This window comes from Apostichopus japonicus, chromosome 17, assembly GCF_037975245.1.
Source record: "Apostichopus japonicus isolate 1M-3 chromosome 17, ASM3797524v1, whole genome shotgun sequence".
NCBI lineage: Eukaryota > Metazoa > Echinodermata > Holothuroidea > Aspidochirotida > Stichopodidae > Apostichopus > Apostichopus japonicus.
The window spans coordinates 27,499,595-27,746,897 of NC_092577.1; the positions used below are offsets into that span (position 1 = coordinate 27,499,595).

At 38.7% G+C, this 247,303-nt stretch overlaps 9 protein-coding genes and 2 long non-coding RNA genes across 26 annotated transcripts; 3 read left to right on the top strand and 8 right to left on the bottom strand.

Moving 5' to 3' along the window:
• Positions 1-15,625: 15,625 nt before the first annotated feature.
• Positions 15,626-32,256, bottom strand: LOC139984431 (carbohydrate sulfotransferase 1-like). Of its 2 annotated transcripts, XM_071998343.1 has the most exons (4): positions 31,847-32,256; positions 25,616-25,706; positions 20,370-20,483; positions 15,626-18,828 (listed from the first exon to the last, which is right to left on the bottom strand). In XM_071998343.1, exons 3-4 carry the CDS (start codon positions 20,464-20,466, stop codon positions 17,642-17,644), a joined length of 1,284 nt encoding a protein of 427 aa, XP_071854444.1. In that variant the 5' UTR covers positions 20,467-20,483; positions 25,616-25,706; positions 31,847-32,256; the 3' UTR covers positions 15,626-17,641. The 2 variants fall into 2 exon arrangements, with proteins under 2 accessions (XP_071854444.1, XP_071854443.1); XM_071998342.1 differs by lacking the exon at positions 25,616-25,706.
• Positions 32,257-37,988: 5,732 nt separating this feature from the next.
• LOC139984510 (uncharacterized) lies at positions 37,989-46,567 on the bottom strand. Its single transcript, XM_071998426.1, has 8 exons — positions 46,253-46,567; positions 45,500-45,608; positions 44,680-44,847; positions 43,568-43,661; positions 42,298-42,642; positions 41,443-41,622; positions 40,831-40,916; positions 37,989-39,987 (listed from the first exon to the last, which is right to left on the bottom strand). The coding sequence occupies exons 1-6, from the start codon at positions 46,299-46,301 to the stop codon at positions 41,461-41,463; spliced, it is 927 nt and encodes a 308-aa protein (XP_071854527.1). The 5' UTR covers positions 46,302-46,567; the 3' UTR covers positions 37,989-39,987; positions 40,831-40,916; positions 41,443-41,460.
• A 10,089-nt stretch (positions 46,568-56,656) lies between these two features.
• On the bottom strand, positions 56,657-121,859 carry LOC139984363 (protein DVR-1 homolog). 3 transcript variants are annotated; one of them, XM_071998248.1, is made up of 7 exons: positions 121,739-121,859; positions 93,795-94,334; positions 66,969-67,143; positions 66,425-66,573; positions 65,419-65,640; positions 62,670-62,746; positions 56,657-59,753 (listed from the first exon to the last, which is right to left on the bottom strand). In XM_071998248.1, exons 1-7 carry the CDS (start codon positions 121,758-121,760, stop codon positions 59,493-59,495), a joined length of 1,446 nt encoding a protein of 481 aa, XP_071854349.1. In that variant the 5' UTR covers positions 121,761-121,859; the 3' UTR covers positions 56,657-59,492. The 3 variants fall into 3 exon arrangements, with proteins under 3 accessions (XP_071854349.1, XP_071854352.1, XP_071854351.1); XM_071998251.1 differs by lacking the exon at positions 121,739-121,859 and adding an exon at positions 97,561-98,106; XM_071998250.1 differs by lacking the exon at positions 121,739-121,859 and adding an exon at positions 97,093-98,103.
• On the bottom strand, positions 98,985-113,456 carry LOC139984362 (uncharacterized). Of its 3 annotated transcripts, XM_071998245.1 has the most exons (10): positions 113,118-113,456; positions 111,049-111,170; positions 107,249-107,614; positions 106,677-106,819; positions 105,412-105,496; positions 104,464-104,638; positions 103,525-103,715; positions 103,083-103,245; positions 102,181-102,299; positions 98,985-100,716 (listed from the first exon to the last, which is right to left on the bottom strand). In XM_071998245.1, the coding sequence occupies exons 1-10, from the start codon at positions 113,245-113,247 to the stop codon at positions 100,399-100,401; spliced, it is 1,812 nt and encodes a 603-aa protein (XP_071854346.1). In that variant the 5' UTR covers positions 113,248-113,456; the 3' UTR covers positions 98,985-100,398. The 3 variants fall into 3 exon arrangements, with proteins under 3 accessions (XP_071854346.1, XP_071854348.1, XP_071854347.1); XM_071998247.1 differs by lacking the exon at positions 111,049-111,170 and having other exon boundaries at positions 113,118-113,452; XM_071998246.1 differs by lacking the exons at positions 111,049-111,170; positions 113,118-113,456 and adding an exon at positions 108,473-108,496.
• A 608-nt stretch (positions 121,860-122,467) lies between the features above and the next one.
• Positions 122,468-136,304, top strand: LOC139984056 (thioredoxin domain-containing protein 5-like). Its single transcript, XM_071997724.1, has 9 exons — positions 122,468-122,744; positions 124,000-124,090; positions 126,535-126,696; positions 127,679-127,861; positions 129,497-129,583; positions 130,264-130,383; positions 131,601-131,683; positions 132,331-132,457; positions 134,580-136,304. Exons 1-9 carry the CDS (start codon positions 122,560-122,562, stop codon positions 134,703-134,705), a joined length of 1,164 nt encoding a protein of 387 aa, XP_071853825.1. The 5' UTR covers positions 122,468-122,559; the 3' UTR covers positions 134,706-136,304.
• On the bottom strand, positions 136,301-138,238 carry LOC139984057 (uncharacterized). Its single transcript, XR_011798917.1, has 2 exons — positions 136,685-138,238; positions 136,301-136,547 (listed from the first exon to the last, which is right to left on the bottom strand). It is a non-coding gene; the product is annotated as an uncharacterized lncRNA (long non-coding RNA).
• A 5,406-nt stretch (positions 138,239-143,644) lies between these two features.
• Positions 143,645-174,107, bottom strand: LOC139984054 (L-gulonolactone oxidase-like). Of its 7 annotated transcripts, none has more exons than XM_071997721.1 (11): positions 173,881-174,107; positions 166,204-166,308; positions 165,230-165,355; positions 163,898-163,995; positions 162,885-162,975; positions 153,244-153,429; positions 152,565-152,752; positions 151,138-151,287; positions 148,888-149,052; positions 147,879-147,969; positions 143,645-145,682 (listed from the first exon to the last, which is right to left on the bottom strand). In XM_071997721.1, the coding sequence occupies exons 2-11, from the start codon at positions 166,294-166,296 to the stop codon at positions 145,530-145,532; spliced, it is 1,341 nt and encodes a 446-aa protein (XP_071853822.1). In that variant the 5' UTR covers positions 166,297-166,308; positions 173,881-174,107; the 3' UTR covers positions 143,645-145,529. The 7 variants fall into 7 exon arrangements, with proteins under 7 accessions (XP_071853822.1, XP_071853821.1, XP_071853820.1 ...); XM_071997720.1 differs by having other exon boundaries at positions 173,874-174,107; XM_071997719.1 differs by having other exon boundaries at positions 173,784-174,107.
• On the bottom strand, positions 155,322-160,477 carry LOC139984058 (uncharacterized). Its single transcript, XR_011798918.1, has 3 exons — positions 159,849-160,477; positions 158,227-158,409; positions 155,322-157,995 (listed from the first exon to the last, which is right to left on the bottom strand). It is a non-coding gene; the product is annotated as an uncharacterized lncRNA (long non-coding RNA).
• An 864-nt stretch (positions 174,108-174,971) lies between the features above and the next one.
• Positions 174,972-200,661, top strand: LOC139984053 (MFS-type transporter SLC18B1-like). The gene is made up of 14 exons (XM_071997716.1): positions 174,972-175,101; positions 176,315-176,481; positions 181,155-181,250; positions 182,080-182,153; positions 185,167-185,314; positions 185,729-185,797; positions 186,594-186,681; positions 191,086-191,222; positions 192,317-192,415; positions 192,686-192,777; positions 193,729-193,824; positions 194,439-194,513; positions 195,389-195,532; positions 199,376-200,661. Exons 2-14 carry the CDS (start codon positions 176,332-176,334, stop codon positions 199,488-199,490), a joined length of 1,383 nt encoding a protein of 460 aa, XP_071853817.1. The 5' UTR covers positions 174,972-175,101; positions 176,315-176,331; the 3' UTR covers positions 199,491-200,661.
• Positions 200,662-210,669: 10,008 nt separating this feature from the next.
• On the top strand, positions 210,670-227,618 carry LOC139984835 (MFS-type transporter SLC18B1-like). Its single transcript, XM_071998934.1, has 14 exons — positions 210,670-210,932; positions 212,074-212,242; positions 213,422-213,517; positions 214,268-214,341; positions 214,629-214,776; positions 216,379-216,447; positions 217,586-217,673; positions 218,034-218,170; positions 219,135-219,233; positions 220,374-220,465; positions 221,244-221,339; positions 222,817-222,891; positions 225,770-225,913; positions 227,226-227,618. The coding sequence occupies exons 2-14, from the start codon at positions 212,090-212,092 to the stop codon at positions 227,338-227,340; spliced, it is 1,386 nt and encodes a 461-aa protein (XP_071855035.1). The 5' UTR covers positions 210,670-210,932; positions 212,074-212,089; the 3' UTR covers positions 227,341-227,618.
• A 2,790-nt stretch (positions 227,619-230,408) lies between these two features.
• On the bottom strand, positions 230,409-244,339 carry LOC139984900 (uncharacterized). Of its 5 annotated transcripts, none has more exons than XM_071999024.1 (13): positions 243,303-244,339; positions 237,253-237,291; positions 236,524-236,586; positions 235,774-235,874; positions 234,776-234,858; positions 234,576-234,655; positions 234,039-234,200; positions 233,726-233,853; positions 232,671-232,744; positions 232,059-232,138; positions 231,661-231,779; positions 231,162-231,256; positions 230,415-230,643 (listed from the first exon to the last, which is right to left on the bottom strand). In XM_071999024.1, the coding sequence occupies exons 1-13, from the start codon at positions 243,355-243,357 to the stop codon at positions 230,469-230,471; spliced, it is 1,254 nt and encodes a 417-aa protein (XP_071855125.1). In that variant the 5' UTR covers positions 243,358-244,339; the 3' UTR covers positions 230,415-230,468. The 5 variants fall into 5 exon arrangements, with proteins under 5 accessions (XP_071855124.1, XP_071855125.1, XP_071855123.1 ...); XM_071999025.1 differs by lacking the exon at positions 243,303-244,339 and adding an exon at positions 243,099-243,264 and having other exon boundaries at positions 230,418-230,643; XM_071999027.1 differs by lacking the exon at positions 243,303-244,339 and adding an exon at positions 238,898-238,926 and having other exon boundaries at positions 230,418-230,643.
• Between the last annotated feature and the right edge of the window lie 2,964 nt (positions 244,340-247,303).

Genomic DNA, 247,303 nt, shown 5'->3' on the forward strand with positions numbered 1-247,303 from the left:
CGGTCCATGAAACAATGCATGGGGGGTATGGATGATGATCATGCACAACAAACTAGAGGGGTGGACCGTGGTTGTGCCTGCCCCACCCCCCCCCCTTCTGCTCCTCCCATCCTAAAATGGCGTGCACTCACAGGAAAAAAATAGCTTAGAATAAGCAAAACAAGAGGAACGTGGAGGCCGAGTGGCTAATGCTTTTGTTTGATATATAATCCTGTTAAGTTGTGTCCTTGGGCAAGGCACTTTGATCTCGACAGTCCCTCTCCATCCAGGTGTATAAATGGGTACATGTGAGGTAACTAAGGTGTGTGCGCTGGATTCTCAGCAGCCAGCCTGATGACCTGGGATTCAAAGTGCTATGAGATGGCTGTGCCATATAAAGCGCTATACAAAAACTTACATAACATAACAAATCATCAAGTAAACTTACTCAGAAGAAAACTTGAAAATGGTAAGTCGCAATAAGCCAGAATTGTTCGGAGATTAATAATACAGAATAGTTCACTATAACAAATACTAAATTAATTACCAGCAGTGAGCAATGCCCAACCCAACCCGCGGGCCTCGGTCCATTGTCAAACCCTATCCAGGAGTTTTGGGGGCTTATATATCAAAAGCTCGACTCTTTTTAAAAGTCGGGAGGATGTTTTAAGGGCCAGGGCACACGACGACCCTAGAGGTGCCAGTTAAACCGTCACCCTGACCCAATTGTAAATATGCTCTCGGAGTTGCCCGAGGGACCAGGGTATATGTTGAGGCCCGCGGGGAACTAAACTCGAAAAAAAGACGGGCGTATCCGTCGCTGCATCCGTCTCCTATAGTTAACGGCATGGGTACACATTGTCAATCCGACACGTTTTCAGTCCGAAAATAAAATACACGTTTTTAGTCCGAAAAAACGAGTTTTCAGTCCGACACGTTTTCAGTCCGAAAATAAAATACACGTTTTCAGTCCGAAAATAAAATACACGTTTTCAGTCCGAAAAAACGAGTTTTCAGTCCGACACGTTCGCAGTCCGAAAATAAAACCCACGTTCTCATAAAATCCATGTTCTCAGTCGGAGCTTAAATATATACTGTTCATTATATATATAGGCCTATATATTATTAAATTATCATATATATATATATATATATATATATATATATATATATTTTTTTTTTTTTTTATATTTTTTTTTTATATATATATTTATATATGTTGTTTCGGATAGAATAAGCTGAGGAAAAGGTGAAGAAAGTGTTTTCCCTCAAGGCAGTATGCTGTTTGCTAATTAATTTTTATACTCATATCCAGGTCTCGCATAAACCCCATGGGAGTCCGTGCACGGAGGGGGGGGGGGGCGGGGGTAACCATTCCCTACATGCGCATGTATACGTTACGTTCGATTTATATCTGTAAATCTGTAAATGTTTACCTGCATCTCATAAAATTTGATACGCTGTTCTTTTTATGTAGGTAACATTGAAAACGATATAATTAACATAAATGTTCAGTGACGGGATACAATATTGAAAATAAATCTTTATTTGCACATAATAAATTATGTTCGTTACAAGTATATGAGGACGCGATAACTTTTAATAATATTTTAATACCTATTTCTTTCTTTTTCTTTCTGGAATACACACGTCTACGCGGAAATATTATATTCAAAACTGAAATAATTAGTCATATGATACAAACCATTTAGACACTTTCAAAATTAATCATCAAAAAAGATGATTTGTTTCTAAAAGATCTCTCTACATTTTCCTTCAAAATTTGCTTTGTATACCGTTTATAGGCCATACTGAACCTTGCTCATTTTTATTAATAATATGCATATATGCAAAGCAGTGATAAAGCCATATGACGATAAAAAATATCAATATGGAAACTTTATAAGACAATTCTAAGAATAGATATATTTACATCAAAGTATATTGACAATGCTTGTGGTGATAATAATAATAAAAATTGTAACAATCTAAAGAGACAGCAGAAAACCCCGTTTACACCGCGTATTATGTTGAGTTTATATATTGCCTGTTGAATCACTTGAATGGCCAATATATATGAACATTTCTGTCTCAATAGATACATCTTACTGAGAGTACAAAGGCCGCACACATGAGTTTGAAATCGATTATCTCTAAACACTATAAAAGACAATTAAAAGGAAGAACAAAGGGTTTCTTATCGTCATGTGTTTCTTTAAACTGATCATTGTGTACAAATTATCAATCTTGATAGAAGCAACCACGGCTTCAAAATTCTACATTATTAAAAAAAAAAAGAAGATTATTACTACCTCATAAAAAAATCATAGCCCGAGTTTAATTCATTTTGTGCGATTACTGATTTTTAATTGTTCCTCTTGTAAACATATAAGACGAAATGAACCATAATCCTCGGCTCCTCGGTCGAAGAGTCTTGTCAAGTCAAACTTAACGTTACGTTAATAAATGAATCAATTATTGCTTGCCAGTGTTTAACGACAAGGCTTTCTTATAGCCTTTTCTGAATTGCATACAAGATGACGGTTGTATTATTGCTTATACGTATTGTAGAAGATGTAGAAAGAAAAGTATCGTATATGAACAAGATTATCGAGTTCGAGGGCGAGGGGGATATAAGAGGGTGAGAAGGGGGTGAGGGGTGTAAGAGGGGAGAAGGGGGTGAGGGGTGCACGAGGCCGAGAAGGGGTGAGGGAGTGTCCAAAGTTACATCAGTTAAATGTTTGTTTTATAATCATTGCATTTAGAGGTCTTTATGATCACATTTTCAAACGGTCACGCCCCACCCTCCACCGTATAATAATAATAATAATAATAATATCCCTGCTCCTAGTATCCCTGCTCCCCTAGTAGAATGTGTCCAATTGTAAAAATAACAATTTACCTAGTTTGACGTCAGGTCTACGAGTCTATGTGTGAGTCTGAAGGTTCAGTTTATGGATGGGGGGGGGGGGGTGACTTCCAAGGGCAGTGGTACACTTAACTTTGGTATGAAGGGGAAAACCATAAAATCACCTAAAACTGCCCCAACAAAGTGGACCGTCTGTGCATTTTGTACTACATATTCAAGTATTTGAATGTTGTTTTATTAAATTGCAAAAATTGCAACAAAAAAAAAAAAAACAAAAAAACAAAAAAAAAAAAAAATATATATATATATATATATATATATATACATATATATATATATATATATACACACATATATATATACACACACACACACATATATATATATATATATATATATATATATATATATATATATATATACATATATATATATGACTCATATGAAAAGTACAAAATGTAACACAATGAAAGTATGACGCTAGGCAAGTGTAAATTGCATTGATGGAATTAGTACCAAATAAACCATGACTATACAGGAAGCGGATTAAGGAGCAAAGAACAGATTACATATGTTTGTAACTTATAGTTGTTAAGGGGCCGGGATGTGAGACATAATACGAAAGATTCAATCGATTTCTTTACTATCAGTTCGGGCTGTCACCGTTTATTGGTGGTATTATGGCATTAAAACTGCATGCTTTCATTCTCCAACTGAAAACGTGTATTTCATTTTCGGACTGAAAACGTGTATTTCATTTTCGGACTGAAAACGTGTATTTCATTTTCGGACTGAAAACGTGTATTTTATTTTCGGACTGAAAACTTGTCGGACTGAAAACTTGTCGGACTGAGGGGTGTACCCCCCTTTACTGCGTGTAGGCCTTTATACAATAATACAAAGCTAAATGTTTCTCCTTGATCGAATTTCCCCAACCTCGCCAGCCTTGAATTAGAGGGTGGCCAAGCGACTGCTTCACAGTCATAGCTACTATCGAACAAAATGGACGAAAGCAATTGATCTTAATCTGGAGATGCAGATGTATCAATAGCTGCAGATCCAACGGTTTGTGAATGTCGCACGACCTGTTAACGAAAGTCTGGGAAAAGTGCTTGCCCCTGTCGTATGTATGATCTCTTTTGTTCAGCTACGTTCATTTACTTTCTCTGGAATACGCCTCCATGTTTAGCAACCTTTCGTGCTTCAAATTCCAATCTCGATACTGTGTTACTGCAAACTGGCTGTATTCAAAATACGTACGAAAACACTGTGCTAACTACCTATCAACTTGAATATCCACAACACTGACCAACGTACAGTAAACCATGGAGGTAAAAACACCTCCATGAGTAAACAAACGTACATCACCCGCGGCCATAGCGTTCACAATACCGTTCACAGCCAGGTACAACTACGATCAGGTGACCACTCAGAAAAGTCATGTGAGTAAAGGGTGACACGCAAAACCACTGAAATCAAAGCCCCCTATTTCTAAAAGTATACGAGCGCCCCACCTTTAAAATGATCTAAAATAATCGCCCGGCGTAATTTTCAGTAGCGTCTTATTACATTGAACACATGTACGTATATACATGCACAGGAAGCTTTGTACACGCTGTAGCGGTCGCACAACGATGTGTTGAATAGTATTGAGTCAAGAAGGGCCCCCCATATCCACAGGTTCAAAGGTTATGACAAAACTTTTGCAAACAAAGCTGCTTAGATGGCGCTATCATTGTTTGCATATAACGGTAAACTTTAAGAAATGTGATAGCGCCGCCGGTTTCTTGTACGCGAGCGCGTCTTTAAAGATCGATGATTTGCTGAACAAATCCAGCAAATATCTCCATGTTCAGTTGACGCACGGAATATCCTAATCGTACGGATGCCGAAGTGCATCACATAAGATAATAATGCAGATGCCGATGTAGTCCGTTACATGCCATGTTTCACTATTCTAATGTTGTTTCTCCAAGGGGACATTAAGTACTAGCAGTGGGGACACGTTGTCCACGGATATGATGCAGTTGAGTGACGTCCCCCTTCGTTTAAGCGGGATGTATGTATGTATGTATATTAGATCCTCCTGCAAGCAGGAACTCGCGAAGAAGCCTCATAGGCTTATCAAAGCCGCAAGCTGACCGAAGTCAGTCTCTTACATTCATATTTAACGTCCATAATTATGAATTGTTAATTGTCAACAACTCTGTAACTGGACGACATACATTAATCTGGGAGTGACTCGAACCGGGGACCTTATGATTGAAAGGCACCGGCGTTAACAACTGAGCTAACACTACATGGGATATGGACATATTGTCCGGGGAGACACTAAATTCCAGCAGGCCTATATTGTTAGAGGTCCGGTGCGACCAAAATATACTGAAAATCCAGGATAAACAGTCCCCGGGGGACTAGGATAATTTATACCAGATTACAGTGACTGGGGGACGACATATACTGCAACACCGGAATGATTTTCAAATCAGCGAAGCGTTAATGATGCGTAATAAATTATTTAAACTTTATTAGAACTTTTTTTTTTACCAATATTGAGGTGAAACCAGATAGCTAGTTTACATCAGCTTACATCACCCGCATTCTGTGCTCCCCACACATATCTAATGTTGATGCCCCTGCCACTTCCATGTCTGACGTCACGGGTCATGGGAGGTGGTACGAGCTTCGAGTGCATGGCAGTGAAACGTGTGATTTATCCTTAGCCAAATACATTTGGAATGTTATAGCTTAGGTGTCAAGGGTCTGTGTAGGTAGAAGTTCATCAATTTGTTTTATATTTTTTGTTGTAAAGTATTTATCAGTTACAAGCTTCTTTGGATTGACATATAACCAGAATGCAAAAATGCATTGTGGTCTCGATGATGTAATATGAGCAGTTTTCTTCATGAATCTGATGTAATGTAAAGTGAGGGTATATGTGTTTACAAGGTTTTCACTTTTTGACCCCTGGTGACCCAAATGACCTTTGACCTCCACCAAAAACAATAGGCTTCTTTAACTCAATGTGGTACTTCTACACAATAAATAAGAGGTCGGCCCAATCTTCCAGTATTGAGATATTGTGTTTACAAGCTGGGCGTCACAAACGAACTCACACACACACACATACGCCATCATGAATGCAAAGGTTACGATTATCATCGAAACCGAAAAGGAATGTTCAGCAATTTTGGTAAGTAATAATTGTAATTTTAAGTGCATGGACCGCGGCGCAGATGGTTGGGGGCACAGCAGTATGCAAAAGGGTAGGACGTGGTGCCCTGTATCCCGGCTGGTCTACGAACCTGCGGATAATACTAATTTTTATCCCAGATAATTCACTCGTTTGTACTTGTTTTAGTCTGCGCATGCACGATTTGAAGAACTGAATGAGTGTCTATATATGGGAACATCTATTGTGATGTTTAATGTGGTTGGAATAACTATAATATTAGGGCCTCCTACTTTACTTTGCTAACTCGTGAAGCTTCATGGGGAGGGGAAATAAGAACTTCGAGAGTACTGATGACTCTCCATGTGAGTTCCTATAGAAGCCAGAAAGCCAAAAGGTTTATTCCTTGCGATATTTCAAACGCGAACATTTATTAATCAAGTTGCACACAAGATTTTTCTGGTTTGACTTACCCGCATGCATATAATTAGACTCATGTAGTAGACCTAAAATCAATCATGAAGTTCACCCTAGTTGTATTCACAGAATTGTCTTGACTTTGACCTTTACTGACCTTTGACCTACACAAAAATAACTAAGCCTTCTTGAACTCGATACGGTGGTATAAAGTACAAAAATTTATCTGCGTTTTGATTTTGATCTCTATTTACTTCAAATGGTATTTTGACATTTACATAAAATACCTGATCTACTCACTAAGGTGAAGGTTTACACACAATGAGCGGAGGTTGTTCAAGCTTTACCTTTGGAGTTATTGCATTGTCAAGGTGTTCATGTTGATCTGTCTTACAACTAAATGACCTTCATAGATGACTTCTATCGAAATGTGTTGTTTTTTCTTGTTAAGTTAGATCTACATACAGAATATGAATTTCGTTTAACGCTATAATTTGCAGGTAATGTGCCTAGTTGCACGGCTTCCATACTTTGACCACCTCTGCTGAAATTACGCAACCTTTACGCTACGAAAGACAACAACAGGAATCTTGTTCTTATTAAGGTGGATCTCTATACCAAGCATGAAGTTCCTTCAAGCTTTAATACTAGTACCATTATGTTTACTGTGTTTGTTTCGGCCAAGCGGTGACTTAACGGCGATGCACTGATGTAGTAAACATATAAAATAAGTAAATATAAAAATACAGTTAATATAAATACTTATACATAAATACACATAAACAAATAAACATAAATATATTTTTATGTATGTATGTATGTATGTAAATGTATGTTTATATATATATATATATATATATATATATATATATATATAAATATATATATAAATATATATATATATATATATATATATATATATATATATATATATATATATATATATATATATATATATATATATATGTATATATAAGAAATGAAAGTGTAGCAAGTGGTATGACAGATATATAATAAATTGATAATATTTGTTCAATAATATATATATATATATATATATATATATATATCATATATATAAAGGACCTCCAAGTGTTTCCCAAACGAAAAAGTATTAGACAAAAGCAGAGAAATAAGATACATGCATAATTGACAAATAAGGAGTAATGTTTTAAAACTTGATGGTGTCCGCATATAAAACGGGATGCCCGGGTTCAATTCCCGGTGGAGGCTGGAAATATTTTCCAACTCATTACCGTTTCAATTATAGACAGACAGATAAACTACAAAAATATACGTTGATGGCAATGCATATAAGCAGGGGCGTATCCAGGATTTTCTAACCCGGGGGGGGGGGGGGGCCGCGTATTACTATCTAAGCGGAGCGCCACCATCGGTTGGCGCGCAGCGTACAAGAAAATTTCGGGTTTTGTTACCCCCCAAATCACCGGAGATGGCACTTCTCGGGCTTGAAATGACCAACCAAATGTACACTTTTGCCTGATAACCAAGAATTTCCTAATAGTTTTTTTCATCCATAACCTTTTTGAAGATTGTCACCAGTCACACATCCTGTTCGACCTCACTGCATCTCCTGTGGATCATTGCTTTTTGTAGGTGATTCTACGTCGCGGCCCACAATACCCGTAAGCACAATTTTTCAAGGTTTTGAGCCCATTATTTGTTCAGAATTTGAAAATTCACACTCTCGTGAATGAATTCTCTTCCAAAAATACCCATAATGTTGCACAAATTTCATCTACGGACACCAATATAGAAAAACCTCCTTCAACCCCTAACAGACCGGTCAAAATTGCACGAGTAGAGGGAAGTATGATGAAGAATGGTGGTCAGGGAATTTTTGAAAATTCACACACAGTTTATTTATTGGTGTACAAATATCAAAACCTCTTATAACGGCTATACTATCAAACTTCGTTGAATGGAATGAAAAACTACCATATATTTCCGAAACCGAACACTACATACATATACCACCCCAACCGAATTGTACAGTTGCTTATAATAGCGTTTCGACTTGAATATATTGCGCATTTATATGCATCTGTGTTATAACATGATAACACGTGTTATGCTACAGGCCTTTTTATTGCGGCCTGTGTTAAAAAAAAATATTAAAAAAAAAAAAAAAAAAAAAAAAAATTATATTATATAAAAAGATATAAAAATAAAAAATATAATACCACTACGATTTACTGTATTGTATTGTATCTTTAACATATCTAGCTCTCGCATGCTCCCAAACATAACACGTGTTAGTGTGTTATAACACCCTGGCATATAAATGCATAATATGCTACACGTTAAGAACAAATATAAGCTCACACCTTTTCGGCTTGGGTGCATATACAGTTTGGAGGTTGTTCATCCTGGAACGCCATTTTCATGCTCACTGATATGATGTGATATCTGCTGTATGCTTTACAAATTCGAGTAATTGAAAACAAAAAACTGAAATAAATAACTTTTATCTGTTTATTGTGCGATGCCCCACATTATTTTCATTTCGAAAGATGCACAGTTTCAAGTTCATTACATACTGAAGGCATCGGTTCTCTATCTGCCTTCAGTTTAGGGTAGATCTTGGGATTTTCATACCTAGATATTGCTAGATATCCATACAGTTCAGTGTCCTCAGCATTTTTCGGGGCCTGATCTTGGAAATTGCAAAATCGGGAGTGGTCACACTCCATGTAGGTCAGTGGACGTCGACCTCTAGACGTCACTAATACACAACCCGATCACTTGTTATCGATGAAGTGGTGTGTTGCCGGATTTTGTCAAGGTCTTGGTACAACGGGCAAAAGTCATTCATCTGGAAGCGATCAGAAGGGCTGGACGTAGGGTTCTGGGGTTGTGGGGCGCGCGTTTTTATGCAGATGGGAACAATCTCAAGGAGTGATGGGTGCGTCAGCCCCCCCCCCCCCTCCATTACATGATATTCACAGGAGATGTGCTCAATTCTCCAATCGCATGCGGAATTTATTTTTAGATTCCTTGTACGAGTTACGGTACTAGATTTGGGGGTAACAATTAGCATTCAGGTCGGAGTGTATAGCATTTTATCTTTGGATGACAGTGTTGCATCGAAGGACATAGGTCTAGTGCAGTTCGCATATAGATCCTGGTCTAATACCGAAAATGCTCGAGACCAGCCACAGTTGGTTTCATAACACAATTGTACAATTGTTTAAGGCGTCCATACACACACGCGTAATAGACCATATATGGTATAATTATATGCATTAGTGAGAGAGGAAAAATGGAAACGTCAAAATGGAGTTGTCGGTGTAAGGGGTAGGCTGAGGCGTACGCCCCTTCCGAAATCCTCGATCCGTCACTGGCTACCCTGTGTATATAATAGGGATCAGCGCTGTAATTATGTCACTATTCCTCTTTCTCTTCCCGGTGTCGTAGCGTTGTTTCTGTGTCATGACATATTTAAACCCGTCACATCATGACTTGAGGGGTTGTTGTTATTGTAAGAGTGTTACATACATTGTACTTAATACTCAGCAGTACAATAATCAATGTGATGATTGTGTGTTTAACATGGTGAATGTAACATTTATTACACAAACAGTAACATGAAATTGATATACTGTCATAGCATTCAGTGTCCCAAGAATGCTAATGGTCAGTTTAATACAAATATGTTTCAGGTCACAAAGTTCACTATTTTTCCATTTTCTTTCAAGAAGATTATATCGGCTCATTTCATTCTTCATTCTTTATTTGGTACTGGTTGATTGATGACTCTTAATTGAAATTAAACTATTATCTGCAGCAGATTATGAAAATGCTGCTTATATATGGGTGACTACAGGAAGAGTTGTATTTTTGTAAATGTCTTCAAAAACCGACAGTTGATTATGATTTAACTTTAGATATAAAATGATGTTTACTATAAACTAGTGTTTACACGGTTCCAAAAATCGGGAACCGGGTACCCGAGGGCCGTTACCCGTCGGGTATCCGGGTACCCGGAAAAAAATGTTTACCCTCGTGTACAGTATCACGATTTTCAAGAAATTACATCTTGGATGCTGTTATAAATGCATTATATTCTCTACTGACAATGTTTTCATGTTCAAATAAGTTAGTGTAAGATAAGGTATAAAACCTCCCTCAATAATTTGTATATGCTTCTGTTTCTTTCATTAACTTGTTAATAAATAAATTATTTAATTATAATTAGCATTACTACTAACATCGCACTGCCACCGCTGCATATGCTAGCTCGTGCACGTCTATTGGATCAAACCATATAGATATCCAATTTAGCTCTTAAACAGTTTTTAATACTACTACTATCTATTGTGCAGGCCCAGGGTTCTCATAAGCCGCGAGATTGCGCGATTCGCGCAATTTGATCGCATTTGGAATAAACGATTAGTAAAAAGCCACTTGCGATTACTATTTTTTAGTTATCCAGTCTATAATCCATAAATATCGCGTAAAATTCCTTGTCAGCCTTTCCTTCTTTGAATTAAACGAATGAATAAATAATAATTTCTTCCGCATGGTAGCCTAACACCACACTAAGTCAATGAGAAATCTAGCTAAGCCTAACCATCTGTTTATTTGCTGGAGATGTGACGCAGTTATAAGACATCCATGGAATACTTTCGTAATTGCTGTTACGTTCGACCACATGGTTGCCTAACACCACACTAAGTCAATGGGGGCAGTTTAGCCTAGCCATCTGTTTATTAGCTGAAATTGTGACGCAGTTATAAGATATCTATGGAAAGCTTTCGTTATTGCTGTTATCTTCGAACACGTGGTAGCTTAACAACACACTAAGTCTATGGGAAATCAGCCTAACCATCGGTTTGCAATTTTTTTTTAACAATTACACTTTGCGTAGGCCTATGATTCGGGTAATAAATTAGGAACCGGGTAGTATCGCGTCGAACAGGCCCCTTCGTTATTGCTGTTATCTTCGACCATGCACATTGTAGCTTAACACCGCACTAAGTCAATGGGAAATCTGCCTAACCATCGGTTTGCCATTTTTTTTTTTTTTTTAAATCACACTTTGCTTAGGATTCGGGTAATAAATTAGGAACCGGGTAGTATCACGTCGGGCGGGTACCCGGGTACCCGGATAACCCGTGCAAACACTACTATAAACGTTGAAAAGGTGGGGTATTTATGTGAAAAGAGAAGGAAACTAATTTCTTAACTGGCTAATACCAAATATTCAAGATCCTTTAACTTACTTGAGGATGTATAAGTATTGATCCATTGTGCTTTATAGTATTATATCATTCCCCCAATCAAAGCGCTGATAGTAAGTTTTACTTGTGGGAAAAGTACTAGAATGCTCTTTATATACCAGCATTTTTAAGTTGCAAAGCTCATCATCAAACGATTATCATGTGTCTTGTAATATGATTTTTTGTTATTGAAACTAAAGTAACCATGAACAGATCATTTACGTATCCATGCAAGAGATTTTAGTTAATGCTGCGCGTAGAGTTGAATCTTTGCCAAATTTTGCAATCAGACAGTTATGTTAATTTTTGGGAGCTTTCAACTATTTTTACATGTTGAGGGAGTTGGGTGAAAATTCCTAAGTCGACCAATGCTTTTTTGTATATGCATCTTAGAAACTAAAAAGGAAATTATTTAAATTTTCGTAAGCATGCACCTTTAAGAGATAGTACCTTGATACCTTGCCATCCATAACTGGACACAAAGGTTAAAATATCATGACTGTAGTTCACTATTCATGCACGATTGTAGATGCTCGGGAAACCCTCTTAAGTGTTGAAATAAAAGGTTGAATTCATCAAATATTCTGAATTATTTGTGTTGTCATTCCTCTTTGTTGTCTCTTAAATGTGCTTTTCTGTTGTGATCATAGGCGTAGGAGGCGGGGGGGGGGGGGGGGGCTGGGGGCTGCAGCCCCCCAACCAAAATTTTTGGTGAAATTTCGGGCAATATGCTGAGAATTTTTCGGGCACCTACCGAAAGAAGAAAAGTTTGCAATGTGTTTTTCAATTTTTTTTTTGGTGAAAATTCGGGCAATATGCTGAGAATTTTTCGGGCACCTACTGAAAGAAGAATAATTTGCAATGTGTTTTTCATTTTTTTTTTGGTGAAAATTCGGGCAATATGCTGAGAATTTTTCGGGCACCTACTGAAAGAAGAATAATTTGCAATGTGTTTTTCATTTTTTTTTTGGTGAAAATTCGGGCAATATGCTGAGAATTTTTCGGGCACCTACTGAAAGAAGAATAATTTGCAATGTGTTTTTCATTTTTTTTTTGGTGAAAATTCGGGCAATATGCTGAGAATTTTTCGGGCACCTACGGAAAAAAGAATAATTTGCAATGTGTTTTTCAATGGTTAAACTGATATTATTATTATCGTTATTATTGTAACGACTTCCCCAATAATTATAACCAATATGGAAGGGTAATAACAGGGAACATAAAACCAAAATTTTATTGTGCATGTCATATAAAACCAACATCTTATTGTGCATGTCATATAGGCATTCATCGGTTATCGGCATGTGATGTAATAACCGATGAATGCCTATATGATAGCACTTTAAAGCAGCATTTTGCGTCCTTTTCTATGATTTTTCTTAACCGCACTGACTCCACTATGCCATAACGACATACATAACTAGCTTATCTATTTATATCTTACTGCAAATGGTGGCATAAAAGTCGAAAAATTTGCAACTTTCAACTTTGTTTTCTCCAAGATATTTTCTTGGCTAATATCTTAGTTTGCTGTTTTGTGATTGATATATGTAAAAAAAAACTCGATGGACATGTCAAAAAAGTAGAAAACGGCGACCAAACGCAAAATGCTGCTTTAAGATGTTGAACGCGCGCGTAGCGCGCGAAAAATTTTGGTTATATTTTTCGGCCAAGTCGTTACAGCCCCCCCCCCAAATCAAAGCAGGCTCCTACGCCTATGGTTGTGATCTACTTAAAAAACAAGGAATCAAGCTGCTTTTAATAATTAACGTATGAAACACTTATGAACGGGTGCTATGTTGAAATCGCTGGCAAAATTGTACATAAAAATTTTGTAGTTGCGTTACATGCTGATCATGTAAAACTTTACAAAACAGCATTCAAGTAAATTTTACTTAAATGTTTTAGTGTTCTTATTTGACATGAACATCAAGTAAAATTTTAACCTTCGTACAACATTTTCTGAATGTATGTACTTTCAAAAGCAAGACAAGCATGATTTCTGCCACGTTGGCAGTACATCTAATGAAAAGAGTTTCCTTCAGGCATATTTACAGTTTTTGTTAATAAAAAACATTCAAAAGTAAAATCTGAAATATAAAATGTTCGGACTAGCTTTTTAATATGATATACGAACAATCAGTGACGATGCTGTGCCCTTTGGATTTTTTCGGGGCCTGATCTTGGGAAATTGCAAAGTCGGGAGTGGTCACACTCCATGTAGGTCAGTGCACGACCTCCAGACGTCATTAATACACAACCCAATCACTTGTTATCGATGAAGTGGTGTGTTGCCGGATTTTGTCAAGAGGTCTTGGTACTACGGGCAAAGGTCATTAATTAAGTTTCGTAACTCATCGGGCAGTGATGAGAGGGGTTGAGCGTAGGGTTGTGGGCGCGCGTTTTCATGCACATGGGAACAATCTCAAGAAGTGGTGGGTTCGTCCTTTTCTCCTTTTTTCTCTTTCTTCTTTTTCTTTTCCGTCCTTCCTCTCCTTCCTCCTCTTTTCCCCCTCTTTTTTTCCCTTTTTTATTCTCTTTTTTCCCTCTCCTCTTTTTCTTACCCGGGGGGCGCGCGCCCCCAACGCCCCCCCCCCCTGGATACGCGCCTGATAAGCAACCCGCCACAAACAGCTATTATATATTGTAACAGTGAATAGTACGTACACTCCTACCATAATCTCATAGTACCAGTCTCATCAGTCCCACATCAGGAGATAAAGAATACTCGTCTGAGATTAAGAATACTCGTCACCCTGTCTGTACCAACACAGTGATACCTGTACACGACTACAAACAAAACATTTGGAGAAGTATCTGAATTTGTAGTAATCGTCATATAGCGACCTCACTTCACCTAAGGTCTTGAGATGATCATAATCGTTTATAAATTTGATTTGAATTTTTTTTTTATGATTTTTTTTATTTTTATGTGTATATGATCTTTTAGATTTCTACGGTAACTATATATTCGGTTTATTCAGGCTTCCTATAACTGACGCCCGTGAACAAAGATCTGCCAGTACAAACTTATTCCACGTTTTGCATTGGTTCTGCTAATTTGTATTGTCTACACAAAGGTAACGAACATTTTTGGCAGTATTTAGTATTCATAATACAAATCATCAAGCAGTTTCATGTACATGTGCATGCCATAATTGTTTAACCGTTATAAGTCCTTAAAGTAGAGCAAAACAGGAGGGTTACCATATAGCCTGACTAAACTAGAAGTAGTTCCCTGCATTATATCGCCTAACGTGCGTACTGGTTGAAAGGAACCCACGGTTACTTCATTTCTATCACCTGGAACACTACGAAATATCTCTCTGTACACACGTTATACTTCCAACAACATTTTATTAGAACCAGAAAACCAGCAGGCTTAGTGATAAGTTTATATATGGGATCACCTGATTGATAGAGCAACTGAGGAAAGTGCGTCCGAAATTCAAGTATCAGAACATTAGAAAAGAGTTCCAGACAGCTTGACCATTGCAAAGGTAATACACTTCTGAAGTTGATGACAGATAATAGTCATTAGTGGAAGTGTAAACCATATCAGCCACTTTAAAGAGCAAAGGTAAAATCCTGTGACAGTTAGTGACATAGAAAAGTGATTCATCAAAGAAATGGTGCTCATGGTAAACAAAATGATGGAGAGTCGTTTTGGAGGAGGTGTTAGATCTGTCCTATCGTTGCTTCTAATTTAATTTCGGTTCTTAAAACTTAAGGTTGCCTGACCCAGTTTGTCTGCTATTATGCGTAATCAATGTTCTTTCCCCTGAAATATAGAACTGTGACTTACAGTAGGTTCAGAAATGGTGACCAATATGTCACCTTGTGACCTTTGACCTCAGCAGACACGAATGGGTTCTTCAACTCAATAAGTTGGACACACATACATTGAAGCATTCGACTTTGAAATAACCTTCGACCTCCACAGAATGCAATGCGTTTCTTTATTGCAATATGGTGCAGCCACATAACAAATACGAAGTTCATCCACTTGACGGATTTTTGAGTTACCGTGTTTACAAGGTTTTCAGACTTTGACTTCAATTGACCTTTGAACTTGGCAGTAAAAACATGGCGCTCTTCTACTCTGTAAGGTGCAACCACATACCAAATTTGAAGTTCACCCATCATTTGATGTTTGAGTTGCCGTGATTACAAGCCAGATCGTCACACACACACACACATACACGCCATCACCATCGAATATGTTCCTTTTGCCACCGACAAGGACCAGACAGCCAGTTGGCTTTGTGATAATTTGCCATATAATATAATATAATATATATAAAATTAGACTAATGTAGAGCAAGTGAGTTTAATTTGTCCAAGAGACAACCAGAAATGATCAGAGATGTCCATCTCTTATTTGTAGCACTCCCTTGTAAGGCATCAACCAGTTTATTCGCTGGTAAGTATCTTACATCAGTATAGAGTTTTTATCCCAAATTTTAGTCAATATCCAGAAAGAACAGTCTTCCTATGTAAAATATAGACACGTAGATGATGTATGAGCAAATGTACATTTTTGTACTCAATAAGACGGATCCACATGCCAACTTTTACTCAGTATGAAGTAAATTAAACACGAAACAGTTTGAGATACGGTGTTTACAAGCAAGTGCCACATACAAACACACACACACCATCACCATCGCATTGATTCATTATAATAATAATAAATATAAATACCATATATTAAAGTGCTGTTATCATGAAATAAAACATGCTCAAAGAGCACTGTACAAAAGAACCAATACCTGGAATATAAAATTACCAAACTTAAGAAAACCTAAAAGTAATAACAACAGCAATAAAAGTAAAAACTGATATAAGACAGGGTTATAAACCACAATCAAGAATATAAAAATATAAATATACAAAAAAAATGGGCACAGTAATGTGAATAAAACAACGAATAAGATTAATGTCCATACTCAAGCCTTCAAAGATAAGTTTTCAAATGCTTCTTAAAAAAGTGTCAATAGATGTGATATTTCTCAAGTGATGAGGAAGAGAACGAACAATCTCCATATGTGACTTTGTTAGTACGAGGAATGACTAGAGAAATATGACTTTGGGACCGTAAGGCCCTAGCTGGAGTGTAGCGTTTCACCAAATCAGTCATATAACTCGGAGATTGATCATGAAAAATGCAAAAAACGTGCAGAATGCGCTTGTAATTTATCCGGCGATGAATTGGTAACCAATGCAGGTCTCGGAGTACTGGAGTGATGTGTTTGTAACGACGGGTTCTGGTGATGATTCTGGCAGCCGTATTCTGGACCCTCTGTAGTTTTTTTTATTGAGGAGCATGACGTTCCATTCAGGAGAGCATTACAGTAATCAAGACGAGATGTAACCAGCGAATGGACGAGAGACTTAGTTACCTCCTCTTTAAGGGACGGACGAATGCTCCCGATGATGCGTCATTGGTTGTAACAAGAGCGACTAATTAAATTTATATGGTTTTCCATAGACAAATACGAGTCGAACAACACACCATTCATTCTGCATAGTATGTCCCTGAATTGGAAGATATTCCCTCTAATTGTATTTGAAACTCAACTGTATTTGAAACGCGCGCGTTTTAACGCGCGCGTTATATATTATATGTATTATATATAACGCGTGAACCTCGAAACGGTCAGTTTAGCTTTGAACGCAGAGGTAGACTTATCAAGGCAACGTTATAAACAACATAATATTTGAAAGACTTAAATATCGTTGTTCAATGTATACCCGACTATGTGCTGTAGTAAAACATAGTAAAGTCGAAAAATATTGTAAATAGTAGCAATATAGGTCTAAGCCTTAGGTAAAATCAGAAAAGCGTTAAGTACTAATCACTTTGGTCGCCGATAACTTCGTCAGCGAACTAACATCGGAATCTTTAGAGCAGTCCTGCTTTAGAGACACGTTGACAAATATAGGAAAGGTTATGTTTTATTATTGATGTAACGGTAAAGTACTTGGATTGCGTGTATCACGCAGGCTGCTCAAGTCATCGAAGATGGCATAACCTAGGCTCTTCATTGCTTTATAACAGACCTTTTGTATTTTTTGAACGTAACTCCATTTCATATCATGTCTCCAAGCGTCTAGTACTGCAGAGGCGTTTCTCTTTGTGCTAAATTGACTACGAGCAAATGGTTTGTCTGTCGGTTCTGTGTTGTCTTTAATCCATTTGGCAACACTTTCAACCATAGTTAGGCCAACAAAGTCATACAACTCGTTCGCCATTTTGAGTGGTGAGGATGCAATTTCTTCAAAACGCACCATTTTATATTTACCTTTTAACCAAGTGGGCGTGTTTTTCCAGAATTTCACATTTTGCTGTAAGGTATGACATAAATCAACTTCATCGTTTTGGTCGGTACCTTTCCTTCGAATCAAATTCATATTCGGCTTTGTTCTCGATCGTGATCTTTCTGTAGGTCTTGGGTCACGCACCAGATGGATTATTCGAAAAGTTCTGTCAGTAACCGATGGAAGAGATCGAATTTGTTCTATGTCATGTACCCGAATTACCTTGAGAACCACAAACTTATATTCTTTACATATACGCTCTTGCTGTGTGATAGTTGCCTTGGTGTTATATGTGTGACATGCATTTCTCTGCATGAGCTTAGCATTATGTATGCAAAACGGATTATCCTTGAATAAAATATTTTCCGGGTAATCAGTATGGAAGTCACATTGTAAGCATCCATTCAGAATAACAGTACTGGTATTTAAGAAAGAACTGTTGAGAACCTTTGACTTCATAGCTGCTCTATCAAGAGCGATGAGCGGTTCGTAAAGAAAAAATACATCTGGGTGCTGGTTGAAGATTTCACCAACAAAACTAGAACCGGACCGTTTGGCAGTCAGAATAATCACAGCGGTGGGCTTAGTTGGTGTTAGTGTTTCGCTGACCGCGGGACTGACAAGTTTCACTGGTTTCTTATCGGGAATGAAGGGTAACTTGGTGCTAGGAGAGATAACTGTTGTTGTATTCGATAATAACACGGGGGTAGGGGTAGTCAACGGAGTTCTTGAGAAGTTTATCTTTGGTGTCAAACCTGATGGTGTCATTGAAAATCGCTGAATGCCTCCCGGCATTGGGATTGCTCCGGAGTTCAATGTGATGAAATCTGCAATGACAGCACATATTCAAGGTAAATATTTTTTCTATCCAATAAGTAACGTTACGATTATCCCATAAGCGACCACAGCAGGGGTGTTTTAGTTGCACCACGCCCCTTCCCGCTCTATGGAGGTGGTGTTGTGACCAAAAGTTAAGTATGCCGATGGCTAGTACTGCATGCTCAATGAACATAATGCTTTGCTGATGGCAATATGGGGGGCGATCTTTCTTTTCTTTATTTGTCAATGAAGAATGAAGCAAGTTATAGCTGCCGGTAGCGTATGTCATGAAGTACAAATTTGGCGTGCGAATTGCACTTACTACAACCATGGAGGTAAAAACAGACCTCCATGCTACAACCGGAACTTAAACAGTACATCACACATGCCCGTATAAACTTGCTTCTTTTCAAGTTATGCGCTGGCGTCCTGTGGGAGGGGTCAGTTAATGGGAGGGAGGTCCCATAGGGCCCTACCCTTTGAATATTTGTTTAATGCGATCTGTTGCGACTTCCAAAGAACATTTATTTCCCCGAAATTGTAAAATACCGTCAGTAAACCTACAAGCGTTTATTTAACTTTGTTGAAAATGATCAAATATAGAGATCAAATTTACGCATCGGCATTAATTACAATACAAACATTATTACCTACATCATGCGGGGCGGGAGGGTAGGCTTTCTATTGTCAACAGTACTATACCAGATCATGCTAGACAATTGGTAGGTTGAGGTTGATGTTATGTTGAGGCACGTTAGTACACTGAGCCTACAGGTAAGTACCTTGCTCATTAATTTCCGAACCAGGTATACGCTAAGTTTTGCGAATTTTGAAGCAGCGGACATTATAATTCTTAACTCTCTGACTGACATAGTGCTTAGTGACATAGATTGAAATGAATGTTTTTAATATGGAATTTAATATTGAATTGAATATATTTCAACCTTCTATATTAGATCATGTTTTATATGATTTAAACTGTTCTACCTAATGCGCAAATTGTCATGTGACGTCCATACTATGAGTGGGCTTTCAGACTCTTCCTAGGTTACAACTACAGGAAATGTCTAATTGCGTCTGCATTGTTTGTGATATCATTATAGCATATTAGCATCAACATCTTCATATATCTTGTTTAATCTCTTTAATTTCTCCTTGAAAAGTGATGTAATCGGAATATTTTTCATTCAAATCAAAGTTCCGGAAATGTCCAAAAGTTGTGCTTGAAACACATTTTTAGCATTTCTAGCAATTATTCGTGTCACTGCGCATGTCTCTTGTGATGTGATTTTTGAAACAATCACCTTCTGCCATCACAACGTTCCAATATAACGACACCGCAACCAAGCTCAATAACATATGACCCAATGGCCTATCTTTGAATGAGTAGCTGAACTGTTCGGACAATGCAAATGCTGACATGCATCGTAGAGGAAGTACTCGGAAATGTAATACAGGGTTACAACAGTTTATGTGTATAGTAATATATACATACTAATAGTTAGGTTATCATAGTCAGAACGGAAGTGTTATGTACAGGAGTACTTACTGTCTACGCCGCTGAAGTAGTAAGAACACAATGATACAAAGAGAACGCCGATGAAACAAAGCAGGCGATAACTCCAGGGAGAGGCGTGATTTGCCATGTCTTTTCCACGGTAGACTGCAAGAGGAAATATTATCAATGTTCATGATTGTCTATGAAACGGCACACACACAGAAATACATGAAATTCATGAATGTCAGTATACCTATGAATTACAATAGTAATTAATGAAGCTGACTACAAAACATACATATAAATCATAAAAGAATCACGGACTCTCATTAATAAATGAGAAACCACAGAGGATATTTAATTCTTTGCCATAAAGTTTAGTTTCCACTAAATTACCTGATTAAAAGGCGCATGGGAGTCACGAAATACCGAAATCAATATATATATATTTTTTTAAGTTTCTTATTGGAAGTTAAACACATGTTGCCAATGTCAAGCTTTCAATTGTTGCAAGTGTACATTATTACTTTATTAAATTGATAACATTGTGTTTCGATCATCGTGAGTCATGTGTTGGATTCTACTCTAGGTATGAGAGAACTGTTAATTCAAATCTGACCACTACTTTCCAAGGCGTCCGGTGAACAGTTTGCGTACAAAATGTACCCATCGCTCCGCATGTGCAGTACATGTACCCAGGGGCGTCATTCTTAATGGAAAAATGGGGGGGGGGGGACATAAATGACTGAACATGGAGTAACTCGAAGGAGTGTGCTTGTAGCGCACACCGCAAGCGCCTTGGCGCAAATCCTTTCTCGACTGGGGCAGAGGAGGGGGGGGGGGATTGTCATCTAGAAATCTTCGAGTTTGCTTCTGTTTGGTCCTGAATTTGACATGTCAGTCATAAATATATTTTAACAACCAGAATGCAGAAATGCATAGTGGTTTCGCTGATATAACATTCAGCTATTTTCTGCATGAATCTGACGTAATGTATAGTGAGGGTGTACAACATACTTGACATTAGTAATACAGTGAAAGCAGTGTGATGTGACAAACAATAGATTCACAATGACACAGGCTGTCCTGAAATGACCATTGACCTCAACAACAAGCTTCTTGTACTTAATGTGATAGATACATCAAGATACTAAATATGACATCAGTCCTTTTTGAAATATTGTGTAAACCATGGTTCCACAATCTGACCCCTGGTGAACTCAAACGACCATTGATCTCCGCCCACAACATTAAGGCTTCTTGTACTCAATGTGGTACAATTACATACCAAATATGCGATCTGTCCAAGCTTCCCTTACGATATTAGGTTTAGGAAGATGTGTTAGTGTGGAGAAACAGGTAAGAAGGTAGTGAAGTAAATGTTTGGCATTTGCTGACTTCAAATGACCTTTGACCTCCACCAAAAGCAATAATAGGCTCCTTAAATTTAATATAGTACATCTACAAAGCAAATATGAGATCTGTCCTTTCTTGCAACATCATGTTTACAAGGTTGTCACAATTTGACCCCTGGTGACCCCAAATGACCTTTGACCTCCACAGAAAACGATAGGCTTCCTGTACTCAATGTGGTACTTCTACACATTAAATATGAGGTTTTCAAAATTTGACCTCTGGTGACCCCAAAAGACCTTTGACCTCCACCAAAAACAATAGGCTTGTTGTACTCAATGGGGTACGTCTAAACACTAATATGAGGTCTGCCCATGCTTCCCTTCTTGAGATATCGGGTTTACAATGTTTTCACAATTTGACCCCTGGTGACCCCAAATGACATTGACCTCCACAGAAAATTGTAGGGTCCTTGTACTCAATGTGGTACATCTACACACCAAATATGACGTTGGTCCAACTTTCACTTCTTGAGATATCGTGTTTACAAGCTGGGCGTCACAAACGCACATACACACGCATACACAAGCACGCATACACATACGCCATCATGAATGCATAGGTTACGACATTCATCGAAACCAAAAAATCGCATGTTACAAGTGATTAGACTAAAACCTATCAATTTAACATCCGGATGTGACGTACGGCCTTTATCAGGATAAATAAAATTTAAAACGGAAACATTCTTTCACTTGGCACATAAGATTAAAAATCATCTTGTTTATACAGATTTCTACACCATGCACACACTTGGTATCATAAGTACATTTAAACTACACTATTGCACTGGTTATCTCAGCTGCCGACCGAGATAAATGGAGACGCTCTGTTGAGGCCTTATTTGCCTCTAGGCAAGAAGAAAACAGATGAGATGAGATTGGTTATCTGGGCACATTTCGGAAACATGACCTATAAAATGAAGATACGTCGGAACCGTAGCCCGGGTACATCCTTGGGGGCCGTTGAGGAACACTGAGAAACATTTTTATCGTCCAAATGTTACATAGTGCTGTTGTTGATTTGCTTATATACAAGGGCCATTTTTAAGGTTAAATTTCATACTGCACAGAAACATAGCTTCCATTGGGCAATTACGTTGCACCATGTATCTGCCTAAGTGCCTAACATGCGGTCACAGAAAGTATTGATGCTGTAGATCTGTACTATGTACTGTATTAATGGTTAGTTACTTGGCCACGCCCAGAAACCCAATCAGTTTTACAAGCCAGATTTCAAACCAGATTTGAGGAAAGTGGATCAGCTAGATGGTATCTGCTAGATTTTGACCACATCTTTGTAAATGTTTCTGGTGCAGTATTTGATATCGTTCAGATGACCTGAGATGACCTTTGACCATATTAAAGAAAAAAATCACTTTTGTGGCCCATTAACTGATGATCCCATGGCCGAATAATGTCACAATAACACAAAAACTGGCAGAGGATTATGCTTTGATATGAATTTCACGTTTTGACAACATGTGACCTCACTTGACCTTTGACATCAAAAGTAAGAACATGTGTTATGACCAATCACTAACTGTACACTGTGACCAAGTTTGATCACCCTATAGGAGGAGTATAGGCTTTTTGCATGATTTCACTATTTGACCTATCTTTGACCACAAATGACCTTTGACATACTTTTTGCTAGCATGAGTATCAACCTGTTGATATGCATCATTACCTCACCAAGTTTGACAAGAAACGAGCACACTGCATGCGCACGGTGGCCTTCCAACAATTGTTGACAGACATACAGACGCATTGCGATGATTAAAGCTAAACAAGTTGAGCTAAAAAAGCAAACATTGGGGTTTAACAGAACTGGGAAAGGAAAAACTAATACAATAAAACAAAATATAAATAATTAGGCAGAACTTGATGAAAACTATTTTCGAAGATGTCTTTAATAAGATGAAATTGATTGGCTATTCGTAATGTTTGCACTTATTTAGAGTAACTAGAGGGCGACACCACAACATCTAACCTGAGAATGATATACATATAGGTCCTGGGCATATAGGTGATTGTAACATATGATATGAACGAGTGTATGAATGAAATATATTGTTATAATGAGAACAATTTCTGAAAAGTATCCGGGAGTAACCCGTTAACCGACACGTTTTCTTGAATAGCCCCAGTTGAAATGATCAACTAATTTATTTCTACGCGCCAACACCGACAATATTCGTTAGTCCTTATGTGGATACTCTCATATCGCCACATAAGGACTAAAGCAGTTCGTTGGTCCTTATATGGATACTCTCATATCGCCACATAAGGACTAAAGCAGTTCGTTGGTCCTTATGTGGATACTCTCATATCGCCACATAAGGACTAACGCAGTTCGTTGGTTAGTATGTGGATACTCTCATATCGCCACATAAGGACTAACGCAGTTCGTTGGTCATTAGTGGATACTCTCATATCGCCACATAAGGACTAACGCAGTTCGTTGGTCATTATGTGGATACTCTCATATCGCCACATAAGGACTAAAGCAGTTCGTTGGTCATTATGTGGAGACTCTCATATCGCCACATAAGGACTAACGCAGTTCGTTGGTCCTTATGTGGATACTCTCATATCGCCACATAAGGACTAACGCAGTTCGTTGGTTAGTATGTGGATACTCTCATATCGCCACATAAGGACTAACGCAGTTCGTTGGTCATTAGTGGATACTCTCATATCGCCACATAAGGACTAACGCAGTTCGTTGGTCATTATGTGGATACTCTCATATCGCCACATAAGGACTAACGCAGTTCGTTGGTCATTATGTGGAGACTCTCATATCGCCACATAAGGACTAACGCAGTTCGTTGGTCCTTATGTGGATACTCTCATATCGCCACATAAGGACTAACGCAGTTTGTTGGTCCTTATGTGGATACTCTCATATCGCCAAATAAGGACTAAAGCAGTTCGTTGGTCCTTATGTGGATACGTTCATATCACCACATAAGGACTAACGCAGTTCGTTGGTCCTTATGTGGATACTCGAATCGTCACATAAGGACTAACGATCTGCGTTAGTCCTTATGTGGCGACATGCGAGATCCCCACATATAAGGACTTGTGAATATTGTCGGTATTGGCGGTCGTTATGTGGCAGTGTTAGGATTTTAGTAAAATGTTCTTGGTCATTATGTGGAGGTGGTATTAGTGCCACATAAGGACTTAAATTGTTCTTGGTCATTATGTGGCGATAACTTTGTATTCACATAAATGACTAAGGTTTACATAATCTGTTTGTGCATATTTGTCGGTTTTGGCGTTCCATAAATTTGCGCGTATACACGTGGGTATTCGTTTGACTTCGCTATTGGTTTCGTGGAACTGCTTGACGGAATTCCCAAGATGGCTACCGACCTTTTTCGTAGCACAGTTAAAGAACCAGAAGAGCAGGATAAAATCAAATTAATTTCAACCATTGTAAAAGATATAACAGTACAAACAACTGCGTGACTCCCTACCGTAGTAATGATACAAGGAATTGTCAATAAAGTATACAGATACAGAATGGTAAAGGAAATTCACCGGAAAAGCTACTGAAACTGAATCACGTAGTGGTATATATACATAATGTACACATATATAAACATAATTGGACAACCAAGTATCTTGCATAAACACCTAACAAACCTAAATAATATAACTTTCAATGGCTATAGTACGAACGTAAAACGGATCTTACTGCAAATAGTCACCTATAAAGTGAGTTAAAAATAGTTCTTAAAGTTACAATTGACTGAAGAGGAATAGAATAAGACTTTCAATGACCTCCGGAGTTCGATGGCATATGTCACCGAACTCCGGAGTTCATTAAAAGTATATTTCTATTCATGCCTGGTAACAGGCCGCCCAACATACCTGATATCCTGTTGAGGAGGGGTAAGCCGGATTACTGGTTTTGTATATAGTCAGAGCACTATCTAGCACTGTACCCGTGTATACAGTAGTTCTACCAAAGAAATCGGAGAAGGAAGTTGGCAGGATATTTTGAGTAGCCTGGTACATATACACATCAACTTGATCTCTGTATATCAATTTGTTTCATTGTGAGTGACTAGTCGCATTGTGTGTGCTTCTTTGCAATCATTCTTGCATGCAATTAAAACCCACACAATACCTTCACCTCTCTATCACTGAGCAATAACCCTTTTGACATGTTTATTGTATATAGGATATTTGTATTTATATATCTTTTGGTATTTTTATACTTTTTCATTCTATTCTTACTCTTTAAATTTTCAATTTGATTGGGTAATGCAGACCTTCGGGTTACAGGAATTTAGTTTCCTTTTGCTTGTCCTGATCCTCGTTCTGTTTGTACTTGCTTTTGTTGTTGTATATTTGATGTTATTGGATCAGATATATAATGAAATGAAATGAAATTTTCTCTATCACGATCTGAGCTGTCAATAACCCCGCACGTATGGAAAGCCGTTTTAACATTTAATAAAGAATTTCAGATATATCGAAATAATTTCAGATATCTCAAATTAAATTACAGATATCTGCAATATATTTAAAATATCTACAAAAATTGCAGATATCTTAAAATCAATTTCAGATATATCTTGAAATACCAAAGAATTTCAGATATCTGATATTGAATTCGAGACATCTGAAATTGAATTCGAGATATCTGAAATTGAATTTGAGATATCTGCAATTCTATTTCAGATATCTGAAATAGAATTTCAGATATCTCGAATTCAATTTCAGATATCTGAAATAGAATTGCAGATATCTCGAATTCAATTGCAGATATCTCGAATTCAATTTTAGATATCTGAAATAGAATTTCAGATATCTCGAATTCAATTACAGATATCTCGAATTCAATTTCAGATATCTGAAATTCAATTTCAGATATCTCGAATTCATTCCACAACTAGATATCTGAAATTGAATTTGAGATATCTGCAATTCTATTTCAGATATCTGAAATAGAATTTCAGATATCTCGAATTCAATTTCAGATATCTGAAATAGAATTGCAGATATCTCGAATTCAATTGCAGATATCTCGAATTCAATTTCAGATATCTGAAATAGAATTGCAGATATCTCGAATTCAATTTTATATATCTGAAATAGAATTTCAGATATCTCGAATTCAATTACAGATATCTCGAATTCAATTCAGATATCTGAAATTCAATTTCAGATATCTCGAATTCATTCCACAACTAGTTAATTATATGCATATAATGTATATCAGGCCTAATGCTAGCCAGCAAGCAAGCTAGATTCAATCCCACCCATACGTCGACGCGACGATGGCAGCCCCCTGTACCATTTATACTGTCACTTTTCTGTAGCTTAATTTTCGCGCCTTTCTACGAACTTCTGCATATGCATTTCAGACATCTCGAATTCAATTTCGGATATCTCGAATTCAATTTCAGATATCTCGAATTCAATTTAAGATATCTCGAATTTAAGTTTAGATATCTGAAATAGAATTTTAGATATCTAAAATAAGAAACAATTTAAGATATCTAAAATTCCTGATTAAATGTTAAAATGGCTTTCCATACGCACGCTCATGTACATTTATATACAACGCCTCTCCGCGCAGCTCATTCGTCGTGTAGTAGGAGTGGCTACCTGAATATTTTATACAAGCTTAGCGCGCAATGTATACAACTATACACGCAACGCATGCGGTCAAACGGCCAGGTGTACAATGACTATATAAACGTGCACGCATCGTCACCGTCACCGTCCCTTGAATGGCACTTGCATCATCACATTAAACTAGTCTAACTGTAACTTGCTATATAGCACCTTAAGTCATTCTGGGAATTTGCGCCAGAAAAAAAAGAATATGTAAATAAACATAAAAACACAACCAACTGATAACATTGCAGGGGTCAATGTTATTACCACTTCATACTGTATGTAATATACACATGTATGAAGAATGTGTTTACAAGTAAAGGCACGTATCTCGAACGCAAGCATGTTGACCGCCCGCATACAGGTATGTAGTCCCACGTGACCTTATGGACACTGAGAGAAATTGGCTTGTCTAAGCAACTTTTTGCATTGGATCGGGTCCCCGTGGGGGAGTGCTCGGAAATCAAGAAGAAAGGTGATGATTGGTTAGTTTACACTCTAACGAAGACAATCATGCATGTTTGTACGATCCACTGCTTGTTTGTCTATAGTCACGAGCTGTTCATATCTGCAACCCTATTGTTTTCCATAGCAAAACATGATATCTTAGAAATTCATCAAGGTCCCAATATACTGTATGTACGACTTTGGTTCTCTCACTGAAGTTCATCGAAAAGTTGCCTTCAACCAATCACTAGGGTTCTTGTAATCCACACGCTGGATCTACTAACCACGTATGAAGTTCAACAAAGATGACCTTTTGAGTTATCGCATTTACGAATGTTTTCAGACTTTGATTTATGTTGACCTCAAATGGCTTTTGAACTCCACCAATTTCGATAAGGTTCTTGTACTCACCACGTTGAATCCATATGCCAAGTATGAGTATTCAACAATGGCGTAGCTCTTTAGTTACGCTGTTTACGAGGTTTGCACTTTGACTTATGTCTATACGTATGATGCATAACGCACATGTTATTTGATAGGCTGGTCTGTGGGAGATACGGTAGCTTATAAAACAAGGTTTCCACAATTTGGCGTCTGGTGACTCAAACTGACCTTTGACCTCACTAAAATATTGTACTGAACGTGTCACAACTACATACTAAATGTGAGATTCGTCAAACCTTCCCTTCTTGAGTGATCGTGTTTATAAGGTTTTCACAATTTCACCTCTAGTGACCCCAAATGGACTTGGACCTCCACCAAAAACACAAGGGATATTGCACTCAATGTGGTACTCCTTCACACGAAATACGAGATTGATCCAAGCTATCCTTCTTGAGATATTGTGTCTTTACAAGCTTTACACAATTTGACTCCTGGTGACCCCAAATGACCTTTGACCTCCACAAAAAACTACAGGCTTTTTCTCCTGAACGTGGTCCTCCTACTCCCGAAATATGCGTTTGGTATAAGCTTACCTCCTTGAGATATTGTGTTTTTACAAGGTTTTCACTATTTGGCCCCTGGTGACTCCAAATTACATTTAAAATACCCACAAAACAATAAGGTTTTTCTACTCAATGTGGTACTCAGATACACCAAATATTAGATTGGTCCAAGCTTCCCTTCTTGAGATATCGTGTTTACAAGCGAGGCATCAAACACACACACACACGCACACACACACACAAACATACAATATCTGTTAGATATAAATATATATCACACATAATCACTTTATAGTCATACTAAACCGTATGCTGGTGGACAAATAGGCATAACTGCAGTGTTAGCAGTTTTGTATATCTTTACAGTCTAATTGAATATCACGTGATCACATCTTATAAATTCAGATCACCATGCATGAGTGTGCCGTAGTGCCAACCGCGTGCCACACCGCCCATCTTGATATGAACCACAATTTTTAATGTCGAAATTTGAAGTGGATATATACACTATATCTTCGGTGAATGTTTATATCGAATATAAAGGTTACGGTACGTACGCATACATATTTGCTGGTACACAAAAGCCACATACTCGCGAAATGTATACAATTCTAATACCATATACACTGCGTAATCATGACAGACGATATAAATCTTTACCAGCAAGAAATACACGTCAACTAAAACACGTCAGCCTAACTTCGGCAGACTGTTTACTTTCACGAGAAGCCTAACTTCCGCAGAATGTTTACTTTCACGAGAAGCATGTCTACAAAATGTTATGTGCAATGTTGGTTAGAATTGCGCAATAACTAGTTTGTCTTTATTGAGTTTCCATGCAGAGACACCTGTATTCATCTAAGTATAAACTCTTGCCAATTTCACAACAAGAGGGTGTGTCCAATGTACACTCAGCTCAATCAGCTAGCATGTTGACCAAAGTCCTTTGACTGTAGGCAACAGCTGACCAAACATATAGACAAGCACGTATTTCAAAAGGTTCGCACGTATAACGTCAAAGGGGATTTACATTTTAAAGGTAACGGTAATAACGTTACCACAGTCCCTGCTTCGAAACATTTGCTTGTATAATTTCAAATTACAACTGTGCTGAATAAATAAGAAACCTTCATAAACAGTTGTCTATATAAAGAGAAATAATAGTGGTTGGTGACCGATAATCAAGTTTGTTCTTTCCAAACTTCGAAAAGCACTAACATAACTGTCAAACTAACATCATTTTCGGCGAAATAGTTCTGAAACTATCTTCAACCATAGATTTTACAGATAGACACTAGTGTTCTGTGAGATACTCTTCATTCTCGAGCGACCAGACAAGTTGATGTCATATACTGACTTCCATTTAATGGCCAATACATCTAATGCTTCAAAGCAACCCCATGCACACCTCTGTGAACATGACACAGACTTAGTACCGGATATCCCTTGACTCTATAAAGTCTAAACATTAATTTGCACTACAGCTACTATTGATAGCTACCACGCAATGAACATTCAACGGCTATACGGTGATGTTTGAAATGGTGAACGTATACCAAAATCAGCGAGTTTCAAGTTTAGGTTCGTCTGTTTCCAAATTTGTTGTAAATTTTCAGTGGTAAAACTGCAGCATGGGTGGCCATTATCTTACTTTCTATAGCAGCTTTCACAGCCTTAAATTGCTAAACATTTCAATTGAGTGATTGGTACTATATACTACCCGATAGACGGCTGGTAATGAACCTATTATTGTAATTCCACTTGCTCAATCTAAACATTCGTATTCGTTAGCCATTCTTGTAGAAATAACCCATACAGAAGCAAATAATATATACATAAGCACGAAGAAGCCTCTAAACTGCATATATACAGTATGTGTACGAGTCACTTCTATCTGAAATCATTGTTTACTTGTAGTCTATTACCAGTACCTACATTGGTTCCTACATGTATAGGCTCTAGGCTCAATCGATTCTTCTTCAACACGTTAGTATGAAACTTTTCATCTGACTTTGAAATAATATTGACCATGGGTCCTGGTTAGTGGCTTCAATTGTTCATGGAGGAGAAATGGTTTGTGATATACTACATCAGGGGTGGGCAACCTACGGCCCGCGGGCCACATGCGGCCCGCCAGTGATTTTTTTTGCGGCCCGTGGGATGTCTTAAGAAAAAGAATAAAATCAATCTATTTTACATCATCACAAAAAACGAGCTAGCTGCTTAGAATGTATCGGCACTAATGATGCTGTCAGGTAGGCCTATTATCCCCATTAATTATCAACTGTACTGTATTGACATTATGTTTTTGTGAATACAGATTAAGTACACACAACTATTGCTTGAAAGTCCTCGGAATCAAAAGTTTGAAATCAACAGCAGGCCGTTGGTTAGGTGCGGCCCAGTCAATTTTTCACCCCTTATATCTGGCCCATTCATTCAAAAGGGTTGCCCACCCCTGTACTATACATGAACCAATCGGGCGATTACATACAACGCCTACAAGGGGTCGTCTTCTTTTGTAGTATGCCAAAGCGGTCGGCTGTATACTAAACAGGCAGTCTTTAGATATAATTGTGTACAAAACTAGGAAATCAATATGCCAACTGGCAATGGTGAGGACGGATTCGGTCTCCAGTCTTAGTCTAGGGCAACCGGAGTCCGAGTCAAGTCCGAGATACAGTACCTATGTTTGTAGTACTGCGTTGAGATCACTATGCAAATATTTCTAATAGGCTATAATTGCACTAATTCGTGTAATTCAGCATCATGTTTAAGCTACATTGCGTAAGAATGACAAATGAAGTGGGGGTGATCTAGATCCGGGGATGGGGGGGGGGGAGCTTATGTACATAGCCTACTTGATTTACCTGGGTTATTGTAACACCTGGATGCCTATAAATTAACATAAACTTAGTCATCAACACGGCGACATTATACCAGTGCCTATATAGAAAGAAGAAACCCAATTATCAGCAATGCAATGTTATCGGCGTTCCTTCTCTTTATTATTTCACTCAATGGCTGCTACAGTTAAAGTCGTTCTACTAAGCAACCATTAACAGTTACATGCCCATACCTGTATTAACTGCAGACAATGATCAATTCATTCATTCAGCAGGACGGCAGTGCACCAGATTCCCCGTTTTCAAAACATCACACGCTCACCCTAGTCAGTTCAGAGTGGTCACTGTCCAGTGATATGGTTGTAACCTGCAGTGAGTTTTATATATTACAGACCGCCGCATATGCATACACGTACGACAAATTCAAATTGACGTTCAATTGACGTACCATTGCAATGCATGAATACAACCATTACTTCAATTTTGTGCAATTATCCCTCAGCTCCGTTATTGACTGAGGCAAGCCGCTATTCCTAACTCGTTCACGCTCAGAGCCCGGCAGAAACGATCGCATGTATCTATCGATCACAATACTCGGCCAGTGCTGTTTGTGTGGAGACATTGACGTTTAGTTTGGTTTCCTAGTAATACAATACGTGAAAGGATATATACTTTCATACTTATACAAATGAACCTGAGAAAAGTACGGAAGCTTAAAAGAGCCATCAACATAAAAAACTTTGCCCTAAATAAGTCAACATTTTTCAGTAAATTGTTTAGATTACAAGATAATATCTTATCAAAAATCAGAAAAATGTTGGATTGCTCAGTTGCTTTAACTGAACAATTGAACAATTTTCTGCAAAATGTTCAATTGACAACTAATCGTATCTCGTCTATTCAACATTTTTCTTCAAAATGTTTAATTGTTCACTTCATTCCATCTAAGCAATTGAACAATTTTCTGCAAAATGTTTAATTGACAACTTATCATAAGTCGCCAATTCAACAATTTTCTTCAAAATTGTCAATTGTTTACTTCATTCCAACTGAGCAATTGAACAATTTCCTGCAAAATATTTAATTGACAACTTATCATAGCTCGTCAGTTCAACATTTTTCAGCAAAATGTTCAATTGTTCACCTCATTCCAAGTGAGTAAGTGAAAAAATTTCTGCAAACTGTTTAATTGACAACTTATCACATATGGCCAATTGAATTCAAAAGTTTTCTGCCAAATGTTTAGGAGTCGTGTCTGCGCGGTAGATGATTCATGCGTATAGTATATGGTAAATATATATGGAAAGCAACGTGGTGGAAGAAGGCCAGAATGATACTGTACAAATTCTTCTGACCTGCAGAGGTCCTTCACGTTTAGCCACCGCAACATGACGGGGGGGGGGGGGGAGAAATAAAGACATTAAGCCTTCAGGTATGAAATTTTACTGATAATATAAAATATACAAATATAAAAGCAAAGTGTTCAATTGCTCAGTTGGAATGAAGTGAACAATTGAAAATTTTGTAGAAAAATGTTGAGTTGACGAGATACAAAAATTTGGTTTGATATGTTAAAGAGGAACATAATCTAAGCATTCTGGTGAAATTTGCATTCAATTCCTATGTACCGTTTATTAGGAAGCAGACTACGTTCGGTTATTTGTTTTACTCTGAGAACATACTTTGAATACAATTTCAAGAACCAAGAAACACTCTTTCTCATTTGTTATTTTAATGAAGTACTGAGGTGTTACAGAATTTCGAGCGGCAAATCGCGTCAAAATGCAAAATATATGGATTTCCACCGAACGACTGGCAGTGTTAAGTCAATGATATGTCTTTGCTTAAACGTGTAGCAGCCGACGAAATTTTCTCTAATGATATGTAAATCTCTATCAATTGCACTAAGTTCCATCAACTCTTTAACTTCAAGTGAAAGACAGGATTATTGTCCGCAACAAGTTAACTGCAAAGAAATTGTCTAGTCATATCTTCTGGAGGCTTCCGTTAACTTCATTTCCTCCCAAGGTCAGAGATGAGAAGATCCGTGAATCCGAATCTGTGCAAAATGGAAAGTTGAAAGCAACATTATATGAGTAGTGAATGCCACACTGTAAGTCATACATAAAATAAATTCTCATCCACTACAAAAATAATTAACATTCACCATGTTCGTTGAGTATAGACTGTTAGTGTACAACTGAACTATACTCAGGCATTGAGTTTATTGGATGATCTTTTATTGCGACGGCGCCTACATGTTTATGGGATTACTGGCTCAACTTTTTTTTTTATTGAAACTTGCATGTCATATTTTTGGCGTTGAATATATAACACAGTTTACTACCAAAACTGAAAAGTTCTAACCAAACGAGCCAATACAACATTTGTGACATATTAATTCAATTAAATATCAGACATTTATCAAATTAGAGCAAGTTAGGATATACAAGAAATTTGATGCATTTTGCAGGGTGGTGCTCAATTGATTTACCTGTGCAATGTCTAACTGTGTAATGCCAATCAAACATTAATCAGGATCCATGGGGGTTCAAAACACCCTCTGTTATCACCCAAATGCAAAAACAAAATAACGCTAGCCCACCATTATAGTAAAATGTACTATTATACATCATGTTTGCATCTAGAAACCTATAAAATGCCTTATTTTGACAAAGAAAGGGGGACCCTCCCCCAGGTAACAGGAAATATTCGCCGCCGATACACACACAAACACATTAGCAATTTTCCTCAAGGGATCTAACAGAGAAATTGTACCAAAACTCAGTTGATACATTATCACTCTAATGATGTTAAAGTTCCTGTCAAACAGGATATAGTAATAAGTTCACACTTTCTAAACAGAAAGGTCCCTATGGTTACAACAGGGAGATGATATGGCAACTCCCTGGTTACAATATCAAACTGTCCAACACTGTGTTGAACAACAATATACAATAGGTGATTGTCTAGCTGTCGAAAGTGTCTTAATTATTTAATCATCATTTGTTTGAAAACATAAACTGTGTCTGCTGGCTTCAGTGAAACAGGTCCAGGCAAAATCTCTTTATTGGCGATGTAGACCAAATGAAGACAATTTTCTGGCTTTATGCCACTTAATTGTTAATTGTGTATCAAATGTTGGCAGGGACGAAGCTAAGGCCTAGTGATTGGGGGGGGGGGGGGGGGGTGTAGTGGCTGAAATGCCAACTGGATGGGTTTTGAAGCCAGAAAATTCCGACTGCTGCCTTGTACCCCCCCCCCCCCCCCCCGCGCTACTCGTCAACGATACGGTCAGTGTCAGTCAGACACCCCATCTTTCGCGACTGCACTTTTTTCCGCACTTTTTTCGATACTTTTGTACCACTGGCCTTAACTTCACAAACTTATTAACCACTCTGGTTAAGCAATTAAGCAACTGATTATAAGTTATCTGCTAGAAGGCTACATAGACTACTAACTACAACAGCTATGTTAATGTAACAAAGGGAAAACTTTTTTTTCAACAAACTATATTCGACGACATAGTGAATTACCCAAAAATACAGTGCTTTTTCCCTAGCGCGCTTAATTATTTTCTTTTTTTGGGGGGGGGGTGGGGGTGGCTATATATCACTCACATGAAAAACAAAATGTTCAATTGTTCACTTCATTCCAACTAAGCATTTGGAATGAAGTTAACAATTAAACAATTTGCAGAAAAATGTTGAGTTGACGAGATACGATAAGTTGTAAATTAGACATTTTGCAGAAATTGTTTCAATTGCTCAGATGAAATGAAATTAACAATTGAAAATTTTGCAGCAAAATGTCCAATTGACGAGATATGATAAGTTGTCAATTAAACATTTTGCAGAAAATTGTTCAATTGCCTCTTTAAAGCAACTGAGCAATCCAACATTTTTCTGATTATTGATAAGTTTTATTTTGTTAACTAAACAATTTACTGAAAAATGTCAACTTGTGTTTTTCTTATGTTGATGGCTTTTTTAAGCTTCCGTAGATTTGCATTGAGTATTTTAATTTATACCGTAGAGACAATATAATTCCTGAACTTACTTGAAGCTAGCGACCAGGGTCAACCCACCCAATAGCAAAATGAGTACATAAATAAACCGAATTGAAGCTGGCGAACGTTGTGCAGTAGTTCTATTAGGCATTTTTTTAGAGTATTCATAATCATATGAAGTTTTGTATGGTGGAGTATAAGAATCGCGAGATACAATTTCTCAAAGTGGCAAGAAAAACGTGGTAAATATGACTGATTAAAGGTCAATTTTGACTGAATTCTTCTATTTTTAGATTATTCACAATCACAGGAATATATAAATAGGCCTAAATTAAAATTAGAGTGCGACAGACGGAAAACCCGACTATCGCACTCAAATTTTCCAACTATCGTCAGTTTTACCAAGTTTTTTTTTGGGGGGGGGGGGGATGAGATACCCTAAACCCCCCTCTAGCAACGTCCCTGAATGTGGGTATAGGAACCAGAGGTGGAACCTTTGAAAGTATATATAGGAACAGAAACTACCAGAACTTGCAGATAAACTTGTTACTATGGGGACTTCACCTGCAAAGATTTACAGTACACTTTCTCGGTTCTCACCTACCTTCATGACCTTGGCCTTTCTGTATGCTTTACACCTATGTCCAGACACGGCTCGTGAACTCACTGCTAAACTAAGACTGTTTTACCCAATTAATTCGTATTGAGATTGGTCATAGTAAAAAATGTACACTATAGACGAACTGTAAAGTTTCATAAACGGCGATGGTCATTTCCCCACGAAACTACTTTCAACCTGAAATACGACGGAAAACGTCCAATACCACCGCTGTACGTACAAAGAGTAGTATAGTGAGGGCCCCAGATCGCACCCGTGTAATCCCAATTTGTGGATGTACCTCGATCCCCTATTAGATGTAGCGACTATGATCGCATCCGTGGAATCCCACTTTGTAACATACCCAGACTCCCTATAACATAACTTAGATGTAGCCACCAAAGATCTCACCCGTGATATCACACTTTTTAACGTACCCATATTCGCTATAACTAAGATGTAGCCACCAAAAATGTCACCCGTGCAATCCCTACCGTAATTGCATGTACACTGTAAAAACTAAAAGGGTTTATTTACCCCAAAATAGGGTAAATGTAAATCCCGCATGTGGACACAAAGTATGGGTATTTATAACCACATTTAGATGTGCATTTACCCTTTATTGTGTCGCTATGCAGGATTTACATTTACCCACTATTTGGTTTCTTTTACACAATTTAGGTGTGAATTTACCCATTATTGTGTTGCTATGCAGGATTTACATTTACCCACTATTTGGTTACTTTTACACAATTTATTTGTAAGTTTACCCTTTATTGTGTTGCTATGCAGGATTTACATTTACCCACTATTTGGTTACTTTAACACAATTTAGGTGTGAATTTACCCATATTTGTGTTGCTATGCAGGATTTACATTTACCCACTATTTGGTTACTTTAACACAATTTAGGTGTGAATTTACCCATATTTGTGTTGCTATGCAGGATTTACATTTACCCACTATTTGGTTACTTTAACACAATTTAGGTGTCGATTTACCCATATTTGTGTTGCTATGCAGGATTTACATTTACCCACTATTTGGTTACTTTAACACAACTTAGGTGTGAATTTGCCCATATTTGTGTTGCTATGCAGGATTTACATTTACCCACTATTTGGTTACTTTGACACAATTTAGGTGTGAATTTACCCATATTTGTGTTGCTATGCAGGATTTACATTTACCCACTATTTGGTTACTTTAACACAACTTAGGTGTCAATTTACCATTATTTGAGTTGCTAAGCAAGACTCACATTTACCCACTATTTGGTTACTTTTAAACAATATAGGTGTAAATTTATGACTTAGTTGTGTTGATGTGTGGGATTATTCCATTAGATCTTTTGGTACTATTATGCTTAAGATGTACAACTACCTCTTTGATGCTGCTGCACATAATTTACAATTATATTAAAGGTATTCTGTATTGGCCCAAAATTATAGCATGCTATAATCGCTAGATGTTTTCAAAGAATACTTTCCTGGAGGTCACTACCCTCCAATGGTTCACAGACATTCTACATTGAGCACACAAGATGACTGAATGTCTCAGTGAGAAAAATTTCCTCAAGAGTGGTAATAAAAACAGTTCAGAATTTTAAGCAAAGATGACCATATTTGGCCAACACAGCATACCTTCATTGGGCTACATAACACAATGCAATTTAATTGTGCAGATTCTTGAATTAATATAATGGGTAAGAATGTTAAATTAGGAGAAAACTAGAAACTTCAAACATGAATACTACACTGCATAAACGTGATATGAATAATCAATGCAATAGCATGTTTATATCAATCTAGGAATATTCATGCATAATGTACAATATGGTGAAGCAACACTTAAAGTTGGTAACATATGTGTATACTAGTAAAACCTTGACTAAAAAATGTTACATTTACTAATGTATGATCACATTTTCTCAACAATTGGAAACTGCCACAACCCATTACTAGGCATGTCAGGTATTAAACCATGTAACAATTTTCATTTACATCGATGAATACATTTGTAAAATTAAGGTGTGCCAATCTTTTAACATTAACATAAATCTCTATTGACCACAAATATTACTTTCAGGTTGTCTGTTATGATTATGCTGTATCACTGTCACCTTAAAAATCTGGTATCACTCAAAAAGTGCATTACTTTGGCATAACATTGGTAAAAAAGACCATAACTCCCACTTTTATAAAATGGCTCAGCAAAAAATTGAGAAACTTGGAGAATATTGGGATAAACAATAATAACTTACTAATAAAAACAATTTGTATGTAAACAACTAACTTTGCAAATCAATGCAGGTACATCAACATGCTTTTGTTTATGATCAAACCCATCAGTTCTCACTGACCATGAATGTTGCATCAACACAATAAAGGTTTACATGATAAGACCTGTATGTTACTAAGTTGTAAATTAATAACTCTAAAACATACCTTAACTCTAATGTATGATTAATTATACAGTTCTTAGTGCTTTAACATTTCATGTTGATTTATCTTGAATACAACAGTACACTCAAAAAGTTGCATTAGAGTGGTGCATGTTTATGTGCACCACCCCCACCCCACCAACCAAATTTTGTTGTGACAGAACAAGCCACAATATATGGAACTTTCTTGTCACTGATCTAATTGTTCCAGCAATTGTCTCCATGATTTTATTTATATGTGCATCAAGCATTACAAAGATTATCGATAACAACTTCCTGGTCTTGGTATAAATTGACAAAAACAAAATCAAATCGAGCAAAGATACGGTGATGCTTAAGTTTAGGCCTATGATTGTGAATGATCACCATTAACCATCTGTGTTGAGTGTAACCGAGGCTAACTGAGGAAGACTAGCATACAATTAGTCTACACTAAGCTTGCTTCAACTAGGCTGAACGTTAAACCTTAATCACTATACCCCTCTATGTTTATTGTAGACCCCACAATTTATCACAAAATATTACTGTACACAATTTGCTATTCTTAATGCTCATCAATCTTGGTTTGAATGTATAAAAAATTTACTGGCTTAGATAATTTGCTTAATATCAACTAATTGCTGTTTGGCCTTCTTATTACACCCAGTTCTAATTGTATTAACAGCTTATTATTGACTTTACTATATGACACCTTTTATAAAGTTGCATTAGTGTTCCAACTAAATTTTCGCCCCCAACTTTGCTCTTCGTCATAACAAGGCATGTCACAGCACTTCAAACTTGTAGTTGCCCCTGATCTCACTGTTTCACCAATATTGTAATGTTTAGTATTATATATCATTTAAGTGTACTAAGAATTACCCAAATTATCATTTTACACATTATTTGTCTTGTAAAATTGTGCTAACAAACTAAATCCCTGAAAACAACACTATGCAAATCCAGCAAACAATCTGAAAAACATAACTAACAATAATTCTGGGTCAACAAATAACAGAAAAACAATAGAACTTGAAGAAAAGTCACAAAATGAAATAAATCATGCTTGAAGTTTTGCAATTAATGAAATGATCTTTTGAGGCAATTTCCCCTTGTCTTTGCATTGCAGCAGAACATTTTGCAGAAATGTCAGTGTTCCTTTTACTTTGCCGTTATACTGTATGTTGAAAACATAATATGTTGCCAGCAGGATTAGAACTGCCTCAGGGAAAGATGCTGCAGTACTGCATTTTTCGTTTTCTGCAATGATTGTTATGTTTGATGGGTCCAGCGGATCCCCAGTGTATGTTATGACCGGTGTGCTGATTTCAACATCCGAGCTAACCTATCAAACAATGAAATAAATAGGATGATTAATTCCTGATAACACATTTTCAAAGGTAATCCAGCTTCTTCAGAATCACATACACTAAACTTGCATTTGATAATATTACTTGGGAGCTGATTTGAATAAGCATCATTTCTAGCTATAAATGAATATTGCGAATGTTTCTATAACTCAGGGTATATATAAACCAGAATGTCAAATAACTTAGTGATTCCTTGCCATTATGAAGCAACATTAGATGGCATATTTTCCAACTTCCACCGTGCTGACCTGATATCACCAGAAGTGCCATTGGCCTTAGAGTATCGAATAATAGGTGCCTATATAAGAAGATTGAATTTGAAACCAACTATCATTTCTTCAGCGATCAACTTTATTAAGACTTGGCTCTAATTGAAGACAAGTGAACTGTGACCTCCATACAAAACATTCGGGATTTGCTACTTACCAAATGCTACCTAAATTCAATTCATGATATGTGGTGGTAATTAAAGGGTTCAGGTTTTCATGTTTGTTGATCTCAAATGACCTCTGACCACAATCAAAAACAGGAAGAACCACCTACTCACCAAGGGTTACCTTGTGTTATCTTTTAATTCAAAGAAAAAATAGGGATCATCTGCTCACCAGGGCTATCTACATATTACTCTTGAAGTGCAAACCATCTTTCACTTCTTGAGGTATAGTGTTTACAAACCGAGGCCTCACACACACCCCGATCAGCATTGCATAGATTTCTTTGGCCTTAGAAGGGTTATCGACATATTACTCTTTACATCTTTTGCAAGTTTACAAATAATACACCAACTAATGAAAGGGTTATTAAAATGGGAAGCTTACATCATCATCACTGTTTATAAACAGAAAGTTGCGATCTTCTTTCAGGAAGCCAGGTAGTATCCAGAGAGCTGCGGTCCATGTAGCATCTGTAGCAGAAATAAACACTGAAGTTATTGTCTTCATTCAGTGTAAATGAATGTAAAATGTAACACAACAGTAAAAAATTTCATGCTGATTTCCTGAAAATAACATAATGATTTAGTAAGTTGATGTAGTGTATCAATGCAGTTTTATCTCTGCACTCTTAAAAATAACTACATTGAAGTGTTCCTTAATTAATGTTTTATTGCAGGATTCAGTAAACCATCTAATTCATCCAATGACGACACTGTTGCTACTTTGCCTCATATGGTCACAACTTGTCTCCTTGCTCAGATTATCCTGTATATATGAAACAGGATTGGCCACATTTTTCTTCATTATCTTGAAAGACCTTGGATTTTTTTTTAAGTTTTCAAACATCTGCCATCAGTTTAACTAATTTATATTTTAAGAAGCTGACAAAATGCTTGTCTCAATTGAAACTGTTAAGACATATCTCCTAGTCTACATAATAGTAAACTTTTTTATTATTTTTGGTAATTAACTCAGCACTTTGAGATGTTAACTTACCCCTTTTGTCTTTTTCTGTCAATTGCTGAATAAAGTTGTTGTATTCAACAAGGAATCGAAGAGTGCCCTTTGAGTGATTTGTGTTGTAGGTGATGATCTTTGCTGCAATGTCATCAAGATTTTTGTAGAACATCTCCGACACTGCATCCCAACTGATGAGGCTGAAAAATCTTCTATGATCTATGAATTAAGGTAATAAAAAGGATGATAATGACATTGTATTAATAAATAACTTTCAAACAGGAACTTTCAGCCAAGTATTCGTGTTAGATCATTAAGTCAGTAAAAGAATCTTGTTTTGGCAGTTATTCATGATTTTCTTCAGTCAAACCTCTATTTTAGTAGAAATTCTAAACATTCAAATACTCTTACATATCATCCATGGTATTTAGATTCACCTACTTTTTTGAAAATCCCTGTCAAAGCTAACAATGTGTTTCTTCCATGGTAAATAAAACAGCTATGATAAGCTCACTTGGCAGGTTAATTTGTGGCAAAATGCACTCATGACCCTTTTCCTTGAACTTTGTCTACCTCAAATGATTCTTGAACTAAAAAAGGTAGGAATCATCTACTAACCAAATGCAATCAACATTCTAAGGGATTTTTAAGAAGCCAGTAACTGACAATTTTAACACTTATTGCACTGTGTTTCATGAATATCAGCTATGATTCAAGGAAGCTTCCCTTCCTGAGAAATCCTGAGAGCAAGCTATGCAGCATGAACACAAGTTCATTCACCCTTACATACACAAGCCTTAACATTGGCTTATGATTTCGTCAAACCAACAATTTCCAGTGTAGAACATTATAATCATAAGTCTTAATAATTAGGAATCATATGTTTGAAATTACCTGTTCTGCACAAAATAGAGTAGGAAATTTGCCTCTGATTTCTGCTATTGGTGGTTTCTCCTCAAGTACAAGTCTCCTTCTCTCTCCAAATGTCAGTGCCATTAATGACTTAATTTTGTTCTTGTCTTGTTTTTTCTTTGTTGATTCCTTTTGTAGTTCCTTAATGTGCAGTTTGATAGTCTCCTCTGTTTCACCCTCAGGTAGAGTCCAATCAGCTCCGTCTTTTCGTTCTCCCTCGTCAGTTGTTGCATGTGTAGATGTCTTCCTCTTCTTCACAACTACATCCCTCGTCATGTGTCTCCTCTCATTTCTGAACTTATCTTTGAGTGCATTTTTCAATGCATCCTACAAAACCAAGATACGAATGAATGAATGGAAGCTGCAGTATGATGAGATAATCTGATATCAATGTTACATATTCTGTTAAAATACCTTTCTTCAGTCTGGACTTGTAATTTAAAGAGCTATGAAATTGTGATGAACACTTGAACACAAAGTATATTGTAATTTTGTTACAAGGTCTTAAAAACAGCTGAACAATTCAAATTAAACTTCAACACTATTGTTAGGTATAAAACTCGGCAACCTCACAATGTAATTTATGCACATGTTTCATCATGTCACCTCACCCATTTTAAAGAGTAGACACCTTGATCTTACAAGCATGCACATCTGGACATTCATGTCAGATGCATGCACAATGTGTACTGGTTCATGCATCTTCTCAGGTAGGCCAGTAAATTATATGAATATGTATGTATACATATATGTCACAGGAGGGGGCTAATGTGCAAACATCTGCATGTATACAAGACCCCAGACTACAATATCCCCCCTCCCCCACCCACCCTGTGCTGCAGCAGTTCAACCCTTGCATCCACCCAGTTAAGTTCCCTCAAACTGAAAAGTACTTTTACAAACCAACAGCAAAATTAATCTATAGTGGATGTAAGATTTTGCCCTTGAAATGGCAGGAGAAACAATCTAGTTTTGAATGCCCCATCATTTGATGTCTTTATTAAAAAGATCCAGCTGTACATAGTTCTTCACTAGCACCAGCTACTGGATATAAAAATGGCTTTTGACAATTAAGCAAATACAGTGAAAATAGTCTCCTGTCTACCTGAAAAGCACCAATTTGACTGATACCATTAGTAGTGGTAGTTTTGTACAAAGTAGTCGAAATTACACAATCTAGTCAGGTGCTTTTTATATGTACATATACGCCCACCTTCTAGATAATAAATGAAGAGCTTAATCATATACTTACATAAGGCTCACAGAATGGTAATTTGATTGCCAAGTTTGGAAAGGACTTTATGACTGCTTTAGCTGCTGTATTGTATTGATCTGTAGTAGGATACCTACAAAAAAGAATATCACTTTATAGTTGATTCACATACAGGGTTAGTGCCAGCTGTAAAATTTAGGAGGGGGGGGGCAATTACCCACTTAACCAACTCTTTTGGGGGGGTTTAGTATATTGGGGGAGCCTTTTTAAAATGTGGAGTGAAAGGAAAAGATGGTACTGTCTGGGGCTCCAAAAGCTCCAGTTTTTAACCTTCATATCAGCAGGACAGGGCTTGGTTGGGTGAGACTCATACAGGCCCAATGATCTCCCATAATAGAAATTTCTTATGTTACGGGATACTGCGGACCATCTCTATAGTGGTCTCTTGTATCATTCTTGAAGATATATTGTCTAAATTGTTTTGTTTTTACTATGTAATTCTTAATTCCTTGTTTTAGTCTGATGTTGATCTGGGATTGAAATAAACCTTACACACACAAACACCAAAAATTACATTTTTAAAATAATATCAACAACTTATTTTGCAACTTAATAATAACAGTGAAAAGTTCACCCATTTACCCACTAACCATCAAGTCCTGCTTGTACTAAGTACCTTACCTAGCACCCCCATTCCCCCCAGACAGGCTGAGTCAGCTAAAAGGCTATGATTTTATATTTGAGGTCGCTGTCTGAGCTTGTTTGTTTTGGTAATGTGGATATCCCCATCTGAAGTTAAAATATCAACAGAACTTTAACAAAGTTGTAACCACATCATTCCAAGGTTCCACAATATTAAAATCTGTAGGTTATTGACACATGACGTCTTTATATGCAAAAAATCAAATGCGAAAATACAGGCTTCCAAAGGTGTTATTGTTCCAGGTTAAATAACACCACAATTTCAAAGATGGCATACTTACACATTGACATATTTCAAAGCTAGTAATTCTGAGATGTTGAAAAGTCAAGATTCCAAAGACTTGTGCATTATGCATGCGTATGACATTTGAAGGCAAAAATTTACACTGGTTTAGCATTAGTGATTGAAAAGACAAAATATTAATATTCAAATAGGGAAAGGTACTTACACAGTAAACAAACACATTTTGTCAAATGTAGCTTGGATTACAGCAGATTTAATTCTGTTGCTGACAGGTCCCCCTTTTAATAGTTCTACCAAGATGTCTCTCCTAACATCATCTTGATGCAGCTCAAACTTGTTTGGCCATGGCAAGAACTTTTCTTCTTCATGAAAACTATCAAGCATGCAAAAAGGGTAAACAAAACTTTATTAGCAAAATGTATAGAATTAGCACTTTCAATAAAGTGACCCTAAACAAATTTTACATGAACAATACAGATTATACTTTGACACAGGTTGAACAGCTTGATTTTCACTACTTCAGCTGTAAGTTGTTGAACATGCATGTCAGTACTTAGCAAAATGTGACTTCATATTAAATGGCCTCTTCAAATAAGGGGCTTTGTACTGAACTTCTTTAGGGAATGTGTGGGACTTACTGTTAACCAACCAAGTTCCACCAACCCCCCACCCCCATACCCTAATATATTGTAGTGATAGCTTAAAGAGAAAATGCAGTCACCCTGATTTGAATTAGTATACTGTAGTATAATATTTCTATTATGGCTCTTCCTACTCATGTGACAATGTTTTTGTTACTGAATTGTTGAATTCATGCACCATAACTCTTAGATTTGTCTTTTATATGCAATATTTATGTTCTAAAATGCCATAAAATATAATTGTAAGGTCAGCACCAGAAATTTGCAAGGTTTAGCTGATATTGCAAATTAGTTTGGGGCAACTGCTTATTCCCTTAAATAAGCTCTTTTTTGCTTCTGTCAAGGTAGGATAATAATTCAAACATGAAATGTTACATGTCTTACCTGTCTGAAACATCACTGGTACAAGGTACATCTCTTTCATTTCCAGCCAATATAATGGTGTCATCTGAACTTGAAGAGCTTGTAAATGAACTGGCACTGAGGCATGCAACTGACAAAGGAAAGGAGTGTCCAAAATATGTATTATAAATTATTTTTCTAATTTGCAAAACCCCAGGATGTAAAGATTAAATATGTGTTGCTCATAAGTACAAGAAACAAAATAACTGGATTTGCATTGCAATTTGCTACTTACTATTAAATCTTCAACTGCTAACCAATTTGATATTGATTAGCACTTTCATTAGACAGTAATGCTTTTTGATTGATATTGCAAACTGTAAACTGTTACAATGAAAAATAATTTGAAGTAGTATTCAACTTTGGCATACCAATTTGTCCCTTGCAGAATACCTTCAGACTGTGATAATTTCTTATCTTAAAGCTTCCCTGAAATTTCAAATATGAATACTATAGTGACTTCCTCCTGTCAAATATCCCAAAACTTTCCACTACTGTAGGGGGAAAGCCATGAGGAGAGGTTATGACAATGTACATACATTCATACAAGAATGTTTTATGTGCATATATTATCCTTGGAACTACCCAAGTACCAATAAGTTCCAAATGGGGTTCACACATCATATTATGCCAATAAGGCTCCTTCATGAAATGGTAATAAACATGCTGCTGATAGGCAAATTTTTCTGGACAACAATCTTTTTGCAATCGTGTACAAGAAGCATTTATACTTACCTTCATCTCTTTCACCAATCACATTCAGTTTAACTGCTTTATCTTCCATCTGCTCTTCTTCTATATCACCGTCAATGTCCACCCAGTCGTCAAAGTCTTTATCAAAGACCTGAAGCCGAAATTTCTTTATCCCAAATTGAGATTTGATTTCTGGTTCTACATCACTTGCACTACATAAGAAAACCCTTTTTCTGGATCCATAAGTTACATGGTACCGTTTAAGTGCTTCACTGAAGACACAAATATATAGAAACTAAAAAGTTGTTTCTTCTAACCTTTGAAGTTCAAAGTAACAATGATAAGGAATGAGATGCTCTATTTTAAGTATTAATGTTTCTCTAAACAAAGTACTTAAGTGTTACCATTCTCTGATTTTGATTTGTGTAAATTGATAAGGGTAAATGACAAGCAAAATCTTCATAAGCAAATATGACCCATTTTTGTTGAAAACACAATACATAGCTATGGAAATGTTGACTGTAACCAATAGTGCGCAAAACCATCAAAACAAAATACACTTTACCACCTTTGATAAAGATTGCATCTATTTTGCCAAATTCATGCAACCTATTTTCTCTTGCCTCTAGAACCATGCAACAACCTTTTGCATACAATGAACTGTGTAATTCAACAAAAGCTAATATATGCACTTCTTCAATGCTTGGAAATTGACTTTTCAAAGCTCTCTGAATCCCATCACAAAACTGATGTAACTTTTGAATGTCCCCTCCTGAGTTGGATGTCATTTTGTCATCCAAAAAATTCTGACCAGCTCCATAATAGCACATAAGTAATTGATGACGCCTTGCCAATGTCTTACACAAATTCCGCCTGTTTTTCTGCCTATTGGCAATTTCTTTGAAATATGCATGTTTAGCTTCAAACCTCATTGTCCAGCAGTGAACAAGAGGTCCATATTTCAATATTGAACGAGGGTAATGCAATAAGTAATGACTTTTGGGTTTAATTCTATCTTCAGGAAAGAGCTCTTTCAGAGCAACCAGAAATCCATGCACCAAATATTCCAAGTATGCAACCATTTCACATGGTATAGAGGGAGCAAATGTAATTTCACAAATATCCATAAGTGACAAAAATAGTTCCCAGTATTCATTTCCCTCTGGAATTGAGCTTCCTATGATTAAAGGCAATAATCTCATCAGGCACCATGTTTGAGATGCTGTTTGTTTGATTTTGAAACTTCCCAGGTTAGCAGTGGTATTGCAAGTTGGTTTGCTTTTCTGATCACTTTTTCCAAAGGGAAAAAGTTTCAAAGCACTGTTAAAAGATTCCAAAGTGAAAAAGCCATCCTGAATAAATGTTGTCACAACCTTCGTCATTAATTCTGGAACAAGTCCTTCGAGCAAATCATGAGCTGGATCAGGTGGTAGACAACTGATTACATCAAAGTATTGCAAATCTGACAAAACAGATTTAGAAGCTACTCCATAAACATGCCTAAGACCTTGATTTTCCATAACTAACTGCACCTGATGTTTGTGACCAACACTTGTTCTTTCGATTAAACTGGATGAATCAAAATGATCTTGAATGTCATTACTACTTGCCATGCAAAATCTACATATTCTACCAGCATGAAAATGTTGCTGAAAGCCTCCTAACTGATGTGCTGCCAAGTTATCCATGGAAACCAAACTAATGCAACCCTTGAATGTAAACTCCTCCTGGTTTAAAGTTGTTATTGTCACCCCCTTACTTTCTAAGACTTTAACATCCTCAAGAAGCGGTTTGAGCACTTTCCCAAAGCCATACTGTTTTATTAATCTTGTACAGCAGAGGCAAACAAGCTGAATTGATGACAATTTTGACCGAAACTTTGGGGATAAATTTCCAAGAACAAAATAAAATGCAGCAACTTTGTAGCTGTTAGCTTTATTTCTAAGTGGGTTCACCACACCAAAATCATCATAATAAAAATGAACTTGGAGTGCATGTGGCTCCAAAGAGAATAGGGGATGATTTTGAAATGCTTCACCATCACAGTAATCCTCATATCGCTTGTCCCCATGTCTAGAACGGGACTTCAGAACTTCTGCTAAACTATCATCATGACTTAAAAGACTTTTTAGAGTATCAAGCAATGGTACATAAATGAATGTATCATCTTTCCCACAGGTGGAACCTAGCACATGTTCAACTGGCTCAACTAAACCAAAATGCTCCTTATAAAAAGCTGTCTGTTTATAGTCTGAGGCCAACTTTTCAAAGATGTTATTTTTCTTTTCAAACTTTTCATCGATAAAGTTAAAGATATCAGGATTTTTAGCCACTGTGAAACCAGAAGCTGAAAGTTTTTCTTTGATCTCTGTGCTATCATCCCTTGAACTGTTATAGATGAGTTCAGATAGCTCTAATATTATGCTATTTGTAACAGTAAGTGGTAGTTTATGCTTCTCTTTCATGCCTAAGATGAAAAGAGCAAAGTCTCTTTCCGTGGATCTTTCACCGATTTCTCTGATGTGTGATCCATCACCCAGAGCAGCAGCATCGATAGCACTTATTCCAGTTGATTCTGCAAGACTATTTTTATGCGAATTATGAGTCACATCATCAACTTCTAAACCAATGTTTTCCGTCACTAGACTTGTGCCTACTTCAGTATCCTCATGCCCACCAGAGTTACTGTCATGCCTTATGTTAACATCGAACACTCTTTTATGAAATTTCCGCAGATGGGAATAAAACGTGCTGAACACCCGATATTTTCTTTCACAACCATCTATTCCACATCTTATGGAGAAGTTGGGTTCAATACTATGTGAGAATCTTATGTGATGTAACAACTTTTTGAAAGTAATGGTCCTGAAAGTGTTACATATTGAACAACTTTGCATCTGCAAGGATGCCATAAGGCCTAATCTAACAAAACCTTGGCTAGGCTTTATTAGGATGGCTTGGCATAAGTACTGGACAAACCTCACAGCATTAATGCACACTCAGTTTTAATAGTTCAGTCTTGGCCTGCGCTAGCTAGGCTTATAAACTTTGATACAATGGTAGGCCACAGTGTAGGCCCTGCATTGTACTAGTGGCTGTTACTTGTAAGACATAGCCTAGGCTTAGTTATAAAGTCTTCTAATCTTATATAGGCGAATAAGTAGCAGAACAGTTAGGCTAGTAAAGCCTAGGCATAACAGTTATTTAATCTGTACTTTTATAAACCAAACAACTCTTTCAAGGGCTTAACGTCAACTTACACTTGTGACATGTTGCTTTAGATTCATATAAAAATACAAGCGGCCGTTGAAAGTGAAGTCCAGTCGTGTCAAGTCTCGTCAAATGTGACGGCGAAGCGCTTCTGCGGGAACAAACTAAGAAATACTAGGACTGGTCGCCAAGCAGTGCAGTGATGACAGTATACTGTATACTGTACTGTACGTACGTAGGTCTAAGGCATTGTGTTAGCGCCAAGCGCCAAGCGCGAACGAACCACCCTTTGTGAAAGAAAACTTGTCATTGGCTTAAAGTTTGAATCTTTCATTTGATATTATGTGGGGTTCTTTCTAATTTTTCAGATATGCACCCATTTTCTGGAATACCAACTTTGAATCTTTTACATTTTTACCAATATTTATTACCACATCCACATTCTTGAAAGGCTGTATTCAGTGAATTAATGTAAAGTAGTGTTTTAGGAAATTTGTTTTTAACCAATGAGAAGTAAGAACACTTCTGAGACGTATAGTCTGCCATTATTCTCTCGGCGCGGCCTGGCTGCAAACGTAACTTTTATTTCTAGTACGAATGAGTACATCATTGTAGAAAATTCTATAGAAGTCACAATGAAAAAAATGTTTCAGCTATGGTCGACGTTTAAGGGCCAGGCATTGTTATCATCCGTTGTGGGGATAAATGTATGCTGGCCGTGCGAAAAAGCACAAAACACTTAAACGTACACAATCATGACAAAAATATTGTTCCAGCTAGCTCAAGCTGTACTTCTAAGAATATTTTGTAAACAAGTGTCTCGAGAAATACTCACGTTTAGGCTCTATCAGTTTGAATTGTGAGCAAGGGCGTAGGAACCGGGGGGCTGGGGGGGGGGGGGGGCGCCAGCCCCCCCAGTGAAAAATGTGGAGGGGCGGAAGTATCATTCCGCCCCCCCGGTTCGCAGGTCAGAAAACCCCTTTTTCATTTCCAAATGAGAAAAAAATCTCATTTGGAGCACCAAATTGCATCTAGGGCCAGTTGAAAATACAAAATTAAGTTTACAAAATGGAGTGGGTGTTGAAGTGTGCTATATTGCACCAAATTGCATCTGAGGCCACCTGGAAATGCAAAAAATTCCAAAGGGGAGGGGGACACCCCCTCCCCTTAAACCCCTCCCCCAGGCCGGCCATCAGTCTTCAGCCCCCCCCCCACTCAAAAGTACCTTCCTACGCCACTGATTGTGAGTCAAACCGTCTTCATGGGCCAATCCAGAAGGGGAGGGATTCAGTGTTTCGAGAAAATGATCGCAGTAGCTTATATACTTTCCGTTGTTTTGTTATGTACATAACGTACGGGACTACCTTCGTTGAGGGGGGGGGGGGTTGGTCTGACGCAACACAAGCTAGCATGCTCGAAAAAGAGCGGCTGGTCTGAAGAAAAGGGTACCTTCTGATCGATGGGTTGCAAACCTTCACCCCGTCTCATACGCGCCCATGGTTAGACCTATGTAGATCTTATAGATAATTGTCTGCACCCCTTAATCAGGTGTTGGTATTTATAGGTTGGGCGCCGCTCCTTATCTGTTCATTACCTCAGGATCATTTGCTATTTTGACTGTATTAGTTAGTCTTGCCTTATTAAACTTTCACGAAACTTCATATAGGCCTATCCTACGACTCCATTCATATCCTCTCACCCCCACATAAGAAACAGTTATTATTTTACTAATAACCATGCAGACATTTCCACGGGGAAATTCGGGGATACTCCATATATCTGTGCAGTTTGCCGTATATTTATAACACGATATAGGCTATTAATAAATAAATGTCAAGCTAAACAGCTGGCCTATTGTCGCCCCAATTCCTTTTGACAGTAATTTGCATTGGTTGTTGGGACTTTAGAAATTGGGCCTATAGTCGCCGGGGCAGCTCTGTGTTCCAAAATGTACATGTAGGGTACTATAGGGTGCATACAAATAATGACGGGCTAAGACCCGAAAATACTGGTAGTGATATATATTAACCCATGAACGAGTAAATTTATACTTCAGTACATAAATACTGGGTGATAATTCCCCCAGGGTGGCATTTTAAACTAATCACAAGTGTATAGAACAAATACAACCACATGAAGTGTATAAATAGCTCTTATCTTGTGTGATTCTACCCTCTTACGATACTTCAAAATAAGTGTTGTTGGTGTTATACCCTTTTTGATTTAAAACAACATACTAAGAAGGGTTATTTTACACCTTGTTACTAAGGTATACATTATTCGTGCAAAGTACATGTTATGTGGGTAAAATTACCCTATTGGTTAAAAAGGGTACTTTTTTGAAAAGTGAGTGTAAAATAAGCACTGTAAATGTGTAAATGTACATAAATCATTGTGTCTTATTACACGCACAGTATGTAAATTTACCCACAAAGATCAGAAATACACAAACCGGCTTTACCTCGGGGTATATGTACACGTTAATCGGGTAATGGCCAAGGCAATGGTTATGTTTACACTTTGTGATGGTATAACTACATTGTGGATGTTTATTATACACTTTTCCAGTGTTTAATAACAATCCATGTGTTAAAATACCTGACAACAGTGTAGAACTACCCGTTTATTTTTTAGAGTGTACGATGATATCTATCTATTGATATATCATGATAAAGAATCAGGACTGCAAGGAGAGTGCTCTATGCTATAATAGCAGAGCCTAAATATATAGGTATATGCCTTGGTAAGTATAGCTGTAACTCGGAGTTTCACGCCCTTAGGGTGGCGATCATCAGACAACTGAACAAATACTCGCTGCACGGGAATTATTCTGGGGAACACGAACCCTATTTCTTACGTGCACGGTTCATTGGTTTGAGCCTATTGTGGCGACACTTGGAGATGAATTCAGATCTCTTATTGAGTAAATGCGGGTTTTTGGACAGGAGGATACAGAGCTTCTCATCGATGCAAAGGTTACATTGACCGGATCTACGCATGCGTGTATTAGAATGCTTGAGTACGTTCCACTCAATAACGAAGGGGGCACCCTTACGCTTCAGGTTCCATATATGTTTGGAAAGCTCTGTTTCTTTCTCGAAACGCTCATGGCGGAAGGACTTACTGTGGTTACTGTACCTTTGTTTAAAGGAGCCACTCGTTAGCCCTATGTATGATTGGGTGTCATGACCAGTAGTAACATCGGCCCTATATATTACACTACTCACCAAGCAATTCCGTTTGAGGGGGCAATTGTGTTTTTCTCTACAATTGCATGTGCGTTGAGCCTGCTGAAATCTATGCTCGTTTTGTGTTAACAGCCGGTTATTGTGGCTTTTGATAATTGATCGCATGTTGCCCATACAATTGTAACTCAATTTCACGTTGTTTTGATATATGTATATATGTATTGATCGCCCACCAGTACCAGAGCGTCCATACAGTCAGGGGGCGGATGCCCCCTTGACGGACTCTAATGGACTGCTGGCCCCCTTTTCAGCTTTTTACCACATTTTTCTTATTCGCGATTATTGACTTTTTTATTGCGCTCTCATGCATCTACCTATTGACATTTGTCACATTTTGTTGGTGATGACACCTATTTATTCTTCGTTTATCTGGAAATTAGCAAGGCCCAGAAAGGGTAATTCCCGGCGATCTAGGGAGTATCTTTACTCAAAAAATGTCTATACGCTCCGCGCCATTAACCTGTGGTGGCGCTCCGCTTAGATAGTGTCGAAAGCGCCCCTAAAGACCATTCTCGCCCCCCTGACCAATACCCCTAGCTCCGCCACTGACCAGTACAGTACATATATGAGTACTACTGCATGGACATGCCTTTTGATATGTGAGATCGCTAATACTCATGGGTAAGAAAGGATCGTGTATCATATTATGGGATGTGTTTTAGATGCATTGCTTGGACGTGCGATATAAATTTCTCACCCTGGCAAGCCCACTTTGTAACGAACCCATATTCCCTATAACTTAGATGTAGCTACCTAAGATATCGCCCGGGCGCGAAATTATTTTTCCCACTTCGACGCGGCCACATGGGCGTGGCTTATGAAATACGTCACAGGCCGGCAAGTTTGTGACTTCGACTTCGAGCTCTTACGTATAGCTCTTTAATAATATACTCAGCTAATATACTCAGGCCTAATATACTCAGGCCTAAGACATGACTTCATGAGATCCATGATGATGTGCGACTGCTCCTCCCAGTCAATCGGGTCTTATGGAGCTCTTGAGGTAAATTCCATCACAAAATCAAACTGTGTTTGTTTATTAGATGTGTTATGAACCTCCCGTGTCTGGAAAAGTTTGGAAAAGAACCCCCCGTGACAGCAGGGTCTGGAAAAGTTATAAATGAACCTCCCGTGGTATTGATTATTACACTTCATATTACACCAGGTAGGCCCACTGACCTTCCAATGCTAAAAACCTACAAAGATACATGTATTGTATTGTGCCCCATATTGTTTTATCCATCATTCTAAATTATTTGTTCATTTATAAATGAACCCCCTTTTAAACGGCAGTAAGGAGCCTACGTGCTTTCATCAGTAGTTAACGTACGCTACTGGGTATTGTTACGGACTTGAAATATTCTACCCATTTTATTAAACAGTTGTCACTTGCGTCTGTATTAACTATAACCAGGGAGCTGTTACTCTTAGAGTAGCAGCTCCCTGCTATAACTATGCCTAAATAGCAATGTCCCTCTGTACTATACTATTTATTATACTGGTACGTGTACTAGAATCCCTGACATGTAACTTAATTGAGAACTTTCAGCACCCAAACAAACACCCGAGAGATGTCACTGCATAGTCTGTGACGTGGACCAATAAGCCGTAACAACGACCGATAGTCCACGCCCATTATGCTAATGTGGCCGCGTCGAAGTGGGAAAAATAATTTCGCCGCCCGGGCAATCCCACGCCAAATTACATAGTATACAAAACTGCAGAAGGGAATGTTAGATGTATCCAGAAGATACCATACATTGGAACCAAGGTAATTCAAGATGAAAGACATTGATCTTTTTAGGGCCACTAATAATACAGAAAGAGCAGGCTATCTGTCCGGTAAACATGCAATATGTGTCTTTGTGTCTATTTTTTATTCTTTGATTCACTCATTTTGTGCTCATCATATGAACCACATGACGGGGGCAGGCGCGGCGGAACGAGAAAATTGATGGGGGGGGAGGGGGTTATATGTGGAGACTATCTAAGCGGAGCGCCACCATCAGTTGGCGCGGAGCGTACAAGAAAATTTTGGGTTTTTCAAACCCCCCAGATGGCCGGAAACGGCACTTCCCGAGTGTTTTGTGCTGCGAATACCTAGCCCTAAAACATGGGTCTCAAGCCTGCAATTTCTCAGATTGCACGTAAAAATCTGTAAAAACATTGTAATTTGTATATTCGATGGTGTTTTAAGAGAGTAGATATTACTCGACGTGTACTCGCAAAGACGTTTTTGAGTGTAGTAAATTACTACTTGCAATTAAATGCAATAATTACAAGGGCGTCGGAAGCTATTTTTGATTGGTGCGGCGGTTCAGAGTGTGGCCAACTATCATAATTATCGGGGGACGTTTGGTAGGTCAAACTACGCTACGCGCCACCATGGTTGGCGCGTAGCGTAATGGAGATAATTTTGAAAATATGCCTCCCAGATTGCAGGAAATGGCACTTCCCGAGCTTGAAAACAAGACCCCTGCCATGCCAGAGTAGTCACATTTAGCCTACTTGCCGTCATTATTATTGAAACTTATTGAAACATATACCTCCGAGATTTTTTTTTTCCATTTTTTAGTCCTACTTTTTTTTTTCTTGCGTAGTGAATATTGGTCCGGCGTTCGCCGGACCTGCCCGTATCGGTTCCGACGCCCCTGAATTAAATAAATATCATAAGAAAAAACAGAAAGCATTTCTTAATGTCAACAAATGGGTAATTCCAAAACCATGTGCAGTTGCCAACAAATTTCTATGACGTAGCACTGTCATCATGTCATGAATGCATGTACCCTATACAGTACAGGCGAAATGCTAACATGTCCCACGCCTTGCGTGTACTCGTAGTGTAAACGCAAATGTTGATGAGTGTAGCGTTTAGCTTATTACCCTCTTATTTAAAACACTAATATTCGATGAGGCATGATACAGACAATCAATTATCATATTTAATTATTACAACTATATAGTATACGTGTGCATCGGACAGATCGACAAGTATGCATTAAAAAATGGGCAGATGCACGTTTCGGAGCCTTGGTAAATATTGGGGGGGGGGGCTTATCATGCATTTGCCCCCTCAACTTTTTCATTGGGGGGGGGGGGCTGAGCCCCCAAGCCCCCCCCCCCCGGTTCCGCCGCCACTGTGACGGGGAAGTCGTTACAGCCCACCAAATCAAATTGGGCTCTACGCCTATGAGTGTATCGACTCTTACCAACTTACATTTAAACCTATTCAAACAACCTGTACATTAAAGACTATCAATTCCCCAATCCTGTCTTAGCTACAATTCAGTCTTTCCAGCGAACTGTCACATTTGAAGACAGCCACTGAAACTGCAAAAGTACAGAGACCAAGGGCGTAGGAACCGGAGGGGGGGCTGGGGGCACCAGCCCCCAGTGAAAAATATGGGGCGGAAGTATCATTCCGCCCCCGCTTCGCAAGTCAGAAAACCCCTTTTTCATTTCCAAATGAGAAAAAAATCTCATTTGGAGCACCAAATTGCATCTAAGGCCAGGTGAAAATGCAACTTATTTACAAAATGGAGTGGGTGTTGAAGTGTGCTATATTGCACCAAATTGCATCTGAGGCCACCTGGAAATGCAAAAAAATTTCCGAAGGGGAGGGGGACACCCCCTCTCCTTAGACCCCACCCCCAGGCCGGCCAACAGTCTTCAGCCCCCCCCCCCCACTCAAAAGTACCTTCCTACGCCACTGACAGAGACTATATGAAAACTTTAAGTTTCAACGTCCAGTCATGTAGGTAGCGGAACTTGGCAAGTAATGCCAATATTGTCGCACGCACGCGCACAACAATAACAAACTGAACCCGTCCAGGAGCTGTTCTCCTGGAAGGTTGTCAATTTGTGTGTATATGCAGAGCGCAATGATAATCTAGGCGAGGGAGTTTGTGCGTTATCAAGTTTTCATAGACGATTATTGACAACATGCATACAACAGAATCAAAACAGCAAATATCAAATTACGTCAACATATTTGGAAAACATTTATTGGTTAAAATTCATCAGTGATACAGAAGAACAGTTTTTTAACTCATTGAGAAATGTTACATATGAAAATCAGTTCAATTATGTACACCAATAAAACTTAATTGCAATAGATCTGCATGTAATAGAATAAACAGCTTTATACACGAGATAAAACTTAAGTCTCAACACCCTTTTAAAAATATTTATGTCTGTACATAGGCCTATACGGTGTGCCTAGACGCGATTTTTCGATACCGCGGTAACTTTCGGTATCGCGAACAAGTAATCTTATTTTCCCCTGTCGTATGTACAATAAGGAAACACATACTCTTGTGGGAGGTGCATAAACACATCGGAACATTTATTTGACTCATCGACTATGTTAGAGCAGTAATTTATGAATACAAAGATGTCTGTTACCTCCGCCATTGATATTCTTAACATTTATTTTCCTTAATCATGTTTCCATTTGAATTACATCTGTTCTAAACAGGCTCTATGAATTTGACACCTCGTCCAAGGTACATCAGCATTGACTATGTCTTCTGCAATTCATTGTTTATTTATGCCTGTTGATATCGAACCACAATTAGAGTAGTGCACTTCCACCTGAAAGGTTAACCATTGTCGGAAAATAGCCCTAAAGTGATCTACTGTATTTTTTTTTTTTTTTTGGCATTTTCTTCTGATTCATCATCATTCTTTATGATGCTTGGATGTTGAAGAGGACCAAATAGGCAACTGATGGCTAAAACTCTGGTCATTTAAGGCATTTGAGAAAATCTTGGGTGAAACAATAAGATTCCGAAGATTCTGGCACATGGGTTGGGGAGCACCGATATACTTTGAGCTCTTCTAGCTCAAAATCTAAACGGTGAAGTATGCAAAAGTTTAATGTGCTGTGATAGCCAAGGCCATCAGCTATCATATGGTGGTATCATATGATAGGAAATGTCAGTTGAAGACTTCTATCTATGCTCTAGCGGTCTTGGAAAGTAACCAATTTGTATGTTAATCAATGGAGCAATTAATTGTGGTGCGACATGCACCTGTAGAGCCACATGGACAATTCCCAGCGAGGGCGTCATCAAGTTGTCTTAGAAGGTTAAAGAGAAGCTCAAATGAAATGGGAACTATTTTGCAATTCATTGAATTCAATTCGAAGACATTCTGTGATGTGTATTCACTGAAAGCAAGGTTGGCTGGTATTATCATAAAACGTATAGTCTGTAGGCATAGGCATAGGAGCCCAATTTGATTTGGGGGGGGGGGGACTTGCCCGAAAAATATAACCAAAATTTTTCGCGCGCTCCGCACGCGTTCAACATGTTCTTGTGCATATCAAATAGGCATGCATCGGTTATTACATCGTATGCCAATAACATACAATCATTTGCCGTGTTATTACCCTTCCATATTGGTTATACCTATTGGGGAAATCGTTACAATAATAATGATAATAATAATATCAGTTTAACCATTAAAAACACATTGCAAATTATTTTTCTTTCAGTATAGGTGACCGAAAAATTCTCATCATATTGCCCGAATTTTCACCAAAATAATTTGGTTGGGGGGCTGCAGCCCCCAGCCCCCCCCCCGCCTCCTACGCCTATGTCTGTAGGCTATATGTGGGTATTGTACATTGATATCGGGCCATCGGTGAGCCTGCGCACTGTAACGTAGACTTCCGAAGGTTTAAAGAAGACACAAACCCAACCAACATCATTGGTCTGTAAATAATATAGATAACTTGGCATCAACAACTTCCCCAAACATCTAAGAACATTGTGAGTACATATGAGGAGTTAAGATAGATTGAATGATTCCTCACACAAAATACTGTAGGCTTGATCCAATAATGGCATTATCCAGCCACATTTCTATGTTTTACGTTTATTTTATTAGTGTTTATTTTCTGTAATGGAGATGAGTTTTGTAAATGCTGACTGTAAAAATATTTGAACCTCTTAAACATGACCTGACAATGTTATTGGTTTCGGTGTCAACACTGTTAGCATTTCTACCTTGAAAATACGAACAGAAAAACATAGAGAAAGTATACAAGGTTTCAGATACTAGTGGCACTAAGACATCACAGATCTACAGAATAACAACCCTCAGACACGAAATTAAAAGTAGGATATTTCCCAAACGGAACAAGATTTGTCTTAGAAGTTTGGGGAAGTTGTCCTTTACAAATGTCTCTGTCATATAAGCTAAAGATAATGGTTAGTTTCGGATCTCCCTAAACTTAAAACCAATCGATATACCAAATTTATGACGTGTACAGTGTCTATTCTCTCGTACAATGTTTGTAACATAGTATGACAGTTTCCATCACAGGGAACACAGCACAATTAACTTCGTACTTACATATGTATTGTTGTCAGTACACAATGAACTGGGGGAACCCTCATGCATCAGCGACTCACAGTCTCCCATACAATGCACTCAACTTAGCATCAAGGTCAATTTGTGTATGCGGCGTACCTCTCCTGTACCCCACCCACACCAGTAACCCATATCAGGGCACAGATCAAAAGAAATAAGTTCAAATAACACTTATATAATGACCCAAAATCCCCCAACTTTTACATTGAACATACGCTTAAGTGACTCTGATATCGACATATTTTTTTTGTATCGTCAATAACTGGAATATGGTCAGTGCTGCTTTTATTTTTTCCAATTTTAGGGGTAGGCAGGTGGGGGGGCGGTGGATTCTTGTCTCTTGTTTTATTTCTTATGTAGGGTAATGTAGTTTCGGCTTCTGTAATTGAACAAAGAACGATATTCTGGTGGCCAGTGAGAGACCAGCTAGCTGCAGTCTTGATTGGTCAATGGCAGCCACATGCCTTCACTACCATGTTCTTGTACTTCCTAAGGATGACATTGGTGGAGTCGTCGAAGTAGAGCACTTGAATAGGACCCAACTTGGTAGGTGCGCAACAGGCTTTCGGTACGATGCTTGGATTTAAGATGTGAACCAAGGTCTGTACAATAGCATGATTGGTGGCGTTGAGTTTATCATGGAGAGGAAAAGAACACTCCCCCTGACATGAATATGCATGATAACCAGCCGGGGCAATGATCCAGTTCTATAAGAAAACATGAAGAATGTGAAAGGCTGTTCAAAAACATAAACAAATAAAATGCATAGTGGAGACTGGGGCTTGTCACACAATTCACTTTTAATCATTTATTAATAGTTTAAAAGAGACAACCGTTAATCAGTACAAACTGAAGTGTATTATAACACCGCAACACATATTAGACCTGTCAGCATATGCTACTGTGCAACCAATGTGCATGGCTTGGCTTGTACTATGAATGAGAGACAACCGTTAATTAGTTAGTATAAACTGAACTGTGTTTTAGCACCGTAATGCATGTTGGACCTGTCAGCAGATGCTACTGTGCAGCCAATGTACATGGCTTGACAGTTTATACTGTGAAAAGGAGACAACCGTTAACAGGTGCGTATCCAGGGGGGGGGCGTTGGGGGCGCGCGCCCCCCGGGTAAGAAAAAGAGGAGAGAAAAAAAGAGAAGAAAAAAGGGAAAAGGAGGGGGAAAAAAGAAAAGGAGGAGAGAAAGGAAGGGAAAAGAAGAAGAAAAAAGAGAGAAAAAGGAGAAAGGGAGGGAGTAGAAGATAGCCAAGACTTCGGGAAGAGAAAGAGGAACAGTCATAGTTAAAGCGCTGATCCCTATTATATACACAGGGTAGCCAGTGACTGATCAAGGATTACGGAGGGGGTGTTCGCCTCACCCTACCCCTTACACCAACAACTCCATTTTTGACGTTTTTTCCCTCTCTCACTAATGTATCTATATAAATACTATATATGGTCTATCATAACGCGTGTGTGTATGGACGCCTTAAACAATTGTACAATTGTGCTATATGGAACCAACTGTGGCTGGTCTTGAACTCGACGGGGTCGTCGGGAACATGACGCATTTCGGGAAGGGGGCGACCGCCCCCCCCCCGAGCAAATTTTCTTTATGACATCGCTAGTAATTTCAAAATAGACAATGCTTAGGTGCAACTTACAAGGCCTGGGAAGTGTCATTTCCAGCGATCTGGGAGGCATTTTCGACCAAAATTTTTCTTGTACGGTTCGCGCCAACTCATGGTGGCGCTTCGCTTAGATAGTTTGCATACAGGCTTCGCCCCTCCCTTGGCAATTACTCGCTACACGCCTGTTCGAATTTGTTAAGCAAAGAGCAGATTTAACATCATATCAGTGAGCATTGAATGCCTGTTCAACGATGAACAGTCTCAAAAACTGTCTATGTGTGTAGTCGAAGGCGTAGCTCAATTGGATTTGGGGCTGTAACGACTTGCCCGAAAAAAAAGCCAAACTTTTTCGCGCGCGATGCGCGCGTTCAACATATCGATGCCAATATCATATAGGCAAGCATCGGTCATTACATTGCATGGCAGCGTGTACCTTACGGTCCGTGAAAGTGGCACAGTATACCGCCGGATGCTAATGTAAACAACCAAATGTCTTATGTAGATGGAGAAAAAGCATACAGATCCATTTATGTCAAACTCTCTTTTACAGTAGTAATGTCGGCCAATCTTAGAACTTTATTTTAATTACCAAGGAGATCATTTTTAAGCTATTCATTGCTATTTATTTTTCTCTCAGTAGGTGCCCGAAAAAATGGAAAACAATTGGTTGCGGGGCGGGGGGTGGGGGCTGCAGCCCCGCCTCCTACGAGACCTACGCCTATGTGTGTAGTGTTCGGTTTCGATATACCTGATATCGGAAATATCTGCTATTTTTCATTTCCTTCAACCAAGTTTTATAATAGCCATAATAAGAGGTTTTAATGTTTGTACACCAATAAATTAACTGTGTCTGAATTTTCGAAAATTTCCTGACCAACATTCTTCATCATACTTTCCTCTACTCGTGCAATTTGGGGTTGAAGGAGGTTTTTCCCTATTGGTTGTCCATAGATTGAATTTTGTGCAACATTATGGGTATGTTTTCAAGTGATTTTTATTCAAGAGAAATGTGAATTTTCAAATTCTCAACAAATAATGGGCTTAAAACCTTGAAAAATGGGGCTTTCGGATATTGTGGGCCGTGACGTAGAATCGCTTACAAAAGCAATGATCCATAGGACATTCAATGAGGTCGAACATGATGTGTGACTGGTGACAATCTTCAAAAAGGTTATGGATGGAAAAAAATTGAGAAATACTTGGTTCTCAGGCAAAAGTGTACATTTGGTTGGTCATTTTCAAGCCCGAGAAGTGTCATTTCCGGTGATCTGGGGGGTACGAAAACCAGAAATTTTCTTGTACGCTCCGCGCCAACCGATGGTGGCGCTCCGCTTAGATAGTAATTCGCGCCCCCCGGGTTAGAAAATCCTGGATACGCGCCCGGTTAATTAGTATAAACTGAACTGTGTTATAACACATGTTAGACCAGGCAGCACATGCTACTGTGCAGCCAATGTACATGGCTTGATCAGTTTGTACTGTGAATAAGAGACAACAGTTAATTAGTATGAACTGAACTGTGGAAAAATTACTAACAGACGAATTCATTACTCAAAGGTTGTTTCACCTAATGACTGGTTAGGAGTCTAAACAACTGTCCCTATGTTTTACTAGTAAGTATACCTTGTAAAGATGGTTCATATTGCAGATTTTAAGCGTTTTGCAGTAAGGTGTCATCCACTGTCTGTTAAAATGTGGACGAAATTATTGGCGAAAACTTGAGAGTAATATGGTCAGTATGGCGGTTAGTCCAGTCAATCATTATACATAGAACTAAGTGTTTAGTAAGTATGTAAGTCCTTCTGTGTAGCAACTAGTCATAAATGTAACACATGCTACGAAATTATAATACATGTCTTATTCCCAGATCTCCTCTATCATATCTATACGTTTCAAATACGTTTAAAATGTTGGATCTTGAGCGAATCATTTGCCATTTTCGGCAATTATTTGCCATAAATTTCGAAAACATATATAATAAACATATATACGCACAGTCCAATCCAAGCTTTTGAAATCCACCTCCAGACTTCTTCTCCGGCATTCACGGTTTGGTCTCCTTTGAGGCGACACTACAGCAAAGAGAAAGCGGAAATTGAGATGAGAAAATTATATTCACTGCACAATAGACAATATTTTAAAAGACTTGCTTCATATACGCATACACAACTAGCAGTTATATTTTGGAAGGAACATGATGCGATATCATGTAGCTGCTTCAATCTAGTTACATCGCAAAATAAATCCAAAACGTCATGACTGAAGTCGAATCTATGAGATTGAACTTTCAATCTGATCTATTCAAAAGACATTTCTACCAGGGAAGCCCTCATTTACTCCAGGAAGAGGGCTCGGTGGGTGGAATGTGATTTCGACGGCAATATCCAACCAAAGCGAAATAATCCTACACCTACCTGATATTTAATTCTTCCCAATTAATAATCAAACAAATTTCGCTCTTAAAAACAAAGGTGGTTACGTGATGATATGATGATTTAGTGGCATGAGCCATTTTTTTATGTATGGATCTATAGTGCATGTACCATTAATATATGGATCTATTGTGCATGTACCATTAATGTATGGATCTATAATGCATGTACCATTAATGTATGGATCTATAGTGCATATACCATTAATGTATGGATCTATAGTGCATATACCATTAATGTATGGATCTATAGTGCATGTACCATTAATATATGGATCTATTGTGCATATACCATTAATGTATGGATCTATATTGCATGTACCATTAATGTATGGTCTATAGTGCATGCACTATTAATGTATGGATATATAGTGCATGTACCATTGATGTATGGATCTATAATGTATGTACCACTAAAGTATGGATCTATAATGCATGTAACATTAATGTATGGATCTATAATGCATGTACCATTAATGTATGGATCTATAGTGCATGTACTATTAATGTATGGATCTATAGTGCATGCACTATTAATGCATGGATATATAGTGCATGTACCATTGATGTATGGATCTATAATGTATGTACCACTAAAGTATGGATCTATAATGCATGTACCATTAATGTATGGATCTATATTGCATGTACCATTAATGTATGGTCTATAGTGCATGCACTATTAATGCATGGATATATAGTGCATGTACCATTGATGTATGGATCTATAATGTATGTACCACTAAAGTATGGATCTATAATGCATGTAACATTAATGTATGGATCTATAATGCATGTACCATTAATGTATGGATCTATAGTGCATGTACTATTAATGTATGGATCTATAGTGCATGTACTATTAATGCATGGATATATAGTGCATGTACCATTAATGTATGGATCTATAGTGCATGTACCATTAATGTATGGATCTATAGTGCATGCACTATTAATGCATGGATATATAGTGCATGTACCATTGATGTATGGATCTATAATGTATGTACCACTAAAGTATGGATCTATTGTGCATGTACCATTAATGTATGGATCTATAGTGCATGTACCATTAATGTATAGATCTATAGTGCATGTACTATTAATGTATGGATCTATAGTGCATGTACTATTAATGCATGGATATATAGTGCATGTACCATTAATGTATGGTCTATAGTGCATGTACCATTAATGTATGGATCTATAGTGCATGCACTATTAATGCATGGATATATAGTGCATGTACCATTGATGTATGGATCTATAATGTATGTACCACTAAAGTATGGATCTATAATGCATGTAACATTAATGTATGGATCTATAATGCATGTACCATTAATATATGGATCTATTGTGCATGTACCATTAATGTATGGATCTATAGTGCATGTACTATTAATGTATGGTCTATAGTGCATGCACTATTAATGCATGGATATATAGTGCATGTACCATTGATGTATGGATCTATAATGTATGTACCACTAAAGTATGGATCTATAATGCATGTACCATTAATATATGGATCTATAGTGCATGTACCATTAATATATGGATCTATTGTGCATATACCATTAATGTATGGATCTATATTGCATGTACCATTAATGTATGGTCTATAGTGCATGCACTATTAATGCATGGATATATAGTGCATGTACCATTGATGTATGGATCTATAATGTATGTACCACTAAAGTATGGATCTATAATGCATGTAACATTAATGTATGGATCTATAATGCATGTACCATTAATGTATGGATCTATAGTGCATGTACTATTAATGTATGGATCTATAGTGCATGTACTATTAATGCATGGGTATATAGTGCATGTACCATTAATGTATGGATCTATAGTGCATGTACCATTAATGTATGGATCTATAGTGCATGCACTATTAATGCATGGATATATAGTGCATGTACCATTGATGTACGGATCTATAATGTATGTACCACTAAAGTATGGATCTATAATGCATGTAACATTAATGTATGGATCTATAATGCATGTACCATTAATATATGGATCTATTGTGCATGTACCATTAATGTATGGATCTATAGTGCATGCACCATTAATGTATGAATCTATAGTGCATGTACTATTAATGTATGGATCTATAGTGCATGCACCATTAATGTGTGGATCTAGAGTGCATGTACCATTAATGTACTGATCTAGAGTGCACGCACCATTAATGTATGAATCTATAATGCATGTACCATTAATGTATGGATCTATAGTGCATGCCCGAGACTGTCACGTCAAACCAAATAAAATGATGTTTTCGGTACTAACCATCACTGTACAGCCCCGATTGCATAGGGTCATTCTGCATCACACTTATCCCTCCTTTGCCTCTTCCTCTTTTATTTTTCCTTGGTTTACTTCTTCTGACACGTGATAGTTGTTCCTCTCTCATCTCTTCGTGGGTTTTGAAGAAGGCCACCATGAAAGGTTCCAGAAGGTCTTCCACACCGATTCCTCTCATACCTATCATGTCTGGATTGATCTCTTGTCCTGCAGAAACATAGACAGGACAATCATTATTATATGCTGCTAGCCTGCTACATCAATCCGATGGATCTGCATGAACGTGTATCTTCTAATGTGTGCATTTTTCATTTATCAGGTCGGTTTGGGGGCCAATTTGAATATGCAGTCATCGTTCCTTGTCAAGAATTCCAGGAATGATTCCCCTCCCTCTCCTTCCTGATTATCATCACCATTTCCCATTTGTTAAGTATACCGTTTCGTAAAACAGTAATCTTTGCTCATTAAGTTTTTCACCTGAAGATATTTTCTTGGTTCTAGCAGAGTATAAATATTAGGTCATGGAGATATCAACGGTATACTTTTAAAAAAAGTCACCCTAGATGGAGTCTGGGCACGGAACCAAACGGCTTAACTGATCCACTCCCAACAGCAGTACCCTAACGTCGATACTGCGACAGTGTCATCCTGCCGATGTTACGTCAAATGTGTATCGCGAGTCCTTGGGAAGGGAATCGATACTAAACATGATCTTAACCAAAAAGGCAGAGATATCAATAATGTATTTTGTCCACGTCGATTATGAAGACTACATTTATATATAGGCTATATATTATAATATTCTACACGATACGCTATATCATATCCATATCAACAATTCCCTTGTTCCTAATTCTCTTACTAATCCACTGCATCATAATCTTCCCACCCTCCACTCATCCCCCCCCCCACCACCCCTACCCCCACCACATCCCTTTCCTTTGGTAAACCTATTTACGGGTCTGCTAACGTGAGAGGAAGACGGTCTTACTTTGTTCGTCTTCAGCGATGAGTTGGATGGAGAGTTTAGCACCAGGATAACTTTGCAACAAGTGACTAGCGTATGTGACATCAAAGACAATCCACCCAACGTCACTGCTGTCAACCAAGACGCTGTCCATGAATACACGCCCTCCGTCCCTGTGGAAAAGAAAAAAATATATCACTCAGCCAATATGACTTGCGTACTAAAAGCAAAGATTATTTCTAATTTCGACATTGTTTTATCAATCAAATCGGCGTTTCATGCTGTATCCACTTTACTGCCTTAAGAAACTCCATTCGGCTCCATACCTGTATTATAGTTTTAATTATACCACCGACAAAAATGTAAGTTGCAACGTTTGGGTTTTTTATTCAGGATTTTTTGCCGACCTTACTGCAGCTGATCATTTATAGTATGATAAGTATGTTGCAGTTTGTTATAGTATGTTATAGTATGATAAGTATGTTATAGTATGTTATAGTATGATAAGTATGTTATAGTATGTTATAGTATGTGATAAGTTATAATAAACAATACATCTGTAGCTTACCCACTGATTTGATACACTTTGACCCTGAAGATGCCACCGCTGTACTCTTCAGCTGGTATATCTCGGTACACTCTCAGCTCGGCAGAGGTCAGTATGTCATGTCCAGGAACAGGTGTCGCCCCGAAATGATAGCGATGAGGACCATGCCTCTCAAGAGATTGACTCCGGTAGTGAACTGGAAGAACAAACATATAATATTCTATATATTATTACTACTGACCCGGTTAAAGCTACTTTGGTGAAGTCAGGTTTGGTATGCATGCGTCATACTGGAATGATATTGGCCTGGCACTTGTGTTGTTTGATGTTCGTGTGGACAACTGTCTCCATTGCTTACTTTCTAAATATCTACGTCAACTTGTTCCTGTTTACTTCAAGACAGATCAGGTCATTAGAATTCCAAATATCACCTATGTTAGGTAAGATTCTTGGCAAGCACCTCCCAGTCAATCAGAGTGAAGAAACTCAAACCTGGTTACTAGCCGCCACAAAAGAAATAAATTCTTTTGTAGAACAAAGCTTCAAAAAGATTCAAATTACACATATTTCATACAAGATCTCTTGAAAAACTCTAGTGAAAAACCAGCTCTACACAGCTACTGGACAGTATGTCTCTCAGCACTTCTGTAGCAAAGGTGCTTTGTTTGAAAATAGCAGCCTGTATACAATGACTATTGGGAATTTGAGGTGAGGTCTTCATGTGTTTAAGGTCAAGTGTGCTCAAGTATTCTTTCAAAGTAAATTACCTGTTATCAATTCTAAAGACACTATTAATTTGATACTGGACAAAATGTCAAATTTGAGATCTCCTGTAGTTTACCTGCAGAATCTTGAAACAATATGTGTTTTCAAGGGATTTAGGTTGAAACTTTGCTCACCTTAAATGATCATTAACCTGTTCCAGAATTGTGTATAGAGTTATATTACATTAATCTATGGAGCATGCCGTGTCTGTCGATGTTCAGGTTCTGGAGATCTACTTTCTAAGATTTTAGTGTTTTCATCTCTCTTTGCTGATTCCAAATGACCTTCAACCCTACCAAAACCTGAAGAGGATCTCACAAGCCAAATATGAGATCTGCTGTTTTTCCCTACCCGGGGATACTGTCTTTACAAAGGTTATCAAGATTTGACCTCTTCTGACATTAAATGACTTTTGACATACTCTACAACTGTGTTTAAATGCTATACAATGTTGTATGTGGTTGCTCAGGTTCTAGACATTACAAAGGTTTCACATTATCAAGCTTTCAGCTTTGCTGACCCTTAGTGACCTTTGACCTCGGTCAAAAACGATAGGGACATTGGACTCAATTCACGGAAGCCACATGCTAAATACGAGATCTACTGTTGTTACGTTTCTTGAATATCGTGTTTACAAGGTTTGACATACTCAAGATTTGACTTCTGCTCTCCTAAAATGACCTTTGGCCGTCTCCAGAATAGTGTAAAATTTTTACACAGTATTACACAAACATACCAAGCAAGTATGAGCTTCCTTGATGGAGACCTTCATGTTTTGACCTCTGCTAACCCCATATGACCTTTGACCTCCACCAAGAACAATAGGGTTCTTATACTAAATATGATGAAGCCACATGCCAATATGAGATCTGCTGTTACCTACGTATCTCAAGATATCGTGTTTACAAGCAAAGGCGTCACATGCACACGCGGACACGCATTCAGCCATACGCACGACACACACATACACGCCAACTTTACTGCATAGGTTACTTGCCTGCCTTCGGCAAGTAACCAGAAATGGAAAACTGTAAAAAGGGTTACTGTACTATGAGATAACTTTACATGCGTACGTCCCAGAAGAGCGGCTTCGGTCGACGCTCGCAAATGAAGGAATACCGAGAACGAATGTTACATTTTCCGTTAGTGTAATGTAGCGGCGCTCGACCTGAATGTTAATTGAGCGACCACATTCACACTCCAATAATATCACATGAATCGTGAACCGGTGAGAACCATGATCTAAGTTATTATTTGAACTTGATAACTCGCGTTGTAGCAGGTACATATGTCAGGTAGTGGGAAAACGGACACACACGACAACGACGTCGTAGTCCTTCAGGTCGTGGAGTTAAGAAAATGTATTTTTCCTATCATTTCGATGGCAGATGCATATATCTACTCAAATATAACCTGGTTCTTGTTACAAAAGCTTTTTTTCTATCTTTTTTGAAACAGTACCCTTGTATGACCAACGTATACAGCAGTAGCAAATATTGCCCATTGTTTCTCTTAAGTTACTCTACAGTAGTTTTATACTGCCTATCACTGTGTGTAATAGTTGAGCTTTTTACGGTAGTCCCAACTGAAGGCATTTCGTTTCCAAAAGTCATCATTCTGAGCGTATCAAAAGTACTCGATGTTGCTGTTACAGAAAGGTTGCTCATTCATAAACCATGTAAATATATAAACCCATCGGGAGCGTGCATGACAGCGGTTATCAGTCACAACAGTTTTGTGTTACATCTGCATGCAAAGATATATACCTCGCTAGCTGCAAGCAGTGAGTTGTTATGGATGCTGCAAGTATAAACACAAATCAAGTTTTCTTTCATGCTCTGACAGCAGTCCATTTAAAGTACATACCAGCCAACCATTCCGATGACTGATTCGACCCACACCTATTCCAGTTATAGCAGTTCTAATGAATACCAGGCTGGGTCGGTAAGGCCTGAGGCGACACACACACCTACCTTGGTTTTGAACCTTTTGCTCTACTGGCGGTCCTAATTGCATCGTAAAATATTTATTCTTGGATATATTTGTGTGAGAGTTGTTGTGTTATTCAGGTTTGTGTGTAGCCGTAATTCATTCAGTGGAATGCGGACGAGGAGGATTGCGTACACCTTGACCTCTGAGAGGTCAAGGGCTGTATGGCAGATTGATGGGCCTCCATTGAATCAACATTTTATCTGTGTGTACCCCCAGAACGCGATCTTATCTTGCTTGGCGTTCCGAATAGACAGTCACGGGAGAGTAAATTCAGAAGCGTGTTTCTAAAAGGTGAAAATTAGACAGCATTGTTTTGAACCAAAAGTCAGAATCGCAGTCCGTTGAGTATAATTGTCGATGCCAATGAAAACGGGGTCAAGTTATTCCACTGTTAGGAGCGTGTATTACTCGTTACTGGGGGTGCCAGAGAATAACAGTGAAAGTAAATAACGGATATTGAAGTACCTCTATCTGTTGCTGTTTCCAGAGTGTAACAGTTACGCTTAGGCAATTATCAAGTTTTCTCTACTAATGTCACAAAATTATATTTCCGTTCCCTTAGTACTATAGGCTAAACGATGTGTATGTTTGTTGATGCATTACTAAGTATAACAATATATGTGTATACATACAATCTATGTGTATGAACATACAATGTATGTGTATGAAGATACAATCTATGAGTATGCACATACAATATACATATGAACATACAATCTATGTGTATGAACATACAGTATGCACATACAATATATGTGTATGCACATACAATCTATGTGTATTAACATACAATATGTGTTTATGCACATACAATATATATATATGAACATACAATCTATGTGTATGAACATACAATCTATGTGTATGAACATACAGTATGCACATACAATATATGTGTATGCACATACAATATATGTGTATTAACATACAATCTATGTGTATACACATACAATCTATGTGTTTGAACATACAATCTATTTGTATGTACATACAATCTATGTGTATGAACATACAGTCAATGGGTTTGCACATACAATGTATGTGTATGTATTACAAACTTACAAACGGTCCTCCAAAGAAACCACATCAGTCAAGGGAAGGTCTAAGTGGTTTACATTGGTTTCTATGGTAACAACGAGTCACATTGTATACCGCAATATGTAGCAGCAGTAGACGGGGAGCAACATCACCATACTGTACAATAGTACCAGTGGCAATCAGCAGCTCTTAAACATGTTTTCATTTTACACCTGGGGTTGTACACCCGCCCTATTTTTCAAATACATATCGTACCGACAAAGAATTAAAAGTGGGTATTAGCACAAACTTGTGTGTAGACCTACTTCTAACCTATACCTCATCACAGTCTCTCAGACTATGCACCATTTTATGTTCTGACGGAGCACCCCACAACTCCCCCACCCCCTTAAACGATTCAGGTCAACATCCCAGTGTCTCACCCCTCGCCTATAAACAAGACTGAAACGCCCTGCGGTGTATTTTGCGTTCACTTGGCCAAAATAAACCCCGCGATTCTCATGAAGCTCATAAATTGTCATTAACTGCTAGTCAAACCTACATAAGAAAATATTCTAAGCTAGATTGTTCTTTGAATTGTACACGAACCCAAACACTTCTAAGAATGGGGTACAATTATTATTAACATTTCACACTGCGTAGCATGTGCTATTGTGCCAAAAAAAAAAGCAATGTCACTCAATTCCGTTTTGCCTTTTCTGGTATCACACTAAGCTAGTTTCGTAACATTCGTGTTGCCAATCATCTCATGTATTTAGAAACTGGATCGATGACGTCATTATCCCGTGACACTTGAACTCACACTATTTATGGGAAAGTTAAGAGAAGAGTATCAACTAGCATAACCTATTATACACCTGCTGTGCAATTAGTCCAGCAGTACTTTTGAAAGAGTGCACCTGTAAAATCTGACAGTTTCAGGAACCTCGTACTACGTTAGTCTGACTGTATGGGAGATAAGTTAAGAACGATCAAGAATATGAATAAGAGTGTTAACGTACATCATTGAAGTATTTACGTCCTTGTAAACATGCTGGTATAATTACGAATACGTAAATCAGAGCCGCATACACCATTGTAGTAAGGCTATTATTCATATGTACACCATTGAGGTAAGGCTATTATTCATATGTACACCATTGTAGTAAGGCTAATATTCATATATACACCATTGTATTAAGGCTATTTGGCATATAAAATATGAAGTTCATCTAACTTGGCATACTCAAATAGCTTTTGACCTCCACTAATTTCAATAGGGATGTACAATAGGCCTACCATGTATGAAGTACACAAAAAAAATTGTTCTTTTTAGTTATCGCGTTTGACAGAAGTAGTCACACACACACACAAACGCGGGCGCGCAAACAAACACACAGAAACATCATCATCATGATCATCCCATATAGCCCATTCCTTTTGTAGTATACAAGGAAAAAAACCAAGGGTTTAATCTGATATATCTTACCGCTATGAATTTAAGAGTGATTTTTGGATTTCGATGACAATCGTAACCTAGTTTGTGTGCGTGTGTGCGTGTGTGTGCGTGTGTGATGCCTTGCTTGTAAACACGATATCTCAAGAAGGGAAGATTGGACCAATCTCATATTGAGCAAGTTGTGACAAGTAGTTGTGACGAGTAGTTGTGACAAGTAGTTGTGACAAGTAGAAGAAGCCTCATGTTTTTTGTGGAGGTCAAGGTTAACTTGGAGTCACCAGAGGTCAAATTGTGGAAATGTTGTTTCATAATCTACCGTATCTCCAACCGACCAGCCTATTGGATAAAATGTGCGTTACGCCTCATACGAATAGGAGAGGTTGTTGACAATTGGAAATTAGCTTTATGGGCATCCGTAGATAGTTTCAGCAAACCGGCGATCAAACTGGCATTGAATTAAACGTGTCGCTACTTGATCGGCACTCCGTACATACATGTGAATAAAGTTTCATAAACTGCTTGTACGTGCAACGTTAAGGTAAACTTTATTTTTGAAGAATTGAAGGTCCTAAGATGCGATCTGGTGTAATGTTTGCCAGTTTCATTATTATCATATGATATCATATTATCAGCAGATTTTGTTTCCTGTTTTAATTCTTTTACATGTTCTGTTACATATTATATCAAAAAGACAAACATATAGTGCTATTTTTCAATTTTTCCAGTGGGATGATTCTTGTTTATTGTCCAATGTCTGGACTTTAATACATTTGACGAACTTAACTATGGACAATATAAACGTTCATATTTTGTAAAATAGCCAGATGTGCAGTGGCCTAAAAACAAATATCGTTATCGCAGTGTATTAGCAGTGTAATAATGATTTATAGGGAGCACGTATCACGTACGATTGCTAGCTTAGCTTCATTACATGCTGTTCGTGCAACAACTTAGGACGAATCATAGAAAGGATGAGAACGAACGTTGTCGACGTCGGTGTGCATACGGTTCGTGACACTCTATCGAGTGCCGTTAGGTAGGCAATATGTATTTTATTACGCAGTGGCCAACTGTAGGCTTGTAATATGCTATAGGCTAAATTTAGCTAATTGCATCTGCCAAACTAAGTAAGTAGCTGAATCAGTAGGCATGAATGTTACTACTATTATAATCGAGTTAACGGAGCTGACGAGTATTCAAGATCAAAAGAGCACTGACATGTATTCATGGTAATGCGCTACACTACTTGGGTGAACTTGTTCAAAGTTATACCCCAACTCGCCGTCTGCGCTCCAACACCCCAAATCATTGCTCTCTATGCACCCTGTGTCCACTAAATCTTATGGCGAGCGATCTTTCCAGTACTCCTCAACCCTCCTTTGGAATAAACTCCCACTCAACATAAAGAATGTCGTGTCTGTGGAGATGTTCCAAATGTTTTGAAGACACACCTGTTTTCATTGTTATAATTGTAATGTTTACTCTTATTGTATATTGTGTACATATTTTTTACTTTCTTTTGTACAGCGCGGCGAGACTTTATTGTAAGTTGCGCTATATAAGAACTGATTATTATCATTGTTATTAATACCATGCAAAAACAACAGTTTTTAACATTTTTCGACACTGAAAGGGGGAGCAGTTGCCCCACCCCCCTCCCACCCTGGCTACGTCCCTGTCGTACACTGACATGTGCTTACCAAGTCATAGTTTAATTGTACATCTAAATAGTGGTTCGGGTCATTATATTGTAGCAGCTACTTCTGGTTAACAAGCAGAAGTCTAGTGCAATGAAGCCATCGAAACCTCAATGCATTTTGCATTCTGGTTTAAGAACAGTTTTATGAAACAAAGAATGAACATTAACCAATATCTAGCCACACAATCAAGTAATCGGTTGGGCGTTGGAGGAGAATTGCACACATGAAACGTATTTTCAATATGAATATCTTGACAGACGACAAACATCACTAATATCAGATATCGCTGGACACATCAAATTTTCTCAATAAATTTCTAACTGAAGTCATCATTTTATGATTTGAAGCACACAAACTGATTCAACAGCCATACATGTTTACTCCCGAAAGAGCGTTGCCTGGGTTACGAACTTCTTATCCTAAGGAAGCTGTTAATGAAGTGTTTGTAAATCTTCGCATGGTGTATGGTTTTGTGAGAGACGTACGACTCAGCGGCTACATCAGAGAGAGCTGTAGTAACACACATAACAGTGATAATCCGTTTCCTAAATCCCTCGGTAGTCAATATATTGAACTGTCAAAATGTGATATAAACCAGAATCTTCAAGCCCTACACCTGTCATTTCCCTAAAATCCTGGGGGAATTTATCCCACAAAGAGGTAAACTATGAAATAGCCCAGGTTATTGTTTATTTAGCGTTCTTTAATCTTTGGGTAATCGGCCCACCGTGTCAACAGATTCAATAATAAGCACACACTAGCTTGTTCTCATTGATACCATAACCCATTTCACCTCTTTGCGTGAAATGACATCGTGTTAAAGTGAGAGCTCTCATGGTAAACCATGCAGCGGAACGCCCCGCGCATAACGAAGGTAATTACTCAGATTAGGGTAACAAGTAAAGTACGAGTTTGAACTTAACACCCGGGTAAGTGCTTGCAAATCTGAAAGGATACAAAACAAAATGGCGATAATTTGGGTTAGTGCAATACCAAGGGACTCTCGATTTAGTTATGTTTGTCACACGTGAATGATAAATACGCCTTCTATAAACCCACATCATGAATGACTAAGATACGCAGGTGCTTCAAATCACACATGAGTTCCTGTTAGTCACATTAACGATCTATGAGACTGCTCAATTCCCTTTCCCTAACTTTTGCTTCTTGGTTGACGGTTCAATAAAAGGCGTCAATAAAATGATTATAATGTTTCGAGGGTTGCCCATCGTTGTTTTTATATTTTTTTAAATATATACTTTGTTTCGTTCTCCTTTATCAAGAAGATAAAGCAGATGATGAAGTGTCGTCCATCGTTGACATTTAACGATAGGGGGCTCAGTACTGAATATCCTCGTAAACACAATAAGTCACCCATCACAGGGCACATTTTGACTATAAGTAAACCTTTGCGAGGTCTTTTACTGTTCGCCCCCTTTGGTCTCTCTTTAAACCGTGCCTGTCATGCATCAGTATTTGGATTGGGTTAATGGTGAGTTATTACTCAATATATTCAGCGGAAATCTGAAGGGTGAATTTCCCCCGCTGTTTTGAACTTGAAGAAGTATTGGGTGACAGTCGCCTGGACCAGCTGTCTGTTACACACAGGTAACTGAGGCACGTAATTAATGGTAATAATAATCCTAGCCTATCCAATAATCTACGCATGTTTGAAGTATTGCACTGTTGGATAGGATATGATCGACATACGGTTAACAAACTACATGAACTTATGAGACTACTTTAGAATCACTGTTGAGTCCCATACTCCGACAGACTAGGCATGTCTAATGACATATTTTATCTCTCTTGCTAGGGGATGATGACCAGTACTGAGTCATCTACATTTAGCAAGAAGTCAACTAAATGAGCCAGGGCGTAAAACATACAGTAATATCTCACTGTTACATTAAATGACTAAATATGTTTTATTTACTTCAGGACTGCATGGTAAACGGTTGTATTTCACGCAGGCCACTTTGTTTATGTCTTTGTTTCTCTCCTCTTATATTTTCCTTTCATTCATTCATTGATTCATTGATTGATTCAAACTTCAAACATTTTCAAACATCAGAGACTCATTAACCTATAAGCCGCTAGCAACTTGAAAATCTTTACACAAGAAAGACTTTATGACCTTTAATAACATGTGTATCGTTTACAATGCATAACATATTTTTCAGGACCAGAGTTGTTGACCGTGATCCTCCTGTAGGACTCATAGGCATAGGCGTACGGGACCATTTCAGTTTGGGGGGGCAGAAACTTTTGTGCCCGAAAGTTCCCGTGACACTATCAAAGCGGAGCGCCACCATCGGTTGGCGCGTAGCGTACAACAAAATTTTGTCCAAAAAATGCCTCTCAGATTGCCGGAAATGGCACTTCTGAGGCCTTGCAAGTTGCAAAAATTTGAAAAAGATTCGGGCAAACTACTGCATATTTATACATATATATATATAAAAAAAATTCCTCTTAGGCTACCCGAATTGTTCAGGACTTTTGCCCGAATTTCTTGTCCTCTGCAAATTTGAAGGGGGGGGGGGCAGTCTGCCCCCTGCCCCCGGCCTCGTACACCTATGCTCATAGGGACAGTTTTCTGGTGAACATGTTTTAAAGAGAGGTACACATTTGTAGGCTTATGTTGGCAAACTGTTTATCTGCTGCAAAAACCTGTGTTGTAAAAGTAAGACCGCCTGACGTTTGGATCCTAAGTTCCTAACAGGTCTAGTGCCGATCCTAGCAGATCTGACGATCCCAGCCGATCCTAGCAGGATCTTCAGAAGCTAGCTGAAGCGAAAACAAACATAGAATACATTACGAAACACATCGCTGTCCGTCCAACATATGTCTCTGAATGTGTTCTCAGTTTGTTTTCGTTTCCGAGAGTCTCTCAAAACGATCCTGTTAAGATCGAAACATCAAGCCATTTAATTTTTACGTTGTATCATTTATAAAACAAACGACGACGACTATAGACATCATCGCTTTAACATTAAAGCTTTTTTTTCCACATAAGTATATAATACAAGAATGCGATGCAAACAATAGAATGCAATGACCTCGAGATGATTCACCACAAATTAAAGACAATGACAAGAGGCAGTAACATATCCGGATAGCGACAACACTGTATGTGCGGTAGGCTAGGCATCTAAACCATATACGCGTGCAGACATATATGGAGGCGCTCATACCTGCAGAAGCGCCACAAATGTTATATAAACTTACCACTGGTTTGACACTGACATCATGACATTTGTACTATAATAAAACGCATATACGAGAGGAACACCGATACCATCGGGGGAACCATCGGGAACCATCGGGGGAACACGCTGAGCTCTCTTTGGTTTGCCCTAATTACATTAGGTTGTCACATCAACCTGTGTCACGTGAGAAGTTATCAAGAATTTTCATCCTACACGGGTCAGAAAGTTCGCCAGTGGTGAATGGTCTTTACCAGTCAAAATATTTCAATTACAAGGGTATTGTAGGTATATAGCTGACGTCTGTGTCTTGCTCCGTTAAAGGATAATGGTTCAACGATGTTTTCTTTAGATTTAAAAACTATAAAATGAGGAATCGCTTCTCACTGTGAATGAACGATACAGTACCACATAAATTTAAGCTCTACGTCATAATATACTATCTTAGCCTTAGCCGATACGATGTTGTCAGTATACCTGGTCTAACGATAGACTGACGGTATTAATTGTAGTTATAGGCTGTAGTATCTTGGTATAGTAGCATTATTTATTGCAAAACAAATAAAATTAAGGATATCTGGATATATCGCTACTGACTTCACTCGATCTTTATTGAATTACGAGTAGCTCAACGTACACCAATACAGTATTTATTATAATAATTATTATTATTATTATTATTATTATTATTATTATTATTATTATTATTATTTTGAGAATTGTCCTACCCACGCACAGAGTTCACATTGTGAAAAAGCTGATAGGATTCAACTTAGCTTATTTGGCGAATTGTTGCAGTCATGAACTTACATTGAACGGTGTAATGCATGCCACCTTCTCAACACGGTTAATGTTATGCACTAAATATACCCACGACACACCAAACCAAACCGGTGCAGAAGTGCACCTCTGACAACAAGCTCTGCAAAACCGTTTCGAAGCAATAATCTTTATTTACTGTAATGCAATGATGCCACCCTCCCGTGTTGGATTTATGGAACGCCGAACAGATTACCTTAGATTATGATGTTCTGTGAATATGCCGATTTGATCAGAACGTGTAATGTTTGACATAAGCTGTAGTGGTAGAAAAACATAAATGTTGCAGATATAAATTAACATAATTATTTCGGGTCATGTAAAACCGTCAGTCAATTTCATTGACCGTAAATGCTCGGTGTAAACAGATATGCCATGTAGCGTTTAACATCGACGTGAGAACATTATATGTAGTTGCTGGTCGTCATTAAAGTACAAGCTGAGGTTATTGTGATCCCCTGTGGGAACGTCAAGTTACGTTTCACCTATATACACGACGGAAGTACAGGTGAAAGCAAGAAATAACACTTTTTCCACCGCTAAAGGTTACCGCGAATTTCTAATTTGACTAATATGTTGACTGCACCTAACCGTTCAAGGGCTAGGGTCCTCAGCAGGAGTTCTAATTACTGCATGCTCCCGCAAGTCGCAGGCAATTTTCTTTTTCACCTGCCGTGTGAATGGATGCAGCGTTGTAGCTAGCAGCACCATGTACTCAGCATGTACGGTACACACAGCACGAAGCCTTGTACAACTTTGAGATGATTTCATCAAGTCTGTGGCAGTGCAATCGCGGTTGGACATTATTATTATTTCTTACAATTCACAGTTACTTGCAGATTTTCAGCGATTTAATCCGGAAGCATATACTCTCTTGACAATGAATTTACTTGTAAAACGACCGCTTTGGGAGGCTCAGTTTCAGTTTGTTCATTTGTTTTAAACTTTAACGCAACGGCTAATACAAACATAACACCAATGGGCTTCGTGCTTGCACGCCACTTTTTTTTTATAATGAGCACACCCAACAGGACAAGTTCTAAACAAAACATTTTGATTAACTATTATATTTGACTTCACGTGATCAGCACCTACATATCAAGCATCAAGTTCATTCATGCTTTTCTTTGCTTGTGTTTACAAGGCCTTTAGACTAGGCCTGAGTCGAGTAGCAAAAAATCGGAACCGGGTACCCGCTATCATAACCCAATCGAGTAACGGGTACCCGAAACTTCGTACGAATATTGAAGAAAAAAAAAAGTCGCGGAACTAGCCAAACACAATGTACAGGCAGATCAATATGCCACCTTACATTACACCTCCGAAATATACGTTTTGAATCCAGACTGCTGTTGTTATGAAAACTTTAGTTTAATGTTTTGATGTATAACAAATAATAATGTTAATGCACATGAAATGAAGAAAGACCTTGCAACAAAATAGAGACTGTGCATGTCTTTTACTACGATCCAGGGTTCGCATTAGCCGCGCCGATTCCCGTAATTTGATTTTGAATCCCGCATGTCAAAAGTTGCCAAGACGGGATTTCCCGTAATAAATTTCAGCCCTCAACTTGAATTATACAGACATTATGGCTGTGACCGTGTAGCGATTCATCGCTAAACGATCGCATTTGGAATAAACGTTTATTAAAGCTACTTGTGATTATTTTTGTTTATTTATCCCGTCTATAATCCATCTTAACATCCCGTAAACTACCTTGCCAGTATTTCCTTCTGTGCAATAAATGAATGAACAATTAATAACTTTGATAATTTCAATATTTACGCATGCACGAACGTATACAGTAGCTACAACTACTAAAGGAAAGCACTTGCTTTGGACTACCAGAGCTATCTGCTCGATGACAACAAAGACACGTGTACTCGACAAACATATGTTTACATAAATTCCCAACAAATTTCCGACCACATGGTAGCCTAAACTCACAAAGAGTCAAAATTGAAATGCAGCCTAACCATCTTTTTATTCGCTCAAAATGTGTCGCAGTTAGCTGGCACTAAAATATTGAATGCTTTCATTATTGCTGCTGTCTTCGACCACATGGTAGCATAACACCACACTAAGTCAATGGGGAAATCTTGCCTAACCATTGGTTTGCAACCCCAACCCCCCCCCCCCCCCCAAAAAAAAAAAAAAAAAAAACACACGCACACTTTGCGTAGCCATGTTTACATTATTCAATAAGCTGGAAATCGGCAATTGTTTGGAGAGGTATATGTGCTATGTTTTGAAGAGGGAATTTAATATTTTACGTACACTGTTGCTGTTGAGATGGATTGAAGGTTTCAATTTTTGGAATTTGTTTTCACCGGTATAATATTTTCGTTTGCTGTGGTGAGTGATTTTATCCACACACGGAAAAGAATCATTAAGAAATAGAAAGTAATTAGAACAACCATCTACACTACAAGAAAGTTATTTCATGTAATTATTCTTCCTTATTCGCTTGTCTAGATTAATCAAAACATGCAGATCTACGGAATTATTGAAATCGTGAATGCACAAGCGTAGTAGTAGTTACGCGATTTTTCCCAGAGAACGGGTACCCGTTTTGTGCGTTTTCGATTCGGGTACCCAAATGTTCGGTCGGGTACCCGGTTACCCGACTCAGGCCAGGTTTAGACCCTTGCTTAGACCTTTGACCTCCACATGAAAACATAAGGGTTCTTGTCCTCACTATTGGTGGATCTACACAACAAATAGAAAGTGTAACCCGGCATTACGTTTGCTGTTGTCATGGTAACAAGGTTTTTAGGTTTGACCTCCCTCTGTTGACCTAAAATAAAATGTTAACCTCCACCAGGTACTAAGTTTTGATCCCTCACAACTTATTCAATATATTAAGTTGGAGCTGGTCAACAACCTTCGGCCTTTGACCAGAGGTATATCAGCATGGTTTAGGGCCCCTATACGGCGTCTATAACACGTAGGCCTATGTACCACATTTGAAGCATCAGTTAGTGTACTTCAACTTCTGATTATAATTCCAGAATTTTGAGAGGATCAAATTGTTATACATAAGACTTGCGAATAAATGTACTCTTGGATTTTATTATGCACATGCATAAGTCAGGAAAGGACATTTTGACCTTCTTGAACAACAAATCGAGTTTATCAGTGGAAAGTTCCTGAAAACCAGGGATGGTCTTCTATGGACCAGAAACAGAATTAATGCACTGCCCAGTCCTTGACCTGGTTAGTAAGATTGGAGTTCATGGCAGTGACGTGCACATGCAAGATTTCAAAGCTGTGTTGGGGTGTGGGGGAGGGGAGGGGGGAAAATTCTTAATTCCCTTTGATTTAGTTGGGAGCATTAACCTTTATGGACGGGCTTTATAGGCATGCGAAACGGGCGTGTTGGAGGGGAATGTTTTCCTCAGAAAAAACAAATGAGTTTAATGACCAACTATGGAGACTTTTCGATGAACATAAAATCCCACCATTTTGCACGTATGTAATCCTTAACTCACTCCAATTACATTGCTGTAAATATCTTTACCAATTTCGGACGTTAAATACGTGAAAAATAGGAAGAAAAGTCAGCTTTTTATGAAACATATTTCAGACATTCCTGAAACATTCCGAAGACATCAGGTGACCCTGTGACGTCACTGTTTGTATACCTCACTCACAACAATACTTTTAGTGTGTAAAGTTGTATACTTGAGCTGCCAAAAACATCAACGATATTACTCCTTTTCCCCCGAAATGCCACAATTCTGTGTTGTTGGAGGTTGCAGTTATACCTCATCCAACAAAAGCATCAGCTTTTTTAGATTTCCCAGTAAAAGAACCGACGTAAAACGCCGCAGACTTTGGATCAATTTTGTGAGATCCACGCGGAAAGATTTTTCAGCACCCGGAGTATCTCATGCCCATGAGTCCACTTGCATGACCCTGTCTCTGTGTATGCTGCAAATGTCTCATTCTGCGAAAATTATATACTGTCGATAGCTGTGTCGGACCATGGTCGGACATAGCTAATGTGAAATTGACCGTAAACAAGCTCTGGACGTCCTTACATGTAACATTATATCACGCAATTGACAGTATAATATTTAAGAGATGTAAGAGATGACCGTGAATATACCGTGCTTATAGGGTAGCATTGTTAGTACATGTAGTGAGTTGGCTCACAGCATGTGTAAATTCCAAAACTTACTGGTTTGGATATTTACGAGTGACGAGCTTACCTGTCTCCTCAAAACCTAAGCACCTCATTCTACCGTGCCTATAAAGTCCTGGTAAATAAATAACACTGTGCGCCCTCTATGACCGGACCCCCCTTCCGGTCCCTCCTCCTTTCTCATGAGACCATTCCTAAAGAGTGGCCTCACGGACACGGGAGTGGGGGTGGCAAGGTCTGGCCACCCCCAACGACCCCCGTCGAGTTAACTTCCCAAAGTGAACCCCTAACAAAAAATTCACTGACGCCTTCTTAGCAGGGGGGAGTGTAACCCTCCCCGGCGTAGCGGGAAGGGGGGACACTCTCCTGAACCCTGCAGGCGGAACTACCCCTTACACTAACAAGGAGCCTAAAGATTTACGGTCCGCCACTTGTTACCCTTAAATCAACTTAGGTGAGAACGTAAGTGGAAGACTATGTACGCAAACGCATACGGAAACACATAGGTACACTCACCGATAGACATAGTCGATGGCTCTCTGGTGGATGGTGGTTCTGTCTATCTGGTGTGAAGCTCGGAGTCATGAGTCAAGTCGAGCGACCGCTCCTCCGTCCGGCTGTGTCCCACCACCCTCTCGGGGGAGGGAGGCGGGAATGGAGACAGGTAAGCTCGTCACTCGTAAATATCCAAACCAGTAAGTTTTGGAATATTTACTTCGCTCCTCGCTTACCTGTCTCCTCACAACCTTAGCACCGAGTGGCACTGCCCGATGGTGGGAGGCCCGAGGGGTGGGACCTGTTACCCACCGGACCTCGCATCACCGCGCTACCAAATGCCGCTTCGGCGTGTAAAGTGTCGGTCAAGTAGCAGGCGACGAACGTAGTTGGAGTTTTCCACGCTGCTGCTTTGAGTATGTCCTCTACCGGGATGCCGGCGAATAGGGCTGTAGAGGCCGCGACCCCTCTGACGTCGTGAGCCCTTGGTCGGGAGGTCCTCGATGTGAACGGGCGTATGATCTCTACTAGCCACCTGGATAGAGTGTCTTTGGAGGCCGCTGCGTAGGGTGGTCGTGGTATGATGAAGAGAGAAGTTGATTGTCTTAACTTCTCTGTCTTGTTCAGGTACCACTTCAGTGCCCTGACTGGACACCATCGTTTGTCCTCGGCTACTGATGACATGGTCTTAATTTCCGGGATGAAAATGTCTCCTGGCAAGAAGGTCAAGGTCTGGTTCTTTGCAATAAATGACGGGTCTGGAACCATCCTCACCCCGTGGCCCTCAAATCTGATGTGATTCTGCTTGGTGGATAGGGCGTGGAGGCAACTCCTCCTTCTTGCTGACGCAACTGCGACGAGGAAGAGTGTCTTTTTTGTGAGGGCAGCCAGGGAGGCGTTAGCCATTGGTTCGTATGGTGGTCCTGCCAGGGCATGTAACACTGCTGAGAGTCCCCAGGAGGGGGCCAGCCGTCTGATCTGTGGGCGACGATTCGCCATGCCTTTGATGAGTTGTGCAATGTACGGGTTATTGCTCAGTGTGGAGCCATCTGGGAAGCCCTGGTGGATGGCAGCGATGGCCGACCTGTAATTCCTGATAGTGGAGACTTGTTTCCCTTCTCCAAAGAGTGAGAGGAGGAACTCGGCTATCTGTGTCACAGAGGCAGCAGGCAGCAGTATCTGTCTCGGTCGGCACCATTGGTCGAACTTCCGCAGACGGGAATCGTAAGTCGCTGCGGTCGTTCCCCTTCTAGCGTCGGCTGCCATCGCGGCAGCTGCTTCTGAAAAGCCTCTCTGTCGTAGGGAAGACCGGACAGCCTCCAGGCAACTAATTGTAACCCCTTGATGTCTGGGTGGGAGAGAGTTCCCTGTCTCTGGGACAGTAGGTGGGGCTTGTCCGGTAGACTCACTGGGACGTCCATGAGGAGTTGGGGGATCTCGGCGAACCAGGGTCTGCGAGGCCAGAACGGGGCTATTAGTGTGAACCTGCCCTTGGAGTTCCGAATTTTCCTGAGGACTTGTCCGATCATACATAGCGGCGGGAGGATGTACGCATCCATGTGGTCCCAGGAGAGGGACATTGCGTCCGTGTGGTAGGCCAGGGGGTGGAATCGTCTGGAACAGAAGGTCTGGAGTTTGTTGTTCTTGTGTGTTGCGAACAGGTCTATCGTGGGCCTGGCCTGACGAGGCTGGCCATGAGTCCCAGGGCCCGGAGCCATGTCCCCGTTGGTGACCCCCGGTGTGCCAAGATCTGTTGTGTGGTCGCCTTGACTGCCGCGACTCTTTCTTCTGAGGGTCGGGCTACCCCGGTGGTGAAGTCCAGTATGGCCCCGAGGAACTGGATCGTCTGGGAGGGTGATAGCCGTGATTTCTTCTGGTTCACGATCCAGCCCAGTTCTTGAAGGGTCTGGAGCGTTTTGTGGACGTTGTTGGTTGCTTCCGATAGACTGTTCCGTACTACCAACCAGTCGTCTAGATATACGTAGAGGGTGACCCCTCTTTTTCTGAGGTAGGCGACTACTGCTCCCGCGACTCTCGTGAAGGTTCTGGGAGCCGTGGCTAGGCCGAATGGGAGCGCCCGGAACTGGTAGTCTTGTTCTGCGTACCGGAACGCTAGGAATCGTCGGTGTTCTTTGTGTATCGAGATGTGCAGGTAGGCGTCCCGTAAGTCTACGGTCGCCGCCCACATGCCCTTTCTGAGTAGGGGTAATATTAAGTTTAAGGTCTCCATACGGAAGTGTTTTGGTCTGATGTGTTTTGTGTTCAGGGGTTTTAGGTTTAGAATGGGACGCCAGGTGCCGTCCCGTTTTTTGGTCGGAAAAAAGGAGGACCGGAAGAGTGGTCCCGTCTCTTCCGGAACTCTTGTAATTGCCTGCTTGGCCAGCAGGGCCAGAATTTCCCCTTCTAGGGCTAAGCGTTTGACGGGGTCCGTGGGTGTGAGTGTCTGCCTTCCTCCGCCCCCGAAAGGTGGGCTGGAGGAGAATTCTATTTTGTACCCGTGTTTGACTGTGTCCAACACCCACTTGTCCCCGCCAATAAATTCCCATTGCTGGGAGAAGTTTGTTAGTCTCCCCCCCCCACCGGCGGAATGGCCGCGGTGAGGTGGGCACCCCTAGGGCTGGGCGGCGAACGCTGGTCGATTGGAGGAGCGGTCACTGTCCCGTCTGGTCGACGTGGAGCCTCTGCCTCCTCTGGGGGCCCAGGGGCGGGTCGGACGGAAGGCTGCCCCCCGGCTTCGGCCTCTGAGAGCTCCTCTGCTCATAGATTTGGCGGGTGCTGCTCTCGTTCCCCTAGGTGCTCTGCTCTCCCTCGGGCGGAAGGGTCTGGTTCTCTGGGTAGGTGGGGGTCGGAATTCTGATTTGGCCAGAGTCTCCCTTCGGGCCACCTCTTCCTGCAGTTTCTTTTGGAAGCAGCCCGCAAAAAGGTCCTCCCCGAGGATTGGTAGTTCCAGCATTCTGTCCTTCGCCTCCGTCGAAGGCCAATGGATGGCGGAGACGATGTTTTGTCTACGGGCCTTTACGGACCTGGTAGCAACCCTTGCAAATTGATCGTACGCGAGTCTGACGAGGGGGCCCAGCAGCAGGAGGAGCTGGCCCGCTTCGTCCCTGGATACTTGGCTGCTGTCCTCAGGGAGCTGTTGGTGGTGTCGCATGAGGACTTCGGCTGATAGCATTAGTACCGATGCGAACTTCATGCCCGAACGGGCTGCCATGTCCACCTCTACCAAAAGCTCTTCTAGCTTCCTCTGGTCCGGGGTCTTGAACACGTGTGTGGATGAGGCCCCTTGTTCGGCTTTTAATCTCTCCTTGGCCTCCTGGGGGATGGTTGGGCATCTAAATAGATCCTTCCGGGCCTCGTCAGGTACCCTGACCGCTCTATCTGCCCTGGCCGGGAAGGCCGTCCACTTGGTCTTGTTGGCAATGGCCTCAAATCTGTCATAACAGGTTGCGTCTACTGGTATGGTAGTTTTGGGCTTATATGACGCTTCGCCGGTCGCCGTCAATTTTGATACCCGGCCCGCCTTCTGCGGTTGCGTCTCGGGTTCCTCGAACCCCAGGTGTCGTCTGAATATGTCTGCCGCCCGTGTTATTAGCTCCTGTGGGAGGGCTCCTCCTGTCACGGGTGCTTCCTCCGGTTCGTAATTGTGACCAAAGCTGTCCTCCATAGGATCGTAGTCGAGAGGATCTGGATCTATGGGCTCCCCTTCGTCCTCCAAGCCGGAAAGATTCACCGACGCTCTGCAATCCAGAGCGTCCGGGTCCGGGGCCGGTTGCGGGGCCATGGTCGATACGGGGCTGGTAGGGCCCGGTGCCACGTCGGCTACCGTGGACGTCCTTTGCTCCAGCAGGGGCCGTCGCAGGCCGGTGAGTTTGGAAAGCCAAGCTGGTTCCTCTTCCTGACGCCGTCTCGGGGACCGGCGCCTCCTCTTGGATCTTCTGTATCCATCGTCGGAAGAGTCCGAGGACTCGTCGGAGATTGGAGAGTATCTCTTCCTCTCTCTACGTCTTGGGGATCTTGTATGCGACCCCGATCTCTCCCTTCTGGGTCGGCGGGAGGACTCTCTCTCCCTACTTTCTCGGGCCGGGATCTCCGTCGGAACCCGCCTCTCCGGCTCCCTGTCCGGCTCCCTGGAACGGGACCGGCTCCGTCTCCGCGTCCCCTCGGTTGCTCTCTCATTAGGACCCGAGCCTCCCACGGCCGGGGGGCCGCGCTCTGTGGGTCTGTTTAGCTGCGGCCCGGACTGAGACGGAGTCTCCAGCCCGGCCGAGCTGTGCCTCTGCTTTGGAGGTCTTTTCTTGGCAGGAGCCTTGCCTTTGCTCCTGCCCTTCCCTCTGGCCGTAACTGATCCGGACGTAGCCGGGGCCGTTAGGGGAATTCTTTCTCTTTCTCTTTCCTCTCTCTCTACCTCTTTCTCTCCTTCGGCCCTCTCCTGGCCACTCTCCTCCACCTCTCTCTCTACTACTCCCTCCTCCTTTCTGTCTCCCGTTATTCCTGGAACCTCCGGCGCCCCGATTGCGCTCGGGATCGAGTCCAGCCTTCCCTGGAGCTTGCTACGTAAGCCCTCAAGCCACAGGTCGATGTCCTGCCACTGAGCTGGTGTAAACTTAATACACACCAGGCAGGGGTCTCGTCGAGTGCAGGATCTGCATTTTGGACAAAGGTCGTGTTCGTCCCAGGCTCTGCCTGGGCGAAACATAGAGCAGTTGGTGCACTTCAATGGATTGCGTGACATGCTGAATAACCGGATTAAGGAAGATTACTTCTTAGTGATAAATGAACAACAATAGAAGCTTAACGTAAGAAGGGAGAACTAGGGAGGGAATTAGGCTTAGGTGGAGCATAGCGTAACCTAGCAACGGTAAACAAGGTAACGCTACGGGGTGGCCTAACATGAAAATGCAAGCTGAGACAAAAATGAGAGAGCGAGAAATACATACGAAAAAGAGTGAATATAAGTGAGCAATATGAATCCCCAAAAGGGGGACGAGAGAAACTAATTGGGGGGAAGAAAGCTAGTAAACAAGCTAAGAAAACACAATAACAACAACACGCTTTAGCGTGGGGAGGAATAGGGCGGGAACCTAGGCAGTTTCGCGGAACTGCTAACCCCGCCGCAAACCAACCCGAGGAGGAAACGCACTACGAAAACAGTCCCCAAAACCCTCCCTTTTTGACAAAAAGGATACTTATCGGTCAGGAAAGGACTGTCAAACTTCTAAAGATCCGAAGCTAAAAAACTTCCGGCGATCGTCGAAGAAAACCAAGACAATTTTCCAAGGAAACTATCCACAAGAAAAATATGCGTGTAGGCACTTGGAATGGTAGAATGAAAAAGGAGGAGGGACCGGAAGGGGTGTCCGGTCATAGAGGGCGCACAGTGTTATTTATTTACCAGGACTTTATAGGCACGGTATAATGAGGTGCTAAGGTTGTGAGGAGACAGGTAAGCGAGGAGCGAAGTAAATATAGTCATGTTAGGATTTCATCGCATTTATCTATTTCCTTTGTTGTATTCCAGTATCGTGAGTTCGTGATACATTGTGTTATATTGTCCGTTATGTTTATTCCGGCATCTGCATGGTCCAAGGAGTTGAATAAAAACGGTTCTATGTAGCGATCGGACGTTTTATTTCGTTAGTCACTGTCTTGTGATTGTGGGATGTAACTGGTCAAGGCCTGTTTCAACTAGAACTAACTCAATGGAATTACACGGTGGTATTTCGCCCAGGATTGAACGAGAAACGTGGATTTGGATATTCACTGCTAAATTTTGTTTATTGAAAGGATACTTTTTCTGTGTTTGTACTTTTGGATATTAAAACGAGTAAGTACTATGTTCAGCTGAAGCTTAGTCATGTATATGCTACCCTGGTCGATTCGGGTCAGCGTCTTCTCGTAGTTGTTCGATTATGTTTAGTGTCTTTTTGGTAATTTGTTGACAGTAACGTAAGCCATTTTCCGTCACATATCACGCATGAGGCATCTTTTAGGTCTATTCTTCTCTGCAGTGTACGGTATCTTGCGATCAAATTGTATTACGGAATCGCCAAGCTGCTTGCATGTTCTACAGTATATTGTACCGTTCGGACCTATTGACGCTACGCTATGTAAAAGATGCTTCCATTTGAGTGGAAATTTTGCTAATAAAATAACCAATTTAACTAAATTTTCTTCTTAAAATTGTCTTCAAACTATTTTTTTACCTTCATGAGTTCTTGTTTTAAGCTAACAGCTTTTCAAACGCTCAAAATTGGAAGTCAAATACAGTACAATTGTTCGCTATCTGTGTATAAACAGTGCCTATATCAGCGTTTGATTTTCGCGGTATACAAACAATGACGTCACACGGTGACCAGAGGCTCCTTTGGGTCAATCTCTGTTTTCAGACATTCCAGAGGTTCATGTCACGTGACTACCCAAAATGTCCATTTTCGTGGTCGTTTTTTGATGGGTTATAGTAGGTTTTCGAAGATTATTTTTTACACATGCTGATTATGGGTATGTAAACTCCCAAATTAATGGAAAATCCCCCAAAAAAATTTTGTCTCCATAGTTGGTCTTTAAGGGATATTTATAGACTATAATTTAGGTCTATAATAAGGTCTAAACGCAATGTAGCGGTAATAAATACTCTTTTGAGTTATGAAAAAATCCCCCGACTAATCGTTTCCCCCTGGTTGACGGTGGGGCCCCTTCCCCGTCCACCGTTTGCGCACGCGACAGGTTCAAAGAGAGTGCCATATAGACCTATACCCTAGTGGCGATGCACTTACATATAGAAACTGCCTATCCATTCTCAGTTTCGACAAAAACAGTAATGCGACCGAGGTATGGTAGTATACCAGTCACACATCAATATTTTATATAATAGAACTTAAGACTAAAGCCAATGGCACAGTTAATGATCGATCGTGCATTAAGATACATTGTTAGCAAAATTCTTCAAAGAAAGCAGTTATGATATACCCAAAGATCGACAATTCTGCTATAGGTTTTGACAAACAGTTTGAAGTATGCCAATCATGATGTCAGATATACCTACACGTTAGCCCAAAATATACTATACGCTGTCAGTGCGAGGATTATATATATATAAACATGACAACCCCCATGTATGTACCATGAACAGAGAACAACGCATAGCAGGTTAGTAGTATACAGGTTAGTTGTTGAGTATCAGCTTTATGCTGACATCACCTTGGTCTCATGTCGAATCTGTCGAGCTACATGCCACTCTGTAAAGACTAAACAAACCGTTGGGCGGTAAGGAATGCACTTCAGCAGGACCAGATGTTTACCACGCACCTCCTGCCATGACACAAGGTAAGCTGAACTTACCAACTCCAAGCCTATACCCGACAAAGACTTGCATTATTGTAGGTCGTGTAAGAATATAGTTTCCAATAAAATGAGGTTATGTTTGTACTTTCTAAACGCCTTCGCACCTGCCCATCACCCTTATACCCAACCTCTTCGTTCAAACAATAAACCAAAACACAAATGGGGTTGAGTGTATAGCTAAGTTATTATGTTTAGTTTTGAAGGGCAATTAAACTACTAAGAAAATACCATGCTGCCAGAAACTAGCACGCTATTGAGTTGATTTCCGATAAGCAGGATAAAATACGTGCGTCTTCTTAGATGGTGGATCCTGATTTAAACATGACACTTAAATGCCAATCGGATGGATCAGCGCAATCAAATGCAACTTGATCGACCATACACAATATTTAGGAAAGTTTAGTATAGGTAGGCTTCTTCAACAAGGAACAAGTAACCAACATTTCACAACATGTTTTGTCAAATGATGGGATAGTATCACTAACAACCACATGTTGGTTTGTTACTGGTTGGCGTGTTTAATTACACTACATGGTATAACTATAAGCGACGTTGTAGCGCAATTGACGTTACAAAGTAAAGTACTATGTAATACCAGGCATTTGCAGATGAACAAAGTAACGGTCAAGTACCACTAATGTACCACTAATCATGTCTCGCACGTAACGACCATATTTTAACGAACCAAGCCGCTAATAGTTCTGTACAACTTATCATTTCACGCACTTAACGACCATATTTTAACGAACCAAGCCATGCACTGATAGTGCTGTACCACTTATCATTTCACGCACGCAACGACCATATTTTAACGAACCAAGCCGCTAATAGTGTTGTACAACTTATCATTTCACGCACGTAACGACCATATTTTAATGAACCAAGCCACTGATAGTGCCGTACCGGTATCACTTATCATTTCACGTACGTAACGACTATGTTTTAACAAACCAAGCCACTGATAGTGCCGTACCACTTATCATTTCACGCACGTAACGACCATATTTTAACGAACCAAGCCACTGTTGTACCACGTATTTCACACACGTAAAGACTGCATTTTAACATACTGAATAGTCGCTGTTTACAAAAAGCACCCTACGGTCTAATTGGGAATTGTAGTCCTTTAAGCAACATAGTCAACTCAACTACTGGAAGAGAAACGTTTACAACATGTTTGGTTTGACACTACTTTGAACTGCAATGACCCTTGTTCTTACCTTCCCAACTTGCACACCAGGTGACATAAGCAAAATTGTCGCACTAGCTTGATGGAACGTTACTGACAAATGGAGAAATGCAGAACAGTAAACCAGAAAGCCAGTTGACTTTGTGATTCCTTGCCATATAATTTGCTCAAAATTCCACGTAAACTATTTGATCAATGTGGAGCGAGTGAGACATAAGTCTCTAAATTTGTACGTACTTGTACACTTCACATTAGAAATATTGGCAAAATCAGAAAATACTTAAATGAAAGGGCCACAGAACAGATAATCCACGCCTTGGTCACTTCACATCTTGACAATTGCTTAATAAACCCAACTGTCTCATCTTCAACATGTTAAGAACAATGCAGCTCGCATTCTAATTTTGTCTAATACTAGGTCCTGCCATATTACATCTAAAAATCAAGACGGCTAAGGTCCTTTAAAAAGAAGATTAAAACTCACCTTATGCGACAAGCTTTTGCGCATGCCTTGAGCGCCCTTTTCTGGGTGGATACGTGCGCAATATAAATATTTGTTATTATTATTAATTTGTCCAAGAATTAAGCTAGAAAAGATCAGAGATTTACAGCTCTTGTTTGTAGCACTCACTTCTGGGCATCAACCAGTTAATTCACGAGTAAGGATTTTACAGCCTTGAATTTTCATTCCAAAATGTTTCAACTTACAGACCAGTCACAATAGATGTTCTACGTATGAGCAAATGGACATTTTCTTTCGAGCTTGCAAATCAGCTCTGCCATGCCAAACAATCGCTTTAATAATTGATATAAACGAATAAGAGTTATATGACGTTGTTTATACACCATGAAATATTTTAACAACTTACTGCCAAAGTCATACAGTATAAGTCACAGAGAATAAGACCAATTTTTAGACCATTTGAGATTACATGTTGACCCTTTGAAAATCAGAGTGTGAAACTGATAAGGCCCACGTGAAATGTTTTTAAATCATCCACACTGGGGCCAAACTTTTCGCAACAGCAAATACACGCCCGAGCACATGACACTGGTCTACCACCATGAGCTATTTTTGTAAAGCCCTTTATAAGCAACTTCTTGTTTTGGGCTTTTGTTTTACCTCTTATTAGGTTACAATAGCCCGTAGCTAAGGTACGTTCTGCGTTTTACAAGTGATTTACACCTATGTATATCAAGCGGATAGATCAATCCGTGTGTTCGTCACTAGCAACCTTATGTAAACACCACTAAACTTGCTATCATAATATTATGGTTTTGTGGCCAAACATGCCGTTGATGTGTGAATTTATGTTAACTTCCACTCATATTTTGACGGTTTAAACTAGCAACACCAGACTCTCCCTGTGTCATTTATTTGTTGTCTTAGCAATCGCACACTTAAAGAATTCTGGGTGGCGAGTAGAGGCTTCGTCCTACTTGTAGCTTACAACGAGGGACTACAATGAAATCACCGCAAACACTATAACCCTTGGTCCCTTTCAAAGGGAGCCGTTCCCTATGTATCACATAACTCATGCGCGCCTAATGTCATGTCGCAAACATACAGACCAGTCTACCTCTTTAAAACTTGTCCCTTGGTGTGACGTTACCGATGTTGTTCACACCGGATCATGCCTCAAATCTCCAAGATTACATGGAGGGGGTCTTCTAACTGTTAAAATTGGGGAAGCTAAAATGATAAAAGATTGCTGCATTCTTTAGCAGCTATTTTGGTCGATTTAAAATGTGAGTCGAAACATGTATATAGTCTGATTTCAAGGAGGCAAACACCCAAACCTTTCATCTTTAGATTTAATACACCTCACAGACGTTTTCATATTTCTAAGTAAGACAGTCGAGAGACATGCGTAAAAGTCGTTTCGGAGGGCTGTCATTTTGGCAAATGTCACATGTCATATAGTGTTTTTCACCCATCTCCATTACAAAAAACAAAACTTATAAATTAACAAGAAGAAAAAGAGCAAATAGAAAACCAACGGGCTTAGTGATTCCTTGCCATGTTTCCATGAGAACATCCAATATACTGTACACTGAACACAAGATGTCCACGTTTTTACCTCAAATGGCCTTTTTTTAAAAATTACATAATGCATAAACGGATGTGGATTTGACAAAATATTCAGAACATCTCCAGAAATTTAGCATGGAACCAACTTCAACCAGCGGAATATTCATTGAATACTAAATCAAACGACAAAGTGTATCACTGTAGCTTGGCTGGACAAAGAGTATTTTAAATAATGCAGTAAAAGGTGTTTTCTTTTGGTCAATTTTCTAATGCTTTATATGCGATTTGTGCTTACATTGTGTAAAGTGCTGTAAGTGGTAATGTCGATCGCATTACCTGAATAACTACTTGCTCATTTGCATTAATACGGTACAAAATTCAAGCGTGCCCGTTTTGACCCTTTAAACTCCTATAGGTCTTGTAAGGAGTACATCCATCTTGAAGATTAAATTCAACCAAGTTTTACGTTCACAATACTGTAGTTTTGCCACTTTATCCTGTATTGAACGAACTCAGCAAGTTTAAACAAAGTAGACAGGTATATACATACAAAGTTACTTGAATATTCATTAATACTGAAGTCATTTCATTAATATTCATTGCATATTCATTGAATATTCATCGAATAATCATTACGACAGATTATTTGACTACATGCCGCGGCCTGGCTGCAGCGACTTACCTGGAAGGCTCATGATTGTATCGGCGTCATCGACGGCCCTGATCTCTGAGCTGGTGTAGTTAAAACTGCCCATGCGCATGATCGATGATAACACGTTCCGGTGATAGTCTCTGTATATCTCCGCTCGATCGCCATCTTCTTCATCATCATCTTCATCATTATCGAGTTCTATGCTAGTGCTCAGCGAGTTGTACAAATCTAACATGAACTGAGGCGCAGAATGATTTTGACCTCCCCTCAGAGCAGCTGGTCTTGGCCTTTGTTTTAAGCCAAGTAAATGTAACAACTCCGATTGAAGTTCTCTTTTGTGGTATCTTGGAATTTGATTTGATTCAAGAAAACTGCTGCTGTCATCGACACTACGACTAAACCTTCCTGCGTCCACGCTTAGGTCGTTACTTATATATCCCTGGGCAGAAGAAGTCAAAGCTGTGAGTAACAAAATAAGACCGATATGTTGTAGTCCAACGAACCATATTACATTTGGGTGTCGGTCATTCATTGTGAAAACTGTCTTCAATCGAATACCTCGGAACGAATCTGAAAGAAAAGTAAATTAGACGTTGTCAAGTCTGGCCTACACCGTATAGACAGTACATTGGCTACAGGTGTTAGCATGCTAAAACTATTACCAGACATATACAGGATCGTCTACTTAGACCATTAAATCTCTAAAATACGAGCGAATGTTCTCAGGTTGGCTGTATTAAAATGTTGATTATTTGAACATGGGTGCCCATTTTTTGACTGTCTAGCATATTCGGGCAACATTAATGACTTTGATATTTAATCCATCGTGTCACGTCATACTCATTTTTTTCTTAAACTTTCCTTATTAATTGAAAGGCCAACTTCTTTATCAATATTAGGATTTGTCAATAAACATAGGAATTCTGCTTATCTATATTCCATGCAAGAATATAGTTTGCAACCAGTTGGCAACAAATTGAACTGATATAAACTTGATACCTGAGACAAACTGATGTGGATTACCTTGAGAGGATACAAGTGTGAATGGAGTTGTTACAATACCCTGAATACAGCTTTATCACCTTGTTCACGGACAACTCAAAAGCTGCTTTAAGATTAAATTATGTCTATAGTTTGCCGAGTAAACAGTGAAACATTACACTAAATTTGTGGGACACAAAATATCACCATGGAGCTATATTGAATTAACAGTTTAGTTAGTAGCCTGAAAATGAAGGGAAGCCAAATGGTTGTACACAAATTCTTACGTTGATTATACAACTAGAATGTATACTCATTACATGAGATGATGGATAAATTATTCCTGTTGTTATGTATCAAGTCTCCTCAGCATTGTGATCAGAAGGTTTGGGCAGATTCATTTAGACGACATAATGAGATAAAACGGCATAATAACGGCATAAAACGGCATAAAACGGCATAATAACTTGGAACAAAGGCGCCCCATAGATCTCCATTCATTGCCAAACCGGCAGCATATCGGCTGTATATTGTTAGTTCATTCATACTTAGTAAAGATTCCTAAATCCTATTGGTCCATTCAGGTCAGCTGACCGTGGTTAATCCTGTGAGTAACGCACGGTAAAATTACGGGGCATCACTTTAATAAATCTTTGGTTATATGTAACCAAAAATGTTTTGTTTTATGATTTTTCCCCCACACAAATGGTAGTGTATGAATGAACGGGGTTAATCAACGGTCTAGCGTGCGTTACTCACATGATTAATGCACTCCGGGTGTTAATGCTATCGCTGGATGCACTCGGGCTCCGCCCTCGTGCATCGCTTGCATTATCCCCCGATCGTGCATTAATCATGTGAGTAACGCATGCTAGACCGTTGATTAACCCCTTATTCAGTAACCCGCATTTGGCATTCGCGTTACGCACTATCACTACATGGCGGTGTAATACTCGCGCATTATACCTCACGCATGCACGAAGAAGAAAATTATATAACACAAAGGAGCGAATCCGGAAAATTTCGGAAATAATAAAACGTCATGGCATTGTAATTCATCATTAAAAAAAATGTCACCATAGGATATATTTAAATTTCATATTTCCGCAATTTACTCGCACATTAATTCCTCGTCCTCTTGAAACGTAATGAACTTTTTCCATTTCTACGAATTAATAATTTCCATAATGCTTTTTTCTGTTTTACGTTTTAAAATATAGCCTCCTATGTAAAAACTTTTATCAACATAGCTTTTCTATCCACTGGTACAATTTTTAATATTTTTTTTACGAACTGCATTACTCCCTTGCTATTCTGGAGGATCTGATGCCCGAAAGATAATTTACTCATACATATTATGCAAAATAACCGATATATTATTGAGGGCCTTAAATGGGAACATATGCATGTGTTAGTATCCTGGTAAAATATATCTCTGTTTAACGGTTGATTGAATGCAGTAATAGCCTATACGTAAATGGTCAGTAAATAGATGTTCTTTATGTAATGACCATGTCGGGATACATTACGCTGGGCTGACGGTGGAACATCCTTCAGCCTTGTGGCAAGGTATATCATGAGCGACATGGTATTGATTACCAGGTATATAGCCTATACTGCATGGCCCCTTACCTTCACTTTTTCATATATATAGACCTTTACAACTATTGTAGGCATAGGCGTATTAGGCGGGGGGGGGGGGGGGCTGCAGCCCCAACCGAATATTTTTGTGAAAATTCGGGCAATATGCTGAGAATTTTTCGGACAACCTACTGAAAGAAAATAAATTGCAATGTGTTTTTCAATGGTTAAACTTATATTATTATTATCATTATTATTGTAACGACTTCCCCCAAAATTATAACTAATATGGAAGGGTAATAACACGGCAAATGCTTGTATGTAATTGGCATGCGATGTAATAACCGATGCATGCCTATAAGATATGTACATTGACTTGTTGGACGCGCGCGAAAAATGTTGGTTATATTTTTCGGGCAAGTCGTTATACAGCCCCCCCCCCCTCCCCACCCCAAATCAAATTGAGCTCCTACGCCTATGACTGTAGGTCACATGTAGTAAGTAGTAGGCTTATAAAGCGACCCCAGTTTCCCTTCCGAGTTTCGGTATTGTACTAAGCAGCAGGCGTCCCAATGAAGAATGATTTGGGTACTTTCCTACTAACCTTCTTTCATTAAAAGAGATTATCTTTGAAATCATCACTGCTTCTTCCTAGAAACTTATACAACTATATGAAACTTACCCCATCTTATGTATCACACTGTACTTTTGTCAAGAATGCACTCGTATCATTCTTGCGAAAAACACATTGTTTAAACTGTCTTACCTTGTCAAATTAGCAGGCTCGGCCTGGGAATAACACGGAGATTTTGCTTTTATTTTCCTTGTGTTTCCTCCCAAAGACAAAGGATAACTGACTTGTTTGTAATTTAAGACGATCTGTGCTCTTATCGACTCGGTACGTTGTGACTGTAGTACTAGTGTTGAACTAGTGTACCATCACCCACAACACGGAATGGTTATTGTTGTAACACATACACCAACATACAGCCGACTTAACCCTAATTACTTGGCCTTTCATGGACAAAATGGGTGCAGAGGATAAACTGGTATTGTTGCTCTTTAATCACCTTTGCGGATTTCTCTATTGATCCTTTCACAGAAAAATGTCCAATGCACAAATGGGCCGAAAGAGCATCGGTTCTTTGAAACCAGTTCTATTTGTTAGTTTTCAGATCTTAGATCATCAATTCGCCACACAAGATGAAAACTATAATAACTTCCGACTACAAACCTGTAATTAACAGTAAAGTAATCCTATTGCAAGAGACATGATTCAACAAACCTCCAGAAAGTAAGAACAAAATCCAGCAAAACGAAAATCACGGCAAACTACCCATTCATACTGACTTCGGTAAATCCCGACTAACGACGCTGCATGGAGCTGAAAATATACCGGCACTGCTGCAGGAGTAATCGGTAAGAAGTTCTTTCAAACTGTTTTTTTTTTATATATTGCAACTATTTTTGAATGTTTTGCAACAATACGAGAAATTTAAAATCGCTGGTTGTAACCCGTATTTCGTGGGTAGGCATAATAACGGAATGCCAAGCACTACAAACCAACGCACGGCCGATGGAACATACCACGACTCCGCCGTGCTGGTGGTGAGGGTGATTGACGAGTAGGCAGTCAGTGTGTGAACCTCTAGTGACTCACATGAACAACTTCTCTAAGACAGAGACAAGAGTCACAACAGTAGTAGTTCGGGCGAGCTTGGATGGTTGAGGCAAAGGTGGTATTCTCGGATTCTAAGAGGCAACTATACCGACATCGAAATGAAAGCATTGTTAACAAAAGATCTGGAACAAAACACGTTTTGGGTGAAGAGAAACAGTGCTTGCCGCTTGTAAATTGTGTTTGCAGGAAATGAGTAACGTAGTATGTTAAAATAGCTATCATGACAGTGGTTAGCGGGTTAGCCCACACAGAACCCATGTGACCGATGAGTTCATGGTAACAGTCATGTTCCAGACAACTGATTTTTTTTTAATTCGATATTAGGGGATTCCTTTGACTATAGTGTTTACACACTTAAAAATAATTGCTCAACATGGGGTAAAATGGAACACCTCTATGGTGTAAAATGGGAACATGGTCAACAGATGTGTAAACTTTACACATTAATGCTTTGGCAAAGTTTTACCTTACTGTTGGGGTAATATTTTACCACACAATGTGTAAATTATTTTACCAAACTAGCATTGTGTAAAATTTGCACAACAATGACCATGTTCCCTTTTGTACCCCATTTTGTGTAAATTTTACCCATGTCAAGCAGGGCACTGGTTTTACCCCACAGTTGTGTAGTTTTTTTGCAAAACAGTTGTGTAATATTAGCACACCTTTCGGGGTTCCTTTTTTTTTACAAAACAGTTGTGTAATATAAGCACCCCTTATGGGGTTACTTTTACACACACACTTGTGTAAATAATATAATTTTATATATACTGTAAATGTTTCAAAATCGTGTCAAAAACATATCCCTTTGAACAATTTGATATAACTTCCATACTTGCATATGCTTGCGTGTTAAGTAAGGTTGCGATAATTTTAAGACTTTAGTATATATGACCAAACATGGGAACAAACATTGATCTATGGCAAGGAAGCCTATGGTCTCAGTGCAAGAAAATAAAACACTTGTAACATCAAAATGAACTGATAAAATTTATTAAGACTTCTGTAAATAACTTTCAGCTTATCAGGAAAAATGAATTTTCTCTCTTGCATAAAACAGAACATGAAAATCATAGAAGTGAATACCATTACAGTATTAGCAGCAATGCAGCCACATATATAGGTTAATAATATTGTTCATAGTAGGCTAAAATATTTTTGCAGGGGAGCCATTGCATAATGAAATGTACTATTCTTTTTCTTAATTGTTTTTATAATCAGGTTGGTGTGTGTGGGGGGGGGGGGGGGCTTTTTCATGACCCCACTGGCTATGGGCTTGCAAATAATTTAAACTCAAAGTTAGGTAAAAGACAAGATTAGCTACATATCAAGCAGTTAAAACATACACATGACTTTTAAATCCTTGTCCTTGTCCTTGATATTTTATTCCTGGGTATTTCCTGGATATCAATCTCACATAGCAATTATATAGCCAACAAAATCTACATTTTTCAAGTTGTTTGTGCCTAAACGTTGACCTCATCAACGAGTTATTCAGAAAGTTTTCCAACGTTCAGGCAGTATTACGTAGAAATAATGTAAAGTGTATAATTACTATGTGTTGGATAACCATGCTAGATGCCTAAAACCCTATGAAACTCAACTTTACTAAGCTGTTACATTTCTAAAAGATCTAACATATTTTACATCAACAAATGTTACCAAAAAACTTAACCATCCCATATATGCTTTCACAGGTGTTGAATAAACCATACTGGAGACCTCAAGCCCTGTAAAATCACCTATAATCTGTGATATTTCACAAAAATCTAACATATAACAGAAAGAACTCGACACAAGTATAAAAACACCAGAAAATTATCTATATGGAATGAAAGTAAAATCATCACTTATATGTTATCACAGTTGTTCAATAGAACAGGCTGGAGAACTAAAGCCCTGTAAAATCACCTTTTAGCAGTGATATTTCACACACAAAGATAACGTATAACAGAAAGAATACAACACAAGTTTGAAAACACCAGACAAATATTTATGTGAGATGAAATTAAAATCATCGCTTATATGTTGTGCACAGTTCTTCAATAAAACATGCTGGAGAACTAAAGCCCTGTAAAATCACCTGTAAGCAATGATAACATATAATAGAAAGAACACAACACAACTTGGAAAACACCAGAAAATATCTATATAGGAACAAACTAAAATCATCACATCTTTGTTAAACTGTCTAAAGTTTTACATACCCTTGTAACCTGAAGTTAATAGAAGCTAGAGGTCTAACATCTGTTTAGCTTTACATAGCACAGGCAAATGGATACAAAGAGAGGGCCCACTTCCAGTGCCTTCTCCTCAATGATGACGAAGAGCTGCTGGAGCAGATTACTTGTTAACCATGATGAAAATAATGCCATGTTGCTGACAGCAGTCTTACATACTTGACTTGAAATGATAGTATGCCCTGAATGCCCTGATAGACCCTGGTTCAATAGGTACTTTAATATCATAAATGAGAGTGTCTAAAGCATTCCATACCCCCATAGCCTGAGGTGGATAGCAGAGGTCTAAAACCTGGTAAGCCTTGTAGCAGAGGTCAATTGCTGCAATGAGTGTGTCTACTACCATTGCCTTTCGCTCAATGATGACGAAGAGCTGCTGTGGCTGGCAGTAGGTGCCTCCCAAGATCAAAACGAATGGCTGTGTACGTCCATCAAATTGAGTCAAGTATTGCTCTAAGTTTACACCCTCCTGAAAAGACAAGTTATAATATAACATTTATATATATTGACCACTATCTGAGAAATATGTATAGGTAACCTTCCAGTTGTGTGGTTTTAAGCATATCTGACCAATGCTAGTAAAAAAGAAACAGGTTTCTTCAGGGGGAACTTTTACAACACACAGGTCATACTTGTCTTGACACCAAAAAAGGATTTGAAATATTATTCATTCATACTTAGTAAAGATTCCTAAATCCTATTGGTCCATTCAGGTCAGCTGACCGTGGTTAATCCTGTGAGTAACGCACGGTAAAATTACGGGGCATCACTTTAATAAATCTTTGGTTATATGTAACTAAAAATGTTTTGTTTTATGATTTTTCCCCCACACAAATGGTAGTGTATGAATGAACGGGGTTAATGCTATCGCTGGATGCACTCGGGCTCCGCCCTCGTGCATCGCTTGCATTATCCCCCGATCGTGCATTAATCCTGTGAGTAACGCACGCTAGACCGTTGATTAACCCCTTATTTAATATTTTCTTTCCCAGTCCTATGAAGATACCTGGTATAATAAATTATCAAAGTCTGGAGGTACCATGGAAATGATATGTTAGTTCTGGCCAAAACCAGGGCAAATTATTTTGGTAGTATATTGCAGTAACATTGCTATGTTCTGACAATGGGCGAGTTATGTGGGGTGTAGAGTCAAAGGGGCACTGAAACTATCAGGAATTTTCCCTTAAAAGAGGGTATCCCTATGCAACCCTCACCCATGGTTACTACTAGTTCATTTTTGTGATGGTATTTCCTTTTGAGGAAGAGGCATATTCCGCACCCACCCCATTTGACAACCATGCAGGTGCTCCAGGGTCAACAGTCTATTTAACTTTATTTAGTGGAACTGATCACTATGAGCATAAATGCAGTCAGGGCAATTATACTGTAGTACAGTAATACCTTTGATGATTGCCTGTGGCATCAGAACCATTACTTGAGTAATATTGCAACATTTATATATTGACCTAAATCTGTGACAACATCAATGCTATGTTCACCAAAAACAATTGTTTACAAGTTACTACGGGCCATCTACTAGCATGGTAATGATATATCATGCCATCTTCTGAAATGAGGCCCACCACACACAATAATGTCACAATAACATTGACAAACATGATAACCAAAAAGATCATACATAGTATGGATATAATGTGACCTTTGGGTGCAGAATCATTGTTATTTAAATATTTTGACCTCTGACCCAATACCTTAACTGATATTTACGATGAGATGGATGAACACCATACACAATAAGACCTGAAGTAACAAAGAGCGATCACCCATTGTTGAGTTATCACGTATCAAAGTCAAGCATCACACACTCACTCATGCATACACAGTACACGTACATATGCACATGGATCTGAACACATATAATATTCCGTGTGCAGCAAGGAATCGAACCTGTGTTGAACAATGATATTATTACCTTCTGAAAATCTATAAAACAGTCCATTGTTTCCTTGCTGGAAGCTCGCCCTCCTTTTGCACTCTTCCTTCCTTCAAATAGCAATGGCAAGATACAAAATGCCAAACACATCCGTTCATCTGTAACGTAAAAGGAAAATAACTGTATACATATCGTTACTTTATTTCGTATGATCCCACATAAGTTCTCATCACAGATGCATTTGCCGTGGACATGTTCTTGGACTCTCTATCACTCATCATCATGCACTGAGTGTTTGGGACAATTCTGAAGGAATGTGAGTGATATGTCTTTGCAGCAAGTCTTGCCGTGGCTTATATTCGGTTGTGTTCGACAAGTTGCTTCCAACTCTTCTGATGTTGAGTAAATGGGTAATGTTTGGGTTTGCTGGGTGAACTGGCGGACGTAAAACACGTAAAATACATTACACACATGCCTCATTATCCTCTGAGCACTGGGTTGAGAAGATAAGGTGAACTATTACCGGAGCTTATCCACAATTACACTGATAATCAATTTATGATGACATTATCCCTACAAATCCTTAATAAAACTATATAATAACAAACTTACTGATAGCCAAATACCTACTATGTTGTTGCAGAACCTGCTAAAAACTTTGGGAAACTGGAACCAGTTTGTTGTAAGGAAACCAGTTTGTCTCAACTTTCATAGGAAAGTTGTGCACTTTGTGATCTACAGTATGTATAATGTTGCAACTTAAAGGCACACTTTAACATGTAGTGACACACCTGTATCGAGTTTGGGCCATGCATAAACAGAGAACATTAGTGTATGTACCTTTCCACTGAAAATTGTGTTGTAAAACTATGTCTTTTAATAATAGAAAATGCCATTGCTTCAATTACCATGCAACGTTAAAAAGTGAATAGAATACCTACCCTGGGTAAAATCTTGCTCCTTTGACAAATGTACTTCTAGAATCGTTTTCCATTTGGGGCACATACTATTTGCATAGGACAAAATGAATGCAGATACTACAGGCCATTTCTGATACAACATGTTACCCTTTGCACCAAACAATTCCTCATAGTCCTGTTCAATCTGTATTAAAAGAAAAACAGTTAAAAAGTAAAACAAATACCACAAGTGTCAATATACAATAATAGCAATTAGCCACTACATGCATTCCTGTTTTGAGGCGTTGTTTATCACAAACATATTTATTGCATAGGCCAATGACAGTGGTACCGATTATTTCTTTTCAAATGGAAGTGTTATTTTTTTTTAAATTTGAATTGTCTCTTCATGTTAAAAGAAAAGACATGACAAACTCAAAATCTTCTCAATGGCCAAAAAAATGTAATTTCAGAACACACTTACCATTCCTCTTTCAGTAAGGTGTGGAAACTTTTCCAAGATTTCAGCTACATTTGGCACTTTTTCATTTTTCTTATTGGGCTTGATAAATTTTCTCCTGTACCAGGTAGTTTCCTTCATTGTAGTCCGGACTTTCATTGCTGGTCCATTATTGTGTTTCAGCCATTCTGTCAAGGCTTGCATTTTTTCCACATCTGCCCTCAATGAAATATGTCAGAGAATGAAAGAGCTTGTTGATAAGTGATTTAAGGTTAATTCCTTTAATTGGACAAAAAGGATGGCCAACAATAGCTCCATGCTTAAAGTACTTTCAAGGTATGGGCTTAACTTGTTATCCAAACAAATTAATAGAGATTGTCTGGTGGAATAGTTTAATAAGTCGTACCTATTTTTCTTTACTGTTGGTGAATTTCCTTATTAGTTTATATCCATTTAATATCGAAATATGAAATATGATCTATCAGTTTTAAGCTTATTTATTATGTGAAAAAAGCCTTGATTCATTCAAATCTTTGAACTAGGCTAAACACATGAAGTGCAAGTTTAGTGTATTTCCAATATAATGTTAGACCTCCACTCCAATCAGTTTGTCAGCCTTGTGTCATGTATAAGACACGAAAAATTGGCTGTATGCATGACTTCTGCAAACATGCATAGATATCAAACCCATATTTTTTATGGAAAGAGTCAAACGATAATAAAACATATCTATCATGGTTGAAGCGAGAAAAAAATTCTCTACAAAAAAAGGAGCATGTACATCATATCTTCATGCTTCATGTTCATCTCACAAATATTAATGGCATAATCGATATGGTCAAACTACAAAATGGCAGGATGTCAAGACATAGTGAAAATAGGAACAGACAATAACACAAGTTATTGATTGATATTATACTTTTTTTTTCCTTGGTAACATTAATAAAGAACAATCGGTCATACCACCATAGGTTGCAGTTGGTCCTTCTACTTCTTCATCTGGATCTTTATGATCATTTAAAGTATGGGCCACTGTGCTTTCATCATCAACTTTCTCCTTACGTCTTCTGTATCTCAAATGGTCCTCCAATGCTCCTTTAGCAGATCTTTTTCTTGATCCTTTAATATACCATGTTTCCTATGACATATAAAGAATTCATTATATTAGCTTATACTGACAATGTAACTGACAATATAATTGGTTGAATATACATTTTGGGAGACATAAGACATAACAACTGGATCACTGGGGAAACTAATGAAGAGGTATGGGATACTTCAACCCACTTCTGATAACTTCCTTTCACTTTTAATTTTATAGTCATAACTGTTGCAAGACCAGTAAATGAAAAAGTACCGTATGTATAATAAAGCTGTAATACAGTGGGATTTAAAACATTACATTGTAAGATAATTTGACTTGGCGGCAATTTAAGTTTCTAAGAAACCAGTGGCGTGTGAGAGGATTAGGCCTCTGCATTAAAACCACAAGTTTGGTGGCAAACCATTCAACATCAATTTTGAATTTGAAATGCACTGGCAAACGAATGAGAAAGATACAGATTGTTTGAAGATAAAGAAATTACTGGGTATAAATGACAATAATTCAACATACCGATTCTAAGACACAGTTTTGACAAGCTTTCTTTAGTGATTTAGCTTTCAACCCTGTCCACATATGAAATATCAATGACGTATCATGACATTGGTCTAACATTGGTTCAGCAATTAACTTGCTCACATGCACCAAAATGCACTCTATACCTACAACATCGCAACCAAAACGAATTTAAGCAGTGAAATGTACCAAAGGGTACAAAATTAAATCAATTGTTGGAGGTCTTTGATGTGGAAGTCTTAAAAGATCCCAAAATTTGAAAAGCCATATTTTGACCACACTGAAATACTCACATATCCTTTACCCTCTGGATCTTTCAGGCAAGGAAATGCTGTCACTATTGCCTGTGCCATCGCCTCTTTCATGGCAGAGCTAGGGCTAATAAGGTGGGAGGTAAAGCATAAGTGTGAAATATATCATCAGCACAACATAAATTTACGAGATTATATTAAACTATTCTGTTAACAAGCATAAGTGTCACAGATACAAACTTGTCTGTTCTTTGTTTGACAAGTACTTTTATGTTAAATAACCGCTCTCTTGACTCGACAATTGATGACATGATTTCTTCTTGTATATGACATCGGTCAAAATAGGCTTAAAGCAGCATTTTGCTTCCTTTCTATGATTTCCTCAACCCTGTGGACTCCACGATGCCGTAACGACATACATAACTAGCTTATCTATAAAAATCTAACTTCAAATGTTGGAGTAAAAGTCTAAAAATTTACCCAACTTTTAACATTTTTGCTCTCGAAGATATTTCCTGTAAGGATCGCAATATACACTGCCCGTAGAATATGTAAACTCTGTCAATGTCATTGAACAATACGTAATGCATCACAATTCTTCACTAGTGTACACTGTCTATGGCAGTGGTACCAACACAACTTTTTGAATCTACAGTATTTTTAGCAACGGCTCAAAACTAAACATGTTAGCTATTCACTTTGGTTTAATTCAATCTAGTGGGTGTGGGGGAACTGTATGCGATTAATTTGAAATGAGGAATTTGTCGGAAGACGCTCTACTCGTTATCTGTAGAAGTCCTTAATTACTTGCCAATTAACACTGTTGGCAGGGGAAAACTTGACTAATATCTTAGTTTACTGTTTTGTGATTGATGTATGTAAAAACTTGATGGACATGTCAAAAGGGTGAAAAATGGCTACCAAACGCAAAAATGCTGCTATAAACAGGCACACACATACCAACACATGCCGTCATGATAGCATAGGTTAACGGTTTACGCTCTACTATTCTCTAGAACAAAATAGCTTTAAAGGTGGCAATTAATTATAAAGTAAGGAAATGGCAGAGATACTGTACTACAAAGTTATGGTTCAAATATTTCAAATATGGGCAATCAAAGTTTTGAATGATTCCCAAGAGCAAATAAATATATACAGTACCTCAGATCCCCATACCTCAAAGGCAGTGTGGGATCATGGTGTAATGTTTTGTGTGTTTTCTAACCATGATGGATCTTTGTAAGTAGTATGACAAAAAGAAAACTTGCCTGAGTTAATCATGCAGTAGTAGCTACTTATAAGCTTACCTGTATCCACACAGATCAATCAAATGAGATGTACACATGTTAGCAATGTACTTTTTATTTGTGCTACTCAGTGTGTGGTTCCTATTGATAGCTTTGATGACCCCACAGCCTTGAGGTTTCAGTTTCAAGATTTCCGGGACATCCTATAAGAAGAAAAGAATATAATTACCAAGCATTCTCATTCTATATTGTTAATAGTTTTCATCACTGACTGATAAGGTAAATTTTTTGTTTACAATCACGCCCATAACATAGGAATAGTGGTGGTCTGAATAAAACTCTTTAACCAGATGCAAACATTGATATGAAATTCAGAAATAGTGTGAACATGGAAAGATAATCCAAGTTAGGCTGTACCCACTCATTAACATTCATGACACTACAGCAAAATGAAAAGGGATTATTACCACCAATAACCAACACATACCAAAGTAGAATGTAAATACAGTATATGGTTATTGATATATTGTGTTAGAAGCCTCATGATCACAAATATGCATGCATGCATACACAAATACATACAGTGCACTTACTGAAAAACAAATGAAAACACAATGACATAAATTACTTACAAATCTTGCTTTTTGGAAAGGTGGTAGCGAAGCAGACTCTGGAGATGGATTTCCTTGTAAGGGTGTTGAGGAACATGGTACATTGCAGGTAGGTGCTGATGGTGGTTGTGTTAAGGTCAAAGGAGCAGCTGATGGTGTTGTTGCAGCAGTACTTAAAGTTGAGGAAGCTGGTAGCACAAACTTCTGTCTTTTTAAGGGTGGTAATTCAGTTGAGTCATCAGAAAATGATAGACTTGAGGCACTTTGGGGTGATTGCAGGATATCCTCCTCCCCCCAGGGCTCAAGCAATATAGTAGATGGAAGGGAGTCTGATGAACTTGTATCAAGTCCCTTAAGTTGAGAGTTAACTACTGGGTCCATTGGCAACTGTTTTCAAAGATAATGAGAAACAAAACATGAGATATTTAGCATGGGGTGACCACTTTTAACTTTAACAAAATGACAATGATATTCTTTTTATATCTGAACAAGCTCAGATCATTTGTATCTCTAGCCTTATATGTCTTTATTGCCAAATTTAAAAACGCACTTACTAATACCCACTTTACCCTAAAGATAAAAAAGATATCCCATCGACCACATACTGAAATATTATTCCCTATGTAAGAGTCAATCAATCCAGCAGTGGCACTGCAAGTTTTGGGAACCTTTGTCTGCCAACAACCTTAAAATTTACACAAAAATTATAGAGGTAGAGCACAGTAGTTTAAATACACAAATTACAGTAGCTATAAGCCTGAGATGTCTGCTTGATTATTCAGCTTGATTGGTGGTAAGGTATGTGGCTTCAAATAATCACAAATTTCTGGGGATGTATGTAAAATTTGCTGTTGGAGATTAAATATGAACTTTACATAACTGAAAAATCCATATCTTTATTAATAAGCATGTGATCAGGATACAGATTTCACCAACTAGTACAGAAAATTTACTGCATATTTAAAGAAGTCAGCTTTGATCTCCAGAAAATTCTTTTAAATTATTTATACCACGTTTCTATCACCCTATAAGAATGGAGCAAAATCAAATTACTGTATAACAGCTAAACTGCTTATGTAACTAACATCTTCAAATGCAAGGAAACTACTATCCTCTTTGCTCTGGACATTTCTCTTAGCTTTTAATTTCTAATTGTGGTAAATGTATAGTAACATACAATCATATCTAAATTGCAACAATAAAACTGAAAGTTAGTTTTTTTACTATTTAATACTAAGGTCCTACCATAAGCATAGTTGAACAACTTGCTGCAGGTTATGCCAGCTCATAGCGAGTAGGTATGTAGAACCTTTTGTCTGAGGTACAGTAACTTTGTAAAACATGTACTGGTCTGTAATCACATATGTCATCAGGCTCTTTCAATTGTAAAGGTCTTGCAAGATCATTTGACACTATGTAGGCCTGAAAGTGGTTTTCAAATTCAAGCGTTGTCCATGGTTGCACAAGAAAGTGCAGCCGTGATCCAATTTGAATAATTTGTTGTATCATAACAAAGGCAGGCAGTTCAATCCACTGAGAAAGCAACATCATGTTCGGCCTGTAATTGTAACCATAAACTTCAACCATTCCACATACAACAAAGGTAGTTTCAGGGGTACAATGGAGCAGGTTACATATTCTGTCATCATTTTCCAGTGAAGACACTTCAACAATATTTTGGTCATGAACTTCTATTGCTTTGCTGTCAATATCCTCTTTAATCAACATGCTGTAGGCTTGTGCTTCCTGATGCTTAATGGCTAATGTCTTAGCAATGTTCTTATAATTGTTACACAATTTTGCCCACTTCTTTAATCGCTTGTGCTTAGCTTCGTGTCGAAAGTTTGAGAATTGGGAAAGGGGACCGAGTTTACGAATTGACCGGGGATAATGCACAAGATGGTGGTGCTTGGGTATGAGGTGATGTTCAGGAAACAGTCTGAGAAATAATTCATGATGTTCTTTTATTTTGGATTTCAGGTAAAATGTCCCATCTATGCTTATACTTGGTGCAGATACTAGTTTGTAAATTTCTAGCAAAAGAAGATACAATTCCCAAAATTGGGAATCTCTAGGGACTTTGTCACCTATCATAATTGGAATGTAAACAGCAAGGCAATGCATTTGCGAAGCATTTTGGCCACTTGCTCCAAATGGCTTAACAAGGTGAGATGCAAGAATTGGACTAGGTTTGTTAGACTGTTCTGTGAAACCATAACTAAATGCTTGAATTCTTGCATTGAGATCATTCAGAGTAAAATAATTTTGCATTATGATGAATTCATGAAGAATGAGTTTGAGTTCTATGGGTACAATTCCCTCCAAGAAGTCATGCATGATGTCAGGAGAAGCATTGTAGGCTACGTGAAAGTAACTAAGATCATTCAGAGTAGAAGATCTATTTAGACCAGTTTCTGAAACATTACGTCTTTGAATGTCATCTTCAATGTTTTCCTGTGTACGAAGTAAATCCTCATTTTCCACAACCTGTCTGTGTGTATGATTTTTGTGTACTTTGCAAAATCTGCAAAAGTAATTTGCTGAGAAGCTACTGGCAAATCCTAATGTTGTATTTAAGCTGAGATTATCACCCACAGCCTGAAATAACCTTGGTCTTATTTGTCCCACAAACTCACCTGGGACGTTTATCTGTAACCCATTTGTATAAAAATGTTCAAGATCATGTATGATAGGGTTAAGAATGGCATTGATGCCATACTTGGAAACAAAAGCAGATTTTGCCACTGCAACTAGCAGTATATTTTCCAACTTTGATTGGTATTTTCTAGGTAAAGATATCACTGACATATATACACCCAAAACCTTTTGATTCCCCTTTTTTGATCCCAATGGATTTGCAGTTTCAAAATCATCATTGTACAGCAACAAATCAATATTCATACCTTGGTTATCCAAATCTTTAAAATAACTACTATCCTGGTATGTTTGTATAATATTTTCTTCTCCACAGTCCTGTTTTGCCAATAAAATGTTTGCCATATATCCTGGCTGTTGTAAAAGCAGCCTTAGATTTTCAGCTATTGGTATATATTGAAATGTTTCTTCTGTTTCTTTTTGCTCAGTCCTCCCGGTGGATCTATTTAACTTTTCTTTATATATTTTGCCAAGTAAAATTTGCTTTGGTACTATCATTGCCCCTGTATGAATTACATATTGCCTTTGCTGATACTGCGTCAAAAGACCAGTGGAACTAAATGGATCTTTCACAACATTCATAACTAATTTAAAGCACTCAACTTTTTCATCACATGGCATTACATTATTTGCTACATCCTGTAATATGGGATCTAGTTCCTCTCCTAATGTATCTAATATTTTTCTAATAAACTGACGAGATGTGTCCAGAATGTTTTGCACTGTTGAAGAGGGTAATGTTGTATTCTTTAGACTAGCAACATACAATGCAGCAGCACTTTCCACTTCCTGTGTAATTTGTACATGTGTTTTAGGGTTATCTACTTCTACATCACTATTATCGTTTTCTCCACCATTAATATCCTGTACTTGTTGCGTATCATGTTCATCAGGAATAACAGGAATTTGCTCAACTGCCGGACCTGGTTCTTCTTGCTCAATTTCACGTGGATTTGCCAATAATGCGTGTTCGGCCAATAAGTGCCTTTTGTATGTATATCCATTATAATAAATCTTTTTACAAGTCAACTGGCTACATATAATTTTAGTTCTAGATTTTGTGTTTATTCCATGTTGCAAACTGAGATGTTTCCATAGCAGCTGAATATCTTTAAACTGCTTCAAGCACTTATAACAAGAATACATAGTACTCAAATGAAACTCACAAGAGAGTTGCACCTTAGGTTGAAGTGATGTTTAAACACTAAACGAAGACCGAGTTTGGGGATTATCTGTGTTATACTCTCGTCATCCAGTAGCTCAAATGCTTCATCATCAATCCTGTGAGCTGTGGAAATTTGAGGAAAAATATTTTCCAAATAACACTGTTACAAAGCTTAATAACAGTAATGACAAAGGACATGTTGCACATTAGGAAATGAACATTCATGGATATTGCAATCATCACATATTATTCTAGGCATAAAGAACAACCAGAGAATGAAAACATTTAATTGTGAAATAAAAACAAAATGCAAAGATATTTATGTGCTTACTGCTTAGTCCACTCATTAACATAACTTATTTTCTTCAAGTAAAAAGTCAACTGCTTTCAAAGGTTAAACACTAACATCATTTTTTTATTAAGTCACCATGGACCAAGTTCTTAGTTGGAATGTAGCCCCCCCCCCCACCCCATGCCCTCATGTTTTCAGCAAGTGAAAGTTGTGCACCTAGCTGGCTTTGACTTTATGTGGGGCAGCATAATTGTTTTGAATCCCCCGACCAAACCTAGATACAAATTTTCTTTATTAACTTTTGATTTTGCTCTGCAATGTTATTTAACTTCAATAATTTATCAAGGTTACGACTTTATATGGGACCAAGGTTAATACTTTCATAATAAAATCTATATCTCAAATACTTTCTCCTAAAACTGTCAATAATATCAATGATACTCTGCTTCCAAATCTGATGCATCAATATTTTATTTTGACATGATCGCTACACCTACTTCAATTACGAAAACAGATTCCTTAACTGTATATGTGCACTGTGCTGTATGATGAATTGATGGCAAACCAGAACTCAAAACTACAATGTGGGTTCGATGATGTTACTTGAATAATCTTATAGCAATGTGATATACTGGAGGCTATAGCAAGAATGAACAATACACTTCAATCTGAGTAGTACTGTAAAAAGCATTGAGATGTGACAAACAATATTCACATTTGATGACCAAAATGGACACCTCTTATACTCAGCATACAGATATGGTGTTTACACAATTTGACCTGTGTGGACCCAAAATTACCGTTGATCTCTACCAAAGACAAGAGGATTCTTCTACTCAATGTAGTACACCTACATAAGTACAATATGAGATCATTCCAAGTTTCCCTTCTTGAGATATGAGGTTTAGTAGTTTACACAATTCTACCCCTGGTGACCCCAAATGAAAATTGACCTCCCCAAAAATCAATGCGCTTCTTGTCCCTAATGTGGTCACGTACACACCAAACATGTGAAGTCCAAAATTCCCTTCTTGAAATACTGTGTTTACAAGCTTGGCAGCACAAGCACACACATACGCCTTTATGATTGCAATGCTTACTATTTTCATCACTACTACCAAAGCGTTGAAATTTCAAACTGCCCCTTTTTCCTTGTTTCCCATTTGTCCCTAACATATGAGAGCCAGGGGCTTTGTTGACTACTGCAGGATCATAGTGAGGTTTATTTTAATGGTTATGCTAGTCATGTTGAGTTATTCCCTGGCCTTAAAAGTAATATTCAACTGGTAATTTTAGCCTAGGCTGTATCGCTTGCTTACATTGTAGTGTTGGTTAAGGATACCTATCACTATATAAATGTAGAATTGACTTGGGCCTAAAACATAAACCAACGGTAGGGTGGTTCAACGTACGTCGGCCAACGTTAGACGTAACCTAAGTTACTCTCATACGTGAGTAATATCTTTAGTACGAACAGGATGGTGATGTGCACTACCTAGTCTCTATGAGCATGAAAAGAGGATCTAGAGAGTAACGAAGGCTATATAATAATATGCAGCCTTGGCGCTTACTTTTAGAGATAGCTTAGCCTAACGTTCGACCTTACACTAACATTTAGTCCTAACGTTAAACAAGAGTGAGGCCTAGGCGAAGTGTATATGCCGTTTAAAACAGTTTTCGTTCAGCATTCAACGGTGAAATTGTAGTTCAAGACTTATTCAAATACTATTCTTTCCGCATAAAAGGTTAGTACTAATGCCCGAAATACATCATCCTACCTTCGAATTGTGGCTTCAATTCCTCTAGGCCGATGTTTTCTAGGAATTGTGAAACGACTATCGAACTTTTGGCTTCCATGGTGTTGTCGTTCTGCAAGCAGCGGCGCGGTATGAAAGCGTGTTTACACATCACAGTTGTAACATGAATGTATTTTACCAAGTGCAGTGTAACAAATTACACCGGTATTTTGTTTTACCGGTAGAGTGGGGCAAACTGGTCCTTTTTTTACACAATACGCATTTGTAAATCATTACACCAGTCTTTGTGTCGCCTGATATACATGTTTTACTCAGCGTTGTGTAAACTCTTTACCCCTCACTTTTATACCCCGTGAACTTTTACACATTGTTTTTACTGTGTATATGAGACAACTCAGTTCGTACATGCTGATCTGGCCAACAATTATATAACCATATGGGGTTTCAAGAGAATAGTCGAATCCGAAAGTTTGTGTTTATCTATAGAGCCATCAAACAGGCAGCCACTTAGCCACGGGGGAGGGGGAGAAACACGTGCCACCCAACCCCAAAATAATTTTGTCGTTGTTGAAAATTCCTAGCTCAATAAAAATAAAAATAGGGTTGTATACTCCGGATAAAAAACTTTCCCGTTGTGGAAAAATCACCAGTTTTTACATAAAAAACAAACAGAAAAACGGAACAGAAATGTAAGGAAACAAGATGGATAAGATTTAGACCTCTTCCTTATGACGGAGATCCCCGCGTTGACGTGCCCCCCCCCCACCCACTACCCGGTTACTCTGGCTACGGGCATGCGAATAGACGCTACAGATGAAGTACTGAACATGGAGAAGCGAAGCTCCGAGGTAGTCTTCCGTGTGCCTGCTAGAATTACGATGGTTACAGCAAGGAGTTCCCATAGCAACTCCCTGGTTACAGTGCCTCAAAATAGGCGGAGCAGCTGATGCATAGACGAGTGTGCTTTGCCTTACAGTGTACACCAAAGTAGAATAACACGTTAACACAACCGAATGAAGCCAAAGAGGCGTGACAAACACTAGCCGCCCGCTATACAGGGGACCAATTTGACTGCTATACTTAGACAATCCACATCTATAGGTACTGTTTGTAAGACGGAAGGTGGGGAATGTATGCTGTCAACCTAGTTTTCAAGAAGCCATTAATCCTCACATAGACATTTAGCCGTTAAATATTAAATGATATATATAATTGTTACTTACATTAAGTATATGTGCTATACGGTATACAGTTAACAATCGTGTTTGGTCCTATACAATTCTTACCGTGAATGTGTTTTAAGTTAACGATTCCCAAATAAGTACCCCCTCATGTATAGTGTCTGCCATCACCACCCACACCAAATAATTGCGTTTCATTTGTTATAGTGTTGTAGTAACATAGCCCCTTTAAAGTGTTGGAGAAAATGTCAGCATTTTGTCCCCGACAGCAAGCGGAATGCTAAAACGTTCAATGTGAGGAGGTAAATTGGAGCTTCAAGTAAACTTGTAGGATACTGCCGTGAGAAGTAGGGTGTATTATACTTCTAGTGAGTGAAACCTATTGCAAACAAGAGATTAAACACTGAATTAATGTTATGTAGAACTTTCCTGAAAACATCGGACATACACAGACATCTCACCACAGTCTAGAACCGTCAATATTAGGTGGTTGTTTGTCAATCTTTCCTCTGCCGGAATGTGCCTTTCCAGCTTATGTAGTAACCGCCACTGCACCTGAACAGTAATGCACATTACAGGTCTTTGAACCGCACTGTAAATTAATGGTTAAAACAGGTGAGGCTTGTTGTGCTATTGAGACGTCATTCCCTTGGTGCCACTCACTACAGAGGTTAACAGCCGCCAGGTATCCAAGAAGATACGGAGGCCTTGACTGATCTCACAGGCTCCAATGGATCAGTAACTACATATAGAACAAAAAAACACTGCTATCAGTCCAGTTTGTACTTCTAGGCTGATTAATTTCTGAGTATTTACCCGTTGTCATCTGAAGCCCATCGATTAAAATGGCTGGACTATACTGAGTCTAACACACGGACACTAACGTCAGTTGCGCAGATACAACTCAAACCAGAATGCAAAATACATCAAGGTTTCGATGACTTCATTGCACTAGACTGCTGTTTGTTAATCAGAAATAGCTGTTAAAATGTAATGGCCCGAACCACTATTTTGATGTACAAAATTACACTGTATTACATTGTACAAATTACACTGTACACACTGTACAAATTACACTGTACAAAATTACACTATGGCATGATAAACACAGTCAGTCTACTGTACGTAGCAGTACACACCTCCACTAAAAACAAAAGGGTCTTATACCCAATGTGATACATCCATGCACACACCAAGTATGAGAACTTATTCACGATTTCCATCGTTAGATATCATGCAAATCCATATACCATGTATGAAAAGAATCAAATGACTTCTACCATGAGAAATCATGTTTTCAGGCCTTGGCACTGAAATATTTTAAAAAGTACTCGCTATTTGGCGACCGTCGCAGAATCATGAATAAGCAGCTAGGCATATACTGTGGTGTCTTAAACAATTGTAAATGAAACATCTACAAAGATAGCTTGGCTTTTGTTACATTATGGCTCCTCTAGTATTAGGCATATATGCTATACAGTAGCTAGGTGTGCGCTAGTGTTAAGACTATACAGTACCTCACTGCTACTTCGAATCACTACTCCATTAGCGCGATTCGTACATTTTACCAATTATTTATCTTGTCATTTAGCTGCAGATTGGTGTGCGAAAAAATGCTGATGATCTCCACCAAAAACAATAGGCTTCTTCTACTCAATGTGGTTCACCTACTCACCAAATATGACATTGGTTCAAGCTTTCCCTTCTTTAGATATCGTGTTTAAAAGCAAGGCGTCACACACACACACGTGCATATACATATACACATACCCATCCGCCTGCATGACTGCATAGGTTACGATTATCATCGAAACCAAAAACAAAAGCTTCACTGGACATACACGGCTTCCGTGGATACTGTCCTTTGGTTCATTTAAAGGATTAAGGGCCTAACCTTCGCTTTGGGATTCGGGCTAAGTCAAAGTCCCTGAAGCCTGTGGGCTACTTAGAGGTCACCGCATAGCAGAGAGGTATCCTGATATATGATTCAGGTTGGACGAGATCGTATCTCAACTGGGGGGTCGCAAACATGATTGTAATTTGTATCACTTTGAAGTTGTCGCTATCATATTGATCAGATGACACGGAGGAGAAACCTAGAGCCATTGACTGGTATGAATCGATGACAACGGTTGTAAGGCGCGTTACATATTGTTACCAGTGATATGGAACATCTTGACCTCAGTCGTATAGCACACTCCAAGGAGTTTGATTGAACATATTATAATGCTTGGGTAGGTCTGAATTGAACATTCTTTAAAGACTACCTTTGGTTAAATACAGATAAAACTTATTTAAGAGAAAAATCTTTTACATTTCGAGTATTAACAGAGAAAAAGACTTGAAAATATCCATATAAACATAAATTCCTGCAGTCAAGAATGATGATGACATAAAAAAAATAAAAAAAACCCAGCCGTAACGTGCGTATCAAATTAGTTATGTTGGTCAAGACTCTCGGGTGGGTATATGTGCCTGGGGAGAGGAATGCACAAATGGGTGGCTGCCGGGGGTTGTGCATGCACAAATGGGTGGCTGCCGGGGGTTGTACATGCACAAATGGGTGACTGCCGGGGGTTGTGCATGCACAAATGGGTGACTGCCGGGGGTTGGGCATGCACAAATAAGTGGCTGCCGGGGGTTGGGAATGCAAAAATGGGTGGCTGCCGGGAGTTGGGCATGCAAAAATGGGTGGCTGCCGGGGATTGGGCACGCACAAATGGGTGGCTGCCGGGGGTTGTACATGCACAAATGGGTGACTGCCGGGGGTTGTGCATGCACAAATGGGTGACTGCCGGGGGTTGGGCATGCACAAATGGGTGGCTGCCGGGGTTGTGCATGCACATATGGGTGGCTGCCGGGGGTTGGGCATGCACAAATAAGTGGCTGCCGGGGGTTGTGCATGCACAAATGGGTGGCTGCCGGGGGTTGGGCATGCACAAATTGGTGGCTGCCGGGGGTTGGGCATGCAAAAATGGGTGGCTGCCGGGGTTGGGAATGCAAAACTGGGTGGCTGCCGGGGGTTGGGCATGCAAAAATGAGTGGCTGCCGGGGGTTGTGCATGCACAAATGGGTGGCTGCCGGGGGTTGGGAATGCACTGACAAATGGGTGGCTGCCGGGGGTTTTGCATGCACAAATGGGTGGCTGCCGGGGGTTGGGAATGCACAAATTGGTGGCTGCCGGGGGTTGGGCATGTCAATTATGAGTCGGGAGAAATTGTTCAGTCGGGGGAGTTTGCATTCATCAGGGGAAGAATTTGATCACTTTTTCTTGTCAAACTCATACAAAAAACTTATGAGCAAAAAGTTGCGTTTATGCCTAATATATATATATGATTGCTGGAAACGGCTGGTGTGCAAATTCAACGTAAACAAAATTAGACTTGACCCCGTCGGAGAGTAAGCGCTCAAGCCCCTTCTCGAAATCCTCAAGTTCATGTAGAATATCAGACAGTTAATATCGATTCAATTCATCTAAAACGCCAAAGATCGTGTGAATATCGGAGGTCAAACATGACAAGTGAGAGCGTGTCATTAACTCTTCCTAAACCGATAGGCCGATGGAGTTCAAACTTGGTAGGTGTGACATTCGGGCATGGATTGTGGTGTCTCGGTGACCTATGACCTCCGAGGTCATATGATATGGTCAAAGGTCTTTGGTCAGCTTTCAGTTAACCAATGAACAGACATGAAATTAATGAAGCTGAAATATTCAAAACAGTGATTGTATACCCATCCCCCGCCCCCTGTAAACCATAATAATACTCTACTTGCGTGTATGTATTCTGATGTGCTTCCAAGGATGACATCATAGCAGTCATAATAAACCAATTCACAGATGATATCGGCAACTATATATATGGATTGCCTAATTGTTATCTCATCTCCCTTCGTTCACATCAAATTTAATATGACCGTGAGGGATCACTCGACAGTACGAAAACGTACCAACCATAGAGGGAGATATGACGTGCTCCCAGGTAGAGTTCCTTTAAAGTATAAAGGAACTCTACCCCCAGGTGCTACGAACATATATATTTAACAAACATCGGAACGCCATGATGGGCATTTACGGTAAATTTGAGCATAATTACTTAGGTTTGGATGATAACGTTGTTTAGAATTATTTTCCGTCTCTTAAAAAGCTTGATCTGTGTGGACCCTGGCTACTATTCGAACATACTGTCAGAGTCTTACAGATTCCTTACGTTGGTCATACGCGCTTGTTTACGTGTAGTCTTGGCCAAGTCGTTTGTAATACGCTTTCCTCGCGTGAATACATGCCTCAGAGTCCGTTTATGTCCATCACGAATGTGCTTGCCCACTGCATTTTACATACCCGACGATTTGTCCAGGCGCGTAGCGAGGAATTTGCCAAGGGAGGGGTACACCTGTAGGCAAATTATCAGAGCCGTAGATTCAGCATAGGAAACTATATAAGCTTAACGCCACCACAGGTTGGCGCGAAGCGTACTGGAAAATGTTGGCCGAAAATGCCTCCCAGATCGCTGGAAATGGCACTTCCCAGGCCTTGCAAGTTGCATCTAAGCGTTTTCTTTTTGAAATTACTAGCGATATCATAAAAACGTACAATCAAAATATGCTTAAGGGGGATGGGGGAGGTCGCCCCTTCGCCCTCCCATCTTGGCTTCTCGCCTGGATTTGTCCGTTATAAGTATCAATCGAGAGCGTAGCCGGGGGCAAATAGATACGGGAAAACAGCTTTGTGAAAAAGATAAGTACACTGGGCTGTTCATACTCTAGTTTACGTACAAACGTCAAGGATCCTTGTGTTGCTAAGGAACAACGAACCATATGCATGTCGTCGTCTGCTTCTCGTTTCTATGTATATTGGTGTACAATCATGATAAACTGTGTGCGTTCCAGCTGCAGTTCGAATTTCTGAAAGAAAATACTTTAAATTACCACTTAGCTTGATTACACTGTTTGAGTAGTTTCACAAGGAATGCGGTAGCAATACGATCACATTGACATTCACGTGACATTAGTTGCTGTAAAATATTCATTCAAGGAGTACTATAAGAGTTGAGTGCTACAAGGGAGCACGTCGCATCAGGGGCGTACCCAGGATTTTCTAACCCGGGGGGCGCGAATTACTATCTAAGGGGAGCGCCACCATCGGTTGGCGCGCAGCGTACAAGAAAATTTCTGGTTTTGATACCACCCAGATCACCGGAAATGGTACTTCTCGGGCTTGAAAATGACCAACAAGATGTACTTTTTGCCTGAGAACCAAGTATTTCCCAATTGTTGTTTTCCCATTTATAACCTTTTTGAAGATTGTCACCAGTCACAAATCATGTTCGACCTCATCGCATGTCCTGCGGATCATTGCTTTTGTAGGTGTTTCTACGTCGCGGCCCACAATATCCGTCAGCCCCACTTTTCAAGGTTTTAAGCCCATTATTTGTTCAGAATTTGAAAATTCACATTCTCACATTCACATTGCACGAGTAGAGGGAAGTATGATGAAGAATGTTGGTCAGAAATTTTCGAAAATGCAGACACAGTTAATTTATTGGTGTACAAATATGAAAACCTCTTTTAACGGCTATTAGAAAACTTCGTTGAAAAATAGCAGATATTTCCGAAACCGAAAACTACACGCATGCGATGTAAATGAACCGATTCTTGCTTATATGATATTGACATTAATTGACATGTTGAACGCGCCCGGAGCGCGCGAAAAAATTTTGGTTATTTTTTTTCGGGCAAGTCGGACAGTTTTGAGGCTGCTCATCCTGGAACGCCATTTTCATGCTCACTGATATGATGTGATATCTGCTGTTTGCTTTAAAAATTCGAACAGGCGCGTAGCGAGGAATTTGCCAAGGGAGGGGCGAAGCCTGTAGGCAAATTATCTAAGCGTAGCGCCACCACAAGTCGGCGCGAAGCGTGCAAGAAAAATTTGGCCGAAAATGCCTCCCAGATCGCTGGAATTGCACTTCCCAGGCCTTGCAAGTTGCATCTAAGCAATTTCTATTTTGAAATTACTAGCAATATCATAAAATATGCTGAAGTGGGGGGGGGGGGGCGGTCGCCCCTTCCCGAAATGCGTCATGTTCCCCGACGACACGGTCAAGTTCGAGACCAGCCACAGTTGGTTTCCTAGCACAATTCTACAATTGTTTAAGGCGTATATACACACACGTTATGGTAGACCATATATAGTATATATATATATAGATCATGAGTGAGAGAGGAAACATGGAAACGTCAAACATGGAGTTGTCGGTGTAAGGGGTAGTGTGAGGCACACGCCCCTTCCGAAATCCTTGTTCCGTCACTGGCTACCCTGTGTATATAATAGGGATCAGCGCTGTAATGATGTCACTGTTCCTCTTTCTCTTCCCGGTGTCTTGGCGTTTTTCTTTTACTCCCTCCTTTTCTCCTTTTTCTCTCTTTCTTCTTTTTCTTTTCCCTTCCTTCCTCTCCTCCTCCTCTTTCCCCCCTTTTTTTCCTTTTTACTTCTCTTTTTTTCTCTCCTCTTTTTCTTACCCGGGGGGCTCGCGCCCCCAACGCCCCCCTGGATACGCGCCTGCACATGAACCTCCATGGTTTGTTACGTTTTTTGCGCGTCTCGCCAATGACGTAGTCGTACCAGGCTTATATGTGACTTTGGCGGGTTTTTCTATACCCTAGATATAAAAATTGGAAAGGCCCTAAGTGACACCCGGGTGTAAAATAGATAAGTCCTTCATTATATAAGTCTATACTCACTTTTCAGATGTGACTTTTGTTAACATATCTATAACTGACATTTCAGTTCATATATATACGCACACCAAAGCAGCACTATATACATTTGGACGATACATAATGTTTCTCAATGTTTCTCAACGATCCCCTTGGAATTTTACCCAGAAGTATCTTTGTTTTATAGGTATTTATTTTTCAGATAAAGTGAATGTGCCCAGATACCCAATAGTGTTTTAGAAATCTACTTATGATACCATATGTGTGCATGTTGTATACATCTGTATAACAAGATTATTTTATTCTTGTTTGCGAAGTTTAAGAATGTACCGTTTTGGAATTTAGCGTCAAGTTTATTAATCATGATAGGCCCTTAGTCACACCCGGATGTTAAATAGATAAGTCTTTCACTTTCACTTGTCAGGTGTGACTTTTGTTAATATATATTTATGAAAAACATATTCAGGAACCAAAGAAAGGAAACTTGATTATTTTTAGATGTGAGTCCGCCCCCTGGACTCCCGCCGGGGTTTCTTCCCTGGACCCCATCAGGGCCCAGTAAGGCGGGACTCTAGACCCTGTCCGATAAAGGCTTTGCACCAAGGCGCTAGCAGTGCTACGCACACTCCTTCAGTTTTATCCATGTTCAGTCATTTATGTTCACCCCCTCCCCCCACCACCTCCCAACTTTCAATTGAGATTGACCGACGCACTATCGCCCTATCCAACTCCAGTTTTCCTTACCTCTGCAATCATCTCTCTTCATGTAACGTTTTCAACTCACAGAAGCCCACTCACTCCCTCACATACCCTGTACTGCATCGGCGTATCCTTGATTGAGCAGCTCTTGAGGTTAAAGTACACGTGTAATAGTGCAGCTGGTCGTGGCATCGACAAGTGTACTGTTTACACTGAACAGAAAAAACATATGGAAGCGTTAAAAGGCCGTTGAATGTTAAATGTCAAATTGAATAAGTTAAAAGTTTTCTGCAAAATAATGAATCGACGATTTGTAATAACTTATTTAACTCTTTGAAATTAATGAATGATCAACCCGTTATTTGTGCTTAATTTTATTATTGTGGCAGTTTGCAGTTCAAATTTCAAATACTCGATTACATAAAATGGCAAAAATATAAAACTGTTAGCTTCTAAATGAAAATAAAATAAAACTGTTAGCAAACTGCTTATCCACTAGAGAGCCTAAATGAGCGAGTACATTTGGCTCTTTACACAAATTTTTTGAAATGTATACCAGTGACAGGTGAATAATTCGCCCTTCAATTACAATTTTTTAAGCTATCTTAACTCCAAAATATATTAATTCTACAATAAATGCATTAAATGCATGTTAAGATCAATAACAGCAGAAAATTGCTCACAACTTATATGAAATATTTAGATGGTGCCTTCGCGCTTCCATAGAATTGTGTTACAAACTGTTTGCATGCAACGTGTTAGTACGTTGCGTAGGCTATGTTAAGTTAATAAGTGTGAAATTGTGTACTGAGCTACGACAACGTATCATATATTCCCTGAAGTAACTTTCTAAACTAGTCAGAAGAATGGAAATGAGAGGTTTACGTATATGCCTTCTAAATGTTGGCTTCCTCTTCGTATTCAGTATATTTTGTGGTGACCTATGTGAGGCAGAGGTTGACATTAAGCAGTATGACTTCAGTCCTGCCACTCTGAGTGCTTCAATCAAGAAGAGCGCTCATTTCGTGTTGATGTATGGCACTCCTGAAACGTGAGTATATAGGGAGCCAGTGTGCCCTTGGCCAAATGAACAGGCCTATGCTAAATATTGCTGGACAGTCGTCGTTAATTATGGCTAAATTACACATTGTAGCAGACAACTTCATGCCCAAGAGGTTCTGTGTCAAAAGTCTGGCACAGCGAATAAACCCCTTAAACAATTTAACCAAGGCAGTTAAATTCTTCCAGAGCTGCTGGCAGTGTTATAAATGGGTGTCTGGATATGGATTTAGTTATTTATGTTTCATCTTTTTCTGTGCAGGAGGAAGTGGTTAAATCATCACCATGATAAACATCATGTTTGATTGAGACATTAATTGCATGGATTTGACACATGTTTCATTACTAGTAATTATCCCCAAAAAATTCTAGTTTGAATAAGGAAGGGAGAACATACACACAATATGTAAACCTTTGAAATATTGCTTAACAGGTGTTTGTATCACATTTTCAACTTGTTGATTCCTTGTAATTCATGTTGGTAGGCATGGCATGCATTCATGCTACTGTTTGTACAGTGATGACATCCATCATTGACAAGAATAATCCATCAACAGGTAATGGATGGTTCTTTTCAAACCGTCATATTACACAGAGGTGATCAAAAATAATAATTTATGGATGTTGCCGCACTCACATTTTCCAACTTAATTCATCATTTTATTTTTGAGTTAAAATGTTGAGCAAAGTTGCAATTACTCAAACTAAAAGTTAATTGAACTTACAGTAGGCACTGTGGCATCGTTTTCAAAAGTTTCTGAATTGTGTTTGATGAATTTGGATCCATTCTTAAACTTTTGTCGCCCTAACACTTTGTCATGTCAGTATTAAGCAGGTTGCAAAACTATGTACAGAGTTATTAACATACATAAGACAATCAAGAAAATTTATCAAAGTCAGCTACCCTAGATAGCAGCTTAGAGCATTAAATGAAAGTTGCTGCTATCAATTTACACTTTAACATGATTGTAGTAGGCCACTGGAAATATACATAATGAGTAACATTTCTTTCGAAAGACATTGCAGTTTGTATAGATACTGTACATGGCAGTTTGTATCTAGATTCTGTACATTGCAGTTAGGGTTATGGTTAGGAAAGTTTAAAGCTTGTGAAAGCATGCACTGAGTATGGGGGATAATAATCTGATCTCTTTGTGACGAACAGTCAGTTTTTTTGTCTAACAAGTAAGATCTTTTATAAACTTTAGAGGCCCACTGACTGTAAAGTAAGATTACCTTTATTTCAGATGTCAAGACTGTGAAGCAGCTAGGAATCTCTTCCATGAGTTAATGCAGATTTACAACACAGCAGAGCAGCCAACAGTAACAATAGCAGAGGTAATATACCTTCATTGTCCTACAGGGTTAGCAGATATATGAAATACACCCACGCAAAAAATCCACAATTGTCCTTTGAAAATCCATTGAGACCTTTGAGGCTTGGATTTTTGTTACTCTGAAATGTGAAAAGCTTGGCAAAATGCTAAGGCAGAGAAAAACTTTTAAAGTAGCAAAGAAAAAATGCCAAGGCTTTGCCGTGGTGTATTTTCCACTGACAATTGTTTGGTCAAAATTTAGCAGATTGTCCTGAGACAAAAAGAGTGTGATGGTATACAGTAAATTCATGGTGGTAAGGGCATATTCATTCAAGGAGTACTATAAGAGTTGAGTGCTACAAGGGAGCACGTCACATGACCCTCCGTGGTTTCAGTGGTAGCTGGGATGAAGATCTTCCTGATTTAGCTGTTTAGCTCAATCCTTTAGCAGTGTGATTTCACATGGAAGGAACGACCAAAATCCACCGTAAATGGAGAGAAATATTCATGTAATGGTCAGTAGTTAAACGCCCAAAGTTTCCCTAATTTTGCACATGTGTTTACTCTATAAGTCCGCTTAATGGGTGAAATAAACCGTGAAAGTGTCTCATAATATTACAATTTTAATTGATGTTTCCTTGTGGGAATTTTGGCTTTGTAGAAAAAAATCTCTACTGACAAAGTGGTTACAATTTGACTAACAAACACAACAACTACAGTGTCTACCAGTGCAGCTACATATGTCTAACACTGTACGCAAATTTAGGGGACAAGAGAATTATTTCCGTATTCTACAATACAGTATTGATCCTTGCATTGGACAATTTTAACAACCTTTGTACATTCCTAAGGATTCTTAATCGCCAAATTGCTTGGAAATTTTTGCTTGTATGTCAAGGTACGTGCAAATATTGTACCGTCACTACTTGACTGACTGTAATATGCAGATTACTGCCACTAAATCTAGAACACTGTTACCATGGAAAGTCTTTGTCATGGTAAGTATAAATAGGAACAAGCAGCAAGGTGACTACAGCATGTCTGCTGCATAGCATTAATACTACCACAGTGTTGTGTGAGCAAAGAGAGACACCAGAGAGAGAGAGAGGTGTGACAAAAATATACAGACTGTAATTGGTGACTTCATGATTTATTGAAAGGTATGCTTGCTGATCTGCAACCTCTACACTAAGTATTAACTTTTTACACATTGGTATTAACTAGTACTCCAAAACTACTGTAAACTTGTATCATGTAAACATCTACATACTGTATATTGGAATGGACTACATAGTCAATCTACTATATCTGACTTGCAAAAGATAACATGTACAACTTTTGATATATATTTTTGGTAAGGACCAAACATGACCCGGACAGGAAGTTACTCTGTCCTCTTGGGTGTACTCTCTCCAAAGAAACAGAGGCAGGGCCACTGAGAAAACAAGACTGTGATGTCACCAATGACATCATACTGAAGGTTACTTTCTTGGTAGGGATCTGTGTAGATAGATATAAGATGCACAGATGGGTGTAGGGTTTTTGTTGTAGAGAGTTACTGTGGAGGTCATAGTGTAATTGTTCTACTGGGACTTAGAAGTTGGGAAAGTATATTATTTTGATGAATAATGTTTAGGCTAATAAATAGAAACTGTAATCTTTCTGGGAAGTGTGATGTGGGAGGACTTCCTCTCTGAGTTCCTAGCTTTTAAGAGTGAACCTACTGTAGGGTAAGGGGATGGGGTAAAGTGAACCTAGAGTAAGGGATGGGGTAAAGTGAACCTAGGGTAAGGGGATGGGGTAAAGTGAACCTAAGTGAAGGGATGGGGTAAAGTGAACCCAGAGGGTAAGGGGATGTGGTAAAGTGAACCCAGAGGGTAAGGGGATGGGGTAAAGTGAACCCAGAGGGTAAGGGGATGGGGTAAAGTGAACCCAGAGGGTAAGGGGATGGGGTAAAGTGAACCCAGAGGGTAAGGGGATGGGGTAAAGTGAACTCAGAGGGTAAGGGGATGGGGTAAAGTGAACCTAGGGTAAGGGGATGGGGTAAAGTGAACCTAGGGTAAGGGGATGGGGTAAAGTGAACCTAGGGTAAGGGGATGGGGTAAAGTGAACCTAGGGTAAGGGGATGGGGTAAAGTGAACCCAGAGGGTAAGAGGATGGGGTAAAGTGAACCTAGGGTAAGGGGATGGGATAAAGTGAACCTAGGGTAAGGGGATGGGGTATCTCTCTGTAACATATTCTCAGTTATAATACCAACACTGTAACGATGAATGTTATTTCCAGGTGTATAGATTGCATGGTGGAAGAGGTAACGTTATAAACACTCAACTGATTTTTCCTTTTATGGAAGTATTTGACTAGACTGTTGTTAGCATTACTAATCCATAAATAACCCTCATTGCTGTTTGACCTTTGACCTGTTATGGTAGACTGAATAATATGAGTGATATTCCTTTCTTCTTTCAGTTGGATTGCAGCCAAGACATAGAGTTCTGTACAAACCTTGATATAAACTCATTCCCAGAATTCCACTTCTTCCCAGCTGGGGAAGGCAAGAAAGTGAAATATATTGGAGATGCAATTAAAGATGATATCGTGCAGTTTATTACTGAGCAGAATAATGCTGGGGTGAGTAACAGAAGTTTGTTTCTGTTGGTGCATATAATCGACCTTTGAACTGTAGGAATCTATCAGTAGCATCAGGACTCTAACTGGTATCCAAGGTCTTGTAATTGTATGTTAATTAACAAGGATTTAGGGAGAATCCTTCCATTTATTTTGTTCAGGAATGGGTCATACTTCCATCAGCCCCTCTCCCCCCCCCCCCACATCTTGAAGAATCAGTAGAAAGTAGGATACTATTATATAGTTACCATTTAAGCATGATTCTGTATAGCTTCAATAAGACAGAACATGTAGTGAGTAGTACTGTACATGTAGCGAGTAGTACTGTACATGTAGCGAGTAGTACTGTACATGTAGCGAGTAGTACTGTACATGTAGCGAGTAGTACTGTACATGTAGCGAGTAGTACTGTACATGTAGCGAGTAGTACTGTACATGTAGCGAGTAGTACTGTACATGTAGTGAGTAGTACTGTACATGTAGTGAGTAGTACTGTACATGTAGTGAGTAGTACTGTACATGTAGTGAGTAGTACTGTACATGTAGTGAGTAGTACTGTACATGTAGCGAGTAGTACTGTACATGTAGCGAGTAGTACTGTACATGTAGCGAGTAGTACTGTACATGTAGCGAGTAGTACTGTACATGTAGCGAGTAGTACTGTACATGTAGCGAGTAGTACTGTACATGTAGCGAGTAGTACTGTACATGTAGCGAGTAGTACTGTACATGTAGCGAGTAGTACTGTACATGTAGCGAGTAGTACTGTACATGTAGCGAGTAGTACTGTACATGTAGCGAGTAGTACTGTACATGTAGTGAGTAGTACTGTACATGTAGCGAGTAGTACTGTACATGTAGTGAGTAGTACTGTACATGTAGCGAGTAGTACTGTACATGTAGCGAGTAGTACTGTACATGTAGCGAGTACATGTAGCGAGTAGTACTGTACCGTGACTTTAACTTATACATCTGTCATTTACAGGAAGCAGTTATTGGTAAAGATGGCCTTTACGAACTGACCAAGGATACATTCAAGTCTTTTATTGCGGAAGGAAACCATTTCATCAAATTTTACGCTCCCTGGTGCGGTCATTGCAAGAAACTTGCCCCTACGTGGGATGAGCTGGCTAAAGATACTCAGAGTGAAGATGTGAAAATATCAAAGGCAAGATTTTGAATCTAAGACATTGTAGAGCGCCACCACTGTCGGCATGTAGGCTGATCATTAATTGATCAACTTCAATTCTATGTATTGGACAATCTTGGTCCAAATGATGCAGAGTTGACAGTATGTGGGTGTAAGCTGTTGTGCAAGTATGCCGCAAGTGTTGTCCATGCAATTTATAGAGTTGAGAGTATGTGGGTGTGTGAGCTGTTGTGCTAGTATGCTGCAGGTGTTGTCCATGCAATGTATAGAGTTGAGAGTATGTGGGTATGTAAGCTGTTGTGCAAGTATGCTGCAAGTGTTGTCCATGCAATGCATAGAGTTGAGAGTATGTGGGTGTGTGAGCTGTTGTGCAAGTATGCTGCAAATGTTGTCCATGCAATGTATAGAGTTGAGAGTATGTGGGTGTGTGAGCTGTTGTGCAAGTATGCTGCAAGTGTTGTCCATGCAATGCATAGAGTTGAGAGTGTGTGGGTGTGTGACTGTTGTGCAAGTATGCTGCAAGTGTTGTCCATGCAATGCGTAGAGTTGAGAGTATGTGGGTGTGTGAGCTGTTGTGCAAGTATGCTGCAAGTGTTGTCCATGCAATGCATAGAGTTGAGAGTGTGTGGGCGTGTGACTGTTGTGCAAGTATGCTGCAAGTGTTGTCCATACAATGTATAGAGTTGAGAGTATGTGGGTGTGTGAGCTGTTGTGCAAGTATGCTGCAAGTGTTGTCCATGCAATGCATAGAGTTGAGAGTGTGTGGGTGTGTGAGCTGTTGTGCAAGTATGCTGCAAGTGTTGTCCATGCAATGTATAGAGTTGAGAGTGTGTGGGTGTGTGACTGTTGTGCAAGTATGCTGCAAGTGTTGTCCATGCAATGCGTAGAGTTGAGAGTATGTGGGTGTGTGAGCTGTTGTTCAAGTATGCTGCAAGTGTTGTCCATGCAATGTATAGAGGTGAGAGTATGTGGGTGTGTGAGCTGTTGTGCTAGTATGCTGCAAGTGTTGTCCATGCAATGTATAGAGTTGAGAGTATGAGAGTATGTGGGTGTGTAAGCTGTTGTGCAAGTATGCTGCAAGTGTTGTCCATGCAATGCATAGAGTTGAGAGTGTGTGGGTGTGTGACTGTTGTGCAAGTATGCTGCAAGTGTTTTTCATGCAATGTATAGAGTTGAGAGTATGTGGGTGTGTGAGCTGTTGTGCAAGTATGCTGCAAGTGTTGTCCATGCAATGCATAGAGTTGAGAGTGTGTGGGTGTGTGACTGTTGTGCAAGTATGCTGCAAGTGTTTTTCATGCAATGTATAGAGTTGAGAGTATGTGGGTGTGTGAGCTGTTGTGCAAGTATGCTGCAAGTGTTGTCCATGCAATGCATAGAGTTGAGAGTGTGTGGGTGTGTGACTGTTGTGCAAGTATGCTGCAAGTGTTGTCCGTGCAATGTATAGAGTTGAGAGTATGTGGGTGTGTGACTGTTGTTCAAGTATGCTGCAAGTGTTGTCCATGCAAAGTATAGAGTTGAGAGTATTTGCCATGGCAAGAGTTTTATGTTTGACCCCTATCCTCTATTCCTGTTTTGCTCTGCAGGGTACATGGCTAGTCTTTGTACCTCTTGATAATGATCAAATGTTTCTTTTTGGTCGGTTCCCATCTTTAGGTTGATTGTACAGCTCATCAAGAGGTCTGTAAGGAATATGGAGTCAGAGGTTACCCAACTCTCAAGTTCTTTGGTTCAGGTGAAGAGGTAAGTGTTCAAAGGTTATGCTTTGAGTCTTAAATTTGAAACATAAATGGTAGTAAGTGAGAGTAAAACCTGCAAGCATGGTTTTCAATTTAAAGTAACTAAAGTACTTACTTTAATTGCATGGACCTAGAACTTGTGAAGTAATCCCTACAGGTCCCAAATAGTGCAAGATTTGCTGATTACTAGATGTTACGACTACATATTAATAATATTAACTGTGTACTTGCAAACTCAGAGATTGAAAGGTACTGGTAAAATCAAAGCTAACCATGTGGGATAATTGATAAATCCCCATCCAGCCTTCCCCCTTCCTTCCTTCCTATCTACTGCTTTCAAGAGGTGGAATTAGATAAGAGCCCCTCCTGTGGCTTCTGTGCCAGTGATCACATCGAGCAATGATAGCTTAAAAATTCCCTAAAGTCTGGTCCATATCTTGTAGATTTTTCGTCAGCACCTTTTTTGCATGTTCAATGGAAATATATCCATCTATGATTACAACAAATAATGTAACGTTTGTTTGTCATTAGAGATGGACTATAAAGTCGACTGCAACAAGAATAAAACTCTACTTTTCTGAATTGATCTTAAGTAGTTTGGATGATTCCATTTGAATCCTCAAACCTGTTTTAATACATAAATGATTAAATTTGCAAAGACTAGCTTTTTCTTCAATTCTCAAGGTGACCAGTTACTCAGGAGCTAGGAGTCTGGATGCTTTAAAAACGTTTGTTAAAGAGGAAGTAGCCAAAAGAAATGCACCAGCAGCTGAGGAAGAAGAACCAGTGGAAGAAGAAGCTAAGGTTTGGCAGACTACTGTAGTCATCACAGATGACAACTCTTTGTTGACTACTTTAAATAAGTATTTGCACGGGTTATCCGGGTACCTGGGTACCCGCCCGACGGGATACTACCCGGTTCCTAATTTAATACCCGAATCCTAAGCAAAGTGTTATTTTATTATTTTTTTTTGCAAACCGATGGTTAGGCAGATTTCCCATTGACTTAGTGTGGTATTAGGCTACCATGTGGTCGAAGATAACAGCAATAACGAAAGTATTCCATGGATATCTTATAACTGCGTCACAATTTCAGCAAATAAACAGAACGTTAGGCTAGATTACCCATATTTGTACCTGAAACCATTGTCGGTAGAGAATATAATTCATATATTATAGCATTCAATATGTAATTTCTTGAAAATAGTGGTACATAGTTTTTTCCGGGTACCCGGATACCCGACGGGTAACGGCTCTCGTGTACCCAGGTCCCAATTTTTGTACCCATGTAAACACTACTGTAAATGTAGGACTTTTGCGACAGAGTTGAAAACTAAATAGGCAATACTCTATCATATCAGATTCATATTGATTCTATGACAAATTGTAGTCTTAAAACTGCAAATAAACCATACTGTACAAAGTTTGTGCTGTTAACAAAAGTGGACTGTTTGAAGTGTTTTTCATAGTTATAAACTTTGTTGTCATTTGTTTTATAACTGTGCACTAGAGCTTAAGAGAAAATGGAATAATCCCTAGGGCCAGGACTGAAGCTGAAATATTTTGACAAACTTTGTAGTATTGAAAAATACCTGTGAAACTTTGAGTTGAATTAAAGAGTTTTCTAATACAAGTGATGATCAGTTTTATTACAATGTGTGCAATCTGGTTCTAAGATGCCATCACATTAGGTTCATAATAACTGTGGTAAACTGTGTTAACCAGAGCAACACCAACAATTGGTTTTCTGTAATGAACCATATAGCAGCAATCTTCAGTGTCTCCATGGTGACAAGATACTCTGTACAAATAGAGGGCAGCAAAACTTGGAAAGGTAAAAAGTGTTGTAAGTCTGTGCTTTTGTGTGATCCCATGTAGCTGGTTGTTGTATTAATTCTACCAGCCTTGACATGGTGTAACTGGTAAACCCAATCAGGTTTATATATCTGCTAATGTTGTCCATTTGTCTATTGAGAAGAAAACTTGGATATAATGAAACTATTTTTTCCCCCATCTTTTAGGGCCCAGTACGAGAACTTACAGATAAGAACTTTGCCGAAGTAACTAACTCTGGGCATACTTTTGTCAAGTTTTATGCTCCATGGTGAGTACTATAAAGAATAAATGCCTCCTTGATGTATATGTTCTATAAAATGCAAAATGTTCTAGTCTGTTATAATGGATCCCACGATTTGATTATTAGGAGCAACAGAATAGGAAAGCTGTGAAGCGGAGGTGTTGGCAGTGTGGTGGGGGGATGGGTCGGGGGTGGGGGATGGGTCGGGTGGGGGTGGTGGGGATGGGGTGGTGGGGGGATGGAGTGGGGAGAGCCTTGGACACAATACACTACAACATCCCTGAAACACTTCACAAAATTGTCACCATCACCAAAGAACCTCAAAGACGGTTGTTAACATGTAATGTTGTAGGCTTTGCATTTGAAGCAGTGACCTCCTTGGTGTGGATGGAAGTACCTACTCAGAGCTACAACCAGTTGAAAGTTTTGATGGGAGGATTTTAAAGGTGGGTTCCTTTGTTGACTGTAGATACTGATCGCTCGTATTACAGTATTAGGCTCTTAATAGTTCTTCCATTGCAAAACTTCAATACATTTTCATCTTGGTGTCACGCAGTGATCATTTATAGCCAGACAGCCAAGTTAATATTGTATACAATTCAACACAAGCTTTTGGTATATGTTGAAACCTAAAGTAATATTACCTTCATATTTTTAATTTCTTTTAATCGTAGGTGTGGTCACTGTAAGCGCCTCGCTCCAACCTGGGAGGAGCTTGCCAGCTCGGTATCTGACATGGAGGGGGTTACTATTGCTAAGGTTGATTGCACCCTTAACAAAGAGATATGTTCAGAGAATGGGGTATGTAACTTAATAACTTGTATGCATTGCTATCTAATGGGGTATGTAACTAAATGACTTGTATGTATTGCTATCTAATGGGGTATGTAACTAAATGACTTGTATGTATTGCTATCTAATGGGGTATGTAACTAAATGACTTGTATGTATTGCTATCTAATGGGGTATGTAACTAAATAACTTGTATGCATTGCTATCTAATGGGGTATGTAACTAAATAACTTGTATGTATTGCTATCTAATGGGGTATGTAACTAAATGACTTGTATGCATTGCTATCTAATGGGGTATGTAGCTTAATAACTTGTATGCATTGCTATCTAATGGGGTATGTAACTAAATAACATGTATGCATTGCTATCTAATGGGGTATGTAACTAAATGACTTGTATGTATTGCTATCTAATGGGGTATGTAGCTTAATAACTTGTATGCATTGCTATCTAATGGGGTATGTAACTAAATGACTTGTATGTATTGCTATCTAAGGGGTATGTAACTAAATGACTTGTATGCATTGCTATCTAATGGGGTATGTAGCTTAATAACTTGTATGCATTGCTATCTAATGGGGTATGTAACTAAATAACATGTATGCATTGCTATCTAATGGGGTATGTAACTAAATGACTTGTATGTATTGCTATCTAATGGGGTATGTAGCTTAATGACTTGTATGCATTGCTATCTAATGGGGTATGTAACTAAATGACTTGTATGTATTGCTATCTAAGGGGTATGTAACTAAATAACTTGTATGCATTGCTATCTAATGGGGTATGTAGCTTAATAACTTGTATGCATTGCTATCTAATGGGGTATGTAACTAAATAACTTGTATGTATTGCTATCTAATGGGGTATGTAACTAAATGACTTGTATGTATTGCTATCTAAGGGGTATGTAACTAAATAACTTGTATGCATTGCTATCTAATGGGGTATGTAGCTTAATAACTTGTATGCATTGCTATCTAATGGGGTATGTAACTAAATAACTTGTATGTATTGCTATCTAATGGGGTATGTAACTAAATAACTTGTATGCATTGCTATCTAATGGGGTATGTAGCTTAATAACTTGTATGCATTGCTATCTAATGGGGTATGTAACTAAATGACTTGTATGTATTGCTATCTAATGGGGTATGTAGCTTAATAACTTGTATGCATTGCTATCTAATGGGGTATGTAACTAAATGACTTGTATGTATTGCTATCTAATGGGGTATGTAACTAAATAACTTGTATGCATTGCTATCTAATGGGGTATGTAACTAAATGACTTGTATGCATTGCTATCTAATGGGGTATGTAATGAAATAACTTGTATGTATTGCTATCTAATGGGGTATGTAACTAAATAACTTGTATGTATTGCTATCTAATGGGGTATGTAACTAAATAACTTGTATGCATTGCTATCTAATGGGGTATGTAACTAAATAACTTGTATGCATTGCTATCTAATGGGGCATGTAACTAAATAACTTGTATGCATTGCTGTCTAATGGGGCATGTAACTAAATAACTTGTATGCATTGCTATCTAATGGGGCATGTAACTAAATAACTTGTATGCATTGCTATCTAATGGGGTATGTAACTAAATAACTTGTATGCATTGCTATCTAATGGGGTATGTAACTAAATAACTTGTATGCATTGCTATCTATGGTGCTCAAAGTAGCTAGAGCTAATGCCAAAGTGTTTCTTTACTTGGTATGACCAAATTTAGCCTCAAACATTTTTCACACAAGCAGTGAGTGTCCAACCAGGAGAGGAATGTGAATTTTGAACATGATACGGAAGAGCGTAAAAATACACATACGTATACCCAGAACTACATACAAATACACATACATACAGAACGCTAATACAAATACAAATAATATGTACCGGACAACATATAAATACACACAATTATACACATGATGTAGGAACAGTATACAAATGTGATGAAAAACAGCATATTAAGACCATCAAAACCTGATTTCACCTAATATACAAAGTGAAGGTTTTGATTAAGATGATCAGGTTTACAAAGCCAACAACATATATAACAAATAGAAATGAAAAGAAATTTGGCCATTGCAACAGATTTATGGTTTTTCTTTTTGGCAGGTCCGAGGTTATCCAACGCTCTTCCTATTTAAGGATGGTAAACGAGAGGAAAAATACAGCAAAGGTCGTGACCTTGAGTCTTTGAAGTCCTACTTGACCGGTCAGTTCAAAAAGGACGAACTTTAAAGAGTCTTTCACTTTAAAAAGAGTTGGTGTTGGATGGTGGTAGAATTATTCTGTCTTCAAATGACAAGTTAAACTTGCAGACCTCTTTTCTACTTTAAGGAAAATAAGAAATAATTAAATAATTGCAATGCTAAGTCTGCAAATACAGAAAGTTCAGTTGAGGTCAAAACCTTGAATTTCAAAGTATTCTTTGTCAATTTTTGCAGTCATTTCGTAACGGCAGACACAGCTTAATGTACATTCCATTGCAGAATGTTTGTATCATAGATGTCCCTTTAGTCCATTTTATGTTTTTCGAAAAACAAAATCAAATATCACCAATGAAGAAGCTGGCTACCTCAATGTCAATGCTGAAAGAGGCTTTAATTAGGAGGAGACTATTTAGGGATGAATCAACTATGTCAGATAGTTCCCTGTTTATTTGTGCTGGATGAAACTTTCACTAATATTTTTCCTGTTAACATGTCTAACTCCATTGATGGATGAAGGTGTGTTGGTATAGGTTCAGCTGCTTATAGCCGAGGGTAAAACTCAGTCAACTAGCTCACATGATGATTCCGTCCACTAAGAGTAAATAGTGGCTACTGGTCAGTAGTTTCCTACACTCAAGTGCCTTTAACAGAATGTAATTACTATAATCATGTGGAAAACATCAAATCACACACTGATGGAGCCTTCATGATCAATAACCATCAAATATTTCCAGTTGAATAAAATCTCCAATAAATCTGCAAGTTTGCTTTGAGTTTGCACCATATACACATCAACTGATCACTAAAAACCAGTCTTGTAGTACTCAAAAGGTACACATCAGCTGATCACTAAAAACCACTGTTGTAGTACTCAAAAAGTACTTGCGTAACTTTTCAAGTACTCAGTACTCACATTGGGTGAAGAGTACTAGGATGTCAAAGAACTGGTACTCATCATTTAGTACTAGCACTCGGATACTAAAGTACTTGCAATTGTACTTTATTTGAAGTACTTGGTACTCAATTAGGATAAGTTATTAAGAGGTTCTTATGTGGAAAAAAAAGTTGTTTAAAACTGACATTACATCAGGAAGCCGCATAAGTGTTCAATCCTTTTGGCGTTGCGTTGTATTTCTCTATAAATATACTAAACGCATGTGTTTCCACTCTAGCTGGCCTAAAATATTAGCAAGTACCTTAGGTACAGGTTATAAGTAGAGCTAATGCTTTTTCAGTCCTCCTCCACCACCTTGTTTTATCTTGACTCTGTACTACTCCTCTTTTATTGTTTTGGAAATATACTCAAACTCAAACATTATGAATGCATGAGTGATGTATGTTGCTACAATATGGAATAATTGATACCATTATGATATCTAGTATTTATTAGTCTGACATTCCCTGTGTACAACTCTAGAAGTTATTTGCTGCTGCCAATTTGTCATTCCAATATCAAAATGAGATTATGAATTTGATAAACAAACTCCAAACAATATCATCACATTCAAACATTCAGGAAATGTTATATGCTAGGTTCTTGTACATCGAGTAATTAATTAGGACTCAAAGAGAATTTGGATGGAAAAGTACCAGAGGAAAAAATTCTCATACTCAGATTATGTAATGTTGTAAACAAACATTGGTTACTCGGATCCCTAAAAGCAGTGCTTGGACTTTGGTACTCTGAACCTCAAATACTCAAAAGGACTTGGTACTCAGATCAAAGTTCTAGAGTACAACACTGCCAAAGGCCCCCCTCACAAAAACACTTAGCGCTGAAAAATCTTTATTTCTACGGTACGTGGTAAATGCATTTGATTCTAGTATCATTGCAGCCATAACACCACTTTGTGGACAGCATATTTGATACCTAATATTAGCTGGCCATAACTGGAATTTGATGTTATATGATACTCTTATCAATGCAGTGCTACTATGTGTGGAGGAAATATTTGATACTAGTATCATTGAAGCCATAACACCACTATGTGGACAGCATATTGATACCTAGTATCAGTTGGCCATAACTGGTATTTGATGTTATATGATGCTCTTATCAATGCAGTGCTACTGTATGTGGAAAATGCATTCGATTTTAGAATCATTGCAGCCATTTCACAGTGCTATGTGTAGCAGGCATTTGATGATATACATCATGTTGTCATGACAATGTCATTTTAAGGATGTATGTGATATTGAGAGCTATGTGGTGGATGTATTTGATACTAGTATCATAATAAAATGTTATTTTAAGGATTTATTTGATATTGATAGCTATGTGGTGGATGTATTTGATACTAGTATCAACACAACCATAACACAGCTTTGTGGAGGCGGTATTTGTCACTAGTATTGGATCAGCCATGGCAGCTATGAATTACCACTGCATGGAACTGTAATGTACACAGTGTATTTGTAGTTATTGGTAAATATTGGTAAGTGTCAAGGAAGTCATAACACTGCTCTGTGGGGGTGATATATGTAAGTTGCAATATCTTGCTTGGTGCTACATCTTGCTGTTAGCAACATAAAAATTAAAACAATGAATGGTAATTGCTGGTGCTAATTAGGACATTAGTTTTAGTAGAGCAATGCAGGTAAGCAGAAATGAAAACAAGAAGTGAATCCTTTCTTTTATAGTTTTGCAATGTTTTACAAAGTTTGCAGGTACAGGGATTCAGTTTATATCCTATTTTGTATTACATATGAAACATTGAAGAACACAAATTCAAACTTGAATTTATACGTCTGAGGACTTAAACATCGAATTTGGGTAAACCTATTTGGCTAGATCAATGGTGTTCTAGTAAACTTTTCATTTATTATAAAATTAATTTGCCAGAATGCTATCAAGAAATTGCAATAAATATAATGCTGGGTATTGACATCATCTTGATTGGTTGCTCTTTTCACTAGACCTTATCTGTCCTTCCCTATCCCTCCTCCAACATCCCTCGTTACCATTCACTACCAAATCCAAGAGGACCGTAAGTTACGAGTGGTAAATATGGTGAGAATTATCTTACAACAGTCAAGGCAGAGAATTATTTCTAAGATTCAGTGGCGGAGCTAGGGGTATTGGTCAGGGTGGGCGAGAATGGTCTGTAGGGGCGCTTTCAACACTATCTAAGCGGAGCACCACCACAGGTTGGCGCGTAGCGTACAGAAATTTTTTGAGTAAAGATATACTCCCTTGATCGCCGGAAATGACGCTTTCCGGGCCTTGCTTATTTGCAGATAAACGAAGAATAAATGGGTGTCATCGCCAACAAAATGTGACAAATGTCAATAGGTAGATGAGAGCACAATAAAAAAGTAAATAATCGCGAATAAGTGAAAAGTGGTTCAAAGCTGAAAAGGGCGCCAGCAGTCCATTTGAGTCCGTCAGGGGGGGCATCCGCCCCCCCCTGACTGTATGGACACTCTGCCACTGCTAAGATGAAATATAGCATACATGGTCTATGTGGTGGAGATGGGCAGGTATTGAGGAGACAACACAAATAACCACAACTTCTAAAGTATGGGTATGTGGTGAAGATGGGCAGGTATTGAGGAAACAAATAACAACCACTTCTAAAGTATGGGGTATGTGGTGGAGATTGGCAGGTATTGAGGAGGCAACACAAATAACAACCACTTCTAAAGTATGTGGTGGAGATGGGCAGGTATTGAGGGAACAACACAAATAACATCCACTTCTAAAGTATGGGCTATGTGGTGGAGATTGGCAGGTATTGAGGAGGCAACACAAATAACAACTACTTCTAAAGTATGGGGTATGTGGTGGAGATGGGCAGGTATTGAGGAAACAACACAAATAACAACCACTTCTAAAGTATGGGGTATGTGGTGGAGATGGGCAGGTTTTGAGGAGGCAACACAACTAACCACCACTTCTCAAGTATGGGGTATGTGGTGGATATGGGCAGGTATTGAGGAGGCAACACAATTAACCACCAAATCTCAAGTATGGGGTATGTGGTGGATATGGGCAGGTATTGAGGAGACAACACAAATAACAACCACTTCTAAAGTATGGGGTATGTGGTGGATATGGGCAGGTATTGAGGAGACAACACAAATAACCACCACTTCTAAAGTATGGGGTATGTGGTGGAGATGGGCAGGTATTGAGGAGACAACACAAATAACAACCACTTCTAAAGTATGGGGTATGTGGTGGATATGGGCAGGTATTGAGGAGACAACACAAATAACCACCACTTCTAAAGTATGGGGTATGTGGTGGAGATGGGCAGGTATTGAGGAAACAACACAAATAACAACCTCTTCTAAAGTATGGGGTATGTGGTGGAGATGAGTAGGTGTTGAGGAAACAACACAAATAGCAACCACTTCTAAAGTATGGGGTATGTGGTGGATATGGGCAGGTATTGAGGATACAACACAATTAACCACCACTTCTCAAGTATGGGGTATGTGGTGGAGATGGGCAGGTATTGAGGAGACAACACAAATAACCACCACTTCTCAAGTATGGGGTATGTGGTGGAGATGGGCAGGTTTTGAGGAGGCAACACAAATAACAACCACTTCTAAAGTGTGGGGTATGTGGTGGAGATTGGCAGGTATTGAGGAGACAACACAAATAACAACCACTTCTAAAGTATGGGCTATGTGGTGGAGATGGGCAGGTTTTGAGGAGGCAACACAATTAACCACCACTTCTCAAGTATGGGGTATGTGGTGGATATGGGCAGGTATTGAGGAGACAACACAAATAACAACCACTTCTAAAGTATGGGGTATGTGGTGGAGATGAGTATGTATTGAGGAAACAACACAAATAACAACCACTTCTAAAGTATGGGGTATGTGGTGGATATGGGCAGGTATTGAGGAGACAACACAAATAACCACCACTTCTAAAGTATGGGGTATGTGGTGGAGATGGGCAGGTATTGAGGAGACAACACAAATAACAACCTCTTCTAAAGTATGGGGTATGTGGTGGAGATGAGTAAGTGTTGAGGAAACAACACAAATAGCAACCATTTCTAAAGTATGGGGTATGTGGTGGATATGGGCAGGTATTGAGGAGACAACACAATTAACCACCACTTCTCAAGTATGGGGTATGTGGTGGAGATGGGCAGGTATTGAGGAGACAACACAAATAACCACCACTTCTCAAGTATGGGGTATGTGGTGGAGATTGGCAGGTTTTGAGGAGGCAACACAAATAACAACCACTTCTAAAGTGTGGGGTATGTGGTGGAGATTGGCAGGTATTGAGGAGACAACACAAATAACAACCACTTCTAAAGTATGGGGTATGTGGTGGAGATGAGTAGGTATTGAGGAAACAACACAAATAACAACCACTTCTAAAGTATGGGCTATGTGGTGGAGATTGGCAGGTATTGAGGAGGCAACACAAATAACAACTACTTCTAAAGTATGGGGTATGTGGTGGAGATGTGCAGGTATTGAGGAAACAACACAAATAACAACCACTTCTAAAGTATGGGGTATGTGGTGGAGATGGGCAGGTTTTGAGGAGGCAACACAATTAACCACCACTTCTCAAGTATGGGGTATGTGGTGGACATGGGCAGGTATTGAGGAGACAACACAAATAACAACCACTTCTAAAGTATGGGGTATGTGGTGGAGATGAGTAGGTATTGAGGAAACAACACAAATAACAACCATTTCTAAAGTATGGGGTATGTGGTGGATATGGGCAGGTATTGAGGAGACAACACAATTAACCACCACTTCTCAAGTATGGGGTATGTGGTGGAGATGGGCAGGTATTGAGGAGACAACACAAATAACCACCACTTCTCAAGTATGGGGTATGTGGTGGAGATGGGCAGGTTTTGAGGAGGCAACACAAATAACAACCACTTCTAAAGTGTGGGGTATGTGGTGGAGATTGGCAGGTATTGAGGAGACAACACAAATAACAACCACTTCTAAAGTATGGGGTATGTGGTGGAGATGAGTAGGTATTGAGGAAACAACACAAATAACAACCACTTCTAAAGTATGGGCTATGTGGTGGAGATTGGCAGGTATTGAGGAGGCAACACAAATAACAACTACTTCTAAAGTATGGGGTATGTGGTGGAGATGTGCAGGTATTGAGGAAACAACACAAATAACAACCACTTCTAAAGTATGGGGTATGTGGTGGAGATGGGCAGGTTTTGAGGAGGCAACACAATTAACCACCACTTCTCAAGTATGGGGTATGTGGTGGACATGGGCAGGTATTGAGGAGACAACACAAATAACAACCACTTCTAAAGTATGGGGTATGTGGTGGAGATGAGTAGGTATTGAGGAAACAACACAAATAACAACCACTTCTAAAGTATGGGGTATGTGGTGGATATGGGCAGGTATTGAGGAGACAACACAAATAACCACCACTTCTAAAGTATGGGGTATGTGGTGGAGATGGGCAGGTATTGAGGAGACAACACAAATAACAACCACTTCTAAAGTATGGGGTATGTGGTGGATATGGGCAGGTATTGAGGAGGCAACACAAATAACAACTACTTCTAAAGTATGGGGTATGTGGTGGAGATGGGCAGGTATTGAGGAAACAACACAAATAACAACCACTTCTAAAGTATGGGGTATGTGGTGGAGATGGGCAGGTTTTGAGGAGGCAACACAATTAACCACCACTTCTCAAGTATGGGGTATGTGGTGGACATGGGCAGGTATTGAGGAGACAACACAAATAACAACCACTTCTAAAGTATGGGGTATGTGGTGGAGATGAGTAGGTATTGAGGAAACAACACAAATAACCACCACTTCTAAAGTATGGGGTATGTGGTGGATATGGGCAGGTATTGAGGAGACAACACACATAACCACCACTTCTAAAGTATGGGGTATGTGGTGGAGATGGGCAGGTATTGAGGAGACAACACAAATAACAACCTCTTCTAAAGTATGGGGTATGTGGTGGAGATGAGTAGGTGTTGAGGAAACAACACAAATAGCAACCACTTCTAAAGTATGGGGTATGTGGTGGAGATTGGCAGGTATTGAGGAGACAGCACAAATAACAACCACTTCTAAAGTATGGGGTATGTGGTGGAGATTGGCAGGTATTGAGGAGACAACACAAATAACCACCACTTCTCAAGTATGGGGTATGTGGTGGAGATGGGCAGGTTTTGAGGAGGCAACACAAATAACAACCACTTCTAAAGTGTGGGGTATGTGGTGGATATGGGCAGGTATTGAGGAGACAACAGAATAACCACCACTTCTAAAGTATGGGGTATGTGGTGGAGATGGGCAGGTATTGAGGAGACAACACAAATAACAACCACTTCTAAAGTATGGGGTATGTGGTGGAGATGGGCAGGTATTGAGGAGACAACACAAATACTGTACTGTAACAACCACTTCTAAAGTATGGGGTACATGGTGGAGATGCATGGGCAGGTATTGAGGAAACAACACAAATAACAACCACTTTTAAAGTATGGGGTATGTGGTGGATATGGGCAGGTATTGAGGAGACAACACAAATAACAACCACTTCTAAAGTATGGGGTATGTGGTGGAGATGGGCAGGTATTGAGGAGACAACACAAATAAAGACCACTTCTCAAGTATGGGGTATGTGGTGGAGATGGGCAGGTATTGAGGAGACAACACAAATAACAACCACTTCTAAAGTATGGGGTATGTGGTGGAGATGGGCAGGTATTGAGGAGACAACACAAATAACAACCACTTCTAAAGTATGGGGTATGTGGTGGAGATGGGCAGGTATTGATGAAACAACACAAATAACAACCACTTCTAAAGTATGGGGTACGTGGTGGAGATGTATGGGCAGGTATTGAGGAAACAACACAAATAACAACCACTTTTAAAGTATGGGGTATGTGGTGGAGATGGGCAGGTATTGAGGAAACATCACAAATGACAACCACTTCTAAAGTATGGGGTAAGTGGTGGAGATGGGCAGGACTTGAGGAGATAACACAAATACTGTACTGTAAAAACCACTTCTAAAGTATGGGGTACGTGGTGGAGATGTGCAGGTATTGAGGAAACAACACAAATAACAACCACTTCTAAAGTATGGGGTACGTGGTGGAGATGCATGGGCAGGTATTGAGGAAACAACACAAATAACAACCACTTTTAAAGTATGGGGTATGTGGTGGAGATGAGTAGGTATTGAGGAAACAACACAAATAACAACCACTTCTAAAGTATGGGGTATGTGGTGGAGATGGGCAGGTATTGAGGAAACAACACAAATAACAACCACTTCTAAAGTATGGCCATCACATGTTCCTTCACATTACATGAATAACTTCTTAAATTTGGGTGTGAATAATATTATCCTGTGCAGCGCTGCAACATAGGGTTTCCTTAGCAGTAGACCAACACTGATGTTAACTTGACTCATTGATTGTTTCTTGGCAGCAGACCAATCCTGATTTGAAATTTATTCATTGATTGTTTCTCAGCAGCAGACCAACACTGATTTTAACTTTACTCATTGTTTCTTGGCAGCAGACCAATCCTGATTTGAAATTTATTCATTGATTGTTTCTCAGCAGCAGACCAACACTGATTTTAACTTTACTCATTGTTTCTTGGCAGCAGACCAATCCTGATTTGAACTTTACTCATTGATTGTTTCTTAGCAGTAGACCAACACTGATTTTAACCTTATTCATTGACTGTTTCTTAGCAGCAGAACAACACTGATTTTAAGTTTACTCATTGATTGTTTCTACTCTTTTGCTGGTGCAAATGAGCCAGACTAGTTTTGAGCCCTGATGATCATGTGTGTGAATGTTATTTCACAGAATGTAAAATGTCACTATTCTTGCCACAATATTTTATTACATATCACTTGTCATAAATTATGTTCCCTCCTGGAAGATAGGGTAAAAGACCCTCCTTTACACGCAAAACAACTAAAAAGAGACACCAATTTTAGATGAGTACTGCTACATATAGTTTATTAACTGACTCTCTGACTTCAAGGTAAAATTACTTCAGAAATCTGAAATGAAAACTGGAACTGTAATGTATGTTAATGACAAATGTTAATGAATGAGATTCAAACTTCAAGGTTGTTATAATAGTTAGGTGGGACGGTCAGAGAATTAAGTGGGGCAGTCAGAGAATAAAGATGGCCGACAGCCAGTAGACCAGAATAAACAGAATCCTATTCATTCACATACATCAGGTCAATAAGAAAAACACAGCACAAACAAAATTAAACAAATACACTACATTTCCCTAGTACTAGCTACCTTTCTTCAACAAGAAATAGTTACAGTTAGTTTAATTTATGCACACTGCATCACAACAAGGACGGTGTACACCCAGGTCAGAGGTCACTGGAATGTTACTATGGGCAGTTGTTTATGCTCTGCCGGCCTAGGAGATTGTCTATAGGTGTCTTTAAGGGATACTTCCCTGACATCATACACACACAAAAATTCCAGTGTTTGACTACAATAGAGGGTTCTTGAACTCAGTGGCGGAGTGTCCATACAGTCAGGGGGGGCGGGGGAATGACAGACTCAAATGGACTGCTGGCGCCCTTTTCAGCTTTTTACCACTTTTTACTTATTCGCGATTATTGACTTTTTTATTGCGCTCTCATCTACCTATTGACATCTGTCACATTTTTTTGGCGATGACACCTACTTATTTGCAAATTATGTGCAAATTAGCCAGGCCCTGAAAGGGTCATTTCCGGCGATCTAGGGAGTATCTTTACTCAAAGTATTTGTACGCTCCGCGCCAACCCATGGTGGTGCTCCGCTTAGATAGTGTCGGAAGCGCCCATACAGACCATTCTCGCCCCCCTTGACCAATACCCCTAGCTCCGCCACTGCTTGTACTAATATTGGATCTAAAAATAAAGTATGAAGTTAATCCAGGCTATACTTTGGATGTTATTCTACAGCTTACCAGTTTCATGAAACTTTAATTCAATATGTGTACTGAAGATGCACACAATTTCATGGGTGCTCCACAGTTACTCCCTTTGCTGTGCGATTAATATCCAGGTCATGATGTGAGAGGGGTTGGGGCAGAGAGGAGGGGGTGTGGTTTGCTTTACCAACAATGAGTACCTCCCATGACAATTATACAATGCCTTATTTATGACACAACCCTAAAAATACCCACGAAAGTTCCAAAAGACAAGAAGGTGTTGCCTTATCCAAGCTCTGAAATAAATTATGCACAATCTTAGTTTTCTGTTGTCATAAAATCATAATCTTGTGTCCTTTACACCCAATTATGTTTTCTAGCTTAAATATTCAGCTGATTTAGGTTATTGACAAAAAGTTAAGTTTCATAAACTTTGTCCTTAGAATATGTTTATGATTAATGGAATCATATTAAAACGATCAGGCAGATGTTTACAAATGGAGATGAAGGACTAGTTCTTTGGAGGAGTGTGTGTGTTGCTGCTTGTTATATCTTCGTTGGTGAAATGACAACATGATTGATTGGTTAAACATCCTCAATATTACAGCTCACTGTCGGGAGTTTCAACAAGATTCATAAAATACATGATACTCTAGATATTAATTTTCAGCCATATTTACCAACGAGGCCAGGTAACTATAGAGATTGCTAGCTTAGCAGATTCATTCAAAACTTTTTGAGTTGATTCATTGTCAACAGATAATGCAGAAAGTGAATTCTTCAGGGTAATCATCAAGCGCCAGTCAAAAGGTTTGTGAACCAAATAACTTGAGCAGGATAAGGGTGAACATCCCCCTAAAGTAGATACTGAGAGGTCGGAGTTATATATCAAAAGAAGCAGTTTCTCCAACTCTGTGATAAGATACAGTGGCTGCAACAGTTAATTATCCTTTTTAGAATGATTGATATCAAATATTCTCTCAAGATGCTTATTCAGGAACATTCCACTTGGATCCAGTTTTTCTCTTATGGCACAAAATTTACCCCACTCTGGATACATTTTGCAAAAGTCCTTCCCAGTGACACCATGATCCTGCAAAGATGAAAAGAAATGATAAAGGCATTGAAGACTTGCCCCAAACCGCTTGCAGCCATCTGAAAAAGTTAACTATCCGTTGCTTGCAAGTGACGTTTTGTTCGTGTCGCTACAAAATGCAGACAGTACAGTAATGAAACGTGATACCTTGTTAACTTTAGCTGGACCTGAGATGTCCACTATGGTGGTGTCTAACACTTCTTTTACACCTCATTCGAAACTAGGCCAGATTACCGCCATTAGACGTTTCTTTTTGCGCAAGTCTTCACACCCTTTAAGTCACCTCATTGAATGTCTTTAATAAGTATTCTGTCAGCAATGAAATTAATATAACATCGAATGGTACAAGATCGAACCGAGAGCCCTAAGTACAGCACAGAGTGACCGTTGGTTTACATCAAATTAACCAGAGGGAAACCCCTCCCAGTGGTTACTAGCCTTTAAATACACATGCAGCACAAGAGTAGTTTGCAAGCTAATATCGCTGGCTGAAGTTCATACTACAGATGGAGAGCAGTATACTCTAAACAGAGTCAGTGCTTACATGGTTTCATGACAGGAATTGTGTGGCATAATACCACAACAATGAAAGAAAGACAGAGGGACATTGTTTGATTGATCATTTATTTTGCATGCTCACTCTAGCAACAAAGAGCTGAATTTGCATTTGTAATAGTTGACCTGATAAAATCCATTGATATTTTGACCTCTGCTGACCCCAAATGACCTTTGACCTCCACTCCCCCAAAAAAAGGGTTCTTGTACACACTATAACAAAGACATATGCCAAATATGAGCTCGGATATCACGTTTACAAGGTTTGTTTATAAGGCATAACAGAGTGTGTTGACCCCAAATGACCTCTGACCTCCACCTAAAACAATACAGTTCTTGTACTCATTATAGAGAAGCCACATCCAGAATACTAGAGCCATTCAAGTTTCCTACCTGGAGATATCCTGTTTACAAGGATTTCAAGTTTAGACCTCTTGTGACATTGAGTTCTGACAATGAGCTCTGACCTACATGAAATTGTGTTAAAACTTAACACCGCATAAAGCTATTTACCATGCATATATGAACTCCTTGATATTCAGGTTCTGGAGATACAGCAGTTTTGAGATTTCACATTTTGCCATCTGCTTCCTCCAATGACCTTTGACCTCCACTCAAAACACAAAGGGTTCTTTAACTCATTATGGGGAAGCAACATGCCAAATATGAGAACTGCAGAGGTTACCTATGTTGAGATATCGTGTTTACAAGCTAGGGCATCCCATAGACAAATACGCACACACATGCATACACACAAACGCCAACTTGACTGCACAGGTTACTTGCCTGCCTACGGCAAGTAACCAAAATCATATTTGCAAATCTTTGCATTTGAATATTTTAGAAAAGTTCAGGAACCTTGACATAAGCTATGCTTATTAAATAGTCAAGACACCTAATGAGAAAAGAATAACGGAAAGACAGACAGAGACATACCCCAATCCCCTTCGCTCCCCCCAACCCCCCACCCACTCCCAATAACTTAAAAGGGGCTAGTTTATATCATGATGCAGTAAGTCAGTTTAGCTTTCCTTGAAATTAATTTAGTGAAGAAGAAATCTGCATATGATAGTCCTTTGTAATTCCAGTAGGTAGAGCCACAAAAGTGTACAGTCATAGTTTATACAGAGTAAACATATTTACAAGGTTTTCACAAGTGACCTTTTGGCCTCCACAAAAACAATATGTTAATTTTAGGCTACTTACTTAGTAAATCAACTTAGTGACCAAGCTGAACACATCTAATTCTTGTGCAACCAACTTAGCCAGAAAAAAAAAAACTAATTTAAGGGTAAACTAAGTAGTATTTTTTTGTATTGTATATCGTCATTTGTGGACCATCGAGGTCTTTTGATTTCATGTAATAGAAAAGCAGAGGGAGTAAATTTCAGCCAATTTGAGTGTTCTTTTTTGTTAACCCCATTTAGGTCCCTTATGTTATGGGATCATTTAACTCTCGGCCTGACCCACCCGTGACACATACGACCCTTATGTTGTGGGGTCATTCACCCTGTGACAGAGGGTGTGATGCTTTTATCAACTGCAATTACATTTCGAACACAGGATAGTTGGCATTTGTTGGCAAACCAAATGCTGAATGCTTAACATATGCTGAATATTAAGATTGCATATACATACCTTAGCCCAGTGAGGGCGCCCTCCCGCTTTCTTCACAATGTCTTGAAACAAATTCCAATAGCTATCATTCGATGAATTGATACCGTAAGGCCTAAAGAGAGGAAAGGAAACTGTTACTATCAATCCATAGCCTTAATTCATTACACCACTAAGAATCAATATCAAACTGTGATTGTCCTTCCCTCCAACTTCAAACAATAACACAAAGCCAGAAGGCTTAGTGATTCCTTGCCTGATAAGCTTCTATATGGAATAATCTGATTGGATAGAGCAACTCAGGAAAATGTGTCCTAAAGTCAAGTACCAGAACATCAGAAAAGAGTTCCAGATAACTTGATAATTGCATAACTTGACCATTGCAAATATAATTAGCTTTATTGTTGGAACACTTTGGGATCTGGTGAACTCAATTGACCGTTGCTAAAATAGGGTTCTTGCACAAATTAAGGTGCATCCACATATCAAATATATCAGAAAGTAATTGCTTTAAAGTTATTGTGTTTATAAAGATTGCAGACTTCTGTTGACCTCAAGTGACCTTTGACTTCCACAGATAAAAAAAATATGGTTCTTCTATTCAATAAGGTGCATCCATCTATTACATATGGAGCTCATCCAACCTCTACTCTGTGAGTTAACATGTTTACAATGCTTTCAGACTTTGACGTCTGTGGACCTCCAATGACATTTATCCTCCACCGAAAACAGTGAGTTTCTTTAGCTCAGAGTTTTTTTTACATGAACGAGTTTTACACCTAATTTATCTGTAAGAATTAGAAACATTTGTCAATGACAAGAGCTTGCCCATTGATACATAATATTGACTGTTACTTTGATTATTACTTTGATGAGTGTACTGTAAACCTTGATGAATGTTACCATATTATGTTCATTTACCTGTAATATTATTCATTGCACTTCATTACATAGGAGAATGTAGAGACAAGCCAATTCCCCTCAAGATATTAAGTGCATATCTCGATACAGGGCTTGCACATCAATATCTTACCTGAAATGGACAATATTGATGAAACAACTATCCCTTTTGTGACAGGGACTGATCAATCCTTCATCTGCTTTAGCAAATCTAACTTCCAATGGGAAGTGTGCTGCAATCTCAGGATTAAGACTCATCTTGGATTTTAACTCACGAAGAACATCTGCCGTCTTCTCTCTGTAACCATAGTGAAGAAGTGAATGTATTGCCATGATCATTTCAGAGCCCCCCACCCCCACCCCCACCCCCCAAGAAAACAAGAAACACATGCACAAGAATCTACAGAATCATTTAAAAGGGCAGCTTATATGTCTCAAAACCTATTGCCATTATAAACAACACCAACGACAACAACAGTAATAGTATAGGATTTATAATGCACACACAATAATAGCATGTGCTGCTAGATATGGCCAGGGAGTTGTTATGAAATGACAACTCCCTGATATGACTGAAACCTTTTATGTGCACAGTTATGATTCCTGGCATGAGAGAAGTATGTTGTGTGAAATGCTGTATTTAACACCAAAAGAATTTTTTTCTCAATGCATCTTCTGTGTAAGTGTCACATATTATTTTCTGTATTTCACAATGCAATACTTGGATATTTGGATACATTTTGCAAAGCACACTACTGTACTACTACTTGCAATAGCAGTTTATGTGTCTGTACGTCCTATTACAGTTTATGTGTCTATATGTCCTATTACAGTTATGTGTCTATACGTCCTATTACAGTTTATGTGTCTATACGTCCTATTACAGTTTATGTGTCTATACGTCCTGTTACAGTTTATGTGTCTATACGTCCTATTACAGTTTATGTGTCTATACGTCCTATTACAGTTTATGTGTCTTTAGTCCTGTAACAGTTTATGTGTCTATACGTCCTATTACAGTTTATGTGTCTATACGTCCTATTACAGTTTATGTGTCTATACGTCCTGTTACAGTTTATGTGTCTATACGTCCTGTTACAGTTTATGTGTCTATACGTCCTGTTACAGTTTATGTGTCTATACGTCCTATTACAGTTTATGTGTCTATACGTCCTGTTACAGGTTATGTGTCTATACGTCCTGTTACAGTTTATGAGTCTATACGTCCTATTACAGTTTATGTGTCTATACGTCCGATTACAGTTTATGTGTCTGTTACGTCCTATTACAGTTTATGTGTCTATACGTCCTATTACAGTTTATGTGTCTTTAGTCCTGTTGCAGTTTATGTGTCTATACGTCCTATTACAGTTTATGTGTCTATATGTCCTATTACAGTTTATGTGTCTATACGTCCTATTACAGTTTATGTGTCTTTAGTCCTGTTGCAGTTTATGTGTCTATAGGTCCTATAACAGTTTATTTGTCTATACGTCCTGTTACAGTTTATGTGTCTATACGTCCTGTTAGAGTTTATGTGTCTATACGTCCTATTACAGTTTATGTGTCTATACGTCCTGTTACAGTTTATGTGTCTATACGTCCTATTACAGTTTATGTGTCTTTAGTCCTGTTGCAGTTTATGTGTCTATAGGTCCTATAACAGTTTATTTGTCTATACGTCCTGTTACAGTTTATGTGTCTATACGTCCTGTTACAGTTTATGTGTCTATACGTCCTGTTAGAGTTTATGTGTCTATACATCCTATTACAGTTTATGTGTCTATACGTCCTGTTTCATTTTATGTGTCTTTAGTCCTGTTACAGTTTATGTGTCTATTCGTCCTATTACAGTTAATGTGTTTATAAGTCCTGTTACAGTTTATGTGTCTATGCGTCCTATTACAGTTAATATGTCTATATGTCCTATTACAGTTTATGTGTCTATACGTCCTGTTACAGTTTATGTGTCTATACGTCCTATTACAGTTTATGTGTCTATACGTGCTATTACAGTTTATGTGTCTATACGTCCTGTTACAGTTTATATGTCTATGCGTCCTATTACAGGTTATGTGTCAATACGTTCTGTTACATTTTATGTGTCTTTAGTCCTGTTACAGTTTATGTGTCTATACGTCCTGTTACAGTTTATGTGTCTTTAGTATAGTATTTGACCCTTACAATGTTTCTAATGAGAATGGAAGCAAGACCTTTTGTAGTATGTGCTGTATGCTACTCACAGAAATGACAATGTCCTAATGTAGGACGTTCTCTCCCACTAATAATCAAGTAGCTTGACCAAATATATTGCAGGAAATTATTATATTCAGATGATAGATAAACAGATATGAGCAACATGTCATTATGAATAAATTCTTACAGTGGAATGGCCCATTCAGTTACATCTTGGGAATAGAGGCAGTAGTATGTAAAAAGGTTGTACATTGCATCAACTCTCTCCACTGTACTGTCACAAAGGAGACGAAACATCATTTGGTTCACAAACGGCTGCACCCGAGGGAAGAGGCAACTGTAAGATAAAAGTATTTCAATCAACATAGCTAGTGACAACTATCTGATCTTCTATTAAGTAGTCTAGAACAAATTGCTATGAGTAAGCAAGCAATTTCCTTCCATTTAGAGTAAAACAACTTCACTACACATAACATGTAGCAGATAGCCATCAACAAACATATTTGCATAAGTTTAACAGATTCAAGAGGATGTTTAACATGGCAAGGTAATTCCTTACCAAACATAAAGCTCACAAAATTTCAAGTGGAAAGAGTAAAATCAGAGGGAACCATCGCAGTGGTTAAGTTGCCATTCAATACATTTCATATGCAGCACAAGAGTAGTTTGCGAGCTAATAACCCTGGCTGAAGTTAATACCACAGATGGAGAGCAGTATAATTCTAAACAGAGTCAGTGCTTTACATGGTTTGATGACTGGGAATCGTGTGACATAATACCACAATGATGAAAGAAAGACAGAGGGACATATTTTGATTGATAATTTATTTTGCATGCTCACTCTAGCAACAAAGAGCTGAATTTGCATTTGTTATGTAAACCTAATGAGATCTATATGATATTTTGACATTTGAACCTCGGCTGGCCCCAAATGACCTCTGACCTCCACCCAAAATAATAGGGTTCTTTTACTCACTATTGGAAAGACACAGCCAAATATGAGCTATGTGATGTAACCTATCTTGGGATATTATGTTTACAAGGTTAGTGGCTTTACAGAGTATGACCTTTGATGACCCAAATGACCTTCACCAAAAACAATAAGGTTCTTGTACTCATTATAGAGAAGCCACATGCAAAATATGAGAGCCAATAACGAAAGATATCGTGTTTACAAAGATTTCAAGTTTTGACCCCTTGTGACCTTAAATGGACCCTCACCTATATCAAATTGTAAAAAAACTTTCACTACATAAGGCTATCATACCATGCATATATGAGCTCCCATGTTGTTCAGGTTCTGGAGATACAGCGGTTTGGAGACTTTCAAATGTTGCCCTCTGCTGACCCCAAATGACCTTTGACCTACACCCAAAACAATAAGGTTCTTGAACTCATTATGAGAAAGCCACATGCCAACTATGAAAACTGCAGATGTTACCTACCTTGAGATATCATGTTTACAAACTAGGTCGTCACATATATGTCACATACATACACACACACAACACCCATAATATTAAACACTTGTACATATCACATATGCATCACATCTGCAAAGCTTGCTTTTGCCATTAGTATTTATTTAATCTACCGGCGAAAGCCAACACATACCCAATCCACATAGAGAACTCGTGGAGGTGATGGCCAATCAGCCTGTCCCAGAACCAGCTGAAGTTATTCTTAACTGGCTGGTGCTTGGTCCGTATGTCATGATAGACTACAACCTTCTCAGTGTGCGGGTACCAGAAAAACTTAGCGTGATCATACTCTTCAAGGAATGTATCCAGCCGGGTGAGAATCTACAAGTAGAAGCAGTACGAAGCAATATGACAGACTGCTGATAACTTGACTAAACTAGATTTGACCTCAAATTACATCATATGCAAGGACCATCAAGGCCATGTCCATTCCATAAAATCTAACCAAACTACCTTTAATATCTCCAACTTTTGTACATGGTACTTGTTCTTCCTGTTCTAATTCATATCTTCAATGCAGTAATACTAAACTCTCCTAGTTATACTACTATGCCTGTGACATAGGGGAGGGGAGGGGGTTGCATAATTTGTGCACCTCCTTGTACTCCCTTATCAGTGAGAATTACCCCCCCCCCCACACCCCCTCAACAATCACTAATGCTGCATATGGCAGAAGTGTATTAACTATTCGCCTTTTTTTTTAACTGGTGCTCTCTCCTGGGCTGGAGCTGCTGCTATGTATCATACTGTATATTAAATACAATAAATATCAGTTCTTTAATAATTCCCTTTTATTAATAGAGAAACCTTACCTCTTCGAAGGTGCTTGGTTTGGCGATTGAGTGTAATTGGAAAGCTTCGTGGCATTGTAGTGTTATCTCTAAGATAATACCTAGACATCCAATGCTACAAACAGCTGCTCGAAATATCTCTTCGTTCTCCTCCTCAGAGCAATCTATAATGTCACTATTTGCAGTGAGCAACTTCAGACTCCTTACCTTGAAAAGAATAAAATAGAAATTTAAAGCTTGGCACACAAACAGCAAGCTTTATAGGGTACTATCATTTAGATGTGGCTTGGACAGGAATAGGAATGGGAAATTCAAATACCAGTCTGGGTATTCAAATCCCAACCCCAGGGGAGGGGTCTTTGACAAAATTGAATACATTAAGAGTGTTTTGGCTTATAAATATACACAATAGTCTATATTTTTTAGCTTTTCAAACAGATGAATTTATTTCTCATCAGTATGTATCTTGAGATGTCTGTAGTGGTTACCAACTAGTGCTGATAGTCGACTCATTCTTTTGTAGTCGATTAATCGCATAGCTCTTCTCGCGATTACTGCGATTACTCGGTAACAGTTATGATGTCACCACTGTCATTTTTACATTGCAGAAAATACAGTCAAAACAAATCTTTCCCCATGGTGCACTGTCTTTATTTTTTCTTTGGGGTCTTAACGTGAAGTGTCTAAATCATGTTAAACATCTACCAAACAAAAACTGTGAAAACTTTTCATCTACAACGTTTCTTAACAAGAGCCCAAGGGCACTGTGGTTCCTTGCTTGGGGTATATGACAATACACATAATATTATCAAGCAAGATTGGGCTCAAATAGTCCAAGTAATTGTGGTCCTACATGTTCCCATAAAGTAACCAACACTATAGCCAACACTTTTGTGATCACAAAATGTGATCAGATTTTTTATCAAAAGGCACTTTTGAGATCTAAATATGGCGTCGAAAATGTAAGAAATATAAGAGACCTACAAGCATGTCAACAGATATGATAACATTGGTGACCTCAGATGACATGACCTTTAAGTTTCAAAATGTTCCACCACCCCATTCACAACTTGTCCCAAAATATCAACCATGTCACACCTTGGCATTGAGATTTAAATGCATTAAATGTCAAAAAATTAACTTTGAACTTGTATACATAACTTCACACACAAAGGTCACCCGGAGGTCAACCAATTGACATTTTTGATCGGTGAGACCTAAATAGAGCATGACTGTAAAAATTCAAACATTTTTTCTTTGCCCATTTGCGGGTCGACAATTGGATTACATTGAAGCAACTCCCAACCCTAACGGACAATTTGTTCTCAAGTTATCGCAAAAATACTAGTTTTTTATCATAAATTGACCTTTGGTGACCTTGTATCACACCGTTAAGCTTGAAAATATTCCCCTATACCATTTGCAACTACTTCAAAAGTATCAACCTTGTCACACCTTGGAACTGGGAGTTATTGCATTAAATGTCTGAAAATTAACTTTGACCTCATATAACTTCGCACACGAAGGTCACACGGGGGTCAACCCATTGACATTTATGATCAGAAGGTACCTTTAACATCTGAAAATAGCATCGAAACTGTAAAAATCCCCAAAACACGAAAAGGTCACCAGAGGTCAAATTGAGGTCAAGGGTCACCCAGATGCGGGTTGACAACTGGATTACATTGAAGCAACTCCCAACCTTAACGGACAGTTCGTTCTCAAGTTATCACAAAAATACTAGTTTTTTATCATTAATTGACCTTTGGTGACCTCGGATCACATGACCGTTAAGTTTGAAAATATTTCCCTATACCATTTGCAACTTGTCTCAAAATATCATCTGTGTAACACCTTGGTACTGGGAGTTATTACACTAAATGTCTGAAAATTAACTTTGACCTCATATAACTTAACATACAAAGGTCACCTTGGGTCAACTTATTGACATTTTTGATTGATGAGACCTAAATTAGAGCATCAAACTATACAAATTCAAACATTTTTTTCTTTGCCCATTTGCTATCCCCAAAATACTAGTTTTTTAACATTAATTGACCTTTGGTGACCTCGTATCACATGACCGTTAAGATGGGAAGGTACCTTTGATATCCAAATCTAGCATCAAACCAAACATTTTCTTTTTTGCTCGTTTCCTCCCAAAATAAGCACATTTTTTCTAATGTGACCTTTGACCTTTTGACCTTGGTTTCAGATGTAGTTTAATCTCCTGATTCCAAAAAAAAAACGACAAGTCTGTACAACCATCCTAACTCCTACCGAAAAACTTTGACCCCATATAACTTCGCACATAAAGGTCACACAGGGTCAACCTGATGACATTTATGATCAGAAGGTACCTTTGACATCTGAAAATAGCATCAAAACTGTAAAAATCCCCAAAAACATGTAAAGGTCACCACAGGTCAAATTGAGGTCAAGGGTCACCCAGATGCGGTTCAACGATTGGATGACATTGAAGCAACTCCCAACCCTAACGGACATTTCGTTCTCAAGTTATCGCAAAAATACTAGTTTTTTATCATTAATTGACCTTTGGTGACCTCAGATCACATGACCGTTAAGTTTCAAAATATTGCCCTAACCAGTTCACAACTTGTCCCAAAATATCAACCTTGTCGCACATTGGCACTGGGAGTTATTGCAGTTTTAGTATTTTGGGTTTTTGGACCATAACTGACCTTTGGTGACCTTTGTGGGCATCAAAAACAATAGGGTTCATCTACTCACTATGGGCCACCCACCCACCAAGTTTGATCATGATCAGTCAATCCCTTGTTGAGTTATCGTGCATACAAGCTTAAGCGTCACACACACACACACACGCACACGCACACATACATGTATAGGCTCCCAAATGGGGACAACTGCTCAACACAGGAGAATTGGGGACATGATGATATAACTTTGTACTTCCTACTGCTTGCGTAAAATAGCTCTTAAATAATATTAAAGGTACCAGCTTAACACTAAAATCTGTTTCTTGTCCATTTTCTATGAATTATTGAACTTGGTTCTACACATACCATGTGGGGACACACTGTGTCACCTAACTGGGGACTTGGTGTGTCACTTAACTGGGGACTTGGTGTGTCACCTAACTGGGGACTTGGTGTGTCACCTAACTGGGGACTTGGTGTGTCACCTAACTGGGGACTTGGTGTGTCACCTAACTGGGGACTTGGTGTGTCAGCTAACTGGGGACTTGGTGTGTCAACGAATTGGGGACTTGGTGTGTCAACAAATTGGGGACTTTCATTAACTGGAGAAACCCAGTGTCAACTAATTGGGAACACACTGTATCGACCAACTGGGGAGACACTGGTTGCTCAACTGCAGTGGGGACAAACTTTCCTCGTGTCATGCAAAAGAAACAACTTGAAACAAACTGTGTAACATGTCAAAGCATCACCACACCAAAATCAAAGGTGACTCAAAAATGGGGCAAATTCTTTGATTCTATGATAAAATTCCATTATTGCTATGAAGTAGTTTGTACACCAAAACATCCAATGTCTTTGCCCATTTAACACCTTCTCAACTTTAATATTTACATGGGTGGATTAAGGCAAGACGGTCCAAGGGTTTATAGTGCATTCATTGAACACATTGAATAGTAAAAAGTAGCAGTATACACAGTGCATGATGCACAATAAAACTTTATTAAATGAACTTTCAACAAAAAAAGGTGCATTCTACAGTTTTCAGGAATTCCTAAAACAAAATGTTTTGACTGATTGCTTTTATGTCTGTTGCCTGGTAAAATACAGTTTGCAGACATTTCCCTATAAGAATAGCATAGTTAAACTGATGCTGTACACTACCAGTATTTGTACTATGTATATGCAAATGGAAGTGTGAGTACAGTACTTTAATTTCAGTCTAGAAGTGAAACAATTTGATATGAAACATACAGAAGCATTAAAACTGCCTCTCAACAAATAATGCTCAAAAATAATTAAGCTGTGTACCCCTACATTAAAGATTAAGCAAACTGTTTTGTAAAACAGTTTCCATGACAGACTAGAAAGACTGTGGCATTTGTTCCTGAGCTCCTTTCTGCACGAACAACAACAATGAAATCTGTCTAACAATCAACAAACATGAATTTAACAAACAAGGAATAAAACATTAACCAAGAGCACTAAAACATTCACACTTTGATGCCAACATCAGGCTAGAGCTGAAAAGACTGTCAACATAGCTACTTAACAGATTAGAAAGTCTGTGGCATTTGTTCCTGAGCTCCTTTCTGCATGAACGACAACAATTAAATCTGTCTAACAATCAACAAACATGAATTTAACAAACAAGTAATAAAACATTAACCAAGAGCACTAAAATATTCACACTTTTATGCCAACATCAGGCTAGAGCTGAAAAGACAGTCAACATAGCTACTTAGCAGATTAGAAAATCTGTGGCATTTGTTCCTGAGCTCTTTATTCCATAAACAACAACAATGAAATCTGCCTAACAAGTCAATAAACATGAAGTTAACAAACTAGTAATATATGAACACAGTAAAGTTTGACCAATTCTAATACCACTTTTTGTTAGCCCTTCCAGAGTGATTTCTTATGAAGTCTTTAATATTGGTCCACTTCCGTCCATCAAAACAACTGTACTTTTCCATCACCCTATCAATAGCTGTCTTTCCAGGCAATTGGTTTAATGCTATTTCTCGTCTGAATTCCTTTAAAACTACTTTTTTCTCATCTTCTGTCCATACCCTTCTTTGGTATTTTCTCCCTGAAAGGACAACAAATATATACATTACAATGTGGTGCTTTTGAAAATTACACCTCAATGTTGCCATGTGATAGTTTACAATATAAAGAAACAAATCACATCAAAATGTTTTGAGGTTGGTCTCCAGCATAAATTGCAATCTGTCTAGTATATTCCTCATATTTTGTTGTTTAAATAAAACTAAAAAAATACAAATTTTAAATGGTTTGTTTTATTTATGAACAATATTACCTTTCTTCATACTGGGTGGTTCTTCTCCTTCGGAATTAGTGCTTTCAAAAGTGGTGCCATTAGCTTGATGCAGAGACCCTACACTTCCCATGCTGCCCTCATCTCTACTTGTGTCCTCCTCCTCCTCTTCCTCCTCCTCATCACTATCATCTGTATCATCAGATGATTCTATGTTGTCAATTTCTGTTGAAATAAAATCAATGACTGCTTAGATTTGTAGTACAGACAGCACCACATAAACGTAGCGTAGAAAACACAGGTTAGATAACGACAAGTACCATTCCTTGCATCAAAGACACACCTTAGCCCACAGAATTACAACTTGATAAACACTTTTTAAAGTATCACCTTAGATGATTACCAATTATTTAAAAAGGCAATTAAATTATTGATATATCAAGTTTTACAGTTCTTTAGCAGGTATACATTCTCCTCACTTCAGTATTTCTAATGTAAACTTTACAAATCAGCTTCAAAAGTCCTATTTGAACTTTGGCCCTGGGCCGTGCCTTGTGCTACGTCTTGACATAATTTTGTCTGGAATCAAGAAGAAGGTTGATAGTGTCTATTACATATTACCCAGGGAGCCCAAGAAAGCAGACAGCACAACTTTTTCCAAACTACGTAATTCAGAATGTTTATATAATATATATCAACATTAAAATTTACCGACTAAATTCTAAGGAGACTTAATTATCATCTTTACAATTATTAAGTAAGGTGACTGAATCCAACAATGAGCTCATAGCATAACTTGGCCAAGCTACTAAATTTGAAAAGATTATACTAATTTCATGACTATAACATGATGCATCTAATCTTATGATAACATGTCACACCACAATATTCCCCTTGAAAAGAAAGGAAGGTTAATTACCTCAGAAGTGCAATACATTTGCTCCATTCATTTCACATAGCTTCAATTCTAGTATCTGTAACACATATACATGCAGCTATAACTCTTTAAGATTAACTTTTCTATACATATCCTCAATATTCAGGTTACATAAAAATGAATAAAGAACAATAGAATGAAAAGTCTGGTCATCGAATACTAAAAAGCACCATGCAGACAGAAAGTCACAAAAGCGGTATACATATCTTGCAATGCCAAAATCATGACAAAATGTCAGTACTGCTTCCAATGTTTCAGTGTTTGATATGATGAAGTGCCCAACAACTGCCTCATGATTTATCCAATGGGCAGACATGATTTAGATCCTACTAACAATAACATCCTACTGAGATCTAAATTAACTAGCTAAAAAAGTTACTCAACTTTCCTTATGTGTATAATGCTGCAGCTATCATCTGAAGCCTGACTTAAAACTAGTGATGTTACACACAAACTGGTCTAACCCATGTGGTATAATGTATTAGATCATATAGACCTACTGTTAATTTCCTACTATGCACACACTATGCTAGTAAGTAGTATGTATGCACAACTGGATCCTAACCTATATGACATTAAGTACAATGGTAGCACATATGGCTTCCACAATGTACAGTAGGCTAGTCTATTAGAGGCCTATAATAGAAGTTCATAAACGAACAAACTGGAAATTACAAAAATAATTGGGGACACTGCACAGGATTATGATAAGTAAAGAGTAACTTACTCACTGGATCTATTTTCCTTCAGAAGATTCTGTCTCCGTCTCATGAAAGCTGGATGTTAGTAGCTAGCTGCATATTGTAGTTATCTCAGGTACAGTAGGTACTACAGTTATCTTTGTGGCAGTACATGAAATTCGAACACAGTAAGCATGCTGCAGTACAGTGTGTATGTTTGCTGATCTCACAGCAATGTAAATTGGGGACATGGTCCACTGTCAGTATTGTCAAAGTAGACACACCCCATATGATTGGGGCTCATCAATTGGGGACATTTGGTCACTAATTTAACCAGCTTCAAGCAGTCACATGACATGAAATTCTTGCACATAAATGGGGACAACACCTTGACACACGCCCCACCAGTTAATGACACAAAGTGACACAGCTAGGCTGTAATGAATGCACCCAATGGGGACTGTCACAGATATTGCTCAAACTTTAAAAAATACTTTCATTTGGCGGGAACTTCCAAAATCTGCACTTAACCCAAACGGGGACGTCCCCGATTGGTAGTATGTCCACACTTGGAAGGTGTGTCATCATGTAAATGTCCCCAGTTGCCAGCGGGTACATACGCACACACACACACGCCAACCTGAATACATAGGTTCCTTTGCTTTCAGCAAGGAACCAAAAACCTTCATAGTTAATCAAAAACTTTCGAATTAATCTTACAGGCTACTACAACTACTAGCACTAATAAAAGCAAACAGGCAAACAATGAATAGATGTAACACCTTGTAGTGGTGTGATGATTAGTATGCAAAAGTTTTCTGTAAAAGGGCGTTCAACGTTCTAGGCTAGGCTCTAGCCGAGCGCGATAGCAGGCACATATTTGCGCATTGAAATTAAACTACACCACACTCGTTCAGACATCCGATAAATGTGAACCAGGTCGGTAATGAAGTTATTGTAAACATGTTTGAAGAAATGACAAATACTTTGGCAATCGTAAAAGATTACTAATGATGAATTTGCAATTATGCGCAATGATTAAACATTGCAAGGACTGAATGTTGCACTGCAGAACAATCGTATTACTGACAAGTAAACAAATGAATCTAACCGAAGTAGGTGCTTGCTGATTTTTTACACAGCACAGAGCTTAGTGTAGCATTGTGAGAACCACATACCTTTGCCATATTTGCTGACAAACTGCTTTAGTGTTGTTTTTGATAGGTTAGGCTATTTTTCAAAAGCAGAATATGTGTAGTGCTAGCTTGTAGTCGAGTAACAGCAACTTAGGTTTTGAGCGCGATTAATCAAACTTCCAAAGTGTAATCGCGACTACTGGCGATTAATCAATAACGACTATCAGCACTATATTACCAACACCTATCATCATGTTAGGTAACCTGTATAAAAAGTTGCTTCAGCAGTCATGTAAAGATTAAATCACTGGCTAAAATGAAGGTGCCTGCCTTTTTTTCTCATTCTCTCTCTTTCATTTTATTTTTCATACCTTTTTTAAAATTACTTTGTTATTATTATTTGTGAAGGTTGATAGCACAGCTGGCCATTAGATGCTATAACACCCAACAAATGAAACGTAAGGAGTTGGTGCTTGGGATGAGACTATCCTTCACAGACAAACTTAAATAAATTACCCAGACAACAAAACTGCTGTGTGGTTTCAATGATGCTACATGAATAATCTTATATGAATGTGACACACTAGACTGTAGGGTGAAGCCAGGATGAACAACATACTTCAATCTAAGTAGTACAGCAAAATGCATTGAGATATGACAAACAATATTCACATTGGCAGCTGATGACCGAGATGGACCTTTCCTTGTATTCAGCATACAGATTGATCTCTACCAAAGACAACATGCTTCTTCTACTCAATGTGTACACCTACAATCCGTACAATTAAGCAGACACCGGGCGATTTTTACTCCCTGGTCCCCGAGATTTTTCAACTTGTTTGCCTCTAAAACATTTTCGTAAACAACGCCTGGTCATTTCCCCAATGTTACTGCATCCAAACCTGAAGTTTTATTTTGCACTGAATCTCGAGAATTGCAAAATACGATGGAAAACTTCAGAAGCAAAGATATAACACAGATGGTTCACAATGATATCGTCCATTCCAAAAGCTTTGTACATGTACCAAGTTCATTACACACTTTTGTGCCTCTCCAAAAAGTTATCGACACACTTAAGTCAATAAAGATTTGGTCGAGACTTCTGATTCTTATCTACGGATGCCCTTAAGCTAATTTCCAATTGCCGACAGCCTCTCCTATTCTTGTGAGTCGTAACGCACATGTTATCTCACAGGCTGGTCGATGAGAGATACGGTAGATTATAAAACAAGGTTTCCACAATTTGATCCCTGGTGACTCCAAATGACCTTTGACCTCCACAAAAAAATATGCTTCTTTTACTTAACGTGTCCTACTACATATTAAATATGAGATTGGTCCAAGCTTCCCTTCTTTAAGATATCTTGTTTACAAGGTTTTCACAGTTTAACCCCTGATGACCCCCAAATGACCTTTGACCTCCACCATTAACAATTAGGAATCTTGAACTCAGCGTGGGTCACAAGTTCTGCATACTACATATGAGACTGGTCCAAGCTTCCCTGTTAAGATATTGTGTTTACAAGCAAGGTGTCTCACAAACTCACCCACACACGCACCCACACATGCACCCACACACGTACCCACACGCACACCCACTCATCCGCCTGCATGACTGCAAAGGTTATGATTATCATCGAAACCAATGACAGGCTGCAACGTTTGCTGACCAATCAAGGCCGAGCTAATACTAAGAAAGTAATAATGGTACCTACGTGAGTTTCTACCACACTTAATTCCTTGACACATAGCTCATGGTGGCATTCATACACATTTCTAAGACACCATACTGTTTCCTGTGATATAGGGAATATTTGATAGTACATGAGTTCCAAAGATAGCATACTATTTCTTTTTACTCACATATGCCTTTATGAGTGTACTTACATAAGATTGTGTAATATCACACTATATCCTTGCGACATAAGATTTCATAGTGTTACTTACATAAGATCCTAGGTTACCATAATGTTTTCCAGTTGCATGGGTACCACTACTAATAGCTCCAGCTATAGTTGGTTCACCTACAGCCGGGCATCTAAAACAAAATACACCCAAAAAAAAAAAACACATTCAATTTTGTCAACTCGAAGGCACAAGCCACTTCTCATCAAGTAAAAAGGACAAAGGTATTTCTTTACGAACAATACTGATACAATGACGTATGCTTGCATTAACATGTCACAACTTTACGTTGCACAAAAAGAAAATTGTGTTTAATAGTTTCGAAGTTGGTACTGAATATATATTTTATTATTAGCTAAACACAACATATAGGTTTTGAACATCTTTCAGTTAATCGTTGTCACCACTGTTGTCAGCACATTAAAAGGCAAACCCTATCAACTTGCCTCTTTGTCCTTTTTTACTTTGTGAACGAAAGGACCCCTAATAAATACAATATTTTACTTTGTTCATATTCTGACTTACAACTGAAGATATATGCTAAACATATCTGGCTGGCCAGTAAATATGACAGCTTAAAGGGTGTGAAGACTCGCGCAAAAAGAAACATCTAATGCCAGTATTCTGACCTAGTTTCGAATGAGGTGTAACAGAAGTGTTAGACACCACCATCGATCCCAGAAAATACACACACAGCTTGCTACCGTCGGTAATTAGACACTAGTGTACAATCAGTACGTACAGCTGCGGTCAATACCCACAGCACAGTGTATAAACGATACAGTGATGGACATCTCAGGTCCAGCTAAAGATAACAAGGTATCACGTTTCATTACTGTCTGCATTTTGTAGCTACACAACAAAACGTCAGTTGCAGGCAACAGAAAGTTAACTTTTTCAGATGGCTGCACATGGTTTGGGGCGAGTCTTCAATGCCTTTAAGGAATAGATCTACATCTTTGTTTTCTATATCAATCATTGATATATAAATGACCATCTGGTAGTTGGTGATTAAAGCGACGATCTAAACTGTTTACTTTCCATGTTATACTCACACTGGTAAGGCCATCTTGTACTTAGGAAGGATGTCAACAGCTAATGTCTTCAATGAGCAGCCTGCCTGGACGGTCACCTGACACTGAACTTCATCAACCTGTGTAGAAGGTATCAATGATCACAACATACAATGAAGCAGTTCACCAAAGCATATATACATATATCTGATTAACAGGTTGAGAGAAAATAACATTTGAAACTTTCCACACGCATTTTTCAGGATACGTATATTTCAAGTTTCGCAAAACATTAGCTAACTGTGCAAGTGCAGTGTGTAACGAACACTAACATTTCGCTAGAAAACATTTAATATTCATATTGCTAGTAAACATTTAATATTCATATTGCTAGTAAACATTTAATATTCATATTGCTAGTAAACATTTAATATTCATATTGCTCTCTCAGAAAGTCAGATTATGAAAACAATTTGAAAATTGCTTTGCTTGTGTAAATGGCCAGACCTGTTCCTTCTGATTATGAACCACATTTCAACACGGCAGAATTACAAGAAAGAGAAAATAATGGACTTAGCGATGACGATGAGAACCAAAACGTAGGCCGAGACGAACAGCTTAGGCCTAATGTTGTTAGGCTCGGTAATATGGACTGGTGTGACTGTGGTTTGTGCAACATTATGCCGAAAGAAGTAGAGTGCATTTCTTGCAAATGTCTGGTTTCTTCTTCGGATGTGGAAACCAAAACTGTGATTTCTTTACTCCGGAAGAATGACTGTTACAACCGAACGCCTGACAGTACGGCATTTTGTTGGGCTTCACTTCGAGTAACGTTGGGCCTATATGTAGGCTACGTACGTACGTCAGTACATTTTTCATATGCAGAACAACCTAGACAGTATAAGTATAGCCTATCATACACATACACCTCGTGTCTGGATGTTGAAGTTAAAAGCAAGTTGTCCGCATAGTACGTCATCCGTGACCCAGGTCACAGGTATTTGCATATTTATGGCGATCTCCAGCGATTTTGTTTAATCAACCTCAATGAGCGCCATCGTCGCCATTCTCAACTTTCAAAGTTCTTGGGATCAAGAAGTGGTTCATTTTAAAGCCTATATTTAAATCAACAATTAGGATCATGATTGCGTGCTGCCTTCAATTCCCCTTTAAGTTTATTTCATCACAGTATTTCGCCACCATGTAGATACTTCTGCTCCTCTGAAGAACAGAGAGAAATATCTGGCCATTTCAGCCAGAGCAGAATAATAAACTAAGTTGCTTCCTTCTTTGTTTTTCTTCTTTTTTTGAACAGTTTTTGTGTATTCAGCCAAAGTTGCCTTTATTGTACCCATATAATTAACATAAACTCACATTGATAACAGCTTCCATGTTCTTTAGATAGATCATGTACTCATCACCGCAGGCGATATCGTTGGGTGAATGTCCATATCCTCGTACTTTTATTCTTTTTCCTTCTTGTCTTGCTTTGTCTATAATCTGTATGAGATGAGACCTATAACTTGTGAAGTCTTGAAAGAAAACTTATTTTTAATTTTTCATACATGCAGAAATGCTAACCTGAAATACAATGTGGTAAAGACTACAGAACTTTGTTTCACATTTCAAGTCCACCAAATTAGTTGTATCTCCCCTCCCCCCCCCCAAAAAAAAATGACCAAAGATATGTATTTTTTATGACCAATGTTACTACTTCAGTAAATTTGTAAGTAACTTCCATCATATGGCAACGATATAGGAACCAGTCAAACAAACTGTGCTTTACCATAGGATCTTGTATTTGAAGGTTATATATTGCTCTTATTACCACATATGATCTTTGATCACTATCAACACTAAATGGGTTTGGTTGTTTGATTTAAAATTGGTGGAAAAAATTGCTGTATCAGTGCCAGAAGAATAATAAGAGCAGGAAATTGGCATAACATATGTGCACATTCAAAGATAAACCAATGAAAACAAGTTAGGAGATTAATAATAATTATGCACATTATACTTAGAAATTTACATAACTTAATTGACCTTAGATGCTTTTCCACATCTTTCCACACAGCTTTAGAAATGTGTATTGTTTTCCCTTGATTTTGTTTTTAAATATGCAACCATAAAATATCACTCTGACATGAATATATCATGTTTATATACGACTAGCGGTATTAGCCTTGACTGGATGTGCAATCCAGCAGGAAAGAAGAGTATTGACTTGACATACAAATAATTGTTACAGATGTGATGCTAGCTCAAAGAACCAGGAGTATAATATGCATTATTTCTTGAAAATGTTCAAGAATGAACGTAGTTCACATAACATCAAGATAGTTTCAAACCTGCTTGATCTCATCGACTGTGGTTGGTTCAAAGTACAGTTCTGGTGTACAGGATTTAGTACCTGCCCAGTTACTAAATGTATAGCCTTCCATCTTTCTCAGCTCCTGACAAAATCAAACAGTAATTGAAAGTAACAGTTAGTATATTGCAACCAGCCACGAAATAATCTTTGTCTAAATAGCATGCAATAGATGTACTTTGACCTCTATAAAACATATACATCTCTATAAGTACTGTGATTGATCTCAATGCTGCTGAGCTATTAATCTCAATAAGTACTGATATGTTCTTGTTAATTGTTTTTGATAATAATAACAACAGTCACAAAGGGATATGACGTAAAACAGAACTGTGGTATATTGACTCGACGTAAGTCGTACTAAGGATCTTGCGAGAGTGGCCACTAGCCTATGTGACCTTTGACATATCTGAGATGTAAACAAACATGTATGGAACGCCAGAAAGGCATAAATGTAACAAGTACTGTGATTGAACTCAATGCTGCTGCTATTGATATAAATAAGTACTGTGATTGATCTCAATGCTGTTGCTATTAATCTAAATAAGTACCGTAATTGATCTCAATGCTGTTGCTATTAATCTAAATAAGTAGTGTGATTGATCTCAATGCTGTTGCTATTAATCTAAATAAGTAGTGTGATTGATCTCAATGCTGTTGCTATTAATCTAAATAAGTAGTGTGATTGATCTCAATGCTGTTGCTATTAATCTCCATAAATACTGTGATTAATCTCAATGCTGCTGCTATTGATCTCCATAAGTACTGTGATTGATCTCAATGCTGTTGCTATTAATCTCAATAAGTACTGTCATTGATCTCAATGCTGTTGCCATTAATCTCAATAAGTACTGTGATTGATCTCAATGCTGTTGCTATTAATCTCAATAAGTACTGTGATTGATCTCAATGCTGTTGCTATTAATCTCAATAAGTACTGTGATTGCATGATCTCAATGCTATTGCTATTTATCTTAATAAGTACTGTAATTGATCTCAATGCTGTTGCTATTAATCTCAATAAGTACTGTGATTGATCTCAATGCTGTTGCTATTAATCTCCATAAGTACTGTGACTGATCTCAATGCTGTTGCTATCGATCTAAATAAGTACTGTGATTGATCTCAATGCTGCTGAGCTATTAATCTCAATAAGTACTGTGATTGATCTCAATGCTGTTGCTATTAATCTCAATAAGTACTGTGATTGACCTCAATGCTGTTGCTATTTATCTTAATAAGTACTGTACAGGTAGGGGCCCCTCAGAATGTAGGTGTTTTTTGTAAGTCACCTACAGCTCACCAGTTTTACATTATTGGGTAAAACAATGAATAATTATGAAGATTATCTATTAACTTAGATTGCATTTGGGTCCAAACATGAAAATATTTTTTTTATTATGTTTTTTTTGCATGGAGAAAAACCACACTAAAAAGCACTTGCCCCTCAAAACGCTGGTCAACAATTTTGCTAATAATTTTCCAGGAACGTGATGAATTAACAACAAATTTTGACTGGTTCACTCATTTTAAACTCTCTAAGAGTATTTAAAAATTGATTGTGTTTCTTGTATTTTTTCCCACTGAGGTTCCCAAAATGCTGGTGTATTGCCCCTCAGAATGCTGATTTTCCCTAATGAAAAATACAAAACATGACACCTCCTTTACAAAAAAATTTTTTGTTTTCCCATTCCTTGGCATATTGACAGTCAACAAATGGAAAAATATTCCCCACTTAAGTTATAAAAGAGCAAAAGTAACCAACAAACATCCTAAAGACAATTAACAATACTTTGGATTTCTTCTAACTCAACTATCTACACTTGTACATATGGCTCCTGACATTGCTGTCAAGAACATTCCAAATCTTCTCATATCAACAACTGAAATGGTTCTCAAACACATGAATCCCTGTTGTACAAGTGATTAGATCGACACTTAGCAGCACAGAAGGTAGCAAGACCAGTTGTCATTGTTTCTGATGGCCACAGTTCCAGATTTGATATTGAGGTGTTGAGGTTCTTGAGAGCAAAAGAAATGCATCTTTTCATCACTCCACCTGATACCACTGGAGTCACACAATTACATGACCAAATCTATCAAAATTTGCACTGTGAATACCATAACAGCAAGGGAGAACTCTTTTCAGCGGAATGCAGTCAACAGGGATGGTTTCATGAAGAAATTGGCAGATGTTTGGCCACGGTGGGCAAACAAACTTGAAATAATAAAAAATGCAGCAAAACGTGTTGGTGTAACCGTGGAGCTATAAATCCCAGGTTTATAGCTCCATGGTGTAACTAACCATGGCCTGAGTGTTGAATGGAGGCAAAAGGACAAATTTGTTCAAGCATCATCTGTTATTCAAGATGAAACTGATGAAACAGCAGGACCTTCATCATCAATTTCCAACACATCAATGGTTGAGTTGCCAGTTGGCATCAAGAAGTACACCAAGCAGTACTATACGCAAAAACTGGAGAACTCAATAGAAACCATCCAGAAGCTTGAAGATTCATTCAAGAGCACACCATGGGGGGAGATTGATGGACTACTGACAATTAAGAAAGTGAAGCCAAAACCAAAGGTAACAAGTAACATGAGGGTAACTCAAGTCTATGGATCCATGGAAGGACAACAAATATAAGAGTCAGTGGAGTTATTGAATAAAGAGAACGAAGCAAGGGACAAAGCCAGACAAGACAATAAGTTGAAGAAACAGTGTAATCTTCCCAATTATATGCAGTAAAGCTGCATGTAAAGATGAAAATGGAGTCAAGCCTGATATGATTTTGCCTGCTTGCACACAAGGGAAGCGTGTGCGTCGGCGACTTCTTGTTGATGACTCATGTGTTGAAGAGATGTCTGTAGATGATATTGAGGTTGAAGGTGCAGAAGAGGTTGAGGTTGATGGTGCAGATGATGTTGAGGTTGAAGGTGCAGAAGAGGTTGAGGTTGATGGTGCAGATGAGGTTGAAGGTGTAGATGCTGTCGAGGTTGAAGGTGTAGATGTGATGGGGTTAAGAAGGTTGGATATGAAGGATGTGAAAGTGTCGATGTGGGTTAAGGTGAAATATGAAGAAGAGGTGTTTATTGGTAGAGTTCTACAAAAGGTGGGACATGAAGTCTGTGTGAGATGTTTAGGGAAGCCATTTGGAGTAGATAAGGGTATGCCACAGGAAATGGAAAAAGAGTCTGCTCCCATATTTTATGGTGAAGTGTATGAAGCAGAAGTGCAACCAGGGATGGTGAAATGTGGAAGAATGTAGAAATACATTTATCAATAAACATGTGTATGTGAAATGAAAAGTTGATTAATTTTATAGTTAAGTTATTACCCTTTACAAGTTTGTCTTTTCTGATGATGCTTTATTTGTTTATTTAAAGTTTCAAATGATAAAGTTGTTTAATATCTGTTAAATATAGATCATTACAGTTAAAAACAGATTGTTCTTTCTTCAGCTACATGAAACTGTTACATGTGAATGTAGGTTCTTTAAAGTGTAATTAATATTCGTTTACAGTATATGTGTGTGGAACTGTATTATGCGCCAACCCATAAGCACCCACCCAGTTGAACTGACCCACAATGTTAAAAATCTTAAAGGTAGCAAAACTTACATCCAAATGAGATCTTCATTTATATAGTAGTCATTTTGGCAGTATGTTGTGAATTGTACATATCTTAGTAAATGTAATGGACATAGAATTGAGGGAATACTGTAGTAAGAAATAGTAAATATTTCTCAGAACATTTAAAAAAAAATGAGAGCAACTTATTTAACGTAGTTAAATTACAAAATATGTGAGGTTAGTGTTTATTTTTGGTGTTATTAGTGTAAAATTTATGTTTCATGTAAAAAAACAGTTTTGATATTACACTATAATGGATTTATTAATTTTTTTCATATTTGTTTTTATTGACCCTCAAAACGCTGGTTTAATGCCCCTCAAAATGCTGATTCTGATCAAGTAATGATGTTTTCAAAAATATCAAGTTACGTACAAAGTGCTATATTTCACTGATCATCATTCTACAAACATGTAATTTTGCAATGTAAATTACCCCCTAGTTGTCCGTTTTTGATGCAGTGCCAAGAAGGTACACTTCAATTAATAGCAACTTTTAGATGCACGGTAAGCAAATGGATGATTGTACCCATATATTTTTTTGGAAACTATAAAATAATTTTTGAGTTGTTGGCAATTTTAAATTCATCATACATATATCCTATCTAAAAAGTATAATAGAAAGTTCATGACAGGTTCAGTTTTTTTTCTGGCCAATTATATTTGTTCACCTACATTTTGAGGGGCACCAGCATTCTGAGGGGCCCCTACCTGTAATTGATCTCAATGCTGTTGCTATTAATCTCAATAAGTACTGTGATTGATCTCAATGCTGTTGCTATTAATCTCCATAAGTACTGTGACTGATCTCAATGCTGTTGCTATCGATCTAAATAAGTACTGTAATTGATCTCAATGCTGTTGCTATTAATCTCCATAAGTACTGTGATTGATCTCAATGCTGTTGCTATTATCTCAATAAGTACTGTGATTGATCTCAATGCTGTTGCTATTTATCTCCATAAGTACTGTGATTGATCTCAATGCTGTTGCTATTGATCTAAATAAGTACCGTAATTGATCTCAATGCTGTTGCTATTAATCTCCATAAGTACTGTGATTGATCTCAATGCTGTTGTTATAATCTAAATAAGTACTGTAATTGATCTCAATGCTGTTGCTATTAATCTCCATAAGTACTGTGATTGATCTCAATGCTGTTGTTATTAATCTCAATAAGTACTGTGATTGATCTCAATGCTGTTGCTATCGATCTAAATAAGTACTGTAATTGATCTCAATGCTGTTGCTATTAATCTCAATAAGTACTGTGATTGATCTCAATGCTGTTGCTATTAATCTCAATAAGTACTGTGATTGATCTCAATGCTGTTGCTATCGATCTAAATAAGTACCGTAATTGATCTCAATGCTGTTGCTATTAATCTCCATAAGTACTGTGATTGATCTCAATGCTGTTGTTATTAATCTCAATAAGTACTGTGATTGATCTCAATGCTGTTGCTATTTATCTTAATAAGTACTGTCATTGATCTCAATGCTGTTGCTATTTATCTTAATAAGTACTGTAATTGATCTCAATGCTGTTGCTATTAATCTCAATAAGTACTGTGATTGATCTCAATGCTGTTGTTATTAATCTCAATAAGTACTGTGATTGATCTCAATGCTGTTGCTATTAATCTCAATAAGTACTGTGATTGATCTCAATGCTGTTGCCATTAATCTCAATAAGTACTGTGATTGATCTCAATGCTGTTGTTATTAATCTCAATAAGTACTGTGATTGATCTCAATGCTGTTGCTATTAATCTCAATAAGTACTGTGATTGATCTCAATGCTGTTGCCATTAATCTCAATAAGTCCTGTGATTGATCTCAATGCTGTTGCTATTAATCTCCACAATTACTGTAATTGATCTCAATGCTATTGCTATTAATCTCAATAAGTACTGTGATTGATCTCAATGCTGTTGCTATTAATCTCAATAAGTCCTGTGATTGATCTCAATGCTGTTGCTATTAATCTCCACAATTACTGTAATTGATCTCAATGCTATTGCTATTAATCTCAATAAGTACTGTGATTGATCTCAATGCTGTTGCTATTAATCTCAATAAGTACTGTGATTGATCTCAATGCTGTTGCTATTAATCTCAATAAGTACTGTGATTGATCTCAATGCTGTTGCTATTAATCTCAATAAGTATACTGTGATTGATCTCAATGCTGTTGCTATTGATCTCAATAAGTACTGTGATTGATCTCAATGCTGTTGCTATTAATCTCCATAAGTACTGTGATGGTCTCAATGCTGTTGCTATTATTCTCAATAAGTACTGTGATTGATCTCGATGCTGTTGCTATTAATCTCCACAAGTACTGTGATTGATCTCATTGCTGTTGCTATTAATCTCCATAAGTACTGTGATTGATCTCAATGCTGTTGCCATTAATCTCAATAAGTACTGTGATTGATCTCAATCATGCTGTCGCTATTCAATAAGTACTGTGATTGATCTCAATGCTGTTGCCATTAATCTCCATTCTCGGATCTTATTGGAGGTCCTGATTATTTTTTTATCCAGTTACATTTGGTTTTCATGCAGCAATGATGAATGTCTCCCTCTTGCTACCTCATTGTTTTTTACTTTTTGTTACTGGGAGTGAAATATATTATTTTGATCTAGAGAAGGGCAAGGAAGTTCCTCACCATGATAGGCAACTGTGAATTTTGTGATATGGTTAGGCTTAGGATATGATGATGAGCTTCAGCTTTTGTAGAATTGAATTGCCATAAAATTGTTCAAAGCAAATGTTCAACATGACTTGCAGTGTATATCAGCTGTCTTCATCACTCACTGAACATTCGTCTAAGGTGGCTATATGACTCCATTTGCCAGTATGAAGTGCTGAAGTAACAGCACATGAGTATTGTGCCCATTCTTTTATCTAAATCTAATCAATCTACAGACCTGTCAACCTGTTTGACCCCAAAATAGGGAGAATAACATTTTTCAGGGCCAAAAAAAACGGGAGAATAAGGGGAAAATAGGGAGGTTGGTAATTTTCAACTGAAATTATATAAATACTCCTAAATAAATAGTCTAGGGTACCGCTCATGTACAACTGGACATGTGTACGCGCACAGGATCGTAAAGACGTATATACAAGTACAATCGTGTATAAAATCGTTGACAAACAATTGCCCCGTAGACACCTTGTATAATTCCTGTTCGAGTTTATACGCAGGTTATACTATTGTGCTCAATGAATGGGATTAAAGTCGCCGAAAGAATTAGTGAGATGTTTGAAACAGCCATTTCGTGATATTCACCTAGCATCGAAGAGGGCGCAGGTAAAGTGTGTGCCGGCATAGAACTTAACTGTTTTTTGTCATATACAAGTAGCCTACATGCGAACTGCACATCACATTCGGTACGCCGCATATACAAACAAGACACTTGTGTTTATTACACTTGTGCACCATGGCATATGCACAGTGCACGCCGTACTACTGTACTGTATTCAGGACTCGACCAAGGCCAGTGAGTTGTAATTCATTTCGGCCAGTAAATATCTTTTTTCCAACAAACTGGAGCTAATCTAGTGCATCAAGTGTGTCTATATGTGAAAATGAAAGACATTGTGACGATAAGATCAGGATTTCGTCGAAACCTCATTACTATAACGTAGGCACCCTTTGCGCGAGTCATTATTGTGGGTTGTACGTGATCTGCAAATAGCTGCAAAGAGTAAGAGTAGTTGTCAGCAGGTGCCATATGACTCTCATGTGTTGATTTCTGTGCTGAGAATGCATACAGTTTGACTGTGTTGAAAGTCCAACTAACCCAATTAATCATTCACCGAGAAGCCTATAACAACGAACTTTGTTCCAAGTCCTATTGGACCTGCGATTAGAGAATGAATTGATACGATTACCTATGATAAATTCAATATCACCTCACCAGTGAAGCGCGTAGATAACCCTTACTGATGTACGGCAAGTGAAATTGCGGAGAGCCCCGATAGAAGATGGATCATAAATTTATACTCACAGCTCACAGCGTTAGTAATTCAGAAATTCAGTGCACGTGTCTAGACGTATATGAAGAGGTTCTGACTTGTCTCATACCGATGCACATCTGGTCGTCCGTCGACAATTCGTCTTTGACCAAAGTGTCTGTAAAGCGCAAAGTATTTACGCATGTAAAGCGGGAGGCCCGGGTTCGACTCCCGATGGAGGCTGGAAGTTTTTGCAGGAAAAAACTTGCAGGAAAAACCTTGGCGTTTAGATTCTAGAGGTAGCAATACAAACAAATCCTGCCCAAACCATGGTTGGATGTAAATGAATGTAGACTCTCTATGGGGAAATTACTAACTGCACTGGGGACAGGTTGTTCTTTGTTACTCCACTGCCCCCCCCCCCCACATACACACCTTTTGATAGCTCGCTGTGCCACGGGTTACAGTGCCCCCTCCCCAAAGCTTCGACAAGCAAACCAACGCCTATATATGCTTCAATTAAAAATCATCAACAGATATAACACTCCCGAAAAGAACCATTTTTTTCTGGGCTCCCGAAATAACGCCCGTTTGGACTCCCGAAATGACGCCTGTTTGGACTCCCGAAGGGCCCGTGGGTGGGGGGTGAATTACTTATATCGACTAATATACTGAGTCGGTTGTCCTTTCTACATGTGTAATGGTTTTAATGCTTTAGGATTTGAGGTTTCTGTGTTTATATTATTTCATAATGATGGGGACCGTACGTATGACAACTATTACTAATAGTAGTTGTACCAGAGGTCATTTGTCTTAAACTCCAAAAGTCACAAAGTAGGATAAATATTCGGCATAACTTTTTTCTAATAAGGTTGTGAATGAGTGGAACTGTTTGCCTGAGAAAGTTGTGCTTGCAAGTAGTGTGAATGGGTTTAAGAATGTTTTGGGCAAGCACTTGAAGCATTGTAATCTGGTCTGAGTGTTTGTGTCTTCAGTTTTTTTCTCTCCTATAGGGTCCTTGATGGGGACTTGAGTGTCCCTCATGATCCTTTTTTTTTCTACTAAACTAAAACTAAACTAAACTAAACTTGTATCATGTAGCACCTCAAAGCTACCGTAACTATAAGATATTTCAATCAGCTGTTCACAAGGCCTCTGTGCATGTGCCATATACCTAGCATTTATCTGTAAACAATCAAGCGATCAAGTGGGGACAACAACTGGAAGAAGTATTACTAGTATAAGTGCTATCTATAAATGTGTGTTTGCCGGTAACTTCAGGTGAGAGCTGACGTTAGTACTTTGCTTAAGTAAATTAGATAACCAAAGATGAGAAGCAATATATGATATTACAAGTCTATCCCAAAATGGGAAATTTTCTGGTTCACCGCTTTTTACTTTTACTGAGAAGGAACAATTCTCATGTACGTCAATCCTGTCTATCTAACATTTTAACAACATCTGCAATGACTAAACTGTTCCACCTCTGTAAACATGTAAAAGGTTGCTTTCTTTGAAAAAATCTGGTAATGTGTGTGATATATACATCTTTTAGCAGATTTGATAATTTTCAGACTCAGTTCTCAAACTAATTTCTGGTCTTAAAGCTTTAAACATTGCTTTTGTGTGAACTTCAACCAAAAGTTCTGTTGCATACAAGTTCTGTGAAACTGATATCAGAACCAAACCTGCAGTTCAATTGCATGCTGATCATTCTTAGTCTGTCTTGATTGGTTTATTATAACATCTTGAGAGTGTCTGTAGCTTTACCAATCAACAGATCAACATACGTATTGTATTGATATACCCCACTTACATTAGCTGAGATATATAGCCTAGCCTAGTGCCCTAGTCTGTATACATACAGTATTTAGGTTTTGGGCTGAAGTTTTAACTGGGATATGCTGAACCAGCCGAGTTTACTATATAAGTTAATTATTTCCTTGAACAACTTGGGGCTAACACAACATAGGAACTTTTGGAGTATAGAACTTTGATTTAAAGGCATTGAAGACTCGCCCCCAACTGCATGCGGCCATCTGAAAAAGTTAACTTTCTGTTGCTTGCAAGTAACGTTTTGTTCGTGTCGCTACAAAATGCAGACAGTAATGAAATGTGATACCATGTTATCTTTAGCTGGACCTGAGATGTCCATCGCTGTATCCTTTATACACTGTGCTATGGGTATTGTCCGCAGCTGTATGTACTGTACTGACTGTACACTAGTGTCTAGTTACTGACGGTAGCAAGCTGTGTGTGTATTTTCTGGGATCGATGGTGGTGTCTAACACTTCTGTTACACCTCATTCAAAACTAGGTCAGATTATCTGCATTAGACGTTTCTTTTTGCGCGAGTCTTCACACCCTTTAAATTACTATTCTGGGTAGGGTAAGACATGAGTTAGATGACCATTAACCTGGTTCAGAGTTTGTCGATTTACAAATTGGTATGAAGTTATATTTGACTCAGCAGACTGGTTATTTCTTTTCACAGATTAGTTGAATCCAGCCATGGCAGATGATCAACAGAGCGACAGTCAAGATGACAAGACATCTCAACGGCTGACCAAGAAACAGAAGATAATCTTTTGTGGGATTGCTGCTGCCTATGTCTTTAATGTGATGTCTTTCTCAATTATGGCTCCATTTTTTCCTGTGGAGGTTTGTATTTCAACCCTTTTCAGAAATAGAATTAACCAGCCAATTACATAGACCACCCTTGTTTTTAAATATTTGACTTCTCCCTTAATCGTCAAACCGGCATTTTGAGTGTGCCACTGGAAGAGGTGGGGGGGGGGTGGCTGATATCTTAATAAAGTAACTTCTCTATTAGCAGGGATGTTGGATAAGGTTCAGTCTTTCATTCATTCATTCTTAACCTAGAGCTGTCAGTGAAATCTGCTTAAATTGTAATTCTAAACAGTTCTGTCTTGTAATTCTATCTTGGTCTAAACTATCTGTTACTAATGTGATGAACATCCATGAGAGTGAGGATATGAGCTTTGCATTCAGGTAGCTTGTTGTCTATGTGCATCCTTACTTTCCTTAGCCTTGTTTACATTAGTTTGTACAATTTACATGTATCTCACTGCATTATAACATACAGTAGGAGGTAAACTGAAAGGTACTGAAAAGGTGTACATGTTTTATGTGAAGGAGGTGCCTTTTGAGTGGTGGGAAAGTGTTTACATTTATGATGTTTCTACCTTCATACTTTAAATGTTTTAACAGGCTTTAAATATGCTTCCCATGGTTTTGTTACATTTACTTCGTTCCTCGCTTACCTGTCTCCCCACAACCTTAGCACCTTGTTCTACTGTGCATGAAATGAACTGGTAACCTCCAATACTGTGTGCCCTTTATGACCTGCTCCTCCGGTCATACAGTATATGCCCTTCTCATTCTACCATCCAAAGTGCCAACATCGTACGTTTTGTTGTCAGGATTTCCTACAGTGATTTTCGTATGGAATTGGAACCTAGGTTCTTGGTCTTTTCCATAATTTTTTGCATACAGTATGATTTTCTAGCCATTATTGTAATGCTAAAAAATATACTAGGAATTTACAATGATAATGTTATAGCCATGGCAGTGTCTGGTCTAATACCAGCAATAGTAACATACGGTCAGTATTTGAAGAAATAGAAACCAGCAGCATATTTGTTTTGGAGAAGGGGAGGATGTTATTGGATCAGTGATATGCAGAACAACATTTGTCTCAAGAAACTTTGGTTTTACTGAATGCTTTGGACTGTCATTTAAAGTAATTTAAAATAGAAATTCAGTTTGGTTTATCATATAATGGAACAATCAAGAGTATTTGCTTGCAGTTAATTTTTCTATTCTGGTTTTCAACTACTAGTATCTGTGGAAACCAAATAAATGTATTCATCTTCCCAGTCTAGACCTAATTTTAAATTCTTTGTTTTGCAAAGATTTAAAACTATGGAACACGTCAATCTCATGCAAGCCCTTAATACGATAAAGCAATGGCTGATGTGTCGAGGAAAGAAGGACAAAGGACCCAAACACTAGCCGTTTACAAGTGACAGAGTATATTATAGATATTTACAGATCAGAAAAGTGACATAACAGATTCAGAAAAATTAATGCAAATCGACCCCTTTAATACTGTGGTACAAGTGTGTGTCGGTGTAGGAACGCACACACTCCTTGAGTAACTAAACAATCTGTACAGTATGTGATGATAAAGCCTGCCTCATACTGTAGCACGCACGCAGTGTTTTCCGGCGTCTCGGAACACACGCACCCTCAGAGAGTAAGACTCCAGACTCACAAACCCTCATATAGAAAGACTTCAGACGCACACACCTTCAGATAGAAAGGCTCCAAACACGCATAGCCTCACCCAGAGAGACTCCACAACACACACCCTCAATAAGATTCCTCCCACAACCCACACCCCTCAGAGAGAGAATGATTCCTCCATGGCACACGCACCCTCAGAGAGAAAGACTCCAGACGCACACACCCTCAGATAGAAAGACTTCAGACACACACACCTTCAGATAGAAAGGCTCCAAACACACATAGCCTCACCCAGAGAGACTCCACAACACACACCCTCAATTAGATTCCTCCCACAACCCACACCCCTCAGAGAGAGAATGATTCCTCCATGGCACACGCACCCTCAGAGAGAAAGACTCCAGACGCACACACCCTCAGATAGAAAGACTTCAGACACACACACCTTCAGATAGAAAGGCTCCAAACAGGCATAGCCTCAGTAAGAGAGACTCCACAACACACACACCCTCAATTAGATTCCTCCCACAACCCACACCCCTCAGAGAGAGAATGATTCCTCCATGGCACACGCACCCTCAGAGAGAAAGACTCCAGACGCACAAACCCTCAGTAAGAGAGACTTCACACACACATACCCTCAGTAAGAGAGACTTCACACACACATACCCTCAATGAGATTCCTCCCACACCCCTCAGAGAGAGAATGATTCCTCCATGACACACGCACCCTCAGAGAGAAAGACTCTAGACGCACACAGCCTCAGTAAGAGAGACTTCACACACACATACCCTCAGTAAGAAAGACTCCACAACACACACCCTCAATGAGATTCCTCCCACAACCCACACCCCTCAGAGAGAGAATGACTCCTCCATGACGCACGCACCTTCACGGTTCACCTGCACCTGAAGCAATAGTCAAAAACTGTTTGTTAACACGATATCAGTCACAGTCATACTTGGTAGATAGATGCCCCATGATTGAAAATGGTAGAGTTCAACAGGTGTCAAAGTTTGAAACCTTTTTCATGTGATAACTCCAAAATTAAAATACAATAAATCTGTCAATTTTCAAATGATATGATTTTCTTTGGTGAACATAGTTTGGTCAAGTTCAGTTAAGTTTTGTGAAGGGGCTCTATAAGTCTTCAACAGAACATACGTTAACCGTTAACCGAAGAGAGTTGATATGAAGTATTGCTTTAAGCACACTCAAGTGGCTGTTACCCACTTTTACCCTCTGAGCTTCCTGGGGCCAACATGTGCAGGTTATCTCAAATCGTAGAAATATTGGCTCATGGAGTGAAAAGGTTCTCTCAATCGGTCTCCAATTGGCAATTTGTTTTGTGATTTATGTTGTGATTTATACCAGATGACTTGTACTTGTCTAAATATTTCCCTGTGCATCATGTCAACAATCTCTTGTAGGCTGTCTTTCTATCATTAAAAATTTGAAAGGGAGCTGTATCTCCCGTCAGCAAGACTCAAATTTCATACTGTACCACAAACACTGCCCCAATTCTTGAACTTCATGAGTGAATCATATTCAGAACTCCACAGTGTTGCTACAGTATGAAGATGTTGCTGTGTTTTGGCTCCACATATCAATGTGAGGCGCTTTCTCTGCCTTTCTGGATGTAAAGAGCAAATCACAAAACCACCTCCATGCCCGGTATGATCTCCGCTGCGCAGTCAGTGCAGGCGCGTAGCCAAGGGGGCGCGAAGGGGCGACCGCCCCCCCACCTTGAGCATTTTTTTTTGTATGTTTTTATGATATCTCTAGTAACTTCAAAATAGAAAATGCTTCGATGGAACTTAAAGGCCTGGGAAGTGCCATTTCCAGCGATTTGGGAGGCATTTTCAGCCAAAATGTTCTAGTACGTCTCGCGCCAACTCATGGTGGCGCCACGCTTAGATAGTTTGCAGCTAGTCATATATACTGCTCTGATAGTTTGCCAACAGGTTTGCCCCCCCTCCCTTGACAAATTCCTGGCTATGCGCCTGACTCTGTGACACTGAACCTCGATATAGCAAGATGGTGTCATCTATCCAACATCAACTGTACCACTGAATGTGAGATCATTCTATTTTGGTATAGAATTCATGTAACATTAAATGTGTTGAATAGGGCAGTACTTGTCTCACATGGCCCATTGTTGTTGTTTGTTGATTATTGTTTGAGTTTGGGGAATTCAGCCAATCCATATTCCTGGGAGGGGTAATGCAACGGAACGGTTGAAAACCACTGTGCTAGAACCCCCTGCTGCTGATTTCTAATGCGTCTTGCAGAACACAGACTGGAAAGTATGAAGAAAATACAAGATTTCTGTCAGCAACACACATACCTGTATTGTTCAATGGCCTGAACTTAAGTCATTCTTTCTTCTGTGTAACTATAGCAACACTCTGTTCAAAAACCACCTGCACACACTTTAGTTGAAGTGACAGAACTCAAGTCAGTGTTTGAATGACTTTGTAGTTTACTAATTTAACATTTGTCTCTTTACCTTGTTGGTTTGAGTTTATTTTTTTATTTGTTTATATGTTGATTCAACTAACTCCTTTCACCAACTTGCTGTCATGCAAACCATAATGACCATTGTAATGTCATCTGTTTACATCTTTATCATTCTGCTAGCATCTAATGTAAGCTCTGTTAAACCATCAGCATACACTTAGCTTATATCAAAATAAAAATAAAATAAAACTGTTAGCAAACTGCTTATCCACTAGAGAGCCTGTGTACAGTAGGAGAATGTGTAAAAGTAGGTTGGCCTGACGTTTTGATCCTAGCAGGATCTTCTTCAAAGGCTAAATTGTGTTCACCATGCTCATTAACCTGTCTGTATTCTGTGCATGTTTTTGTCCCTTCTGTTACTGTTACTTGTCATTTAGCCTTTGAAGAAGATCCTGCTAGGATCGAAACGTCAGGCCAACCTACAGTACTTTTACACACTTAGCTTAATGTAGGCTCTGTAACTATCAGCATACACTTAGGCTGACTTAAGTAGCTTTATGTAAGTAGTTGTTTACAATACTTTTCTATCTTTCGTTCTTGTTAGGCTGAGAAGAAAGGAGTGTCTGCAACCCAGGTTGGATTTATCTTTGCTCTATTCAACTTAGTCAATTTTGCTACATCACCATTGTTTGGAAAATATGTAAGTACAAATTAATTCCAGAAATGAGTTAGGATTTCACATCTCTTGAGGTCTATTGTTCGTATCAGTTCAATAATTAGTATAGCCTTTAAGTTGCTATAACAACTTTCCCTTCCCATGTTATTGTTTCATAAGTTTTGTATCAGAAAAGGGTAATATTTTCTGAAATTCAAATAAGAAATGTACTGTACTGCTTGATTGTAGGCTCTTAACTGTCATTTTACTTCTATATATTTTACATCAACAGTTATATCTATTTGTTTTAACAACAATGATGCAGAACTAGACAGTCAAGTTCAGTTACTACTTGTTCAAGCCTGCATGTTCCAAATAAAAGGATTCACTTTAAAAGGTGTGAAGACTCGCGCACAAAGAAACATCTCATGCCGGTAATCTGACCTAGTTTCGAATGAGGTGTTACAGAAGTGTTAGACACCACCATCGATCCCAGAAAATACACACACAGCTTGCTACCGTCGGTAATTAGACACAATTAGTATACAGTCAGTACATACAGCTGGGATCAATACCCACAGCACAGTGTACAAACGATACAGCGATGGACACCTCAGGGTCCAGCTAAAGATAACAAGGTATCATGTTTCATTACTGTCTGCATTTTGTAGCGACAAGCAGAAAACTTCACATGCAAGCAAGGGAAAGTTAACATTTTCAGAGCGTGGCACGTGGTTTGGGGCGAGTCTTCAATTGCCTTTAACTTGAAATGCACTAAGATTTCATAAATGTTTCCAAACAACATAATTAATGCAGTGTAAGTGGTCAGCTGTATCCTGAAAGACAAAGATTGGTATATTTATGATTGTTTCAGTTACCAGTTCTGGGAGCTAAATATCTATTCTTAGCTGGCAGCTGGGTAGCAGCTGGTTCCAATATACTGTTTGGGTGAGTTCCTTCTTTGATATCATGTAAAATTTCCTTTGATTGGTCGTTAAGTTTATGACCAACAACTGCAATATTTTAATGCAACGTACAGCACAGCATGTGTGTGGACTGGTTGAGATGCCATTAGACAGACTCTGTTTGCTGATGGAAAGACTTTACCCTTTTGTTACCTGCTGTTGCAGACTTTACACTCTTTACAGTGTCAATAAATCTTTCAATATTTTACTTTTGTGTGTAAATATTACACATGATCAAGAATGATGAAGCAATTTATCCACTTTTAAGGAGAAAAAACATATAAGTATTGCTCAATCTTTTGCATGACTCAGAATCTTGAAGAGGTTATTAAACTTAGCAAAGAAAGTGAATGTTCAGTAAAATGCTTCAATTATACATATAAACCATAAAAAAAGATAATAGCGTGCAAAATGAGAATGCAAATGAGAGTGGTACACCATTCCTAATGGTGAACAGTTTTCAGTTTTGGTTTCCACATAGATCGTGCAACACGTACAGTAAGAAACCCATTGTATTTGGTGATATAAAATACATGCTTTTGGTGGAGATCAAAGATCTTAGATGAAAACTATCAGAATCAATAAAGGAAAGTTTGGATATAAGTCATGATAAGCATGAGGATACACATGCAGTGCAAATATGGCATTGTGGTTATATTCTAAACATTACTGCATGTTACATGAAAGATATGCATAAGTAACATTGATTTGTTTTAATGCACGGTCAGTTTCAACCTTCCCCTACCTTAACATTCCCTTCCTCTTGTCCTCACCCAGCCCCCCACCACATTGCACTGGCCAGCCAACATAGGTTAAAATTATATTTTAAAAATATCTTTTAATTACAGTAAATTTCAAGGTACCCACAATGTAAATTATTATTACAGATACGATTGTAAAATGTAACAAATTGTAGTTAATTCATTTACCATTTGAGTTCATTACAATTTTTAAAGTGAACATAATGTATTTTTTAAATCTATACACTCCATCAGGTAATGAAGGCTCTAAATCTACATGCCCTATCATGTAATGTAGCTTCTATCTACATACGCAATTATGTAATGTAGCTTCGTAATCTACATACTCCATGATGTAATGTACAGTAGCTTCTTAATCAACATGACCCATCATGTAATGTAGGCTCTAAATCTACATGACCCATCATGTAATGTAGGCTCTAAGTCTACATGACCCATCATGTAATGTAGGCTGTAAATCTACATACCACATCATGTAATGTAGGCTCTAAATCTACATGACCCATCATGTAATGTAGGCTCTAAGTCTACATGACCCATCATGTAATGTAGTGTCTAAATCTACATACCACATCATGTAATGTAGGCTGTAAATCTACATGACCCATCATGTAATGTAGGCTCTAAGTCTACATGACCCATCATGTAATGTAGGCTCTAAATCTACATGACCCATCATGTAATGTAGGCTCTAAATCTACATGCCCCATCATGTAATGTAGGACCTAAATCTACTGTACATGACCCATCATGTAATGTAGGCTCTAAATCTACATATCCCTTCATGTAATGTAGGCTATAAATCTATATGACCAATCATGTAATGTAGGCTCTAAGTCTACATGACCCATCATGTAATGTAGGCTCTAAATCTACATGACCAATCATGTAATGTAGGCTCAAAATCTACATGACCCATCATGTAATGTAGGCTCTAAATCTGCATACTCAATTATGTAATGTAGGCTCTAAATCTACATACTCCATGATGTAGCTTCTAAATCTACATACTCCATGAACTTCCTGATTGCTAAGCCTCATTGCTTCTATTGCCACAGCCGGCCACAGCACCCGTCTATATCAAGTTAGGTTCTATATCTACACTCTCCATCATGTAATGTTGGATTTATTTGCTCCCATATTACCTGTCTCCCCCTTTAGTACTACGCCCTCCCTCTCCGGGCACCTTCTTCTTCCTTTCAAATCTACCATTCCGATTATTTCCAAGGTTTATCTATTGCTATCTGTCTTCTGGTAATCATTTTTTGGATTTCCCTGCATGTGCAACCCATTTCTGTCTCTGTTTGTGATGCACTGTGTAAGAATCCTTTACATTTCACATGACTTTACACATGTATTTTGGTCACTCTTGTTACTTCGGCCAGAGAAGTGGCAAGAGATGAAGTCATGGCTTTCCACTCGTTGTGAGAAACTCCAGAAACAACCAACCCAGTTGTCACCAGTCCCTGCTCTAGTTCTTGTGCCGTATGCATTTAAGGCAACTGACCTTGACCCAGTAGTGCAAGGCTCTGGGAGTGCTCTTCCATCAGTACCGGTGGACATTGGGAATAGTACGGTAGCCAATCGTAAAGCTAAGAGTAGGAACGTAAGTAAAGGGGAATGGAAAAGCGGTCCTGGGAAAGGAAAAGGGGTCCTACTGAAGGCTCCTCCTGAAGCTGTCCTCTGACCACAGAGCCACTGAACTCAGTTTGCTCACGGCTCCACTAACTGTTTCACCAGGCAAGGAGCTCGTTAGAGATTAGGAAGTATGACCAGTGGGACCCCATCTAGACTGTGGGTGAGGAATAGATCGCCGAGAGGGAGAGACCTGTCGCCAATCTAGGACGACTCCTCTCGGACAACTGATGTAAACGGCACAGTAACTACGGTGAAATGTAAACTGAGGGAACTCCTCAGGAACGACGTCCTCAACAGGCCCCAGCGGACTGTGAGTGGCTACTCTGTTCTAAGGCGATGTTCCAGCCATTGGTCCAACAGCTATTGACTAGCAATGTTGTTCCAACATCATCCATAGACCCTCTGCTGAGGAGAGTGCCGAAATCTCTGGTCCATAGATACCGGTTATAGAGGGTTCAGACACATATGTTTTGCACCTCAGAGCTGAGGAGACCTGGTCCATGTCGGGGGACTGGAGTTTCGGCTTCAATGAATACTACTCCAATGTCATGTTATGTAGGTTTTAAAACAATCATGTACTTGTTTTTTATTTTGAAGTGTTCTGGATAAAATTGAAGACAGACAGACATTCCTGATTTACTGTTTGGTGATCCGTTCTGTGGAAGCCTGTGGTTCGGCAGCTAGTATGACTGCAAGCATGACTATTACTGCAAATACATTTCCCAACAATGTAGCTCAGATGATGGTAAGTATTTTGTTTTGCCTTTACATTGATATCATTGAAACCTAATGAACATTTAATCATGACAATTTGAATTTATGGCTGCAGTAGTAGACTGGCCCTTCAGATCTGTAATGTGTTACTAGTTGTTCATGGTTTCTATACTTTTATTATTATATATTATTATTTATATTTTATATTTATTATTTTTATTTTTATTTATATTTATTATTTATATTATTTATATATTATATATTATTTATACATTATATATATTATTATTATATATGATTATATATATTATTTATATATTATTATATTTTATTTAAATATTATATATTATTATATATTAATATATACTATATATTATATAAGGGTAGGGTCAGTCATGTCTCCACATCTTTCTATGATTCTTTAAACTTTACTTTCAATTCACAGGGTATTCTGGAGTCTTTTAGTGGACTTGGCCTGATGATTGGACCGCCAATTGGTAGTTTATTTTACAGTGTGAGTAGACTGAAGTATTTAGTTCTCTTCTAACATTGGGTCTGTATTGCTTCTGTCTCTCATTCAGTTTGACCTACTCATCCTAATATATGTACCTGTTACAGCAGGTATACGCAAGTGGTGTCCTTGAAGATATTTCTATCACCAATAGGTGACATCCTGAGGTTAATGGAGATGAATAAAATGTACATTTTGGCAAACATATATTTTAGTTATTTGGAATTGAATGGAGCAAAGATCAACATTATAATGCAATTGTGCTCTAAAATATAGTCTTTGAAATATATGGTTTGGTGGATAGCTACAGTAATGGTTTTTCGACATCTTCTAATCAGTTCAAATTTATGTTACATTGAATCTTTATACTTGTATCGTACCATTGATGTTTGGAACATTGTATTATTTTCTTATGGAATTTGGGAAAACTTGATCAAACCTAGTACTTTTGGACAAGGAATTTGCTTTTTTTGCAAAATTCCTAAGCGCTCATGTGACTGCAGGTCACCCTGTGACGTCATTGTGTGGATTCGGTTGAGGAAAACTTTCGATCAAGCTGTTCACTTCAGCACTAACACTACGATGATCATACAACACTCTGTCATACTGTTAATATCATATGCCAACGAATTGTGTATTAGGAGGTTGCAAAAACACTTCTGAAAACCAAAATTTCAGTCCTTGCATGGTGTTTAGATTGTAAAGCTGTTAGTGGTTCCACATATTTGTTGATGTCATTCAATGTATGAGAGTGTGTAATATACATGTGCTTGAATTGATTACCATCCTCCTCTTTCAGATCGGAGGTTACTCTTTGCCATTCTATGTCCTTGGAGGAATGTCCGCAGCAACCATTGTTATCAATATCTTCTTGTTGCCTTCAGTCGGTAAGAATTTGACAGATATTCTTGTGGCAGACAATCTAATACTTATATTCTGAGCTGGTGTTTAAAGGCATTGAAGACTCGCCCCAAATCGCATGCTGCCCTGTGAAAAAGTTAACTTTCCGTTGCTTGCAAAAGTTTTCTTTTTGTCGCTACAAAATGCAGACAGTAATGAAACGTGATACCTTGTTAATACCTTTTATCTGGACCTGAGATCAGGGAGTTCCATAACAACTCCCTGCTGAGATGTCCATCGCCGCTATGTACAAAATGTTATGGGTATTGACAGTAGCTGCATGTAGTGACTGTACACTAGTGTCTAATTAACGACGGTAGCAAGCTGTGTGTGTATTTTCTGGGATCGATGGTGGTGTCTAACACTTCTGTTACACCTCAGTCGAAACTAGGTCAAATTACCGGCATGAGACGTTTCTTTGTGCACGAGTCTTCACACCCTTTAATGAAAACCTGATCCCAATATCTTGTCCCTAACAGGAGATATGGTTGACTGAATTATGTAACCCTCCATTCTTCTTGGGATAATATCATTGTGGGCCGTCTGTGATATCATCACAACTGCAGAGGTTCTTCCAAAGTTTTACCCAGGTTCCTATTATAATTTTTCTTGTTGTTTCAGTGATCTCTGTGCCTAGAACTTTTTTGGGAGAAATAATATTTTCTTCTGAAAATTAGAGAGTTCAGAATTATAGAGAAAGATAAAACCAATTTTTCAGGTCAATATGCAGTGACAACATTATTCACTCTGCTTTTGCCAAATAAATAACTAAATATCACAAATATTGAAACTTCATATCTTCCCCTTACAAAATGCTATGAGGATGTGGGTTTGATCTGAACATGCCAAAAAATGTTCTTGCTGTTGGTCAAGCAATCAACTATAGTCGCAGAAATATCCAATTATGATGCACTCTTCAAAGAGATAACACCAAGGTACTTATTTGTTTGATAAGTTCTTTCTTTCATATTATTTGCTTCCCATTTTTATGTGATACAGTTGCTTGATTATAGTCAGCCATGTTATAAATAGAACACAGACTTTCAAGGGGCAGCAGGGGCACAAACACCTTTTTCGGTAATGGGGGGAGGGGGTGGGGGGTGATGGCAATTAATCCAGGGGAGGGGTGTCCCCTCCCCTGTGAGAAGCTTTGAGAGCCAACTATCATGTGTTATAGATAAATTTTAGAAGAGAACTTTCATCTGTTCTGCAAAATTTTACCAGTACCATTTCCTACACCTCCCCTAACAACTATTAGCAGTGAATGCAGCAGTGAAGTGTTTGCTAATCTGTTTGAGTTGGCAGTCACTGAACATCAGTGGCGTAGCTAGGATTTTTTGAGTGGGGGGGCCATGGGGGGGCTGTTCTTTCTTGTGGGGGGGCCGGAGGTTACTATCTAAGCGGAGCACCACCTTGGTTGGCGCGGAGCGTACAGAGAAAATTTGAGATTTCAGCACCCCCCAGATCGCAGGAGATGGCACCTGTGAGGCAAAATAGCAACCAAAAAGATGTGCAACTTTGGTGACAGAAATGCCCAAAAAAAAATTTCTCTTTCATGCTGACTGGCCTTGCCAACTCAGCCAGACTTTTAACTTGAGGGAAATTGGCATCATTTGTCGTTTCAAGGTGTCAAGGCCTTTCTCCTAACTCAAACCCCTGTGGGCTACCGGTAGGTTTGTAGGATATGCCCACATGTGGACTTAAATAGCATTAGAGGAAGGGGATGGAAGACTAACACGCATCGATGTTTCGGTAATGGTCCAAATTGGTGGCTCGGTGCTAATTAGGCCATTTATTGGGTTTTTTGAGGCAGCTGTCATCAGAATCTGGGTTTTTGTGCCAATCGATGACCGATAACATGTATTGGTATGTAAATTTCTTCTTCATATATCTAGCAACACTCTAAAAACAAATGAGTGGATTTCATTCCATTGGGGTGATCACTCGGCGCACTTCAAATTAAGAGTGAAATTTAACTCTATTGGAGTTATCCCTCACTCCTAATATGAGTGAATATAACTCTATTAGGAGTCAAGATTTACTCCAATGGAGTGGAAATTCACTCTTATACCGGAATGTGCTCAGTGATCACTCCCATGGAGTGAAATTCACCTATGTTTTTATCAGTACAGTACAGTGCATATCATCATAGACGTACTACGTACGTTCGTATATCAGACGCACTCAATACCCACGATACGATATGGTCCTGGAGAAATAATTTCCACTCATCATTTTTTAAGGCGATACAGTAGTGAGTAGTGAACAGGCATAGCCGCATGTTTGCAGGAATTTCAGAATTACCAATATTTTATATCTCTACCAGTAGTGGAAAAACATGTTTCGACAGTTTCGTGGGCATAAAGTAAGTAGTTTTGTGGAATATTCAATGACATATCAGAGGCGGATGCAGGGTTTGTGACAGGGGGGATCTGACTGGTCCAGCCGCGCCTGAACGTAAGACTATCTAAGCGGAGCGCCATCATCGGTTGGCGCGGAGCGTACAAGAAATTTTTTGGCTTTACAAACCCCCAGATGGCCGGAAACGGCACTTCCCGAGTATTCTAAGCTGCATGTACCTAGCCTGAAAATATGGATCTCATGTCTGCAATTTCTCAATTGATGAGAAAAAAACAATCTATGAAATATGGTATTACATATCAGATGAGTTGAGATGATACAAAAATCATAATGCCTTTAGCCCCCAATCCCCTCCCGTTCCGTCACCACTGTTTGATGCAGGGCCGGATCCAGGATTTTGGAAGGGTGAGGGGTTTGCTCATGAAAAATTCGTTAGCGCATCCTAGCAGCCTACCGCTCTGTAACCTCACCGCCCAAAAAAATTTGAACACCACATCAATTTTGAAACTTTTCTGTCTGAAAATTGAGATTGTAAGACATTTTTGGCACGTGTAGCACGCGTGCACACTATAGTTCATTTGACGGAAAAGACACACCTGGCTGACTTGTGAGGATAACCGCTTTTCTGACGTCCTACATGTTTAAAATTGGCGTTTAATTTAATTATTTTTTTCTCTCTCTTTTTTTTCTCTTTTTTTTGGCCAAGAGCAGGGGGGGGGGTCCGGACCCCCTGGACCCCCTGGATCCGCACCTGCATATATTTATTTGACTCGAGGCAATATATGAATACCTGATACCTCGGCTCAGTACAAACGGTGCCAATCTTTTGATAGATTGTTGCGCTAGGTGGAAGCACTGAACATATTCAGCAGATATCGATATCGCGCAGCACAACAAGGTTCGTGGTGTATGGTCGCAATCGTCGCATCGACCATTGCCATGCCATGCTGTGTGACCATTCTCATGATTACTACAGATATTGTATTATTCTTATTCTACCAGATGCAGACGAGAAAATTGTGTAACTCTATTTCCCAAATTATTGAACAACAAATATTAGTGAATCGCACTTATTTTTTTTTTTACAACATTTTTTTTTACCCCATTCCCAGTGGGGGGGCCAGTGGGGGGGCCAGCCGATTTCATGGGGGGGCCTCGGCCCCCCCTGGCCCCCCCGTAGCTACGCCACTGCTGAACATGACTAGATTTACTGGTGCTGACAGAGTATATTGGATTTAACGTAAATAGAGTTTGCATCTAATGAACAATGTGAGACTCATTCATCATTATTGAAGTGAGTTCATGATCTTGTAAACAATATGAAAATTGTAGCAGTTTGTGACTAGGACATTAGGCAATATATACAGTCTTAAAGAGTCTGATGAATTTTAGACAAACACAAATTAGGGATATTTGCTGATTAGATCGTCAGCGGTAATGACAGTCTTAGTAAAGACGGACATGTTACAGACCTGTCAACCTGTTTGACCCCAAAATAGGGAGAATAACATTTTTCAGGGCCAAAAAATAGGGAGAACAAGGGGAAAATAGGGAGGTTAGCAATTTTCGACTGAAATGATATAAATACTCCTAAATAAGTTTAGTCTACTTATGCAATACAGTGAGAGAATCATCCAATCAGTGTTTCTTGTTGTAGTTTACAGCAGCTCGCTTCACTTTCTCCAGGGTTTCTTTAGTACGCTTCCATTTGAAACAGGGAACAGTGGACTCTGGGTACTGTGACTTCATGGCTAGTATGCTAGATAGAGTCCCATCAAGCTTGAGACTTGACCAACTGTCTGTCTTGTTCTTGCGAACTACACTGAATAGCCGTTCCTGTTCAGTGTAACTGTGGGAAATGACTAATAATTACTAAGCATAGGACTAACTGTTGGCTATTTTCAGAAATGTCGCAAGTGATGAAACAGTGAAAAACCGGGAGATTAGAATATGAAACCGGGAGATTCCGTTAAAAACTGGGAGAGTTGACGGGTCTGATGTTTCCACCCAATATTCGTTTGTTCTTTTAGGTGCTAATATGACACAGAGTGGGTCCATCAAGGGCATGTTGTATATGCCCTGTTTCTATCCAGCAGCCCTGACAATCGTCGTAGGAAGCGGTTGCCTTGGTTTCCTGGATCCAACTTTGTCTCCTCATCTAACTTCTGTAAGTCCTTGTGTTGATTTACCGTTCATCATTTTACATGTTCTGTCATATTCTTCATTTTATGTACCGACCAGTGGCGGAGCGTCCATACAGTCAGGGGGGCCGAGCACCCCCCCCCTGACGGACTCAAATGGACTGCTGGCTCCCTTTGCAGCATTTTACCACTTTTTACTGATTTGCAATTATTGACTTTTTTTATTGCGCTCTCATCTACCTATTGACATTTGTCACATTATCTGCAAATTAGCAAGGCCCGGAAAGTGTCATTTCTGGCAATCTAGGGAGTATCTTTACTCAAAAAAATTCTGTATGCTCCGCGCCAACCTGTGGTGGCGCTCCGCTTAGATAGTGTCGAAAGCGCCCCTACAGACCATTCTCGCCCCCCCTGACCAATACCCCTAGCTCCGCCTCTGCAACCGATGTAGAGATGAGAAGAAGACTCTGTCACAAATGATGAAAGAGTCCGATCGAAATACCATTCATGTTCAGAAAGTGTCGATGGCCAAAATATAAATAGAAATAAACTTAAGTCAAATTCTGTCAATTTGGACACACTGTTATATTGTATTAGCATCATTATTTTTGAAACAGCAAAAGCGTTATTGCTTGTGAATAAAAATTCTTCGCTCGTTCAAGTCATTGATAATTTTATCCTGTCGGTTTTCTGTTTCTGAGTTTATGTTAAATTATGCATCAATTTGCTGAATAGCTCTTGAAAACCCTTCAATGCCACTTTCCAGTTTGCATCCAATAAAACTTGGGTGTGTACCCTGGTTACTTGGTGTGAAATATACTTTTGGTTTCTGTCTGGTACCCCCCCAACCCCCCCAGCAAATAAATGGTTATACAGGGATTACCACCAACTAGGGGACTGGATACCTCAGTTGGTACAGGAACTTGTAACCCTGAGAGCACTGGTTCGAATCCTGTGCTAGCCTATATCTTTCTGCTAATTCAAAAGTCATGTATCATTTCCCTGTCAGTTTCTGTTCATGATTTACTCAAAGGACAAAAAATATTGATGATTTGGTGAACGTTTTCATTCCTTCATGATGTGAAGGTTATTTTGTTTGTTAAAACTGTTTTCCTTGCAGTTCTCATTAAGCCCATCTTTGATTGGTGTGGTTTTCTTACTGATTGGAGGTCTCTATGCTCTTACTCAACCATTGTGGGGATATCTTGCAGATAAGAAGGTAGGTACTATTTGCCAGTATTTCTTTTATCAGACATTTCAGTTAATTCTGTGATAATATGTGCTGTTGGACCACAATTTCTAGTCCATTTCACTGAAAATTGCTCGAGTGATATCATGTATACTCAATCTGGTAAAGGAAAATGATATGAGAGTAGCTAGGCTAACAATAGCTTAATTGTGTACAGTTGGATAACTTCACTGAACTTACATTAATTGGAAGTCTGGTGAGTCTAGTGAGCTAACTGATTTATAACACTGCATCTTTCAGAGGAACACCAGGTTCATGATGGTAATTGGGCTGTGGTTCTCAACAGTGTGTTACTTGCTGCTTGGACCATCTCCATTGCTAAAGTTACCAAAGTAAGTCATAGTAGAACACACAAATCATAATAACCATCACTAACATCAACTCTATAGTCAGCTTTCATGATGTATTTGTGATCTTATTACTAACAGATCTCGCCACTAAATCTTGTCAAAACCAGAGCTCTGCCTGGATTCAACATATAAGGTTGTAATGTAAACAGGATTGTCAAAGTTTGACTCACTTTGTCTCTGGCACCCCTGTGTATAAAATAGGGATCAGCGCTGTAATGATGTCACTGTTCCTCTTTCTCTCCCCGGTGTCTTGGGTTTTTCTTCTACTCCCTCCTATTCTCCTTTCTCTTCTTTTCCCTTCCTTCCTTTCCTTCCTCCTCTTTTTCCCCCTCTGGTTTCCCTTTCTTCTTCTCTCTTTTTTCTCTCCTCTTTTTCAAGTTTCAAGTTTATTTTCCACTTTCCATATGTATAAACAGTTACAGAGTCAATGAGTGATTTACTCACAATATGATAAAATAACAATAAACAAAGTTCAAAATATGTTATAATGGAAGTGGGGGAACCAGAAGTAAGTAGAGACTTTTCGAGTCTGGACCCTTAACAAACAAAAGAGAATTTCAAAAATCACATAAGTACAGAGAGAGTAGAGAGATAAGGAGATTTTCTATCCCGGGGGCACGCGCCCCCATCGCTCCCCCCTGGATATGCCCCTGGAATCATTTTTCCTTTAATCCATTTGTGAGATTATCTATTGCACATTTAACTAACCATGTCAGTGGTTGGCAGAATATCTTTCTGTGTGTGTAGTTTGTGATATGACTTCCCTGCTAAGCCATGATTGTTTACAATACACTTTCCCTCATAACTAGGATTCTGGATTGTTCCTAGTGATTGTTTCACTGTTATCAACTACTACTGGTTAATATACAAATGTCTCAGCTAATTTTCTTTTTTTCCTATTTTTGTACTTTTAAACTGTATTTGTTTTTGCAGTGAGCTGTGGATTGTAATAGTTGGCATAGGGATGACTGGTTTCTGTCTCGGTTGTGCACTGATGCCAGCGTTCTTAGATCTATTCATATCTGCTCGGTATGTAAAGTTTCTTTGCAAAGTTTCTCTAACAACCTAGCGTCATTCCTTATAATTAAATCTCCGTTGTTTTGTATAGTATGTGTGGCAAGGTGTTTAAATTACACTCATTTACAGTTGATATTGATTATGAATTTCACTGGAGAGAGCTGTTACTGAGGATAGGCTACAGTGTTCTATTGTTTCATCATTTTTGTATATATTATAGGACATGTAATTGATTCTAATAAATCTTTGACTTTTCAGTACTGCAGTGTGGTTAGTTGGTAATGTTTAGGCTAACAAGCAGTTGTATAACAGTAAATAAAACCATCTGCCTCTTGTATGTGTGTATGTGTATATGTATGTATGTATGTATTTTGATCCTCCTGCAAGCAGGAACTCGCTAAGAAGCCTCATTGGCTTATCAAAGCCGCAAGCTGACCGAAGTCAGTCTCTTACATTCATATTTAACGTCCATGATTGTCAATTGTCAACAACTCTGTAACTGGACGACATACATTAATCTTGGAGAAACCCGAACCGGGGACCTTATGATTGAAAGGCACCGGCATTAACCACTGAGCTAACACTCCACAATTTTTCATCAGTTTGTCTCTTTTTACTTTATTCAGATGGTATGGCTATCCAGACGATCTGGCTACTCAAGGTGTCGTTTCTGGTCTCTTCAACAGTTGTTTTTCTCTCGGGTTTGTCAGCAGTCAATGATCTAGTATTTATTCATAGCTCTCTCTCTCTGCCAGCAGTGCTTATTGCTCATTAAGTTTCTGAACGTACCAATTGCTATTTAACTTTATTAATAGCCCCACTGACTTATACACTCCATCATTAATATAATGTGGTCTCTAAGTCTTTGTAGAAGTTCTCCGCACCCTACCCATCGTTTGATGCCTGACAAGTTAGCCTTACATGGCACCATCAATTTTCTGTATCATGACCATGAAGATGTTTCTTTACGAGAGCCTAAAGTTTCAGTCGCTTGTAAAAAAAACTCTTTACTCAGTAGTAAGCAATTTTCATACGCTGCTCCTGGGAAGCCTAAAGTGATCTAAAATAACCTCAACTGACCAAATGTTTGCACTACATCTACGTCCATTTGTGTACCCTGATATTCAAGCCACAAAAGACAGATTTTGTTTTCATAACATATGACAAAGATGTTCTCCCGCTGCTTTTAAGCACTTTACCTGAGGAAAAACTCTCTGGCGGTTTGATACCTTGATTGCTCTCTGGTTCTATTATGCACAAACTGCTTTTAGTTTGACATTATTTTCAAATACATTAATTGCTATCTAATGATGAGTTAAGCTTATTGCTGTCTTGCTCCATACCTGGCATATTTGCTGGCTTAAATGTTATTTTGTTATAATAATTTCTCGGTAACTCTATCCTTGATAGTTTGATATATTAGATATTTGATGTATTTTATAATTCATAGAATTTTGCAAATGCAAGTGAGGAATTATAAGTAAAAAGCTATTCATAGATTATAAACTGTTTATAAGTACCTACAACTTGAAAGGCCTGTGTTAATTGGTAGCCAACATATTGTTCCTTTTTACAGAGGTTTCATAGGACCATTACTGGGAGGATACTTGGTCGATCAGTATAATTTTCAGTGGACATCAACAATATTTGCTTTCGCAAACCTGAGTGTGATGTTACTTCTGTGTGTGTTTGGTCTCTGGGAATTCAGGTGTGGCAAAGGGTAAGAATCATCTTGGTATGTCAATAACCTATTAGAATAGGGAATTGCAAAGGAGAGGGGGAGGTGGGAGGGAGGGAGGGAGGGAGGTAGTACACCAATATATTAAAGTGGTATAGGTTTAGTATTTGGCAGGAGAGGGGATTTGTAGGACAGAGACTGCATGGTGAGCACTTGTCATGTGAGTAATGCATGGCGAGCACTTGTCATGTGAGTACTGCATGGCGAGAACTTGTCATGTGAGTACTGCCTGGTGAGCACTTGTCAAGTGAGTATTGCATGGCAAGCACTTGTCATGTGAGTACTGCATGGTGAGCACTCGTCATGTGAGTACTGCATCGTGAGCACTTGTCATGTGAGTACTGCATGGTGAGCACTCGTCATGTGAGTACTGCATGGTGAGCACTTGTCATGTGAGTACTGCATGGCGAGCACTTTTCATGTGAGTACTGCATGGCGAGCACTTTTCATGTGAGTACTGCAATGGGAGCAATCATCATGTGAGTACTACATGGCAAGCACTCGTCATGTCAGTACTGCATGGCGAGCACTCATCATGTGAGTACTGCATGGTGAGCACTTGTCATGTGAGTACTGCATGGCGAGCACTTTTCATGTGAGTACTGCATGGTGAGCACTTTTCATGTGAGTACTGCATGGTGAGCACTTTTCATGTGAGTACTGCATAGCGTGCACTTGTCCTGTGAGTACTGCATGACGAGCACTCGTCATGTGAGTACTGCAAGGCGAGCACTTGTCATGTGAGTACTTTGACATGGATGGCATGGGTTGGTATATGGGGGGAGGGGTTGATTTAGGGAATATAAAAGGTGGTGATGGATTAGAGATGTATAATATTCAGTGTTGGATTTTCAGGAATTTGAGAAGGTTGTCCGAAGGACTACCAGTTTCAAGGATTTTCAAATATTTGGTAGTCCTGCAAAAAACTTGGTAGTCCTTCCAAATTTTCTACCAAAATTGAAAATGAACACAAATAATACAAAACAAAACATTTTGGTGCTCAATCTCATGATTGTGTCAACCAAAGCTTTATTAGTTTAGCATATAACCATGTTATTGTGTACTGTTTTCAAAAAGTGTTTGCACGTGGTATTCGGGTAGCCGGATACCCGCCAGACGCGATACTACCCGGTTCCTTATTTATTACCCAATTAATACACTGTGATTTTTTTTTTGGCAAACCTATGGTTAGGCAAGATATTCCCATTGAGTTATGCTACCATGTGGTCTAAGATAACAGCAATAACGAAAGTATTCCAGCATTGTTACGAACACAGGATTCTGGGTACGGGACGCAATGTTTTGGCCAGGGACGCAAAATCTTCAAATTGCTTGCAATCTCCAAGTACACACTCACAACTAGGTCAACGGAAACAAAACAAAACATATTTTTGAATGAACATCTTCATTATTTCTTCTTCTGACAAGAATCAAAAGTTCTCCTACTCCTACAGATCATTGAATTTGTTTGAAAATAAATATATCATAACAATCAACCGCAAGGTACAGGGCTACCAAAACTTCATTACAGAGATTTTCATGCTAAAATTAGACAATGATGCTTTACCAAGATTCCCGTGATTTGATTGGCTAATAGTCCCTACCGATTGTGTGCAAACATTCTTGCATTTTTAGTGCGCAATGAACACGAAGTAACTTGTTTAACAACAATTACTTGCAACGTTTACTTTTCCCTGTGTAGAGATAACGAAGCTTGTGGTAAAGACTATCATATGTCTGCACTCAAATATCATACCGTTAGGGCTTGTCTTATATTTGTTACATACATTTTGACAACAATCACTGGTGGTACGAAGATGCATTTGAATTGTATCTGAGACTATCACGTAGGGTTGGGCGATATATCGAAAATTATTATTATCGCGATATTTTTTTTTTTCAAAACGATATTTTTTGAGGATTGAACAAATGACGATTTCAACTTCATTTACTGACTTTTGAACTTCGAAAAAACCCGTCCTTTACAACATTGACTGTATAGAGAAAAAAACTCTGAAAATCAGTAGAGAAATTACCAATTGTGTACGAACAGTAAGTTGGTACACCTTTCAAACTTTACGAAAGATCGAGCAAAATACTTTCGAAAAATTCACGCGAAACTGGCATATCGTGCTAAATGCAACTAATGCCATGTAAACAAGGCTCTAGTTCACCCATTTATGAATAAACATAAGTCCACATCTGGTGTGAAGCGGGGGGAAAAGAAAGTATTTTCTAGAATTTCCACAAAAAAAGGAAAAATTAATATCCTACCATAGTTAAATGTATAGTATATAGCCTAACCACTTCGTCGGTTACGGATCTCACGTAACAACAAAAATACAACTAATTGTATTTTGCGAAGTTGACGTTTTCCACAAGGACATGGGAACAATATTTAGCATTTAGTTAATCATGCCAAGTGGCCTAAAACATGGGATTAAAAGGTTTACTTCCATAAAGATGGCCATACTTTAGCCATTGGGCCTTGATATCGTGCTATGTCTGTATGTTATAGACTGTGCCTCGTGTATCATGGGGAATAGATTGTTTTGTTCATGCGGAGGAGTCGGTTGGCTTGAGGTGTGTTTTACCTACCTTTATGTTACGGGGATATTTACCTACTTTTCTTGAACGTCTAAGATAATATTTCGCATAACTTTACCGATCCTTTACTGACTGACCTTATTAATTCTAGAGTGGAGCCAAAATAGTTTACTACATGAAAACTTTGTTGGAAACGTGCCAAAAATGTTAGGGGTAAACACTGCAGTTGTAAACTGATGTACGTATGGTGCACGTTGTTCATTGTAAGGCAGTCTAGAAACTGGGCTTTGCCGAACGTAGTTTGTTTCATAATATCGACAGTTTTGTTGTAGCTTTTTAAAGATTGTAAAACAGATTTAATCTCTTTTCATTTTATCACGTAATATAGCTGCTCTAACTTGTCATTTTAAAAATTTCATCAGTTTCCGTTTCGTGACAATTTAAATTAAAAAGTTGTCAGTATTTTTTTCGCTAATAACATTACTGTATTCCATGGATACCTTACAACTGCGTCACAAATTCAGCGGTATAGGCTAGATTTCCCCAATTGACTTAGTGTGCTGTTAGGCAACCATGTGGTCGAAGATAACAGCAATACTTAAAGTATTCCATGGATATCTTATAACTGCGTCACAAATTCGGCAGTGTAGGCTAGATTTCCCCCATTGTCCAGCAATGCATTTTCACTCGGCCTATAGACTGTCAGTGTCTGATCGAATGTTTTTACAACACCGTACAAAATGCATTGCACTGACATTTAGCCACAAGTCTCATTTGTTTTCTGGGTACATCATTAGAGACTAACGTTAGGCGACTTTATTAGTGAACAGAATTTTTTCTAACGATGTTGTAAAGTTAATATTTCGCGCATGTTTTTAAATAATTCATGTTTGGTTTGGGTGTTATTCAGAAAGTATTTAATTAAATTGACTTTCGTTTTTAATGAAATATAATTAGGCTCAATAATTCTTCAAAGCCTTCATATTTTTTTGGTCGTCCGAAGGACTACCAAGCACACAACATTTTGAAAGATTTGGTAGTCCGACGTAATTTCTAGTCGTCACGGACGACCGTGAAAGTCCTACACTGATATTGGTACAGGGCTAGTTGATTTTGGTGGAGACGTTGCATGTATGAGGATGGTAGGATATGTGGGATAGAGCCTAATGAGTGCATAAATCTAAAAGTTACATAAATTCATCTTTATTGTACCTGACTCACTTCAATTTGATGTATCACGTTCACATCTTTGAATTGAATTTTTGGAATACTTTTCAGACGAAGACCTCCATGGATCTGGCTAGGTGATTCACCGAGGGAAGAAGAAAACGATCCTTTGCTTGGAAATGGTGTGACCACTCCAGCTATACAAGAGAAACTAGTAAATGCATAGAAGAAATCTCCTTGGATTCTCTGAAGTTTAAGTCAACTATTGAAGAGACACCCTGCAGATTAGAGGGATATTATCAAACTTAAGGATCTTCGCCCTCAATCTCGTAAGTGTCAACGAGGGCTGCAGGAGCATTTCGTGCGGGGAGACAACGACAGCTGTTCCGGAGAAAACAGACTAAACAAAATAATCAAAATCTTGTAATGATCAAAATGAAACTAAAATTACAAATGGAATAGTGATATACAATTGTTTCTATGGCAAACAGATAACATCTTTGACAAAACAAATTCAGAGCTTCTTTACACACAAAGGGCAATTCTCTCAGCCAATACAGAAAATATTACAGTTAATCATAAGTTAATACAATGAAAACATTTTGTAAATTCAGCTAAATAGACTGATCAATCACATCTTATCAATTGAAGGATAATACAGGAATACATAAAAATATTCAAAGTAAGTTATAGTCTTGAATGCAGCTGTTCCTTGTTGGTTAAGGATGGTACATTTACAAACCCAAACCTTAGACCAACTTCACCCATGACTCGCTTAAGCGTTCCCTCTATGGTACTAGCACGTTGACAGTACAAACCCCAATTAGGTAAATATATTTACCTAATTGGGGTTTGTACTGTCAACGTGTACAACCAGCAATCAATCAACCAGCAATCAATACAGATTGACAGAACTATTACTTCAAGTTAACGAATATATATGAGATACAGACTCAACCAGTAATCAATACCATCTCACAGTTCAATCTGGCACAATTTTGTGAGTCATTCAATAAATTGACATTTAACCATATGTTATGTAGTGATTAGAACCCTGCATGTACTTCAAATTATAAATCTTATATCTTGTACACTCCCGTTAACTCCGGTTTTCCTCTTAGTCACTTGAATATCTGAAATACATGACAGAAACTGCAATAACTAACTAAACAATACAGTGCTTGTGCCAGCTCTGAACACAAACAAAATGAAAGTGATAGAAACTTAACCTCACACTTCTCGCTGGGTACAAATATACAGTAATGACTCGCAATGTTCACAATACCACTAGCCCTTCAACTCGTGACTAGAAGAACTACAATGTGTGTGCCATTACGCTCTAGTTCTTGAAACCACGTACTAGAAACGAGGACAAACTACATAACTTAAAATCAAAACACTCATAATAATCAACATCAACTCTCAATACACCTCTGTGTAATTACGTTACTTGACTCTGTAAAACTTTAATCGTATGTGGTATTCAAGACACAAAATGATAGTAAACACCAACTCAAATCGATGTCCAACAACTTGCTCAACCCTTTCCAAAGACGGGAAGTTAGAATCATGTACAATCGCAATTACCTATACTAGCAGATATACCCGTATATAAAATATGCCAATATACTGTGGTTGTATAGTTATGGCTGTAACTATGGCTGCTCTTTGTAAAATTGTACCGATTGAAAGGTGAAGAGGCATTATTAGATAGAATTAGGGGCAGTGCCTGTGGCAGGGAGGCGGTGAAATATTGGTCAATTTTTTGACCAATATTTCATGACCAATATTTCATGACCAATATTACATATTAATATTACATCTTTGTCATGTAATGACAAAGATGTCATTACATCCTTCAGACAATGTAACAAATGAGAACATATATCTACATTCACTGCAACTAAGTCTGCACCCTTCAGGTAATGTAACAGGTGAAATTTGGTACCTGTCAAGCTAAATACAGTAGTCAGTAACATGTTGTCTCTTTACTGTGGCTATCACTAAGCATTTACTGTTCATAGCTTACTGTGTATACCATTGAAAACTACAAAGCTTTTTATGCAAGATTTTTCAGTAGAACATTTAACCCCATATGGTTATGGCTAAAAATGGTCACGGTCACACTGAATTCCTGAATTCGAGAATAGCTAAGGATAGTGTGTACAGTGACGTCAATGTCACGCCGAATCCGAGAATAGCATAATTCGCTCAGTGTTTGAGGCACATGTTCACTTAAATGCAAATAACGTTAGACCTAGGCTAAGAATAGTCACACGAACATCACCATGTTACACACGAACATCAACAGGTGTAACATTAGGCCAAGGCTAGGCCTATGTCAAGTTAGGATAGCCAACCTGCAGTGCTACCGTGCGTACGAACAGCACCAGGTCTACCGAATTCGAGAATAGAATAATTTGCTCACTGTTTGAGGCACATTACTTGAATGCAAACTGAAGGGCCGATCACACAACTCACCAATCGTAGTCACACGAACATCACCACGTTACACACGAACAGCACCAGGTGTAAACATTAGGCCAAGGCTTTGCCAGGTTCGGATATACTATATAGCCTACCGTACCGTGCGTACATGAACAGCGCCAAGTGTAACAGTGTAACCTCTAGGCTAGGCTAAGGATAGTGTGTGTACGGTTCCCGGTCACACCGAATCCGAGAATAACATAATTCGCTCACTGTTTGAGGCACATGTTCACTTGCAAATTGAAGGGCCGATCACACAACTCACCAATCACTTACTAATTGTCCCGCTACTGCCGTGGCGTGTAGGCCTACATCTACAAACTGTACAACTTCGTTTCATTTAAACAACTTTTATACCGCAGCGCTACGTCGACGAAGGAGCGCAAATATCTGCTAAGACACAAAGCTCACGATGCGAAAAACAATCTGTAATGGATATTTCAAGATGATTTATTCTTAAGTTACCAAAACGCGACAATTATACCAAAACTAAACCCCCTTAGGACAATAAGAAAAAAAAATTATGTCTTTTCCGAAAATTGTAGTCTAATCGAGCAGCAGACGACTGAGAAAAGTGATTTCAAACAATTATAAGCTTAGCCAAATTATAGTAAGGATTCTACAAGTCTCAGCGTGTGATATTTGACACTAGCTTGTAACTTACAGTTACTTGGATAGAACACTCACACAACTCATGTGTATCCTAACATAGGCCCACACAATACGTGAAGGCGTAAATATAGGCTCTATATTGCCTGTTTCCTCAAGTTGAGATGTTGGTTTTTCGATTTTCCCCCTTTGTGTATCACTTTCAAGAAGCTGTTGGCTTCCCAGTGTATCTATGTAGTTAAGATAACATAACTGATGTAAGGCCAACAGAGAGATTTATCATATTTTAGTCTTGCCAAATAGGTAACCATCAATTTATTGACTCAGTGCAAATGCTCATTCAACCATGAAAGGATAAAAAAGATGTGACTAAATATTCTTAATGATAATTATAAATTGAAAGTAACAAATTTGTACTTGTTTTGCCTGTTTATTTCGCATAGCAACCAAAATGTGTGAGGCTCACGTCATTTGGATAAGCATAGCAGGCGCGTATCCAGGGGGGCGTTGGGGGCGCCCCCCCCCCCCCCCGGGTAAGGAAAAGAGGAGAGAAAAAAAGAAGAAAAAAGGGAAAGGAGGGGAAGAAAGAAAAGGAGGAGAGGAAGGAAGGGAAAAGAAAAGAAGAAAGAGAGAAAAGGGAGAAAAGGAAGGAGTAGAAGATAAACGCCAAGACCTCGGGAAGAGAAAGAGGAACAGTCATAATTACAGCACTGATCCCTATTATAAACACAGGGTAGCCAGTGACAGATCGAGGATCACGGAGGGGACGTGCGCCTCACCCTACCCCTTAATTACACCGACAACTCCATTTTTGACGTTTCCATTTTTCCTCTCTCACTAATGTATCTATATATATATATACTATATATGGTCTATCATAACGCGTGTGTGTGTATGGACGCCTTAAACAATTGTACAATTGTGCTATGGAATAATGGAACCAACTGTGGCTGGTCTTGAACTCGACCGAGTCGTCGGGGAATATGACGCATTTCGGGAAAGGGCGACCGTCCCCCCCCCCCCCCCGAGCAAATTTTCTTTATGATATCGCTAGTAATTTCAAAATAGACAATGCTTAGATGCAACTTACAAGGCCTGGGAAGTGTCATTTCCAGCGATCTGGGAGGCATTTTCGGCCAAAATTTTCTTGTACGCTTCGCGCCAACTCATGGTGGTGCTACGCTTAGATAGTTTGCCTACAGGCTTCGCCCCTCCCTTGGGAAATTACTCGCTACACGCCTGTTCGAATTTGTAAAGCAAAGAGCAGATATCACATCATATCAGTGAGCATGAAAATGCATGTTCCAGGATGAACGGCCTCAAAACTGCCTATGTGTGTAGCAGTGGCGTAGCTAGGATTTTTTGAGTGGGGGGGCCATGGGGGGGCTGTTCTTTCTTGTGGGGGGGCCGGAGGTTACTATCTAAGCGGAGCACCACCTTGGTTGGCGCGGAGCGTACAGAGAAAATTTGAGATTTCAGCACCCCCCAGATCGCAGGAGATGGCACCTGTGAGGCAAAATAGCAACCAAAAAGATGTGCAACTTTGGTGACAGAAATGCCCAAAAAAAAATTTCTCTTTCATGCTGACTGGCCTTGCCAACTCAGCCAGACTTTTAACTTGAGGGAAATTGGCATCATTTGTCGTTTCAAGGTGTCAAGGCCTTTCTCCTAACTCAAACCCCTGTGGGCTACCGGTAGGTTTGTAGGATATGCCCACATGTGGACTTAAATAGCATTAGAGGAAGGGGATGGAAGACTAACACGCATCGATGTTTCGGTAATGGTCCAAATTGGTGGCTCGGTGCTAATTAGGCCATTTATTGGGTTTTTTGAGGCAGCTGTCATCAGAATCTGGGTTTTTGTGCCAATCGATGACCGATAACATGTATTGGTATGTAAATTTCTTCTTCATATATCTAGCAACACTCTAAAAACAAATGAGTGGATTTCATTCCATTGGGGTGATCACTCGGCGCACTTCAAATTAAGAGTGAAATTTAACTCTATTGGAGTTATCCCTCACTCCTAATATGAGTGAATATAACTCTATTAGGAGTCAAGATTTACTCCAATGGAGTGGAAATTCACTCTTATACCGGAATGTGCTCAGTGATCACTCCCATGGAGTGAAATTCACCTATGTTTTTATCAGTACAGTACAGTGCATATCATCATAGACGTACTACGTACGTTCGTATATCAGACGCACTCAATACCCACGATACGATATGGTCCTGGAGAAATAATTTCCACTCATCATTTTTTAAGGCGATACAGTAGTGAGTAGTGAACAGGCATAGCCGCATGTTTGCAGGAATTTCAGAATTACCAATATTTTATATCTCTACCAGTAGTGGAAAAACATGTTTCGACAGTTTCGTGGGCATAAAGTAAGTAGTTTTGTGGAATATTCAATGACATATCAGAGGCGGATGCAGGGTTTGTGACAGGGGGGATCTGACTGGTCCAGCCGCGCCTGAACGTAAGACTATCTAAGCGGAGCGCCATCATCGGTTGGCGCGGAGCGTACAAGAAATTTTTTGGCTTTACAAACCCCCAGATGGCCGGAAACGGCACTTCCCGAGTATTCTAAGCTGCATGTACCTAGCCTGAAAATATGGATCTCATGTCTGCAATTTCTCAATTGATGAGAAAAAAACAATCTATGAAATATGGTATTACATATCAGATGAGTTGAGATGATACAAAAATCATAATGCCTTTAGCCCCCAATCCCCTCCCGTTCCGTCACCACTGTTTGATGCAGGGCCGGATCCAGGATTTTGGAAGGGTGAGGGGTTTGCTCATGAAAAATTCGTTAGCGCATCCTAGCAGCCTACCGCTCTGTAACCTCACCGCCCAAAAAAATTTGAACACCACATCAATTTTGAAACTTTTCTGTCTGAAAATTGAGATTGTAAGACATTTTTGGCACGTGTAGCACGCGTGCACACTATAGTTCATTTGACGGAAAAGACACACCTGGCTGACTTGTGAGGATAACCGCTTTTCTGACGTCCTACATGTTTAAAATTGGCGTTTAATTTAATTATTTTTTTCTCTCTCTTTTTTTTCTCTTTTTTTTGGCCAAGAGCAGGGGGGGGGGTCCGGACCCCCTGGACCCCCTGGATCCGCACCTGCATATATTTATTTGACTCGAGGCAATATATGAATACCTGATACCTCGGCTCAGTACAAACGGTGCCAATCTTTTGATAGATTGTTGCGCTAGGTGGAAGCACTGAACATATTCAGCAGATATCGATATCGCGCAGCACAACAAGGTTCGTGGTGTATGGTCGCAATCGTCGCATCGACCATTGCCATGCCATGCTGTGTGACCATTCTCATGATTACTACAGATATTGTATTATTCTTATTCTACCAGATGCAGACGAGAAAATTGTGTAACTCTATTTCCCAAATTATTGAACAACAAATATTAGTGAATCGCACTTATTTTTTTTTTTACAACATTTTTTTTTACCCCATTCCCAGTGGGGGGGCCAGTGGGGGGGCCAGCCGATTTCATGGGGGGGCCTCGGCCCCCCCTGGCCCCCCCGTAGCTACGCCACTGGTGTGTAGTCAAAGGCGTAGGAGCCCAATTGGATTGGGGGCTGTAACGACTTGCCCGAAAAATATAACCAAAATTTTTCGCGCGCATTCAACATGTTAGTGTCAATATCATATAAGCAAGCATCGGTCATTACATCGCATGGCATCGTGTACCGTATACGGACCGTGAAAGTTGCGCAGTATACCGCCGGATGCTAATGTTAATAACGAAATGTCTTATGGAGAAAAAGCATACAGGTCCAATTATGTCAAAACTCTCTTTTACAGTGGAATAATGGCGAATAAGTCGGCCAAGCTTAGAACTTTATTTTAATTACCAAGGAGATAATTTTTAAACTATTCATTTCTTTAAGCTACACCATTGCTATTAATTTTTCTTTCAGTAGGTGCCCGAAAAATTCTCAGCATATTGCCCGAATTTTCAAGGGAAAAAATTGTTTGGGGGGGGGGGGGGTGGCTGCAGCCCCGCCTCCTACGCCTATGTGTGTAGTATTCGGTTATCTTATATCGGAATATCTGGTATTTTTCATTTTCCTTCAACGAAGTTTTATAATAGCCGTTATAAGAGGTTTTAATATTTGTACACCAATAAATTAGCTGTGTCTGAATTTTCGAAAATTTCCTGACCAACATTCTTCATCATACTTCCCTCCACTCGTGCAATTTTGACCTGTCTGTTAGTGGTTGAAGGAGGTTTTTCTATATTGGTTGTCCATAGATTGAATTTTGTGCAACATTATGGGTATGTTTTGAAGTGATTTTATTTACGAGAAATGTGAATTTTCAAATTATGAACAATAAATGGATTTGAATGGGCTTGAAAAGTGGGCTTTCGGATATTGTGGGCCGTGACGTAGAATCACCTACAAAAGCAATGATCCACAGGACATGCAATGAGGTCGAGCATGATGTGTGACTGGTGACAATCTTCAAAAAGGTTATGGATGGAAGAAAAAAAAATTGGGAAATACTTGGTTCTTAGGCAAAAGTGTACATCTGCTTGGTCATTTTCAAGCCCGAGAAGTGCCATTTCCGGTGATCTGGGGGGTATCAAAACCAGAAATTTTCTTGTACGCTCCGCGCCAACCGATGGTGGCGCTCCGCTTAGATAGTAATTCGCGCCCCCCGGGTTAGAAAATCCTGGATACGCCCCTGCATAGGACTATGACACTTCAATGCTTTGAGTTTGCTAAAAAACTGTTTACAGGAAGGCATCCGATCATTAAAGGCGATTTGCTATAGCCCACTTAGCCATGCCTTAGTTATGGCCCATAGTAGTGGCGTGGGTAGGATTTCAAAGGTTGGGTATGCTGGGGGATTCAAAATCCACCCAGATTGATACAGGTAAGCACTCTTGTTCAAGCCAACTCCCAGTACATAAATGTATCGTTCACACTGTGTCTACAAAAGCCTTTGTATGTCTTTATAATAGGACGATTCATTTATTACAGTAAGATTCGTTATTTGCCGAATTAAAGTTAAAATTTGGAAAAAATCAAAGATGCTATTAGAGCGATGGTATTTTGACAATTAATTGGGGTCAGCAGTTTCCACCTTTCAATTGTTTCCCCTGAAGTTATCATTTCCGTCCGAACTTTTCTTTCAATAGTAAAGTTGAAGCTATCTCATTGTCTATGATTTACTATAATTATGATTCAAATAAATTTGTATATGAAACCTCATCGACTTAGGCTTCATTCATTCATTCAGTCACTATAACATTGTCTGTCCAGCGCCATCGCCCATCGGTTTTATTGCATTAATCGGCTTAAATCTTTATAGACTCGTTGGAAACAATATTTCGGTTAGGTCTATTCTAACGACTGATCAGTATGTGTGATGTTGAAATTACGTTACATATTATGCTGCAAGTAACAATATCAGATTAAATTCGGACGGTCGATATAACGATGGTATAAAGTTAAAAACATATCATATAACAAGCAATGTAGCAGGTCATCACGTTGGTTAGCGTGTGAGGGGAATGGGGCCTCGTAGCGATGACAAAAAGCAAATAACAGGATAATATGTAACTTTAGACGCAATGGGCTGGTTTTAAGTTTAGGGCAACATTAACATTGGGCAATCGGGGAGGGGGGGGGGGGGTGGCAAGATATTTGACTGCCGTGTATGTGCCCACAGCTGTGGATCAATATGAAATTCAATAGACTATATTGTTATTATTTCATGTGATTGATTTCAGTTTAATTTACTCGAGAAAAGATAACTGGAAGGAGGGGCGATGGTGACTTTTACTCCGAATGAAATTAAAAAAAGCTGAACACAATAAACGCATATACGAATTGCAGATACATATATTCCCAAAGGCATGTGTAAATAAAGACCAATGCACTAACCAGTCAGGCAAACAGGTATGCATCGAGTACTCGAGGAAAAAGTTAAACATAATTGCCTTCTTAAGATTTATTAAAAACATGTCAAAATAAATTTTTCGCATGAATGCCATCGGGTTAGGGTGGGGTTGTGAATTTGGAGCAAAGATCTACATCAGCTGCCCGTTAAACAAATGACGTAAAGAAGGCGGCTGTAACTACGTAAAACTGTCGAAAGGAGCGCAAAGCTACATTAAGAGAGCTAAATTTAAAATGAATATGTATAGATTTCGGATTTTAAAATAAGGATTTCGGATTTTAAAAAACAGATTTCGGATTTCAATAAACAGATTTCGGATTTAAAAAAATAGATTTCGGATTTTAAAATAAGGATTTCGGATTTCATAAAAAAAAAAAAACAACCTTGACCCTTATGGGCTTCCGTACAAATCTACATAAAGAGATAAAGTCAATTTGCATGCTCAGTCCACGATAATTTCGCAATATCCATAGTTTCATTGTGATGTCGCAATAAATTAACGGATGCTGCTAAAGGCCATACCTCACTATTATAACGGGATGTAGGTAAGTGAAGGCGGAACCGTAACTTTGGGACAAGGATTGGCTCTTGACAATGCCGGTATCAGCTGCATCGCCGTGAGAACCATATTGTGGCACTTCTAGACCACCCCCCCCCCCGCTTACCTTCCTTTCACCACCACCACCAAAAACATCAAAAGTGCTTTTTTTAATAAGAAGTGCTGAATGTAATTTGATAATGCCCTTTGTGGTATCTACGTCAGCTGCCCGTTAAAACGAATGACGTAAGGAAGGCAGTTGTAACTAAGTAAAACTGTCGAATAGAACGCATTACTAAATTAAGAGAGCTAACTTTAAAGTCAATATGCGTGCTCCTCAGTCCACGATAATTTCGCAATACCCATAGTTTCATTGTGATGTTGCAACAAATTAACGGATGCTGCTAGAGGCCATACCAAACTATTATAACGGAACAATGTAGGTAACTGAAGACGGAATCGTAACTTTGGGACAAGGATTGGCTCTTGACAATGCCGGTATCAGCTGCATCGCCGTGAGAACCATATCGTGGCACTTCTCGACACCCCCCCCCCCACCCCTTACCGTCCTTTCACCACCACCTAAAACATCAAAAGTGCTTCTTTAAATAAGAAGTGCTGAATGTAAGTTGAAAATGCCCTTTGTGGTATCTACGTCAGCTGCCCGTTAAATTGAATGACGTAAAAAAGGCAGCTCTGTAACTAAGTAAAACTGTCGAAAAGAACGCAAAACTAAAGAGCTGAACTCAAAATGAATATGTATGCTCCTCGGTAATTTCGCAATATCCATAGGTTCATTGTGATGTCGCAATGAATTAACGGATGCTGCTAGAGGCCATACCACACTTCTATAACGGAACAATGTAAGTAACTGACGGCGGAACCGTAACTTTGGGTCAAAGTTTGGCTCTTGACAATGTCGGTACCAGCTGCATCGCTGTGAGAACCACATCGGTCACTTCTCGACCCCCTCCCCTTACCGTCCTTTCACCACCACCAAAAACATAAAAAATGCTTCTTTAGTGAGAAGTGCTGAATGTAATTTGAAAATGCCCTTTGTGGTATTTGTGCAATGGAATACACAGAGGATCCATTTTCGGACGGTCTTGTATATACATATTCCCACGTCCCACTGCCCAACTTGGATCCTCAGCTGCCGACCCTGTCACTACGCTCTTTCTTTTCTTTTTCTTTTGCAGTAGATAAGCAGTTTTTCAACAGTGTTGACGCCGAGTCTGCATGGTCCGTACATATAGTGCGAAGTTCCTGGATGCTATCGAGGGCCCTAAGCGGCCTCTGAACCCCATATGCTTAATGCGCGCAAAGCTTTTAACTAGTAATGGGGTCCAGAAGTTCTGTTTTCAATTGCTAAGGGTTGTGAAAGAGTTGAAAATGTTAAGGAACACTGTTCTAAGCCCTGGTATTCAACTTGGGAGCCACGACTATATAGCCGCCAAAAAGGACGCTAAAATAGGCGTTAAAAAACTTCAATTGTCGATATTTGTGGGAAACAAAAAATCTTAACTTAAGAAAAGTTGAAAACGTGTAATTCCAGTTTGCAAGTAAGGAAGTAAGCACCTCCCATCACATAAACATTATTCAATCGGGATGGGGGGGGGGGGGCTATACCTTCTCCCGTCATGACGGACCACAACTTACGCCATTGAGGGTCGCCAAAAGATGAAGGTGTAAACTTATCAAAGTAGCTTGACTGAACACTATCTTTCTGAACTATCCTTTCTGTCTCGAAGATTCAAATCTATTGTTTATATTCGTTCCCTGCGAAGTGGCTATTGCATGCTAAACCATCCAATGATTCAATGCTCGATCGTGAAGGGAGAGGGTCTGCATTGCCATCGGTTGCAGCTAAAGCGGTGAGACACTCGTACAAGACACCGTATCATATCAAGTTATTACACAATATTACAGGACCATGCAAACATTTTCTCTGAAGAGCAAATATTGCTAATCATGTTTGTGCAATGTGAAGGAATCGAAGGAGCGTTGGTAACTACAGAACGACTGCATTGGTAACTACAGCTACCGAGTAAGGCCTACACACCTCGCAACTACGGCGAATACCAGGTAATAGGGAGAATGAAGAATCTGAACAAATTGTCTGGAAACAAATTTTCCGACATGTAAACGACAAAAAAGTGTTAGGCCTGTAGGCTAGGCCTAGTATTACTGTATTTGTAGTTGGCCTAGTACAAGTTGCGTTACTGCTTACTGTAGGTTTTAATGTAACTTAGTGTTACTGTTAGTTAGACATAGTTCTGCGAGTACAAAACACTGCAATGAATTCGTAGCGATTTTAATGCCAATTTGGTAATATTAACGTGGAAAAAATAAACCATAGCTCATTTAATTATTGGTTGTTATTGGAATCTCTGCATTCAAATCATGGAGTTGGCAAGTTGGGAAGTACAATAATAAAATACTTTCTTAATTCCATGATTTGCTGGTCATAAAAATGTATCATTAGGCCTAGGCCTATATTCAATTAACTTTAAATTGTTAGGTTTATATACAGCATACAGTCATTTAATAAACAGAAACTTGGTTTTGGTGACTTTTCTTAAAGAAAAATAAAATAGTGAATTAAATTCAGCCCATTTTTTAAATTTAAATATATTTTTCATATACCATGTAATGTTTATGCTGAATATATGAATTTTTTAGTGCACACAACCATGTCACTGTCAATAAAGTTATTTTGACCCATTAGTTTTCAACACACTGAACACATCTTTGATTGCATGAAGGAACCGTAATAAATTGTTATCTACTTACAAATTTAGTACTCGAGTCCTTCCATTACTTGTAACATTAATTTGTGTTTTTAGTTTTAAGAGACATAACATTGTACAGTTAACATAACAAGCATGTTTGATGGTACTGCCTATTTGACAATTTTGTTATTCTGTTAGATAAAGCCCTGGTATGATGTACTTGATTGAATCATTTCATGTTTAAGACTATGAAGTTGACTTCAATTAGGCATTAATAAAAACAAGTGATTTAATGGTTTAGATCCTCCAAACCTGAGTAAAAGGATTGTGTAAGTGACTTCAGACCGTGAGCGATTCAACCTTTCCTTAACATGAGAGAATTATGCACAGTCATTACATACAGTATGTACCTGAAATCATTCAGCAGGCCAAAGCTTATGTTTCGTAAACTTGTTGTCGAATGCAATTTATTTTAATTTAATTTTTATATACAGAGAATAGATAAGTACTATGGCAGAGGATCAGCAAAACGTTAATGAAGTTGATGTATCAGCCTCTCCACCTCTAACGAAAAGACAAAAGATAATCTTCTGTGGGATTGCTGCCTCCTATGTATTCAATTTGATGTCCTTTTCAATCATTGCTCCATTCTTTCCTGCAGAGGTTTGTCAACATTATTCTCTAACGATTTGATATATTTTCATAGAAATATTTTTATGATTAGGAGATTCATATAGATCAAATCAAGGCTGAAACTGCAACAGATCAGAGGTTTTTTGTTGTTTTACTTTTAGTCTCTGGCAATATCTACCTGTCTTGTCACTACTATTGCACTACTATTGTCTTCTGCCTGCCTGACTTAGTAGGTCTGCTGCAATAGGTCTACAGAAGACTGCCATTGAGTGTCACCTACTAACATGTAATGAATGGGAAGATGGGAATTTGTCAAGAAAGTGGTGATTTAAGAGATTGGAGCTTCACCTTAATAATGTTAAGATATATAAAACTGTCAAGTGTGCAGCATCAAGTTTAATTATCAATCTCAAGCTATCAGCTCTGCAATATTAAAGGCATTGAAGACTCGCCCCAAACCGTGTGCGGCCATCTGAAAAAGATAACTTTCCGTTGCTTGCAAGTGACGTTTTGTTCGTGTCGCTACAAAATGCAGACAGTACAGTAATGAAACGTGATACCTTAATTGTTATCTTCAGCTGGACCTGAGATGTCCATCGCTGTATGGTTTGTATACTGTGCTGTGGGTATTGACCGCAGCTGTATGTACTGACTGTACACTAGTGTCTAATTACCGACGGTAGCAAGTTGTGTGTGTATTTTCTGGGATCGATGGTGGTGTCTAACACTTCTGTTACACCTCATTCGAAACTAGGTCAGATTACCGGCATTAGACGTTTCTTTTTGCGCGAGTCTTCACACCCTTTAATAACGTTAAGATATATATAATGCTGTCAAGTGTGCATCAATTTTAATTCCCAATCTCAAGCTACCATAGCTGCGATATTAAAGAACAAAGACTATTTGATGACAGTAATGTTGAAAATTGAAATCTCGAGTGATGTTCTTCAGCTGGATCACTATGACATCTATATCCTTACTTTATCTTTTAAATTGTGTAGAATCCTTCATGTGAATACAAGAGCTGTGCGGGTACATATAAGGTGGGGTAAAAGTCCATTTAATGCAACGAGGGGCAGCTTCCTTACCCAGAAAAGTTTGCTTCCAGAGGAGGTTGTATCAAGGATTATCTAGCCTTTACATGTGCAGGAGAGTGTGGCAACATTATTGAGATATTGAAATGCATTTTTATTGTTTGTTATCTTTCAGGCAGCTAAGAAAGGTCTGTCACCCACTCAAGTTGGCTTTATCTTTGCTTTATTCAACTTGGTTAATTTTTTGGCCTCACCATTGTTTGGAAAATTTGTAAGTTAATTAAGCATTGAATTTACAGGAAAATAATTGAAACCTTTCCACTCTTTTCTTTAATACAAACCTCACCAGGTAGTAGTGAGTGCTAGTCAAAACATTTTGTTTTTATTAGTCATTTTTAGCTTCCTCAAAATAACTGAACATACTCTTCATACAGACCAGTGTATGACCACATGACATCAAACTCTTAACAACTTTTTACAGAAAGTGGGTTCTTGTTAATTGAAACCTTTCAATCATGATAAGGACTTATTCCAACCATTACAATAGCATTGCTCCTTATCATACACAACATGAAAGTGTGAATCATAGCACTTGTATAAACTCGTGGTTCCCATCCAGTGGCTCCAAGTTTCACCAAAAATAACTCCTTGTCGCTTCAATCCTCATATAGTTATTATTCTCTGATGTACAACTCGTGCTAGATATATCAGAATATTAAATATACTAACATAAACTTATAACGTAATACAGTCATAATGTGATTAATGTCTTTATTCTCTGAGCTGCTAGCAGTGCTTAACAAGTACAACAAGAGACTCCAGTCTCTCCTCAACTAAAGTAGCTGGAGGCCCATGCATTATTAATATTGTGTAGCTGACGCAAAGTGCTTGTGTTATTTTCCTGTGTCCTTGAAAGGTTACTAGGCCCTGAACTCATTTATGATTCTTTAGTGGCATGCATATATGCTGGATTATTTATGTACATGTTGTATAAATGTCAATTTATTTCTGTTTATTCCAGCTACCAGTATTAGGAGCAAAGTTTGTCTTTCTTTCTGGTGCATGGGTTGCTGCTGGTTGTAATGTACTCTTTGGGTGAGTAGTAAATGTTGATGAGGATTAATATGTTGATGAGAATCATTTTTGATAATTATTAAATTGATGAATATTAACGTTGATGAGCATAAATTGTAAATCTGTATTGTGATTGCTTGGGAATATATACAGTAACTTACTGCTAAGATAAATGCAGTTAATGTTGAGAACCACATAGTAGAACTTGTTGATACTTGTTGATAGTTGTTGATACTCAACATGTATGTTCCTGCTTTATTATCTACACATAAAGTCATCAATTCCTTTCCATCTCTTGTATTCTACAGAGTGTTAGATGAGATTGAGGACACACAGACTTTCATGATATTCTGTTTTGTTGTCCGGGCTGTTGAGGCCTGTGGGTCAGCAGCCTCTATTACTGCCAGCATGACAATAACAGCTAATGCATTTCCAGATAATATGGCACAAATGATGGTGAGTGAGCCCATACATACTAGTGCTGATTGTCGTAATCCATTAATTAAAAGTAGTCGCGATTACGCTTTGGAAGTTTGATTAATTGCGCTCAAACCTAAGTTGCGATTACTCAACTACAAGTTAGCACTACACATAATCAAAATAATCTGTTTTTGAAAAATTGGCAAACCTCTCAAAAACAACACTTAAGCAGTTTGACAGCAAATATCATGAAAAATCGGCATGCAAGAACTTGCTACGGTTTATTCATGCGTTTGCTTGTCAGTAATACGCTAGTTCTGCAGAGCAACATTGAGTCCTAGCAATTTTTGATCGTGAGTTTTATGATTGCGAAAGTATTTGTCATTTCTTCAAACATGTTTACAATTACTTCATTCCTGGCCTGGTTCACATTTATCGAATGTCTGATTGAGTGTGTTTATTGCGGTGTAGTTTACTAATTTCAATGTGCAAAACATGTGCCTGCTATCGTTCTAGGCTAGAGCCTAGCCTAGAACTTTGAACGTCCTTCAACAGAAAAATCTTGCATACTAATCATCACACCACTGCAAAGTGTTACATCTACAGTATTCATTTGTTGCACGTTTGTTTTTATTAGTGCTAGTAGTTGTAGTAGCCTCATAGATTCATTAGAAAGTTTCTGATTTACTATGAAGGATTTTAGGAAATGTTGTATATTGATAGTTGTTCACATTTTTTGTTTGGTAGATGATTTAGACACCACACGTTGAGACCCAAAAGAACAGATAAATACAGTGCACCATGGAGAAAGATTTGTTTTGACTGTAGTTCTGCAATGTAAAATGACAGTGTTGACGTCATAACTGTAATCGAGTAATTGCAGTAATCGCCAGAAGAGCTATGCGATTAATCGACTACAAAAGAGTCGACTATCAGCACTATTGCATACATACAGACACCTATACATACACCCATACATGCTTGCATACAAACACACATACATACTCGCATACAAACACGCATACATTTAAAGGCTGAATACCCGAAACTCATTATCAACCCCTGCGGCATCATCCGCTAACCGTACCATTTACCTAAAGGGACTTAAAGGCATTGAAGACTCGCCCCCAACGGCGTGCCACGCTCTGAAAAAGTTAACTTTCCGTTGCTTCCAAGTGAAGTTTTCTGCTTGTTGCTACTAAATGCAGACAGTAATGAAACATGAGACCTGAGATGTCCATCGCTGTATCGTTTATACACTGTGATGTGGGTATTGACCCCAGCTGTATGTACTGACTGTACACTAGTGTCTAATTACCGACGGTAGCAAGCTGTGTGTGTATTTTCTGGGATCGATGGTGGTGTCTAACACTTCTGTTACACCACATTCAAAACTAGGTCAGATTACCGGCATGAGACGTTTCTTTGTGCGCGAGTCTTCACACCCTTTAAAGTGCCATCCCATGTTCCCACAACAGGCCGGAGTAGTGTGGCTAATAAATCAGCTTTGCTTAAAGATGACAATGTTTACATACATTTCCAAGTTACATGGCACAAATAATGATCATATATATCGTATTAGTTTTAATGTGTCCTTTCTTTGGAATAATTCTATGGAATAACTCTTCATCTCCACAGGGTATCCTGGAGTCTTTTAGTGGGATCGCTTTCATGGTTGGTCCTCCATTAGGTGGTTTATTTTATAGTGTAAGTACATCCCTCAAACTTTTATATCATTATTTCTCCAATTTTCATTGAATATTTAACTTAGGACCCCATTTTCATATCAAATCAATACAATTTAAATTTTGTTCTAGGTCATTATGCAATAAATTTGTGTGGAAGACATTGAAATATCCATGTGTAATACTTGTATTAGCACTTAACTGTACCCAAATTTAAAAAAAGAGAAGTTTGTTCAGCGATAACAGCAATTGATGAATCAAAGTTATTACCTGTATATGTTAATTTTAGAACAATATTGTTATGAATGGAAAATTTTAAAACAACTTCATTCAGTTTGTAAATTGCTCATTCAGACTTGGTTAAATGACATAATTTGACAACCTCAATACCAAGACAGCTTCTACATAAATTGTGTTCAATTAAACAGTGTAATCAATTATATTTCATATGCAAATAAGTTGTGAACCTTTGTGGGAAATTTCAACTTTGTAAGAGCTGTAAATAATCGCTGAGACAAGTTAATTCAGGATATTGTTAAGTTGTGGTGGTCAGTTTGTGACTATTTTGCATGTTTGAGAAGAACTCTTGTCTTTAAAAATTTTTCCTTAGTATATATATTTATATTAATATTCAAGCTGTGTCCATTTTATTTTTCGTATTCATATTTTAAGGGGTTTTGTCATTTTGTTACTTAAAATTACTTAAAACTCACTTTTTCAAGTTAGGAATTTCACTGTAAATCTATATTGTTTTTAAAATTATTACTTCGTATATATATATTTTTTTAATATAAACATTTAAGCTGCATCAATTTTATTTAACATATTCATATTTGAAGGGTTTTGTCATTTTGTTGTCATTGTAAAGCGCTCTTGAACATGCTTAAGCATGAAAAGAGCGCTTTATAAATCTGGTAAATATTAATAATAATAAGTCTCTGAAATTTGTGAAATACTGTTCAACTGGGAAGAAACTGAGTTTAATATGCTTTTATAGTGATTATGTCTTGTCCGTCATCTGGTTCATAGTTTCTCTTCCAATCAGTATTAGTTTATAGTTTGTGACCACATGTTACTGAAAGTTATAACAGCTCAAGACCTTGTGTTAAAGCGCACAGATTATGGTTCCCTGAATTCAGTATCGTCTGTTTCCTCTTCAGATTGGAGGGTACAAATTGCCATTCTTTGCCTTAGGAGGAATTTCTGTGGCCACCATAATCTTCAACATCATTCTATTGCCATCAGTTGGTAAGTAAAACATGACTTTTGTCATATCCAAGTTCATGATTATTCATATGTTGTCCGGTAAACAATTCCCATCGTGCATCATTCTGTGTAGCACATGACTTGGAGTTGATTGAAGAGTGAAAAATATAGAGAACGTAATTTGTAACACACGTACTGTACTCTTGCTGCAGTCTTTACTTACATACATGTACATCCTACCGTCTAACAGTGTATTGTGAGAACTGCTATTTCGGGAGTCTAACCAAGCTGTGCGCCTAATACTACAAATAAACCATCCGATATAACAACTTTGTTGATCCATGAATGTCATTTCTAGCAATTTCAAACCAGTAGTGATCAGCGTTCTGTCATTTCTTACAGGTGTTGGCCGAGCAGAGAGTGGCTCTCTCAAGAACATGTTCTTGATTCCAGCATTTTATCCGACAGCTCTGGCTGTTATTATCGGGAGTGCGTCTCTAGGCTTCCTGGATCCTACTCTTTCGCCACATCTCTTGTCTGTGAGTTCTGATGAAGTACTTCTCTTACAAAGTCATTCTTTCTACATGCTCAGCCGTGACATTCATTATTCCATAATGTTTATGAAGCTATAGGGATAACTATTTTTCTAGGAATATTGTTCTCAGTGAAGTCTTGAAGGCTGTCTATGCATTTTGTTTGTATATTAGAGCCTTGCAGTAAAACAAGTCCCTATTTTAAACCAGTTTGTAGTGAGCTGATAGATAGGAACGTGCTTTCATCTGTTAATGCAAAGTTTATAATGTTTAATCCGGTCTGCACTTCTTTGAATCTCAGAATGCTTTCATCTGTTAATGCAAAGTTTATAATGTTTTACCCGGTCTACACTTCTTTGAATCTCAGAATGCTTTCATCTGTTAAGGCAAAGTTTATAATGTTTTACCCAGTCTTCACATCTTTGAATCTCAGAATGTTTTCATCTGTTTAGGCAAAGTTTATAATGTTTTACCCAGTCTTCACATCTTTGAATCTCAGAATGCTTTCACTACAAATTTGCTTCAAAACTGTCCTCAGCTTTTGTCTTTGTTTGGGAAAAACCACAAAGTTGAACTTGTGTAATGCTAGTGTTTGTCCAAGATTTGCTTTAGACCTCATTGTTTGCTGGTTCCCTTTTTATAAATTTCATAGCCTTTGTTTGAGTCATAATGGTGCCAGAGCACAAGAAATGCCTTGCGTGTGAACAATTAGGTCAAGGCTAACATGCATGTATGCTAGTGGCATAAACGTGCCACAGTAAACTATATTGAAGTGACAAAACTAAAAAAAAGGTAATGTTGTAGAACTGTGTGTAACAACTTAATGCTTTCTGCTAACGATGTCAGCTTTTCTGCCCTACACAGTATAGCTACCTTTGCATGTATACATTGCACAGATAAATATTTTGATTGACTTTAAAATCTGAAGTATGTTTTCCCTTGACCTTTGTTTTTTGTTTTTATTTCCCAGTTTGATTTAAGTGCACCTTTAGTTGCTGTTTCCTTCTTACTGATGGGTGGAGTCTATGCACTCACATCACCATTATGGGGGTATTTAGCAGACAAGAAGGTATGGACATCCTCTATTCTTCCCTAGAAGTAGGCACAGAATGTCTACTCATGCAGGGATGTGCCCACGCTAGGCGGCACTGGGCGGCCCCGCCGAGCACTAAAATTTACCGCCCAGCACTGTCTTAAAAATCTTGAATCCAGCAATATTATTATCTAAAATCCTGACATTCCTAACATTATATTCAACATAAATTGGGCCACATGTATCCTTGTTTAACCCCCATTTGTCAGATTCACGTAAACACAGGTGCAGGGATATGGAGTATCACACTACACTAGCTCTGTATACAACTTGCCCTTGTCAATGTCAGGCTGGCAGTTGTAGTGCGAGTGCACCACGTACGTAAAAATGTCACCCCTCCCCTTAGACCCCTCCCCAGGACGGCGATCAGTATACCCGGCACTCAGGAAATCCTGGGCACGGCCCTGCTCATGTATGTTGTGCTCCCACAAATAAGTCATTGGAGACTGAAATGCTGTCAGGCTGTGTTGATAGCTCACGAATACTTATGAAATCACTTGTCTCAGTGCATCAGAGATTGAGCACAAACCATAGATTCTAGGTATAAATGTCAGTTACAGTCATAGAGGAAGGGAGTACTACCCAATATCAGGCATGAGCTTTTTCCGCGAATTCGCAGAATATCCGTGATTTCTTTTCTACCTTGGGGACAAAAACTATTATCCTAACACACTGTAGCATATGCAAACTGGAGCCTATACTGCAAAATTCTGTGATTTGTTTTTTACCCCAGGCTTATCCCTGCAATATGTAATTGAATTTTTGTAATTATTATGCATTCTGTTTGGTGTACTGGTGTCAGTGTGCTTCTTCTATAGTCAAGGATTCCGATCACCCTCTCTTTGATTTTTACTTGAAACCACGTAGATTCTAACGATCCCACGTATGCGGACAGAACGGTTTAGGCGATCATTTAGGCGATAATTTTTACCTAGAAGTATTAAGACTTTGAATTGTATGATGCATAGATAACTTTTTTTAACCTATTTTTGAGATGCTGTAGTCCATTTTATTATATTGTCATTTTATGTTGAATATCAATAAATTTTACTTTACTTTTTACTTTAAAAATATCAATCAGATCATATGCATATCATACTTTCTGTCATTTTTCAGAAAAATACCCGTTTCATGATGGTGATAGGGTTTTATCTCTCAGCTATATCGTACTTGTTACTAGGGCCATCACCTCTTTTAAATTTGCCAAAGTAAGTCACTTTCATACTTCAGTCTATGTGAGACTAGGAGGTGGGGCCTATGGCGGGCCATCAGTCTCAAATCGTGGGAAATCGACATTTACCGATTTAATCGACATATACACATTTTCCTTCGACTTATACCAGTTTCCAGCAGCTTAAATTGAATTCTACCGATTTAAATCGACATATACCAGTTTAATTCTACATATCATCGATTTAAAATCTACATATACCAGTTTAAATCGACATATCATCGATTTAAATTGACATATACCAATTTAAATGGATGATAAGTAAAATAAATCGGTATATGTCAATTTAAATAGACATATACCAGTTTAAATCGATGATGTGTCGAATTATATCGGTATATGTCAATTTAAATCGACATATACCAATTTAATTTGACTTATACCAGTTTAAATCGACATAAACCGATTTAAATCGACATTTACCAATTTAAATCGATGATATGTAAAATAAATCGGTAAATGTTAATTAAATCGCCATCTACCAGTTTAAATCGATGATATGTCGAATTAAATCGGTAGAAGTCAATTTCCGTGGACTTATACCAGTTTCTAGTAACTCAAATTGACATATACTTATATAAATCGACATATCATAGATTTAGCTCATTAACATATTCCAAATCCCAATTTCGGTCATGATTGACATGTGGAGATACATCACGTGTAATTAATTAAGTAATTAAGTATTATTTAATTAGGCTGCCATTGTTATTAGATGGTCAGTTTTATATTCTTGTGTTGATTTCTACTTTCAGGCAGCTGTGGATTGTATTATTTGCTCTTTCTCTTGCGGGTCTCTCCATTGGATGTTCTCTGATGCCAGCTTTCTTAGATATGTTCATATCTGCTGGGTAAGTCTGTTGTCCATTCACTGTTGAGCTTAACTGTAAAAGTGAAGATAATCCTTCATGAAGGAAGGGAGTGTAAAGTGCTGTTCTACATTCATTCATTGATAGGTGTATATGTAGGAATGCATTAATTCTCTTTGATATTTACAAGCAAATGTAACTTATATTTTCTTTTTCCCCCCCCCCCTCCCCAGAAAAGAAAATTTTGTATTTTGTTCATGAACTAGTTGAAGGTTGCTTTGGTTGATTATTTTATCGTTCATTATTGTTTTTCCTTGCTTCTCATGTGGGGCATACAAGGCAACATGTCAGTTTGGCACTCTGCAGAACCAACCTGGTGTAGTAATTTATCACATGTGAATTTCACTCTCATAGAAATTCCCTTTTTTTTTATATACACCAAACAATTACAATGCCATTTGTTTATGTTTAAGAAAGATGGGCTTCCAAACTGACTTAATATGCAATTCCAAAACAAACAAATTTTTGGTTCCTTGCCTTAAGCAGGCAAGTAACCTTTGCAGTCAAGTTTACATGTCTGTGACGACACTAGCTTGTAAACAGATAAGTAACTTCAACATCAAAGGAGTTCACATATACATGGTAGGATAGCCTTGAGTAATGTTAAGCTTTTACACAAGTTGGTGAAGGTCAGAGTTCATTTATTGTCACCAGCGGTCAAAACTTGAAATCCTTGGAAACACGATATCTACAGATAGGAAACTATTGGTTCTAATATTGCCACAATTCCCTAAAATGAGTACAAGAACCTTATTGGTTCGGTGGAGTTCAAAGGTCTTTTGGGGTCATCAAATGTCAATCTGTAAAGCCTTATAAACACAAATCTTGTATACACAATATCCCAGGGTCGGTTACATCATGTAGCTCACATTCGTCTTTCTAATAGTAAGTACCAGAACCCTATTTTTTCAGGGGTGGCAGGTAAAGGTCATTTGGGGGTCAGTAGAGGGCCCAAATGGTCAAAATATGAAAAGTACTTTATCTCAACTCTTCTGTCATGAAATATGTTTTTAAGAGTAATGAAAATTGACCCTGATCATGGAATGATAGACATGTGCAGTTTTCTGTTAGTATCTGGTGCCCCCCAATTAGTTTGATTAAATTGTTTCACTTAACTGTGCAGTTATAGCAGTGAACCACTGCACACTGCCATCTGCCAGTCCAGAAAACAATATGCTAATTTATTAATAATTTGTGGTAGTAGCACGGTTTCATTTTCTCCATCTAATGACGGCCAATTTGAGTTTGTCAGTGGGCAACATTGCATAAAGCCTTTTGTAGTTTGATGCAGGAGGTCTACATTAGAGTGAGAACGTTGCCTGAAATCTACAGTGGTTAAAATTTTGATAACTTGTTCATATTTGTATGAGGCTAGCATAGTTAACCCTGCATTATAAACAACTCACTTAAACCTTTGCACAGTTTGTAGCCGACTGTTTATGTGTGTTTTTCTCTTCAGCTGGTATGGCTTCAGTGATGATCTGAGCACCCAAGGAGTTGTGTCTGGTCTCTTCAACAGTTTCTTTTCTTTAGGGTAGGTAAATTCAGAGCAGTAGACTTGCGGCCTTCTTGTATCCGTTCAGAGATTTTGTGTAACTTTGATACATGTGGGAGTTCTCTTCTATGCTTGTAGATAGAGGCAGTATCTAAACTTTGAGCTCAAGAGAGGTCATCATAATGGGTGCCAGAGTATTCAAATGTGGGTAAATTGATCACTGGGTGGGAGACTGTCTGTGGAGGGTCAGTGGAGTGCACAAATGGTTATCCCCTCATCCCACCCCACCTCTGATCATCAGTTGGTGGAAAAGGGTTCAGTCTGGAGACTCAGCTGCTCACACAAGTAGCCTCCCTGCCCCTTCCCTCCCACCACCTCACCTCCTTTTCCAACCTAACACACAGTATTTATCAGCTTATGCTTTTAAGCAATCTTATATAAAAACAAATTATAGTCTAAATGTACCACAGAATGCACCATTAGATGTCCACTTGTTTGTCTGGAGTTGGCTTTAATGACCCCAGTGCAGTCACTCTCCTTTTATTCTGCATTGGCCTCTGGCCCTTCCACAAATGTTCAGCCCCTACCTTAATCAGCCGGGGAAATTTGGAATGTGCTACTCCCCACCTCTACCAATAAAATCCTGTGCATGCCCACTGTGGCCACTGTACCCCCAAACCCCTCCTTCCTTTTCTTTCCCCTGATCAGAATGCATGAGCCTTGTAACACTGGGGGTGTGTTTCGTTCTCATCTCCAGATTGTGAGTCACGATTTCACAAATATATCAAACTTATATATATATGTATATATATATATATTTATCCTGTACATATATCTATGTATATATATAAAATTATAATAACAAAATATACAACAATTTAAGTTTGTTCTTGACACAAGTTTGCTGTTATTGCAGCTAGGTTTTTGGTTTCGACGAAATTGTAACCTTTGTAGTCATGCAGGCGGATCAGTGTGTGTGACGCCTTGTATAGATTCCTCAAGAAGGGAAGCTTGAACCAAGCTCATAGTTGGTGTGTAGGAGTTCCACATTAAGTAGAAGAGGCCTATTGCTTTCTGGGTACGTCAAAGGTCATTTGGGGTCACCAGGGATTAAATTGTGAAACCAACATGATATCTCAATAAGGGGAGCTTGGAGCAATCTCATATTTGGTGTGTAGGAGTACCACATTAAGTAGAAAAAGCATATTGTTTTCTTGTAGGTCAAATGTCATTTGGGGTCACCAGGGGTCAAACTCTGATAAACGTTTACATGCTATCTAACGATGGGAATCGTGGATACATTTCATTCTTGGTGTGTGGATGCATCATATTGAGTATAAGACCCTTATTGTTTTTGGTGGAGGTGTGTATTGCCACGTACAGCATACTGACCTGTGTTATCATGCCATAGTGTAATTGTACATCAAAATAGTGGTTCGGGCCATTTTTTATTGTAACAGCTATTTCAGAAGTCTAGTGCAATGAAGTCATGGAAACCTCAATGCGTTTTGCATTCTGGTTATCATAGTTTTTACGTTTCTCAAAGACAGAAAAAAGTGTACACCTCCTAGTGTGCTCTATTGTTTTGTGAAATTAAATATGTATTTTTGGATTTCTTTTATTGTATATAAACAAACAAAACACTTTTCCTTCTTTCAATGTTGTATTTCTACATTAAATGCCAACAGCAGCCCACTGTATTAAATACAGTCATGTGTCGTTTAGGGTTCTATTTATTATCGTTTAGTATTGGGTGTCTGTAACAATACAGTCATGTGTCGTTTAGGGTTCTATTTATTATCGTTTAGTATTGGGTGTCTGTAACAATACAGTCATGTGTCGTTTAGGGTTCTATTTATTATCGTTTAGTATTGGTGTCTGTAACAATACAGTCATGTGTCGTTTAGGGTTCTATTTATTATCGTTTAGTATTGGGTGTCTGTAACAATACAGTCATGTGTCGTTTAGGGTTCTATTTATTATCGTTTAGTATTGGGTGTCTGTAACAATACAGTCATGTGTCGTTTAGGGTTCTATTTATTATCGTTTAGTATTGGTGTCTGTAACAATACAGTCATGTGTCGTTTAGGGTTCTATTTATTATCGTTTAGTATTGGGTGTCTGTTACAATACAGTCATGTGTCGTTTAGGGTTCTATTTATTATCGTTTAGTATTGGGTGTCTGTTACAATACAGTCATGTGTCGTTTAGGGTTCTATTTATTATCGTTTAGTATTGGGTGTCTGTTACAATACAGTCATGTGTCGTTTAGGGTTCTATTTATGATCGTTTAGTATTGGGTGTTTATAACTATCTGTTTTAGGCTTTTACATTAATTGTCTTACTGTACTAAAGTTTCTCATACTTATATATATTTAAATATTGACTACGATTTAATCCATTTTACTATTTACTTCTGAATTTGTTTTGGACGTTTGCGTTTTGGGCATCTTTTTTTTATGTTTATTTTTTATTTATTTTTAGTATCGTTTGGCCCGGGTGTTTTTTATATAGTTGCTTTCACATTTTTTGCCTTATTGGTTCTATATATTTAATACTTTGGTTTTTGTTACTATTTGTTTTTAGGTTTTACATTTGTAAAGCACTTTGAGCAGCTTTGCTGATTATGCGCTATAAAAATATTACTTATTGTTATTATTATTATAGACCTTCTCAACGGCTACAAAATGGGACTCTCAATCACATGACTGTAACCCTAAATCACAACTCTCTATATACAGCTCTGAGGTAATCATGGCAACACATGCCCTCAGTTGTTGGTGACCATATGTCGTCATAAGAGTCATATTTTTATCACTGACTGCCTTTACTCACTGACCAGATATATTTATTGGCTTCCTGTCTGGGTTCCATATAAGTAGTCATTATTGCTGCAGTTTTCTTTTTTTCTTTTCAGAGGTTTTATTGGACCTTTGTTAGGTGGATACCTGGTAGATAGATATGACTTCTCCTGGGCATCAACGGTCTTTGCTGGTGCAAACCTCTCTGTTATGATATTGCTCTGTCTGTTCGGAGTTTGGGAGTACAGATGTGGCAAAGGGTGAGTGGAAAAATAAACCAGACCTAAAGTGACTTTTAGGGTTACTCTCAGGATCCAACACAGCTAAGATCATGTGTAGTATCTGTTCCCTTTCGAGGGGATTGGTGATGCACACCTGACGATGATCACACAGTCACAGTCCCCATGCAAGGGGACTGAGGTTGAGAGCGGATCAGTCTTTCGGTAGTATGGTTTTCGTGCCCAGGTTCTTTCCTGGGCGACTTTTGCTTAAAAAAAAAGGTAGTCCCTGGGGAAATCTGTCCATTTCATGATACTCACTGTATGTGCCTTTAAGTCTGATTTTGTTAACTTGTTTGCTTAAAACTCAAAGTCCTGAGCTCCCAGTTACCTTTAAGACATGCATGCTTTGTGTAACATTAGGATCAGTAAGTTCACAAGTCCCCTAAATGATTATTATTGTTTGGTTTACCTATCACTACTAGATGTACGATTGTGCCCCATTATACTTCATCAGCCCTGCCATAAATAAATCACTTGTACATCATAATTCCTGTAGGCAGTGAAAGTTACTAGTTTTGCTTAAGATATTCCGGTCATCTTTGACCTTGTTTCCCATGGCAATCACATATTTTGGTACTATTTGACATTTCTATGGTACCTGTGAAGGTTCCAAGCTTCCCCTTGGAGTTTAGCTAAAAATTCTTGATTTGAACTCACTTTGACCTCTTGTTCCAGGAGTAATTGAGACACAAGGGTTCACCCTGGGGTACCCACCAAGGTTAAAGAAAATTGGCCCTTTTTTTTTAACACAAACTTGCATTAAAATATCCATCTGACCTTTAACCATGTAACCTTTGATCTCGGTCTCCATGGCAACCATATATTTTGATAGCACTTGATGTTTCCATTATACCTGTGAAGGTTCTATATCCCTGTTTCCCCTTGGGAGTTATAGCCAAATTTAGATCTTCACTTCGATCAACTTTGACCTTTTGTTTTGAGGGTCTGCGAGACACAAGGATTCACCCTGGGGTACCTTCCCAGAAAATTGGTCCAGCCACAAGTTTTGACCCCTCCCTCAGTCATGGACTTCCGGTCAACCATGGACTGGAATTTTTTTATCTTGGCTTTTGCTATTAAAGACTGTAACATGGCAAATATCCTGAACAACATTGAAAACTAATCAAGTAGTCAGCATACAATATGTCTGAGACAATAAAGCCAAACAAAATCCATGGATTAGTTGCTGGATCTCGCATATGTTAATCTGATGAGCTTAGATATCATAGAATTAGTTAATCATCAGCAAATTTTTGATATCTTGCTGTATATATGTGATTTCCATTTTCAGACGAAGACCTCCGTGGGTCCGGTTTGACGATTCAAGCAGAGAAGATGAAAGAGACCCTTTACTACCAAATGATGTCATATCGCCTGCCATCCCTGATAAAACTGTTAATATGTAGGTTACCTCTAAACCTGAGGTCAAGAAAGGTCAACTTACAGCATGGATGGTCAACTGTTTCAGGAGGTTGGGACTAACAAGCAGGGTGGCCTGATTATAAGGCAGTTTTCTGTATTACCAATGAATCATGAAAGAAATTATAGTTTGGTATTTTTGAACCAACAATGATATAGTTTCTATATAGCACTTTAACTAGTTTTAGGGTTCATTTATGGCTAAAACAGCACAAATGTTTATCACATAGGGTTGCAGACTGAAATATATATTTTACCTTACAAAGCAATGTGTTTCTTGAGGTTCTTTCATCTTGTGTGAGTTTTGACATATTATACAGAAAATACAGAATTGAATGTAGCAGTCTACACAGCTTTATCCTGATGTTTTAATAATTCACAAAGACAAAGGAATGCTGCATATGCTAAACTGCTTGTTGGCTGCAATTCATTAGCCTTATAATCTACAGCAGATCACAAGTAATTGAACCATTAGTTACAGGGCTGTTAAAGGCATTGAATACTCACCCCAAACCACGTGCGGCCATCTGAAAAAGTTAACTTTCCGTTGCTTTCAAGTGAGTTTTTCTTGTCGCTACAAAATGCAGACAGTAATGAAACGTGATCCCTTGTTATCTTTGATCTACACCTGAGATGTCCATCGTTGCTATGTACACTGTGCTGTGGGTATTGACCCTAGCTGCATGTAGTGACTGTACACTAGTGTCTAAGTACCGACGTTAGCAAGCTGTGTGTGTATTTTCTGGGATTGATGGTGGTGTCTTACACTTCTGTTACACCTCATTCGAAACTTGGTCAGATTACCAGCTTCAGACGTTTCTTTGTGCGCGAGTCTTCAATGCCTTTTAAAGCTCCTGTTTATCTTTAGTAACCAAGTGCTACTAAAATGATCAAATTTTGACTTCCTACAAGCATTATTTACTAATTGAGCATTACAGAGCGAGTGTTTTTCATCCACTTTAAACAATCAGTGGTCCAGGCACTTTTTTGTACCAATATTGAATTCATGTCACAAAGAAATTCACAAATAATTTAAAGTTCACTTTTAATTCACTATTTCAGTCCTAAAATACTGGAATTTGTTCAGGACAGTACATCATTAGTACTCAAAAGAACACTTATGTATTTGACTTCATATTGAGTAAATCATTTGTTTTAAAACAAGCAATTTCTCTTTTCTCCAAAGTTTTGGGCAGACCATAATCACTGCAATCCACACTTTAAAATTCCAGGGCTGAACTAAGTAGTAAAGTCAGTGTTGTAACCAGTCGTGACTAGGTCAATAATACCGAGTGATACCAATGACTTTATCACAATTTGCCCCATAGAGATAATACAGTGACTGCCTTGAGTGAAGCAAAATACTGGTAATGACTTGACTCAACCATAAATTGAAGTTACCTGGTCCAACTCAAGAAAGAAGTTTTAATTGACAGTGTCTCAAGATATACCAGATGTAGGATTGACAGTGTGCCAAAGACTGCCGGAGTGTGTAAAGGTTGTAACTAACATCAATCGGCTTAACAGCCTGTCACACTGCGGGATTGAATGCGACCAGATGTGACTTGACAGTCATAACGGGACATCGTAGGTAGGCAATGCTTATAACTGACTACATCAATCGGCTGAACAGCCTGTCACACTGCGGGATAGGATGTGACTTGACAGTCGTAACGGGACATTGTGGGTAGGCGGTGCTTGTAACTGACTACATTAATCGGCTTAACAGCCTGTCACACTGCGGGATTGAATGCGACCAGATGTGACTTGACTGTCGTAATGGGACATTGTGGGTAGACAGTGCTTGTAACTGACTACATTAATCGGCTTAACAGCCTGTCACAATGCGGGATTGAATGCGACCAGATGTGACTTGACAGTCATAACGGGACATCGTAGGTAGGCAATGCTTATAACTGACTACATCAATCGGCTCAACAGCCTGTCACACTGCGGGGTAGGATGTGACTTGACTGTGGTAACGGGACATTGTGGGTAGGCGGTGCTTGTAACTGACTACATTAATCGGCTCAACAGCCTGTCACACTGCGGGATTGAATGCGACCAGATGTGACTTGACTGTGGTAACGGGACATTGTGGGTAGGCGGTGCTTGTAACTGACTACATTAATCGGCTCAACAGCCTGTCACACTGCGGGATTGAATGCGACCAGATGTGACTTGACTGTGGTAACGGGACATTGTGGGTAGGCGGTGCTTGTAACTGACTACATTAATCGGCTCAACAGCCTGTCACACTGCGGGATTGAATGCGACCAGATGTGACTTGACTGTGGTAACGGGACATTGTGGGTAGGCGGTGCTTGTAACTGACTACATTAATCGGCTCAACAGCCTGTCACACTGCGGGATTGAATGCGACCAGATGTGACTTGACTGTGGTAACGGGACATTGTGGGTAGGCGGTGCTTGTAACTGACTACATTAATCGGCTCAACAGCCTGTCACACTGCGGGACTGAATGCGACCAGATGTGACTTGACTGTCGTAACGGGACATTGTAGGTAGGCTGTGCTTGTAACTTACTGATCAAGAGTTTAGCAGATTTAAGTCTCATCAGTGTTAGCCAATGCAAAAGACGTATCTTTTTGACAATATTCTCAATGCAAAAATGCAGTCTGCATATCGTCCTTACCGCAGCACCGAGACTGTCCTTTTGAAGGATCATAACGATATTTTATACACTTGATCATCGCAAGGAACTCTTTCTTGTACTCTAAGACTTCTCTGCGGCATTCGATACAATAGATGACGATCACCTTTGCTTTCGTCTATTCTCTCGCTATGGCATCTATGACACCGCTCTGAACTGGATATCTTCGGAACAAATCTGTTTACATTAATAATGTTACATCTGACTCTCACAATCTTTTTCTCACAATCCACTTGAACCTTCTTCCTGTAGCAGCTACAAAATTCTTTAAAAATGGGCAAATACTTCCCTGGACGGAGTACATGTTACAAAAATAAAGACAAAACAATCGAACTACACATATATTTTTAATTTATTTTTTGGAGACGAAAATTAAATACAGAACAAAACAATTTTTATTATGATTATCCTTTTTTTTAAAAGTTTTTTCTCCTTTTTTCATTAATAAGGACAGCCTGATTTCTTTGACCGATGGCGTTTCTTTTTACGCTTTTTAGGTTGTTTGGCCCGGTTCGCTTGCTCGGCCTTTTTCTTTCCTTCGATCTCATCAGCAAGTCTACAGGCCCTCTCCCATCTGAGCTGATAATCTGGTGTAGCTTCCTTCACCAGTAAGGTCCTGAAGCAGACAAGACACGAACTTCAAATAACTATCGTCAAAAATAATACATACTGTAAACTAACTTTAATTTCCGTTTCAATTATTCAAAATTCAAAAAACAGTACTGAGCGAAAAGAAAGTTAACGTAAGTTTCGTTACTATTTTCAAACTGTAACGGACATTTCTACCACGTGGTGAAACAGGAGATGTGCTAGGTTTCCTTGAAATTAACTAGGTATTTGATTCTGAAGGTTTATCTCGAAGAAATATCGTTTAGAAATTATGTTCCAGTTTTCTGTTTAGCGGGCAAGATTTGAATTTTCGTGACGTCAGAAATCGGCAAAAATTTGTGAGGTCACGGGGTCAGACTCCCAACTGTTAATGAATTGAAGAGAAACTACATAAGGTCCGTAGAAGTATAGCATACATTGAACCGAGTCCGCTTTTGAAATATTTTCTCTATTTTCTGTGACGAAGCGGAGCAAACGTTTTCCGAGATCATGATTTACTAGAATGTAAGACGTAAACCCACTTACGTGTACTCAGACAAGGTTTCATCGAAGGTTGACTTGAAGCCAAAGTCAGCCTCGTTTGTAGCAAACATATCGTTGACGTCCCAGCCTTCAACCTGCTGATAGATAAATTCCATAAACTTTGAATTTTCAACTTTTTGAGAAAGATTTCAATTGCAAAGTATTAATGGATCAGTTCGCAAATATTATATTAACTATTCATTCAACTGTATTCATAACTATTAAAAACGTCATCATTTGCAATATGAAAGAGGCACAAATAGAAGAAAAATGATAAAAAATAATCATAGTACTGAAAATATGAAATGTATTCATTACCATCCCCTTCCTTCGCCAATGTGACATGAAGAACACAAAGTTCCCTTTTGTCTTCTAATTAATTAATTTAACAGATTCGCGACACCTTTGACCATCATAGGAAAAATTATGTACAAGTATTGTCGGAGAAAAAAAACAAAAAAGTTTTTCGAATAATGGTAGAGCTTTTCTCGTCTATATATACCTGATCTAAATCGAGGCCAGGGTCAGTTACGTCTTTAAGCCCCGCCCACTTGACCAGTTGTTGTGGTCTCATTGGTTCGGCGTAAGGGAGTTTGGCAATATCTTCGTCAAAAAGGAAAGCTGTTGGGCCAAAAATTCAGTCGCATTATAAAGTAATGAATATTTATTAGAGAAGTGAAGACCGTAATGAAGGTTGGTGACGGTTCCATGCCTCAAAACAAGCTCATTTTCTTGTAAATTTCCTTTCTCAGGAATTTGTTTTGTCATTCCATTTTATTGTGTTTAAAACATTATGCATCTTCCTACAAGATAGAGTACAACAATATCGGAAACAAACAAAGCAATTGACATGAATAATAGTGATGTATAACCATACGAAATAAAGTTATTTAAGCTTACCCTGAGAACCTTCTTTCTCAACGTCTCTTTCATGGGACTTGCCCTGTCCAGTAGTGACGTCAGTCTGCTGTTGGTTGCAGCTATAAAGTACACAAATAATATAATATTGATAATAATAATAATAATAATGATGATGATGATGATGATGATAATAATAATAATAATAATAATCATAATAATCATCATAATAATCAGAAGTTATTTTTACGACGCTGAAGCGACCACAGATGTGGGAGAAATCCTCAATGGCTTATGGATTACAACTAACACATCGGGTGGCTTCCAATTCAACATTTAACTCACATTTGGAATCCTTTCAATTTAGAAAGTTATTTCAGATGGGAAAACCGTAGATTGCTCTAGGATGAACTTGAGCCACCTTACTATGACCCGGCCGGGTATCGAACAAGGAACCTCTCGATTGCTAAGCCTCATTGCTTCAAATGCCACCGCCTTTATCCACTCGGCCACAGCACCGGTATACCGTCGCTATTATAATTACAGGGCGCTAGCCATGTTTGATCCTTTCAGAAGGAGTCATTTCCCCACTATTTACTACTTCGATTAAATAGTAAATTGTGCAACCATTAAATAGCTGGTGTCTTGTCTTACCTTTCTCTGAGAGAAAAGATGTCATCACAAGATTGTTTCTCGCTGTCCACACTAACTGTTTCATCAGCGACAATCTGTCAACAAATGAAGGAAAGACATCCAGTTTCTTATTCGAAAAGTTTTAAAAGCGAACTCATTTTACAGTCATACATTTTATGGAACATAACTGTAATAACCGGTTGAGAGACTTGGTTTGCGTGGCTGCCTAAGAGCCGTGTAATAACTGTGATAATACCACACTACAGTTGGTAATGACTGACGAATACGCAGTTGCATATTATTAACCTTCTCATGTGTTTTCTTTTTATGCAGGTGTTATGAAAGAGTATTTAAAGTCTCAGTACGTGTTTGCCAAATTTAAACTTCGACCTTTCCAGCTTACTGGATATGAAGCTCAGTTAAAAATGACACTGTTCTATGCAATATCAATATTCATGAGTTGAATTGAGCTGAATAAAATTTGCCAGATTTTTTAACGAGTCCGTAGATTCTACAAATTTCAATCAATTTGCAAGCCCTGACGAACTGATCATGCGCCAATCAAATCTCTCTGTTTTGTTTACGACCGTAATACCTAGGACTACTTTTAATTTCGTGGCTAGCCTGTCTTAGGCTATAGGTCCCTTCTCTTGAGTAGTATCTTTGTCTCGGTCTTACCAATGTAGCTTGCAGAATTGTGTCATTTCCTTCCATTGCAATGAATAAACAGGTGTTTTTAGACGTTTCCTCCGTGTAATTGTAAAAAAAGTGGACAATACGAGTATAGGGCTGTCTTGATCTGGCCGCATGTGTAGACTATTTTGTTTACATTTGTGAAATGAACATGCTGACATAGGCGGTCGCGGTGATTTTACGGTAAATCGTTCGCACCATAAGGGCAACAGCAAATAAATTTCTTTCTTTCGATTGCGACAGCTTTTCTCCAACCCACCTGGTCAGAGTGCATTTAGAATAAGAAACACCGAATCTACTTTGGAAGTTTGTTTACCGAAATTCATCAGTAAACGGGTATTGAGACTTTAAAAGAACAACTCATATTTCAAAGATGTCCTCACCTGTGTTTGAACACCATCAGAGCCATCAAGGAGCTCTGCATGGATGTTGAGGACTCTAAGTTTGATGTATTCTACGTAAATGAGGGCAGCAGATGGAGACTGGAACATCCGGGCAATGTCACAGGCAACTAAATCAAAATAGAAGTTACATAATGGACTGACATTAACAACATATTTCATTGTGTTGGTGTAATGTTCTGCTCAAATCAATCAGTCATTTTTTTTTCTGTCATCTTAGGCGATATAGCTCTTACACAAACTGACGACTTCAGAATTTAAGTATTCTTATTAACTTGATAGGATGTTGCCTCACCTGTGAGGTCAAGGGTCAATAGATGAAAGAAGCTGCGAGGTCTATAAACCACAACTTCCAGTCCTGTAGGTGGATAATCGTTGATGTGTCCAGGACGGGTGGTTTGTGATGCATGGACAGCAGCAAGCATGGTTTGAAACACGCGAGCAAGGTCACATGCAGCTATTGGAAAGACAAGAGAGAATTGATTGCCAAATGGGCACGTTAAGATGTCAGTGGAATTAAAGAATATATAATAATGATATAAAGTCATCTTGGGGTTTTATTTGTCTCACTAGAACAGCACATAGACGAGGCAGAGTTTATCTATTAAAATTTATCATATTGTAAATCGAAGTATATTTTAAATTCGAGGAATAACTGATGATTTGTGAAAATATCAGCGACAATCAACGATGTTTGAATTACTATCCAACTTTCGCCCAATCTCTTCCGTACCCCAAACTCCATCCCCTTTCAACCCCCCCCCCACCTCCACCCCCTCCTCCACGTTGTACTATCCCATGGGCAACATTCAAACATAATAGGACAACTCACCGGTAACATCAATCCGAAGGTTCAGTAAACTGGCCGGTGGTCGATAAAGAACAAGTTCCTTTCCGGTCTTCTGTTTATCGCTACAACAAAATCAAAACATACCTGATTAATAAATGCACGGTTTAGGTAAAGAAGTTCGATATAGCAGAACAGTATGTAAATTGTTATGAAGGAAGCAAATGCCAATTGAAAGTACTCACGTGGTCAAGGTCATTCCAAGGTCAGTGGTTGATTGAGAAATATCAAAGAGGCAGATGAGGACATTCCTTACGGTAGTCTGGTCCTGTCCAAGAGGAAAACAAAATAGTTGAAGATGAAACAGACAAATCCATTCTATCACTTGTAACTGCAAGTTACTTACAAATTTACCGACCTGACGAGAGAGTGATCAAGGAGTACTGCTTCGGGGGCTAGGGTTAATTAGGGGCACTGGAAAATTATGGAAGATACCCGGGAAAATAATGGATAAAGAATGGTCACTGTATGCTCATTTCGGAAGATATCTTAATTAGGGGTCCGGTGTCGTGAGAGCTGTCGCCAGCGGCTATTAGACCTGGCTCTCTGCACCTTCGGATTATATAGGGCTCAAACTACAATGGAGGAAGTTTCTTCTTATACAGCCCATAATAACAACATTTTCTTTACTCTTTTTTTTTTGGATAACATTTACATATGACAATACCCATTACCAGGGTGTCTATCCGGCTTATAAAATATATGTGACATTATACCAGGGTGTCTATCCCGGCCTATATAGTATATGTGTAACATTACCAGGGTGTCTATCCCGGCCTATATAATATATGTGTGACATTACCAGGGTGTCTATCCCGGCCTATATAATATATGTGTGACATTACCAGGAGGTCTATCCGGCTTATAAAATATATGTGACATTACCAAGGTGTCTATCCCGGCCTATATAATATATGTGTGACATAACCAGAGTGTCTATCCCGGCCTATATAATATATGTGTGACATTACCATGGTGTCTATCCGGCCTATATTATATATGTGTGACATTACCAGGGTGTCTATCCCGGCCTATATAATATATGTGTGACATTACCAGAGTGTCTATCCCGGCCTATATAATATATGTGTGACATTACCAGGGTGTCTATCCGGCCTATATAATATATGTGTGACATTACCAGGGTGTCTATCCGGCCTATATAATATATGTGTGACATTACCATGGTCTTATGAAGATCCTGAGATGTTGTTCTTGTCTGCATCTTGTTGATCTTCTCCAGATAACGAAGGATTTTTCTTATTTGCTGATCACGAATCCTCTCTACAAGTTTTGAATAACAAAGTTATGGAAGAGTTTATGTGAACAGGTTCTGTTTTATAGAACATAACTTACTGTGGATGGGATGGAGAAGGGGGGGGGGTGGAATAGATGAAAGCCAGGTTGTCACCAAATGCTTGTACAATATTTATTAACAGAAATCACAGAAATAGAAGCCATGCTCTTATAACCAAATCATCTACAATGGATATGAAATATTTTTCAAATGTTACTTTACGGACGAATCAATTTGGTCATTAACGGAGATCTCGTATACATGTTATATAGCGATCTCTTCTTTAAATGGTTGTTTTAAGCTCTATAGCATTCAGGCGACAGAGACTGTTCCTCGAGTTAAAATGCTTGACTGAAATGTTCCGATTGATTCAGTGTACCATTTTAAACGATACAGATTCTGAACAACTTGGAATATATACAACATATACAATATATACAATATGTACAATGTATACAATATCTTATTAGTTATGTTGTAATCCATTGATGTGAAGAAGACAATATATATATATATATATATATATATATATACGTATATATATATATATATATATATGTACGTATATCAAATAACCAAGACATAAAGTAAACTAAATAAGATATATAACTCACTGACTAGATCATTTTAACTAACCTCGTCGGTTCTGACGCCGCAGTTTTCTTATCAACCTAGTCATAGTCTTCCAGGAGCCGTTTTCTTTAAAAACCAAAACCAAATCAAATATGACGACAAGCACATTATGCCTGCAGAGCGAGTGATACAATGCCACATGTTGTATGACAATAGTGTACATATTATCTAGGAGATATGTAATCCTATTAAAACCGTACGTAATCCAAACGCTGGATTAATCCATTACCTACGAGGCGGCTATATTTTGAAAGTTGGGAGCAGCTGCGCAACTATTAACAAAGGGTCCGGGCCAAAGATAAGTTGGGCTACTAAAACAGGGTTCGGGTCCGGGCTTCGCCCCTCACTTTGGGAATCAAGTAGGCTATGCTAGCCTTATTCAGTTCTACCAGGTAATGTTCGAATGGGACATCGATTCCGAGAACGGGCATATAGCCCTTCCGTAAAATTATCAGGCGATAAAATAATATGAACACAGCCAGGATTGTTTACATATTGCTTATGCTATAATCATGATACAAAAGGCATCACCGGTTCCAACCCTTCCGCCTGCCCCCACCCCCACCAACCCCACTCCCTCCTCCTCCCACCGTGGATGTGGACTATTTCTTATAATATTTACAAGGGAATACTTCCTGTTTATATCGGAGACAGCAAACATCGATCTTGCTTCATTAACATATTCTGTTAACATAGCGATACAAATTTATGAAAATAGGTGCAAGTACTCACTGACTCCATTTAGCCATTCTCGGATGATGTTGATAAATCCTTCAACGAGAAATGGCAGAAAGATCAGAAATAGTTTAAGAGATAGTAGCATGGTTAAAGCTCTTCGAGATAATAACACAACTGGATCGCTGTATGTATCAATATGAAGTGATTGTGCGGTACGTGGTAAGTTTACTGTAAACAAAACAATATTGGTTTTATTTGTTACGCAATAGGATATAGGTATACGCATCTACGCGTTGTAAGAACGCAATTCGTGTTATTTATAGAACGCAGAGCGCATCTGGACGTTCTTGACTGTGTGACAAAGAGGCAGATGAGGACATTCCTTACGGTAGTCTGGTCCTGTCCAAGAGGAAAAGATGAAACAGACCCATCCATTTTATCACTTAACTGTAACCAGGGAGTTTTTTCCATAACAACTCCCTACTGTAACTGCAAGTTACAAATTTACCGACCTGACGAGAGAGTGTTCAAAGAGTACATATACATACTTATACCGCAAAGCGTTAACACGCTATAACAGATAGGCCTACGTGATTTACAACATTGGTGGACTGTTTTATAGATGGATGCGCGCAGACGCGTCACATGTAGTGGTTTCGATGACGCTCGTGGGCTGTTGCTTAGCATCTTTACGTCCGTAAACAAGACGGACTGTTTCTAATCGCTTTAGTTTATAAGGATAGTCATCGACTTGCAGCAGCGCAACGATATGTGCGCATGCGTCGCGAAGTCAAAATACATTTCTTTTAGCATTATCGTCGCAAACCACGGGTTATGTACCCGTTGTTGTGCCTTGACCAGTGAAACACTTAGTGATATTTGACATCATCGATTATATAATATGTGGCTGGCCTATATATATATTTCATGGAAATATTAGGGAGGGAATGTAAGCCCCCATATGTAATTGTCAGCTCTTTCATCAAGTTCACGAAATTTTTCCGGATTACAAATAAGGCTTCCGGACGTTGAAGTTTTGGCTTTTTCCTTAAAAATTTCGAAATGTCGAAAATGTCGAAAGTTTGAAGGAAACACCGAAATCATTCAACAGTTTAATTGGACCTTTCTTTATGCCCTCATACACTCTACTTCTTTATATAGTAGCACCTAACTATGTAATTATCCCGAATTTTCAAAAAAGTTGATATTTTGAGATTAAAATAGTCTGCTGACCATTTTGAGATAAAACGTTCCAATTTCAAGGAATATATCGAAAAATTTTTGAAATATATCAGGATTTAAATTTGTGTCATGAGTGTGTCATTTTGTCTAGTCATGATGACAAAGTGTTGCCAGGAGGTGGAAAAATGGCTCTTCTCTTAGCAATTCTTTTTTTCTCTATTCATTTTTACCTTCTTTCATTTCAAGCTAAATTTACACACTTGACACTGAAGAATGAAAGCATAACTTATTAGGTACATGCTCAGAAATTCAACATGTTCGATCCACCATTATTTTGTGAAGCCCAACTTTATAACGGAAAATAGGTACTGCAATAAATAATAGGCTAAGTCTATAAAAATCAAAGCAAATGAGAATCGGTCTGTAATATTTTGATTTTGTTCAAGCCATCACCTTTGTCTGTCAAAGAACTTTTAAGTTGCTATTTCCCTGCAGGGTGGAATAAACATGTTTTTACCTTTTGGAGGGTATGTCGTTCATCTCTATCACATAGACACCTGATGATGGTTGGTGTGCTTCTGCTACCTTAACTAAGACTCTTCTAAGATGGGTAAATATATTATTAGAGAATTATTTTGTATACAAGCATTAACATATGCCAGTAGCAGCGGCAAATAAGGTATAGGAGGCTGAAATTTTATGGAAACAGCCAGATGCGATTGAAGGATCGTGTGGAGGAGGGGGCATTCCCGCCCTCCCTCCTTGCGCACGCCATTGGAGTTTAGTGCTGTTGCCAGATAATGGTACCGCTTGGAACCATATCGTGACCGGGTTTGCGTTACTTTGACCAAACAGCGTAATACAAAAACATTACTGGATCTATTCACTTGTACAAATAACGAATTGTAAACGAATTTAATTTTCAGTCTTCTATTTTGCTCATTTGGAACCCATGAAAGGGGTTTTCTTATATAATCGTCCCTGGTCCTACCGATGGAATACCATTACACGGTGCTTTTTCAGGGACCGTAAGTTTCCTTGATGAGGTCGAGTTTGATTTCCCAGATTGCGAGAAAATATGCTACCAAATTAGATTTTGCAGCAAATGATAATAATGAAAGCAAATGATCCTCACCGACGTACCTCAAGTAAGAGTAAATTAATCTCCATATGCTTAACGTCTTTTTAAAATTTTATATATACATCAATTGAATGTTTCATACGTGTTACCGAAGCCGATTAAAGAGCTAAACGTTCACTGTGAAGTCTCGACTGCTCATATAGAGTAAATACGGAAGCGTAGAAGGGACATTGCATTGACTAGGTAACGGATCTCGTCAATGCAACAATTTTCTGCAAATTGACGAGTTGCACACTTACTACCATCTCGACAAAACGACAAAATTCAGAAAATTGACGTTTTGAAGAGATAACGGATCTCGTCAATTTGCAGAAAGTTGTTGCATTGACGAGATCCGTTATCTCGTCAAAACGTCAATTTTCTGAATTTTGTCGTTTTATCGAGATGGTAGTAAGTGTGCAACTCGTCAATTTGCAGAAAATTGCTGCATTGACGAGATCCGTTATCTCATCAAAACGTCAATTTTCTGATTTTTGTCACGTTACCATCTCGACAACTCGTCAATTTGCAGATAATTGTCGTTTTGTCAAGTTGGTAACGCGTCAATGCAATGTCCCTTCTACGCTTCCGTATGTAAACATATTGTCGTACAGGTTTGAGAAGTAAGAAAGCAAATGGACCACGTGAATGGCATTAATATCCATTGTTATGAATTTGTTTTAAATAAGGCAGATGTGGTTCGTCATTGAGTATCGATAAAGTCCATTAGTGAGTTACGTGTTCGACATAATGGGGAATACTTGGTATTCCATTAATGGCAGTTATCTTCATCTGTTCATTTGTCATCCGAATGTAGTTCATTGAAATAGAATAAAGAACAAGGAATCGGATAATATTCTTCCGAGATCAAACTAGTTTTATCCTGAATCGTGTACAACTAACAGATCGAACGAAGAGTTGAAGACATTCCCGAAGATCATGTGTAGTATCTGTTCCCTTTCGAGGAAAATTGTGATACACACCCCACGATGATCACACAGTCTCGATGCAAGGGGCCTGGGGTTGAGAGCGGATCAGACGTACGGTAGTTTGGTTTTCGTGCCCAGGTTCTTTCTTGGGTGACTTTTCTTAAAAGTCTCCCCGGTATTCAATCATGGGAGAATGATCGACAGATAGATTTTGCTGACACTTTATAACTCAATTAAATAATGAATAAGGCAGAATTTTAGTTTTGTTATGTTATAATACAAAACAAAACAGACAACTTTGAGTCCAATAATGTTTCTGTAGCTATTCCAGTATTTTTCAAGATATGTTTCGTTAAAGATACTTATTTCTGGAATATTCGTTTAGGCTAACTTGATGGTGACGTCGGCTCCTCATGGTAGTTCTTATAGTTAATGTTAATCCGTTGGTTTTGAGGTCAACCAGAACACGTTCGTTAAACTTCATTTAAGCAACAGAGCACCCTTGGATGGCATTCACCACCATTTGTCCTTAATAAATTTGTAATAATTTGCAATTGCATCAGGTCTGGCACCGTACATCGTAGAGGCAAACCAGAATAAATTCAATACATCCGAGACTCTGGACTTCATCTCTACAATAGCCTTTCGTACAGCTGATGGCCCAACGTACCGAAATCCAGTCCTGCCACTTCCAAAGACAGAGCCAACCAACATCCTGAAGAAGGCCAATGACTGGATATTCTTGATGGATGAGGAACACAAGCAAATAGTGTTCCCTCCAGAAATTACTGAGACCGCTAAGAGACCAGATATCACCATCTTCTCTAAGAAAACAAAGAATGTTATCATCATAGAGCTTACAGTTCCTATGGAGGAGAATCTGGCAAATGCATATGCTAGAAAGAAGTGTAAATACCAAGACCTAGTGGCTGACTGCGAGAGCAGAGGATGGTCTACATACTACTTTCCGATAGAAGTAGGAAGCAGAGGCTTTTGCAACACATCAGTCAACAAATGTCTTGCATCCTTGGGCATCCCTAAAGGAAAGAAGAAGGCTATAACCGATACAGCAGCCAATATCACACTCAGAGCGAGCTACATCATCTGGCTATGCAGAAACTCAAAGGCATTCAGACAGATGGAGCTACAAACAACACCAGCAATTTGCTCTGAGGGAAGTGGGATGGTTGAGCGCTCATAAAACCAGGTTTAACCCACCAAAGTCTGGTGCCAAGTCCAGAGACCTTAGAGCAAACTAATCTAGACAGAGATATTCTGCATAAGGTGAATTTTTCCCTACTAAGTCACCTTCACAGAGTGATGTACCAGGAGTGCTTATCTTCAAACGGATAAAAATAGGCTCCGAAGGTGACAGCGCTGGTGTTCTACCAATGAACTATTCCTGTCATTTGAGACCATATAATCTTAATTTTTTCCCATTGAGTTTTGTAGTGCACCTGAGGAACCAGTCCGATGGGCTGTGTACTAAACTAAAAGGACCAGTCACTTTAACTAGTGAACCTCAACTGTTTAAAGGGTCATTCCAAAAACAACAAAAAATAAGTAATTGTGTTATAGGAATACAACCCTAGCTAGACTGCGAGCAATGGTTGTTTAAGGTCCACGGCATATGAAAGTTAATTTTGTTCCTGAAGTTATCAAAACACAATACGTGTTTTTTTTTTTTTTTTGAATCTCAAACAAATTTCTTAAGAATCACTGTTTCCGAAACTACCTACTATCCGGTATGAGAATTTGCTACAACACTATGGCTTAGAGTGTGGCTTAGAGTTGGACCATATTGGACCTTAGAGTCGGAGTGTTAGCTCAGTGGTTAACGCCGGTGCCTTTCAATCATAAGATGCCCGGTTCGAGTCACTCCCAGATTAATGTATGTCGTCCAGTTACAGAGTTGTTGACAATTAACAATTCATAATCATGGACGTTAAATATGAATGTAAGAGACTGGCTTCGGTCAGCTTCCGGCTTTGATAAGCCAATGAGGCTTCTTCGCGAGTTCCTGCTTGCAGGAGGATCTAATATACATACATACATACATATTGACACTTTTGTTTCTTGCAAAAGTGATATAGATTGAATTCTATGTATGTTAACTTTTTTATCTCATGGTCTTGCTGGCTTGTATGTCTCTGGCATTGTAACGAATATAATGCTTGTTTTGGTGTAGGTAGTGTAAATCTTTGCCAACACATTTATGTCAAACAATGAGTTTAATTAAGTTCCTGCAAACCCTTGTGAACCGCATGACTGTTTGAATGTTTTGCTGACTTACCACAAATAACCCATTGCAATAGAATTCATTCACCTTCAGAGTGACAAGATAAAAAAAACGGCTTTTAAGGAATTCGATGGCGCTAGTTTGAAACAGGGTGTTTTTTTTAATACAAAATAATTATATGGCTCTTAAAGGCATCCGTAGATTCACTTTTAGGAGAATAGCGCCTCATCAGGCCACGTATTCAGTGGACGGTGGCTGCAAGCATGCCGGTCGCAGAGATGTCACCACCTCTGGCCAAAGGCAAGGATTCACGCACGCCACCTAGTACGCTTCTGGTCGATTTGACCGACCCTCTGCGCATCCTCCCGGGTTCTTTTGCGACAACAAGGGAGACATGGCACGAGATCCTAAGCCACAAAAAGTACCATACCTACAGCCAAAGGTATTATCGCCAGAGGCCTGTCTTGAACCCTAGCCACGATTTACACGACCGACGAGGAATGAGTCTTTCGTCACCCTCTTAACAGCATCGGCCACCACGTTAGCTAGTAAATTATGTGGTTGAATTAATATATCAAGACTTCAGCGTCGACTACTGAAAGAGAAAAAGAAATTTATAACGTGTATAACCAACCATTGATGGAGTCGAACTCAAGTTTCATCGGGTTACCAGTCCACTGCTCTACCATCTGAGCCACTAGACGAGTTAACTTACTTCGAGCTTAATTTGATATTGTTGGTTGGATACAATCTATTGGTAACAGTGAACGACACTGCTTTCAACGAAATCTCTATTCATCCTGTTTTACTCTCATTAGAACAACATATCTGAATATATTTATTAACAAGAAGCTCACGCTTGTCTTTGTTTACATTGCAGCAAGCAGTAAGAATGTCGCTTCCTTCCAAGACGTTAATGTACAATAGGCTTATGCCCTGATACTATCGATGACTTCGAAGCAAGCAGTAAAAGACAAACGGATTCCGTGAAATCTTCTTATTCACAAAAGGCTGCTTAAGATTATGCTCGTAAGAGAGGTCTTGTTGTAAGTTGTCTCCCTTTACAACTATATTCTATGCAGACGATCATGAACTGGAGTAAGCCTGAAATTTCAACAAACAATGCCTATTCACATTTCAGTACCGTTTTGATTGAGGAAGGGACAATGCTTATTAAGTCAAACACTTTAACTTCAACAGACTAATCTTATTTAGGGATCTGAATGGCTGGAAATAGCACGGTTATTCGAAACCCGAAACAGGATTCATAGGGTTTTGAGTTTATGCAAGTAGATTTGGAAAACACGGGGATCGGGAATTCGTCAACTACAAGACTTTGTTTAGTCCGCAGTGACTTGATGTGCTTTTTTATCCTCTGAAACTGCGGCATTTGCGTGGATAGGACCCACCCCCCGCCCAAGCCCCCAAATGACTCCAAAATGTTCCACACATATACAGAAGTGTGTATTTAGCTTAATACAAAATATTAGAATCATCTTTATAAATATCAAATTTTGATCTATTAACAGCCAACTTGATCACGCCGTTTACAATTGTTGCATTTTGAAAGACTGAATGGTAATGAGGAAGGGACGGTGACGAGGACGGGGTTTGGATGTTTCAATAGCTTTTATATGTGCAATACAAGTCAACACTATGACATGGTCGACTACATCAACAGCTATAATCACTCATATAAAACATAAGTTATAGGAGGCCATAGCATCCCTTTCATGGTCATAGCTACCCGCCCTTCACCGCCGCCCCCCCCCCCTTCCCGGTATACCATTTGCCGGTACGTAACTGAACCATGAACATTGTATATTAGATTTCTATGACAATGAAATATTTATTTGCATAAGTTTCCGATGAACGGAATACAGATAAAGTTTCCTCTTTCTTCTGCTGATTTGAAAAGTGTATTTGAATCGCCTCTCATATAGAGTATGGGTTTGAAAATTAATCCAAAACGCATCCAGAACTCTGCTTTACTTTCACTTCATCACCTGACCATATTTATTCATGCAACTTTATTGAATCTTGAAAAAACATCATGTTACAGAGTATTCTTTGAGCTGTTGTAAGTCTGAATCAAAAGGAAGGAATAAACCAATGAGAACATGTGAACTATCGAAACATTCTTTGCATTTCCTTTCAAGTGGTTGGAAGATTAGAGAATATGTTGATCCAAGAATTATACTCCATGAAATGGGAGGAATGCTAAAAGGGAAATCATTCTTGTAAGAAATTCCAACTGAAAATAAACACTATATGCAATCATAAAAGAGCTTTACATGCTGCTTGATTCTTTCTATGGATTTACTCAAGGAGGATGCCGTATACACTCTTAAATGACATGTTCAATAATTGTATGTAACAATTACTGTCTCAAAAACAAAGAAGATATTTACTTATTTATTTCGGATATGCGAATGGTTCCGTTTGTTTTGACTCCCTACTGACACAATCGGCAAGAATGGCTTCATTATCAATGAGTATATGTTGATTCCCTTCCGCCCTGCCATCCCCCACACCCTCCCCATCACTCCCTTCTCACACTCGAATACAACTGTACTCTGTTTTACATCCATGCATAAACTTGATACTTTCTAATAAACGAGGATCAAGTTAAACTCATTTGGATTACTACGGTACGTCCGAGTCTTTAACAGTGGCCGTTTGGTACACAAAGACTGCAAAATTTGCATTTTGCTACCTCACGTGACCTTTCATGTATTTCTTGCCGAAAACATGGATTTTTGAGATGACATGCATGTTCATATATTTGATTTACATTCGAACACGTGCACTTACGTAGAGCGAAATTTACATAGCATCGCCATGTTAATCTTATGCTAAGCGTACATAATAATAAAAAAAGACTACAAAAAACTTTGAGGTTTCGACTGAGTTCGATCGATAGTTTTATATATACATTTTTATTATATATTTACCTAGCTTGCTCAACAGCCTTTATTTTTCATGGAAGAAAAATTACCGGTTTCAAAACTCTGGACATACAATCAGCGTCCATAGCCTAGTGGTTAGGGTGTCTGCGTACAGAGCGGGATGACCGGGTTCGAATCCCGGTAGAGGCTGGAAGATTTTTCACTGTTCTTGATTTTCCAACTCATTACGATTTTCATTTATATATATTCATATGTCTTTGTCGTTTACCCTTATTTCATTAACATAAAGTCTGTTCAAAGTATCTCTTTCGAGATTTGGCTTTAGGAATCACAAATGATTTTCGAGTTGGTTAGCATCATGTTTCATCTCTAGAGTAAGGCAAATATGTCACCAAAAACAGGACGATAGTATCGTTTGATACAGGTGACAAACGCCTACAGTGGAATTACCACCTTCCTTACCCGTTCAAAACTCTGGACATACAATCAGTGTTCATTGATTTTCCAACTCATTTTTATTTTCATTTATATATATATATATATATATATATATATATATATATATATATATATATATATATATATATATTCATTAATTTAAATGTATATATATATATATATATAAATATATATATATATATTTAAATGTATATATATATATATATATATATTCATTAATTTAAATGTATATATATATATATATAAATATATATATATATATTTAAATGTATATATATATATATATATATATATATATATATATATATATATATATATATATATATATATATATAAATATATATATATATATAAATAAATACATATATATAATAGAACTTGTAATGAAAATCAAGAACAGTGAAGAAACTTCTAGCCTCCACACGGATTCGAACTATATATAAACATGCTGCTACAATACCGCTGTGGTACATTTAATGTTACGTATACCATTAATAAAAGAACTGTCATTAACAAAGACAAACACAAGGGCGGCGGAATCACTTTTAATCTGGGGGGGGGGGGCACCGACATCAAAGGGCACTTTGCAGAAATTCGATTGGACTGATGCAGCCTTATATTTAGTACCCTTTATAACTCTTATTTTACTATCTTATTTGCGTATACACATCACTCCATCAACGCCCCCCCCCCCCCCCAAGGAAAATATGCATACTAGCACTGCAATATCCAATGTGCAAATTGGGAAACAAGGAACAAGTTTTCTTTTGAGACAAAATGAGGTGAAATCATGCTAGTTGCTAATGTAAGAATCTTCCGAATTAGAGTTTATTTCTTGTCAATATCTAACAAATTTTTTCCATTCGAAATAGCTTTGAATTTGACCCACAGAAATTCATTAAAAGTCAGGGGCGTAGCCAGGATTTTCAAAGTTGTATGCACGACTATCTGAGCGGAGCGCCACCATCGGTTGGCGCGGAGCGTATAAGAAAATTTTTGGTTTTACAAACCCCTCAAATGGCTGGAAACGGCCCTTCTCGAGTGTTCATTCTGGTTCCCTGGCCTCTTGCTAACTTGAGACACCTCAATTTTTATGTAGAAAACGGGCACATTTTTAACCTGAGGAAAAGTGGGGGGGGGGGCACGTGCACCCTGTGCCCCCCCGGTTCCGCCGCCCTTGGACAAACATCAGCTTTGAGCCTTAACAAAACTTCAAGTTTGCTATGAAGGAGATTTAGTTACTACCAGCATATTTTGAGTGCTATAA

Excerpts from the sequence above, each read along its gene's own strand:
- LOC139984431 (XM_071998342.1), bottom strand. The coding sequence starts at position 20,466 with ATGGCAAATCACGCCTCTCCCTGGAGTTATCGCCTGCTTTGTTTCATC. Across the intron at positions 18,829-20,369 it reads CTACTTCAGCGGCGTAGACA|ATTTCATCACATTGAACTCC; the intron begins GTAAGTACTCCT and ends CTGTCATTGCAG.
- LOC139984510 (XM_071998426.1), bottom strand. The coding sequence starts at position 46,301 with ATGGAAGATAAAGCAGTTAAACTGAATGTGATTGGTGAAAGAGATGAA. Across the intron at positions 45,609-46,252 it reads GATTGGTGAAAGAGATGAAG|TTGCATGCCTCAGTGCCAGT; the intron begins GTAAGTATAAAT and ends TTCCTTTGTCAG. Across the intron at positions 43,662-44,679 it reads AAAATGTGTTTGTTTACTGT|GTATCCTACTACAGATCAAT; the intron begins GTAAGTACCTTT and ends TCTTTTTTGTAG.
- LOC139984362 (XM_071998245.1), bottom strand. The coding sequence starts at position 113,247 with ATGTGTAAACACGCTTTCATACCGCGCCGCTGCTTGCAGAACGACAAC. Across the intron at positions 105,497-106,676 it reads ATTGATCTGTGTGGATACAG|CCCTAGCTCTGCCATGAAAG; the intron begins GTAAGCTTATAA and ends CCACCTTATTAG. Across the intron at positions 104,639-105,411 it reads ATCCAGAGGGTAAAGGATAT|GAAACATGGTATATTAAAGG; the intron begins GTGAGTATTTCA and ends TATATGTCATAG.
- LOC139984363 (XM_071998248.1), bottom strand. The coding sequence starts at position 121,760 with ATGAAGAGAGATGATTGCAGAG. Across the intron at positions 67,144-93,794 it reads TACAATCATGAGCCTTCCAG|TTCACTACCGGAGTCAATCT; the intron begins GTAAGTCGCTGC and ends TTGTTCTTCCAG. Across the intron at positions 59,754-62,669 it reads TCAAAAGCTTGGATTGGACT|AACTGGATCATTGCCCCGGC; the intron begins GTGCGTATATAT and ends GTTTTCTTATAG.
- LOC139984056 (XM_071997724.1), top strand. The coding sequence starts at position 122,560 with ATGGAAATGAGAGGTTTACGTATATGCCTTCTAAATGTTGGCTTCCTC. Across the intron at positions 122,745-123,999 it reads ATGTATGGCACTCCTGAAAC|ATGTCAAGACTGTGAAGCAG; the intron begins GTGAGTATATAG and ends CCTTTATTTCAG. Across the intron at positions 124,091-126,534 it reads CAACAGTAACAATAGCAGAG|TTGGATTGCAGCCAAGACAT; the intron begins GTAATATACCTT and ends TTCTTCTTTCAG.
- LOC139984054 (XM_071997717.1), bottom strand. Across the intron at positions 162,976-163,897 it reads TACAAGATGGCCTTACCAGT|ATGCCCGGCTGTAGGTGAAC; the intron begins GTGAGTATAACA and ends ATTTTGTTTTAG. Across the intron at positions 149,053-151,137 it reads ACTGAATGGGCCATTCCACT|AGAGAAGACGGCAGATGTTC; the intron begins GTAAGAATTTAT and ends CTATGGTTACAG.
- LOC139984053 (XM_071997716.1), top strand. The coding sequence starts at position 176,332 with ATGGCAGATGATCAACAGAGCGACAGTCAAGATGACAAGACATCTCAA. Across the intron at positions 186,682-191,085 it reads CTTCTTGTTGCCTTCAGTCG|GTGCTAATATGACACAGAGT; the intron begins GTAAGAATTTGA and ends TTGTTCTTTTAG. Across the intron at positions 192,778-193,728 it reads CCATTGCTAAAGTTACCAAA|TGAGCTGTGGATTGTAATAG; the intron begins GTAAGTCATAGT and ends TTGTTTTTGCAG.
- LOC139984835 (XM_071998934.1), top strand. The coding sequence starts at position 212,090 with ATGGCAGAGGATCAGCAAAACGTTAATGAAGTTGATGTATCAGCCTCT. Across the intron at positions 216,448-217,585 it reads TAGGTGGTTTATTTTATAGT|ATTGGAGGGTACAAATTGCC; the intron begins GTAAGTACATCC and ends TTTCCTCTTCAG. Across the intron at positions 218,171-219,134 it reads TTTCGCCACATCTCTTGTCT|TTTGATTTAAGTGCACCTTT; the intron begins GTGAGTTCTGAT and ends TTTATTTCCCAG.
- LOC139984900 (XM_071999022.1), bottom strand. The coding sequence starts at position 237,484 with ATGCGTATACCTATATCCTATTGCGTAACAAATAAAACCAATATTGTT. Across the intron at positions 236,587-237,252 it reads AGAATGGCTAAATGGAGTCA|AAAACGGCTCCTGGAAGACT; the intron begins GTGAGTACTTGC and ends TGGTTTTTAAAG. Across the intron at positions 233,854-234,038 it reads ATTGACCCTTGACCTCACAG|TTGCCTGTGACATTGCCCGG; the intron begins GTGAGGCAACAT and ends ATTTTGATTTAG.